The sequence below is a fragment of the Anguilla anguilla genome, chromosome 1 (genome assembly GCF_013347855.1).
Source record: "Anguilla anguilla isolate fAngAng1 chromosome 1, fAngAng1.pri, whole genome shotgun sequence".
NCBI classification, from domain to species: Eukaryota; Metazoa; Chordata; class Actinopteri; order Anguilliformes; family Anguillidae; genus Anguilla; species Anguilla anguilla.
This window is the reverse complement of record NC_049201.1, coordinates 36,599,375-36,843,167: the sequence shown is the minus strand read 5'-3', so window position 1 is coordinate 36,843,167 and position 243,793 is coordinate 36,599,375. Positions and strand designations below refer to the sequence as shown.

The following is a 243,793-nucleotide window of genomic DNA, read 5'->3' as shown; positions in this document are numbered from 1 at the left end:
AAAAAAGTATTCAATTGAAAAATTATCTAGGAATGTAAGCTAACTAGAGGTTTAGCTAAATTATTACCTGAAGCTCCTTGGTGGCTAATGTCAAAATCATAATTGCACAATGTGCAAAATGCATGGTGCAGAAGTTTTGAGGGGCGGAGGCACGGCCATTGCTCCTGATATTTTGCGAGGAACTTCTGGGGGGCATGGACTCGCCTTTTTTTTAGTAGGTCTGCTGCTCTCTCTCTCCTTGTCAGTATCCTCGTAATCTGAGGTCATGACTATTTTCTAACTGCAAGGCTGGTCGGGTGACTGGCTGCAATAATAGGAATTATTTGCTACGTTAGCAGTCTATAGTCAAACACCTTTGCAATGGTCACTTTGCTCCAACAGAGCGTGCGCGATTCAAAGTTTGAACAGGGAGTCTCCGTAGCGTTTGAGTTACTGCAGCTAAATTACTCCATCAGTTATTCACACGTCTCGTAATGAGGCTAAATCGCATGCGAGCTACTACTACGGCTAACTATATACATGATTTAATGATTTATCTCATTAGGATATACCCCTTGAAATGCATCATCTCGTAAAGTTACAGAACATGTTTTAACGTTTTATATGTTAACATTACGGTCACATTTTTGTACTTGATTATTACTCCCCACTTCCTATTTTACATCAGCAATGCAGCGTTACGCCTCAGTGGATAATAAAGCACCGCTGCGTATCAGTGGATGTTGAGTGGGTCGGGGAAGGGTTACAGAACCACAAGCACAAGGTCGTAGCATCTGGTTCAATCCAAGGGATGTAGTTTAAATACCAAATAAATGTACGACATTGTTTTGTATTAACTGATTGCTTTCCGTAATTAAATTACAATAATATATATCTTCTTTTTTTTGCGTAGTTTCAGCTGCGTATTTTGACCAAGAATTGTGTGGTTGGTTCACAAAATGCATGCAGGTTGGCAGGTCTGCTTTTGATTCAGATCGTCAACATTGTATTCTCACCATTCATAACAGATGGTATGACTTATTATTTGAAGCACTTAATTTCTGACCATCACAAACTTTTTAAGTCAGTGTCTACAGATAAGAGGCTGATCCCAAAGCATCATCTGATGATTCATTATCCCAGATGTATTAGGAAAATAGGTCCACTTATACATATGTGGTGTATGAGGTTCGAAGGGAAACACAACTTCTTCAAGAAGTCTGTAACAAATTTTAAAAACATAATAAAACACTGGTGAAGAAACATCAGAATCAGTTGACTTTACATTGGGAGAATTTTTATTTTAAAAGATTTCAGTTTGGTCCTGTTAAACATGTCTTAACTAGCAATCTAGAGGGTGGTGAGGTCTTGAGGTCTTGTCAACTTTGAATGTGTCCTAGTGTCTCCACTACTTCCTGGGTGAAGCACTATGGAACAGAGTACCAGATTGGAATGTTTGTTTGCGCTAGTATTGAAAATGAAATGCCTGTTTTCAACAAGATTATCACTATCGTTATCAAGGATGATGAAGCATTCCTTTTGACCACTAAAGTTGTTCCGATGTATTTCGATGATCACCTGAATGCATTCAGCATTGAGGAGGTGGATCATGTGTTCACTGTAATTTGTTTGGCTGATCTGATATGTTATAGACCTTATGACAGGCAGTTTTCACCTGACAATGATGAGAGAACGTATATTGTGCCCTACTGCAGTTTTGTCTGAGATGTGCATTGAATTGTCAAGTCTGAAATACTGAATGTAAAAATGTATTTAATACAAAGTTCATTTTCTCTACCATTTCTGCCATTTGTCTTTTATTTAAAGTTACAATCTCGAAGATTTCAGTTTCGTTCTCTTTGGCGGTACCAATGGTGAGAAGCGGTAATTGCAGGTGTGTTTTTGGACCTCACTTCCCATAGATCCAACCAGATCCAACCAGTGTCGCCTGTGTGACGTCAGTCAGTTGGCTCCTGGGCCACGCCAACTATTACACTTATTATTTACTGAATAAAAAATGGTTGTTATACAAGTAACGTTATGTACATACTCATTCATTGTATAACATTAGGCTAACTTAAGCTGTCTTTACACTGCCGAGCTGGGTTAAAATGCTGTAGCAGACCTGGGGTAGAATTAGTGATGATCAATTTCCACAAACATTCTTTATCCACCTTTTGCTCGGTATGAACATCTTTACACTGCAGAGAAGAATTTGCGGGATTCGCTGCGGCTCGTGCAATTATGTATCTCATGCATCATCATCGTGAATGATTGTTGTGTGATATTTTTGAAACAACTGCCTTGTTTCTGGTTTTGCTAGCTAAACTGTTCGAGAATAAAGCTGAGCTGGGTGTTAAATTGGCAATCAGAATAAGAAGAATAAAACAAAAACAATGATTTCATCAAAAAAGGGCATCAAGGTTGAAGGAACACGAGGAAGCATAATAAAATAATAACAACGCTAATCCATACTGCCGTATTCTTTTATTTAGTTTTCTCCGGCTTGACATCTTTACACAGAAATCAGACCCAGCTCTGCTCCACCTATGCTTATATATTGATGAACTTGATGGCAATGTAAATAACGGTAAGGCCAGTTAAGATCGATGATTCGCAACGAGACGAAACGGTTTTAGAACGTTGCAGAGAAAATTGCAGCGGTGAGAACTGGTGTCACCTGTGTGATGTCAGTCAGTTGGCACCTGGGCCATGCCAACTATAACACTTACTATTTACTGAATAAAAAGTGATTGTTATAAAACTAACGTTATGTACATATTCATTCATTGTCTAACATTAGGCTAACTTAAGCTGTCTTTACACTGCCGAGCCGGGTTAAAATGCTGTAGCAGACCTGGGGTAGAATTAGTGATGATCAATTTCCACAAACGCTCTTTATCCACCTTTTGCCCGGTATGAACATCTTTACACTGCAGAGAAGAATTCGCGGGATTCGCTGTGGCTCGTGCAATTATGTATCTCGTGCACAATAAACAGTCTTTTTCGTGAATGATTGTTGTGTGATTTTTTTTTAAACAACTGCCTTGCAAAATGTTACCCCTGGTGTTTCTGGTTTTGCTAGCTAAAATGTTCGAGAATAAAGCTGAGCTGGGTGTTAAATTAGCAATCAGAACAAGAAGAATAAAACAAAAACGAAGGAGATTTCATCAAAAAAGGGCATCAAGGCTGAAGGAACATATGAGGAAGCGTAATAAAATAATAACAGCAATAATCCATACTGCCGTATTGTTTTATTTAGTTTTCTCCGGCTTGACATTGACTTCACACAGAAATCAGACTCTGCTCTGCTCCAGCTAACCCCGGCTTTATTCCGATCGTTATAATATATTGATGAACGTGATGGCAATGTAAATAATGGTAACGTTAAGGCCAGTTCAGATCAATGATTCGCAACGAGACGAAGCGGTTTTAGAATGTTGCAGAGAAAATTGCAGCGGTGAGAACTGGTTAGTTGCAGAGCCTCTGAACCCGTTGCCTAGGGTCTCAAAAGACCCACCTTGTCAAATCGCCAAGTGCAGTTTTAGAACGTTTACAATCAGACGTCTTGGAATTTTTCCAGTTGCATTCAGTCTTGTTGCGAATCATTGATCTGAACTGGCCTTTAGTTAGCTACATTGCAACGCTGCAACAAGGTAGCATTGCATTCGAGAGACGGTTTGCGAGGTCGGTACCGGTCAGTAGAGTTAGCTAGCGTTTTTTCTAATTGTTAGCTGACATTAGATTGTGTTAATTACATTAGCTAGCTAACTAACGCAACGTTACCTGATATGAGAGATGGATACTGTGCGCAACGTTGTCTAAACTAATGTTGCCTTTATTGACATGGTCCGGTAGCTAGTGTTAGCTGTGCAAATAGCTATGTAATTTAGTAACGTTGCATTGTCATCAAATGTAATACGAAATCTACATCAACAAATAATATGACCTCTCATGTTACACAAAAACTTATTAGGGTTCCATAACCCCCCACCTTTAACGCTAGCAGACACCGGAAAAAACAGTACGCCGCCCACACACAAGTGAGTTGAAGAGCAAGCCTGTTGCGTTAGCTTCGCCTTCCCTCTCTGGCGGACCAACCACTGATGGGTGATGGAAAACGCGTCACTATCTATGCGCCGCTTGTGATTTTTTCCCGGGAATGTCGCCACAGACACCCAGTTCTTTAATCATAAATTATAATAATAATAATAATATAAATTAATATAATAATATGCTCAATCACCATTGTGTTACCTAATTCAGCGATAGATAGTGACTTAACAGACATTTATTTAAATGAAAATTTCGAGATTATTACTTTAAGTTAGTGGGGTAGGGGGGGATTTTGCACCCAATAGTGTTATTGGTATTTACACCCAGTATTCGTAAATTTTCAACCCTGCGTTTTGTTGTATTCACACTACACTGGTGTTGGTGTTAAAAAGCAGTGTTCCTTTTTAACATTTTATTTTAATACCAACACCAGTGTAGTGTAACTACAACATCTTAAAGTGTTGTGTAGTGTTGATTTTTAACAATGTAGAGTGTTGAATCAACTCAAATTGGGTGTTAACTTTTTAAGACTTTCAAAAGTGTTCCTTTAACACGCTACAGTGTGGATGCATATAGACACTTTGCTGGTGTTAAAATTAACACTGTGGGTGTTAATTTAACACTAGCGATTTTGCTGTGTACAATGCCTTCCAAAAGATCATGTAAAAAGTTGGGTGGAAACCTTGTTATACAATGAAAATATTTCAGTCTGTTTAGGACACAGTCACGTTTTACCCCATCCACACTTCTCAAATTCTCGTTCTCCTTTAGCTTAGCAAGGTTCAGGTTGTGTGACTCTATTGTTCGTAATACAAATGCCCCATTTCTTACAGAACATGTGTCAATATCTGTTCGAATGGCAAGGACTGCAGAACTTGTCCACATTAAAGGACTCCTGAAGCCAGCAAAAGGATGTGCCCCCAAATTATTTGATGAAATGTACAGTACTTTGCCTCTCACACTGGTTCCTAACCTACTGATGTAGATTCCTTGGTTTTCAAGCAGCTGTAGGTCTTTCAGAAGTGGTTCAACAATTGGCCCATAACCAAATTCTTTAACATATTGACTCTTGCATAGAGCAGCAAGATATATAGTAGGCAATGATGATCTGTCTCTAACAGGTAAAATCGCAATTACCCAATAGATTGCACATAATTAATATTTCTTTTTTGAGGTGCCTAAAGGGTTACAGACCTCAAAGTCATCAATATACAAGCCCAGAAAAATACTTAGACTTTCACCAGAAAGAAGTGGATTTTCTTTACAATATGATGCATCAAAAAAGGATTTGTACTGGCCAGATTGTGATTTTTGGGTTTCTTCTAAAACTCTGTCAATTACATCACCCCTATTCAACAACACCAGAAGAACATCTAAGATGTTGTTTTGATGACAAATGTTTGTTTTGATGACAAATCTACATATTCAAAAACATATTCAACTGGGTTAATTACACAGAAATTTTCTTTGAAAAACGTTAACCTTCTGTTGTCAGTTACTGAAAGGATTGGTCTGGCACAAAGTATCTTTAATTACATTCAGAGTGTTTTCATCAATGTTATAACCATGCTGCCACAATACTTTATCTAGAGTCTTTTTGTTTAGCTCATTCACTAGAACACCAATATCACTATATTCTGTAACTATTTGCTGAATTGCTGTCTTTGACTTTGCAGAACTAAAGATGCAAGTCTCGCCTGAACTTCAGAGTTAACTTCCTGCTTGGTTACATTGTCATCCACAGAAACCAATTCACTATCACTGACATCTGACTGTACTTGATCAGCCACATGTTCATCAATCACATTTGTTTGAATAACAAGTTCAGATTTAAAGTCTTGTAGTGTGCTGTTGTTATGAAATCGACTTTTGTGGGACGTGAAGGTTGAGTAAACACAGGATTTGAAGGAACAATAATTAAAAGGGCAGGTAACAGTCTCTTTGTTCTTCAGATGTTTCCCAAGATGACTCAAGTATTGTTTTATAGTGACTGGATCATTAAAGTCACAGAACTGACAATTAATTTTAAAGTTTAAAAGTCCAATAGGTCCATGCCGTAAAACTCCATGTTCTCTTAAGTGGTTCTTAAGGGATTGTTGTGATCGGAAAACTAGTGGACAGTCACTGTAGATACAAGGCAATGGACAGTTTCTTCCATAATGTCCATTAACAGCTCTATAATGTTCAATTATTCTTCTGCGATTTCCTGAGAAGTAGGTAGAAAACTTACAAGACCACCGCATTCAACTCTGCATTTTGGTCACGTAGACCTGAGAAAAAAAAAAAAAAAAAGAGAATTGTTGAGTGACATTATCCACACTGTCCTTTTCATTGCACCATAAAGACTAAAAGCAGCAGAAATACCAGGGGGTGTTTCTTCAGCTATATGTAATTAAGACACAGATGTGATTTGGTAGTTCAATAAGCAATAAGCATTTTACATTTTTCTAAAAGCTATTTACACAAAGCAGTATTAAAATTTCTATCATCAGTTCAACAGTTGAGTGTAAAAGGCAGTTGGGCTCATCTCTAATTAATATTTTCAACAGCTAAATTAAACAGGTTAAAGTAATAATAATCTTTACTTATTGTCAGGGAAATTACCGTTTCCCATCTCCACATACCCAGAGGTGAGAGCCTTCCCCAATAACACAGAGTCACAGCACTTTCAAAGATCAATAAGACTTTTATTCAACTTGCAAGGAGAAGAAAGAATGAGAGAGCACTCACAAAGCTCTCTAAAGTTTTAGATGCATAGCAGGGTTTCCCCCAGAAAGGTTGTTAGGCCCGGTGGCAAGTATATTTTGACAGGGGCCGGCGGCCAAGTGTCTTTTTTGATGGGGGCCTGGCGAGGGCCAGTGACAGACTGATGGCAGCATTAAGGTAGGGCCCTATAGTTTCTGTGATAACAGAATCACGGACAGGATCTCGGAATTGAGAATTTAAAAAAGCTGTAACACAGATTCTATAGAGCCCTACATAAAGCTGACTGGAGATTCGAAAATATAACTACGTAATGTAAATGTTGTTATAAACAAGTCATTTATTCAACACACATTTTAAAAAATCAACAACCATTTACAGCATAGCATAATCTTACAAAGAATCTGACAACAATGTACAGACTTGGAATGCTGTGTTTTCAACAACAAAAGAAATTAAATTAAATTAAATTAAAATAAATAATATCAAAGTTTTTGCACTCTACAAAAAACTTGACAAAAGTCCTGATTGGCAACTGATTCTTACAGCCTTGGAATGCTGGGCACATTTCAACAACAACAAAATAAATTAAAATAAATAATTTTGATCAAATTTGATCCTGGCTGCCATACATTCTGTTGTGATAAAGATTCTAAGACAACTCAGCAATTTCTCTGGATTAACGGGTTATTTTCTAGCCTGAAATGCGATCGTATTACTAAATGGCTACACGTGGTTGCGATTGTCATCGTAGATGTCAGAAGGAAATGTCACTGACAAAAAAAAGTTTGCTCTCTTGGGCTGGAAATGAGCTGTAAGAGCGGGATATGCACAACACTGCCTACTCATTGACTACTGAATCTTACAACAATGTATAGCCTTGGAATGCTGGGCACATTTCAACAACAACAAAATATCTATTTATCTGTGTTACTGACTGTTTGGCTAGCTAGCTAAGTTAGCCAAATGACCACGTTGTTGTGCAAATCAATGTCACCAAGCTAACGTTATTAATAAAGTGAAGTCATTATTTCGATGGCGATTAATAAATCATGTGATGTTACAATGTATCGAACGTTACATTCATGCTACTAGTTTAATGTTACCTACACACTGCTTAAGTTAATATAAAAAGAATGTACTTACCGACGAGATGAAGTAGAGAGGACAATTGTATGTATTTCCGTAAATTAACATAAGTATTGTGATTAAAATACCAATTTACCCTTAAATTAACGTATTGTAGCAGAACCAGGGGTGTGGGGTTTCCACATCACAAGTTGAATAACTAAAACACACAAACAAAGTATAATTAAACAAGGAAAGTTTATTGGGGGAAACTCACAAAGGGGAAGGGGGGAAATCAGGCAACCAGTCCAATTCCACAATCCGTATCCGTATTCCGTGAGAGAGAGTAATCAGATGCACCTCCTGTCAAAAATAATGATTGATCGATACCACGCCCCTTGCCCCGCCCCCTTAATATGGTCCCCCCTCTGATACGGTCCGGTTTTCTATGATGTACATACTGTCAATATTTGATTGATCAGTTTCACCTTTTGAACTCTGCTATGGTTTGGTTGGTGAGGGAGAAGGGTATGGGGAAAGGGTGGGGGTTGTGCCTGCCAGATGGGGGGATAAAATAGAGGGGGAAAAAAAAAAAAATTAATAAAAAAATTTAAATGTTCAGAATGCTTGGTGTAACTACACTCCTTGTGGGGCAAAGTGTTTGTGCAACTTGAAACTTTAAAAAAAATGTTTTATCCTTTACCAGTAAAACAGGCAATATGTGAGAATATGTAAGTAACTAAGTTTTAAAGCAGAGCTTTGGCCGTTAGTTTAAAGAAAACAAGCCCAGGCATGTTTTCTTTGCACGTTAGTTTAAAGAAAACAAGCCCAGGCATGTATGCATAGTCTTAACAAGCTGAATCAGGGAGTGTTAAAGCGGTATAAGAGAGGTTTTTAAGAAAGCTAAAGTAGAAAAAAGCACACGCGTTAGTTACTTAGCTGATTTCCTGCGACAAAACAGAAGCGGAGGGTCTCTAGGTAGATGTTCACAGCTGAGTAGCGAGGATCAAAATGGCCACAGCGAGCCGGTAAGCATGGACAGAGTTAGGCAGGAGCCACTGTAGCTTTAGAACAATGCCCCCACACAAAGTTTTGAAGATCCCCATCAATCAATAGGCGGCAACGTTTTGTACGCCGGGAGATGCATGCAGAAGGCACAGGAGCGCCCGTGACACATAGTGGGGATGTGGCAGGGCAGGTGTGGGTCCCCTGTGAAGCGCGGGGGGAGTACACAGACACGTGCGCACACATAGGCCTGCGCCGCCCTGATTTAGTATTTTGGGTGTGCAAACAGGATCACGCCCACTTTTCAGAATGTGTATAAAGTCTATTGGTTTGGAAGCCATAGCAGAGGTGTTGAAGATCTCATAACAACGGCCTTTGCACAACACGGTTGTCAGAATCGGACATCAGCTCTGTGTAACCTACGAACATGTCTACCGCTGAAATTTCAACACCTACCTCTGGAGAAGAAGTGATGCCCGAGCCGCAGACGGTGTTGCGGCGACCAAAGAAGCCTTTTGCAGCGTTGGCAAGAGTCCATGCTGGGGGTCTACACCGCGAGTGGGGGACGATGCCGGAGGGTGTCCGCTGCGGTTATCATATTGACGTGGATGGAGATGCTCCAAAAATTTGTTTTTTCAACCTGCATGTTGATGAGGAGTACAGCCCTATTAACACTTGCGGAGCCGTGTGCGAGGCTTGTGACTGGGGTGATTTTAGAAGATGCTATGTGGATGTAGCCACCGGTTTAAAAGACAAAAGTACATTTTTAAGGCGGACCAGCGATGCTATGCGTCAACGACGGATCACCGTGGAGGCGATGCCGCAAATGTGGATGGGGAAAAAAGGACTGATCATTTGGGAAAGCTTTTTTCAAAACAGGGGTGCTTTAACAGACGCAACAACTGATGGTAACAGCGCATTCTTTTTGTTCGAAGAACTGTATCTATTGAACAACGCGCTTGCTCAAGCCGATAAAATATTTGAAGACCAGATCAGTTAGCGGGCTGGCTAGGGAGGCAAAGTGAGGGATAAATCTCTGATAATAGCTGGTCAATCCCACAAACGTGCACACTTGGTTCTTGGTTAGGGGCTGGGGCCAGTTTCGGATCGCCTCCACTTTCTCCACCTGTGGTTTGACGCACCCTCTCCCAATGGTATATCCCAGGTACTCCGCCTCCTGTAAACCAAGCCGACACTTTTTTGGGTTAGCCGTTAGCCCCTCCCCTCGTAATGCATGCAACACTGTATTCACCCGGTCCCGGTGGGATTCCCACTCGTTCCCGTGAATGGCAATGTCGTCCAGATAAGCTGCTGCGTACTCCCGACGGGGCCAGAGAATGCAGTCCATTAGCCGCTGGAAAGTGGCTGGGGCCCCGTGCAAGCTGAAGGGTAACTTCCGATACTGGAACAGCCCGTCGGGGGTAGTGAACGCAGTCTTCTCTCGGGCCTCAGGGGTGAGGGGCACCTGCCAGTATCCTTTGGTCAGGTCCAGTGTGCTGATGTAACGGGCCGTTCCCAGTCGTTCGATGAGCTCATCTATTCGGGGCATGGGATACGCATAAAATTTAGAAATCTCGTTCAACTTTCGGAAATCATTGCAGAACCTAATACTCCCGTCTGGTTTTGGTACTAACACAATCGGGCTACACCACTCACTGTGTGACTCTTCAATGATTCCCGCTTCCAGCATAGCTTTTACCTCCGTCCTGATGGCTTCTCTCCTGGCTTCCGGTACGTGATAGGGTCGCAACTTTACCTTAGCCCCAGGCTCGGTTACAATGTGGTGTTGCACTAAGTCCGTCTGCCCCGGCTCGCTGGAAAACACATCTTGGTTACGATTGATCAGCTCTTTCAAGTCTTGTCTCTGGGCCGGGCTCAGCTGCTCCCCCAGTGGCACTTCAGGGGGCGTGGTATGTGCAACAAACACTTTTGAGGGATTAGAGTACAGCGCTTCACATGCATAAATTCACATGATAAATCTGGGTGGCACGTCTGCGACCTGGCTGTCGGACTCTGTAATTCACTTCCCCCACCTTCTCAATGACTTCATACGACCCATTCCATCGGGTCAAAAATTTACATTCCGAGGTGGGGATTAAAACCAACTCTTTGTCACCGGGCTGGAACTCACGGCTTTGTGCCCCTCTATTATATACCCGTGCTTGGGCTTCCTGTGCCTCTTGCATTTGTTCAAGCACCAGGGGCCACAGGGTCGCCATCCTGTCTTTCATTTCCTCAACGTGTTCAACCAGGGTGCGATGGGGCGAGGGTTGCTGTTCCAACGCTTCTTTCGCCACGTCTAGCAGTCCTCGGGGTCGCCTCCCATACAACAGTTCGAACGGAGAGAAACCGGTTGGAGCCTGCGGTACTTCTCGGATAGAAAACATTAAATAGGGCAACAGCTGATCCCAATTCCTCCCACTCGCCTCCATTACTTTTTTTAGCATTTGTTTCAGGGTTCGGTTAAAACGCTCCACTAGCCCATCTGTCTGTGGGTGATACACTGAAGTGCGCAACTGGGTTATTTTCATCACTTTACACAAGTTCTTCATCACTTTAGACATAAACGGGGTTCCCTAGTCCGTCAATATTACCTCGGGTATGCCCAATCGGGAGAACAACATCACCAACTCCCGTGCGATTCCCTTGGTGGCCATCGTGCGCAGGGGAATGGCCTCTGGGTACCTGGTGGCATAATCCAAAATGACCAGGATGTACTGATGTCCACGGTTGCTTTTGGGGAGCGGTCCCACCAGGTCCATAGCAATCCTGCTAAAAGGGACTGAGATTATTGGCAAAGGTATTAAGGGGTTACGTGCGTGAGGTTTTGGCGCCACCTGCTGGCACTCGGGAGAAGTCTTCTACAGCTCGCTTCATTCTGGGCCAGCGGAACCAGGCTTTTATCCTCTCCAAGGTCTTTTCAACGCCTAGGTGAGCCCCAAGAAGGTGAGAATGCCCCAACCGCAGGACCGACTGTATGAAGGGCCTAGGCACCAGCAGCAATTCTATGCATTCCTCGTTTCTTTTTACAACTTGATATAACAATTGCTTCTTTATAGCAAAGTGAGGGTAGGAAAGGTGACTCACCTCTTCCATAGTTTTCCCGTCCACCACAGAGACCTGCCGTAGAGCACTGGCCAGGCTGGGGTCCTCCAGTTGGGCAGTCCCGAACCGGCCCGCTAGGGGAGTCGACTCAACCTCCCCTTCGTGGTCCATGGGAAATAGTTCTCCCAGACTTACGTCTTCTCTTGCCTGACTTTCCTCGACTGGGTCACATCCGAGAGGGGTTCTGTCGAGGCATTGGGGTCCACATCCTGATACCCACATAAATAGATTTTTCCTCCACCGGGGTCACTTTCTGGTTTACAAGTTCCCTTGGTCCTGTGTTTACCTCGTTTTTCCGGATCTCCGGACATGCTGGACCACAGTCGGTTAAACATTGGGGAATCCCTCCCGATGAGTACTGGCACTGGAAGGTTCGGGACAACGCCGGCTCGTCCCACATGCTGTCCTCTGGTGGTCTGCAGGTTAAGGAGTGTGGTGGGGTACTCTTTGGTTTCTCCGTGGATACAGGTGATAGAAACCGGCTCGTTTAAGTTCGGGGACCGAGCAAAGTTGGGTCAAATCAGAGTTACCATACTGCCCAAGTCTAGGAGAGCAGTGGTGTCTTTTCCGTTAGCTTTCACAGGGGTGACAGTAGAGAGGACAATCGAAAAATGTATTTCCGGAAATCAACATAAGTATTGTGATTAAAATACCAGTTTAGCTTTAAATTAACGTATTGTGAACAGCGATCGTACATATATGGAATATTAACCTCTTAGCGCACAACCCCTAGCGGTGGGCACGCCGGCGTGCCTAGACTACTAAACTCAAACATTCGGTGCTACTGCAACCAAAGTGTGAGATGAAAACAGAAATGCGTTGTTTCAGTTTCATTAGTAGACGATACACAACAACTATGCCGAAAACGGAGTTTCGCAGCCCCACCATTGTTGCTCCGGTCGTTCATTTAACACACACCCCCTCCCTGCAGTCTCATCTAAAAAAACACCCCCCACCCATGACATAATGGACAATATTGTCTATCTTGGCATTCATAAAAATATTCTTTCACCACTAAAAAACCGTATTCCGTCATAGCAACAAGATAAACCCAACAATAGCCCTAAGATATGCCTATACAGCAGTGAAAACGCTGCTCATTGAATAACGAAATAAACGAGAAAAAGTTTTTAAAAATGATACCATGTCATTCTACAGTCAATATCTGGGACTAAATATTGAATAAATATAAATCCTTACTGTTGGTTTTACGTGTATAGATGTCCCTTTTGAGACTGCGTGGTCATATATTGTCTTGGACAATCCGTTTGGGAAATATACGCGTATCTGTGACGCCTGGGTATCTTCCAAAATAGCTGCGCGTAATACCACACCTGTTGTTTACAGCGTCGTCGCCCTTTTTAGTACAGTCTGGCTTGATTGATAATTCATTTATTCAGTAGGCGAGAGTATAAGCTTTCTAACGATGTATAACGTCTAATTCTGCTATTGGAATAGCGTTTTATAGGTCAGCGTAACAGAAAATATTCTTATCATCACATTCACTTACGCATTCACTCTGCTAGCAGACAAATACGCTGCACCTAACGAAACGTGTTCAAGGATATTTCGTAATTTCTTGGAAAATATGACTCCGACAGCACCGAAAACTGATAAATTCCATTGAACATTCGACTGTTTACATTTATAGGGTTCTGAACCAGTGACATCATAATAACTCTTACTGGTTGATTTTACGCGGTCATTTATGGCAGCTGGTTCTCTCAGAATTCTGACTGATAGCCAGGTCAGTATTTTCACTGGACACTTGATACATCCTGCTTTATAACTTCAAAGTCCCAAGTCATTTGTGAATGGGTTAAATGGATTTTGAAAGTAGACACTTCATGCTACAAGCATGCTAACGGAAATGAGTGTGCTGTGAAGTTTAGGTAGCAAACAACAAGGCTGAATCCTTCTGACGCAACTTACATAGCGACTGTATGCTCAGATCGCCTAGTTTCACTCACTATGGCCAAGCGGAATTGATAAAGTTTCAGGTTTATTGAGGGTGTGACAGAAAATTTTGGTGCCGCTGACTATAATCAAATGTTTTTCACATTTACCGTTCGATTGACCAAGTACCATTCAAAGTACATTTTTATGGGTTAGTACTGTCAGATTGTGCTAGCTACTTCAGATTAACCTTGTACGGCGATCAATAAAGGCTAACAGCACAGTACTACTTAATTCTAGTCACTTCTATCACCACTGTAACGAACTAAAAAAGGCGACAAACAACCTTTTCTGTGAGAAATGTATTGTCAAGCTCACGTGCATACACTGCTGGCGACATTCTAAAGCTCCGTTTTGCCCTCCCTAGATGAAGTGATAACTCCGTTTGTAACGAGGTTAGTTAGCCTACTAAAGAAATGGTGCCTTGCTTGGTACCGTTAGCTTGTGATAGTTGGAAGCATCAAGTGTTGAACGTCACTCTATGCACAATGAGGGTAAAGAACACTGATCTCAGACCTGCAGTTTTCCTATAGTGCGTTCACGTTTTAACCAACAGATGTCACTGGTGAGCTTTCCAACCGAGCCGCCCCACTGTAACTGTATTTTAAAAAACATCTTAAAAATGCATTTTTTAAAAAACCCCCGATGCTTAGGACCGGTGGGCCGCCAGGCTTAAAATACACTGGCGGAAACCCTGCTTAGGCCGTTCCTTATATCCACATTCTCGGTAACTTTCCACTAGGCAAAGGAGGCGTGTTTCTCCTTCTCACATAAACAGCTGCCCCCTGCCCTAATTAATCCTTACCCTCCTTAGCAGTGGACACCCGGTCTGACAACTTTGGTCTTCCCAGATTTATTTTGTCTTCCAATAAGTTTGACCGTACAATAAATCCTCCAGGCTGCGGTGTCATTCACCAGTCCTCCCAATTTCTGGAGAATGGGACAATCTGTTTTTCACACTTAGGTCTTGGTCATTTATCTTTTTGTTTACTGACCAGTTCTCAGTCAGGGTGTCTTTTCACTTTCCATAACGCAGAACAGATTATGCAAAGGTCTAAACACTTGATTTGAAACTATTTGCTATAAAGAGTATATTTTGAATCACTGACATTGGGATATATGGTATAACAATAATCAAAAGAATAATAAAGGATATATTTAATCACGTGATTGTCTCTATGTTAACACACATATACTGTCAATCAGAAAATTATTCTTACATTTATATAGTGCTTTACATACATAGATGCAGCTCAAAGTGCTAAAGTAAATCATGAAGAACTAGCTACGTGCACTAGGCCTGTCACTTTTTCCCCAAAATGACATTCGAACGAATTCCAATTAAGATGGAATTTGTTCAAATTAATTCGAATCTTATGTAATCTGATACTCTAGCGGAACGGACGTGGATAATGTACCCTAATTCAACATGCCTTGGCTCCCTCTCCTTTTGCAATCCCATCCCATTTCATAATCGCAAACAAACATTCATTAACAATGTATTCATTCAGTAGGTGAGAGTATAAGCTTTCTAACGATGTATAACATGTCTAATTTTGCTTTTGGAATAGCGTTTTATATCTCAGTATAACCGAAAGTTCTCATAGCATTCACTTACGCATTCACTCTGTAGTAGCAGTGAAAGACACTGGGCCTGACAAAATGTTGTGAACGATTTTTCGTAATTTCTTGGAAAATACTATTATTATTGAGGACTTCTGAGCTGATAGACTTACTGACATCGTTTTCTGGATGAGAGACACCTACAGGTTGTTGCACAGAAAAACAAGTCTATCGACTTGATCTGAATGAAGTGCAGCTCGCTTTTTATTTACAATATTGTCGGCAGACGAAAACTCGGATCGCACAGAAGTTCCAGGCACGCACAGGTATATGCAAGTGAGCAGTGAGAGCCGAGGGTATCTGACGCAAAATACTTCCAAATATCGCTTCTGAGGTGCGCTGGTGTTGTAATTGCTCTCATGGACTCGCTCGGCTTGCTCTGAGTAGGCTCGCTAGATTCCGCTACTTGAATGAATGAAACATCCGCCATTGGTTTTGTGTGGCAGTGGAACGCCACTTTTCGGAAGTCAAGGCTCATTACATCAATCCGCGACATGAGAAAAAATAGAACCAGGCAGTAACGTTAATTGCATTCCACAATTTAGAGTTCGAATGCATAATTACAGTTCAAACTTTTCATATTTAACCAGATTCGAACAAGAATTGGAATTTCGAATAAAAAGTGACAGCCCTAACGTGCACTGATCTAGTTAGCTGCAAAACTCCATTCATGTAAAATGATTAGTGCTAAGCATATAGGTGAGCATATGGTTTTTACAAACAATACAACTGTAAATACTGCTGCAGAGCAACCTCACCAACTCCAAAAAAATAATAAATATTAGATAAAATGTATTGCTCACATCTCAAGTAAAATGAAAGAGCCTAATGATCTAAGGCCTATGCCTACATGTTTAACATTGTTCCAACAAAGGTTTTGCGAAGACTATTTAGTGCTGAGCACTGCTACTAGGTATCCACTCACTTCAACATATCTGCTTTAAAATCAAAGGGCTACACTGATTTTGATACCATTTTATTAAATAAATAAGATCTTCTGCTAAGATAAAAATATTCACCGTGCCAATTGCAGTAAGTAATGACCGCTGCACGTTTGGCTCAAATAAAATATGTGCTTATGGCCGGAAAAAAAATGGGAGAAGAGAACACAAAAGGCATTTCAGCATATTTTCAATGGTTATACTGGTGCTTGTACAAAGCAGTTATTTCAAAATGCAAAGAAGGTGGATGCTGTAGATTTTTGGTAACGCTTAACTTTACAAGAATTTATAAAATGAATGCCATTTTGTGTTAACACGTGGGGTGGGTGTAGGGTACCATTTTGTGTTAATGCATGGGTGTAGCTTCATCTGCAGCTTTACTGTAATGTACACAGTAAAGCTGCACACTGTTCCATTGGAAAAATGTCGGGGTTTATTACCTGTGTTCTGCATCTCTCGTATGCAGCCAAAGTTCGCCTAATGAAAAAAAAAATTCAGTTCTTTCTTGTACACTGCGCTGAATCAATCCAGTGATTAAAAATCCGTATGCGTTATTAAACAAGACCAGGTCAAAACCTAGTATATGGCTGGACCGGCCGACCAATGGTGTAACTTCATAACTCGACCGACCAATGGTGTAACTTCATCACTCAGTCACAGACATTCATGTTTGTAGGGCTGACCCCGCTGTTGCGGTCCCGCCAAAAATAGTTTGTACAAGCCGAAATGTGAAATACTATGGTGAAATAAAGAAAAAACATGTCTGCTCTTCTTCTCACCATAGTATTTTATACTGCCGGCCCATACAAAAAAAATATTTTTTTATAACGCATACAGATGTTGAATCACTAGTTTGATTCAGCGCAGTGTACAAGTAACTGACACATTAAAATATTTTTTTACTTCGGCCAACTTTGACTGCATAGAGATACAGAACACAGGCAATTAACCCCGACCATTTTCCAATGGAACAGTGGGCAGCTTTAGGCCTGATTCACACCAGATCAGCTTGCCGCAGGGCTGTGCGGCAAAAACGGCAGTCTTCCCATTCATTTGAATGGGGGTAGTGCGTTCAGGCTGCGGCAGTGGGGGACCGCATGGGGTGCCAAAAAAAACGCAGCGGCCTGCAGCAATAAAGTTGAACCAGAATCAACTTTTGCCGGAATGCAACCCAACGTCATGCTGCAGTGGCTAATCACATAAGTTGTTTAAATTACCATGTAGCAGTCCGCTGTTTACCGAGCAACTATCAGATGAATAACTGACGCGATTCATTTCCTAAGATTTTATTTTATAATCGTCATCGTGATTTGACAGTACCGGGGAAGGACACGAGTACCGAAACAATAATTAGGCTACTAGCTAAATATCAATTCCGAACGTCGGAATTAAGCTGTATAAAAGATTCGCTATTTAGCTGTTCTTGCATGTTAGTTTATTGTACATAGCACTATGGAGTTCCTGGACCAAACGATGATACTCTCCCAGTTGTGTCCTCGCTTGGTTTATTTCGTGTACCCAGCTTCGACGTCTGCGTCTGGCTGGCAGTCTACGCTGCAAAACAACGACAGCAAGAAGCTTCCTTTGGTTTGCATTTTTAGGGGTCCAAGCAGCGAAGCTGGTGGAACCCTATTGTATCTGTTAGGATTATTATTATTAGGGGTCCAAGCAGCGAAGCTGGTGGAACCCTATTGTATCTGTTAGGATTATTATTATTATTAGGGGTCCAAGCAGCGAAGCTGGTGGAACCCTATTGTATTTATTAGGATTATTATTCTTATTTTTTATTATTCTTTTATTTTCCGCTAAAAGTGTCTGAGGCTCAGCAACCACAAGTCCTAGAGCAACCAAATTTGGCAGGTGGGTTCCTATGGCCCCCCACTACTCAGGCACTAAAAATCACCTATGTCGGCCAGATGGTGGCGCTATAACAAAGGGTCATGTGTAAAAGGCCATAACTCCCACACCATAAGTCAGATCAACACAAAACTTCATCGACCGATGCATCTGAATGTGCTCTACAACTTTGCCATTGGGAGCACCTATGTCCGCCATATTGTTTGCCTGCCATTTGGAATTTTTTATGAGTTGGGGTGCGTAAGAGCTGGAGCTCCAAATCTAAGTGTTACGACATCTAGTAAACTTATTTACGGCAAGCGATATCCATGGCGATGCAAGTAATCCGACACCGTAGGGTCTAGTTTTTATCAGTGAGGGGAGGGTCTGAACGTCAGGGAAGCAATGGAAGACAGTGCCAGCCAGAGACTGTAAAAAATATGGACAAAGCTACTGTGACGTCACCCATCTCTCCGTGGGTCTCTAAAACGCGTTTTGAAGCTCAATGGCGGGCGCGGCCATTTTGTCGATTTGGAGTCAAAACCATAGAGTTAAGCGGTCTTGTGATTTTTACCATGTGATTGACCGTCCGGTGCGGAAAAGCTCATCAACCTGAACGAACGATTGCAGAACGAACTTGAGGCTAGCTGACTGTCTGCCGTTATGTTTTAAAATATATTATCAAATGTTTACGGAGTTTAATTTCCATCTGTGACTGTACCGTGTCATGTAATCACGTTACATGTATGACATTAATAATACAATTATGTTTAGTTATGTTCAATTTATGTTTCTCAGCAAAACGAATATGCTTAGCTAGCATATCAGCTTGCCAGTGAGCTAAGTAGGCTATCCGTGGTTAGCTCACGCATTAGCAATATGAACCACAGGAGAAGAACATCGACTACACTGATGGCCAATCAATCAGAGATGTGTAGGCTACTGGTGATTTGACTAGGCTAGTTTTCATATAACTGTCTGGTAGACCTGCTGTTAACCGAGCAATTTATCGTCGTAGGTTTTCGTCACAGTCAGTTAATGAGCCAGTAACTGCTACTAGCTACTCCATCGCCGTTTGTGGTGTTCACTTGCTGGGTGACGCTAGCTGACCGATCGTTCGCAAGTCACTTTCTACCGAATAAAAATTAACACTGTAAGCGGTGATTAACAAATCTACCAAGTATTTTAATAACTGATCTGCAGGCGTGTAAATATGACAACACAATTTGTACAGCAAGTTTTCCACCTGGTGCATGAAGACAAAAATAATGTACATTGAATTTCTAATTATTATTAGGCTATTTTTTTTCTTGTAAATCATCAAAACCAATGGAGAAAAGCCAATATACGCAAGGAGCCCCCAGGACCGATTCTGAGAACCACGGTCTTAAATGCTCTTGTCGGTCTCTTAAATGTTAAAAACATGTTCCTTTCTAAATGCCAGTCTTACAAAGATGGTTAATTTCATTAAATTGTGCGTGTGATTTCATCGTGTGTTGTATGTTATTCAGCAAATAAACCTTAAGACTCTTAATTCGCTTCGTGAAACTGAAAATTTTGCAATGTTTATCCCAAAATCGGGATTATAGTAGCTTTGCCACATGCGTGAAGCATGGCCCAGGTAGACATTTACGGAATGTACACGACTGACAAGCCGTCAAACACGTTTGACAGATTGAATATTTGCTGGTTAGGGTTAGCTAGCTAGTCAAATAGCTTGGTAGCCGAAGTTGCGAAGTTTTAGCATAGGCTACTGGACTACCAAATATAGCAAGCTGATTACGCTTTCTGCCAACTAATTATTTGATTAAGTAAGCTAAAGGAAATAGTAAAAATGACTCGCCTACCAAAAGACTTCAGAGGATGATTATTTTATGGTCGTCTACTGCAGCTGTAAATAGCACACGCCATAATGAAATCACTACGAAATGGGATGCCTGCATTTTCTGACTTCGCACAGGTGGACCGTGGTCGGAGCCACAATGTCAAGGCCAAGAGGCGCCACCTCCCACCCCAGTGACCATAGACTGTAGCCCCTACTGTAGCTTAGTCCTCTGCAGTAATCAGGAAGTGACGCAAACTGTACCTCATTGGTCCACAACAAATATTATAACAGTGCTCAAATGACACAATAAATCATGAAATCGACCCATGGACAGTCATAAGACGAATAAAATACACATATTGTGACTATTTGTACTCATGAGAAAAAATTATTGACTTTGTATTTTGACCGCATTTGTACCGTAGACTTACATGGAAACCGGATATGAAAACACCTATACTGGAGCCAACCGTAGTGGCGCTAATGAACAACCAGGAACAACAAGACCAGGAAATGAGCTTCATAAACGAAGTCTGGTTTTTGCTGCTTGGTGCCAGCCAGAGTGCATGCTAGGCTACCAAAAGTTTGTTAGTAAAAGCTTTTTGAGAGGATGAATAATGACTTTTCTTGAGCATGGATCAATTTGAAGACAGTATCGGGTGAGTTCGTGTCTTTGAATCTGTCATTATGCTGAGAAATAGCTAAACCTTTTTATTGATAGTATTTGAGTTTCTGTGCAAACGCGTGAAAACGCTGGTATAATAAAACAATGACGGTAATACATATATAGTCCGCTTCGTTCTGTTGCTACCATAACATAACACACTATCTTGTGTCTACAGCTGCAGTTTCTCGCTGCAACTACTAATATTGAATATAAACAAAAGACGCAATTTATGCTGTAGTCTGCCAATGTCGAAATAAATGATAAGGTAGGCTACTCTGTGCGCAGCTCGCAGAGATGACGAGTTGATATTTTGTTTTTTGTTTCGTTTTTTTTCAATGTCGTATTTATTATTTGAAATATGTATTATTATTCTATTTGTCTCTGAGGCGCTCTGAAGTGTGCATTCTCTGCTAAGCTGAGCTTGGAATATGTGTCTGACATAGTGTTGCACAGTATACCGAAACTTCAGCACCTTTTCGGTACTTAAAAAAAAAAAAGAAACGGTTCGGTATTAGAATTTTCCGACGTTCGGTAGTTTTGTGTCAAATGTAAAAGCCAGGGAAATGTGTCTTCCACATTACAGATTGAGAGGATGAAAAGTGTAATTTGTCAGAATCTTCACTAGATGGCAGTAGCAACTAAGGTTGCCAAGTGAGGTGACGTTGCGCTTGTGCACTCACTCGTTGATACAGCGTAAGCTTCGACTCAGTTCACTTCAGTAGTAATAGGTGTTCTAATTTGGAAATATTTTATTATAGGAAGATGCTGTATTGTTATTAAAATATGCTGTTTTTTAGATCTATTTAAAAGTGAAAGACCTCTTTAAAGATTATTTAGTTTACAATTGTTTAATTTTTGAAATATATTTAATATATTTTTCTATTGTTTAGTGTTGTAACACTATAGGCCTATGCTTATTAATATGTTGAACAGGCTACAACTTAAAGGTTGTTAATAAGCTTCGAAATTCGAAAATAAGGTCAACCCTTGTAGACATTATGTTTCTGTTCTCTTAAGGTAATTTCAGTTTCGTTAGGTACCGAGTATCGAATCAGTATCATTTAAGTTTCAAGTATCATTTCAGTATCGAGTATCGTGATACTAAACCTGGTATCGGTATCAAAGTAAAAATTTAGGTATTGTGACAACAATAGTCAAACGCCTTTTTTAGTTGCGGTGTGGAAGCGCTGCAGCTCTACATACACGCCAGGCCATCTAAGTGTTACGACATGCCATCTAAGTGCTACGACGTAGTAAAGGCCTTTACGGCAAGCGGCCAGGACACATCCATAGCGAAGCAACTAAGTATTTTGACAGCGTCTCTTAGCACAAAATTGGCCATAAGTCATCAATATTTTATACAATCATCATGATATTCAGTAGATATGTTGGGTGAAGGTATATGATCATGAGGACAAAACTATTTTAAAATCGCTCCATAGGGGGCGCAATAGTGCCAATGCTTGGACCCCTCCCAACGCCGCTAGCGGCTTTAATTGTCCTTTTTTTTGAGTTAGCGGACAGGAAATGGAGGGGGGGGGGGGTAGTTATAGTTCTCAACACAACGTCACACAAATGGGCCATGTACTGACACGCCCACACCACCGCACAACCCTGCAGCAAGGTGCCGCATTGCCTGATTTGGTGTGAATCTAGTCTTACTGTGTAGTCGACCATAAATTAGCATACATGCTAGCCCCACCCGAAGCCTCGTTAGCTAGCTAGCTAACTATACGCTAACGCTAACTATACAGTTTTTAATAATAACTAGCTAACTTTATACATATGATTATAACTTAATTTGTACTCACCTTACAATTCTTCTTCCACCCACTTTCTGTTGTTACCGTTAATTTGAAAGTTACTGTGTTGTCGATCATAATTTATCATACATGCTGCTAGCCCCATCAGAACTCTCGTTAGCTAGCCATCGTTAGCAAGCCAGCTAGCTAGTTAACTAGAGTTCGGATGGGGCTACGATACCACAAGGCGACCGTTAGCCTACTTTTTGCAGTTCCGTTTACTACACACAAAAGTCACGGGAAGGTCGTGGAATTGAATAAAACGCTACACCTTTTAATGTTACCTATATGATTAGAACAATTTGTACTCATCTGCAATTCTTCTTCTGTTCTTTTCCGGTTTTCTGTGTCTCTCACTTGCTCCAACTTCGCGCAGCTTTCCCATAAGCCACTTGACGCACGACGTAGCCACGTGATGATGCACACGTTGCCAACTTCGCCCCATTTTCAACTCCACATACATTATTTAGTTAAGATAACATCGTAAAAGGAAAACTTTCATGTAGTTGAGAGGTTGTCAACTTATTTTAAGTTAAAACATTTTTTACACGAACCTACGTCCTATTGACATGAAAAAATTAGTTAGGATAACAAACAAGCCAAATCCATTTTTACAGTGTACATGGCATGCATAGCTATTTTGAGAACAGAAACGTCATAAAAAATTTTAAATAATAAAGTAGAAAAAAATGTAAAATATTTTAATTGGATCTTAATAAAAATGATCGTCTTCCAATTTCACTAAAAATAATAGTGGATTAATATAGCCTAAGGATTTTTAAAATATGCTTTGCCCGCTTAATTGTCTTGTTTGATGGAATGAAAAAAAGTATGTGACCTGACATCATTAGCTAGCTATGTGCAGTAGTCTGAATCATTTCGTTTTGACTGCCAGCTTTCAGTCTAGCTGACCGACGGTTACGAAATGAGCTACTGTTAGTGTAGCTAACGTTAATCTAGCAAAGTGGGAGAACGAACAGGTGAATTTCCTCTTAGCCGACTAAATTTCTTCTGGTGGAAATATAGGCTGCGTCCGAATAGTCAAAACAAATACGTCCTATGTCTTTTCCTAACCACTTTTCCTTGACCTCGATGGAAAACGTCATGACGTTAAGGAAAGACGTGAAGGAGAATTCAAAAGGATTTAGGAAAAGACAACCGCGGTGCTAAGAGAATCCGACTGCACTTACACTAGGCTACGTAATTATGCGACTGCGGATGTTATTGTCGTGGGTCTGCCGTGGTAAAACTACACTGTTCCGAAGATGGACTACTAAAAGCGCATCTTAGATACTTCGCCCCGTGCGTTCTTGACGTGTTTCATGCAGGCTATAAACGTGGACCACCCGGTGAAAAATATTACTTCATTACCAAGTTTGGAATTGAAATAAAAAGGAATATAGGCTACCAGTCACAAAAGTGAAACAAAATGGTTGTCACATTGAGAATGGTTGCTCACGATCACCCTCCTGTCCACTCATATTTATCGACATGAATCCCAATTAGTATGATTGTATGAAAATAATTCATTAAATTTAATGCAAGATAGGCATGTTAGGCCTACACATGTACTACTGTACATATCATCATAAGTTTCAAACATGTTGAATTAAAAACAATCTGGTTAAAAACGTCTCATATCCCTTTTTCTTGAAAGACAGACTTCTGTGTTATGGTTAATATGCTGATTATGATCTGATTGTAAGCCTATGCATGTAATAGCTTAAGAACCACCACACAACTCAGTCGTGTTAATCGTTTGTTTTCGTGAACGGTCGAATGGTGCTTCGCTTTAAATGTTGCTGCCGTACGGAATTGTGGGACGGCATTATCTCCTTTCCTTTCGTAAAGGACGGTCCAGTGTGCCCTATGCTAAAGGAGATAAGATAGGAAGCATTGAAGCACATTTCCTTAGCATTTAGAGAATTCGAACAACTCTTATCATGGCTGCCACTTAGATACTTCCGGGTCATTTCACTCAGTTAGGAACCTTCCTAAGCAAAAAAGACTATTCGGACGCAGCCATAGTGTCACCAGTGATATCGGTAAGCAGTAAGTATTAAGCCGGGCACCCACCGCACGCGTATCGGCCGCGAGCGCACTACGCGCGTATTAGGCGCGTAACTGAAGCGTAGTTGAAGTACTGTTATTACAACGGCAGCGGGCGACGTTGTCTCCACCAGATGCGAACGCGTCGCGTACCGGCTGCGAAGCTCGCGCGACACAAGCGAACTGAAGCGTAGTTTTTCGCTTCTGTTCTATTTTTTCGGCTTGTCGCGCGTCACGTTGGCCTGTTTATACACAGAAATATGCTCTAAAATGCTAGGTATACATGCTCTGATTTATATTTCATTCTTATATTACTGGGGGTGTGTCCCTAGTTACCTCCCAGATATTTTTTAAGCAGCTAAAAAAAATACAAGCCTTTTCGTTTTGTAAAAATAAATAAATAAAAAAATAACTGGAACCTGGGGAAAAGGCAAACTTAGTTTCGCTGTCTTATTTTGCGGAGGGGGTGGGGTAAATTTGAAAATACACCACAGAAAGACGTAGCCTATTGAATGACGTAGCAGTGAATGCACCGAGCAGCGGTTTGTTAGCTCGAGTGTTGGAAGGTAGTTTTTAACCAACCATTGCTCAGCCTATTTGACTTCTCCGATGTGTTCGTTCGGCGTGCTTTCAAAAAGGGCTTGTTAATAAAAATCAGATAATCCACAGAGCTTTAAAAAAATCAGATTATTTAGTGGTTTTGCCGATGAAAATGCACCTATTTTATAAATGAAGTTGTAAGCAAGCCTTTATTGCGCTTGTACTTCAAAGCTTCCGGTGTTCATGGCGTTGTGGTGTTCATATCCCTTCAAGATTAAACTGTTACTGTCTTTTTCATGATGATTTTACTAAATATGATCCTATAAATGTTTTGACGTGAATGACAAGACAACACGGGAATTCCCAATGGTTGATTATGGATTATTTATTATTATTATTATGATCATTACATATTCTTCATGAAATTGGCACGCTTGTTAACCAAGCAAATAAATTAATACAGTTTGAGATTGATTGTTATGCAGGCTACGTTGCGATTTAAGTTTATGGTAATTCTTGAAAGCGTGTACTTTCTCACGTATTTACGAGTTAACGAAATATTACCAAATTAACAAACTGAAAAAGGTCTCTCACCAAAGTATTCACTTAACCCATAATCAACAGTCGTGAACAAACGTGAAATACACGATGTAATCCCACTGCAGACTGCGAGAGCTACTAGGAATATATAGCTTTTACGCAAGCCTTTGCGCGACACAAACGGAACCAGTGGAGACACCCTACGCGTCGCGCCGTGCTGCTTCGCCGTGCTGCTTACGCGACGCTTACGCGACGCGTGCGGTGGGTGCCCGGCGTTAGACAGCTAGCTAGATTTAGCTGACGCGCTTGCTTGGTGCTTGACCCTCGAACTGAATAATGACGGTGGCAGACTACATTAAATATCAAGTTCGCTGCATTTGGCTGAATGCTTATTTGCGACTGATTTAAGTACTTGTATATTTAGCATATATACAGTATTTCTGTCTTTTAAGTTAAGTTACCAGAATACGCCGTAACGACAGTTCGCTGAACGTTACACGAGTTTGCGGGTCTACGCAAATTGCTTAAGTAGCCTAGTTTCCTGGCAGAACACCAAAACATTTAAAATTAGTTGTCAGACTCATTCTCCATAGTTTGACGGGGCACTTACTGTGATTAACAAGTAATTTTATAAACCGAGGTAATGAAGTTTTCAAAATATTAGCTGAATAAATTGGATATGTTGTATAGATTTATCTGAACGATTGGTGCCGTTAAAACATGTAGCCTACAGATTTTCGGTTTAAACTGAATTTAAGCCCACCGCACGCGTATCGACCGCGAGCGCACTACGCGCGTATTACGCGCGTAACTGAAGCGTAGTTGAAGTACTGTTGTTACAACGGCAGCGGGCGACGTCGTCTCCACCAGATGCGAACGCGTCGCGAACCGGCTGAGAAGCTCGCGCGACACAAGCGAACTGAAGCGTAGTTTTTCGCTTCTGTTCTGTTTTTTCGGCTTGTCGCGCGTCACGATGGCCTGTTTATACACAGAAATATGCTCTAAAATGCTAGGTATACATGCTCTGATTTATATTTCATCCTTATATTACTGGGGGTGTGTCCCTAGTTCCCTCTTGCAGTAGTGGAGAAAGATAAAACCAGATAAACACCAGATATTTTATAAGCAGCTAAAAATACAAGCCTTTTCGTTTTTCTATTGTCCTGGCAGGAAAAAAAAAATTTAAACTGGAACCTGGGAAAAAGGCAAACTTAGTTTCGCTATCTTATTTTGCGGAGGGGGCGGGGTAAATTTGAAAATACACCACAGAAAGACGTAGCCTATTGAATGATGTAGAAGTGAATGCACCGAGCAGCGGTTTGTTAGCTCGAATGTTGGAAGGTAGTTTTTAACCAACCATTGCTCAGCCTATTTGACTTTTCTGATGTCTTCGTTCGCCGTGCTTTCAAAAAGGGCTTGTTAATAAAATCAGATAATCCACAGTGCAGATTTAGTGGTCTTGCCGATTAAAATGCACCTATTTTATAAATTAAGTTGTAAGCAAGCCTTTATTGCACTTGTACTTCAAAGCTTCCGGTGTTCATGACGTTGTGATGTTCATATCCCTTCAAGTTTAAACTGTTACGCTATCTTTTTGACGATTAACTCATTTTACTAAATATGATCATATAAATGTTTTGACGTGAAAACAAGACGACACCGGAATTCCCAATGGTTGATTATGGATTATTTATTATTATTATTATTATGATCATTACATATTCTTCACAAAGTAGGTACGCTTGTTAACCAAGCAAATAAATGAATGCAGTTTGAGATTGATTATTATGTAGGCTACGTTGCGATTTAAGCTTATGGTAATTCTTTAAAGTGTTTATTTTCTCACGTATTTACATGTGTTAAAAAGATATTACCTAACAGACTGAAAAAGGTCTCTCACCAAGTATTCACTTACCCATAATCAACAGTCGTGAACAAACGTGATATACACGATGTAATCCCACTGCAGACTGCGAGAGCTACTAGGAATATAGAGCTAGTCGGGCACGCGCGATTACCAGGTCAAGTTCAACGAATAGGCTTGAATAAGTGACCAGTTATCTAAATATTAAAGTGTAATGGCTATAGAAAGGCAAGTCATGTGAATGATACAACCTCAACATGAATTTTGGGGTGCGTCTGCCACTTAAGGTAAAGGAGGCCTTTTTTGGGGTGCATCTGTAAGTTAAAGTTAAAGAAGCCCATCAATATGCATGATCCTAGCGCTGATCTCTGTTTAGATATGGATTCCTTATTCCTCATGTTGATTTTATTCAGATGGGCACTGGACATATGCACAGATAATGCATATACTGTGATGTTCTGTGCAAGGACCCACACGCAGACCAGGGAAATCCAAAAAACGTTGTCTTTATTCAGTCCGAGGTTCGAAGCCAGGTAATCAGAGAGAGTACGGTGCCGAATCGAGTTTCCAAAAGAATAGTGAAAAAACAGGCGAAAAGTCAAAAACCAGGAGATCAGAGTGGCGAAGGTACAAAGGGACAGGCAAAAGAGAAGTCAAGGCAAAGCGAAGGTCAAACCAGAAGCAAACAAAACCAAAAGGGGCAGGCAAACTCGAAGTCGTACAAACGGGTGTCGCAGGAATCTCGATAGACAAAGGCTTACTAACAATCGGCACAATGAATTCGATCAACGTTCTGACACTGAACAGGTGGAAAAGACTGACATTTATACACTGGGGAAGATAACAATCAAGGAGGGGTTAAGTGAGTGAGGGAGGAGTAACAAACAACATCCAGGTGAAGAACATTAGGAAAACTAATTCAATGACAGGGGACTGACAAAACGCGGACTGGAATCACATAGACAACAATGATAATAGACGGCCTGGGTGAAGCAGGTAAAACACGTGCAGAGAGAGAGAGGTGCAGTCAGAGCAAGAGACAGGTGCAGGCAATTGCAGAACTCCGCGTTAGAGCAGGCTAGAAAGAAAAGGGGCGGAGCTACAGCGCAGCATGGAAAAGGGGAGACTGGTTAATGTATTAGTATAGTGATCTAAACTATCAAAAACCCAAAACTAGTGTGTGTTAGTCCATTAGTAATATTCACATGTTAGTATATTAGTGAGGTTAGTACTTTACAATCTATAAGTTAGTAGAGATTAGTAGAAATGAGTAAAACTAGAAATAAGCAGGAAGTAAGTGACAGATTGTATTAACTATGAATGTTTACAATCTGTCAGGAATATTATTGATATATGCTTCAACACAAAGTTAAATGTTCATGTTGAGTGATAGCACTCTTTTTAAAAGTTTGTTTAGTATTACTGTAGATGTTGATAATATTGTTATCATGATATGTTGTTCCAAGATAATAATTTTATGAAAATGTGATATCATGACAGCCCTAGTTGGAACATTACGGTCTGTGATATTTGTATCTAGCTCACACGGGCTATGCAGTCATTCCCTTTTGTATAATAGATACAAGAAATGTTGAATAGGACAAAATGCATCATTTTATATAACCTGAAAAAAGAAATATAATTTGGATATCAGCATGTTGGAACACAGATACATACACTCAAAATCCACACAACCACCAACAAGTACACAAGTGATGAAACCATTGCAATGCACCACAATTTATTATGCACACGATACCTTAGGACTCAGTCAGGTCAGATTCTTCACATACCCCAAGCCTGTTACCCCCCCCCCCCCCCCCCCCCCCCCCCCCATTATAAATCTTGGCAAACCTACCAATTTACTAAATTGACCTGCATGACCTCTAATGAGTGCTACCTTTTCTTCAACAACTTGGCTTGACAACTGGCAAATTATATTGCATTTCTGACAGTACAGTATTGGCACACTACTACTTCTAGCAGTCCTCCATATAAGTGTTTCTCATTGCATGTTTTAGATCTCTTCGTGCTGGAACATATCTGATCCAGCAAATCAAAAGCTTTCTAATTAGCGGATGAACTGAATTGGGTGAATTACAATAAGGAGATCTAAAACATGCAGTGCCAAGGAGTCAGTGGACTCTTCGGAATTATAAGAGATCCTGTCAAAAGACAGTACTATTCAGGTAATGTAGCTGTCCGCCTGTGTGACACTGCCTGAGTTTTCTGCAGTGTTTCAACAATTTTCAACAGTTCTGTGCTGTGACATGAATTCTGCTTCAAGTAAATGCACCCTGTTTTTGTGTCTTCTTGTGTTTCCAGGGTCTGAGCAATCATTCCACCTGGGATGCTCAAAGGAAAGAGCATTTCTGGAATCCAGAATCCTCTGATGGATGAACTCTTTATACCTGACTGCAGTCTGTTTCCAGACTACTACTCGGGATTCTTCAGCCAGTTATCACTCAAGTTGTTACCTTTGAAAAAAATTAAGTTGGCTCAGAATTAAACCTTCTCTCCACCAGTCCATCACTACCGCATAAACAAAAAACAGGCTTGTGTGTAGAAAACAGCCTAGGTCAGTAACATCAAAGTCTAAAAACCCACAACCTAACTGCAACTCTGAGGTAACCTGGAATATTTGAATTGTCACCTCATTTTATAATGTCAACATTTTCAAAAATGTTTACCATGTGCTTTGAAAGAGCTCTTCACAAATAAGAAGGTCAACAGATAGTGCAGTGTACCTGGAGTGTACCTCTGGGGAACACTCCAGTCCCATGCAATAGTGAAATATGACGTACCGGGAGTACTTTAAAGTTTCTTGAAGTTGCCTATGGTGTACAAGTTACACATGACAAAAAAACTTCAAAAGCTGTAAACATACTGAGAAGACTATATATTGTAACATAACAATATATTGGTACATAACTACCAGTTCACTTTAATTTTCTAATATTAAGACATTCAGGTAATGAGAATATCTGTGTGTGGGAACACCTATTGATGTGCAAATGCAGTCAACACGTACTTAGGTGGAGTGAGATGGTGAACATACAAATAAGTTACAGCATAGCAATTCTAGTTTAATAGACAAAGACGCATGACTGTGGTAGGTCCATGTGTTCTATCTACATGTAGTCAGTGGGACCAATCGCAAGTTCCCGGCTGGGCTAGACTAAGATTTCATATATTTGCTGTGTTTCCACTACTTGTGTGTGGAAATGCAGTCCATTTACCATTTGTGTGTATATATGGCTTGGATCTGCAGTGATCTTTAATATTTGGCGTGTAAGGCTTTCACCCTTGTGTATCCGTTCATAGTGATCTTATTCCCTTTCGGGCAGGCTCCATGTGTATCCTCCTCTAGTGGCCAGTCACGGTTACAGTTGTGTATGAGGATTGGGATAGCCAGTAGGAGGTTGTTTTTTGCTTTTTTTAACAAATAAATGCTATGTATTGTCCTCCAATGACTGTAATAAAATACCCTTTATTTTGAGGCCTCTGCTTGTTCATTTAACTGAACACTTACCCTTGGGGACGTTATTTAAAGACAACTATTTCAAGGGTCTCCCACCCTATACTTGGGAGTGGTGTAGTCACACTATCAGGTAACCATTCTGAACTGCATTCAGTCACCCTGCCTGTTTTAAGTGTGAACACGGTAGCCAGAGTGATTAAGTAAACAAACTAACGAAAACGACTTCACACTTCTCTCACAAAAGAGTTAATTGGGCTTTTGTCACCAACCGTGTCTTGGTCTGTAGCCATCCTGGGGGTTATGTTTTCCTTCAGCAACATGAACCAAAATTTGATGTTATTTGTATAGTAAAATGTATTTACTGTACACATTTACTCATATTGTTATGAGATGTGACATTTAATGAAATATGTAGGCTACTCTCAAAATGCTACAAAAGTGCAAAAAGTCTCAGTTTTAAAACTACCGGCCCGGAGGCTTGAAAATTCCATTGCAGTTGGCTACTCGAACTGAACAGGCTCATGTCTCCTTTTTCATCGTAATTTTAGAAAACACCCATTCATAAAAAATAAAATGCTTTATTCCTCGTGGTAGCAAGACCCTAGCTCAGGAGCTTTTTGCCACACAACCAGGATGATGACAAAAGAGGTTGGCTACAATTTGGAATTTCATTTCATTTCACCAATAAAAAATCCCTTCTGGGGTTATTTTGAATAATATCAATTGTAATTGCTGTAGAATCCTAAATTCCACAGGACGCTGGCAGCATAACATTTTAGAAAACGTAAATATATGAAAGCATGAATAGTTCAGCAGTTAATCACTGCTTTGAGTTTTGAGTATGAGCATGGTAGCTAGGGTGATTAAACAAACAAAAGCAACTTCACACTTCTCTCACAAAAGAGTTGATTGGGCTATTGGCACCAACCTTATGAGGAAAAATTACTCTGCTGCCCCTTACTATCATAATCCCGCAAGCATTTCCCTCTGGTCGACAGAACCTCTACACTGAGGCAAGTGTGTTAACTGATACCCTAAAGCACTGTACCTTAAAACTTAAGAATGCAAAATAATGAAAATAGTTTAATAATGAATTTAAAATACTTCAGAGACCATAAAAGCAAGCACTGTCATACACCAAGCAAAAAGACGGAAACAACGACCAACATCATATAATATGGATTTTAAGTTAAGATATTTTTAACATGTATGTATAGAAATGCATGGCCGGGCTACACCAAGACACCAGCAACAACAGCTGGGAACGTGATTTCAAAGAAATTATTGCATAATCTTGAAGATATGGGTCTGTAGAGTAAATGTATACTCCCTTTCATTTCAATTTTTAGTTTTGGCAGTAATCTGGTAAACAATGAGCCAGTACTGAACTGACAGTGTATAGAAATGCATGGCCAGGCTACACTAAAACACCAGCAACAATTGATGGGAACGTGATTTTACAGAAATTACTGTGTAATGTTAAAGGTATAGTTTTAAATATGAGTATATAATGCGCAATTATATCCAACTGTATTAGTTACAAGAAGAAAAACGACAAAATCGCACTTAAGAAATAATTGCATTTACCGAGCTTTTAGTTTGAAATACTCTAACCTGAAGTCTCTGTTGCTAGCAACAATTGCTCCTTTGAACCCCTCCCATAGATATCCGTGGAACCGGTAAACGGAACTATCTCCAGTTCTTTATATCTCGATGTGTGACACGAAACTCCGTCCGTTTGGAGCTTGGCCACTCCTCTTTGGAGCTAAACCAATGCCCTGCTTTGGAACTGCACCAGGCACCTTTGTCCGTCGACCAATAGATCTAATCGACAATGTTTTGTGGGCGTTGTTTAAAATTCCCGGCTATTGAACCGCTGCATTCAATCGGTGTTGTTCAGCAGTATGTGTTAGCCCGATATTACTTTGGTTCTCGTAAGCACAGTGATTTCAAATTTCAAATTTCGTCAAATGAGCTGTAGAAGCTCTATGTCTGTGCTTACATGAAGACTGCGGCCTCAAGTGATACGGAATAAGTTTGTCGAATTGCACATCGCCATCCTGAGGTATGTATTAATCGGGTAACTAGATAACGCTGGTTGTTTTGGTAAACGCTACGAAGTTAGACTAGCTAGTTATCATTGACGCGACGAAGCTACCTAATTGGTTGTAATCTAGCTAGCTTAGTAGCTGAATAAATATTTAGCTAGCGTCTGTCATTTGTTAGGCATTGGTCTATTTAACATAACTATCATTGATATGTTTGTAGTCTTTTAAACTGGTTGGGTTGCGTAGTTAGCTTAGTCTAGGTATTTAACGTTACACATACAAATGGGTCTGCGTGTGGGTTCTGCGGCATGCGCGACGGTTGCAGACCACGTCCGCGTTGAGGCCGCGTACCTCCTCAAGAAATTAAAAGCGCGTAGTTAGCAACCAGTGCCCGCATACGCCGTAAAGAAGATGATTGGTTGACTGCTGACATGCGGTCACTGGCATACGGCTCTGGCTAACAGGTTATAACAGTTGATTCACAAAACCTATAGGCAACGTTAAATATGCGGCTAAAAGCGCTTTTGTCAGGTGAATGTCTTCGTTGCAACCAGTTACATCTAGCGGAGCATTTTTGTGGTCATTGGTGCAGTATTTAGTAGGTTTGGAAATATGAATGAAGGTATTTTCTTTTGAACTATAACGGTCAGTAACAAAATCTAATTACGTGGCCTGCGCAACCTGCCGCACAAGTATAAATGATCTGCCCGTTCGCGAGTGCCGCACACAACGTAAACGAACTATGCAGGCTACAGAGAAGTAGACTGTAAACAACCTTTAGATCTAGATCGCTGACGTTACGTTAGAACGACGTTACGTTAAAATTTAGCATACACCTTGCTGTGTTAGGTTATTTGCTGTCCTACCTAGAGACAGAGCGCAATTAAGTCCCACCCACACCGGAGGGGAAAACAATTCATCGCTCTCCATTGACTTTTTTGTATTGCGTGAAGGTGCCTCCTTGTCACTTTCGTCTGCTAGCAAACAACAGAAAAATGCCTAAAAGCTGGTGTGTGGTGGGATGCACTACCAACTGGGTAAAGAACCCAGAGCTAAGTTTTTATAAGCTGCCGAACCGAAAAACCTGTCCTAACATTGGACTCTAGTGGCGTGTCAGCTAGCAAGCTAGCTACAGGCTACAGTACGTTACTGTCATTCGAAATAAGTTGGTGTTGGCTAGCGACGTTGTTTCAACAAGCTTGTAGATGGCTAAGAAGGGGAAGCTAAAATGATAGCTACTTAGCTAGCGTTAATAAAATTGCAGGTAATAAGTAGCTAACGTTAGCTAAGTTCTAGCTGCCATGTTTAAAAACTACCGTTAATTTCTGCACCCGTTTCACCAGAAGCCCCCGAGCCGAAGGCAAATACCGTTTTAACGTTGTCGCTACACTGAAGTAGCAAGCTAGAGCTAGACTAACGCAGGTAGACTTAGGATGCTAAAATAATCCTTTGACATGCTTAAATCTAATGTTTTTAGCTAGCTGCAGGCATTTTGTTAGCGTTTCAGCCCTATACAATAAAGCACCATTTTTTGTCATTACATAAGAAAACTGCATGAAACCATAACTCAATCAAATTAATCTCCCTAGCTCTGTCATGCTTTTTACAATGGTGCAGTCACGCAGTGTAGACATAGCGTTTTTCCAAGACCCCCTGAAACCGGGTTTGTAACGTTTCAGCCCTTGGTTGCATATAGGCCTCAGAAGTCGTGTCGTCATTCCTTTTCGGGTTGGTTAGCATTTTCGAGACTTCCGGTTCAAAAATAGACGTCCCTGTGACGAATGAATGGCTATTTCCGAATTTCTTTAAAATAAATTATGACATTTGGACGTTTTTTTTGTACATGAAAAAACAATGCGTTTTTACCTATTTTTTATAATCTAAAAAAAATCTGTGTCATTTTAAAAAGCCAATTGCTAACGGCTAAGTGGTTAGCCACCCGAGATGACCCGTCACACAGTTACATCACACACGGAGCTGTTTCGATACAGGCGCGAAAACTGTTTTATTCCCGTTGTTTCCCGTTAGTGTAATGAATTATACATTATTCTATTTTTTTTTTTACAGTTGTATATATTGTTGTAAACATCTTAATATAACTAGGTTACTTGTGCTTCACAAGCGTTGCCAGGGAACCGCAAGAGCTGTGACGTAAATAACATGTGCAGCAGTCAGTGTTAGCTTTTTGTTAGCAAAATAATTGTTTCGGTTGAAAAACGACATCGGAATTCAGCGGATCCAGTGCCATTTAAGAGAGAAATGTGTCCGGATAAAAACGTCCAAGTTTTAAACGCCAGCTTAAATCACAGACTGTGACAGGGACGGTTATGTGAAAATCCATTCATTTTTTCCATAGAGAAATTTCCCTTCATACCGGAATTCCATATATGGGCAAGGTTTTTGCTCTGCGTTACGCCAGACTTCTGAGTCTTATTTTATTACTTTCTAGCCAGAACTGTGGCAATTCCTTATGTAACGTTGATACACACTCCTCTCTTGAGCGTCTATCAGCGATTATAGCCCAACTATCGAGATTCTAAGTAACTGGAGATTAAACTTTTTTTTGTACTCCACGTAGATCATAAACCCTTGAATATATAAAAACGCAATATTAAAAATTCTGGTAATAAACCTGAGGGGAATAACGTGAGAGTGAGAGGACATATTATCGACCATCTGAAATGCTACCGTATTTATTTCATATTTATTAAAGCGGACTGGACGCCGTTACCTATTTAAATGCAAGTCCTGTAAAAATTACACATAACTGTCTAAATGGGGAAAAAACCCAACTTAATGCTTATACATTTTAGGTAAATGGATACAATAGGCCTATTTCACATTTCCGGGTATGAAAACCGGATGTAGGGGTCTCTCATTTTCGGTTATCTTAACAGCCACCAAAACAATGGCAGCGACGAAGAGCAACCAGTTTTGTTGCGTTCCCCTGTGTACCAATTCGAAGAAGAATTTATTTGCCCTTTCACAGCTTTCCCACAGATGTGCTCCAAAATAAGAAAAAAACTTGCTAGGTAGCATGACTGTCATAATGTTGCAAACTAACATAAACTAACCCATTAAGATAGCTAGCTAGTTAGCTACTGCTTTGTGAATAAGATTACACTCAATATTGAACTTTTCTCCTCACATACATTTGGGTCCAAAAGTCTGAGTCCACTACCAACTCCTTTGTTTTTTATCGTTCATTGAGAACTAACGCCGTTTCAGTCATGTGGTATTTGTTACTCAAGAATGTCATAAAATCAGTTAGCTAGCTATGTTTTATGTTATGATTAGCAAATTACGTTTTAGCCAGCTAGCTTGTTAGCAAGCACATATTTGGATATTCAATGTTGAAACTGCAGATGCACGTTTATTTTAGTTGTTAATTGTAATTACAAAATGTATTGACGGACATCGTGACAAGCCTACTTAAGATATATCAGCTGATTTTAAAATGTGTGGGTAGTTTTTATCAGTGATGAAAACAGCTCGGTAGTGAACTGAACACCATTACACAGGCGATCTGACAAGCAATATAAATCTTAGAACAAGTACAGCACAAACATGTCACAAAATAGTAACGGTAGTACAAAACTTAGTTCAGAGATATTTCACTTCGGTATAACAAGTAATTTTGTGGAGCCTAACACATTGTGTTACCCTGCTGACCGTCAACATTAACAGAATCGCTTTTCTCACAGTTGTCAGGCTCCCTATTCATTCATTTTCGAGACAGCCGAGAGGAACAGAGCAGAGCCTTAACGGACAGCAGATGTTGCTTCACACTACGAAAACACAATCGCCTCCAGAAAATAATTTGTTATGTCGAAGTGAAATATCTCTTTAATCGGCTAACATGCTGTGGTTAGCAAGCTAGCTATTTAGCTTTCTGGCAAACCAGAGCTAACGTTATACTTACCTTCATAACCGAATATAAACTTCTCAAAAACTAATTCATAGCCCTTGTCTAGTTTAGACCACTTAACGTTCACTGGTAATGCTTCGACAATGCGGATAACATCGGTCAGTGAACTTTGGCAGAGCTATTAGGGACTGAGAACACACGTCGCTGTTTAGGCTCAATTTTTCGCTGTCAGAAATGGACTCGCGTCTGTAGCAACGGTAACCGGAAACAAAGTATCCCTACATCCGGTTTTGGTCGCCATCGTGTGAAATAGGCCTATCTCTTCTACAGTATTTTTTAGACTAGGAACACGCTTGGAATTCCTTAATCGCGACTATTAAGTACATTGGTGCAAATGTCGCTTCACAGTTTCCAACTGTTTCCCTAATGGCTATTTTGCTTTCTGAAATTTGGGTTACAACTGTGAATATGTAACGGATTGCTAGAAATGCTAGTAGGGACCAGCCATTTTCATATTAACCTGAAATACACAAGACGGGACACTTCTACAATATGATCTCAAGTAAAGACAAGTTCCATTAATCTCTTTGGGGTGGTCGATCCACGTCCCCTTAGCAACTAAAGCTAGCACTGGGCGACCTCTGACATATTTGCCGGCACAGAAAAAAAAAAGTACTGAAAAAGTGACCTCCGGAGGATAACAAGGACGTTTTTTTTTCTACATAACTAGGTACAGATTATTACTTATATTTTGCCTATTTTATATAGACTACAGTTGCAAATATGTTTACGTTTTCCTGTCTACCGAACGAACCTGGTCGATAGGTGCTCACACTCTATAAGTAGTAGGCTATACACCGATCAACCACAACATTAAAACCACCTGCATTTTTCTGATTTAATATTTTATTTTCTCATAAAACACATTTGTTGGCTAAATGGCTTTAAAGTAGGCAGTATACTTTGTACGAAGTAGGCCTAGAACTTTTTGAGCAAAACAAAGCAATCAGAACAACTGACGAACAAAAAGACGCGGTGTTGTGTGTTTGTACGGTGCAGTGTGCGACGGCCTCCAGGGAGAACCTTTCAAAAAGTTCTTTCTTGTTCTCCGACCTCCCCCTCTCAGCTATTGGTCCAAATATCACACGGTTACGTCACGGTTGAGCGTTCAGAGGGCAGACTTAACACGCTAATGTACGGAGAGTCAACGCCAGTCTCTCTTCTAAAGAGATGGGAATTCTGTGAGTTTCTGCATGTTTGATGAATGATGCTACTCGTTGCAGCAAGTCATCAAAACACCTAGCACACATTCGGAAATAAGAGAAAGTGGACCCCCTCGTCTAAACTCCGCATTTGCCGAATGTACAGACAAAACTGTCCATTCTCCGTCCTACTCTGATTAAAGGGCGAACGTACCATCTCCTTTGCCTTTTTTTCTTCTTTTGCATAGCTAGATAACCTAAAGCCACTTTAAACTTTTTGTTTTGTGTTGCGATCTCGCGTAGCCCTGCTCTTTATACATCAATGGCGTAGCCGCGAGACAGAGGTCTGGGTGAGATTCCAGCCCCGTCTAATAGCTGCCTCGTAATTATTCGTAATTATTCACGCCCCAGCCGCGTGGAGTGACTTTAAGCGGTGCGGTGTTCTCACTGAATATACCGACAACAGTGTTCGTGGACATGTTCTCCGGTGGTTCTCAATCCTGAAGTTTTTTCTTCTTGCTAAGTATACTCCCAGCTTAAGTCATCAAGGGTCCAAGGTATCAAATGTGCCTCAAACCACCATGCTGCTGCCAAATATGCAGTAGATACTACAAGCATTGTTTCTCCTGATTCATTTTCCTGTTGAACTAAATGGAAAAATATTCAGGCGTACAAAGCTTGTAGTATCTACTGCATATTTGGCAGCAGCACAGTGGTTTGAGGCTCAATTGATACCTTGGACCCTTGATGACATAAAGCCATTTAGCCAACAAATGTGTTCCATACTGTATCAGCATAATTTACTACTGAATCTAGTCGCACCACCCAATTCCCGTAGAGATCCATTCAAATGCAAAGAGTTTTTGTTTTGCTTGTAGGACAACCTGACAATAAGATATCCAGACTCTGATGATGTTGATAGGTCACAGACATAAGGAAGTCATGGCATGCAAATGATATGCAACCAAATACAAAACATGACTCTCTTATTTGACATTATGTTAATTAGTCTAAAACACTGAAATGGCGTGCTGTAATTACTACATGGTGAAACCAAAATGTATAAGAATACCCTTTAATAAAAGCTCTGAGTCTGCACTTTGACCACATGTGAATTGTTTGATTACAAACAGAAAATATAAAATATTAAATCAGAAAAATGCAGGTGGTTTTAATGTTGTGGCTGAGCGGTACTGAAATATTCTGATATAGACTAACCAGTAATATCAGCAACTTTTTTGCAAGCTAGCCACTTAAATTGAATTCTCCTTTTTGCTGTCAGAAGAGCAGTGGAAGGCAACGATAGCTTGGAAAATATTAATTGGAGTTGGAGGGTGAACTCAACCCCATAATAAAGTTGCCATTTCATCGTAAACTGTCGTGTCTGTGTTTTCATTATTTTTGCTCTGTATACCAACTGTGTGCGAACAACTGGGTATGCAGTTAGGCAACAGATATGGAGCCTGTCATGTTTGTGGTGGCTACTCCATAGGCGGGGGGTGTTAAATTAAATGGAAAGAAGATGGGCAGTGGCGAGGATAAGACGGCAGTTTATAATTCAAAACGGGACCCGACGATCAGCACCAATGTAGTCAATCGATCTATAGCTCGCTACACTCGTTAAAATTAGACCCCGACCGATATATCGGTGTGGCCGATATATCGGCCATTATTTGACTTTTTTGACGACATCGGGATCGGCAGTTATGCCGCCGATGTGCCCCGATTTTTTAATAAGTATAATAAACAAAAAAACAATGATTATTTATGTGTACTTGTCTGTTCGAATGTTGTAATTGCTATTTACTAGAATTATCCAGTAGAGGGAGCACTAATACAAGTGTGAACTGCAGCAGCTGACGCGCTACTTCTGTAATAAGACGTTTGTCACTCGTGCCTCATCCAATATTCTCCACTGCAAGACTTGTATGCACAGATTCGATTGCCGCAATAAAGGTATGTATATTTAGTGAAAGTTTTTAATTAAATGCGTTTATACAACCACTATGTTTATCAATCCTCATTATCAAGCGAGCAAGCTAGCTAACATATTTGGTTCACTTTAGCAAGCTAGCTGGCTAGCAGGCCTTTATGGAGTGGCAGTGAGCACATAAGCAGCGTAGGATCTACATTTCCAGAGGACATCGCTGTATTCTCAGATAAATAGCCAGCCAAAATAAAATGGTGATTGAATTCATCACACATTTGTTTTTTATCTGAGATAATGATATTAGCTACTATATGATGCTGTGTAAATAGCCAAAGCGTGATTGCAAGCGGGTGTCATCTAGTCACGCGTCATCGTAGCAAGCTAACCAGACAGTAAAAAACCCAATAAAACACTTCTAATGTAGATCATTTATGTTATCTAGCTTTGTCGTGATAACATGAGAGAAGGATTGCTGTTGGAGAAGTGAATCAATCAACAGTTAGCGCGGGTAACCTGCACAAAAGCGCATTGTAGTTTTTTCATCACCAAATTTTTATGGACAGGGAAGCCATACGTTACGTATTTCATCCAGTCAATTTAATTTAAAGCACTGTCACAGATGGCCAGGCGGTACCTCTCTGCACCACCTTCATCAGTTCCCAGCGAGAGGGTGTTCAGCACAGCAGGGAACATTTATGATGAGAAAAGGAGCTCCTTCCTAGGTTGTTCATATATTGAAGTTTAATATATATATATATTAAATTTAATATCATCTTTTACATTTTTTTATCTGTCTTAAAGTTCTGTGTGTTTATTTTTATTTCATGTTTTTCAAATTGATTTGAAAATTTTGCACTTTTTGACAAATTATTGGTCAAAACATCGGTAATTAGTGGGCTACGACTCTCCGGGATCGGCATCGGACCCAAAAATCTGGCATCGGTCGGGCTCTAGTTGTAATTAGCCTACATTTCCATCAAAGACATGGTGGTCTTTGTAGTCCATACATCGCTATCATCGCATGTTCAGTACAACCAACCAGAGTCTAGTGTTGAACTCTCCCCTGAGAACAATGAATAAAACAACTCAACTATAATTTTGTAACTGAATCGTGTCCAGTGTAATCACACATTGATTCCTATTCTTATGAGTATTATGAGTATAACTGGGTTGAAAATATGACTGGATGCATTTTCTTGGCAGAAAAAGGCGTGAGTTTTTTCATTATAGCCTATGGAGAAATTGAGAGGTGTTTTGCACTAGCTTCGGCAACAGAAGCAAGTGGTGGCGTCTGTTCCATACCATAGTTCAGTGCTCAGAAGTCATGTCGTCATCCCCTTTGATTTCGTTCACATTTTTGGAACTTCTGGATCAAAAAAATAGAGTGGGAGAAATTAATGGCGTTTTATTAATTCCTTCAAAAAATGTATGACATTTGGTTCTTTGTGTATGAAAAAAGAATACTTTCCACAATTTTGTTTACAATTTAAAAAAATTCTGTATAATTTTTAAAAGCAAATTGCTAATGGATAAGTGCACATTTACAACATTGCACACAGGGCTTTGTTTCCAGTGCTACCATTCACACAAGTAGGCAGTTTGCTTTTATCTTTTAGTATAATAAATTATATGTTTTTTGTTTTTTACAGTTGTATATATCACTCTGAATTCAGTGGATCTAGTGCCGTTTAAAAGAAAAATGTGTCCGGATAAAATCATCAGAGTTTTAAACGGCAGTTTAAATCACAAACTGTGACAGGGACTGTTAACTCCCATTCATTTTTTCCATAGATAAATTGTGCTTTGATCCGGAAATCCATATATGGTTAAAGGTTTCGCTGTGCGTTTCGTCAGACTTATGAGGACAGGCTGTATTTGTAATCAAGTGTAAACTCCACCCACCTTGGGTGCATTTTCCTGTGCTGTGTACCATCTTGTGCCAACCCATTGCCATTTTCTGTGTAGGTCCGTGGTGGGTGTGGTTGGCACACAGCGCAATGGAGGTGGGGTCGGTTGTTCTGGGCGACATGGAGTTCCGAGGGGTGGAATTTTCTCTAAAGCTGGAGCTAGAGGAGGAGGTACTGGTTGTGGAGATTATGGATTCTGTGACAGCTGACCAGTGGAGGCGGGAGTTTGATCCAGCTTGTGAGTTGGGCATGGGGGGGGGGGGGGGGGGGGGTGTTGATGATTTCTGCAATCTTTGTGGAGTTTATCCTTAGCATTGTGAGTGCACTTCTGTGTCTTATTGTTTGTTTTCTCCATCAGACATTGAGAACCTGACTCGCAAGACAGGGAATTTCAAGCAGTTCCCAATCTTCTGCAACATGCTAGAGTCTGCTGTCAATAAGGTTGGTTTACAGGTCGGAAAACACTGAAGAGTCATTGAGCCTCATTCACGAAACATGTACGATCAGATTTGATCGTTAACTGTGCTTCCAAACGTTTCCACGAGCATGTCGGCGTTAATTATTTTTTTTATCTGCATTTATTCTTTGGTAAGTTCAAAATCTACATGTTTTTGGAAGCACGTGTAAAGACATGCATACAGTTAAGCCCAAAATTATTCATACCCATGCCAAATTTTGAGTTATAGTGAATTTTTATTTGACGAATAGGTTTCTTCTGGCTGGAAATGATATAAGGAGGTGACACAAGATGGTAAGACATTGTGTTAGAGATATTAATGAAAAATGTTACCTGTTTTTTTTTTTTTTGTTTTTTTTTTTTTTTTTTACATTTTTACAAAAAATTCAAAGACCAAAATTATTCATACCCCTTGAAATTGTCACAATTTTTTGGGGAAATGCAAGCTTATACACATTGGTATTCACTTGACTAGACATTTTGAACAGCTGGATATATGACTGAGCTAAATAGTTAACTTTAGTAACTTAACCAGCAATCCATCACTTGGTACTTCATTATCCACAATAACAAGTTTAATAGCTAGCTAAATACCTGAGAAGGATGTCGTTGCTCCGCCATGTTCCCAAGTAAGGCTACATTCACACCAAATCAGGCAATGTGGAAAAATGGCAGTCTTCCCATTCATTTGAATAGGGGTAGTGCGTTTAGGCTGCAGCAGTGGGGACTGCATGGGGTGCTGAAAAAAACGCAGCGGCCTGAGGCAAGAAAGTTGAACCAGAATCAACTTTTGCCGGAACGCAACCCGACGTCACGCTGCAGTGGCCAATCACGTAAGTTGTTTAAATTACCATGTAGCAGTCCGCTGTTTACCGAGCAACTGATGCGATTAATTTCCTAAGATTTGATTTTATGATTGTCACCGTGATTTGACAGTATCGGGTAATGGGATGAGTACCGAAACAATAATTACTAGCTAAATATCAATTCTGAACGTCAGAATTAAGCTGTATAAAAGATTCGCTATTTAGCAGTTTTTGCATCTTAGTTTATTGTACCTAGCACTATGGAGTTCATGGACCAAACGATAATACGCTCCCAGTTGTGTCCTCGCTTCAACGTCTGCGTCTGGCTGGCAGTCTATGCTGCAAAATAACGCTAGCCAAGAGGCTTCCTTCGGTTTGTGTTTGTGTCTTTTTTTTTGTTCTTTTTTTTTGAGTTTTAGCGGACAGGAAATGGAGGGGGGGGGGGGGGGGTTAAAGCTCACGACATGACGTTATACAAATGGGCCATGTAGTGACACGCCCACACCGCCGCACAACCCTGCGGCATGGTGCCACATTGCCTGATCTGGTGTGAATGCAGCCTAAATGATGATGTGCATGCCTTCAGTCAGGGGAGGTAAACACAACGCATATCAATAATGCATTTGTCCGAGTGACCAACAAAGTCGCCCCCTTCCCTTCACCCCGCCTCCATGTCAAAATCATGCCAAAACCCCAAGCGAGAGAAAAACAGAATCGTACTCGTAAAAAATTTAATTGTAAACATGAGTGAGAAAAAACAATTGCAATTTTATTTTTTATATTTGTGAACATAACCTTTTTTCCTACGCAGACAATACTTTTGGCACAAAATTGATGCCGTAATGGACAAAGGCATTTTCTGTTGAATGAGCGGGAACCAAATTCAAGATGGCGGCCATATTGAATGAGCGGTGGTGTCACCGATCAAACCAGCCTTGGTGTGGTCAAGTCCAATTCACCACCAAAAAATCAGCCCGATCGACAAAGGCGCTTCCTTTTAAATGAGCGAAAACCAAATTGTTGACGGACAACGGACGGACGGACGGACGGACGGACGGACGGACGGACGGACGACTATGGATTACTACATGGTGAAACCAAAATGTATAAGAATACCCTTTAATGAAAGCTCTGAGTCTGCACTTTGACCACGTGTGAATTGTTTGATTAAAAACAGAAAAAATCAAATTAAATCAGAAAAAAGAAACATGCAGGTGGTTTTAATGTTGCGGCTGATCGGTGTATGCAGTGAACAGTACCAAGAACACCCAACAAAAACTATAGAAAAAAATAAAATAAATAGGCATATGTTGCCAGGCTGTGTCCTTGGACCCTGTACACAATATCATCTTCCTGCTCTTGGCACATCCAAAATAAGAACTAGACTGGAACTGCCGTGAGGAGCCTAATGCAGCCCTTTTATAGCAGCAGCTCCTACCATTACCCCAATTAGCTATAATTAAACTAACATTACACAACGCACATTTAAACATAACAAGAAATAATAATCAAATACAAATTAACAAACAATTTTTTACATTTAAATAGTAGATAGAGTTCTGATACTCTATTACTCTGATCGCTAAATCCCCTTACTTCTATGGAACTACCCATCAGCACCCCTGGGAACCCCTCTACAAAAATACCACTTTGTACAGTCGTGTATGTTTCACGGAAATGACTAGGACACGGAAAAATGCTGAATGAATGTAAATTGAATGCAGATTATTGTTACAAGACGCTAGTGATCAATACAGTTGAAATTGGAAGTTTACATAAGTCATTAAAACTCATTTTTAACCACTCCACAGATTTCATGTTAGAAAACTATAGTGTTGGCAAGTCAGTTAGGACATCTACTTTGTGCATGACACAAGTACAACCAATAGTACGCAAGTATAAACACCATGGGATCACTCCGCTGTCATACTGCTCAGGAAGGAGACGCGTTCTGTCTCCTAGAGATGACCGTGTTCTGTCTCCTAGAGATGACCGTGCTTTGGTGCGAGAAGTGCAAATCAATCCCAGAACAACAGCAAAGGACCTTGTGAAGATGCTGGAGGGAACAGGTACAAAAATATCTATATCCACAGTAAAAAGGAGTCCTATATAGACATAACCTGAAAGGCTGCTCAGCAAGGAAGAAGCCACTACTCCAAAACCGCCATAAAAAAGCCAGACTACAGTTTGCAACTGCACATGTGGACAAAAATCTTACTTTTTGGAGAAATGTCCTCTGGTCTGATGAAACGAAAATTGAACTGTTTGGCCGTAATGACCATCGTTATGTTTGGAGGAAAAACATACTGTTTCTTTGGGCTCTCAATCCTTGTTTATAAGCTTCCAATGAGCTTCCGGGGCATTTGGATTTCTATGTGCATAAACAGAATTTCAAATGCAAAAAGTGTTTTACCTTATGGAAAACTTCTTGCCTTACAAACAGCAAAGAAATGATCTCATTTAGACATTCCAGTCTCAACTAAATTACCTAAAAGCAGGCTACTACCTGAAAAAATCTACCCTGTCTATGATCTTCCCATTGTGCTTGCCCCTGCTGGGAAAACCAATATATACGTTACAGTAACTATACAGTGTTGTCTTTTTTAAGCTCATTTACATAGCTTTTGAATGTAGTTTGCGGCTTTATTGTAGCTGAAATCATGTCTTCTGCTTACCCAGTTACTTTCACTGAGTTTTCGCATTGAGCCCGGAGTGGAAGCTTAGTGCACGCTTTATCAATCGTTTATTGGAGCTTTCTTTGTTTATCGGTAAATGCTTGCATAAAAAGCACTGCAGCAGTGATAAAGGGCACTATATTATTGTAAATCGTTAATGATTTGATTTTATATCTTTGTAATTTTGCTCCTTGTGGGCTCTCACTCTGTTGTCATCAGGGTGAGCTTTGTATGTGTGTGAGGCTGTTGGTGAGTTCCCTCACTTCACACTTCCCTGTGAAATTCCTTTGTAAGCTTTGATAACTAATAAAAGGGGTGCTGGGATGCTGTGCCTCATTTCATCTATATGCAGATTACAGCAGCGTGCTTACTTCTTACATGCCTGATTTACAGTTAGTCTGACAGCTGACTGCAGGTCTGAGCACACAGGAAGGTGTAAAACCAAGTGGTTTTGTTATTTCTAAGTGAATTCCTTTTTTATGGTAAGTGATCATTATGAACATATTTTGAGCATGGAAGCTCTCCAAAAAACTGACCATTATGAACATATTTTGTACATAGAAGCTTTCCAAAAGTATACCCTTTCACTGTAATACATGGCTTAGTCAAAGAGCGAGAATGGGTAAATAAAGAATATTTGTTTTGGGGGGATTCCATTGTTAAATATAGGTACGTGAAATGAAGCATTTTAAAACAAGGACCAGTTTTTAAAAAAGTTTATCATGAACAGATGCAATTAATTGGCTAAATACCAAAATCTCAAAACAAGCCTACAACACCTTAGAAATTATAATGATAATTATCGTCCGTATTTAAAAGCTGAATGAAGGCACACGGACAGTGGTTGCGGATATCGGTCTAGATTGATTGCAGTGGGTCGCAGAACTGAGAGTCGAATGAAATTGAGCATTTTAAAACAACTAGGCCTATGACCTTTTTAAACAAGCACAAGTTTGAAAATGTTTATGCAGAACAAATTAAGCCCTTGCTAAATACCAAAAGCGGAAAACATGTCAGCAGCACATTAAGTGATAGCTTACGAGAATTATCGTCCATATTTAAAAGTCACACGGACGGTGATACACTCGGATGCAGACGATTTGATTGCATGCAGTTGGTCACAGATAAATCAAGAAGATAGGACTGCGCAGGATTGGAAAAGAACGGGGCGATGTAGGCCAGCCAGTCTGAGCGCTGTAAAACCGAATAGAGGGTATGCATTGACGTCACTTCCCCACCGGAATACGCCCCCTCAGTCGGACTGAGTGGCAAAACATGCTGAGACATGGCTGCCTTTAGTAGGGGAAACTGCAAAACCGGGAGTAAAACAAACGATTATCTGCTTAAATTAAAGGCAGTTGGACTCGACAGTGATCCTTACAACTTACCAAAGAACCAGTGGTCCATGGACATTCAACAAGAAATCGAAGCTTCCAAGAAATCTTTTTACAGACTGCCGAAAGCATGCCTGACACAAAATGACAACCGCAAATCCACATTTCGGTGCCTGGATTCCAGTTGTTTCTGTGAATTGCAGCGATCCATTTGCTTCTCTTTTCTTTAGCTTTTGGCAGTCTGTAAAAAGATAACTTCGATTTCTTATTGAATCTATTCGTACAGTCAATCACACAACAGCTCTTTCCCATTTTAGATGTGTTTTTTGTGTTTTCACGTCATTCAAGCTGAACGCTATCGCTGCCACTCAGTCGTCTTTCTGCTACTCAGTGGGTGTAGCCGCAGTGACTTCCACTTATTGTAACGTCACGTGCATAGAAGGTGAGAGAAGGGGAGAACGCAAGAGAAAGAGAGGGCACTTTATTATGCAAGCTGGCAGAATGGTCCACAATCAAGTAGCCTGGACAAACTGAAATTGTCAGGTAGACACGTAGGCTGTAAAAATACAACATATACAAAAAAAATACAAATTAAAAACAAAATCAAGGCGGCGTCTTATACCGACCCTTAAAGTAACTCCCACAAAGGGTCGGGCTCATCATTAATGGGGCAGATGCCTGTCTTGTCCGGGGGTCTCTGGCTGAATGGTGGGACCGGAGCCAAGTGGTCACATCACGTTGAATCCTATTGGGATAAAGGCACTCCCTGAAGTTTGATCAACGTCAGAGCAGATACTTGTCTCATAAGTAATTTCGTTCGAGTTGGTGAAATGATCAGATTCATATGGTTAAACCTGCGCTCTCATTTTGCAGAGCTGCATGGAATTTGTTTTGTGCAAAGCTTGCTGGGAACATGCTGGCCAGTGCAGTCTAGGATATCTCAATATGCATTAATCGTTGACGTGCACGGAAGTCTGAATCGCCGGCAGAGATTTTCGATTTTCTGTTTTTCAAATCCTAGAGGGATATTGTCTGGCCAGTTATCACTTTCTATAGCTTTAATGTCGCTGATCAAAGCAGTATGGTCGGACTCTGATTGTGCTTGATTTTCTGAGCATGTAGTGGTAAACATCCGATGCTTCAGATTATTTACCAGACTTGCAAGGAACTGCTGGCGATGAATGCTGACAATTTTGGCAATAGCGAAACCGTTCCAAATGTCTCATCAGCAGCTGCAATTTCAGCTTCCAGTGTGGGTTAACAAGAATAAAATACCCTGTAAAATCATTCATAAGACAGTTTATTAGTTGAGGGATATAGGCCTAATATCATTTATTTGTTTCATTTGGTGCATTGACACTGTGTTCATCATTTTAAAAAAAGCAATTTTTTTTACTATTAAAATAAGTGCCAGAGTGGCGCTCTTATAACACGACACCCCTGGTTGTGCGACACTTTTTTTCCATTGAAAATACTTCATTTTTGTCATGCAACACTTTTTGAAAGGGTCGTGCAACTAAGTATAAATCGGGTTTTACTGAAAATCACCATCACTAGTAATGGATTGCATCAATGTCTTCCATGCAGACCAGTGAGGCTGTGGCCCTTGACCTCTTGACCTATGCTGACCTGGAGCTTCTTCGTAACCGCAAAGCAGGTGTGGTTGGTCGGCCTCGCCTCCAGCCGCAGTCTCCAGCCCTCAGTGCCAAGCGCTACCTCATCCTCATCTATACAGTGGAGTTTGACAGGTGTGTGTGTGTCTGTGCCACAACTACACCATTCCTGGGCATTGGTCTTTTTAGGTCCGACTAAGATTTTGGGGAACCTTTAATGTTAATTCTATTTATCCCTTGTCCGGTCTATCAAATTGTACATGCCATTGTTTTTTTATCTCATCTGGATTAACATGCATTGTTTACCATGTTTTACCTACAGCTGGATATTTATTGAAGCAATTCAGGTTTAGTATCTTGTTCAAGGGTACAGAAGCAGTGACCCACCTGGGATTTGAACCTTCAAACTCTACCTTCCCAGTTCAGTAACCATTACATTCCATTGGCTTCTATTTGGCTCTAGTTTGGCTTGCAATATAGTATGTTGAGATGAAAAAAATATAGCACAGAGTTTGCATTTCTTGAGCAGAATTGTGCAATCCTCTATCTTATCTAGAAAAAATATAAGGAGTCCCACCTCCTTCTCTGTGGACTCCAGACATTCTTGCCTGCATATGTTACATGTACCCATTCCCGCACCTTTTGTATTTGTCCTAATATTGTAGCTTGTCCTTTTCCCTAGTTTGGCTTGGTATAAGTTAGGTCAGAATAATGTTCACTGTGTGAACTGAACTGTGTTCTTGGCTATAAACAGCTGTACAAAATGAGTATTGTACCTTTTTGAATCTGTGTTCTGTAGTTGTCCAATGACCATGATATGCACTTTTGTACGTTGCTTTGGATAAAAGCATCTGCTAAATAAATGTAATGTAATGCATATGGTCTCTGCTCTCTCTCTTTCAGGATACACTACCCCCTACCCCTGCCTTACCAGGGCAAACCAGACCCAGCTGCCCTTCAGAGGGAGATTCGAGCCCTGAGGGCAGAACTCTGTGCCATGAGAACTCGGGGGGGGCCCAAAACTCTGGACCCTGAGACCCGCAAACTGCATGCCGAGTCAGTATCTTATCTTTTTTTTTTTCAACAATATGTTTATTGAGTTTTCAACATATTTTATAAAGGTAAAGAGAAAAAAACCATTATGTATGCATAAATTCCCAATATACAGTGAGCACCATAATTCATTGGACAGTGACACATTTTTTGTTATTTTGGTTCTGTACTCTAGCACTTTGAAAGTTTGAAAGGATACAATGACCATCAGGTTGAAGTGCAGACTGTCAGCTTTAATTTGAGGGTATTTTCATCTATATCGGATGAACCGTTTAGAAATGACAGCACCTTTTGTACATGGCCCCCCCATTTTAAGGTACTACAAGTATTTGTTGAATTGGCTTTACAGATGTGATTTGTTAGGCAGGTGTATTCATTTGTGTTGTTAGTGAATTCAGAAGAGAGCTATTGATGTTTAGTTTTGATTCTAGACTTTGCAATTGCCTTTGGAGATTGTTGTTGGGGTGTGACAACATGAGGAAGACAGCAGTGTCTATGCAAATTAAGCTGGCCGTCATAAAGCTCAGAAATGAAAATCAATCAATCAGGAACATTGCAAAAACCCTGGGCATGCCCAAGTCAATAGTCTGGTTCATCATTAACAAGAAAAAAACAACTGGTGAATTCAGTTATTTCAAAAGACCCGGTAGACCGAGGAAGACCACTGTAGTGGATGACCGGAGAATACTCTCTATGGTGAATAAAATCCCCCTGACAACAGCCCAACAGATCAGAAACACTCTCCTGGATGCAGATGTAGATGTGTCAAAGTCTACCATACGTAGAAGACTACACCAGCAGGACTACAGAGGGTACACTACAAGATGCAAATCACTGATAAGCCTGAAGAACAGAAAGGCGAGAATACAGTTTGCTAAGAAGCAAATGACTAAAAAGTGGAAAATCCTTGACTGGCCGAGTCTATCACCGGATCTGAATCCAATTGAACATGCATTTTACATGCTGAAGAGGAGACTGAAGGCAAAAAGTCCCTGAAACAAGCAGGAACTGAAGATGGCTGCAGTACAGGCCTGGCAGAGCATCACCAGGGAAGATACCCAGCGTCTGGTGATGTCTATGTGTCGCAGACTTCAAGCAGTCATTGCATGCAAAGGATATGCGGCCAAATATTAAAAATGATTACTTTATTCTACATTGTTAAACTGTCCAATATTTTTTGATGCCCAAAAATGGAGGGTGACTATGTACAAAAGATTCTATAATTTCTAAATGGTTCATCCGATATGTATGAAAATACCCTCAAATTAAAGCTGATAGTCTGCATTTCAACCTCATTGTCATTCTTTCAAACTCGGAGGACGGAGTGTAGCACAGTGGGTAAGGAACTGGGCTTTTAACCGAAAGGTCGCAGGTTCGATTCCCGGGTAATGACACCGCCGTTGTACCCTTGAGCAAGGTACTTAACCAGAATTGCTTAAGTATATATCCAGCTGTATAAATGGATACAATGTAAAAATGCTATGTAAAAGTTGTGTAAGTCGCTCTGGATAAGAGCGTCTGCTAAATGCCTATAATGTAATGTAAACTCAAAGTGCTAGAGTACAGAACCAAAATAACAAAAAATGTGTCACTGTCCAATGAATTATGGTGCTCACTGTATATATAAAAATATATATACATATACATGATATATAAATATGATACATACATATTAATTAAACAAACTATATTGAAATAAATTAAATTAATATAATTCTATTACATTACCATAATGTTAAAATAAAATAATAATAATAATTTTTTTAAAAGACAAAAATGGGTTGAATAAAAGCATTTACAATATCTAAATATTCATCACTTATATTTCACTACATTCATCTAAAACAGTTGCTTAAATGACCTCTATTGCAGAGGCTACAATTATCCCTCCCCAGACTCGTCCAACATATGAGAAGTCCTTGTCCCTAATATAATTTAGAAATGGGCCCCAGATACTTTGAAACCTCTCTTGTTTGTCCTTGAGTGTGTATGTAATTTTTTCCAAAGGTAAACACAAAGACATTTCCTTGAGCCACTGCCCAATACTTGGTCTAACATTACTTTTTTATGTTAATGCTATCGATCTCTTGGCTAGTGAAAGGCACATCTACAAAGATTTGTTCTCCACGTTTTATATTATGTTCCTCCGGATAGATGCCAAGAACAAAACACTTAGGTTCCACAGCTATTTGGATTGATAAAATCTCCTGTACTACTAATCCAACTTCTTCCCAAAATTCCATAATTCTTAGACATTTCCATATACAATGGAAAAATGTTCCCTTATTCTCACTACACCTCTTACATAAATCTGCAATGTTGGACTTAAATTTATTGAGTTTTACTGGTGTAATGTATACTCTGATTAATCAATTGTATTTCAGAAGTTTTAAATGTGTTAGCGGTTTGAATTTGAGCTCTATTACATGCCTCATTTCACTCTTCAATTGGTATTTCCTCTTGTAGATCATCCTCCCATGCTTTCAATTTAAATTCTGAGGATTCAAGTGATCTAGCAATCAACAAGTCATACATTTCCGATATGATTACCTTTCCAAAGGGTTTTTTAATTAGCTTTCTCCAGTGAGGATAGGCTGGGATGGCCATGGATTGTTTTTGATTAGATCCAATAAAGCTCTTGAGATGTAAATATTTTTTAAAATGTTTACGGGGGACATTGTACATAATGACAAGTTCCTCAAATGTTTTAATGTTGTCATCCTCAGGACTAAAAACATTATTAATTAGTCTTATTCCCTTGTCAGCCCATAATTTAAAACCTCCATCAGCCCTGCCAGGCACAAAATAATTATTACCCCAAATTAAGATAAAATAAGATAATCCTTCATTAACCCCACAGCAGGGAAATTTGCAGTGTTACAGCAGCAAAGGGGATAGCGCAATAGCAAGGAGCATCAGTAAAAAATATCATAGATATATACTAACAATATACAAACAATATAAATAATAGTGCACAGTTTAGTATACTTTATACCTTATACAGTGATATTGCACATGAGTTGATTGCTCATGAGTGGATTATCAGTTTTTGGTGTGTGTGGTCTACTGGGAGCAGTGTTAGTTGTAAAGTCTGACAGCAGCAGACTTTACACGCACTGTGAGTGAAGCCTGTCACTGAAGGAGCTGCCCAGTGCTGTTGGGGTGACCTGCATGGGGTGGGACATGTTCTTCATCAGGGATGATAGCTTAGCCATCATTCTCCTTTCTTCCACCACCTCCACTGGGTCGAGGGGGCATCCCAGGACAGAGCTGGCCTTCTTAACCAGTCTGTTAAGTCTCTTCCTGTCAGCAGTCGAGATGCTGCTGCCACAGCGGACCACTCCATAGAAGGTGGCTGATGCCACTACAGAGTCAAAAAAGGTCCTCAGGAGTGCCCCATGTACTCCAAAAGACCTGAGCAGATAGTCTGCTTTGTTTTTTTTTTATATAGTGCATTTGTATTTTCAGTCCAGTCTAGTTTATTCTGGTGAACACCCAGGTACTTGTAAGATTTCACCATCTCAATGTCCATTCCCTGGATGTTCACTGGTATAGGAAGAGAGTGTTTGCACCTTCAGAAGTCCATCACCAGCTCCTTGGTTTTCCCTGCATTGAGCTGGAGGCGTTTCAGCTGGCACCAATCCACAAAGCCCTGGGTCAGATCTCTGTACTCCCTGTTGTCATCTGTGATGAGGTCGATGATTGCGGAGTCATCAGAGAACTTTTTAGCAGGTGGCAGTTAGCTGAGTTGCGCGTGAAATCTGCAGTATAGCGGGGCCCCCGTGCTGCAGACAACCATGTCGGACTCACAGTCCCGTATCCTCACATACTGTGGTCGGTTGGTGAGGTAGTCCAAGATCCATGCTGTGAGCTGGTGGTCCACCCCTGTGCGCTCCAACTTGTCCCTCAGAAGCGGGCAGTGTGGTATTGAAGGCACTAGAGAAGTCAAAAAACATTATTCTCCCAGCCTTTTCCAGGTGAGAGAGGGATCTATGTAGGAGGTAGATGACAGCGTCATCCACCCCAATGCCAGGTTGATAGGCAAACTGTAGCGGGTCCATTGAAGGGCTCACCAGGGGGCGGAGATGGACAAGGACCAGCCTCTCCAGGGTCTTCATCAGGTGCGATGTCAGTGCCACTGGCCTGTAGCTGTTGAGGTCCTTGGGGTGCGGGGTCTTTGGCACTGTTACCACGCAAGATGTTTTCCACAGCTGTGGCACTCTCCCCAGCTTCAGACTCAGGTTGAAAATGTGCTCAACTGTCCCGCACAGCTGGTCTGCACTGTAATTGGACTATACCGAGAGAGAGCAGGTGTTTCTTTCAAATATTTTTGTACCTCATATCATACAGCAATCATGTTTTTCACTATATGGTTAGATGTTCTCTTTTTAAGGTTTTTAGGAGTATCAGAGTAAATGTATGCCGGCAGCTGAAGCTTTACAGAGCTAGACTCAATATCTTTCCATGCTGGCGAGTTTTCTGTTGAATAATAGAACTATAGTTCTAACTTGAGTTGCCTCTGTCCTAAGGTAAATACAGAAGGGACAAACGAAGTCTGGGGCATCTATTTTTCCATATAAAGTTATTGAATAATTTCTTTAGTCTAGAAAAGAGAGTTTGGAGGAGGTGGCAAGGGAATATTTTGAAAGAGATATAATAAATTGAGGAGGGTATTCATTTTCAGTATATTCTACCTATTTGGGAGATTGGAAGTGTTGACCATCTATCAACTGACTCATTAGTAGATGTTATAACAGGATTATAATTAACTTGTACTACTTCTAATCTGTGAGTAATTTGTATTCCTTAATATGTAAAATTGTTAACTGTTTTGAAGTGACCAACATGATTGGGTGGGTTATTTCTCTCATCCGAATTAAATAGCAAAATGGAGGATTTGGAGTTATTGATTTTGTAACCGGAGATATTGCCAAATCTTTTAAAGAGATCCATAAGAGCTGGAACAGATTCACCCAAATGTTTAAGAAAAAGAATCACGTCTTCCGCATAAAGAGCTATGCGATGTTCAAGTTGACTTATACATATGCCTGAAATCAGTGTGTGCTCTCTTACTGCAATTGCTGAAATTTGACTGCAATTGTAAATAAGAAAGGTGATAATGGGCAACCCTGTCTACATCCTCTATTGATCTGAATTGGTTTGGATAGATTGTTGTTAGTAACTATTTCTGCATATGGCTTTTTATATAAAAGTTTCACCCAATTACAAAACTTTTCCCCAAGCCCAAAGTAGTTCAAACAGGTATGCCCATTCCACCCTGTCAAAAACTTTCTCTGCATCTAATGACAGGAAAGCTGTATCTGGTACCTCTCTCTGGACATGTAAGATGTTTAAAACCCTTCTTACATTGTGAAATCCCTGACGGCCCACCCAATAAACCCATTTTGGTCTCCATTTATAATTCCTGGTAGAAGAATCTCTAGCCTTTTTGCTAGGATTTTGCAGAGTATTTTCAAATCCAAATAATTTAAAAGACTTATTTGTCTCAGATTTTCACATTTACCGTTTGTCTTTCTGAGTTTAGGAAGAAGTGTAATCAAAGCCCCTCTCAGGGAGGGTGGGAGGATCCCTTCCCGAAAGGATTCAGTAAACATTTTCAGAAGAGGTGCCTTTAATTTATATTCATTTGATAATATTGTATCAACCAAGATCTTAATTTTTGACTCCAACATTGTTAATTTTTGTTTAGCTTTTTTAGATTTGGAACTTGTAAAATTAATGATCTGGCCCCTAATAAAAGCTTTAAAAGCTTCCCACCTGGTGCTTGCAGTCGTTTCAGATGTATTGACTGTAAAATATAAATCAATTTGTGCCTCAAGGAAAGAGATTAGACCTGGATCTCGCAGCCATTTCTGTTGCAATCTCCATTTTGGTGGATCCTTTTTCAGCCCTGGATCTACATAACTTAAGCTATTTGGGGTGTGATCTGAGATCAGGATACTGTCATAATTACATTCCTTGATTCTAGACATCCGACCTGCAGAGACTAAAAAGTAATCAATTCGGGAGTATGATTTATGTGTATTAGAAAAACGTGAATAGAATAATACTTCAGGGTTTCTATCTCTCCATACGTCGCTTAGATTTAACAACTTGATAAACTGGTGTATAATTTCCCAGCTTTTAGTATGGGTCTTGTCTATATGCGATCTTTACAGGGGTCTAATGTACAATTTAAATCTCCTGCTATTATGTATTGACCTTTGAGGGATGAGAAAGTGTAAAACAAATGCTGAAGAATTTGGGGTCATCGTTATATGGTGCATAGATGTTAACCAAATTAAGAAATTCTGTCAAAAGCGTGCCTTGAATTATTAGGTATCTACCTGCTTTATCGGCAATTACATTTGTAATATTCAGTGGAATAGATTTATGGATAAGAGTCATGACCCCTCTTGCTGGAGTATTAAAAGGCGCTGATAATACCTTACCTTGCCACCTCCTCCTAATCCTAATCAGTCCCCCCAGGATTCTGCGATTCCGCGATCGCAGAAATTTCTGTGGAATTCTGGGCCATCCGCGGAATAGTAGACAAGCCACAGAATCATTCAGAAAATGTAGTACCAATCACCACCGCTAGATGTCACTGTCTGCTGTATGGGTTTGCAGCAGTTAGCTCAGTTGACTGACAAGACGTTGACAGTTTTGACAGGCAGACTGTTGACTGTTGACAGCTAGCATTTTGTCATTATGGAGCGATTTATCCGTCCAATTGCCAATACATCAAAATTGGGACGCATATCCGCTGCTGAAAGGCCAAGATCCTATCCTATGTTACGCGAGGATGGAGAAAAGCTGTTTTGTACAGTGTGCAACAAAGTACTTGATCATAGATGTAAGTCTACAATCAATGACCATCTGAGATCCAGCCAGCATCTGAAGAGGAAAAATGAATCTCCTGCGTACATCGCATTGAAACGCCAAAGAACCATCACAACGACAATCGGTAGCAAAACCGTGGCAGCTGAAGAAAGAGAAAAGGTAAGCAGCACTACGGTGGAATCAATGAACTAACGTAACATTACTATGGTGGCTAACTTTGGCTAGCTAACGTTAGCCGCTCAATGAAAGGGCAAGAGAGACAGCTCGCGAAGCTGGCACAAAGATGCTGCAGTAGCACTCATAACTAACACGGATGTGTATTTGATGGGGGGGGGGGGGTTATTAACATTTAAGTAAAGTGTACACGATACATTGTAATGTTATAAGACAGCGCAGCTCGTTCAACTTAATGACGTTGACATTACCAAAACATGTAAGGAATAAACCACAACAGGCTGTCCTGTTATAATGTGCGACGGGGATGGTGATGTGGCCGAGGCGAAGCCTAACTTAACCAGCCCCGAAGTACATTATTTTCCAATAACGGGACAGCCCAGAACAGTAACTAGAAATGTGATTCAACGTTGGCATTAATTGTGAAATTGGACATTGAAAAGGGGAGGGGATGTAACAACAATTGCTGTTTAAGCCGCTTTAGAATGCTGGATTTTGTAGTGCATTGCTTTTTGAACTGTTAAAAGGTCGAGGTGTCCCTTTACTGAGAAATAATGCCCACCCTTGGACCAATCAGAATCAAGTATTCAGCCAAGTCGTTGTATACGGCATAACTTTAGCTGTGTAGCTTGCTAACAGGGAAGGGTTCTCATTGGCTGCCTATCTTCTCAACCACAACATAGACAGCTAATCAGAAGCTAGAATGTGTTCAGTTAACTTAATAGCGACGTTGGCTGCTGTGACATTGTAAAAATAAAAATGATACCTTATACGAATGCCACCCCTGCCCCACCCCTACATTGGCTAACGTTAGCTTGCTAGCCTGAAATATGAAATGCCAAGTGTGTGTGTGTGTGTTAGATGGTTTGTGTGTTGTAACATCTGTTCATCTATTCTATGTTAATTTGCTATTAAATTTTGTGTTTAACATTATTACTATCCTTTTTTAATGTTTTTTTTCCTAGAAGACTGGAAAACCAAATTATGAATAATAGCTAATTAATTTATTTTGTGTTGCATTATTGCAGATTTGCACTGAATGGATTAAGGTATGTACTGCAACCAACACACCACTGTCCAGATCCAACAACCCCATGATGAGAAGTTTCTTACGAAACAGAGTAGTGAATGGGGGAGCCATCCCTGGCCATACACAACTCCAAGAGAGGTACCTACCTGAGGTATACAAAATGGAGAAGAATGTGATCAAAGACCTCATCAGTGACAAGCTTGTCTGTCCTTTTTGATGAAACACCTGACGTGGAAGGGCCCTGCGTGCTCAACATAATGGTGTCTCCTCTCATCAAGGATGAATCTGGGAAAATCCGCAGCTACCTCATTGACACAGTCATCCTGGATAAATGCAACCATTCAACAGTGGCAAATGCAGCGGTCAGTGCTCTGAATGAGTTTGGAGTGAAACAAGAGAATGTCATTTCTTTTGATACTGACAACGCTGCATACATGCTTACAGCATTCAAGAGTGCCCTCAAAGCCCTGTACCCCAGCCCCATTCATGTGACCTACCTGGCACATATAATGAATCTGGTTGGGGAGGCTTTCAGGAAGCCTTTTGCAGGGGTCAACACATTCATGAGATTTTTCTCACAGGTCTACATGGCAGGTGCTAGGAAGAGGAGGTACTTGAGCTTTCTCAGCACCTCAGGAAAAACCACACGAATGGCTCCAAACCCTTGTGGTACACGATGGAATTTGTGGTACATGGCAGCAGCTTACCACACAGTGCACTTTTTCCATGTACAAGGTGTTTTTCGAGGAGGAAATGGAGATATACAGGCAATCTGCTCCCAACTCACTGGAGAATCTGCATGATTTTACACAAGACAAAGGGCTCTCTGTCACATTGCAACTACATCTTAGTATCATTGCGGAGAAATCACAGGTGCTTCTCCAGCTTTGCAACCTGTTTGAAAGCAAAAGGCCCGTCGCAATGAAGGTGTGTGACTAGGGGTATAACAATTGATTCGGATCGATGCATCGATACAGAAAGCAACGATTCAATTCAATCGATTCAACATGCATTAATCGATTCGTATCGTTGAGAGCCGAAAAACACAGGCAGTTCTGTCAACGTCTCTGATTAGTTCTTTTTTCAGTAGTTTTATATTGCATTTCACCATGTATCATCATGGTAAATTATTGTGTTTGTGCAGGTTGCACAAACTCCAGCCTGTCAGGACATCGAGTACACAATTTTCCTAACAGGAAAAGGAACGGTGCTAGCTTTTGTGCCTGGGTGCGTTTTGTGCAGGTGAAGAGACGGGACTTCATGTTGCATCTGTTACAGAAAACGCGGTCGTGTGTGGCGCTCATTTTAGACCCCCACCCATGACAATATTCTTTCACCACTCAAAAATCGTATTCCGTCATAGCAACAAGATAAACCCGACAATAGCCCTAAGATGTACCAATACAGCAGTGAAAACACTGCTCACTGAATAACTAAATAAACGAGAATTAAAAAAAAGAAAAAGATACCATGTCATTCTACAGTCAATATCTGGGACTAAATATTGAATAAATATTTGGTTTTACGCATAGAGATGTCCCTTTTGAGACTGAGTGGTCATATATTGTCTTGTACAATCCGTTTGTGAAATGTACGTGCATTTGGGATGCCTGGGTACCTTCCGAAATAGCTGTGCGTAATACTACACGTGTTGTTTACGGCGTTGTCACCCTTTTTAGTACAGTCTGGCTTGATTGGCAATTCATTTATTCAGTAGGTGACAGTATACGCTTTCTAACGATGTATAACATGTCTAATTTTGCTTCTGGAATAGCGTTTTATAGCTCGGCGTAACCCAAAGTTTTCTCATCGCATTCACTTGTGCATTCACTCTGTGGTAGCAGTAAAAGACACTGCATGTCATGTAATGTTATCAATGATTTTCGTAATTTTCTTGGAAAATATTATTATTATTGAGGACTTCTAAACATAGATAAAGAACTAGCTCACATCATTTTCTGGAGTAAGACACAAGGGGAGAGATCTACAACATTGATATACTGTCTTTATCTGAACACAGATAAGATTTCATCATCACTATGTAAGTATTACTGCTCAAAATATTTTGGTTATGTACGTTATTTTTGAAATTGAGTGTCTTTAAATAGGTTAGTGGTATTTTCTAATGAGGATATTTCACACTGTAATGTAAGCGTTCATTGGTAGCTTAATAGTTTTTGTGTTTCATGCACCAGATATGAGGTGAAAGTCATATCTGGTGGAACATCGCCAAAATGTGGTGGATGGTTGTATATTGTTTTCATGTTGTCCCATCCCCATACAAGAAAACATTACATATTGTAGAGAAATACATACAAGAGTTAATTATTACACATTTAGGTACTGCACCACATAATTTTTAAATCTGTCATCAATGTTTCATTTTAAACCTTCATAAGGAGCTCATTTATATGCTTTATAATAGACAAAAAGCATTTTATTCATTTTTGGAGAGATTTTGGAAATGTTTCTGGACCCCTAGGTATTTTAGACCACTGTACTGATGGAAAGCTTGTAATTCCCAAATGTTGCAACAGTGAGTTTCTTGAGTCAAAACATTTGATTTGTATTGAAATACGTGAATGTTGTGATTTACAGAAATGCATAATTTAGACATTTTGGATAGATTTGGAGACGCTGGGTACACTGCTTAGTTTTTGCTTCATAAATCTATAGTAGGTCTACATATCCACCCTTAGATTTTATGAACTTGTGGTCAAGAAGTTTTTGATCCGGCACATGTATAGTTTAACCTGCTGTATATATGCAATCTCTCAGTATTTCATTGCAAACTAAAAAAGTGCAAATTCATTTTTGATTTTTTGTCTAGACAATTGCATTTGTGACTCTTCCAAAATTATGAATATAAACTAATCTGCGTTCGTATTGTAAATTGTACAAATGTCTTGCTTCATTTAAGCCATTTTTCAAGTCTCTTTTATGCTCACATGTGGAATTATAAAGCTTTAAATAGGGTACCCCCTAAATGGGCAAGAATTGGCCAGATTTGGCATGTGCGCAAAGGGGTTAAACTAGGCTACCTAGTGTGTCAGCTTCGTAAAGGCCAGCATGACACTTGAGCCTAAGCAAACTAGTGTGTTCTCTCCGTTAAAGCGAACTTGACACTTAACGCTAAGCTCCCTATCCAGGCCAGACATCCGTGTTTAATTTCATAAACTCTGTGATTATATCCGTTGAACAGAATTATGGGACTATAGGAATAGCTAACTATAGGACTGACTAAAGAAGTTTTAAGCCTACACTTAGACAGAGAGTTTGTCTGAAGCTCGCACATAGGGAGATTGGTCCGTAAGACAGGAGCTCTATGAGAGAAGGCTATACCACCCATTGTAATTTTAGATACATGTGGGATTTTCACATAACCAGCATCTTGTGAACCAAGTAATCTTAAAGGAGAGTAAGGAATAAGTAACTCACTAAGATGGTCAGGGGCTAAACCCTTTAAAGCTTTATATGTTTACAACAAGATCTTATCATCAATTCTAAATTTGACAGGCAGCCAGTGAAAAGATTTAAGCACATTTTCAATGAGTCCAGGGCCTGAAAGCTACACAGCCTCATTGCTCAGGTGTTCTCCTCAAAACCATGTGTTTCCAAGTTGCTGCTCCAAAGGTATTTGGTGTTTAATGTGCTCGCAATGTGTCTGCCCCTTTTCCTCCTACAGGCTGGCTTTTATGAAAGAAGAGAAGGAGGCCTTGACAAAGGCTCTGGAGAGGCTGCAGGCAGGCATGGGGGGGTGTATACCAGGGGCACGCGGGCTCCGGGGCGTGGTTCAGGGGCTGGAGGAGCAGCTGCTCAGAGAGAGGGCCCAGAGCCAGCGCTCTGCCAGCAAGAGAGGACAGGAGCAGTGCCTTCTGCTAGAACAGGTCTGGTATTACATTACTGCCATTTGCAAGATGGTCTTATTCTGAGCAGTACCAACACAAGCGAATAGATGAGTAATAGAACACAAGCACATCGATGAGTAATAGAAGTGGAGTAGTACTTCAGAGGGGGAATTGTCATCATAAGAGATAGAGCAAACAGGAAGCGGACTAGCCTCAGAACTGGTCACCTGCGCTGACGAGCATTAGCTGGTTAATACAAAAAAGCAAAAAAAATAAATAAAATACAATAGAAAACCACAAAAATGCTGTTCAGTAACATTTATTTATATTTAGGTCTAAATCTGCTTGGTGTTCCACATACTGTTAATTGGATGTGTTTTTAATTCATATGCCTGGTTTGCACTTATGGTTTTTAATGCATTCAGGGAAAGAACCAAGCCAGAGAATGCCAGTATGTGGACAGTTGCCAGACCTCATTACATACAGTATGCATTGAATTGCAAAGAAAATTATATACTTTTTTTAAAACTAATAACTTCACTGCAGTCATCTGAAAGTATATTGGAGAAGATTAATGTAAATTATTGCTTTTCATTCAAAATGATTTAAAGAATTATGCTCTATTTGTTTATTTGTTTAACTTATGCTTTCTGGAAACAGCTGGAGGAGCTAAAGGCATCAGAACGAGCACTGCGGATCCGGGTGAAGAGTCTGACCAATGAGCTAGCAGCACTACGCAGGGGGTAAGCCCCTCCAGATATACCTTAATACTTTTTGTACCTGGAACCACAGCAACTGCTAGCTGATTCTCATGTGTTTGCCCTATGCATATTGCTCTTCTACAAGTGCTAGCTCTTCTGTCAAAAAGTGTATTATTCATTCCAATCAGACCTGGGTCAAAATGTGTATTTGAGAAGTATTTACTTTTAAATGGTGGCAAAATTTTAAAACACTCATGAAATTATTTTAGATTTTTCTGGGCAACAATATGTTACTGACTGTGTAGTAAACCACGTTAGAAATCTCCTTGTCACATTGAGTCACAGTTTTCTTCCATATCTAGCTAGCCAGCTACTAGATGCAGGTTTGTCAGATGACTTGAATGCTTTCTCGTAGCCCCATAATCAAACATGGCAGCCTCCATCAATTGGCTTCATGCGCCAATGATCAGCTCCCAATGGAATCCATGGAACTGGTAAACGGAAGCTGTCTCCAGTTCTTGTATATATCCATAGTGTTTCCCCTAGAAAATGTTTATTAGTGGGCAGTAGTGCATGGGAGGTGAGGGGCGCACGTGGGGATGAGGGGTGTGTGCAGTGGAAGACAACATTTTTTTAATATTCACTGTGGCAATTGATTAATTCAATTCAATTTTAATTTATTTGTTTTTTACAGAGGACTGTTACAAACACACTTTACAGAGTAGCAAGGCAAGAAAGGGAGCAAACAGAGCAAACACCAGGCCTAAACCCCTGCAATAGCAAGTACATAAGGTTTTCTTTTGGGAGAAAACCCTCAAACGGCGTCGAGAAACAACTCACCAATGGGGAAAAATCTCAAGGGGAACTCGGCTATAGAGGGGAAGCCCATCCTCCACTAGCCAGCCTGGTGTAAATTAGCAGACATCAAATAAAATGGGTTTACATTAAATCAGGTTACAGCTAAGGTGAAAGCTAACAGGAATAATAGAAGACCAAATGGTATGGTTCAGAATAGTGCAGTTTAGAGGAGCCGGATGATGGGTGATGATGGATCTGGAGCTCCAGACAGCATCTGGTCATTAAAGAGCCCTCAGCATACAAATAGTCTCCCCCCGAATCCACCATGACAGCTTTTCTGCTCAGGGAACAAGATTGGTGAAATTAAGAAACAATGGTGAATCTAGGTCCTTCGACAATTGTGCGTATGCTCTCTGTGCTGGGTGCTGAAGGACCCATGGACTGGATGTTCGGCTGCTATGAAACCAGCCATGCATTTATTAGCACTAGCTGCTGCTTCTCCAGCAAGCTTCTCACTACTCACTATTACCTCAGTTCATTTTTGCTATATTGACCGAGATATTTGCCAGATTAGTATTGACACCAAAAAGGAAGTAACTGTAAACAAGAAAGTTGATAGAATAGTTCCTGTAAGCAACGTCTCTTCTCTTCTCCTCGTCACTTTGATGTGAATGGGTCAGTTTTAGAATGTTTCAGACCATGTTTCAGTTTTGTGAAGAGTCGTCAAGTTTGCAAAGTTGTAGCTTGTTGTGTCATGAATCTTAGGTCTGAAATTGCATGGAATGTAATGCAATCTTAGTCGCATTTCGTGGACAGAACAAATATTTAAAACCGCATATACATTGCAGTAAGCTAGAAAGTGTTGATGATCATGATGATGATGAAGGTGGGGGGGGGGGGGGGGGCATTTAGTCGATTAGGTTCCATACTGATAACCCCTTGGACCCTAAAACGTTTTTGGCCGTTTTTCACTATCTTCATTTTATTTTATTAGGGGTCCAAGCAGCGAAGCTGGTGGAACCCTATTGTATTTGTTAGGATTATTAGGGGTCCAAGCAGCGAAGCTGGTGGAACCCTATTGTATCTGTTAGGATTATTAGGGGTCCAAGCAGCGAAGCTGGTGGAACCCTATTGTATCTGTTAGGATTATTCTTATTAGGGGTCCAAGCAGCGAAGCTGGTGGAACCCTATTGTATCTGTTAGGATTATTATTCTTATTATTAGGGGTCCAAGCAGCGAAGCTGGTGGAACCCTATTGTATCTGTTAGGATTATTATTCTTATTTTTTTCCGCTAAAAGTGTCTGAGGCTCAGCAACCATAAGTCCTGGAGCAACCAAATGGCAGGTGGGTTCCTATGGCCCCCCACTACTCAGGCACTAAAAATCACGTATGTCAGCCAGATGGTGGCGCTATAACAAAGGGTAACGCGTAAAAGCCCATAACTCCCACACCATGAGTTAGATCAACACAAAACTTCATCGACCTATGCATCTCAACGTGCTCTACAACTTTGCCATTGGCCCCACCTATGTCCACCATATTGTTTGCCCGCCATTTAGACTTTTTAGTTGGGGCGTGGCAGTTTTCTCCGCTAAAATGTCTGAGGCTCAGCAACCATAAGTTGTAGACCAACCAAATTTGGTAGGTGGGTTCCTATGGCCCCCCACTACTCAGGCACTAAAAATCATTTATGTCGGCCAGATGGTGGCGCTATAACAAAGGATCATATTTTAAAAGGTCATAACTCCCACACCGTAAGTCAGATCAACACAATACTTCATCGACTGGTGCATCTGAATGTGCTCTACAACTTTCCTTTTGGGAGCACCTATGTCCGTCATATGGTTTGCACACCATTTGGACTTTTTCATTAGGTGGGGTGCGGAAAAGCTGGAGCTCCAAATCTAAACGGTTACGACATCGAGTAAACTTCTTTACGGCAAGCGACAACCATGGCGACGCAAGTAATCCGACACCGTAGGTCTAGTTTTTAGCAGTGAGGAGACGGTCTGACACTGCCACCTAGCGTGCATGCTAGGATAGGTTACCCAAAGTTTCTTAGTAAAAGCTTTCTGAGAGGATGAATAATTACTTTTCTTTGGCATGGATCCATTTGAAGACAGTATCGGGTGAGTTCGTTAAGTCTTTAAATCTGTCATAATGCTGAGAAATAGCTAAACCATTTTATTGATAGGTTCTGAGTTTCTGTGCAAACGCGCGAAAACACGCTGGTATAATGAAACAATGACGGTAGCCTAATACATATATAGTCCGCTTCGTTCCGTTGCTACCATAACATAACGACCTACAGCTGCAGTTTCTCGCTGCAATTACTAATATTGAATATTCACAAAAGACGCAATTTATGCTGTAAATCGTATCCTCAATTTAATCTCTAAATCGACTGTAAGTTTAGGGTTGTAACTAGGTAGTTGTTTCGTAGGTGACTTAACTCGTCTTAACTATTGCCGTAGGGTCTAGTTTATATCAGTGAGGGGACCGTCTGACCGTCGGGAAGCATTGGATGACAGTGTCGGGTGAGTTCGTTTAATTTTTAAATCAGTCATTATGCTGAGAAATAGCTAAACCATTTTATTGATAGGTTCTGAGTTTCTGTGCAAACGCGCGAAAACACGCTGGTATAATGAAACAATGACGGTAGCCTAATACATATATAGTCCGCTTCGTTCCGTTGCTACCATAACATAACGACCTACAGCTGCAGTTTCTCGCTGCAATTACTAATATTGAATGTAAACAAAAGACGCAATTTATGCTGTAGTCTGCCAGTGTCTAAATAAATAACACGGTCCATTTGAAGACAATATCGGGTGAGTTCGTTTAGTCTTTAAATCCGTCATTGTGCTGAGAGAAATCGTAATCTCAATTTAATCTCTACATTGACTGTAAATTTAGGGTTGTAACTAGGTAGTTGTTCCGTAGGTGACTTAGTCTTAACTCGTCTTAACTATTGCTTGAATGTTTTCATAGACTGCGTTGTTGCTGTTCTTGTTTGTGTTAGCGGTAATCAGTTTTACCTACTGGGTCCAAGTTGAACTGTGCGGTTGTTCCCTGCACTTGGAGCGGTATTTCTCTCTAGGGTTTTCGGCACACTTATTCCTGGTTATGGTTATACACTTTGTTGTACGTCGCTCTGGATATGAGCGTCTGCCAAATGCCTGTAATGTAGGCTAATGTAATATTCCGTAGCAACAAGATAAACCCGGCGTTACCCCTGAAATATGCCAGTACAGCAGTGAAAACGCTGCTCACTGAATAACGAAATAAACGAGACAATTTAGTTTTTTACATTATACCATGTCATTCCACAGTCAATATCTGGGACTAAACATTGAATAAATATACAATCTTACCATTGGTTTTACGCGTAGAGATGTCCCTTTTGCGACTGAGTGGTCATATATTGTCTTGGACAATCCGTTTGTGATTCCTGTTGCTTCTCATCTGCCAATAAATAAATAAAACGGTCGGCTGCTCTGCGCGTAGGTCCCGACTTGATAACTCGTCTTTTGTTTCGTTTTTTCTCAATGTCGTATTTATTATTTGAAATGTGTATTTATGTGTTATCATTCTATCTGTCTCTGAGGCGCTCTGAAATGTGCATTCTCTGCTAAACTGAGCAATGGATTGGAATATGTGTCTGGCGTAGTGTTGCACGGTATACCAAAACTTAAGCACTTTCTCGGTACTTACAAAACCGTTTTTTTTTTTTTTTTTTTTTTTTTTTTGAATTTTCCAACGTTCGGTAGTTCTGCGTCAAATGTAAAAGCCAGGGAAATGTGTCTCCCGCATTACTGATTTAGAGGATGAAAAGTGTAGTTTGTCAGAATCTTCGCTAGATGGCAGTAGCAACTAAGGTTGCCAAGTGAGGTGACCTGCGCTTGTGCATTCACTTCCCTGAAACAGCGCAAGCTTTGACTCAGTTCACATCAGTAGCAATAGGTGTTCCAATTTGGAAATATTTTATTATAGGAAGATGCTGTATTGTTATTGAAATGTGCTGTTTTTAGATATATTTTAAAGTGAAAGACCTGTTTACAGATAATTTACTTTACAATTGTTTAATTTTTGAAATATATTTAACATATTTTTCTATGGTTTAGCGCTGTAACACTACAGTCCTATGCTTATTGATATGTTGAACAGGCTTCAACTTAAAGGTTGTTAATAAACCGGGTATTTAATAAACCGTGAATTCGAAAATGAGGTCATCCCTTGTGGACATTATGTTTCTGATCTATTAAGGTAATTTCAGTATCGTTAGGTACCGAGTATTGAATCAGTATCGTTTCAGTATCAATTATCGTGATACTACACCTGGTATCGGTATCAAAGTCAAAATTTTGGTATCGTGACAACACTAGTGTGACGCCTTTTTTAGTTGCGGCGCAGAAACACTGCAGCTGTGCATACACGCCGGACCATCTAAGTGTTACGACATAGTAAAGGCCTTTACGGGAAGCGGCCAGGGCACATCCGTGGCGACGTAACTAAGTCATCCAACGGCGTCTCTTAGCACAAAATTGGCCATAAGTCATCAATATTTCATACGATCATCATGATATTCAGTAGATATGTTGGGTGAAGGCATATGATCGTGAGGACAGAGCCATTTAAAAATCGTTCCATAGGGGGCGCGATGCTGCCAATGCTTGGACCCCTCCCAACGCCGCTTGCGGCTTTAATTATTATTATTATTATTCTTATTATTTTTCTCCGCTAAAAGTGTCTGAGGCTCAGCAACCATAAGTCCTACAGCAACCAAATTTGGTAGGTGGGTTGCTATGGCCCCACACTACTCAGGCACTACAAATCACCTATGTCGACCACATGGTGGCGATATAACAAAGGGTCATACTTTTAAAGGCCATAACTGCCACACCATAAGTCCGATCAACACAAAACTTCATCGACCGATGCATCTGAATGTGCTCTATACCTTTGCCATTGGGACCACCTGTGTTCGCCATATTGTTTGCCCGCCATTTTGACTTTTTAGTTGGGGCGTGGAAGCTTTCTCCGCTAAAATGTCTGAGGCTCAGCAACCATAAGTTGTACACCAACCAAATTTGGTAGGTGGGTTGCTATGGCCCCACACTACTCAGGCACTACAAATCACCTATGTCGACCACATGGTGGCACTATAACAAAGGGTCATACTTTTAAGGGCCATAACTGCCACACCATAAGTCCGATCAACACAAAACTTCATCGACCGATGCATCTGAATGTGCTCTACAACTTTGCCATTGGGACCACCTATGTCCGCCATATTGTTTGCCTGCCATTTGGCCGTTTTATTAGGTGGGGTGCGGAAGAGCTGTGGCTCCAAATCTAAACGGTTACGACACCTAGTAAACTTCTTTACGGCAAGCGACATCCATGGCGACGCAAGTAATCCGACACCGTAGGGTCTAGTTTTTATCAGTGAGGGGACGGTCTGACCGTCGGAGAAGCAGTGGAAGACAGTGCCACCCAGAGTGCATGCTAGGATATGCTACCAGAAGTTTGTTAGTAAAAGCTTTCTGAGAGGATGAATAATTACTTTTCTTTGGCATGGATCCATTTGAAGACAGTATCGGGTGAGTTCGTTTAGTCTTTGAATCTGTAATTATGCTGAGAAATAACTAAACCATTTTATTGATAGGTTCTGAGTTTCTGTGCACACGCGCGAAAACACGCTGGTATAATAAAACAATGACGCTAATACATATATAGTCCGCTTCGTTCCGTTGCTACCATAACATAACACACTATCTTGTGTCTACAGCTGCAGTTTCTCGCTGCAATTTCAAACATTGAATATTCACAAAAGACGCAATTTGTGCTGTACTCTGCCAATGTCTAAATAAATAATACGCTACGGTAAAGCTTTGAGAGGATGAATCATTACTTTTCTTTGACATGGATCTATTTGAAGACAATAACGGGTGAGTTCGTTTACTCATAAAAATCCGTCATTATGCTGAGAGAAATCGTATAATCTCTAAATTGACTGTAAACTTAAGATTGTAACTAGGCAGTTGTTTCGCAGGTGACTTAACTCGTCTTAACTATTGCTTGTATTTTTGCATAGACTGCGTTGTTGCTGTTCTTGTTTGTGTTAGTGTTAATCAGTTTAACCTACAGGGTCCAAGTTGAACTATGCGGTTGTTCCCTGCACTTAGAACGGTAGGCTACTGCCCTCTAGGGTTTTCGACACACTTGTTCTTGGTTATACATTTTGTTGTACGTCGCTCTGGATAAACCAAATGCCTGTAATGTAATGTAATGCAATATTCCGTAGCAACAAGATAAACCCGACATTAGCCCTAAAATATGCCAATACAGCAGTGAAAACGCTGCTCACTGAATAACGAAATAAACGAGACAATTTAAAAAAAATATATATATACCATGTAATTCTACAGTCAATATCTGGGACTAAACATTTAATAAATATACAATCTTACCATCGGTTTTACGCGTAGAGATGTCCCTTTTGCGAATGAGTAGTCATATATTGTCTTGGACAATCCTTTTGTGAAAAATACGCGTAACTGTCACGCCTGGGTCGGCTATCTTCATAAATAGCTGTGCGTAATACCACACTTGTTGCTTACGGCGTTGTCGCCCTTTTTAGTGCAATTTGGCTTGATTGACAATTCATTTATTCTGTAGGTGAGAGTATAAGCTTTCTAACGATGTATAACATCTGATTTTGCTTTTGGAATAGCGTTTTATGGGTCAGCGTAACCGAAAATTCTCTCATCTGCCAATGTCTACATAAATAAAACGGTAGGCTGCTCTGCGGCCAGCACGCAGATCGCGAGTTGATATTACGTATTTTTTTCCCGTTTTTTCTCAATGTCGTATTTATTATTTGAAATGTGCATTTATGTGTTATTATTCTGTCTGTCTCTGTGACGCTCTGAAATGTGCATTCTCTGCTAATCTGAGCAATGGATTGGAATATGTGTCTGACGTAGTGTTGCACGGTATACCAAAACTTCAGCACTTTCTCGGTACTTAAAAAAAATAAAATAAATAAATAACAAGAACTGGTTCGGTATTAGAATATTCCGACGTTCGGTAGTTTTGAGTCAAATGTAAAAGCCAGGGAAAATTGTCTCCCGCATTACTGATTGAGAGGATGAAAAGTGTAATTTGTCAGAATCTTCGCTAGAAGGCAGTGGCAACTAAGGTTGCCAAGTGAGGTGACTTGCGCTTGTGCACTCAGCTCCTTGATACAGCGCAAGCTTTCACTCAGTTCACTTCAGTAGCAATAGGTGTTCCTATTTGGAAATATTTTATTATAGATAGATGCTGTATTGTTATTAAAATATGCTGTTTAAATATGCTGTTAAATCTATTTAAAGGTGAAAGACCTGTTTTAAAGATTATTTAGTTTACATCTGTTTAATTTCTGAAATATATTTAACATATTTTTCTATTGTTCAGTGTTGTAACACTATAGGCCTATGCATTACATTACATTACATTCATTTGGCAGACGCTTTTATCCAAAGCGACGTACAAAAGTGCATTTTCATGATCGTAGACAACTGCTGAACACGGGTTCAGTAAGGTACAATTACTTATTTTGTACAGCTATTTCTAGCCGAGAACAATGAACACTATCCTGGTCTAACATCTGCAAAGCCAACTAGGCAGAAGAATAAGCTACAGTATTAGGACAAATACAAATTACCAAGAAGTGCAGGGATGGGGCAACATGTAACAAGTGACAGGAAAAAGGGTATATATATATATATATATTTTTTATTTTTTTTTTTTTTTTTTTATACAGCGTGGTGGTGGTTAGTCTAGGTATAGTCTGAAGAGATGAGTCTTCAGTCCACGGCGGAAGATGGATAGTGAGGGGGAGGTTCGGAGAGGGACAGGGAGTTCGTTCCACCACTGGGGAGCTACGGTGGAGAAGCTCTGTGATCCCTTTGGGCGGGTGGGAGGGGTTACAAGGCGCCCTGCTGCCGCAGAGCGGAGTGGTCGAGCAGGCACATAGAATTGAGTCATGTCCTGCAAGTAGATGGGGGCTGTCCTGTTGGCGGCAGTGTAGGCAAGGGTCAGGGCTTTGAACCGGATCCTGGCAGCGACCGGTAGCCAGTGAAGTGATCGCAGCAGAGGAGTGACGTGGGAGAATTTGGGGAGGTTGTAGATGAGTCGGGCAGCGGCATTCTGAATCATCTGTAGTGGCTGTATGGCACAAGCTGGCAGGCTTGCAAGGAGAGAGTTGCAGTAATCAAGGCGAGAGGTCACCGTAGCCTGGACGAGCAGCTGGGTGGAGTGCGTCGTCAGATATGGTCGAATCCTCCTGATGTTGTACAGGAGGAATCTGCAGGACCGTGATGTTGCCTTGATGTGCTCCTTGAGGTCCAGTTGGTCATCCAGGACCACCCCCAAGCTCTTGGCAGAGTGAGAGGCAGTCACTGTGGTGCCGTCAACCGTGATTGAGAGTTCACGAAGCAAGGAGGTCTTGCACGGGAAGAAGAGCAGCTCAGTTTTGTTGAGGTTTAGCTTCAGATGGTGGCTGGCCATCCAGGTGGAGATGTCAGCCAGGCAGGAAGAGATCTTATCATTGACCTGTGTGGCCGAGGGGGGGAAAGAAAAGAAGAGTTGTGTGTCATCTGCATAACAATGATAGGAAAAGCCATGTGAATTAATGACTGAACCAAGAGATCTGGTGTATAAGGAGAACAGCAGAGGACCCAGTACAGATCCCTGCGGCACTCCCGTAACAAGTGGATGAGAAGCAGAGGCAGACCCCTTCCAGGTGACCTGGTAGGTCCTATCTGCAAGATAGGAAGCGAACCAAGACAGGGCAGTCCCGGCAATTCCCATCCCAGCCAAGGTGGAGAGGACTATTTTATGGTTGACCGTGTCAAAAGCTGCAGACAGGTCAAGAAGGATCAGGACAGAGGAGAGGCGTGAGGCTCTTGCAGTGGCAAGTGCCTCCGTCACAGCTAGGAGTGCAGTCTCTGTTGAGTGCCCGGATCGGAAGCCAGACTGGTGAGGGTCTAGCAGGTTGTTCTGATGGAGAAATTAATGGAGAGGTTAATTGTGTAAGAACTGCTCGTTCAAGGGTTTTGGACAGAAAGGGTAGAAGGGATACGGGGCGATAATTTGTTACATCGGAGGGGTCTAAGGTGGGTTTTTTGAGAAGTGGGGTAACACGAGCCATCTTAAAATCAGAGGGAACATGACCAGAGGAGAGAGAGGAATTAACAATGGAAGACAGATAGGGAAGGAGCTCGCTGGAAATGGATTGGAGAACTTTAGATGGGATGGGGTCAAGTGGACAGGTGGTTGCGCGATGAGAGGTGATGAGTTGTAATACATCGGAGTCCTCCAGCATTTCAAAGGAGGTCAGTGTGGCTGTGGGTTTGTCCCGGGGGGTTGGGGGGCTCACTGGATGGGCGAAGGAGTTCCGGATTGTAGCCACCTTTCCTTCAAAGGCGGCCAGAAAGTCATCTGCGGAGAGGGAAGAGGGAGGTGGGGGTGGAGGAGGAATGAGGAGGGAAGAGAAGGTGGAGAATAGTTTACGTGGATTTGAGACACATGCACTGATCTTGGATTGGAAAAAAGAGGCTTTCGCAGATGTGAGGGCAGATGTGAAAGTCGCCAGCAGGGTATGGTATGCGGTCAGGTCATCAGAGGATCAGGATTTCCTCCACTTCCTCTCTGCAGCACGCAGTGATGTTCTGCTGGAGCGTAGTGACTCAGTCAGCCATGGGCAGGGGGGTGAGGAGTGTGCTGGTTTGGAGACAAGAGGACAAAGTGAGTCGAGGGACTGAGAGAGGCAGGAGTTGAGGGTGGAGGTGGCAAGATCAACTATGCATATTAATATGTTGAAGAGGCTTCAACTTAAAGGTTGTTAATAACCATGAATTCAAAAATGAGGTCAACCCTTGTGGACATTACGTTTCTGATCTATTAAGGTCATTTCAGTATCGTTAGGTACCGAGTTTCGAATCAGCATGGTTTAAGTTTCAAGTATAATTTCAGTATTGCGTATCGTGATACTAAACCTAGTATTAGTATCAAAGTCAAAATTTTGGTATCGTGACCCACACTAGTGTCATAGTAAAGGCCTTTACGGGAAGCGGCCAGGACACATCCATGGTGACACAACTAAGTCATCAGACAGCATGTCTTAGCACAAATTTGGACATAAGTCATCAATATTTCATTACGTTAGACACATATTCCAATCCATTGTTCATCATGATATTCAGTAGATTTGTTTGGTGAAGGTATATGATCATGAGGACAAAGCCATATAAAAATCGCTCCATAGGGGGCGCGATAGTGCCAATGCTTGGACCCCTCCCAACGCCGCTTGCGGCTTTAATTATTATTATTATTATTTTATTTATTTATTTTTTTTAACAGTTTTTTTTTACATGGTAATTAAGAAGCCCCAAGTATTACATACCAGTCTTATCAGAAGTCTCTTGGCAACCAAAATCTACAAAAAAATTATACTTCTATGAGTTAGATAATCAAAAATAGTAGTTAAAAGCAAAAAATTTCATTTATGTTTTATGAAAAAAATGTTTTTTGTACTGTATTTCCAAAAGTACATTCTCACCACAATGAAAACACCCTGCAGCATAAGTCCAGGGTGTATGTAGTACTCATACCAAATATCATGTCAGTCGGACTTGGGGGGGGGGGGGGGGGGGTCAGCTCTATGTCGAGTTCTCACAGCCTCTATCTAACGTTACAGGGGCAGAAAGGGGTTCATGTGTTACTGTTGTGTAATTACTGTTGTAAAGTAGTAATTCACATTTCCCTAACAAACTACAGTAACATTAACAAGAAACGCGAACGCAGCATCTTTGGAATTTAAGATTATTCCCTTCAACTGAAGGATATTTTTTTTATATATCTTTACTGTAAATAGGGTCTATTTCCAATGTAAAACAGAATCTTTCAATTTATAGAATATTTCTTTTTTTTCCAGTTTCTGATTGTTCAATGTCCACCAGTTAAATAATGGGGGTGGTGGCGGGGTTCAGACAGTTTATAAAACTTAGTTGTTGTTTGCACAACAATTGCATTGCCAATGAATATTAGGTTTGAAAATACAATATTTTCCCGATTTAACGTGACTTCCGGTATAAACCATGCCCACTTCCGGTCTTCTGTCTGAATACAGGTACAGAGACAGATAATTTTGTTGGTTGAACAGATACAGATAATGATGTCTCTGCACACCCCTAATAGAAATATGTTTTTATTCCAAAAGCACAATTGAAATACAAAGCATATATATATATAACTAATGCCCAAGAACTATATACCATAAATAAAAATGTACTTTTATTTATGGTATAAAATTTTTTTTTTTGTTTTTGAACAATAGTAAGCTACAAAGAAAACAAAAATATTACTTTATTATTACTATATTATATTCACTGCTGTTGGAGTTACGGGGGAGGGGAGGGGGGCAGGGGGAGTTCATTGAAGAGCTGAGGGGATTGGAGCCGGGGCTGTGCATTGATGTGCTGATAGCAGTTCCCTGAGAAAAAAAGGCGTCAGACACATATTCCAATCCATTGCTCAGCTTAGCAGATAATGCACATTTCAGAGCACCTCAGAGACAGAATAATAATACATATTTCAAATAATAAATACGACATTGAAAGAAAACAAAATATCAACTCGCCATCTCTGCTACCTGCGTGCTGCACGCATAGTGCCGTATTTATTGAGACATTGGCAGACTACAGCATAAATTGCGTCTTTTGCTTATATTCAGTATTAGTAATTGCAGCGAGAAACTGCAGCTGTAGACACAACAAAGTCTGTTATATTATGGTAGCAACGGAACGATGTGGATTATATATATATTTACCGTCATTGTTTTATTATACCAGCGTGTTTTCGCGCGTTTGCAGAGAAACGCAAATACTATCAATAAAAATAGTTTCTCAGCATAATGACGGATTCAAAGACTAAAAGAACACACCCGATATTGTCTTCAAATGGATCCATGCCAAAGAGAAGTACTTATTCATCCTCTCAAACTAACAAACTTTAGCATCATGAACCGTGGCACTCCATTGCTCCCCGACGCACAGATTTGGGCGTGATTTGTTGACATAGTTAAAGCACCATAGATTGCACCCGAATGACTAAAAATACATGCCACTCAGACCCTCCCCTCATTGACAAAATAAATAAAACCAAGTCAGCTCCGGAAATTACGGAAATCTTCATTGACGACGAATTGTAGTGATTTATGACGCCAAAAGGCGTCATCCGGGTCCATGCAGATAAGTGTATCCCGAAGGTCAATGGAACAACTTCAAAACACAGGTCCGATCAGGTACAATACTCAGTTATTCATAGCCATGAACACATTTAGTCCAGTTCACACAGTAAACATTAATCTGGCCTAACTAAGTCAAACTAGGAGGCATGACAAGCTACAACATCAAGATAATGATACAAAATACAAAGTACTTTATCATTCATGTTACAAGGCTTCCTGAAGCACATAAGGGGCAGATCAGAGAACACATTTTTTAAAAGATGATCTCTGAAGGCGAGTGTTTCATTTTCCCAGCGACCGGATTAAACTCTGGAAAATCGTGCTTTGGCTTTTTGGAGAGGAGGGACTTCCACTGATAGTGTGTTTGTAGCACAGTAATGCTGCGTTTTAAAACATTTAAAACAAAGCAAAACCTATTATATAATATAGGCAATAATACAATATAAACAGCCTACTGCTTCACCGCTCCGCTAGTTAGCCACCCTAAAAGTGGCAGTGTTGCTACATCCACATGTTTTAAAGTCCCTTTGCAGCCTCCCTTTTCTTACATTTAAATTGTTCCTTTGGTTACTAAATTACAATATATATATGTATTTTCTCTACTTATTAGACTTTGAAAAGATAAAAAGCCTGCTTTGATGTAAAATCTGAATTTCTTAATATAGCAGACTCAAGACTGGCTGGGTGTGTCAGTTCTGTCCTAATTATTTATGCATTCACTTTTGATTGACAGCCCGGTCCGCTCACTCCCACTGACCTGGATCAGCCCTCACTCCACCTAACGTCAGTTGTTAAAGCTAGTTATCGTATGACCGTAATAATGGATAACGAGTACAGCAATAACAGCATTAGAAATATTGAGCCGTATATGTATGGAGCCCATCGCTTACAGCCTACAATATAGGACCCTAACGTTATAGGATAACCTATGTTAGCACATAACATTATCGATTGGTTTTTTTGAGGCAGTAACGTTATAACAGTCTGGAGAATAAAGTAACGTTACACTCGCCAGCTAACGTTAGCTATATTTACACAAGATAAGTACAGCTCATTGCTACATTAGCAAAATTATCGATAGCCAGACAGCAAGTAAATTGGGGAGATGAGGTTAACGCTAACGTTATAGTTTGTAGGCTTGATTCAATTAATAGCAGAATGTCATCTAGCCCGAACGGATGCTTACCGGAACCGGTCCGTTCAACCGGTAAGCGTCTGTTCGGCTAAACATTATCGACAGTGAAGTAAAGTGAGGTTAGGACGGCTAACATTATGATTTGTAATATAATCTATATCAACGTTAAGGAACTTTAAAGTTAACTGATCATATTAAGCAAAGGCTTAATTAGATTATCGATAGCATCAAAGCTATCTAGGATTCCCTGGTTGGGTTAGTTAGCTACATAGCGTTTCATGCACATTGAGCTAGGTAGCATGCGTAAAACACCTAAAGTAAAAATACAAACAGACCTTATCTTAATTGATAGTTGGCACAGCATCTGACTTTAGAAACGTTGTCTTGGCAAAACCCATCCTCTTCTGTTCATAATTGTAGAATGAGTCAGGGGTAAAATGTGTTGTACTGCACAACCTTGTCACCTTTGATATTTCTAACTGTGCACCATTTTGTTTTTCTATATAATCGCTCCAGACCTTTCAGAAACTTTGATCTTTTGCCAATGCGTGAAAAGATGCATTCCTATCTCTGCAATCTTTAATCACACAATAAAGCATTGTTGAACTGGATAGTTAATGTTAGCAGCAGACCCGCGCAATATGTATTTGAGAATTTGATCACGGCTTTGGAGCGCACACTACATAAATATTCATACTGGGTGAGTGTTTTGGCCACCGCACATTGGTCAATGCAAATTAGAAACATTTGTGACGTCACGGATTTGGTCTCAAAACCACCAATACCAAATACTCCACCAGGTGGCAATGTCGAGCATTGTATAGTTTTTAGGAAAAAATATCTAATTCATTACATTCATGTATGAAATAAAGCCTTGCTTTAATGAAGCTAGACATTTGTAGCATTTATGACACCATTTAGTTTATATTCATAATTTAGGAAGAAATAGTGCCACAGATGCAATTGTTTAGGCAAAAAATCAAAAATGAATTTGCTCTTTTTCAGTTTGCAGTGAAATACTGAGATCCCATATATATAAAACAGGTTAAACTATACATGTCCTTGATCAAAAACTCCTTGACCAAGAGTGTAAAATCCAAGGGTGGATATGCAGAACTACTAAAGATCTATGAAGCAAAAAGTAAGCAGTGTACCCAATGTCTCCAAATCTATCCGAAATGTCTAAATTATGCATTGCTGTAAATCACAACATAATCATGTATTTCACTACAAATCAACTGTTTTGACTCGGACTCACTCTTGCATAATTTTCAAGTGGGAATTACAAGCTTTCCGTCAGTACAGTGGTCTAAAATATCTAGGGGTCCTAACTGTGTAATCATTAGCTCTCGTGTGTTTTTCTGTACTCAACTGTATGTGATGTTTTCTTGCATGAGGATGGGATGACATTAAAACAATATTTCACCATCTGCCGAAACCTTTTGTTGATGCTCCAGCTTCATGTCAAATCTGGTGCATGAAACATAAACAACACTGCATTACCAACAAAACGCTTACACTAAACATCCTCATTGTAAAATAGCACTAACCTATTTAACCCTCTGGGGTCGAGAGCTCCGCCGGCGGAGCTCGACAAGATGAAATTAACTTTCGTTTCTATTTGTATGATTAACTTCACGTGCTGTTATCATACAGACGCAACAAAAACATTGACAGAAACCTTAGAATCGCGACTTTTCAATGCGCCCATTGTCAAATAATTCTGAATTGTTTTTAAAGTTTTAAATTTGATTAATTAGACCATGTATGCTTCGTTAGATTTTTCTCATTACTATGTGAATTTCGCTCAGCAGGAAGTCCGCCCAAATCGCATTCACATGTTAACATTATAATTACTCTCCATAGAAGGAGACTAAAGGAGGGGCGATGCGAGATCCATGTGAGAAATGCCAAGTCTGCGAAAGCGGGATAGAATGTCAAAGTGTCGCCTAATTCACTTCTTTTGAGGTGAACATTTCGTTTAATTTTGGAAAATGGTCCGTCAGGAAGCCGACACTGATGAAGAGCGGTGTCATTTCGAACAGCGAACTGATCCAGCTGAGGATCAACTTCATGCGTAAGTATATTTCTTATGATCATATTGGTAAATATGTGTACTGTATTGCAACGTATCTGTGTGTTTGTAGGAATATCCAGCAATATGCGCGTTTGTAAATTCCCACACTACAAACGATTCGAACTATTGCATCTCAAAATTATAGGCTAGGCTCTCTGCGTCTGGTTGTGTTAGAAGTATCAGGTAGACTGTATGTTTTTCGATCATATTGGTAATAAATAGCCCGTGGCGTGGCTAGGATTCTAAGACTGATGTCCTCGCACACTCGATATTAGCATACTGTAAGTAAATTCGGGAAATAGCAATATAATAACCATTAGCTAAACAGACCTAGCCTACTTCAGATTGAGGCATTGTTTATTTAGTTTAGCTAATGTTGTTTCGTTGATAGCTTGCATTATTTGTAAATGTGTGCTGTATTACATTCTCTGTGTGTTTGTAGGAATATTCACTAATATGCGCGCTTGTAAATTCCCACACTACGAACGATTCTAACCGTTGCTTCTCAAAATTATAGGCTACCTCTCTGCGTCTGGTTGTGTTTGTTTGGTTCTTTGTTTGTATATGATGTAACCATGTCACATTTCCTAAGTTTTGTTTTCATTAGTTAGTGGTTTGCCCCTTTTTTGTAAAGCACATTTAATTTTCACCTGTTGAAGGAAATGTCCTATATAAATAAAGTTTGATTTGATGTCACATTTCCTAACAATTTTGTTTTTATCATATTTACAGAGATGCTGATCAGGAAACACAGCCTAGTTCACCACTAGCTAAGAGGCCACACAAGCGTTGCAAGAGTACACCAGTCTCATCTCATCTTCCATGCGTATAGTTTGCTTCAATAAATGTTCTGAAAATCAAAAGTTGTCTTTGTTTCTGTCTTCTAAATGGCTCACTGAGTCTTTGTCTTAGTGGTGGGGAGGCATGCGGCCAGGTGTGAATAGCCTACTTAGCTGGCAGGTCGTCCTACCCAATGCATATTCATTACAGAAAGGCCATTTGCCCTCCCATTCTCACCTGGTGTTGAAAAATAGTAGTCACAACGCTAACTTTTAGCAATGTATTTAATATTTCTCATTGGATTTGCTAAAATATTTTGTCATCTTTTGATACCCAAGACCTTGATGAACACATTTCAGTGACCAAAAGTCACAATTGTTTAGTGTGTTTTATTACAACATTCCTGTGCATGTTCAAAACTACTGTTTACAGTTTGTGTGTTTTTAGAGCAGTTTACAATCCACACATGATTATGACCTACTTACTGCTGCCATATTATTGTAGCTGAGTCTGATGAAAACAAAGATATGAAACACTTTGGAATCACTGTATATAAAGTTGATGAAATTTACACAAATGTCAGAGCATCGCACAATCACCAGTGTGCCTCATTTTACCCTTAGACCCCAGAGGGTTAAAGACACTCAATTGAAAAAATAACGTATATAACCGAAATATTTTGAGTAGTAATACTTACATATGGATGATGAAATCTTATCTGTGTTCAATAGGCATTGTCCTCCAGAGAGTCATGCTGTTCTCCCCTTCCGACTTACTGCAGAAAACTAAGCTTGCATCCCAAGTGACTCACTTGTTCACTCATTCACTGTTCCCTATATAGTGAAAAATACATAGCACACTACATAGGGAGTGAGAGCGGCAGAACAAATGTTCGCTTTGGGACACTATTTTCTTCACCCTGCGCCGGCTACTATCTTTTGAATATCTGCCGCACAATAACGGAAGTTGCATTCATTATTGATTCGGCGACAAAGTGATCCTTCATAAACTTGTTATAAAACTTTGGTAGTGTTCGAGTATTTCTTTTATTCTGTTTTCGGTACACGTGTATGTGAATAAAATTTTATATTCTATATTATATTTTCCCCCTCTCTGTTCTCTGCAGTGGCAGAACTGCTATTTGTTCCTCTCGGTCCTCTTGCTTGTGTGCTTGGACTTTCGTGTCCATCATGAACTATAGCCTACTCTTAAATTGAGAAAATACTTGGTGTAGTTGGTAAAACAGTGAAAACTGCTTATTCAAAGACAAATGTTTGAATACGATAAGTGGTTTCCCTTGTAGGAAGTCATCCATATGAAATAGCCTATTTGTTGCTTTATCACCCAGTGCCATTGAAAAACAACTGAACAGATGTCCTACTATGTAATGCCCCAAGCCCAATCATGACCGAGAGCAAGAAAATCTCCTTTACACTAGCTAGATGTCCCGTGACATCCTGTAATTTGTCAAACGTTAGGTTAATGTAATGTTAGTTCACAGTGGATAGCTGACTAGTTCATAAATTCCTGTTTAAAGCTAGCTAAAAAAGATAACTATCAATTTAACTTACTTCAGTAAAACATTTAGACTAGTGTGATATTACTGAATGAAGAAAAATGAGCGACAACTGAAGATTCACCTCTTCAGGCTGCATCTCTCCCCATCCCTCCCTACCTCCCTGTAGTCCCTAATCGTCTATGTTAGCTTAGGGTTATAGCTAGGTAAGCCGTTTATCTTAGTTGACATAGTTATTGCACTCGTGCCTACTCAATTATTGCTTGTATTATTTGCATAGACTGCTTTGTTGCTGCTTTTGTTTGTGTTGATCAGATTAACCTACAGGTTCCAAGTTAAACTATGCGGTCGTTCCCTGCACTTTGTACTGTACTTCCCTCTAAGGTTTTCAACACACTTGTTCCTGGTTATGGTTATACACTTTGTTGTACGTCGCTCTGGATAAGCGCATCTGCCAAATGCCTGTAATAGATATAGCTGGATGGCTAACGTTATGTTTCCCATTACGTTATCTTGCACAAAAAACGATTAAATAAATTGTATGACCTTTTATTTTTAATTTAAGACAATGCCTAATATATTCAGTATATTAGGCATATTATACTGTAGCAAGACATATTTAATAAAATAAAAGTTTTCTTGTTTGTTTATTGGCTGGCAATTGCAACCTCATACAGGGCAGTGTCAAACAACTGTACATAGGGCAGTCCACAAAACTGTGAATTGTGTCTTAAAAATAATGGAAAAATTTTGTTTTACACCTGAAGATGAGCTGTGAATGGTGGGGGATGAATTTGCATGACTCGCAGGGTCACCAGCCTTCAAGGTTGCTGTAGGTAGCAACGATGGCTGCCAGGTGCGGATCAAACCACCTGAAGCAGATGCCCAGTGCTGCCTCAACCGTAAGCTGTTCCGATCCGTACAACTGCAGGCAATTTGTGACCACTGGGGAAGGTTTTTAGACATTTTTGTTGGGTACCCAGGGTCTGTACACGTCTCCTGATTTCAGAAAAACAGTCCTGTGTACACCCATCACTTCTAGGCTCCAGAGGGCTTCTGTATATTAGGCGACAGTGGTTACCCATGCTTGTCCAGGCCCATCTGTATTATGACCCCTTACAGAGAGCCACTTGATGATCCAACAAAAACTTGGTTCAACTGCAGGCTGTCAAAAGCACAAGAAATTATTGAGAGGGTTTTCGGGGTTATGAAAACAAGCAGGCGTGCAAATTTCTTTAAGGAATTATAGCAGATCGCAGCTAAATAAAGTTGAAGACGTCGTCTTCGGTCCCTGATAAACATTATATGTGCGTGTACATATGAAATTCGCTGGTCACAAATCTAGAAACACAAGACTTACCCCTATTCAAATGTTTTTGAATTGCTAAGTTATCTCAATCAAAGACAAAGTTATGATGGTTTAAAGCCTTCTTGCACCGTGAAGTAGGAATGGAGAAAAACTGCCTCAAAGATTCCATTCAATTCCACAGAATTCTATTTATAGCTACAAAAGAAAAAACACCAAAACTCAGCTTTGTTTTTGTTAAATGATTGTCACTGTATTTATTATGTGAAACAACACAGCAAAAGTATTCTTTGAAGTGATATAATAATAATAATAATAATAATAATCCATGTAACATGCTTATGCTTTTGAGTTTTGAGGAGGCAGCACTAAAATCAGTATTAATGAAAAAAACTAAAACACCTTGGTGTATATCAATAGCTGAACATCACCAGTATTATTTCAATGAAATATAGAAATAGATTCTAACAGATATATAGATGTTAATAGATTTTAACAGTGATGACAAATTACATTACAAGTACATGTAACAAACATCAACAAACAAAATAGTGTTTTACAAATTATTGTCATTGTATTAGGGTTAATTATGTGCGACTGTCATAAAAGTCTTCTTTGAATTGAATGTTACAATTTGACATGTCAATCACCTTCTGAATAGTATTATACAAATAGATTTTAAAAAGGTGATGAAACTGTACATTTAAAAGCACAAGAAACAAACAAGTTTTTCCTTGACTCATTTGCTGCAGCCCCTCACTGTGTACCTACACACACACTGCACTGCAAACCTACTCCTCCCCATTGAACACTGCAATTCTCATAGGTTTGGGGACTGTTGGACATGGACAGGTGGTCTCTTTATAGGTATCAGCAGTAAATGGCCTTATTTCTTCATAGAGGTTCCACTGCCGCTTCGGATCGAGTCCTTTGGTAGGATCTGGTCTGGCATTTTGCTTGGCAGGGGTACTCCTCCTCTCAGAAGATCTTGCTGGGTCGCACCACTGTCACAGAACTCTTGGATTTCAATGATGCCTGACCCCTCACAGAAGTGAAAGTGGTGGTTTTTCTTTATTCCTCCAACTTTCCTGAAGTACATGCTGTGTTGGCACAATGACCTCTCTGTTTTCCTTGCCACAGACTTCAGCAATGTTGACATGGGAGGATTCCTTGCCCACCTTAACGATGTCATTTAGACAGTCTACCCTATTCCTTCTGAACAAGCGTTTCACAAGAGCAAAGCACCAGTCACAATTAAATTATGTGTGTCCAGTTAGCAGGAAGGAGGTGGTGATGTTCTTGTGACGCCCTGTTAGCACCCTCCACATCAAGTACCACATCATTCTGGAGTTCTTGTTTTGTCCACTGCAGTTATCTGCATGTAAATGGACATCTTCCCATGACATAGTGCTTGAAGAAGTAGTGAAGGAGTGACACTACACAGTTGGCACCTTTCCCTGACTAGCAGCTCTATTCAAGTAAAAAATTAACCTGCTTTGGGACAGCCACCCCAAAGAGACCACATTTCTGGGGGCACTTGAAGTACACTGGACCAGGCTGAAAGGGGTCTGGTGGGAAATGGACCTGCTGCGTGAAATCAAAACTGTAATGCATCTTCCCAGGGAAGCTGCAGACAGGATGGGGTCCTATTTCTGCACTAAGGGGCATCTCCTCCTTAGTGGTTTTACAAATATGTTGGTAGAGGGATCTCTCCATTGCAACTTTAGCCAAGTGCTCTTCTATATCACAGACTGCTGCACTTTTCTCAGCCTCTGGATGATTGACAGCATGTGTAAGTTTAGCGACAGCTGACTGACAGTACCAGCACAGGTCAGTGGCAGGGCGCATGGTCGACACAAAGGGGTACTAACTGCTGCCATAATCACCGAAAGGTTCTCAGGGTTACCATTCACATGCCAGCATTCTCCACTGCTGCGCAGTACTGCTCATAGACCTTCCTCTTGCTGCAGTTGGTTGGCAGCAGTTTTACATCTGCCTTCCAATGCCTTGGTGTGCGTCCTGGAAGAATGATCACATTGGCCACATTGGCATAGTTGAGGATGAAATCCACAATGTTCTCTTGTGTTCTGCAATTTTAATGCATTTGCAGGAAGCCTCTTATTCAGCTTGTGTGGACCCTTGCTTTCATCTCAGCAGCATTGTAATGCTTCATTAATGCATTCAGTTTGTCCTGCCCAACCCCATAGAGATACTTGAATACATCATAGCAGATCCTATGCCCATGATAGTAATAATCAGTACGTTGGGTTAAACGCTGTGTCTGCTCTCTCTTCCTGGACCTTGATGTTGTCAGAGAGATGCATTCCACAAGAAAGCTTGGAGAGAATGGCAATGTCAAGCTCTTCACGAGACAGGTTGAGGTACTGCAGATGGACATGAAGGAGCTCCTCTTTGGGGAATCTGGTATGGCAAGGCTTTCCTTCATTGAGCTTGCAGCAGCAGTGACAATCGACTACAGAAGGGCTAACATCACCATGGCCAGGAGGAATGATTTTATCGGCCAGGTTTCGAGAGTTGGATGTGACTGTTTAAAAAAAAAAAAAAAAAAAAAAAAAAAAAAAAGGCAATGTTGCTATGTGAAAACGAATGCATTTAATAGACCGAAGTCTACTACTGACCCAAGTGGATCTCCTTGTGTCCTAGGTATTGATAATAATAAATAATAATAATAATTCATTCACACAGTCACCCCTCAAAGAACAATTTAATTTCATACACTTTATGTAATGATTGTAATGTATTATAGGGTAACTCCTTATCTATTTATTTGAATTTAAACTTATTTAGGCTTAACCTTACCATATGACACGTTTGATGTTTTCATACGGAAAGCTGACAGCTGTTTCATGCGAATAAGCTAGCTAGTTTATTATCACTCATGGTCTGTTTAGTGAATAATAATCATGATTTATGACAGCCCTGAATAGGTAAATAGTTTCATTGGCTCACCTGGCAGCTCATCGTCTTCATTGTTGGTGAAGATGCTGTCCATCTCTCCAGTATCAGGCGCGAAAACAAGACGAACGGTTTTTCCTGTCACTTGATTCATCACTCGATTCAGATACCTCACTGTCACTGTCTCTGAGATTAGGACCACTTGTGAATTAATCACTGATTAACTGTCTTACTTCAGAGCTATTGGAAACATTACTCATGTTAATAGAAGGCAATTCATTCAAACAACGGGCTACATCACTATCCTGTAAAGACGCCATCTCTCACTGACAGCAGCCGTCAACTACGCAAGGATGTTTTGACAGCTATCAGCTGATCTTCGCGTGATCACTGGACTTTGTTGGTGTTTTGTGCCTGTTATGTTAAAGGAGTACCATGGTGATTTTCACACTTTCTCGGTTTTATGTGCTGTTTGCACAAGATGCATTGAAGAAACACAATGAGTAAAGTATTAAATATGTCCGTTCTGTATTTTTGGAGAAATATGCGTTTTAAATTTATCGTCCTATTTTCAACCGGTTGAGAAAGTTGTCAACTTGGTGCGTCACGAACACAGTAACCACTCCCCTTTCCACGCCCTGTAAACCCATGAATAACTCGAAACCCATAGTTTGCACCGCTGGCTTACAGGCAAGACAATGCAAATATTTGACTAACGTTAGGTTCACTTAAATTAGAGTGCCTTTTAAGGACTATTAGATTATTTCTGGTTATATTCATTTAGCTAGCTAGCTAATGTTAGCTAGTTTGCTTTTATGAGGACGTTATAGTTGTGCTTTTATCTTAACTTGGCTAGCTAGATAGCAAAAATTACAATTGGATATAAGTCAACGTCCTTACTATCTATCGATACTTGATATACTACTAAGCTAGCTAGCTTGTGAAAATTCAGTCTCCCAAAAAGAGCGCGTATCATGGGGGTAGCTGTGGTAACGGGGCACGGTCTGTCAATCATAACTAACTGACAGTTCTCATTACCAAGCCCGGACGGTTCGGGTGAACTTTTATAGTGAGAAATTTAGGCTTAGAAAAATACGTTTTAAAGTACATTGAAATGACTGAATAATAAAAAAATTATGCACATTTGTTTTGTTGTTGCCTAAAGACAACTGGGAAGTGTCACATTCAACGACCATGTTACTCCTTTAAGACTGCCAACTGCGGTCTTGTAACTCGTGATGTTAACCTTTCCAACCAGTCAACACCAATTCCAACAATTACATGGCTCTTTGCTTTTACACAAATCAAAATAGTAAATAGTTGACAGCAAGTTTATGGAAAGGGAAATAGAAGACGAAAGCGCCCGTGACTTGCATGACCAACATGCTTATAGTGTAATCTGATTGATCAAGAGACAAAAGTATGTGAAAAGAAGCACTAACGTATAGGCTATTGATGTTAAATGTTTACATAACCTATGTTTAATTTTAATTGAGTGATCCATAATCCCTTAGCAATTGCAATATTAGCCTGTTGATCACGAGAGGAGAACGGCCAAATTTAGGCACGTCGGCTAACTCTCATTCATCCCGGGTGAAACCCCACACGACTTCAGAAATATTAAATGACAGATTTCTTTATAGTCAGCTAGATTTGCAGACACTAAGTTATTCATTTAGTGTTTTGAATGTTGTTGTAGTGCTTTGTTTGGACACCAGACAAGACTGAAATTAGCAGGCGTATCTCTACCTACAGAAACAGACCGCTGTCCCAAGCTAACAACGTTGCTTTTTTGCTAGCAAACAAAGTTTACAAATACCTAAAAATGAACATTTTCCATTTAGTGTTCACGATATTTATTTACCATGACAAAGTAAAGACTTCAGAGTATCTAAATCGTGTGATCTCATTTTACCCAAAAAACTCATTTTTCTAACAATGAGTCGCAGCGACATCCGACGGGTTTCTGCAGACCGCCACACATATAGTGTGCTACTATTTTATTTCCCAGATGGGACACACTACAAAATGGCTGTTACCAAAAGTGCACTATATAGGGAATCGGGGTGATTTGGGACACAGCCCAAGTCAGCTAGGTCTATCAGCAAACATATGGCTTGGCTATGCAGAAGTCCTCAGTAATAATGATATTTTCCAAAATATGATGGAACTCAACGATTATGTTTCGCTGGGTGCAATGTCTTTTACTGCTATTACAGAGTGAATGCGTAAGGCAGCGATAATGAGAAAAAACTTTCAGTTATGCTGGGCTAATAAAGCGCGATTCATTAAGAAATTAGACATGTTACACATAGTTAGAAAGCTTACTCTGTCACCTATTGGATAAAATGATCGTCTATCAAGCCAGAATGTACTAAAAAGGGTGACAATGCCGTAACGCACAGCTATTTTGGAATGTACCCAGGCGTCACACCTGAGTGTATATTTCACAAACAGATTGTCCAAGACAATATGACCTCTCAGTCTTTAAAGGGACATTTCTACATGTACAACCAATTGTAAGGTTGTATATTTATTCTATATTTAGTTGCAGATACTGACAGTGGAATGGCTTAATATAATTTTAGAAAAATTCAGTGAGCAGCGTTTTCACTGCTGTATTGGCATATCTTATGGCTCCTGAATGAAATTGCCACAGAAAGAAAAAAAAACTACTGACTGTTCACATCTAGCAAGTTAATCAACCCTCCTGCATCTAATTTTCTATACAATCACTTGCATCCCATTCCCCAGGTCATCACTGCCAAAGAGAATTGCGTTTGTTTTACTTGCATGCTTAAGTAAAAGTGAAATTACTTAATTACTTCTGTTACCAAGTATTGGTTGGTCTCTCATGGTTTACAAGCATTTGTGTCTCTTATCTTGTTCTGTTCCTCGCAGCAGGATGACACCCCTGCTGTCTGTGCGGAACCGCTCCAGAGGGGAGGTGGAAATTCAGAGACCTGTGTCCCGAGAATGCAGCCTTGGAAGCGGGGGCGGACGGGGCCGCTCAGGGTCCCGTGAGAGGATGGAGAAGAACTGGGGTCAAGTGTCTAAGGAGCAGGGCAGGAGGGTAGAGTCCTCAGGGATATGCCCCCGAATCCTCAGACCCTCCCCCTCCCCCACGGGTAATTCTTTTAGTACACCAACTTATTGTGTGCATTTGAATATCATTCAAGTCATTTGTCTTATTGAATTGTCTGGTATCACAGCCAGGACTCCCTCAAAAATAACCTCAGTGGGACTCAAATGGACAAATAAATAAAATATTTAATTTGGAATTTAAATACATACCCTTCAGAAGTGTGGGAACAGTGGAGTGAAATTAGTTTGTTTTGCTCTATACTTAACCCCTTTGCGCAGATGCCAGAGATCATATATACAGTGGCCCCAAAAAGTATTCGGACACTTAAGCCACGCTTAAAAATGTATGGATTTCATTGAATTAAATAACAAAATTTTAAACCAAGTGGCATTTATGTTAAAGACAGATACCTTAAGCACACCTTTCAAGCAAAACATTTCACAAAAAGATGTTTGTTAGGTTTTAAATTATAAAACAATAGATATACTGTTCCAAATTAGGACAAAAAAGTATTTGGACACTCAAACCTATACTGATTGTGAAACTTAGTGGAACATATCCATGGTTAATTTGATGATGAACTACACCTGTGGTTGGAGCACCTGTGTGAAATTAAGGATAATTGACTCATTTACCCACTATAAATGATCTTGGAGCAGTTGTTTGAAAGTAATTGCAAAAATGGCTAAGAAAAGTGAAGTAAGTTCTGAGAAAACGTCTAGCATCATTTGTTGGCACAAAGAAGGCAACTGTATTCGACAGATCAGCAAAAAACTTAATCTCCCATCTTCCACAGTTGGGTATATTGTAAAAAATTGTTGGTAGCATCAAGAAAAACAGGCGAGAAACAGCAGCAAGGATTGCCTCAGACATCAACAAGAATTACCAGATACAACTCAGTTCACAGACTATTCGAAACAGGATCAATGAGCATGGGTACAGAGGGCGAGTAATGCGGCGAAAACCATTCATTAGCCTAAAGAACAGGAAAGCCAGGGTAAAATTTGCAAAAGAACATGCGCACAAAGACGGCAGCTTTTGGAGAACTGTCTTATTTTCTGATGAGTCCAAATTTAACCTCCATGGATCTGATGGCAGAGCATTTGTGTGGAGAAAGCCAGGAGAAGAATTCCAACCAGACTGCACTAAAGGTATTGTAAAGCATGGAGGTGGAAATGTGAAAGTCTGGGGCTGTTTTTCTTACAGTGGTGTTGGTGAGCTTGTGTGCATTGATGGAATCATGAACTCTGAAGTATACAGATGCATTTTGGATGCAAACTTACAGAAATCAGCAAAGAAATTATTCAAACGACAGAAGTGGATCTTTCAGCAGGATAACGATCCAAAACATACCAGCCGCCTGTTGAAAGAATACTTTGCCAAAAAGAAAATTTCAGTCTTAGAATGGCCGTCCCAGAGCCCTGACCTAAACCCTGTAGAGCATCTATGCAATGGAGAAGAAAATGTCAGGCCGTCGATGCACTCGTGTGGATGAATTGAAAGCTTTGCTGGCTGAAACGTGGAGGAAACTTTCACCACAGCTGTTCATGAAACTAATTGATTCCATGCCCAGACATTGTCAAGAAGTTTTGCGAAGTAAAGGGTGGCAAACTAAATACTAAAACACTTAAACTGTGATCTTTATTGAAGGCATTATTGAGTGTCCAAATACTTTTTTGTCTTCATTTTCAGCAGTATATCTATTGTTTTATTGTTTAAAAGCCAACCAACATCTTTTTGTGAAATGTTTTGCTTGAAAAGTGTGCTTAAGGCATCTATCTTTAACATAAATGTTATTTGGTTTGACATTTTGTTATGTAATTCAATAAAATTCATAAATTTCTAAGCATGGCTTCAGTGTCCAAATACTTTTTGTGGCCACTGTATATATATATATATATATATATATATTAGTGGTGTAAGAAAATATCGATACACTTGAGTATCGCGATATTATGTTTTGGGATACTGTATCGATTCTCAAAAACATTATCGATTTTTAATTAATAGTTTACATGCAAAGATTTGTGGCAGACAGTGGTTCATTTTGTATTGTGTTTAAACCCCCGGCTGCTTGATGGCAGTGTTGTAATCTATCTTCAGCCATTTGACTCTACCACTCCAGCGTAAACTGAGACAGGGTCTCAGCAACTGCGCCTAGCAACCAAGCTTGAGCTAGCGTCAGTCAGAGCCTGAGGTAAAGAGAAATTCTGCTACCGTGTCGTGATTATACATCTTAAAATCTTTACATTTGTAACTTTATGGGGAAGTGTAAGTTTAACAATACGTGGTTAGAGAAAAGCACATTTAGTGCTTGGCTGACTGATCGCATGATCAGTCAGAGAAACACAAGACCCAAGTGAAATTTGAACAGATGTGGCTCCTGGGTAAATCTTTTGTATCGTTGTTTTCGTCGCCGCACTTTCGACACAAGCAATATCTGAAAAAAATTTCTTCTTACTGTGAAAAGTGCCTGACCCGCAACCGTAGAAATGTTAACACGGCGACACAATTACATCGAGAAATACTATTTTAGGAAAAAGCGCTATACTCTGTAACTGAATTTAGATCAAACCTACCATGCACAAAAATAAAAATGCTCGTCAATCTGTGTATAATATCATCGTAGCGCGGAGTCTTTAAAACCATAAAACCACCCCCTTAATAAAATAAAATTAGAACTGTAGGCTACTCGTTAACTTTAAATATAGGCCAACTAGTCTGATTTTGACAACTCTGTGATTTAACTGGTTCACGTTTTAGTTTATAAAACTCAGAAGTAACTTAAACATCCACTGAGCACTAGTGTCTTACTACTAGTTAAGCATTGTAGTATAAATTCTGCAGCCTGCTTGAGAATACTTGGTGTACTAAATGTTGAGAAGTATAATCTTAAGTATATTTTCCTGATGTGTAGGCCTATACTTGTTCAAAAGTGAACAAAGTAGGCTTTCTTATTTTAAGAAAGAATGCTATATTAGTGTGCTTATAAAACTTTATGGGGTCCAACTTTTCAAAGTTTCTTTATTCAAGTAGTAGGATGATAGGACAGCGCCTTATTCCCAAATTCCCCTCCTCAGTCGGTGAGAATTATTTTAAGAGCTCCAATCCTGTATAAAAATTCCACAATGCATTATGCTACATCCTCAGCTTGGTTTGACTTTAGTGGATATGCCTCGACCCACATCGTTTTGTGGGTTTTCTTCTTTCATAGTAATTTTCCTTCATAGTTTTTTTGCCAGTATGGCCATGAAATAGGTATTAAATTCTATTCAAAGTGGTCTTAAAAAGGTCTTAAAAAGTCTTAAATTTAACTTGTTGAAACCTGCAGGAACCCTGCTGAGAGAGGAAGTAGCGTAAGGGCGCACCGCTAACGTTAGCATTATGCTTACAGTATCGCAATATATTGAATCGTAACCCCTGTATTGTGGTACGTATCGTATCGCCAGATTCTTGCCAATACACAGCCCTAATATATATATACAACAGGCAAAACTATACATGGTCTGGATTATAAACTCCTTGACCACAAATGTGCAAAAGGTCATATGCAGAACTACTAAAGATGTATGAATAAAAAAGTAAGCAGTGTACCCTGGTGTCCCTTGTGTCTCCAAATCTATCTACAATGTCTAAATTGCTGTAAATAATAACATAATCATATATTTCACTACAAACAAAAACAGTTTTGACTCATGGACAAGAAATTCTTCTGGTTGAGTTATGTTAGTAGAACAAAGGGACATATTTGGAAATTAGCAAAAGGTCAAATCAGCACTGACATTAAGAAGCATTTTTCATGCAGAGAGTAGGCAATGTGTGAAATATCTTGCTAGGTCATGTAGTAGAGACAGAAACTCTGGGGGTTTTTAAGACCAGGTTTGATATAGTGTTAGATACTATCTAGCCTGTAGGTAAAAAGAGCACTTGGTACAATTTAGTTTGGACAATGGTGAGCATTGTTGAGATGAATGTTCTGATATCCTCTTTTTGTTATGTTATGAAACTCACTTTTACATAATTTTCAAGTGAGAATTACTATTTTTTCATCAAAATAGGGGTCTAAGATATCTTGGGGTCCAAAAACCTATCCAAAACCGCTCCATAAATGAATAAAATGCTTTTTGTCCATTATAAAACAGAATTGCCCCTTATGATGAGAGAGATAGATAGAACCCTCTCCTGAGTTCTGACCCACTCCCCAGAGAATTTGCTTTAGCCATGCTGATGAGCTGGCAAAATTAGTAAAATCTTCCCAAAACCGAAGGGAAACAAACAATTATGCCACAACGAGTGCTTGTATATTACTCTGTAGTATTATTGTTTCTGCACAACGCTGCGATGAAGCAACACTTCCACCAGTTTGTGCACCACTCACATTGCTTGTAATAAAATTAAAAGGAGACTAGATACCTTTCCAGGCTTTCTATTTGCATTTATTTCCAAACTGATTGTTCAGTACAATCAATGATCATGAATCTTGGAAGGGACACCTTTTCATGTAAAATTGTGTATTTATTCCATATATTCTCAGATTGATAGTAGAATGACATTGTATAATTCCGCAAAAATTCCTCTGTTTATTAAGCTATTTATTGAACAGCATTTTTCACAACTGTATTGCTATGCCTTTGGGCTATTTTTGGGTTTATCTTTTTGCTATGACGGAATACAAAGTTTTGGTGATGAAAGAATATTGTTATGAACTCCTAGATGGACACTGTTGTCCAGTGTGTTATGAGACAGCATGGAGGAGGTACTTGTTAAATGGACGACAAATAAGCCAGTTTCTGTTTGGGCTGTTTCAATAATTTGTGGACTTTGTATGATCATATCATCTCACCAGAAGACACGTAATATTTCTCTATAGCATCAACTTGTAAACTTTCCGATGTTCATCACTGCACCTTATCCTATATAGAATTAAAATAACAGGACTAAGGGGGCGCTGTTGGAAGCCAAGGATGTAGGACGCGTCTCCTTATCGCTCCTGAGTCAGTGACCAAATTTATATAGTTAATCTTGCAAAATTGTATATATTTCTGTTTGGTCAGGCGTCTGAAGAGAGCTCTAAACAATTTATATTTGAAATGACATGAAATCTACTCGGCCAAAAACGGAGTCTGCAAAAGTAGGCCGCAAAAAGCCTGCACCCTCTCCTGATTCACCACTGCCGTCGGGTGTTGCGGCTAATGTTGGCCCCACGGGAACACTGACTGTGGAGCTGCTACAATCCATGGTGGGCTCCCTCAAAACCGATATTTTCGGTAAAATTGACTTTCTCTCTACCAATCTCAGGTCAGAGATATCATTGGTCAAAGACGAGCTTAAAAAATCTATCGGGAGTATACAGAATAAGCTCAACGCACACAGAGCAGTTTTATCGGAGCTGGAGCGCGGTGCTACGGACCACAGCACTCGCATTAGCAAGCTAGAGGCTAACGTCATCTCCCTAACAACTAGGGTGGCATACCTGGACAATAGATGCGAGGACCTGGAAAGTAGAATGCGGAGAAACAACATTCGTCTTCTGGGAGTACCGGAAGGAGTGGAGGGCCCACGACCGACAGAGTTCGTGGCCCATCTGCTTCAGGAGCTGCTCAGCCTGAAGGAGAAACCACTGCTAGACCGGGCCCACTGCACCCTGCGTAGCCGACCCCGGGATGGAGAACCTCTGCGACCATTTGTCATCAAGGTGCATTTCTTTCACGTCCGCAACGACATACTGAAGACATCTGGAGAAGCATCTCCTCTCCTCTACAAGGGCAGGAGAGTTTTGATATTTGCGGACTGCACCATGGCTGTGGCTAAGAAGCGGGGCTAGCTTTGGAGCTGTGAAGCGCCAGCTACTCACCTGCCCGGACGTGAAGTTCGGCCTCATCTACCCTGCGGTTCTGAGACTGACTCTACCGGACAGCTCCACGCCCAGATTCGAGGACCCGGCTCTTGCGGCCGATTTCATTTTTTTTTTAAACGTGAAAACGGCTGTTGTACCACATGGTGTGGGACAAATGGTCAGTTAGCCGGTCTTGTTAGCAGGCTAGCTGGCAGGCTGGTTGGCCGGCGAAGCCAATTTTGCTGGGTGTACTGATACTTGAATGCTGTTTTTTTTTTCACTTCCAATCCATGTTTGTGAGTATGCAGTAGACTCCCCACTATAATGCGATATAATGGAGATATGCATATATATATATATATATATATATATATATATCGTTTTTTTTTATTCCACTCATAGTATTACTTTTTATTTGTATCGTTACCATTTTATTTTGATCCAAACCGCCTCTAATGTCAATATTTGGCTGTTTGCATAGTTCAGTCGCAGTCTTACCACTTAAGCCATTTTATTGACCTTAACCTGTCTTAACTGATGTTAGTTTTCCTCAGACTCTACTGGGGGCCAATTTATGCATGTTTGGTTTATTTTGGTTCCAATGGTCACATCTCAGGTAGCAAAGAGTAAGAGTTGTCATGCTTTGCTCTAAACGTTTTTTGTATTTAGGGTTTTGCTTGCATCTCAGTTGGGGAGATGCTTTTGCAAGAGAGGTTTTGTGGGAAGGGGTTTTTCCCTATTTGTGTACAGTTTCTATGTTTTTTGTGCTTTGTCACTTGTCTTTGTTTTTTAAACTTGCACTATTAGGGTCATCTAAGCTCTTCAGTTTACATTGTGCCTTGTCCTTTACACGTCCTATCTCTTTAGACAGGACTCAGCCTGGTGTAGGCTATCCAGCTGGAGGGAATGGTTTTGATTTTCTTACTTGGAATTGCAGAGGCGTCAATAACCCAGTTAAACGTATTAAGTTGCTCCACCGTCTTCATCAATTGAAAGCTCACATCTTTCTCCAGGAAACTCATCTCAAGGTATCACAACACTCAAAGCTGCCGCTAGCCCACTATGCTACGGCTGTTGACACGGTCGCTTCTTTCTGGTTTTCTTACACTACTGTTGCTATTGAACACCCGCAACCACGACCGAATTTATCACCCCCAGGTTTCATTGACAATGTTACAGTACAGCCCTTCGCAACTGCTCACTCTCAATTCTTGCTACACTGACTCCCTCCGATGCAAAAAGTACCCGATACCTCCACCGGGGCCGTCGTCGTAACATCCACACTGCCACTATAACATCAGCACAATCTATCCCATCCATTTGGACTATCGATCGCTCTGCAAGGACACGTGGAATCAGCACCTGCCTCGTGGATTATTCGGTTTTGCGTTCATTCCCCACAGCCCCTTCGGTAGCCAAACAGTCAATTCGCCATGCCAATTTTGCTTTGCTGAACATTCGCTCCATTAACAACAAATCCCCCCTGCTCCATGAACTTATTATCAACAATAAATTGGACTTTCTTTTTTTGTGTGAGACCTGGCAGCAGCCAGGCGTCTTTTTCTCGTTAAATCAAGCCACGCCCCCAGTTGGTTTAGCTACTTCTGCAAACCCCGCCACTCTGGAAGGGGTGGCGACCTCGCAATCATTTTTCATGTTAATTTCAGCCCATCCGAAGTTTCCCTCCCGATTTCTGTTACATCTTTTGAATACGTTGCATTTAAATTACACGATGTCATTGCTGTTCTTATCTATCGACCCCCTAAACCAAATCAAATTTTTTGTCTGAATGAACTGAACTACTCTCATCTGCCTGTTCCCTGTCTTCCCGTCTACTGCTACTGGGCGACTTCAACATCCATGTCGACTCCACTCAGTGTACACCTGCCTCTGACCTCAATGTAGTCTTGGACTGTTTCAACCTTACTCAACATGTACACTTCCCCACACACTCCAAGGGCCACACTCTAGACCTTGTCTGTTCTACTGGTCTCAACATCTCAAACCTCACCAGGTCTCTGTTCACTTTGTCTGATCACAGACTGATTCATTTTCTCTTGTCCACCCCTGCCCCTCAGCCCAAACAGTCGCGAACCATATCCTTCAGGACCACCATAAACTCCATAAACCCTGCCCACTTTGCTGCTTCATTCACATCTGCCCTACCACTTGACTGCACTGTACACTTCGCTGAAGAGTTCGCAATTCAGCTGTCCACCACACTATCCAGTACCCTTAACTCTTTTGCCCCCTCAAAACTAAGCTGGTCACTTTTGCCACTCCATCCCCCTGGTTTACCCCCAAACTTTGTGCCATGAAACAGACCGGCCGTCGCCTGGAGCGCCTCCACAAAAAAACTGGTCTCACTGTCCATGCCCAAGCCCACCAACTCCACATTCAGACATACAGAGATGCCCTTATCGCTGCCCGATCCTCTCACTATTCCAACATAATCCAATACTCCAACGGAAACCCCCGCACCCTCTTCTCCACTGTTAACAAACTTCTCAACCCCCCTGTAAATAATACTACATCTGGCTCCCCATCACTCTGCAACTCCTTCCTAGAGTTCTTCCACACCAAAATCACCAACATACACCAAACTCTCACCTCATCCACACCCCCTTTTAGATGAACCACTCCCTACTACTGCTGCCACCGCAACTTCCCCCCCCCCCCCCCCCCCCCCCGGTTTTACCTTCACCCAGATTGACAGTGCTTCACTCACCAAACTCATTTCCTCTGCCAGATCCACCACTTGCTCATTAGATCCCGTCCCCACTGCTCTGATTAAAGCCTGCCTCCCTACTCTCTGCCCTTACTTCACCAAGCTCATTAACCTGTCCCTGACCCACTGTTAAAAAACCTGGCCTGGACCCAAACACCCTCTCCAACTACCGCTCCATCTCCAACCTCCCATTCATGTCCAAACTTCTGGAAAAAGTTATTGCTTCCCAACTCCGTTCATACATGTCCGACAATAACCTCTTTAAGCCCCTTCAGTCCGGCTTCCAACCCCTTCACAGCACAGAAATAGCCCTCACCAAAGTGGTAAATGACCTCCTCCTATCCTCTGACTCTGGTGCATATAGCATACTCATCCTCCTGGATTTCTCTGCCGCTTTTGACACAGTCAACCACAACATCCTCCTCACCCGTCTGTCTCACCTAGGCATCACTGGCCCATCTCTCAACTGGTTTCACTCGTACCTCACAAATAGGTCAGAATTCATATCTATCCATGGTCACACCTCAGATCTTGCTGCTGTCACACAGGGTGTCCCACAAGGTTCTGTTCTTGGTCCCCTCCTCTTCACCATCTATATGCTTCCCCTTGGCCCCATCCTCCGCAGCTTTGGTCTCAATTTCCACTTCTATGCAGATGACACCCAAATCTATATCAGCTCTACATCCACAAATCAGCCACCCACTGCCATCATTGAAACCTGTCTGATACACGTCAAATCCTGGATGCAACACAATTTTCTTAAACTCAACTGTGAAAAAACTGAAATCATTCTCATCGGACCAAAACCCCAGCTCACAAAACTACACAACTTCTCCCTCACCATTGACGGTACCCCTGTCTCCACCTCCCCCCTGGTCCTCAACCTCGGTGTCATACTCGATCCATCCCTCTCCTTTGAAAAGCTCATCAACAACACTGTCAAGGTTTCATTTTTCCATCTACGCAATATCACCAGACTCAGACCCTCTCTCACCCATCCCGATGCAGAAGAACTAATTCACGCATTCATTTCCAGCAGACTGGACTACTGCAATGCACTCCTTACTGGTCTTCCCTCCTGCCTCCTACACAAACTGCAATTGGTTCAGAACTCGGCCGCAAGAATACTGTCCCGCACACCCTCCCGGTCTCACATCACCCCTATCTTGAAAGATTTACAATGGCTCCCAATCACATCACACATCACATTCAAACTCCTCCTCCTAGTTTACAAATCCCTAAATGGCCCTAAATGGCCTCGCACCCACTTACCTCTCTGATCTCCTGCTCCCCTACCAGCCATCCAGACAGTTACGTTCATCCACTGCCGGCCTCCTCACAACCATCCCCTCTCAGCGCTGTTCTTTTGGCGACCGTGCCTTCTCAGTTGCCGCCCCCAAACTCTGGAATGCCCTCCCCCCTGACATCCGTACCTCTGACTCACTCACCTCCTTCAAATCACCTCTTAAAACCCACCTCTCTTCCCTAGCTTTCCACCACTTATTGTAAAGCGTCTTTGAGTTCATGGAAAGCGCTATATAAAATAAATTTATTATTATTATTATTATTATTATTATTATTATTACTAATAAACCAAACCTGCAGATGGGTGGGTCAGATGTTCCATTCCTTATTTCAGAGTATATTATTTTACTTCACAGATCAATACCTTTTACATGTTCTAATATGTAGTAGGTAGATACGTAGTGGTCAGTGGTAGGCTGTCAAATACGAATGTACTTCTTGTTAATATTTATGCTCCTAATTGGGACAATGGTGATTTTTTCAAATCGGTTTTCTCTACACTCCCCTATATGTCCTCCCATATGTTGATCCTAGGCAGTGACTGTTGATTAGACCCACATTTGGATCGATCCCCCACTAATCCTACTACCTTGTCAAACTCAGCTAGGATTGTCCGAACCTTTATGTCTGAATTTGCAGTTTCAGACCCCTGGAGAATTTTTACTTCTGGGAAAGCATACTCTTTTTTTTTTCTCACTGGTTCACCACACTTTCACACGCATAGACTACTTCCTTGTAGATGACAGACTTCTCCATTCCATATCTTCATGTTCATATAATCCAATTGTTGTATCTGACCACGCCCCTGTTACTATGGAAGTAGTCTTTCAAACTGTTGATAACCTGCGACCGCCTTGGTGGCTAAATACTCAACTGCTCAGTAATGAAAACTTTGTCAATTTTGTTTCGAATCAAATTGACTTTTTTATAAGTACAAATAGAACCCCAAACATCTCTGCGTCTATTCCGTGGGAAACTTTGAAAGCCTATATCAGGGGTGAAATTATCTCCAACATCGCACATGAGAACATACTTAAAAAAGATGCTATCTGTGTAAACATGCTGTATTGCCCAATTAGATGATGTTCATGCCGTTTCACCATCTCCAGATATTTATAACTTTGCAACCAGAATTTGACACATTGTTAAAAGACCAGGTTACTGAAGTGCTTGTCAAGTCTAGGAGCACTTACTACAAACAAGGGGATAAAGCCAGTAAATTATTAGCTCACAAGTTATGCCAATTATCATCACACCAGATTCCTCAAATTCGTATATCGTCTGGGATATCATTAGACCCCGCTGGACATGTCGCTGGACAAAAATGATGTAAATTTGACAGTTTTGACGTCAAGCCGACACTTTTAGAGGGTCGTCAACAGGTGTCTCGTACCTGCTGATTTTTGTAAGGTTGCAGACGCCGTCTTAAGTGTCGCGCAGCTGTGACTGGATGACTGAAACGAAGGCAAAAAGGTTGCCATGGCGACGTTGTCATGGAATTTTTCCCGACCATGAAAACTGACTGAAAGAAATTTTAGTATAGCGCTTCTGATATTGCTTGTGTCGAAAGTGCTGCGACGGAACAGCGATAGATTTACCCACTAGCCACATCTGTCCAAAATGTAAACAAGTCAGGCAGTTTTCACGGTCGGAAAAAATTTTATGACGACGTTAGTGGTGCTGCCATTTTTCGCGGAATGTAAACAAACCTCTGCTGGGCTTGGGTCTGGTTGCTATAGTAACAACGCGCACTGTCGCTGAACTATAAATGCAAAACGTTATGCGACAAAGTTCTACCGGCTAACACTTTGTAGTACGACACTTTGTCTCTGAAGCATAAATTAGCCTTTAGGATACGAAAACTGCTTTTGCAGAGGCCCAAACCAGACGTGAGGTCTAGCACTACCAGATTTCAGGTTGTATTATTTGGCTGCTAATCTTAAGATCATTCAGGACTGGTTGCAGAGCAGAGAGATATCCCCATCCCCAATTTGGTTAGAGATGGAGGCCGCCTCATCTATACCAACATCATTGTCTTTCCTCGCTCACTCTTCCATTACAGGCCCTTACTCCTCCTTCACCAAAAATATGTGTTAAAACAACATTGAAGATCTGGAATCAATTTAGACGTCACTTTGGGTTTCAGAGAACCTCTTTTTCCACTCTGGTAGCCTCAAACCCGGCTTTTCCCCCATCTAGGGTTGATAGTGCTTTCTCAACATGGTCTAGTCTCGGTATTAAAATATTTAGAGATCTCTATATCAACGATACATTTACTACGTTTGAGCAATTATCAGTTAAATTCGATCTCCCCAGACATCATTGTTTTAGTTTCTTACAGATCCGGAGTTATGTCCGCAGCATAGATCCCCGATTCCCCACCCTTCCTGGTGAAGCACAGTTTGACACTTTTCTTACCCCACTTCCTACTCTGAAAGGTACCTTGACAATAATCTATAGACAAATTTGCTCTTTACAAACCACCTCATTAAATGACATTAAATCCTCATGGGTGGAGGAACTGGGTGAGGAAATATCTGATGACCTATGGGAGGGGGCACTCAAAAGGGTGCACACCTTTTCTATTTGTGCTCAACATGGACTCATTCAATGTAAACTCATTCATAGGGCTCATTGGACCAAAGCAAGATTATCCAAAATTTGCAAGGATGTGTGAACCCTAACTGTGTAAGATGTAACCAGTCTCCTGCAAATCATGTACACATGTTTTGGTGTTGCCCATCTCTTGTTGGTTTCTGGAAAGACATCTTTAACACACAGCACACAGATCAGACCAGACCCTCTTATTGCATTATTTGGGGTTTCCTCACCCACATTACTAGTTTCCTCACCCACATTACAACTGACCAAAATGAATAAGGATGTAATTTCCTTTGTCACTTTGTTGGCGAGATGATTAATTTTGCTTAGATGGAAATCCTCTGCACCCCCTTCTCATGCTCTTTGGATTAAAGCCGTTTTAAATTGCATAAAGTTGGAAAAAATTAAACACACACTTAAAGGGTCTATAAACAAATTCTGTGCAGTGTGGGCCCCCTTCTTATGTTAAGCGACTACATTTCCCTGCAGTTCCAGAGTGATGTATATTTGTATTTATATATTTTTTAAAATTTTTATCCTCGTTGGACGGAGGGGAGGACATGACACATTCTGGTGGTGTAAGAGGCTTGGCATGTGTATGCACGGCATCTAGGATGTTAAAGAGGACTGTATTGTCTGATCTAGTTGACCTGTAAACAACTGTATCAAAATATGTTTTTGTTTTTTTATTTGTTAAATATTTTTTTATTATTATATATATATATATATATATATATTTCTTTTTCTGTCTTCATTTTTTTCTCTATTACATCAATAAAGACAAGTGAGCCTGTTCTGAAGCAGCAATACTTGCATACTCCATACTTTACTGATGAGAGGGGTGTTTTGGATCATGGGCTGTTCTTTCTCTTCTCCACACGTGGCTTTCCATCACTTTGGTAAATGTTTATTTTGTTCTCTTCTGTTCATAAAACTTTATCCCAGAACTCTTCTGGCTCATCTGTATTTTTTGTAATCCCTGTAATCTGGCCTTTCGATTCTTGCTGCTGATGGGGTTTACATCTTGCACTTTAACCTCTCTAATTCTATGTAGGTGTTCTGCATAAGGTGATATTTTCACGCCTGCCCTTTGGAGACTGGTGATGTCATTGACCGTTTTAAAGTTTTTCTTCATAACTCTTAAGGCTGTTTTATACTTCCTAGTAGTCTGCATAGTTTGTGTAGTTTGCGTTGTGTGCGGCACTCGCGAACGGGCAGATCATTTATACTTATACATTTATATATTTATACAGGTCGCACAGGCCGCGTAATTAGATTTTGTTACTGACGGTTACAGTTCAAAAGAAAATACCTTCATCCATATTTCCAAACCTACTAAATACTTCACCAATGACCACAAAAATGCTCAGCTAGATGTAACTTGTTGCACCGAGGACATTCATCTGACAAAAGCGCTTTTAGCCACATATTTAACGTTGCCTATCGGTTTTGTGAATCAACTGTTATAACCTATTAGCCAGAGCCGTATGCCAGTGACCTCATGTCATCAGCCAACCAATCATCATCTTTACGGCACATGCGAGCACTGGTTGCTAACTATGTGCTTTTAATTTCTTGAGGAGGTATGCAGTCTCAACATGGCCATGGTCTGCAACCGTTGCGCATGCCGCACATTCCGCACAACCTCTACGCAGACCCATTTTTACGTGTACTACGCAGAAGTAGTCATCAACTGCAGTTGTTTGTTGGAAAACCTATAGGGTGTTTATTTCTGAGTCTGTCATGGGTTTCTTTTTTATCAGCTTTTTCCAAACTGCTGTACTTGATATACACAATTTCTTTCCGCTGGTCTTTTGTGTGTGAACAGTTCATGGAAAAGGAAACACCAGAGCAACAGTTAAAACTTGTCAGTCATCTGTTGACTTTAGCACAGCTTAAAATTGGGTGACTCAACAAAAGAACTGTAAAAAAAAAAAATGTAAAAAAAATTTTTTTTTGCATTTTGTCTCATGCATTTTTTCAAATCTCAAATCCAAATCCAAAAAAAGTACATAGAAAAACCCCACAAAATTCACTCTGCTGTTTCCATACTTTAAGTTCCCTCCATCCATATCCCCAGGGCTCTGTGCTCCACGATTTGACCCCACTGCCTACATCCAGGACCGCCAACGCCGACAGCGAGAGACCAACCTCAAAAAGTCAGCCTCCCCTCTGTCTTATACTTCTGTGTTTTTAAATTCATTTTTTATATCAAATGAGCAGAAGCACACATTCCTTAACCAAGGCACAGGCCATCAGGCAGACAGACAAATTTAAACTGAGATCCCGAACACTTATGTCATGATAAATGCTTATTTTTACTAAATTTCAATAGCTTGTGCTGTTTTCAGTTTAACTGATGCTCTTCTCCAGAATGACTTACAAAGTGCATACAAGAGTCTGAGGCATGAAGCAGTAATCATAATGAGTTATTGGTGACACAGTGACAGCATTGGGTTAACAGTATTTCAGTGTCATAGTAATTTGAATTGGTTTCATGTTCATGCCTTGTTTTTTGTCTCAGTCAGAGGAAAGTGAAAAGGGACATGTTGCCCTTGCTTCCAGGCCAACAGAGGGGTCGATCCCGCTCCAGAGAGATGCGCCCTCAGCTTACCAGGGTAGGCAGTGCAGACCGAAGGAGAAGCTTGTCCCTAGAGAGTCGGAGGAGCCGGCGCTCTTCTGACAGCTCAGCGGCTGAGTTCGAAGAGCTCCCCTCCAGGTAAGGGCCATTCTGTGAGTTATATGAATATAAGGACCTTCATTTTTTCATTTTATATTTTTATGTTCGGCCCCCTTTAATTTCTGTGTATGTGTGAGTGAGAGGGGGAGGGGGATTATGTTTTCCATTCTCTTGTGGGTGGTTATCATGCAGATTTGCTTTTTTTCATTTCTTTTTTTAAAGATGAGTGAGATGGTCTCCTCTCCTTTCATATTTTGTATGGCTTGAGAAGTTACCTGAAGGCCTGCACTACACATCTTCTCTTTACATTTATTTAAATATATACAGTGCCTTGTTAAACATATTCAGACCTTTTCTCACATTTTACAGAATTACCAAGGATACGTTAAAATTTTGTTTTGTGTGATGTTATTTTCAAATGCTGAAACTTCTGATGAATTATTTTAACCCTTGCATGTTCAGAATATTTTTCAAATAACTAATTTCTGAACGTAGGATTGTTTTCTTTTTTGTTATGCATCTGAGACTTGCAACTCTCAGTTATGATGAATTGACCAAAAGTAAAACCAGGATTGTGTTTGACAGCCACGCCTACATTTTGCTAAGTTCCAGCCATTTCATCACCAGCAGTAGTACCTGCTGAAAACACACAGGGTAGTGAGAAGACTTTGCACTGGGGTGTAATACTTCAGAAGCATATACTTCATGGCCAAAAGTATGTGGACACCCCACCTAATTAGTGAGTTTGGGTTCTTTAGCCACACCCATTGCTAACAGGTAGACAAAATCAATTTTGTCATGCAATCTTCATAGACAAACATTGGCAGTAGAATGGGTTGTACTGAAGAGCTCAGTGACTTTAAACGTGGCACTGTCATAGGATGCCACCTTTCTGACGAGTCAATCTGTCAAATTTCTGCCCTGCTAGAGCTGCCCCAATCAACTATAAGTGCTGTTATTATGAAGTTGAAACATAGCTCAGCCATGAACCAGTAGGCCACACAAACTCACAGAACGGTACCGCCGAGTGCTGAAGTGCGTAAAAATAGTCTGTCCTTGGTTGCAGCACTCACTAAAGACTTCTAGACTGCCTCTGGAAGCCACATCAGCACAAGAACTGTTCGTTGGGAGCTTCATGTAATGGGTTTCCGTGGTCGAACAGCCACAGACCAGCCTAAGATCAGCTTGTGCAATGCAAGCGTTGGCAGGAGTGGTGTATTGCCTATGGAGCAATGGAAACATGTTCTGTGGAGTTATGAGTCACGCTTCACTATCTGGAACTCTGACGGACAAATTTGGATTTTGGCAAATGCCCAACTGCATTGTGCCAACTGCAAAGTTTGGTGAAGGAAGCATAATGGTCTGGGGCTGTTTTTCATTGTTTGGGCCAGGCCCCTTAGTGAAGGGAAATCCTAATGGTACAGCATACAATAGCATAACATAACATAATATAATGACAAGAACAGGCCATTCAGCCCAACAATGCTCGCCATTTTCCTAACTAAATTAGTGCTCTAATTACCTACAGACTAGATAGTATCTAACACTGTATCAAGCCTAGTTTTGAAAATCCCCAGAGTTTCTGCCTCTACTATGTGACCTGGCAGGCCATTCCACACATTGTCTACTATCTGCATGAAAAAATTCTTCCTAATCTCTCCATAGAATCTACCTTCTAATTACTTAAAATCTACGTTAATTTCCATTTATATCCCCTTGTTCTACTAACAGAACTCAACCTGAAGAATCCCTTGTAGTTCACTTTGTTGATCCCCTTTATGAATTTAAAAGCCTCAATCAAATCACTCCTGAGTCTCCCTTTACTAAGCTTGAAGAGGTTAAGTATCTTAAGCCTTTCCTCTTAGCTTGTATCTTTCATACCAGAAATCAATTTTGCTGCTCTTCTTTGAACTTTTTCCAGAGCCTCTATATCTTTCTTGTAGTATGGTCCCCAAAACTGCACACAATACTCCAAGTGTGGTCTAACAAATGTATTGCATAAGATAAATATAACTTCCTTGGACTTATACTCAATACTTTTGGCTATATATCCCAGCATCCTGTTGGCCGTTTTTACTGCTACAGCACAGTGCCCAGAACCTGAAAGGCTTTGATCAACCATTACTCCCAAGCATTTTTCAAACTGAGCACATTCCAATGTTGTTGTTCCCATAAAGTAATTCTGCCTAAGGTTTTTATCTCCCTCATGCAGATTTTTACATTTGGCTATATTAAATTTCATATGCCAGGTTTCTGCCTACTTCTGGATTTTATTTAAATCTTCTTGGATTGCTTTAGTATCTTCCAAACTATTAGCTGGGCCTCCCTGTTTTGTATCATCTGCATATTTGACTAATGTACTTTCTAAGTCCCTGTCAAAGTCATTGATATAAATGAGGAAGAGCAGTGGTCCCAGTACTGATCCTTGTGGGACTCCACTTCTAACAGCTCCCGGCTCAGATAATATCCCTCCTACTACTACTAGTCTTTGTGTTCTACCCTGTAGCCAGTTCTGAATCCACTCTGAAATTCTTACTCTCTTCATTTTACTAAGAAGTGTCATGTGGTACCTTATCAAATGCCTTGACATTCACAATGACACTCTAGAGAGTTGTGTGCTTCCAAATTTATGGCAACAGTTTGGGGAAGGCCCTTTCTGGTTTCCCTGTGCAGTCCATAAAGTGAGGTCCATAAAGAAATGGTTTGCCAAGTTTCGTATGGAAGAACTTGACTAGCTTGCACAAAGCTCTGACCTCAACCCCATTGAACACCTTTGGGAAGAGTGGTGGCTATTATACAGCTAAGGAGGGACTCCATCTTAATGCCCATGGTTTTGGAATGAGATGTTCAACAATCACATATGGGTGTGATTTGTGTGTTTGGGTTTCCACATTCTTTTGGCCATGTTGTGTAAAAAACATTATCAATAGGAGAGGCGCTTGAAGCCATAATTCATACTAGACAAAATGATTCAGGCAGTGAAAGTGCACTTTCTGGGATGAGGATTTTTATTTACATGCCATAGACCCAATTGAGGATGACGTAAATCTGATGTGAATGCCACTATTCATTACATTACATTACAGGCATTTAGCAGACACTCTTATCCAGAGCGACTTACACAAATTTTACATAGCATCTACATTGCATCCATTTATAGACGCTTTCATCGGACGCACGCGCATTGCCAAGGTTATGTGCTTGGCCCTAAGTTAACTTCCACTCTGTGTTTGTTTATTATTAGGGGTCCAAGCAGCGAAGCTGGTGGAACCCTATTGTATCTGTTAGGATTATTATTCTTATTATTTTTCTCCGCTAAAAGTGTCTGAGGCTCAGCAACCATAAGTCCTGGAGCAACCAAATTTGGCAGGTGGGTTTCTATGTGCCCCCACTACTCAGGCACTAAAAATCACGTACGTCGGCCAGATGGTGGCGCTATAACAAAGGGTTTTGCGTAAAAGGCCATAACTCCCACACCATAAGTCCGATCAACACAAAACTTCTTCAACATATGCATGTGAATGTGCTCTATACCTTTGCCTTTGGGACCACCTGTGTCCGCCATATTGTTTGCCCGCCATTTTGACTTTTTAGTTGGGGCGTGGCAGTTTTCTCCGCTAAAATGTCTGAGGCTCAGCAACCATAAGTTGTAGACCAACCAAATTTGGTAGGTGCATTCCTGTGGCCCCCCACTACTCAGGCACTAAAAATCACCTATGTCGGCCAGATGGTGGCGCTATAACAAAGGATCATACTTTAAAAGGTCATAACTCCCACACCGTAAGTCAGATCAACACAAGACTTCATCGACTGATGCATCTGAATGTGCTCTACAACTTTCATATTGGGAGCACCTATGTCCGCCATATGGTTTGCACGCCATTTGGACTTTTTTATTAGGTGGGGTGCGGAAAAGCTGGAGCTCCAAATCCAAACGATTACGACATCGAGTAAACTTCTTTACGGCAAGCGACAACCATGGCGACGCAAGTAATCCGACACCGTAGGGTCTAGTTTTTAGCAGTGAAAGCACGGTCTGACAGTGCCACCTAGCGTGCATGCTAGGATAGGCTACCCAAAAGTTTGTCAGTAAAACCTTTCTGAGAGGATGAATAATTACTTTTCTTTGGCATGAAGACAGTATCGGGTGAGTTCGTTAAGTCTTTAAATCTGTCATTATGGTGAGAAAAAGCTAAACCATTTTATTGGTAGTTTTTCAGTTTCTGTGCAAACGCGCGAAAACACGCTGGTATAATAAAACAATGACGGTAATACATACATAGTCCGCTTCGTTCCGTTGCTACCATAACATAACAGACTATCTTGTGTCTACAGCTGCAGTTTATCGCTGCAATTTCTAACATTGAATATTCACAAAAGACGCAATTTATGCTGTACTCTGCCAATGTCTACATAAATAATACGCTACGGTAAAGCTTTGAGAGGATGAATCATTACTTTTCTTTGGCATGGATCCATTCGAAGACAGTATCGGGTGAGTTCGTTAAGTCTTTAAATCTGTCATTATGGTGAGAAAAAGCTAAACCATTTTATTGGTAGTTTTTTAGTTTCTGTGCAAACGCGCGAAAACACGCTGGTATAATAAAACAATGACGGTTATACATATATAGTCCGTTTCGTTCCGTTGCTACCATAACATAACCACCTACAGCTGCAGTTTCTCGCTGCATTCACTAATATTGAATATAAACAAAAGACGCAGTTTATGCTGTACATCGTATTCTCAATTTAATCTCTAAATCGACTGTAAGCTTAGGGTTGTAACTAGGTAGTTGTTTCGTAGGTTACTTAACTCATCTTAACTATTGCCGTAGGGTCTAGTTTTTATCAGTGAGGGGGCTGTCTGACCGTCGGGAAGCATTGGAAGACAGTGTCGGGTGAGTTCGTTCAATTTTTAAATCTGTCATTATGCTGAGAAACAGGTAAACCATTTTATTGATAGGTTCTGAGTTTCTGTGCAAACGCGCGAAAACACGCTGGTGCAATTACTAATATTGAATATAAACAAAAGACGCATTTTACGCTGTAGTCTGCCAATGTCTAAATAAATACTACGGTCCATTTGAAGACAATATCGGGTGAGTTCGTTTAGTCTTTAAATCCGTCATTGTGCTGAGAAATCGTATTCTCAATTTAATTTCTAAACTGACTGTAAACTTGGGGTTGTAACTAGGTAGTTGTTCCGTAGGTGACTTAGTCTTAACTTGTCTTAACTATTGCTTGAATGTTCTCATAGACTGCGTTGTTGCTGTTCTTGTTTGTGTTAGCGTTAATCAGTTTAACCTACAGGGTCCAAGTTGAATTATGCGGTTGTTCCCTGCACTTAGAACGGTAGGCTACTGCCCTCTAGGGTTTTCGACACACTTGTTCCTCGTTATGGTAATACATTTTGTTGTACGTCGCTCTGGATGAGAGCGTCTGCCAAATGCCTGTAATGTAGGCTACTGTAATATTCCGTAGCAACAAGATAAATCCGGCGTTAGCCCTGAAAAATGCCAATACAGCAGTGAAAACGCTGCTCACTGAATAACGAAATAAACGAGACAAAGTTTTTTTTTTTTTAATTATGCCCTGTCATTCTACATTCAATATCTGGGACTAAACTTTGAATAATTATACAATCTTACCACTGGTTTCACGCGTAGAGATGTCCCTTTTGCGACTGAGTGGTCATATATTGTCTTGGACAATCCGTTTGTGATTCCTGTTGCTTACGGCGTTGTCGCGGTTTTTAGTACAATTTGGCTTGAATGACAGTTCATTTATTCAGTAGGTGAGAGTATAAGCTTTCTAACGATGTATAACATGTCTGATTTTGCATTTGGAACGGCGTTTTATAGTTCAACGTAACAGAATGTTTTCTTATCGCATTCACTGTGGCGTAGCATTAAAGACGATGCACTTAACGAAACGCTGTCAACGATTTTCATAATTTCTTGGAGAGTACTATTATTATTGATGACTTCGGGGCATAGCTAAGCCGTTTCTTTGCTGATAGACCTATCTGACATCGTTTTCTGACGCAAAACAGAAGCGGATAGGATAGGACAATATATGGGACTAAACTTTGAATAATTATACAATCTTACCACTGGTTTCACGCGTAGAGATGTCCCTTTTGCGACTGAGTGGTCATATATTGTCTTGGACAATCCGTTTGTGATTCCTGTTGCTTCTCATCTGTCAATAAATAAATAAAACGGTCGGCTGCTCTGCGCGTAGGTCGCGACTTGATAACTCGTCTTTATTTTCGTTTTTTCTCAATGTCATATTTATTATTTGAAATGTGTATTTATGTGTTATTATTCTATCTGTCTCTGAGGCACTCTGAAATGTGCATTCTCTGCAAAACTGAGCAATGGATTGGAATATGTGTCTGACGTAGTGTTGCACGGTAGGCTATACCAAAACTTCAGCACTTTCTCGGTACTTAAAAAAAAAAAAAAAAGACGGTTTCGTATTTGAATTTTCCAACGTTCGGTAGTTCTGCGTCAAATGTAAAAGCCAGGGAAATGTGTCTCCCGCATTACTGATTTAGAGGATGAAAAGTGTAGTTTGTCAGAATCTTCGCTAGATGGCAGTAGCAACTAAGGTTGCCAAGTGAGGTGACCTGCGCTTGTGCATTCACTTCCCTGATACAGCGCAAGCTTTGACTCAGTTCATTTCAGTAGCAATAGGTGTTCCAATTTGGAAATATTTTATTATAGATAGATGCTTTATTGTTATTAAAATATGCAGTTTTTAAATCTATTTAAAGGTGAAAGACCTGTTTTAAAGATTATTTACTTTACAACTGTTTAATTTTTGAAATATTTTTAACATGTTTTTCTATTGTTCAGTGTTGTAACACTATAGGCCTATGCATATTAATATGTCGAAGAGACTTCAACTTACAGGTTGTTAATGACCCAGGTTGTTAATAAACCATGAATTAGAAAATGAGGTCAACCCTTGTGGACATTACGTTTCTGATCTATTATGGTAATTTCAGTATCGTTAGGTACAGAGTATCGAATTAGCACTGTTTAAGTTTCAAGTATCATTTCAGTATTGAGTATCGTAATACTAAACCTGGTATCAGTATCAAAGTCAATATTTCGGTATCGTGACAACACTAGTGTGACGCCTTTTTTAGTTGCGGCGCAGAAACACTGCAGCTGTGCATGCACACCGGACCATCTAAGTGTTACGACATGCCATCTAAGTGTTACGACATAGTAAAGGCCTTGACGGGAAGCGGCCAGGACACATCCATGGCGACGTAACTAAGTCATCCGACAGCGTCTCTTAGCTCAAAATTGGCCATAAGTCATCAATATTTCATACGATCATCATGATATTCAGTAGATATGTTGGGTGAAGGCATATGATCATGAGGACAAAGCCATTTTAAAATCGCTCCATAGGGGGCGCGATGCTGCCAATGCTTGGACCCCTTCCAACGCCGCTTGCGGCTTTAATTGGGTTTGTGTTTACTGGTTAATATGACACAGATTATAAACGGAGTGAAAGTTAAACTGATGAGCAGACTGATGTTGGGCTCAGGTTGTTGTGCTGTGGGGTGCAATCTGACCTCAGGAACAAACTACATTTCGAAAATTTGTAAAAATACATAATTTAACTTGAAATGAACTGAAACTGAAATGAATTGCTTGAATCCCTGCGATTATTATAGCTGGTGCTTGCCTATTGTTACTTCGTATTTTTGAGAAATAACTGGACATCATTACCTATTAAAGCGTAAGTCCTGTAAAAACACACATAATAAACTTTATTTCAAAAATCGCCTTCACACATTTAGTAACACAAATACAGCCTTATTTACTATATCAACTTAAGACAAGCAACGCGCTCGTAATGATCTCATCGCGACCCATTAAAGCCAATGGTGCAGACGTTGCTTCGTAATTTCAAACTGCTTTCCTAAAGACTATTTTGCATCCTGCAACTTGGGTTTCAACAGTGAATGTGTACGGATTGCTAGACATGCTGATAGAGACCACCCCTTCTCATATTAACCTAAAATACGCACAACAGGATCCTAGCAAATTTATGTCAAGTTCCATTCATTTATATGGGGTGGTCGATACACGTCCCCTTAGCAACCAAAAGCTAGCTAACCAAAGCTGGACCACCTCTGACTTATTTGCCGGCACAGGAAAAAAAACATGGAAGTACTGAAAAAATAACCACGGGAGGATAACAAGGACATTTTTTCCTACATAACTAGGTACAGGTTGTTACCGATATTTCGTCTTATTTCATATATAGTTGCAAATCAGTTTACGCTTTCCTGTCTGTCGAACGAAGGTGGTCGAATAGGTGCTCTCACTCTAGCACTGACTTCGTTTCAGGTAACAAACTCATGGTAAGCGATAGCTAATAGCTAGCTGACCAGTAATAAGCCTGCAATAGTTATGAATTAGCTAACTAAATTGATTGTAGCTAGGTAGCTAGCTAAACGTAGCTAACATTGTATAAATTATGCACAGTAACGTTAGATCAATGCTAGTAGTTGATGCGCTTTAGCTACGTTTTGATCATTTTTTGTTGAGGTAACCTAGCAAGATGACCTAAACTATTAAGAGCCATGATGTTTTTCCATCGATGCATGCTGTACAAATAAATAACCTACAGTAATTGCATTGGCTACACATGCTGCCCACTAGCCCCAGTTTGTGTCTCTAATCATCGTTTTTAAGCAATATCATATAAAGAGTGCACTTTTTACACAGGAATGTGCATGTAACCCAGAACAGTTATGGATTATGCAAGGAATGTATGATGCTCAGCAAGGTGCAATACTGTCAACAGTTATCGCATTTGTGTTTGGCCAAGTAACGGTTCTTTTCTTTGACTGGTAACCTCAAATAATACTGGCTAGACCTAGTTTTAACTAGCTAGCTAACGTAATTTACTTATCAGAAATAGTCTAGAGGGACTCTGTTGTTATTGATTGTTTGCGGAAGTCTGCTGGAAGTTAAGTTAGGGCCAAAACAACGCACATGCGCAGTAACGTTTGTTTATGTTGTTACCGTTGAAAGCGTCTATACGGCTGGATATATACTGAAGCATTGCAGGTTAAGTACCTTACTCAAGGGTACAACATTAGTGTCCTACACAGGAATCGAACCTATGACCTTTTGTTTTCAAGTTCCTAGCCCATTAAACTACACTGCCGCCCTATTCGAATAGGTTTCATGTTGTTTCTACTTTATGTGTAATAAAATGCAAATGTTACTAGCTCTATACTCTGTTTTTATGTTTACTAGTATACAAGACTTCTAGGCAAATGGTTACTTTTGGATTCATGACACTTTTCAGTAACTTATTAGGCTAATTATTCAGTTCATGGTGAAATGATAATGACGTGCACTTCTAACCTTCATTTTTGAAGAACTACAATGGACGGGTAATTTGAATTTGGATATACGTCTGATGCACAGTGCTGCAAAAAAAGTATTTGCTCCCTTCCTGATTGCCTCTGTTATTGCATGTTTGTCACACTGAGTTTTAAATCATTTGACACAATGTAATGTTGCACCACGTTTAGCAGCAATAACTGCAACCATACGCTTCCTATAATTTGATGTCAGTCTTTCAAATCTTTATGGAGGAATTTTAGCCCACTGTTCTTTGCAAAACTAATGGTTGGTTTTCGAGCATGTACTGCTTGTTTCACGCCCTGCTACCGCATCTCTGTTGGGCTCAAGTCAGTGACTAGGCCACTCCAAAGCATTCATTTTGTTTATTTTAGCCATTGAGTGGACTTGATTTTGTGCTGTCAATCATGCAGTGTAACCCAATTATGCTTCAGCTTCAACTCACAGACAGATGACCGGACATTCTCCTTTAGAATTTTCTGGTACAGAGCGGGTAATTTTTTCTTTCAATAGTTGAAAGTCGTCCTGGTCTGAGGCAGCAAAGCTCCTCACACCATCCATCTTTGAGTGTTGGTAAGATGTTCTTACTGTGAAATAAATTATTTGCTTTTGACTCATCTGTCCTTAGGAGATTTTCCTAAAAGATTTTGGGATCATCCAGGTTCTTTTTTGCAAATGTGAGACGGGCATTGATATTTCTCTTGGTTAGCAGTAGTTTCCACTGTTTGGAAGCGTAGCTTTAACTCATATGCGATACATGCAACTAAGCCGACTGTTCTCCCACTACCGGCTATACTGAGATTGTTAGATTGTTAGCTGTAGTTAGAGTTTCAATTGAAGAGTTAGCTGGGTGGAAAGAGATCACTGGTGTGGTTGTATTATGTATAGACTGCAGACTGATTCATGTAATTACGCGTCTGAATGATCAGGGGGAAAAAAGACAAATAGAAATACACAGAATCAAGACTAAGCTGAACTGTAGCTATTGCCTGGGATGTTTTGTCAGTTTTACTGAAGTTCTTCCATGGGCTTAATTGTCTCTAGTGGTTGCTTTTAAGCTTTGGAAGGGCATGATGGTGGAGTCAGAACTTTTCCGCATACGTTGTCCCGTCCGGTCAGTTGTCTGAAGAAAGGCCTTTTCTGCTTCAAAAAGTTTGTTTGCTCCTTGGAAAAAGTTTGTTTTGCTGGAGTTTCTTGTGGTTAGTCAATGTAACACTCGGTGTACGAAAGGTTACATGTGAGTTGAAATGGTTCACTTGTAGTGACTAAGTAGGGAGCACTCATTGCTATCACAAATAACTTCATCTGTTTGTTCAGGTGAGTTTCTATGAAGATAACAATTCACTTTTATTTGTATAGCCCTTTTTACAGAGAACGGTCACCAAGACAGTTTACAGAGTAGCAAGCCAAGAGACAGAGCAAAGAGAGCAAACAGGTTACAGCTGAGGTGAAAGCTAACAGGAATAGTAGAAGACCAAATGATATAGTTAGAGTAGTGCAGTTTAGAGGAGCCGGATGATGGATCTGGAGCTCCAGACAGCATCAAGGCATGGGCAGGGGAGGAACACGGCTGAAGCAGTCCATGACCATTGAGTGAAGAACAAGACCGGAGCAATCCTGTAGACTCAGGGCGAGGTAGGGGATGGGAGCCCCATGGGAAGAGAAACACAGATGACAGTGTTATGGTCAGCTAGACACTTGATGCTAAGCTACATAGTGTGTCAACTCCATAGGGCCAGCTTGACACTTGACGTTAAGCTAACTAGTGTGTCCACTTCATTGATGCGAGCTTGACACTTAATGCTAAGGTCCCTACCGAGCCCAGACATCAGTGTTTAATTTCATAGACTCCATGATTATACAGGACCATTTGACAGGATTATAAGACTATAGAAATGGCTGACTATAGGACTGACTAAAGAAGTAGGTTTTAAGCTAACAGTCAAAGGCAGATAGTGTTTCTGAAGCCCCCACATACATACATACATAGGGAGATTGTTCCATAAAACAGGAGAAGGCTCTACCGCCCATTGTACTTTTAGGTATGGATTTTTCACATAACCAGCATCTTGTGAACGAAGTAACCTTGGAGGAGAGTAAGGAATAAGTAGCTCACTAAGATAGTCAGGGGCCAAACCATTTAGAGCTTTATATGTTAACAGCAAGATCTTATAGTCGATTCTGGATTTGACAAGCAGCCAGTGAAGAGATTTAAGCACTGCACTGATATGTTCCCATTTCTTAGTTCTAGTAAGGATCCTAGCAGCTGCATTCTGTACAATTGTAGATGTTTCAAGGCCAAGTTGGTGCAACCTGTATATTCTTGTAACATATATTACAACCGCAGCTTGACATTGACACCCACACCCACCAAATGCGCATAAAATTCAGCAGTGGTGTGTAATTTACTCTTTTTTCAATTTAAATTTCAAAAGTCAATTTGTTGTGAGACTACATGATACTACGACTTCCATGACCACTGTGTGCACATCCCATTCGCCATGCACTCGCTCTCGTACTTGCTTCAGTGGGCGAAGGTGAACACGGCACCGCATACATAAGTGTGTATACCTAAACTCGTTTCGGCTTCAAAATATTTGTTTAGTGAAGATCACAGATTCAATTCTCCAGTTCTGATTGGAAAAAACACAAAGTGACAATGATTGCAGCACTAAACGGGACTAAATAGATTTTTTCCCCCATTTGTTTGCTCTGTAAGACACATAAGATGTGTCTTACCCTTGAAGGTCTTCTCCCTCTTACCAAAAGCAATCAAAAAGGCTATTCTTGAATTCCAGCTTCCTGACAAGGTTTGACTCCGTTCATCAATAAACTAAAGGCATTTCTGTCCCATTGTGGTTTGTAGGCCTACTAATTGGCAAGCTTAGCAGAAGTGGAATCGCTGGCAGTAGCCTTAGCATGTAGCAACAGCAACTCAAAAAAAAAAAATAGAAACCTCTGATGTAGGTTTAAGTTATCGTCTGCAGAACTGCTGCCGAGTCATTTTATGCTTTGCAGACCCAATTTAAATGATACCGATACATTGTGTCCAGCAAGCCAGAAAGGCCTAATTAAGCTTTCTAGCAATCTATAAGTTCAATTTGGAAAATGAAAAATACCTGCTCCCACCACAAACAAACAACATCTTCATTGTATGTTATGGGTGACGACAATACATTAACCTTCCTCCAGTGTTCGTTGCTCCCCCCCTTATTTTAGTGTTCGCGGCCAAATTTGGCCAGTCTGTTTTAACTGCTCTTCTATTAACACAAAAACTATAAATCACCACCAACTTTTGTTTAACACCTTTTTAAGCTGTGAAACAATGTCTTCAACTAGTGGTTAACATGAGTAACTCCAGTGAATATACAAAGAACAGACACTGAAATTGTACACTCCTGGGCAAAAAAAATGGTCCAAGTCCAGAATGGCAAAAAATTAAGCTTTTAATGGTCTTAACAACAGATCATTGGTCAGAAAATTAGCAAGAATTTAAAAAATGCTCTCCTGAGACATCCTGCGCCACCGTTTGCTCATTTACTTTTGCTGCAGTGAACTGTTTGGGGAAAAGCTAGAAACAGGCAAATTCACTTATACAGTAGACAAATTAACATAATGTCAAATAAAATAGTCATGTTTTGTATTTGGTTGCATATCATTTGCATGCCATGACTTCCTGATGTCTGTGACCTATCAACATCATCAGAGTCTGGATATTTTATTTTCAGGTTGTCCAACAAGCAATACAGAAACTCTCTGCATTTGAATGGATCTCTATGGGAATTGGAGGGTGGGACTAGATTCAGCTGTAAATTATGCTGGTACAGTATAGAACACATTTGTTGGCTAAATGGCTTTAAGTCATCAAGGGTCCAAGACATCAAATGAGCCTCAAACCACCGTGCTGCTGCCAGATATGCAGTAGATACTACAAGCATTGTTTCTCCTGTTTAATTTTCCTGTTGAACTCAATGGAAAAAATATTCAGGAGAAACAATGCTTGTCTCCATTGTCGCTCTGGTCGTTCATTTAACACGCACCCCCTCCCTGCAGTCTCATCTACAAAACACCCCCCACCCTTGACATAATGGACAATACTGTCTATCTTGGCATTCATAAAAATATTCTTTCACCACTAAAAAATCGTATTCCGTCATAGCAACAAGATAAACCCGACAATAGCCCTATGATATGCCTATACAGCAGTGAAAACGCTGCTCATTGAATAACGAAATAAACGAGAGTTTTTTATGATACCATGTCATTCTACAGTCAATATCTGGGACTAAATATTGAATAAATATACAACCTTACTGTTGGTTTTACGTGTAGAGATGTCCCTTTTGAGACTGCGTGGTCATATTGTCTTGGACAACCGTTCGGGAAATACAGGCGCGTTTGTGACGCTTGGGTATCTTTCAAAATAGCTGTGCATAATACCACACCTGTTGTTTACGGCGTCGTCGCCCTTTTTAGTACAGTCTGGCTTGATTGACAATTCATTTATTCAGTAGGTGAGAGTATAAGCTTTCTAACAATGTATAACATGTCTAATTCTGCTTTTGGAATAGCGGTTTTATAGGTCAGCGTAACCGAAAATGTTCTTATCATCGCATTCAATTACGCATTCTCTGTGGTAGCAGTAAAACAAAGACGCTGCTAACAGAACGTTGTCAATGATTTTTCGTAAATTCTTGGAAAATACTATTATTATTGAGGACTTCTGAGCATAGCTAAGCCATATGTTTGCTGATTAAAGTTAGCTGACATCGTTTTCTGGAGCAAAACAGAAGCGAATAGAACAGTATCATTTATTTACTGTCTCTGTGTCCATCTACTGAACATAGATAAGATTTAATTATGTAAGTATTACTTCTCAAAATACTTCAGTTATTTACATTATTTTTGAAATTGAGAGTCTTTAAATGGGTTCGTGGTATTATATAATGTGGATATTTCACACTGTAGTGTAAGTGTTAGTTAGAGCTGTAGTGTTTGTGAAGCATGCAACAGTGATGACGTAAGAGTTGGAACATTGCCAAAACGTGGTGGATGGTTGAAAATTGTTTTCATGTTGTCCCATCCCCATACAAGAAAACATACCAGAGCACAGAGTATAGAAATACATACAAGAGTTCATTATTGCACATTTAGGTACTATACCGCATTGTGTGACACTATTTTTGCATTATTTTTTAATCTGATAGCAATGTTTCGTCTTAAACCTTCATAAAGGGCTCATTTATATGCTTTATAATGAAAAAAAGCATTTTATTCAATTTTGGAGAGATTTTGGATATGTTTCTGGACCCCTAGATATTTTAGACAACTGTACTGACTGAAAGCTTGTAATTCCCACTTGAAAATTATGCAACAGTGATTTTCTTGAGTCAAAACAGTTGATTTGTAGTGAAATACGTGAATATGTTGTGATTTACAGCAATGCATAATTTAGACATTTTGGATAGATTTGGAGACGCTGGGTACACTGCTTAGTTTTTGCTTCATACATCTATAGTGGTTCTACATATCCACCCTTAGATTTTATGAACTTGTGGTCAAGAAGTTTTTGATATAGCACATGTATAGTTTAACCTGCTGTATATATGCAATCTCTCAGTATTTCATTGCATACTTAAAAAGTGCAAATTCATTTTTGATTTTTTGTCAAAACAATTGCGTTTGTGGCACTTTATTTCTTCCAAAATTATGAATATAAACTACTCTGCGTTAGTATTGTAAATTGTACAAATGTCTTGCTTCATTTAAGCCATTTTTCAAGTCTCTGTGGTGTTCACATCTGGAGTTATAAAGCTTTAAATAGGGTACCCCCTAAATGGGCAAGGTTTGGCTTGTGTGCTAAGGGGTTAAAGTCCAAAACCATTTAAAAAATGCACATCAGAAATGACCGATACAGTATCCAGAACAGAAAAGTATTTGTGATCCTTTGGTATTTCAGTCAGCTCAGTACTAGGATCAGCCACAAGGGAAGCTAACTTAGTTGCACACTTTTTAACCTCTGGATAATCAATAACTGATCTATAAGTACAATCTGGTGTACATACAGGGAGTAAGAGTGATGAACAAGGAGAAGTAGTTTATTTCGCAATGCCACATTCCTCCAAAATATCAATCGTTTTCTTTACAGCTTCTTCTGCTTTAGGTTTAAATGGTAAATGGACTGCATTTATATAGCGCTTTTATCCAAATCGCTTTACAATTGATGCCTCTCATTCGCCAGAGCAGTTAGGGGTTAGGGGTTAGGTGTCTTGCTCAAGGACACTTCGACATGCCCAGGGCGGGGTTTGAACCGGCAACCCTCCGACTGCCAGACAATCGGTCTTACCTCCTGAGCTATGTCGCCCCCGCATGTTTACTAGGATATTGGGCTTTCAGACGGAGAGATTGTTATATTTACAGGCTCCATATCAGTCAACTCACAGTCCCACTTATCCTTTGCCCAAACACCCATCAGGGCCAGGGAGCCTCTGACAGGGATAAATTGCATTTAAGTGGCAAGCATGCTTTTTCTTCTTCATTCATTGCAATATTTTTCTAAATCCATGCAATCTCAAAACCCATGACATTCTTAACTTCAACTGGAAAATGAACTATGCAGTGTTACCAACTTAGGCTACGTTCACACTGCAGGCAAAAGTGGCCCAAATCTGATTTTTTTGCTCATATATGTTTTTTTCATACCAGTGTGAACAGCACAAATCACATGGAATCTGATCTTTTCGATTCTGATTTGGGCCACTTCCATATGTGGTTCTAAATCAGATACAGGCCTGATTTTTTGCAGTGCAACCTCAGTCTGAACAGTCATCGGAATTCATGCAACTTTTACGTCACTCTAGATAGGGAAGGCAAAACGGAGTTTTAGAATGTCGCCGATAGTGTATGTGCGTGAGTTCGACAATACATTCTCACAGAAAAGGTCGTTTGTCGCCTTTTTTTTTAGTTCATTACAGTGGTGATAGAAGTGACAATAATTAAGTGGTACTGTGCTGTTAGCCTTTATTGATCGGTGTACAAGGTCAATGTGAGGTAGCTAGCACAATTGGACAGCACTAACCCATAAAAATGTACTTTGAATGGTACTTGCTCAATCGAACAGTAAATGTGAAAAACATTTGATTATAGTCAGCGGCACCGAAATTGTCTGTCACATCCTCAATAAATGGCAAAAGTCCCAGTAGAAGATTGAATTAAATCTTTTAAAGTTATACATTTTCTGAAACGTTATCGATTCCGCTTGGCCACAGTGAGTGAAACTAGGCGATATGAGCGTATAATTGCTATGTAAATTTGGATGAAATCTGTTTCAGTGAAGCCATTCACGTCATGATCCCACCACTCCTGGCTCCAACTCCGCATCCACACACACCTCCGTACAGAAGTAGCAGCCATTGCTCCACAAAAAGCCATAATTAACAATTTTGCTCTTTCTCTTTCTCCTCATCCTCGTTATCATCTGCACACAAATTCGCTGGCTTCTACTGCACATCAACTTATAAATGAAACCGTGTAGGTAGGACTCCTCTTCGCTGTTTTTCTTAGCTCGATCACTGACCACTGAGAATTTGAGGAGAACAGGAAGACTTGACAGCAGCACAGACATTTCCCGCCAATCTTTGCATATCAGAAAATAGCAGTAGTACGAGAGAAATGAGGACAAATTATGAAATTGAGTAGTTGAAACAATGTTTTTAGCAGAATGGGCATGTAGGTGTAGTTTGACATGGTCACTGACTGTAGTGCAAAGAAAATATAGTGACCATGAGCGAGATGAGTTTCCTTATTGAACGGTATATAAAACAGATGGTAATGCTAATTACTCGTTTATGGGTCAAAGACGCACAAGGTTTTCAAAGTAGCAAAAAAATAAAACTGCAATTACAATTCCCTAAAATGATTTTTTTATGTTCATTGGAGTGTCACCTATGCCCTTATATTAGTTATATTCAAGAATAAGCCAGTAATTCATGTTTTTCATTCATTCACATGAATGTACCCTAGCAAAATGTCAAGTGTTTTTTCAAAAAATTTAATTTTATGCCCATTTTTAATAATCACAAGGTTATATATCCATGCTTAGACTGGCAGAAATAGGCCTATAACTACCCAGAAAAAATGACATTATTTTATTTTTAAATACCACATATTTGATGTGTCATGGGTACATCTCAAAAAATGCAAAAATCTATGAAAATATCTTTCACTTCATCCTTTGAGATTTGTTTTGTCTCTCTGAGTCTCACATAGTTATTGTATTTTAATATAAAATACTGGTGTTATACTGTATGACAATATTTTGTTACCCTGAATGACACGTATCACTACAGCCCACAAATATTGATTAAATGTGATTCCTTCAGCAATAACAATAATGATCTTATGAACTATTATTAGTAGCAGCAATAGTATTTTTCTTTTAGCTATTTCTTATGTTATAAAACTGTAAATAAAACAGGGTAAGATGTTTAACATGTGCAGGCTAGCTGAACTTAGATCGCTTCCATACTAGAGAGAGAGAGAGAAATGATCCATACGCCACATAAAGAACACAGGTTTTACTATGCAACATAGTTTAACTGACACGAGGTACAATTTCATTCACATAGGATTAAATCAGCAGTGAACATTTCTAACAAAGCATTAATTAAAAAAACATTCCATAAACATTGTGCAAAAAACTAGTTTTGCTTAAAATCATCACAAAACAGTAGATATCTTTCTCAAAGTAGTATCATGACATTACATCACATCAGGCATTTGAAAGAAAATGCATAAAAAATAATTCCACCAACATCAAAACAAAACATTTCTGTATTCTGAACATCAGAATATTAACCAAATCCATTGTCTGAACATCAAATGGAACTCATCAATGTTCTCAAACTGAACTCATCATTCAATAACATCTTTAAAACATGGATTTCTTTTTAGATTTCTTGTGTATGTCGTTTTCTTGTGTAGGCCTATGTATTATGCTGTAGCCTAACTGGTGCGTGACTTGCAATTTGGACTAATAAAGCTCTGTAAACTTTTCCCAGTCAGAGTTGCAGAGTTTCGAATTCCTTCGTTTTGTAGTAAGCGGCTCTGGTTTGGAGATTACTGCTTGGACATCCGACTTGAAGTAGTATGTGATGTCCTTAACTTCACGCAAATGAATTCTTTCTTTCAGCTGCTTGTTGCATGCAACTGAATTCCATCCCCTCTCCCACAACCTTCAGAACTTGGCCGACAATTGGCTGGTAATCGTAATTGACTATTACAAACTTTCCTTTTAAGTCCTCTGGTGGTTTCACCTTCGTGGACAGGCTGTCTTCTGTTTCTGCTTCTGCATTTTGGTTCTGAAAGTCCACCTCTGTTGGAGCATTGCACTCACAGGAGATGCCTGCTCAGGAGCAGAAGCAGGACACCTCCCAATGGTGGATCTTTCCAGGTTCCTTTGCGATGATCTGGTGGATTTTTAAGGTTCCATTGACAGCTGGCAACTCATATGGAACTGCTTCATCAAATCGGTTAATCTCATCCTCAGCGATCCAGAAGTACTTTTACGCTTGACTGCGTTTTCTCCAGCATGGTGTAGAGCTCATTTAGTGCGCAAAGCTGGTAGATACTTACCCCAGCAGACTTAGACATTTTTGCTACATAAGGGAGCTCTAACAAATATTGTGTGGGATTTGATTACTTATGCAAGCAGCATGTTTAAGTTTTTTTTGTTTTTATTTAGGTAAAAAAAGGTTAACTTTTTGGAAATATGTAATTGAGAAGAATTGTTGTATATTTATATGGCCGTTGTATATCATGCTGCTCAGTATGCTATTTTGCTATAGCCAAACACTAAATTACAGTATGTTTTATTGGCAAAACTAGATTATTTTTGTATAAAGTAACTAGCAGTAACTCATAAACCTTCGTACTGCATTGTAAGTGGTTTATTTTGTTAAAATGTTTTTTGAAAATTTCGGTTTTGTGTTTCAGAGGGAGGAAACCTTTGTGGAATGTCCAAGCCCTGGTGAGTATGTCTAGGGCGACAATTCATTTTCATGTTTGGAGATGGATAGAAGACCATGACCCTACCAAAATGCCGGTGTAGTATTGTAGTTTGGGAACTTTGCTTGTAACTTGGATATTTTGATTCCCATGTGGGGCACTGCCATTGTCCCCTTGAGCAAAGTACTTAACTTGAATTTCTGAGTATCCAGCTGTGTAAATACCTTGTAAGTATAAGCTATGTATGTTGATCGCTCTGGGTAAAAGGGTCTGCTAAATGCAGATGTGCCAGTTAGGAGTTCCCATTGATTGAAGTGGATCTTCCAAATCTTGTTTCTCTCCCTCATCCCTCCCTCCTCCTTCCAGCCCAGAGGCCAATACCCTGCCAAGAAGCCCTTGTGCAGCACTCCCACTCGAAGGACCCAAGCCCCAGATAAAGGTAAGGAGAGTCTAGCACTGTGATTCCCCATGATGAAAGGCATTGCACCTATAGGTCTACACACCTGGGGCCTCATGCATTAAATGGTCGTAGGCACAGATTTGATCGTATGCTGAAATCCATGACAGTGTGAGATTTATAAACCTTGAAATTGTCATGAAAATGTGTGTACCTCTACACAAGCTCCTGACCGTGGGTACAAACTATTTCTTGTGGTGGTTCAGTTGTATTCCAAGCATGAGACAAGTTTTCCCTTTCCCAATCTGAAATACAGGCCATGTTGTGCCATTTTCTTCACAAAACCCTCCGCCAGACAATAGGCAGTAGCTGTTGTTGCGACTGTCACTCTTTCCTCCGGCACACTATTCAGAAACTGAATGATGGACACTTTGATATCAATTGCTTCACCAAGTGCCATCAAAACTAATTTCGCACATATAATGACTCAAAATTCATTAATTGCAATCAGGTGATGAAGTTGAAGACATTGGGGTTGGGATTAATAATTTTGGGCATTGTAGTTATAGAAATGATTTTGTACGGAGGTTCCGCGTCTCAGTTTTCTCTGAAAATGAGACTGATAAATTTTGAAAACGCGGTGTCATGTCGGCACATGCAGTCGGAATATAGCTAAAGACAACTTTGTGGGATGCAGTCAATTTGTGTGTGGTCCGTGCTCACACAAACCACCACAGCTGTGCGTTCTCTGTGTATTTGATGAGTGCAAGGAGAGCAATGCGTATGTAAAAGTGAAGCAGAGGGAGAAGCATAGCCTGCTGTATTCATTATGACAGAAAAATTACTTATTTAAAAATATTTCACTTTGAATTTCAACTACTTTTTCCATTTAGCATTTTGTCTTGTTTTGCACATTTTAGTGCTTTTCTCAGTGTGTATGTAATATGCCTTGATACGTTTTCCCTTGACCTATGTAACAAAATGGCTATATTTTATAAATAAAAATGTGGGAATTCAAAAATCCATTTTGTCATTTATTTGAATAAAATAGTGTGATTTCATAATCATAGTATGATTTGCAATGCATGATTTCATAATCGTGATGAAATTAGGTTTCTGTGGATGCTGAGTAATGCTCACTGTGTGAAATTTGGCTATGAATAGCTGTACGAAATGAGTATTGCACTTTATCGGACCTGTGTTTTGTAGTTGTTCCAATGACCTTTGGTATGCACTTTGTACGTCGCTGTGGATAAAAGCATCTGCCAAATAAATGTAATGCTGAAACTGATGCTGTCGCCTAATGTTCGATGAGGTAGTAATAGGAAATAAAGAAGTGCAGCCTTTCGGGTGTTATGCTCACAGGAGAGATGCTAGACTGTTCAATATAGACTGTAGGCCTAAGGAACATGTTTTAAATCAATGGCATGTGATAGTACTAGCAACTAGAAGAAATCATATGTAAATTGCTTTACAGTTGTGAAATACTAACTCATTATAGGCATGACTATAAAAACCTATGTGTGAGTTATTCCTGTTTAAAGCACTATGCTGTACTAGCACTGTTGGAAGGCTTTGCGAAGGAGTGATATACAGTGAGCATTTTTTCGGGACCAGGCAGATTTGCATGCGCATAAGGATCAATGTCTCCCATGAGTCGATACAATTTACCCAGGGCCATCCTGTCACAGCGTGCCAAACAACATATTTGGTTTTGCTGGATACAGTACTGCTGATGGGACCAAACAATAGTTGTGCTCTTGCCTATATCTTCATCAACAGCACTTTAATTAATTATTTTTTACTTGCTTTTCTGCCATTACTTTTCCTTTTGTTTTATTACAACTACGACTATTTAGCAGAATTTTATTGCCATTTCCTAGCAATTTAATTAGTGAAATAGGCTAATATGTATGATGCCACCATAAGCATAATTGAGTGCGCTCACCGGGTGTAGTAAAGCTTGTTCACGAGTGCACACTTTTAGAGATATTTGTGATTTATAAACAAAATATGTGTATGTGTGATTTTGGAAGCTTTATTCATTCGTATGCACATTTTCGGAATAATGCGTACACGTAGTTTTTTGACTGGTCGTACCATAAAATATAGGTTGAAATCCATGTAAATTCTAAGCATGAGGCCCCTGATACTAATTGAAAATGCTGGTACTTTGTGGATTTAAACGATCATACTCCCACAAATCAAGATGTAATATGGTGTGTTTTCAGTTTTCATTCCACCCCTGGGGTTCCAGTGCTGCATTCCTCAATTATTGTTCTGTGAATTATGCCTGTGAAATCAGCTATTTTGGCTGCGACAGACCTATTCTTCTCTCCATCTGTGGTCACAGAGAGCCTGACAGATGCAGGTGCTGACCTGTCGGAGATTGACGCACGACTTCAGGCGCTACAGGAGTACATGAGGGACCTGGATACAGGGCGTTCGACGTACACACTGGAACCAGTGCCCCACTGAGCAGCACAACCCCCAGCATACACTCACCCCAGAACCTCATGGGACCCTGCACATATCCTGTGCTAATGGATAAACTTGATTACATCTGAGCCCTGCAGAACTGTGGCATGAACTCCATCAAATATACAGGAATGTGATTTTCCCTGGTTAATCAGGAAATACTCATTTTCGGACCCTCAATGTTACAACTTAAGGCAGGGGGGACTTTGGGTGTATCATAAGCAAAAAGAATTAAAACCTTCTCCATTGAGACAGCAAATAGCAGGACAGAATGTTCAGTAATAATGCCAGATTACTTGTGGCCCCCATTGGTATTCAGGGTCTGAAAAATTTCCTTCTTAATCAGGAAAGTCTGGCAAAATTGGTGAGAGAGGCCAAAGATACCCTGAAGGTGTTTGCTCATAAGGCAGGGTTCTGACACATGTCACTGAATGGACATCTCATTTATTCTGTTTGTTTTTTTTTGTTTGTTTTGTTTTGTTTTTGCAATAGCTTTTTAACATTTGTCTACTACAGTTACAACTTTTGTTTGATTAAATGATCAAAGGTTTGTGCTATATTTCTTGTAAAAGATTTATTAAAATCTTTTTCAGTAATATGATTTTTTTTTTTTTTTTTTTTAACCTTCTTTAGTTTTAGCAACAAGGTTTTATCTAAAGAAGTCATTGGTCCTCATTCTCAAAACATTTGTATAATTGTCTTACATTTTTTTCTTGATTCCTACAACAAACCAAGGTGGGATTCATGAAACATGCGCACAGGTGTATCAGATGATGAATGCCAGCTGTTCATAAATTGGTTCCACAAGTCTCTTCATGGTGGGTAGGACAAGAAAACACCCATGAATTACATAAACCCAAAGAAAAAAACTAATGTGAAAAAACCTCATCATAAATATGACTAAAAATGTGTTTTTGAAAAAATGGAAAATAAACTGAAACTCACAGTACAGGTCTTTATGGTCAATTAAGATTTTTTGCTTGGATCACATTTTTTTTGCATTGACCATTCACATTTGTAAGTGATCGATTTCTGACGTAAGTGTGAACAGACCTCTGGCATGAAGAACCCGCTTTTGCACATTAACAACAAAGGTGATATTTGTGAGACAGTCCATCATGACAGTCCATTGGGGGTGTTTTGTCACAGACTGCAAACCTAAACCAAATACCATGCATACCAGGGATGTGAATAATTTGTTTATTTGTTGAATGTCAGTTGCCAGCATGCATGGTGAATGCTAAATACAATTTTAAAAAAATGTTTTTTCTTTTTTAAATTCTCAAATCATTCAGAATATAAGATCGCCACTGTTACCTGGGTTACTGCTCAAAATGGGGAATAGAGTGGGTGGGCAGGGCATTCACTTTAACATTACTTACCGACATTTGAAAAGATAGATAGCTTGCAAAATAGTGCCACGTGGAATAATTTTGAAAAGCTCAATGAAAGATCGCCAGTGTTACCTATGCAAAATATGTGCTGCCAAATTTGCACATGACAACATCTATGATTATAACCCACCAAATATCCAAGGTATTTATTATCAAATGAAAGACAGATTAATTCATAGTTCCTAATTTGGTTGTTTAACATATTTTCATTTCTTTAAAGTTTCCTGAACCTATTAGCACAGTGCAGGTTTGGCACATTGTTATTTGGTTTTGCTGTTGAATTCTTCATTGTCTTCAAGATGGTTCTTTTTAATGGTCAGCTGTCCACTTTCACCAATTAGGAGCCTATCCATTCACCTCAGTCTTTAATTTGTAGGTTTGTGTTGTAATTGTTTGCAATATAGCTCAATATACATTATGAACATGGGGGAAAAAATATACGGATGATCCGCTGTTGCGACCCCTAATGGGGAAAGCTGAAAGAAGAGGAAGATACATTATGAACCTGGGAAGTTTATTCTTCATGGCATGCATAGCCATGTCTGGCATGACGCCTGCCTTACTTTTGAGATCCTTCAAGGTTTGGCCCCTCCTCCACTTAGTCAATTTGTAAAGTACAAATCATACACTGAAAGAACCACACGAGCAACAGAGAGGAAAGACTGTGATGTGCCATATAGAAAAAGCAAATTTAGCCAATCCACCTTTTCTGTCATCCCACTTTTGGAACACTATACCTACAGACATCAGATCAGGCAACAACTACCGCACTTTTACACAAATTGAAGTTATGGCTAAAAGCAAATCAGCACTGCTCTCATAGTACACTGTAAATTTACTATATTTGATTTTTTTTTTTCTTTCTAATATCACTTTTTATACCGAAAATGGAACTTACTGTATGTACGTGTAGCTATCTTGTACCCAGTATTAACATCTCACCTGCTAAGGGACTACAGATGAAAATTAGCTCTTGAGATAACTTTGGCACTCTACCGCTTCACGCAACTGCGGAAATGTTGATTACTGTGTGTTGTCCCTTTTAAATAAATAAATGTGGTTTCAGAGAGGAAATAATCCCTGTTTAGCATGCAGTGCAGCCAATTAAGAAAAAATTAACAACTTGTTAAACTTCTGGGATTGCAATTGTGGTTGGAATGAAAACCAGCATACACAGGGGCCTCAGGACCGAGTTTGAGAACCACTGATATAGATCACACATGCAGAAATTTGGGGGAATCAGGCAATTCCAACCTTTTTTGTTGAAAAGATAAGGGATATCAGAGCCTCTTAGTTGTATCCCATCCTTATTGTAATACTGATATCCTGACTCAGTTCACACCTATTTCTTTAAAGGACTTAACACAGAGACTGTCCTGCACTTGCGATTATCTTCCATCCCTTATGATGTTATGCCTGCCAGTTTTTTCAAGGTGGTTTCAGGAACAGTATATGTATATTAGCTGTTAAGAATAAATCCCTCACTTTGGGCTGTGTTCCTGACTACTTTAATTTAGCCAGTATTCAAACCTGGCATTGATCCAGAAATTTTAGATCCTTCTCCAAATTGCTGTTTATTTCTAAGGTACAAGTGGTCTCAAATTGATTACTAGACACATTGGAGGCTAATGGCATTTTAGAAAAGTTTCAGTCCAAGTTTCAGTCAGGGGCATAGCAGAAAAACTGCATTATGGAGGACTGCATGACATTCTAATGCAGGATGACTCTGGTGAGGTCGCTATCAAATGTGTACTGTTTGATCTCAGTGCAGCCTTTAATGTAGTTGATCTTGATATCCCGATTAAAATGTTTGGCAGTGAGTTGGCATATCAGGGACTGCCCTTAATTGGTTTTAATATTTATCTGGTGATAAGCTGTCCTCAACTAATGCTCTCCCATGTGGGATGCCTCAATGCTCCATTGTTATTTTCCTTTATGTGCTGACTCTGGGTCTTTACTATGACATTTTAATATATATTTCTTTCTTAGATGGCACACAGCAGTACTTGGCTATCAAACACAATGATCTTAGTAGATTGTCTAATCTAACACTGTTTTGTAGCCATGAAGGACCGGATGTCTTCCAACTTCCTTAAACTGAATGACGAAAAAACTGAAAATCTTGTTTTCGGGCCTAATAATTTTTGGTAATTCCAGTAACCTGATGGTCCTCTGACTTCTTATTTGAACTTTTATCAGATCCTTCCCTAAAAATGTTGGTTATTTTTTATTCTTTTTTTAATTTTGCCTTTCATACCAAGAAACCCCATCCTGTTTTTCTTCTATTTAAAGAACATTGCTAACATCAAACCTGTCCTGTGTAGTGAGGTTTACTCAGATGAATGGAGATTCAACAACCAATCAGAATTTGATACGTCAGTAGAGCCCAACTTATTGAAATAACACGGACACGACAAAGGTTTGGAAATAAAGAATATACATTTATTGGTTATGATAAAGAGTTTGTAACAGGCTAATTGAAAACAATAATTTGTATAATATGATGAATAAGATTATATGAGGAAATGATTTTGTGATGGATGAACATAAGAGGTTGGCAGTACTACCATTTAACGAAGGTTATTTTGTGTTATTGGTTAGTGACACGCTAATCTGTTACTTGGTAATCATCAGTCTCATAAAAATAAAGCTTAACAACATAAACTACAAGGTCAGGGAATTTGCTATTCCTGACCAACATATGCACAACAAACAAAACAACAACAAACAGCACAAAAATAACCTAAACGGGTATATCAAATTCTACTCTATACCATAATTTGATGTCAGTGTCAAATAAAATGTGTTTCAATGCTTAACGGTGATAATACAAGAGGCCAGTCCTTTATTCCGTTAGGTGATGCTTGGTTGGCTCGTCAGCTGGTCCCAGCGTCCTTGGCAGGTGCGCAGGGGCTTGGGAAACTTCTGTGAAGTCGGAGTCGCGACAGGTTCCAGTCAAGGTGATGGATATACACAAATCTTCCACTTGGGCCCGGCCGCAAGGGAGATACGGAGGAAAAGTATGCAGATACGTGTTCCTCAAACAGCTGTAGATGGGAAATAAACTGGCTTGGTTTATTTATTTCGCGGACAGTGGCAGGCCAACGCAGGCTGGTCTCCAGTGAGGTGCGAGTTCTGAAGCACAGCAAAGTTTGGTGTTGTCCTTAAGGAAATGTGTCTGGCCAGTTAGACAATGCCTCACCTCAGAGCAAAGTTGTTAAGTTTTTTGATGACTTTTATGCTCAAAACAACTGATGCGACGAAACCCCATGTGTGAGTTCTGTAATGTGATTGGTTTATTATTTTGGCCATGCAAACATTTGATTGGCTTGTGCTATTGGAGCGGTCAATGAAACGAATAGATAGACCACTGATTACTGTGTTAATGTTTAAGCTTCTTAAATTGGGCTCCCAATTCCTCCAAAAAGGGGGTGTTCCTTGCCCCCTAGCTGATGCTTAATTGATCAAGCAGAGAGTTTATTGCAGGGTCACAAGAGGAAAGGGACAGTTGCATACTTCCTTGGTTGACCAAAAAAGTTCATGATGAACATGACTCAGTCCCATGGTCTGAGAGCCAGAGGCCACAAATTTCCTGTGTATAGTTATACATTGTTACACCTGTCTCTTCGGGACCCTGAGAAAATTATTCATGTTTTTGTGTTATCACACTTAGACTGTTATAATGCTCTGTTTTCTTGTCTGAGCCAAGGACCTGTGGCTTGTCTTTAGCTCATCAAAAATACAAGAGGGAACACATCACCCCAGTGCTTGAATCTCTTCCTTGGTTACCAGTGACTTATAGAATTAGTTTTCAGATCCTTGTAATTACTTTCTAACCATTTAATGATGAAGCCCCTGAATATATTAGGGGTACTCTGCGTGCTGGTTATCAAATTGTAAATGGTATAAATGTCTTGCTTCATTTAAGCCATTATTCAAGTCTCTGTGGTGTTCACATCTGGAGTTATAAAGATTTAAATAGGGTACCCTCTAAATTCCCCTTAGCGCACATGCCAAATCTGGTCAATCCTTGCCCATTTAGGGGGTACCCTATTTAAAGTTTTGCAGAGACTTGAATAATGGCTTTCATAAAGCAAGACATTTGTACCATTTGCAATATTGACTTAAATTAGTTTAGGAAAAATAAAGTGCCACAAATGCAAATGTTTAGGTAAAAAAGCAAAAATGAATTTGACCTTTTTTTAGTTTGCAATGAAATACTGAGATTCCTTATATAAAACAGGTGAAACTATACATGTCCTGGATGAAATACTTGACCACAATTGTGTGAAATCTAAGAGAGGATATGGAAAACTTCTGAAGATCTATGAAGCAAAAAGTAAATAGTGTCTCCAAATCTATCCAAAATGTCCAAATAATGCATTGCTGTAAATCACATAATCTTATATTTCACTAAAGATTTATTGTTTTGTTTGAATCATTTTCAAGTGGGAATTACAAGCTTTCCATCAATACAGTGGCCTGAAATATCTGTGGGTCTAGAAACATCCAAAATCTATCCAAATTTGAATAAAATACTCTTTGTCAATTACAAAGCATATACAGTGCCTTCGGAAAGTATTCAGACCCCTTCACTTTTTCTACGCTTTATTACGTTGCAGCCTTGTTCTAAAATGGATTAAATTCATTTTTATTCTCATCAATCTACACACGATACCCCATAATGACAAAGCCAAAACAGGTTTTTAGAAATTTCTGCAAATGTATTGAAAATAAATTGAAATATCACATTTACTTCAACTTTCAACTATATTTGTCCCCGGAGGGCAATTGGTTTTGCAGCAAGATATAGATACAAGACAATAAAATATAAATAAAAGCCTACATAGGGTACATCAAAAGGGGGGGGGGGGCACTGAATGTTGCGGACTCAGGGAAAACAACAGAGGTCCTAGGTTGACCTTCCCTGGTCACAACCATCATCATCATCATCATCAAGGAACAACACTACTACTATCAACCCCCTTGGCCTGAGTTCAGAAGGGAAATGGCGGTGGGAATGAATGAGTGCCTGTATCCATTGCTCTTTACAGGGAGAAATCTGAACCGCGAGCCAGAAGGTAGGATCTGAAACTCAGAGTGAAGGGGGTGGGCGCTGACTGATAGGATGGATTTAGCCTTCCACACTACCTGTCTGTTATACAGGTCAGTGAGGTTACTTTGCTGGACACCTAGGATTTTACTACTGACTTTCACTATTTTGGAAAGAGCAGTTTTGGCCTTGATGCTAAGATTTCCATACCAGCAGATTACAGAAAATGTTAATACAGACTCAATGTAGGATTTGTAAAAAAGGGTCATGAGGGTCTTATCATGGAACTTTGACAGTTTACGAAGGCAGAACAGTCGTTGCTGGCCCTTTTTTCAAAGCATCTTTGTGTTGGAGTTAAAATTCAACTTATTGTCAATCAAGCTGCCAAGGTACTTGTATGTTTCTACAACTTCTACCACCTGCCCCTTGATGGTAGTGCTCTGAGACGCAGAGGGCTTGCACCTAAAATCAATGAGCATGTCCTTCGTCTTTGCCACATTTACACATTTACATCACACCAGTGTACGAAATCATCTACGACAGGACCATGATCATTTTCATCGGCGTGGAGGAGACTGACAATAGCAGAGTCATCTGCAAATTTTAAAATGTGTCTGTTGTCATGCTGGCTGCGGCAGTCATCAGTATAAAGAATGTAGAGGAGTGGTGAAAGGACACACCCATGAGGAGACCCCGTGGATGATGACATCTCCTCAGACAAGCAACCATTCACTCTTACTCTCTGAGTTCTGTCAGTTAAAAAGTCAAGAATTCAGCCCACTATGTTAAAATCAAGGTCAAAGTTTTTTAAGAGCTTATCTACTAAAATGTGGGGTTGAATTGTATTAAAAGCAGATGAAAAATCAACAAATAAAATCCTAGCATGTGTTTTACTACCTTCAATGTGTTCAAATAACAGGTTTAGCAGAGTGACAGTAGCATCTTCTACCCCTCGCTTAGCCCTATAGGCAAACTGTAGCGGGTCAAGAAGATTCTCTGTTTCTATAAGGAGCTCTTTTTTCCGCAGTCTTTCAAAACACTTCATGACTAAGGAGGTCAGGGCAACTGGCCTGAAGTCATTTAGTACTTTGGGGTGATTGTGTTTGGCCACTGGGATAACTGTAGACTGTAGACCAAATTATCGGCACTCTCTGTTGATTGAGGGACAGCTGGAAAATGTAATGAAAAATGGGACCTAGTTGCTCTGCACAGGAGATGAGCAGGTGGCTGCCTATATTGTCAGGCCCGGGGCTTTTCCTAGCTCTGGAGTGTTTAAACGTATTGACCACAGCACGTTCATCAAGAGGGGTGGGATCACTGTCAGGTTAGTTTTCTTCTCTAGAATGACATAAGTACATAAGTATTCAGACCCTTTACTATGACACTCAAAATTGAGCTCAGGTGCATCCTGTTCCCATTAATCATACTTGTTTCATTGTTCTAAGAGATGTTCTAAGGGATTTTTTTTTCTTTTTTGCCATTTTCTCCCCAATTTAGTCGTTATACCAATTCCCGTGTATATCACAGTCCTGGTCGATGCGCTATCACTTGACGGAGAGGGTGTAGACTACCACATACCTCCTCCGATACATGTGGAGTCGCCAGCCGCTTTTTGCACCTGACAGCGAGGAGTTTCACTGGGAGAACATAACGCATGCGGAGGTTCATGCTATCTCCCCCAGATAATGCAACGATCAGGGTTCATACCGTCACCGGCTTCCGACCCACTGCCAATTGTGTTCGTAGGAACGTCTGACCAAGCCGGAAGTACCGCTGCCGAGGATTGAACCCCGGTCTCTGCGGTGGTAGGTAGGTAGGTAGGTATACCTCTACACTACCCGGCCCAGCCTCGATCATTCTTAAATGGAAGAAGTTTGGAACCACCAGGAGTCTTCCTAGAGCTGGCCGCCAGGCCAAACTGAGCAATCGGGGAAATGACCTTAGTCAGGGAGGTGACCAAGAACCCGATGGCCACTCTGACAGAGCTCCAGAGTTCCTCTGTGGAGATGGGAGAACCTTCCAGAAGGACAACCATCTCTGCAGCACTCCACCAATCAGGCCTTTATGGTAGAGTGGCAAGATGGAAGCCAGTAAAGCTCAGTAAAAAGCACATAATAGCCCGCTTGGAGTTTGCCAAAAGGTACCTAAAGGACTCTCAGACCAATGAGGTAACAAGATTCTCTGGTCTGATGAAGCCAAGATTGAACTCTTTGGCCACAATGCCAAACGTCACATCTGGAGGAAACCAGGCACCACTCATCACCTGGCCAATACCATCCCTATGGTGAAGCATGGTGGTGGCAGCATCATGCTGTGGGGATGTTTTTCAATGGCAGGAACTGGGAGAATAGTCAGGATCGAGGGAAAGATGAACGGAGCAAAGTACAGAGAGATCCTTGATGGAAACCTGAGCCAGAGTGCTCAGGGGCGAAGGTTTACCTTCCAACAGGACAACGACCCTAAGCACACAGCCAAGACAATGCACGAGTGGCTTCGGGACAAGTCTGTGAATGTCCTTGAGTAGCCCGGTCAGAGCCCGGACTTGAATCTAACTATCTCTGGAGAGACCTGAAAATAGCTGTGCAGCAATGCTCCCCATCCAATCTGACAGAGCTTAAGAGGATATGCAGAGAAGAATGGGAGAAATACCCCAACTACAGGTGTGCCAAGCTTGCAGCGTCATACCCAAGAAGACTCAAGGCTGTAATCGCTGCCAAAGGTGCCTCAACAAAGTACCAAGTAAAGGGTCTAAATACTTCTGTAAATGTGATATTTCAGTTTTATAAAGAAAAATTAAATTAGCAAAAAATTCTAAAAACCTGTTTTTGTTTTGTCATTATGGGGTATTGTGTGTACATTGATGAGAATTTCATTTTATAATAAGGCTGTAATGTAACAAAATGTGGAAAATGTGAAGAGGTCTGAATACGTTCCAAAGGCACTGTAGATGTGCTCCTTGTGAAGGTTTAAGATTTATTGATATAAGATTTTTTTCAAAAAATTCAAAAACATTATCACACAATGTGGTACAGTACCTAAATGTGTCATCAGCAACTCTCGTATGTTTTTCTGTACTCTACAGTATGTAATGTTTTCTTTCATGGGGTAAAAAAATGTATAACTGAATTTTCTGAGCCCCACAGAAGGATATAGGATTTGCTGAATTTATATTTTGTCCGCATGTTTGCATGGTTTTATGTGAGTGCACCTGCTTTCATGGGAACACCCATGCATGAACAAGTATGAGGATATGATTGACTAATCGATGCTGAGAAGGTTTAGGCTTAGCGTATTGCTTGCACAGAACTGATGTATCAGAATTTGTTTACTATTAAATCTTGAACTAGGAACACATAGGATGATATTGCAACAAATAGCCTACTGTTATAATATGTATATGTTTTAGTTGTAGCATTTAGGTCTTTACATTGTGATGGTGTTGATGATGACAGAGTTACCGCATATGAAAAATAAAAAGGCCAACATAAATAATAAGAATTGCTTCCAATTACCCTGACCCTCTCCCACAAACTAAGCCCTAACACACTCCTCCACAGCCAAAAGAGTTTGCAGACCCCGGCCTATGGATTAACCCGAACCCAAATGGCTGGAGTGCCAGATACCACCGGGTAATCTGCCAGATACCACAGGGTAATCCGAGAGTTGGTGACATGATCTGAATAGAGGTTAAAGGATCGACCCAGGAAGTTGTAGCAGAGTACAGCCCACTTTATAGCAAGACATTCCTTTTCTATGGTACTGTACAGACTCTGAGCTTGTGGCTGATTTAGTGCACCGGGTGCCTCCCCCATCCACCTTCTGTGACAGCACCACACCTAGTCCTCTATCCGAGGCATCGGTCTGCAGAAGGAAAGATTTTTAAGTCAGGGCTTATCAACAGAGGACTGCCACACAAGTGCGCTGTTATTTTCAAAAACATCACCTGGCACTTCTGCACCCCTGGACCGGATCAGGAGCTTCTTTTTGAGTGAGGTCGGTATAGGGCTCGAAGCCAGTAGCTGCCAGTAGCTCTTGGTTAAATCCAGTGTCGAAAAAAATGAGCAGTGCTCAACCCAGGCATCAAATTTCGTAACTGTTTACCTTTCAGTTACCTACGTAGAAACAAATTGACCCATCTGGCTTGAGAACAAGCACGATGGGGCTACACCAATCACTTTGCGATTCCTAAATCTCTCCTATCTAGCATTTATGTCCAGGCAGCCGATACGACTTCTAACCACAGTGCCCAGGGTATGTACAGTTGAGACAAAAGTTTACATACACCTAGGCTACAGATATTCATACTCAGTTTTTCACAACTCTGCACATTTCATGTTACCATACATTTCTTTTGGCAAGTCAATTAGGTAGGGCATCTACTTTCTTCACATCAGAGGTAATTTTAAAAGAATCGATTAGAGACTCATTTCAGCTTTAATTTACTATATCAGATATAGTAATATACTATACCATTGGGTCAAAAGTTTACATACATCAAGTAGACTGTCTCTTTAAACAGTCTGGAACATTCCAGAAATTGATTAAATGACTTTTTCAAAGCTCATTACATCCAATACAGATATGCCGAATATAGCAGTGAAAATGCAGCTCATGAATAATGAAATAAACAAAGACAAAGTTTTCAAAAATTATACCATACCATTCTACAGTCAATATCTGGGACTAAATATTGAATAAATATACAACCTTACCATTGGTTTTATGCGTAGAGATGTCCCTTTTGAGACTGAGTGGTCATATACTGTCTCGGACAATCCGTTTGTGAAATATATGCGCACTTGTGACACCTTGGCACAAAATAGCTGTGCGTAATATCACACGTTGTTTACGGTGTTGTCGCCCTTTTTAGAAATACGTGAATATGTTGTGATATACAGCAATGCATAATTTTGACATTTTGGATAGATTTGGAGATGCTGGGTACACTGTTATTTTTTGCTTTGTAGATCTTTAGTAGTTCTACATATCCACCCTTAGAATTTATGAACTTGTGGTCAAAAAGTTTTTGATCCATGACATGTATAGTTTAACTTGATGTATATATGCAATTTCTCAGTATTTCATTGTAAACTAAAAAAGAGCAAATTCATTTTTGATTTTGATTGCCTAGACAATTGCATTTGTGGTACTTTATTTCTTCAAAATTATGAATATTATCTAATCTAAGTTTAGTTAGTATTGTAAATGGTATAAATGTCTTGCTTCATTTAAACCATTATTCAAGTCTCTGTGGTGTTTACATCTGGAGTTATAAAGATTTAAATAGGGTACCCTTGCAACGCTAGCTACCGGACCATGTCAAGAAGGGCAACAATAGTTTAGACAACGTTGCACACAGTATCCATCTCTCATATCAGGTAACGTTGCGTTAGCTAGCTAATGTAATTAACACAATTTAATGTCAGCTAACAATTAGAAAAAACGCTAGCTAATGCTACCGACTGGTACCGACCTCGCAAAACGTCTCTCGAATGCAATGCTACCTTGTTGCAACGGTGCAGTGTAGCTAACTAAAGGTCAGTTCAGATCAATGATTCGCAACGAGACTGGATGCAACTTGCAAAATTCCAAGACGTTTGATTGTAAACGTTCTAACTGCACTTGGCGATTTGACAAGGTGGGTCTTTTGAGAACCCAGGCAACGGCTTCAGACACTCTGCAACTAACCAGTTCACACCGCTGCAATTTTCTCTGCAACGTTCTAAAACCGTTTCGTCTCGTTGCGAATCATTGATCTGAATTGGCCTTAACGTTACCGTTATTTACATTGTCATCAAGTTCATCAGTATATTAGATTGATGGAAATAAAGCCGTTTTTACACAGAGCATTAACCAGGGGTATAGGTGGAACAGAGCCAGGTCTGATTTCAGTGTAAAATGTCAAACCGGAGAAAACTAAATGAAAGAATACAGCAGTATGGATTAGCGTTATTATTTTATTACGCTTCCTCATATGGTCCTTCAGCCTTGCCCTTTTTTGATGAAATCTCCTTTGTTTTTGTTTTATTATTCTTGTTCTGATTGCTAATTTAACACCCAGCTCCGCTTTATTCTCGAACAGTTTGCTAGCAAAACCAGAAACACCAGCGGTAACATTTTGCAAGGCAGTTGTTTCAAAAATATCACACAACAGTCATTCACGAGAAAGACTGTTTAGTGTGTACGAGATACATAACTGTACGAGCCGCAGCGAATCCCGCAAATTCTTCTCTGCAGTGTAAAGATGTTCATACCGGGCAAAACGTGGATAAAGAACGTCTGTGGAAATTGATCATCACTAATTCTACCCCAGGTCTGCTACAGCATTTTAACCCAGCTCGGCAGTGTAAATGCAGCTTAAGTTAGCCTAATGTTAGACAATGAATGAGTGTGTACATAACGTTACTTTTATAGCAACCATTTTTTATTCAGTAAATAGTAAGTGTTATAGTTGGTGTGGCCCAGGTGCCAACTGACTGACGTCACACAGGCGACACTGGTTGGATCCGGTTGGATCTCTGGGAAGTGAGGTCCAAAAACACACCTGCAATTACTGCTTTTCGCCATTGGTACCGCCAAAGAGAACGAAACCGAAATCTTCGAGATTGTAACTTAAAGGTGAAACATTGACATCTGATTTTTTATAAAAAATAATGCAAAATCATTATCACACTATGTGTTTCAGTACCTAAATGTGTAATCATTAACTGTCGTATGTTTTTCTGTACTCTACAGTATGTGATGTGTTATTGTATGGGGATGGGACGGCATTAAAAGAATATTCAACCCTCCACCACATTTTGGCAATGTTTCAGTTGAGGTCACATCCGGTGCATTAAACCAAAGCAAACCAAAAAACTGTTACGTTATAGTGTGAAATATCCTCATTATAAAATACCACTAACCTATTTAAAGACACTCAATTTAAAAAATAACGTATATAACTTAAATATTTTCAGCAGTAACACTTACACGGACTGGAGTGTGCTACAGAGTTCGCATGGAGAGGACATAGAGGGACTGACACACTGCCTGGCGGATTACCTTAATTTCTGTATGGATGTGGTTGCCCCTGCTAAAGCTGTGCATTGTTTCCCTAATAATAAACCTTGGGTAACACGTGAGGTGAAAACGGTCCTCAACAAGAAGAAGGTGGCCTTCAAAAATGGGGACAAGGAGGCAATAAAGTCAGCACAACGCGAACTGAAGCTGTGCCTGAGGGAGGCGAAAGAGAGCTACAGAGGGAAGGTGGAGCAGAGACTGCAGGCAAACAACATGAGGGAGGTCTGGGATGGTGTGAGAACCCTCACAGGCTACAAAGCGAAAAACAGTGTAGAGGGGGGGGAGTGGACAGTGGAGAAGGCGAACGAGCTCAACAATTTTTTCAACCGGTTCGACCGGTCCCCTCCACCCATCCCCCACCCCCCTCTAACCAACTCCAGAGCTGACCCCTCTTCCCTGCCCCCCTCCCATCCCCCTCCCTGCATCACTGCGGACCAGGTCAGGAAGGAACTGAGGAAGGTTCGCCCCAGGAAAGCAGCTGGCCCGAACAAGGTGTGTCCCAGGCTGTTAAAGACCTGCGCCGCTGAACTGGGGGAGCCTCTACAGTACGTCTTCAACCTCAGTTTACAACTAGGGAGAGTGCCCACCCTGTGGAAGACATCCTGCATTGTTCCGGTTCCGAAAAAGAACCGGCCAAGTGAGATGAATGACTACAGACCGGTGGCACTCACATCACACATTATGAAGACACTGGAGAGGCTCCTCCTCAACCTCCTCAGGCCTCAGGTGCAGCATGCTCAGGACCCGCTACAGTTTGCATATCGGACAGAAGTTGGGGTGGAGGATGCTATCCTCTACCTCCTGCATCGGGCCCACTCGCATCTGGACAAGGGAAGTGGCACGGTCAGGATTTTGTTTCTGGACTTCTCGAGTGCCTTCAATACCATTCAGCCCCTTTTGCTTCAAGACAAACTGGCTAGGATACGAGTGGACCCCCGCTTGGTGTCATGGATTACCAACTACCTCACAGACCTGTCACAGTATGTCAGGTTGAAGGACATCACATCTGACACTGTGGTCAGCAGCACAGGAGCACCCCAAGGGACTGTGCTGGCTCCTCTACTCTTCACCCTATACACTTCGGACTTCAGCTATAACTCTGAGTTGTGTCACATTCAGAAGTTTGCTGATGACACGGCCATCATGGGGTGTATTAGGGGGGAACGGGAGGAGGAGTATAGGAGTCTGGTGCCACACTAATCACCTGCAGCTCAACACCTCAAAAACAAAATAACTGGTCATAGACTTTGGAAAGTCGAGACCACGCCCCCAACCAGTCCAAATTGAGGGGGTTGAAGTTGAGGCTGTGGGCAGCTACAGGTACCTAGGGCTGGTGCTGGATGACAAGTTGGACTGGTCCAACAACACTGACAATCTCTATAAGAAGGGCCAAAGCAGACTGTACTTCCTGAGGAGGCTGCGATCGTTTAACATCTGCAGGAAACTCCTGTGGATGTTTTACCAGTCGGTAATAGCCAGTGTCCTGTTCTATGCTGTAGTGTGCTGGGGGGGCAGCACATCAAAGAGGGACTCCTTCAGGCTGGACAAGCAGATCAGGCGGGCCGGCTCTGTGGTTGGCGTGAAGCTGGACTCCCTGGTGACAGTGGCGGAAAAGAGGACACTAGAAAAACTGCTGGCAATTCTGGACAATACCAGAGAAGTATGTTCAGCGACAGGCTGCTGCTCCCGAGGATCAACACGAACAGACTGAAAAATTCCTTTGTTCCCCGTGCCATCAGACTGCACAACTCCAAAGTTGGAAGGGAGAGGAGGGGGTGGGGGAGGATAGGTTAGGTCTGAGGTCTGAGGAAGTAAAGTTAGGCCTGATCACCTGAACATCATCATCATCACACTGAACAGTCTCATTATTTATTGTTTACTACCTATTTAATTAAACTGGAACAACCGCTGCTATTTTATATAACCGCTGCTACTTTATTCTTTATTTATTTTCTTTATTTATTTTATGTATATTGTTACTATCTCTATGTTTGATGTGTGATGTTTAACTTGTTAACTTTTTAACTTATGGTGCTGTACTCACTGGAAACCTGAATTTCCCTAAGGGAACTTCCCTACGGGATCAATAAAGTTTCTATCTATCTATCTATCTATCTATTTGGATGATGAAATCTTGTTTTGTGTTCAATAGGTAGAGACAGAGACAGAATGAATGCTGTTGTTCCCCAATTCTAGCTTACTGCAGAAAACCGTATATCAGCTAGGTTTATCAGCAAACATATGCCTTAGCCATGCTCAGAATTTTTCAATAATAATAATATTTTCCAAGCAATGACGACAGTCAACGATAAAATTTCGCCAGGTGCAGTGTCTTTTACTGCTACCACAGACTGAATGCGTAATGCAGCTATAATGAGACAAAACGTTCAGTTACGCTGAGCTATAAAACGCTATTCCAAAAATAAAATAAGACATATTATACATCATTAAAAAGCTTATTCTGTCACCTGGATTGATTCATTGTCGATCAAGCCAGATTGTACTACAAAGGACGACAACATCGTAAAATATGTGTTATATTTCTTGTTGTCATGATACCAAAATTTTGACTTTGATACCAATACCAGGTTTAGCATCACGATACTCGATACTGAAGCGACACTTGAAACTTAAACGATACTGATTCGATACTCGGTACGTAACGATACTGAAATTACCTTAATATATCAGAAATGTAATGTCCACAAAGGTTGAACTCATTTTTGAATTCATGGTTTATTAACAACCTTTAAGTTGAAGCCTGTTCAACATATTAATAAGCATAGGCCTATAGTGTTAGAACACTAAACAATAGGAAAATATATATTAAATATATTTAAAAAATTAAACAATTGTAAACTAAAAAAATCTTTAAACAGGTCTTTCACTTTAAAATAGATCTAAAAACAGCATATTTTAATAACAATACAGCATCTTCCTATAATAAAATATTTCCAAATTAGAACACCTATCGCTATTGAAGTGAACGGAGTCGAATCTTGCGCTGTATCAACGAGGCTGAATGCACAAGCACATGTCACCTGACTTGGCTACATTAGTTGCTACTGCCATCTAGCAAAGATTCAGACAAATTACGCCTTTTCAACCTTTTGGAAGGTACCCAGGCATCACAAATGAGCATATATTTCCCAAACGAATTGTCCAAGACAATATATGACCACTCCATCTCAAAACATCTCAACATGAAAAACCAATCGTAAGGTTGTATATTTATTCCATATTTAGTCACAGATATTGACAGTAGAATCACATGGTATAATTTTTGAGAAATTCCTCTTGTTTATTTCAATGTTCAAGTGAGCAACGTTTTTCACAGCTGTACTGGCACACCTCCGGCTATGGTTGGCTTTATCTTGTTGCTATGACGGAATACAAATTTTTGGTGATAAAAGAATGTTTTCATGTATGTCCAGATAGAGACTATTGTCCAGTGTGTCATGCGTGGGGGGTGTAGTTACAGATGAGACAGCAGGGAGGGGGTGCTTGGTAAATGCACGACCAGCGCAACAATGGTGGTGCTGTGAAACTCCGCATTCAGCATAGTTGTCCTGAATCGTCTACTAATAAAGCTAGAACACAGAGTTTGTGTTTTCAACTCATAATTTGGTTGTAGGAGCACAACTAGGCATGCCGGTGTGCCGACCACTAGGGCTGTTGCACAAAGTGGTTTATCTGAAAAACACTATCCCAAACGTGAAGCATGGGGGTGGCAGCATCATGTTGTGGGGGTGTTTTGCTGAAAAAGGGATTGGTATACTTCAGAAAATAGATGTTATCATTAGGAAGGAGGATTATTACAGGCATTTAGTAGACGCTCTTATCTAGGGCGACTTACACAGCTTTTACATAGCATACATTTTTACAGCTGGATATATACTGAAGCAATTCAGGTTAAGTACCTAGCTCAAGGGTACAACGGCAATGTCCCACCTAGGAATCAACCCTATGACCTTTTGGTTACAAGCCCAGTTCCTTACCCACTGTGCTAAACTTCCGCCCATTGCTACGCTGCTGCCGGATTATCTAGAAATACTGATGAAAGTTAAAATTTGGTCGCAACTTCCAGCAGGACCATGATCCTAAGCATAAAGACAACAAAGTGAATGTATTGGAGTGGCCATCACGAAGCCCTGACCAGAATCCCATAGAAAATTTGTGGACTGAACTGAAAAAGCATTTAAAATGCAATGCCACCAAATACTAATAAAGTGTATGTAAACTTTGAACCCACTGAAAATCTGATATAGTACATAAAAGCTGAAATAAATCTGTCTCTTTTCCAATATTCTGAAATGACTTCTTATGGAAATAAAGTAGATACCCTATTTGACTTAACAGGCCAGAATAGTGTTCACTGTGTGAACTAAACTGTTCTTGGCTAGAAATAGCTGTATGAAATGAGTATTGTATCTTACTGAACCTGTGTTTTGTAGTTTTCCATGAACATGAATTGCACTTTTGTACATCGCTTTGGATAAAAGCGTCTGCCAAATAAATGTAATGTTAACACAGGAAATGTATGGTAACATGAAATGTGTGAGGTTGTGAAAAATTGAGCTAGACCCAACGTATACTTCAAAATACGCCAGTGCCAGTAGCAATGCTAGTGTCTCCTGTTCAATGGTGGAATAGTTTACCCGATGCTTGTTAAACTTTCGGGACAAGTAGCATATGGGATGGTCGATTCCATTCATATCCTCCTGCAGAAGCATTGCTCCAGCACCGGTGGAACTCGCATCCACCTCCAGCTTAAATGGTAATGAGAAGTCTGGGGCAGCAAGCACAGGAGTGCTACACAAGAGCGCCTTTACGCTCTCGAAAGCCAGTTGACACGCGGGGGACCAGACAAAGGCCCAACAAGGACTGAGCAAGCTTGTAAGGGGAGAAACCACAGTAGAAAAATTCTTACAAAAACTGCAGTAATAACCCGCCATGCCCAGAAAACGACGAAGTTCACGCCAAGTTACGCCTTGGCGGGGGCATGCCCCATACCTATACAGCACTTTTCAGGGTTCCCCACAGAAATAACCACAACAGCCACACACACTCAGCCCTTAAAAACATTAAATTCTGTACATTCTGACCCCATTTCAACAGACAGATTTCATAAACAACTTCACATGTCCACACAATAAAGTCCCAAACTAAGGGGATTTTGCGTTTTCTCCTTCTTCTCTTTCTTCTTCTTCTTCTCATTCTTATTTTTCCTGCCGCCTATCCCACTAACAACATGTCTCCCCATTGGACATTTTACAGACATCAACCAAATCCTCACCCTCACGACCCAATCAAAAACTTGCATACACACGCAAAATACCCATACCTTTTTATTCTGAAACATTTCCAGTCCAAGCAGCTAATCTGCCTGTGGCCTAGTGGGTAAGGTTACAGTCTTGGGAACATGGGGTCTTAGGTTCAAGCCCAGCTAGGGACATGTTTCTTTAACCTGCTTTTACCCTCAATAATAATTGTCTACTACTTCTCAATTATTGCTTTTGCACCATATCTACCCGCCGTTCACCGAACGTATACACTGCATTATGACATACCGTCTGCACGTTCAGTTATTAACCGGCTACAATATTGCAAAGCCATATGGATTCAACGGGAGCTCTTCTGTGCTTACTGGCCTGTGTTCTTCTTTAAAACCACGGACAGGTTTGCTAATGATATTTCACGCATTGCATAGCTATGTCATGGTGCTGCACTAACAAAGTCACAGACTGGTAAACGTCCAGTTGAAGGATTGAATCCCGCCTCGCCCTCAGGCAGATAATTTCCTCTTTTACACTAACGTTTTCTTACGCTTTTATATTTTCTTTACCAAAACTCACTCACGGCCACCCATACGCATTTCATGACAGCAAATGTATTCCTTTTATTAAAAAGTTACACCAGTTCACCACTCTGCCATTTCTACTAACTATATTTCTTCACTTGGATACCGTACAAAACCTTCTTATCAGCAAACGCCACGTTTCTACATTCATGTTACCTCGTCCTGTTCTCTATCTAGCCACATACAAACAATTACTACGTATGTACGTTCTGCAACTCCACATTAAAACATTACATTTAAAATCATGACTCACTCATAAGTATAACTACTAGTACTGAACATGAGAAAAGCAAATCAGTACAATAGATTTCACACGTTACTTAACCCTCCACTTTAACGACTACTGCTTTCCATAAGGAAACTAAGCTCGCTCACGGTCACTTTATTTACTCCGCACTCTAGTCTGTGGTCATGTCAACCTTCACCTACATGCCCATTCTGCTAAAAACATATTGTTTCAACTACGCAATTTCATCATTTCATCCAAATTTCTCTCACACTGTTGTTATTTTCTCATATGCAAAGCCTGCTGGGACATATGCGTCTGCTCCTATTCTCCACTATCAAGTTTTCCGGTTCTAGCTTAGCAAAACAGTGAACAGGATTCCCACCTGCAGGTAAGCCTATCAAATGCCTTACAAACCTTACAAACACTAAAAGTGCATCTCCACAAAATAACAGACAACGGAGCAGGACAGCGGAGTACACAAGTTGCGACCTAGGCAGCTCTAATTCTATGGGCTTGCTAATTCTTTTCTCAATCAAGGCTGGTTGGATGGCCGTCAAATCCGTGAGTACATACACTGGCCATATTTCACCTGCGTTTCTGTTGTGTTTACACTTACGCCACCGCACCCTTTGTCACAGCCACTGTTTTACATATATAGCAAACCGAAACTGCTAAACAGTACACGCTCATCAGACTGTACACATTCACACAAGCATAGCCATAATCCACAACCGTTTCTTACGGGGTCACTTCGCATTTCTCACTCTCATAATAAAACGCTTTGCAAAGAGAAATGATATCTCATAAAAAACACGTTTTCAACGTACAAAAATGCCAAGTTACTCACACATACAAGACCAGTCCAGGCCTGCCATTAAAAGTATTGATATTAAAATGACGCCAAGTTACGGTACTACAAACAATATAGGCTATCTTGCCTCACCGAAATTAAATAAGATGTATTCCAAAGCAATGCTACCCAATATTTGCTCAATTCTTTCAAGTCACTTGGCCCTGTGTTTTGTAATCTTACCATTTTACAATGTAATGCAACCTTTGTCAGATCAAAGAGTCAAATATTTCGAATTGCCTCATGGAACACATTGAAATTCATGTACGAAACTGCTGCTGACTAACTACAGGAAGCATATTTCTCCAGAAAACATGTTTATACTAGCTTCTGAACTGAATTTGAGAACATGTACAAGTTATTGTATATTTGCTACGTACAATAAATACTGCATGTAAAATACATATTGTACATACATACATAGACAACTTCTTTATCCCCATGGGGACATTTCCCTCACAGCATGTTACATTCACATTTACGAACACACACTTATACCAAGAAACATACTATCATTCACGCAACAGCAAGGCAGGGCAGCGAAATACATACATACCAATACAAATTGGACATATAGATGCCTATTCAATCAATCTTGACTGTGAGAAAGCCATCCACACATATGTTGGGCCTGTCCATGTACTGCATGCTTATACACACAGGGCCAAGTGACTTGAAAGAATTGAGGAAATATTGGGTAACATTGGTTTGGAATACATCTTATTTAATTTCGGTGAGGCAAGATAGCCTATATTGTTTGTAGTACCGTAACTTGGCGTCATTTTGATATCAATACTTTTAATGGCAGGCCTGGACTGGTCTTGTATGTGTGAGTAACTTGGCATTTTTGTACGTTGAAAACGTGTTTTTTATGAGATTAACTTTACGGTAGTTCATGCAAAAACGAGACGTCCCATCAGGCTTGGGAACCAGCAAACATGGAGAACTCCACGGACTGGAGCTGGGTTTGGCTAAACCGTTCTCCAACAAATAGGCTACTTCCTCCCGCATAATGGACCGTTTGGTGGGATTCACACGATATGCATGTTGCTTTATTAGTCTGGCGTTATCTACATCGATGTCATGCTGTAGCACTGAGGTTTGGGACGGGACATCACAAAATAAAACAAGATACCCTTTCATTAATTGCACAATGTCTGTTCGTTGTTTTTCATATAAATGAGTTAAGAGATGATAGATTCTGCAACATCTCAGAATTCCTTAACCGAGCACATTGATCAAGGGTGTTCCGTAAAACAAGTCCATCTACGTCATCACCAGAATGCAGCGCAGAGGCAGTGGCTACAGAGGAGACAGTGGGCCCTACCGTCACTCTCTGGGACTCTTCCTGAGAGTTTCCTCGGTCGTGATAAGCCTTTAGCATATTAAGGTGGCAGACGCGTTATTGGCGTTTGCGATCGGGAGTTCGGACAACGTAATCCGTCTCGCTCAGTTTACGGTCAATGATGTAAGGACCAGAAAATCATGCATGCAGAACAGAACCAGGATTGGGCAACAATACAAGAACCTTGTCCCCTGGCTGGAAAGAACGAGGCACGGCTTTCCTGTCATAGCGAACCTTCATTCTCGCTTGAGAGGAAGACAAAGCCTTGTTAGCAACAGCACAAGCAGTGTGTAATTGCTCAGGAAACTCACTAACATAATCCAGAATATTTGTTTCAGAGCAGGAATCATCACACAATAACTTCTCTTTTAGTAACTTTAATGGTCCTCTAACAGTATGCCCGAAAACAAGTTCAGCAGGGCTAAACCCCAGTGATTCCTGCACAGTTTCACAAACAGCAAATAAGACCAAAGGGATACCTATGTCCCAGTCATTCCCAGTATCTAGGCAATACGCGTGTAACATAGATTTCAGGGTCTGGTGAAATCGCTCAAGCGTACCTTGCGATTCAGGGTGATAAGCACTGGAAATTTTGTGGGTAACAGACAGAGTCATCACTTGGGCAAACAGCTTCGACATAAAGTTTGAACCTTGGTCCGTCTGGATAATCTTAGGCAACCCAAAGGTAGAAAAGAACTGAACCAATGCCTTCACTATAACAGGAGCCATAATTTTACGAAGAGGTATTGCCTCAGGATACCTGGTAGCTGTGCACATCACAGTTAGCCAATACTAATGTCCAGACTTAGTTTTGGGTAATGGGCCAACACAATCAACCAACACGCGCTCAAATGGTACACCCATAGTTGGTATTGGATGAAGGGGTGCGGGCGGAATAAACTGACTCGGTTTTCCCGTATACTGACAAGTGGAGCAAGTACGGCAATATCGGACCACAGCAGATTTTAGATCAGGCCAGAAGAAATGTCTCAATATCCGATTGTAAGTTTTCGTAACACCTAGATGTCCAGACAACACATGATCATGAGCCAAATATAACATGTGCTGCTGAAATTCAGAAAGCACAACAATTTGATACACAGCACTCCACTCTAATCCTGTAGAGACAGTGGGAGACCACTTGCGCATTAACAACCCATTCTCCATGAAATAAGCAGATTGTTTTTTTTTGTTTGCCGAGGACAAATACTTTGCCAGAGAAGAATCAGCCTGCTGGGCAGCTATAAGGTGCTCTTGAGTAAGGGGCAAATGCAATGCGTCAGTCTCTGTGTCATTCATACTCACAGGGGCCTCCGTTTTCAGCGAGAGTGAGGAGGACTGTTCCCCCAAAACTGGAGAGGCTAGGAAGGAATCAGACAAGTCAACATCTCCAACTTTACGAGACTTTACGGGTGACAGCACATGCGGGAAACACAGTTGGGAATGTACGAGTTAATTCGTCAGGTTGAGTCTTAGCGTCTGGTGTGTCCAATACTTCCAATACCGGCAGTACCTTCCCACCAGCAAGATCGTTACCCAAAATAAAAGAAACACCTTTTACGGGTAAAGAGGCTCTTACTCCCACTTTCACAATACCATTTACTAGCTCTGACTGCAAATGAATAGTATGCAACGGCAACGTCATAAAGCCCATGTTAAATGCCTTGCACTAAAACATGAGAACCATTAAAGGTCTCGCTGGACAAAGGCAGTACATCAGAGAGAATGAAGGACTGAGCCGCTCCAGTATCCCTTAGCATAGTTACCGGTACCGGATCTTTCTGATCTCCGGACAACGAAACAAACCCCTTAAGAATAAAAGGTTCATAACCAGAGTCAGGAACATTCTCAGCACTAGGGAGTGGTGATGGACAACAGACTGTCCCTCTCCCAGAACACCAGGGCGGTGAGTCGAACGTGCAGGTTCTTCCTGTACAACATCCGGAGAATCCGCCCCTTCCTCAACACCTACGCAACCCAGCTCCTGGTTCAAGCGATGGTCCTGTCCCGCCTGGACTACTGCAACTCACTGCTAGCTGGTCTGCCAGCATCCGCCATCAGACCCCTGCAGCTCATCCAGAATGCTGCAGCGCGTCTGGTCTACAACCTCCCCAGACATTTCCATGTCACCCCCCTGCTCACTGACCTCCACTGGCTGCCTGTTATGGCTCGCATCAAATTTAAGACCTTGGTGCTTGCATACCAGGCAGCTAAGGGGTCAGCACCAGGATACATCCAGAGGATCATCAGATCCTACACACCAGCCAGACCTCTCCGTTCTGCCACCTCTGGACGCTTGGCACCTCCCCCTCTTCGCGTCTGTACTTCCCGCTCCCGTCTGCTGTCTGTCCTGGCCCCTCGCTGGTGGAATGACCTCCCCGTGGCGGTCAGAACAGCAGAGAATCTGACTACCTTCAAACGCAGACTAAAGACTCATCTCTTCAGGCTGCACCTCTCCCCACCCCTCCCTAGCCTATAGTTTAGCTCAATGTGCCTAGTTAGGCTAATACGATTACGTTAGTTTTTATTTGGCAGGATTGTTTTTGTTTTTGTCTGATTCTGATTAGGCAAATGTGATTTCAGTGCTAGTTTGTACTTGGCAGGATTGTTGTTTGCTGAACAGGTTACTCTACAGGGTTGGAGTCCTGATCTATGTGGTCACTTCTGGCACTACGATCTTTACTTCACTCTAGTGTGTTTCTTTTGCACCTCTGCACCTTGAACTAATGCACTTGTTGTACGTCGCTCTGGATAAGAGCGTCTGCTAAATGCCTGTAATGTAATGTAATGTAGGTACAGGTTCAGAAATACTAGGGACTGTTTTAATTAAAACAACACTCTTGGGCTGTTCAGAACTCTGCCGCTGCTGCTTTCATTTTAAAGCCAAACAATCGGCAATTATGTGACCAGGCTTATGGCAGTAAAAACATTTCCACTCCGTTGCCCATGGGGAAACTGGTCGAGGACGACTGTCAGGTTTTACAGAAGACACAATACTAGAGCTTTTCTCGGCTCCTTGATACGCAGCACGAGGAGAAGACATGAACACAGTTATGTCTTCATGTTAACACAAACTCGTCCGCTTGGACAGCTGCCTGTGACAGTGAAGTAACCTTTTGCTCATTCAAGTATACAACAACACGCTCCGGCAGGGAGTTCTTAAAGTCCTCGATAAGAACCAACTCACGAAGAGAGTTAAGGTCAGTGACTTTATTAGCTGAGCACCATTTATCAAAGAGAACCCCTTTCTCTCTAGCGAACTCAACAAATGTCTGATTCAGGGATTTCTTGTGATTCCTGAACTTCTGTCTGTAAGTCTCAGGGACAAGCTCTTAGGCGCACAAAACAGCAGTTTTAACCGTGTCATACTGTAAACTGTCTACTTCAGTCTCTCGGAATTGCGGTACCAATCTAATGTGCTTACTAACATCTAATGTGGTTCGCAGGGGATCGGACAAAGGAGAAACATTTGAGAGAGCTGAGGGGGTAGACTGTGCGACATGACCTGGTGCAACTTCCTTTGCCACCAGTTCAAGCTGCCACAGCTTAACCGCCATCTCAGCCTCAATCTCCAATCTGCGGATCTCCAATTTCAAATTGAGTTCTGCCTGCCTCGCCGCCGCCTTTTCCTGAGCCTCTAGTTGGAGACGAACGAGGCGCACCTTCAAAAGGGGATCAGCACCACTGAACCGCCCACTCCCAGCTGACACGGGACAAAATGCAGGCAGCGTAGGCTTGCCCCTCTAAATACGACGGCCTTAATGTGTTTCTTAAGCGCCTGTCGAGAAACTGCAATACCAAAGGGTTCAGCCAATAACAAAAGGTCGTCTTCGCGACACTTATCAAACTGCTCTAAAGTAGGATTCTGGAGAAACCCAACCAAATCAAAAAGAGCCATTTCCAGTAGTCCCTATCACCACAAGAGGGCGACAAGACAACAACACACACCGCAACTACGGACCTCAAAGCAACGTCCTAAACCAAGACGCAAATAAATATTAATCAACAATAATCAGACAATTAAGTATCGGGAAATAATTAATGAGCAATTAATTATCCCGGACGAGCCCCCAATTTTGTTAGGCAGTGGTTAAATTGGGTTTTCTAAGGAGGGGGAGCCCTTGTTTACATATTACCGTCAATGGTCAACGTCTTTCAATGCATCTTTATTTACATCTCACAACATCTTACGCCACCTTTACATCTCACACCACTTATTTATATCTCATGCCATCAGTTCACATATTAGCTTTACAGTCATTTCATTTTAATTCATGAGGTTCCAAATAGGGCTGAAAGCACGTTTCTCCTGTCTTTCCTGTCTCTCTCTACAAGCTGTATGGTCTGCTGACCTCCTGGTCACGACCCACTTCTTGACATACTTTGTTGGGTTCCAAACCTCTAATGGTGGACCCACTATGTTGATAAACATTAGGCAGGAAACATTCTGTACCTTCAGCTGAGTGCGAAGTGGTGAGACAACAGTGTTCATGACAGAAAATCCTCGTTCACATTCGGCTGTGCTTACAACCATTGTATCAGCTGCTTGTTTCAGTTTTAAGAGTCCCTCCCTGGGTGTCATATCTGGATTCTGTTTAAAGTCCCTGAAGGCTTGCTTTACACTAGAGTAACTTATTTTGAAACAATCACAGAGTTCTCTTACTTTGAGCTCTCCATAGAGCAATGGCACTGGAGTAGGCCAGGTTTTAGGTGAAAGCACATTCAGCTTTTCAAAAAGTTCAAGTTCATCCTTTGGGACCATCCTTGAGATCATGCTGTTGCTCAGTTCATGGAAAAACTTCTTAGGTTCAATGAGTTTTTACTTGGCATTTGTTTTAACCAACACGCCTTTAAAAGTGCCATTCTCAACAGCCTGAGAGGCAATTTGATAGTGTGGCCCTGGTGCCTCCTTCATAACTGAAAAAACTTCAGCCTGCCTTTTTACCATATTGACAGCATCTGACAGATGGACAGTCCTGTCCTGCAATGACTCTGACAAGTCTTTTAGCTCTTCTAAAGCATCAAACATAAGTCCAAGATTTTTAATAAAATCTGTGGAGGCCAGTTTTGCTGAGAGCCCTTCATACATGCATCTCTCAGCAGAGCTCCTTCTTTCATCTTTACCAGCACATGACAAATGTTGGTGCAAAGCACTGTACATGTTCCACACAGCTTCAACGGTTCTGTAGGAAGAAGCCACCCATCTCACATTTAAAACACGGCCTATCTTGCGCAACTGTGCACCCACTGCTGATGCTGCTTGATCCAGCTCTCTGAGATTTTTAGGAGATTGACTATAGAGACAATACAGCTTGTCTAAGAAACTGGTAAAGTGGTTTGTCTCTACACAGCTCTTTACAGCATCTCCTACAGAAGCCTGTGATTTAAACAGTACCAGCCAACTATATCTGGATATTTGGCTTTTAACTTGACATAAACCCCTGACTTCTTACCCAACATCACTGATGCCCCGTCTGAGCAAAACCCAAAAAGGCATTCCTTAAGAAATTCATCATCTAAACTATTGTGTGTGAGGCACTTGAGCAATGAATCAGTTATGCCATCTGCTGTTGTCTGCTCCAGTCCAATGACATCCAAGAAAAAAGTAAGTGGGTCTGAATTTTGTACAGATGCTCTAATATATACAACTAAATAAGATTTCTTGCTAAGTGTTGTACTTTCATCGATCAGAATGGACACTTTGGGTCTTGTACACTTGATGCTTGCCATCAGGGCTTGTTTCATTTCTTTTGAAATGAAATGGACAATATCTGTGCATGTAACATTGCTATGAAGGACTCTTCCCATATTAAGTCCATTAACACGTTGTAAGTCTATGAGAGCAGGGTGGTCGTCGGTGTATGGGCGATTGTTTTTTGCAACATAATATGCCGTTCTGAAAACCTTTTCAGTGGTGCTTAGTAGTTCCTGCTGTGCTCTAAGAAAACTGGCATCTAACAGGTTTTCTGCTTGTTTTTGACAAATTGACTCAGCCAGTTTATGACTGCGAGATGTTTTGTGGTCATATAGCTTTTTTCTCAGTGATTTCATTTGTTTTTCTTTTGTGTTTCCATATGGAGCGACATTGCCATTTTTCCATTCAGAAGAAAATGTATGTTTGTTGGACCCTGACCTTAAAACCCCTGGTGAACCAGCATCTCTACAAATCTCACACCCTAGCGCCTTATTTGACATAAATATTAATGGAAATTTTGTCTTGAAGTGTTCAAATTGTGAAAAAGTCCAACAAATCGGCAAACTTGCAGCTGTGCTGCTACGGTCACTGCTAATGGCTGTACTGCCACTACTGGTTGCTGTGCCTGTGCTGCTGCTACTGCTGTTGCTGAGGGCTGTGCTGCTGCTGCTGCTGAGGGCTGTGCTGCTGCTGCTGCTGTTGAGGGCTGTGCTGCTGCTGTTGCTGAGGCCTGTGCTGCTGCTACTGCTGTTGCTGAGGGCTGTGCTGCTGCTACTGCTGTTGCTGAGGGCTGTGCTGCTGCTACTGCTGTTGCTGAGGGCTGTGCTGCTGCTGTTGCTGAGGGCTGTGCTGCTGCTACTGCCGTTGCTGAGGGCTGTGCTGCTGCTACTGCTGTTGCTGAGGGCTGTGCTGCTGCTACTGCTGTTGCTGAGGGCTGTGCTGCTGCTACTGCTGTTGCTGAGGGCTGTGCTGCTGCTGCTGCTGTTGTTGAGGGCTGTGCTGCTGCTTTGCTGAGGCCTGTGCTGCTGCTACTGCTGTTGCTGAGCGCTGTGCTGCTGCTGTTGTTGAGGGCTGTGCTGCTGCTGCTGCTGTTGCTGAGGGCTGTGCTGCTGCTACCGCTGTTGCTGAGGGCTGTGCTGCTGCTACTGCTGTTGCTGTGCCTGTGCTGCTGCTGTTGTTGAGGGCTGTGCTGCTGCTACTGCTGTTGCTGAGGGCTGTGCTGCTGCTGCTACTGCTGTTGCTGAGGGCTGTGCTGGTGCTGTTGCTGAGGCCTGTGCTGCTGCTACTGCTGTTGCTGAGGCCTGTGCTGCTGCTACTGCTGTTGCTGAGGGCTGTGCTGCTGCTACTGCTGTTGCTGAGGGCTGTGCTGCTGCTGTTGTTGAGGGCTGTGCTGCTGCTTTGCTGAGGCCTGTGCTGCTGCTACTGCTGTTGCTGAGCGCTGTGCTGCTGCTGCTGCTGTTGTTGAGGGCTGTGCTGCTGCTACTGCTGTTGCTGAGGGCTGTGCTGCTGCTACTGCTGTTGCTGAGGGCTGTGCTGCTGCTGTTGCTGAGGGCTGTGCTGCTGCTACTGCCGTTGCTGAGGGCTGTGCTGCTGCTACTGCCGTTGCTGAGGGCTGTGCTGCTGCTACTGCTGTTGCTGAGGGCTGTGCTGCTGCTACTGCTGTTGCTGAGGGCTGTGCTGCTGCTACTGCTGTTGCTGAGGGCTGTGCTGCTGCTGTTGCTGAGGGCTGTGCTGCTGCTACTGCTGTTGCTGAGGGCTGTGCTGCTGCTGCTGCTGTTGTTGAGGGCTGTGCTGCTGCTTTGCTGAGGCCTGTGCTGCTGCTACTGCTGTTGCTGAGCGCTGTGCTGCTGCTGTTGTTGAGGGCTGTGCTGCTGCTGTTGCTGAGGGCTGTGCTGCTGCTACCGCTGTTGTTGAGGGCTGTGCTGCTGCTGTTGCTGAGGCCTGTGCTGCTGCTACTGCTGTTGCTGAGGGCTGTGCTGCTGCTACTGCTGTTGCTGAGGGCTGTGCTGCTGCTGCTGCTGTTGTTGAGGGCTGTGCTGCTGCTTTGCTGAGGCCTGTGCTGCTGCTACTGCTGTTGCTGAGCGCTGTGCTGCTGCTGCTGCTGTTGTTGAGGGCTGTGCTGCTGCTGCTGCTGTTGCTGAGGGCTGTGCTGCTGCTACCGCTGTTGCTGAGGGCTGTGCTGCTGCTACTGCTGTTGCTGTGCCTGTGCTGCTGCTGTTGTTGAGGGCTGTGCTGCTGCTACTGCTGTTGCTGAGGGCTGTGCTGCTGCTGCTACTGCTGTTGCTGAGGGCTGTGCTGGTTCTGTTGCTGAGGCCTGTGCTGCTGCTACTGCTGTTGCTGAGGCCTGTGCTGCTGCTACTGCTGTTGCGGAGGGCTGTGCTGCTGCTGCTACTGCTGTTGCTGAGGCCTGTGCTGCTGCTACTGCTGTTGCTGAGGCCTGTGCTGCTGCTGTTGCGGAGGGCTGTGCTGCTGCTGCTACTGCTGTTGCTGAGGGCTGTGCTGGTGCTACTGCTGCAAAGTTCACATTTATATCAGCCATGGCCTCTTTTCCATCATACTTTAAATGCATACACCTGCTAACAGACATCCAGTATACTACTGTGAAAATAACCAACAAAATACTTGTTAATTATGGCCAAATTATTAACTATGTTCATTTTGGTGCACGTTTATCCTATTACAACAATTTCTGTCATGTCTAGGAAAAAAAATATCTGTACAGTTTATGCTAAAACATGCAGTTAGAGTAGATGTGCAATGGAGCACTTATAACGAAGAGAGAACACAATAGCATTAGTTAAACATGTTTTTGATTATGAAAAATTACTTATTCTACACATGACTTTGGGCTTTATCGTCATTGTCTTCATTCCTATTCAGCATTAGTTTTTTATTTTATTTTTTTATTTTTTAAGCAAAACGACCACACTTAAATCTTTTAAGGTCCTCTTCCTCTTCATTGTTAAAACTGACTGTTCATTAAGCCTCTGAATGAATGAACACAATTAGCTTAGCTAACTAAAAAGCTGCCAGTTATCCAAGTTACTCAGATATCTTCCACTTATTGTACAAACGTAAACTCATCGTGTTCCGAACAAAACACGGGGAAGCGGCCGCTTCCACAAGAAGTTAACGTCCGTTCAACGTTAGTTTTTCTCATGAGGAATGTGGCTTATAGTTTTAGGCTTTATGTGCGCTAACAGTTACTGGCTGCTAAAGTTAGCTTAATTTCAGCTGATTTACACAGTTTCTGATGTGATTCCTGCCTGAGAAGCTAAAAACAGCCATTTCAGTCCACCAAGGCAACACACAGCTAATCCTGCTTAACATAAAATGTTAGCTAACTCAGAATTGAACTTTTGAAACTTACCGAGGAGAAAAACAATTTGACGGAATCGGAATGTTTGAGACGAATGCGATTCGCGCCATTAAAAACTCGGTTTGCGTGATGGCGTGCGGGCGCACGCGCGTTTGATGACGTCTGATAATTGTTACAAGCTCATTGTTTACATAGTTTTGGGTGTAGAATTCGACTCAAATGTCTCTATTTGTTGTCTAGAGAATTATACATCAAGACTTACATGCTATTACATTTACTGGGAGATTTAAAAAATACAAGTGTGATATGATGATATGATATTGAAGGAGACGGAGCTCAGCTCCGGCAAGGTGCAATTTGGAAGTGAGGAGGCGGAGCTCAGCTCCGGTGGGCTCCGGCCCAATTTAACCCCTGGGTACAGGGGAGTAACAAAATGAATGATCATTAATGATTAATTTTATTTACACAATTATTTTAATATACAACGAACAAACAGGAGGGGAAACACTGGGCGGTACCAAACAAAAGAAAATAACCAAAACACAAAAATATAAGCTACTAACAATTCGAGAAATGAAAGAAACTAACTAACTGAAACCTGAAAATCTTCCGAACCTAACTAACTATACTGACTATTCTAAACTGAACAAAAACATACAAGGGTGGTACACGCCCTTATCTATATATATATACACAAGTGAAACTAACAGTGACAGTTTGATACACAGAAGTCAAAAATAGCACGAAGTAAAAATAGCACAAAGTCAATACAGAAGTGAACTAAAATTCAAATCCAAGTCACTTCCGGGTAACTGACAATATTAGCTGTATATAGGTGTGGGTTGGTTCCTCATTGGCCGCCAGGCAGGTCCGCAGAAGAGGATTGGGGGGAAAACAACGCACTCTTCCTCTGCCTCACCAATTGCGGAGTGTAGCAGACTTGACGGGATAATGAGACCGGGAGAAAACAAAAACCTGGCACGTAACACGGGTGCAGTTTGCAGCTGAACAGGTGTACCTAATAAAGTGGCCGGTGAGTGTATATGTATGAATGTTATTTGTAACACAGCTCTGATCTGGTACATTGACGTCCAACTTCCGGTTTACTCTTAAATCAGAGGCGCATTTGGATTGTTTTCTCAGTAATTTTCACAAACAAAATCTCTTTTAAAATATATTAGTTATATCTCACCGATTCCCAAATATTGCAGATTCTCGGTTCTTTACTGAACTCAACCACATTGTAGGTTATGTAGTGTTTAGATTTTGGCCTTAGAGAGGGAGTCAGTGAATAAGAATGTGGCTTGGCCTCCCCATCACAAGCATCAAAGCAAATGTGATTGGGGCAATATAAAATCCACTGATACCCTAATCTAGGCAGACAATCTATGGGTCTCACCCCCTCCGAAGAGACAAACCAGATGACACAGGACACCATATCGGGGTTGGAGACCCTACATGCCTAACATTTCCCTTTCCCATGTCCTCTTTAAGTTTGAATGCAATCTTAGGTAGGCCAGTCCTTGTCATAAATTAGTCTGACCCCCCTTCCCTTCTATCCTTTACCTTAACTCAGCATCACCCAATCAGGGCAAAACATCCTCAAGCCTCTTTATTTTGGTGGTGGTTCCTTGGTTGTGTGCTTGTAGCTGGTTTCCTTTCATCCTGTGGCGTTTATACTGGAAGTGGGTGATACTTTGACAAGGTCTGGCTTATCCCTCTCTGTCTCTCTCTCTCTCTCTCTCTCTCTCTTATCCGTCTCTCTCTCTATTTTCTGGTATTTCTAGATTAGTTGTTTAATGTTTAATGGCTGTATGTCTTCTGCGGTGTAATTTAGAAGTAGTGTGCCTGCATTCAATAAAGAATGTATGTTTTCAATTCATTAATATAATTGACTGCCTATTATTGAATTCAATTATTTAATCTGAAAACCAGATATACAGCTTGTTTTGACTTGTTGGTTGATTCCACCAATTTTCTGTAGACTGACCTATCAAAGAATTTGGCGATTTAATTGATAATTCTAATTTTAAACATAATTATTAAATTAAATGTAAATGTAGGTTAAGTGAGGGGTTCCAGCATGAATTATCACTTGGTTCAGTATTCAGAGTGCTGAACATTTTAACAAGGTCATTGACTGCTGGAACCACTGGATTCAGAAAATAAATATATTCTTAATTAATCCTTACTTGTCCGACAACATCCTGAGCCAAGAAGCCAAGCAGACCGGCACTTTGCCAACTCATTTCAACGCTTCACGTAAATAAACGTAAGCATGCCTGCTTCCCCATGCTCTCCCTGCTTACTCGTCCTTTGCTGCGAGTGCAATATGTTCAGTTACTTGTGTTCTGCCGTTATAGTGATACTTTCTTTTGCAATAAATGTATTTCTAACGCTAAACTGGCTGAAAAGATTCCCGAATTGGAAGCTTGCATCCAGACCCTTCATGAAATTAGATGCAATGAGGAATTCTTAGACTCCTTTTCAGCCCACCCAGATGCCAGCTCTATTTCCCTTTCACATAGCATATTAGCCCCATTGCTCCCCTTGCAACAGGACAAGTTCATTACGGTAAGAAGGAAGCATAGTACTAAAAAACATACAGTATGCATTCAGTCCCTTCCGGTAGAACTTTCTAACCCATTCGCCCTACTTGATAACGCACCGGTTGAGGAACAGAAAGCTAAAAAATCTTTAATAATTGGCGACTCCATGCCGAGATGTGAGAGTTTTTAAACCAGTGAATATAGTAAATTGTATTCCTGGTGCTAGAGCGACTGACATAAATGCAAATCTGAAAGTGCTGGCTAAGGGAAAATATAATCATAAGTTTTCCCAAATCATTATTCATGCCGGTACTAATGACGTCCGTATGAGGCAATCGGAGGTCACAAGAAGTAATTTCGCATCGGCATGTTTGGTGGCAAAGACAATGTGCCGATCAGTGTCGGGAATTCTGAAAGACGCGATCGCTGCACGCAAAACGCACTGTTTTTACAATGGATGATCATGGTCCTGTGAGGCCGCTGGGAACATGTCTTTTGGAGGCCCCCCCGCTTTCCTATATTGGTGTCTTTCTTGCCTTCCTCCTCGCAAAATCATCCACTTGATAGTCAAAATCTAGCTGTCTGACAAGGTCTGACTCTATTGACATAAGTGACAATGAGCTGCTCTTTTTTTTTTATTATTCTGCCTAAAAGGGAAAATGTCCGTTCACCCTGGCAGTTTGTCACTGGCAAAGTTAGAAAAATCCGAAGTGCCACGAAAACATTGGGGAACACTGACTGCAGATTAAGTGCCTGTAACGTCTCAAGCAATTTAGTTGGGCACTTCTCACCCTCAGAGTCAGACATGAAAGACTTGAATTGGATGAGTTCGTTGGAAAAGTTCATGTCCAGGTCTGATGGATATGCAGCGGAGAGTGCATTTACCTTTTCCACTATGACATCATTGTTAGACACCTGATCTGACATAAACAGAACTCCAAAGAGACTGGTCAAATGCTTGTAAGCGTCCAGCGATGTTCAAAGCATGCCACTAGCTTATAAATGACCACATAAAATGTTTCTATTTTGAACTTCTCCCTCCCCTCAAGTGTCACACCTGTCTCTGAGCTCTCATCTGCAAATGTTTTGCGTTTCCTCTTTCGCTAAAGATCATACTTATATGACTGAGAGACACCTGTCACATTTAAGGCTGCCTTTTCAAAAGCCTCAAACTGGTCTCGCTGTCCCGCCACAGAATCCCTCAACGAAGACAAAAGCTGTGCTGCTACAGAGATGTCAATGTCACTTTTCTGTAGCTGCATGCTTGTAGTGTGGAACTGGTCAAGTATGACGTCCCAGAAATGTGCCATGAACACCATCTCTAAGGTGTCCAATTTAGCACATAGTCCAGCTGCCTCAATTCGAGTATCTCATGGCACATACCACCGAAGGCCTCTCTAATGTGGGTGTAATTTCTCCACAGTGCCTTGGTTGACTCTGCCAGAGCACTCCACCGAATACTGGACAGCGATTATAATGTCAGTCTGACATCTGTTTTCCGAAAGAAAAATGTGTACAGTGACTGCAACATGTTAAAAAACTCGTCAGCCTCTGGGCTACTGCCGTCTAAGGTGTTAACACCAATTAAGTTAAGTGAATGTGCTGTGCAAGGCACATAATCTATCAGATGGTTTTTTTGTTTCAGGTGGGCCTGTAGCCCATTGTATTTTCCTGACATGTTGCTTGCATTGTCATATGACTGACCTCTACAGTTTGAGAAGTCCAACCCAAGGCCCTCCACCATCAAAGTCACAGTCTGCTAAACTTTTACCAGTGTGGCTCTCAATGGGCACAAAGTCCAGGAATCGCTCCACCACATTCCCGCTGCTGTTAACAAACTGGAATATGAACGTCAATTCGTCCACATGTGGTCTGGAGTGGAGTCAACAATTATTGAAAAATATTTGGCATCCCGAATCTCATCTGCTATTGTTTGGCGAGTTTTATGACCCATTAGCTCAATGAGTTCTTCACATATTGTCGATGACAAATAGGACACTGTGCCTCTTCCTTTTCCGCCAAACTTTTTAATATGTTCAGCTAAGAATGGGTCAAATTGTGATAGTAATTCTAGGATGCCAAGGAAATTACCGTTATGGATTGACCCAAACCGTTCATCATCTCCCCTAAACGCAAGTCCTCTTTCACCCAAGAACTTGATCACTGTTACAACTCTTTTCAAAATCCCTCCAGTATTTATGTTCCCCATCAAATTTCTGCATGAGATCTGCATCTATAGCACTGCCCTTTGTCCGATGGTGCATGGCAAGCATGCATGATCTGTGTTCTGCACTCTTTCGTGTTCCCCTATTCTTTCAGAGTGCTTCCAGTCACTAAACCCCTGACTAAAGCCACCGAGCTTGCTGCAGAACAGTTTGCATTCAAAACAGTACACACAACCTGTTGAGGGTGAGTACAGTAGCCACTGTCTAGAAACCTTCTGCCTACTTGGCAATATACAGTTCAGAAGTTCATTGTTGAAACTTCTAGTCTTTCTACCAAGCGCTCTATTTTGGACTGAATCTGGGTATTTGTCACTGTGGTTTTGGAAGGGGACTGCTCCTCTTTCAATAAGCACTGACTTAACAATGTCACTGGAAGTGCTTTGCCGTAATGCAGGGTCAGTGACCTCATAGCACCAGGAATGGCTTGGTTGCTGATTTGATTCTTGTGAACTGCCCAACTGCTTGTGAGGTGGAAATGATGGTTCTTGTATAACATTAGCTGTTGAGGGTTCACCTTCAAAGGATGGCTCTGGGGGAGTGACAACATTACTGGAAACTGAACTAATGCTAGTTACTTCCTCGCAGCTGACAATAGTGCTGCTGTCATCATTATTACTATCAGAGGGTTTTTGAAAGAAGTTGGCAATGAGCAGAACACTTTGAAGCAAAACTGCTTCTCTTGCCCCCTTTTCTTTTTTGGCTTTCCTTTTGGAAGCACCACTATTCCAACGTTTGTGGTCCATATTTCAGAACTAGTATGCGATTTATATGAATATATTTATAGCATATCTCAATACTTATTAAATAAGAATTGAATTAATATATATTAATAATGGTAACACCCTTCAAATACTGTTGTTGAAAATACAATCAAGTGGTAGTATTTTATAGTCTACTTGTACCTAAACGCAGCTTTGAGTAGATAAAAGAAAAAAATAGAAAAGCCCATAAAAGAAAATAACCCTAACCCTTTAAAAAGGCTATTAGAAAATAGCCCTTAGGAGGGATTGTTGAAATAGCCTTTAAAAAGTCTGTTGTTTTAGAAAAAGATGAAAAAAGTCTCTGAATATATTACTGTGGCGTACCAAGCAAGAAAACAGGCATCTGTCTGTGGCTTTTCATACCAAGAATTATCTTATATACCTGCCTGATACAGAGAGAATTATGTTGCTTGAAATTCAAAAAATAACTTTTTTTTTCATTGGCTGAACAACCAACAAAGGTTTCTGATATGTCAGTGAAATGACATATGCACATAGGCGACACCCCATCGATGGGGAGGGGAAACAAAGACCTTGTAAGAACTGTCGACAATTTGCATGTCAACGTTAGCATTATCTACTTCCATGGATCTAAATACAGATGGTCTATGGAAAAAATGAATGGAGTTTTCCTTAATCTTTAAGTATGGATTGGGTCTCTCATATATGTGTTAGTGTATGAAAAAATATTGCTTTTGGCATATTTTTATAATGTTTCACAAAACCGTGGTGTATTTTTCTAAAAGAAGCCATTTCATTACTTTTATTCCCTGTAATATTGCCTTTGTTTAATCTTGCCTTCTGTATTTTTGTTATGCTCTATCAAGTGAATATAAAGAATTTGTCCACAATTATAATCAGATTACTTAAAGATTAGACAATTTTACTTGAAGTATAAACAACAATATTAAATGATAACAACTAAACAGTGTGCTAGTGTGTAACAACACCACGATGTGCATTTAGCACACTTGTTCATTTGGCCTAGCTAATAAGATCTCAATGAGGTTTTTATTCCCACGACCACAGCATCTCATGTTTTGAACTAATAGTAGTTTTGAACTAATATTCACTAGTTAGTTAGCTAGTAGCTTTGATTTAAGCATCATCACTATGGCATGCTGTTTTAACATTTATTCAACCCGCTGTAGCTAGCTACCCCTTTATCTTATACCCCTTTCACACAGACGACCCGCGAACAAATGCCACCTAACTAACTAGTTAAGTTGTGTGCCACCTAACTAGTTAGACAGCTGAGTTTTAGGCTGATAGCTAGTTAACTAGCTGGCTTTTTAGTGCAGCTAATTTGGTTGTAAGGGCAGCTAGCTGGCAAAAATGGCAGCTAGCTAACTAATTTCTGTTAACAAGCTAAATCATATGGGCAGCTAGCTAGGGAAAATGGGCAGTTAGCTAAAATAAAGGGATAGCTAGTTATGGTAAGTCAAATAACGAACGGCTTGCCATAATATGATGCCCTTTAAACTGTCCTGTTACGCAGAATGAACTGACTTGTTGGTGAATATTGTATCATGTCACAGCATATTATAGCGTGCCAACCAGTGGCTCTTGTTTTAAGCATGCACTGTATGTACCAAGGGGCCCAGGTGTTACGCTCGATGTATGCACCGAGGGGCCTGGGGGCCCTAGTGATCAACTCACATTGTAAGCACCCAGGGGCCCAGGGGCCTTAGTGGTCAGCTCATGCTTTAAGCACCGAGGGGCTCAAGGACCCTCACACTGTAGGTTAAGAGGGGCCCAGGGGCCCTAGTGGTCAGATCACACTTGAAACGCCAAGGGGCCTGGGGGCCCTCACACTGTAAGCGCTGAGGGGCCCAGGGCCCCTAGTGGTCAGCTTACGTTTTAAACACCAAGGGGGCTGGGGGCCCTCACATTGTAAGTGCCGAGGGGTCTGGGGAGCAGTAGTGGTCAGCTCATGTGTTAAACACCAAGGGGTCTGGGGGCCCTCACATTGTAAGCACTGAGGGGTCTGGGGGGCCCTAGTGGTTAGCTCACACTATAAGCACCCAGGGGCCTAATGGTCAGCTTGCGCTGTGCACACTGAGGGCCCTGGCATTCAACTTCCTTCGGAAGTCTTGGGCTACGCACCGCGCGTGGCCTGAGGCTTGGACGCCCCCTGGCAGTCCGAGGCCCCAGGGCACTGGCTCCACTGGCCCAGTCCATAATCCAGCCATGGGCATGCCAGTGCCCACGCGATCTAATCGGAAGACGTGTCCCACGTGTAAATTGTTTCCAATTTCACAAAGTTCGTTTTATTAGGACTGGCTAATTATTTCTGTGTCGAGAATTCTGAAATATGCAATCGCTACACGTGTAACAAACTGTTTTTAAAACGGATGATGCACCCACCTGCGGCCGATTGCAGGAGTGTCTTTGGTCACCGCAGAGCGTAAACATCCCTGTTATTTGCCCCGGACATTTACGAACTCCTTAAATATAAAGCTGCGTGTCCACAATACACCTGCGAGACCGCCGTAGTTCATAGAATGAATGTCGTTTTTATTAGTCACAGCGGTTTTGGTTTATTATTGGAGAATTTAGCATATTAAACATCTGCCATTTGGTGCAGTGACAAAATGTATAGCAGATTATTGTCATTAGATTGCTGGTTAGCCGAGTGGTGTGCATCAAACAACGTGGATTTCATAGATAATTGGTAAAGTTTTTGGGGAAAGCCTGGTCTTTTGAGAAGAGATGGCATTCACCCATCCCGTGAGGGCACCAATCTTCTATCTAGAAACATAGAATTTAGTTTGAATTCTCGAAATGGACTATTCAGAGACAAGGCCTAGTCTCAGACACTCTGCCCTACGCAGATGTCTGCTAGCTCCCCAAAACTATAGAGTAGACTTCACGCTATTGAGACTGTGTCTGTCCCCGTATTCTAAATAATCTTAATTCTAAAAACCATAAAGTTTGCTACAAAAATTTGATCAATATTGAGACAAACCATACTGTCATTAATTCCAGAAATAATATTTTGAAACTTGGATTACTAAACATAAAATCCCTTAATTCTCTTGTGAATGAACTAATCACTGATTATTATCTGAATGTATTTGTTCTCACTGAAACATGGCTGAAATTGTATGAGAACTTTTCTTTAAATGAGTCCTCTCCACCTGGTTTCATATATAGTCAAATCCCCCGTCTCTGTCAAAGAGGCGGTGGTGTTGCTACTATTTACAATGACCTTATTCATGCAATTCCAAAACCAGATTATAAATTAGATTCCTTTGAAGTGTTATTAATGAACCTTTCTCAGCCCAATGACAGTAGGCACTGCCTTTTTACTCAGCCCATTGTCTTAGTGACTGTCTACAGACCTCCTGGCCCATACTCTAGCTTTGTTCATGACTTTGTAAAATTCCTCTCTCACTTAGCAATAAGCTATGACAAAGTGGTGATGTTAGGTGACTTTAACCTGCACTATGAAAATGCAGATGATCCTCTTACGTCTGCATTTGTGAATATCTTCGGAATCCATCAGCTTCACTCAAAATGTTTTCGTGGTCATTGTTGTGGTCATACTTTAGGTCTGATCTTAAGTTTTGGTGTAATCTACCCACATAACCCTATTTTGTCTGATCGTTTTCTTATAACACTATACCTACAGTTGTTTCACCCCATAGTATCTGAACCTAAAATGTATTTAGGTTGCACTATTACTGCTAACACTGCTACAAAGCAAACTTTATTGATACAATTCTGGAATACTTTTATTTAGATGTCTCAGCTTCCTTCGTGTCAATTGGTCTGCTGGTCGAATGGGAACCGGCATAAGATAACGATGGTCAGTTTCACCGTTCATAGGCATTAGTAAGTGTTTATAACATCATTTCCTTATAAAATGTTGATATTCAAATTATATAACAATGTTCAATATATTTGTTTAGGAAAATTCACGAAGGGGAAGCCATAGGCTTATGCACTTCTTCACTGCAGGCTTATTGATTTTTGTAAAGTGAGAAATTGACCGCATTTCTACTGCTAACTCCTTTTATATAGGCTACTGTAGCCACCCTGCAAACGTCACATTCCTAAATTAATGTTAGCTGTCAGGTAAGGGGTAGGTAGGACCCAAACTCATAGTGGGGGAAAAAAACTTGTCAAAAGGAAAATTCAAACAAAGAGTTTACTTTCATACAAGTAACAAAACCAGGAACCAAAAACGAGGCCACGCAGGGCAAGTCTGAAAAAATACAAAAATTTCAGAACAAAAAGAACTTCAAAAAACCAAAAACATGCAGAGCCAGACTCAGGCAGGGAAGAACAGCAAGCAGAAACACACAGATAGTCGAGCAGAAACTCATGGGCGGAAGCACAGAGGCAGACACACAGGGCAGAAACACATGCGTTAACACAAGGAACCAGCACCCGAGTCAAGGAAACAGAGAACTTAAATAGACAGGACACTAATGAGACACAGGAGGGCACAATGCACAATCAGACCACAGAGGGAAGGGATAACAAGGCACAACCAAAAAACAATAATTGAACAATTGAAAACAATAATACAATTAAACAAGGAAAAGGAACAGAACTACAAACTGAAGTACCGCCATCTGGCGGCCCAAAAAAGGAAACGCAGACACAAACACAGAACCATGACAGTTAGCTAGCCCTATAGATCCTCTGCCGACATACAAATAATTAATAGGTCTGTCATCTTATTTGTGAACACGATTTTCTTAACAACAACATTACTACTACAACTAATAATAATAATAATAATAATAATAATAATAATCATCATCATCATCATCATCATCATCATCATCATCATCATCATCATCATCATCATCATTTTATTAATTATGTGCTTCTCATAGACCCAAAACACTGGATTCAGACAATTGTTCAAATATATACTGTACTCATTTTAAAACGTGTCATACAGCTGAATTGCTGATTATTTCCACTAGAAATGATTGGTATTTGACACTTTGTGATGTCACACGAAGTTTGAATGACCACATTCCCTTCAGATCTTAAGATGAAAAAACACAGGGCCAACAGGTAGCTGTTTCTTTTCAATTAATCACAGCATCCAGAAGATGAGGCTATGTCAGTACAGCAAGCAAATTTATCTGAACACATTTAATATTAACACTGAACTTAAAAAGTCAAACATGTTGATGAATAAAATGAATTTATTTAATAAATATTAAACACCATTTATGCCTGAGGACTCCCCAAAAGGACAAGATATGTCTAGTAGATGGCTTTCAACACTATCCAGTGTCTCTAATCTACAAACATAAAGTCAAAATCCGAATCTCTCCATGACACCCCTAGGTATCAACACTCTCATTTTCTCATAGATGGTATTCTGTAGACATGTAACAGCAAAATGCACATTGTTAGTTATAGCAACTCAAAGACTGTAATGGCTGTTTTATACAGACAGGGACATTACATTTTTGGTAACCTAACATCCAATTGCTACTAGAATATACGCTGAAAACCATATTAACTTTTCAAGGCCATAACTTTTTAAATGATGTATGATTTGATTTATTGCAAATAAAAATAAAGCCTCCTACCCGAAAATTACTTCTGGAACAGTTTTACTTTGCTCGCTCAAAAACTTTTTTTTTTGGAAATAGTTCCCTCAATGGTCATCACAGTGCTCCGTCCTTTGGGAGGCAGTTTTAGGACTGAATTGCACATGTACAAACCTGAAAACCCTGAAATATAATGGTAGCAGCATTACAATTGTGGCGACTCATCCCCTACGTACAAAATCTTTTTAAAACACGACTCCTTCATCTTTAGGAACAGTTGTCTGCTAGAGAAGTTGAGAGATGATGACTCTAGAGATGGTTGGCTATTGGGTACGGAATTAAACAACTTGAAATACTAAAATTGTGTTCTGAATTATTATTTTTTTACTATTAAGACCTGTTAGTATTTAAAGGTGACAGTACCTATCCATTGCATCCATGGATCCTGATGCTTGTTGAAAACCTGGCTTCACCAGAAATGAAGTGGTACAACAGTGTTGCTTTTCTGCCATGCACAAGATGCATCTTACATACTGGCAGTGCATTTAAATGAACTCGCTGCGGCAGTCCTCATTTACATAACCTGTTTTAGTAAATACCCCGGGAGATGTAACACAAGCAACAATGCAGAATTTTGCAGCATTGATGGTAATTTGCGGTATGCTTAGTAAATATGGCGCATATTATATGTGTGCGTAAACTAGCATGCAATTTCAATACTAAACAAATTAAAATATCAGGTCATAAAGCATCATTAATAAAATTAAAATAATTATTATAACTAGTCCAAATATATATACACATATTTCAGTTCTTTTTGCAATACACTGCCTGCTTATTTCATCATTCATTTTTCTGTGTTTTTTCATAGGTGTGATTTGTATCTTCCCTTTCCCCCTTTTCTACAAACGACAACAGGTAAGCCCATTACTTCTTCAGTAGAAATGGATTTCTGTTCTTTGTATTAAAAACAGAGGTGTATACCAAATACCAATCAGAGCATCAAACAGAGCATTCTTTTACGTGAGGCAGCAAATCAAAACATTTTAAACAGAAATGGACTGCACTCATAGTTCAGGCCTTTAAATTAAAAAACAGATTTGTGGAATTCATAACCTGCATTCAGAAAAGATGGCACTTAACATTTTTAGTTAAGATATGACTAAATGATTCAAAGGTTTCAGCATATTGCCTTCCTCAGTAAATGGTGTTGAATGTAGTGATGGGAGTGACTTAAAAAAAAATAAATGTTGGGACTTTTGACAGGGGTGGTGTCAAAGTTTCAAAGTCTCACTATATTTTCTGGCCGACGCATGGCGTGTTGCAAGCCATCGCGCTGGCAAAATGGTATTTTCGCCATATATTTTAATGCGCCTGAGTGGTTTCATGACTCGCCATGTGCTGAAGTGGGAGGGGAGCCGCTGCTAGGGGTGTGTCAGTCAATTTTGCATGGCATACAATTTTTCCAGCCCTTTAAATTTTTCGGGTCATCTTTCATTCACGCCGTTTGCTAACCGCCTGCCCAGAACAGGCCATCATCTGATTGGTGATTTCGGGGCTTTACAGTGCTATGCATGCATGTTTCACAGCCTATTCTAGGACAAGGCAATCAGCAGTTTTCCTGGATGCTCAGATTTGAATTTTATGTAAATCCCAGAAGTAGTAAAAATTGATTTATTGTTCATTGTCTTCTTTATTTCTTTATTATTATAATTCCTGTATATATTTCTATTTTTATTGTTTATGGCTGTTGTCATACTGAATTGTGGTTCTGTATTTCATACTTTTTCTTACACCTACTGTATCTCTGAAGAGAAGAATGTCCATCCTTGGTCCATCCTTCATTGCTATAACAACCTTCACTCTTCTGGGAAGGCCTGTTGAGTAGAATATGCAGATTTAATCATTATCTTATACACATTTATGCATAGTCATTATTGATATATGTTTGTTAATGCCTTTTCATTCATGGCACTTTGTGCAGTAGGTCTCACACCCTGTGCTGTGGGCCTTACACTCTGTGCAGCAGGCCTTTGGAGAATGCAGGATATAATGGTCTAATTGTTGCCTGAGGGCCTGGAGCTGCACCTGCCCTCAAGGCCAGTATACAGCCTGGTACTGTTTACCTTATCATTGGTCACCATGAAAGAAGATTTAGCCGAATGTCAATTTGGGAAAAACATGTTTTTGTCAGAAAGGTATGCGACGGGAGGGAGCCCGCAGTACTGAAGTGATAGATGGTCATTAGTGAAGACATCTTTGTTAGAGAATTCACAGGAAAGGAGTTCACAGTAATTACTTATCGTTATCACTTGTTATATATTATCTACTATCACTCATTGCATACCACTGTCATTATCTATCATCGCTGTCTACTGTAGTCCTCACTTATTAAATTACTGTAGTAAATTGTATTACCAGTATATGTTATGTGTAGGGCATAATGCCATGCAGATGTAGGATGGGTTAGATCAGGACAGAATACGTAACTGTTTGGCAAGAATTAGAACATTTAACCATTTATTTTTTATATTAAAGGATGGGGGCTTGGAAATATTGGTGGAAAATCTAAGCAGTTGTAAGAGTGGGATAAGCCAGTTAGGAGGGGTTTGAGTTTAAGCTCCACAACAGGTGGAGCTAGAAAACAGTATAAAGGAAGAGCGTATTTAGAGTTGTGCTCACAGCTGCTTTGCGCGGACCAGCCTCGGTTTCTTGTATGTTACTTTGAGTTGCTTACAATAAACCTAATTACATCAGACTCTGTGGATTGTGTTTGATATTTTTGAGGAAGCATCAACAGTGTGGAGGGAACACTCAGTCCATCTGGCCCAGGTGCGGTTGAGGTCAGGCCTCTGTGCAGTCAAATTCTTCCACACTGTTCTCGACAAACCATTTATATATGTGCCTGGGGCCATTGTTGTGCTGAAACAGGAAAGGGCCTTCCCCAAACTGTTGGACAAGCACAGAATTATCTAGAATGTGATTGTATGCTGTAGGATTAAAATTAGCTTTCACTGGAACTAAAGGGGCTAGGTGAAATCATAAAAAACAGCCCCAGACCAAGGGGTGTCTAGTAGGGTTGGGCCGATGTAAAAATTTCAAACCGGTTTGATATTAAGCCAAATACCGGACCGGACAAGTAATACTGAATTTTACCACTAGGTGACGCACGTGACTCAACCGCTCCCGAGTGGAACTATCACGCCAATTTTTATCCTGGCCTCAAAAATGATCCGGGTGAGGTAATGACATTCTAAAACCATTGTGATGTACTGAAAGTTTCGTTGCAGCATCCATTGCTATGCCGACGCTGCCAGCCTTGCTACATTCTTTGGCGATAAAGATTCTAAGACAACTCAGCTATTTCTCTTAATGGGTTATTTTCCAGCCTGAAATGCGATCGTATTAGTAAATGGCTACACGTCATCTAACTTGCAAGTAATCGCCTATCTCCCTCGATATTAATTAAATGTTTCTAACAGAAAATAATAATAATAATAATAATAATAATAAATATGATTTTATCACATTTATTATTCTTATCGCGACCACAACATTTATTTTGCCTTGTTGTATAGCCATTTCCGTGGATAAAATCACATTTATTATTATTTTCCTGTTAAAACATTTCATTCATATCCAGGGAGATAGCTAACTACTTGCAAGTTAGATGACATGTGTAGCCATTTACTAATACAATCGAGTGGTCATATATTGTCTTGGACAATCCGTTTGTAAAATATACACACATTTGTGAGGCCTGGGTACCTTCCAAAATAGCTGTGCATAATACCACACGTGTTGTTTACGGCGTTGTCGCCCTTTTTAGTACAGTCTGCCTTGATTGACAATTCATTTATTCAGTAGGTGACAGTATAAGCTTTCTAACAATATATAACATGTCTAGTTTTGCTTTTGGAATAGCATTTAATAGCTCAGCATAACCGAAAGTTCTCTCATCATTGCATTCACTTACACATTCAATCTGTAGTAGCAGTAAAAGACACTGCACCTGATGAAACATTATCAATTATTTCTTGTAATTTCTTGGAAAATACTATTATTCTTGAGAAATTCTGAGCATGGCTAAGGCATATGTTTGCTGATAGACCTAGCTGACATCGTTTTCTGGAGTAAGAGAGAAGAGGAGAGGACGACAGGATTGATTTACTGTCTCTGTCTCTATCTACTAAACACAGATAACACTTCATCATCGCTATGCAAGTATTACTGCTCAAAATATACAGTATTTTTTAAATTCAGTGTCTTTAAATAGGTTAGTTGTATTTTATAATGAAGATATTTCACACTGTAAGGTAAACATTCGTTAGTAGCTTAGTAGTGTTTCATGCACCAGATATGAAGTGAAAGTTGGAACATTGCCAAAACATGATGGATGGTTGAATATTGTTTTTATGTCATCTCATCCCCATACAATAAAACATTACATACTGTAGAGTACAGAAATACATACGAGAGTTCATTATTACACATTTAGGTACTGCACCGCATTGTGTGACTATGTTTTTGCATTATTTTTAAGTCTGATATCAATGTTTCATCTTAAACCTTCATAAGGGGCTCATTTATATGCTCTATAATGTACAAAAAGCATTTTATCCATTTTTGGAGAGATTTTGGATATGTTTCTGATTTTGGATATGTTTCCTAGAAATTTTAGACTACTGCACTGACGGAAAGCTTGTAATACCCACTTGAAAATGATACAGCAGTAAGTTTATTGAGTCAAAACACTTTATTTGTTGTGAAATACATGATTATGTTGTTATTTGCAGCAATGCGTAATTTAGACATTTTGAATAGATTTGGAGACACTTTGTAGGTACCATGGCCTACAAAAGACATAAACTTCAAAGCCCATATGTCTACCTCAGAGTGACTCACGTAACCACGCCCCCTTCCACACCTCTCCTGTAACAGTATTGGCTCACTATAAATTCGAAATGCGCAGCCTTCAATAAAAACGGAGGTTGCCGGCGTTTCGCCCTCTCTTCTCTCTTCTCTTTTTCCCATTCTTCTGTTTCCCATTCAGCTCTCGCTTCCATTGTCCTCTCCCTGGACTCGCCACCCATCTCCCATCTCCCTCCCGCCTAAGTCCACATGCTAGGAACAGTTCGCAAGGCCTGCTATGGAGCCAGGCCCGAAAAAACCTCTGCCTGGTCATTAATTCTATGAAAACAATGATTCTATCAAGAAAAAATAGCTCCTTCTCGTTTTATACCATACAGTATAGCACCAATTTTGGTCATTTTTGTCATTACATTATTTAATAAAACTGCATGAAACCATAAGTCAAATTCATCTCCCTAGCACTGTCTTACTTTTTAAATGGTGTGGTCGCGCAATGTAGACATAACATTTTCTAAGACCCCCTGAAACGGGTTTTGAATGCCAGCTAGATTTGTGACAGGTTCGCCGTCACTTGTCACCTAGCCAATATTAAAATTCTTGGTTTTAGGTCAGAATGGACTCACGGCATGCTTGTTATCCCGGCTAGCTAGCTAGCTAACTATTGAATTGTATTCAAAACAGTGGTTACTGTAAATGCAATCGTTCACAAACATACGGATGAAAATGCGTCCCGTAGCCATGAGTTAACTGAGGAACGCCTATTCTACTGTCCAAATACGGGACCATTCCGATTTTCGTGATGGCTGAAAGTGAAAGAATAATGTTGCTGTTTAAACAGCTTTAGAATGCTGGATTTTTTAGCGCATTGATTTTTGTACTGTTAAAAGGCCGAGGTGTCCCTTTACTGAGAAATAATGCCCACCCTTGGACCAATCAGAATCAAGTATTCAGCCAAGCCGTTGTATAAATGATAATATGATATTTGTTCCTTATGGAAGATGGGGATAAACTTTGGGTGCAGCCGTGTTTCCACCAAAATTACCCGGAACTTTTAGTCCCAGGAACTACTTTTCAAGGAACTAAAAAGTTCCTTCAGCCCATTGTTGTCTGCGTTTCCACCGCGGTCTAAAGTCCCGCGAAGATTAGGCAAAATGGCCCACTGACGTATGAAAAAGCGACATTGTCGTCGGTCCATCTGTCCTATGATTTCTTCTGTAACCCCATACTACCACCGAAGTAGCCTACATTATTTTCTAATAACCGGGACAGCCGGAGGGGTTTATTCCACTTATATACAACGGGTTACCAACAATGGCTATATATGGTTACTTTTTTATTTATTTATTTTTATCGATTTAATCACCTGAAATTGAAATATTCTTCCGCAGCCGTTTGGGCATATTTTACCGTTGTCAAGCAAAACTGTCGTTGGTAGTTGAACTTGGACCGTTGTTATGCAACAAATAGGATATAACAGGCCAACAGTCAGATTGTAACTGTTTTGTATATCCTCTCAAACACATTCATTATGTTTTTATGTGAACATTCACTTTCATGTCTTGACGTCCGAGGCGACAGAATGCATTCACATTCCACAAATAACTGGCAACAACAGCAGAAAACATGCACACGTTGTAAACAATTTGCTGTTGAATTGATTACTTTCTCATCATCAATTCCATATAGGCTAATCGCAAAATGACAAGAATAGAACGAAAACTCGGACTTGCGTGAAAATGTAAATTAGCAGTGGTACAGCCACCGTTTGCTTTTCTTCAAAGTGACTGCTAGCCGAGCAGCAAACTGTGCCCTCCAGATGCGAACCATGCACCATAAATTAGTCCATAGTCTTCCTGGTCTTTTTGTGGAATTGAAGAATGGCAGAGTAAAATTACGGCAGTCTGAAAAAGCAAAAGGGACGATTAATAGAATTAACCTGTTATTTTACCCTGACAAAAAGTGCAGAAGTTTGCTTTTACTGTATCACCAATGTAAATTACGCAGAACTACCGCATACCTCACATAACTGTATCAAACGTTTTGAGTCAATTACAACGGGCTAACAAAGAAAATCCGGAAGAAAATATTCAGCAACCGAATTAAACCGTTTGAATGTTTTGGTACGTAATATGCTGTCCCAGCACGAATGCTTAGCATTTTATAAAACGAATACTAAAGCAAGAAAAGAACAGAAGAGCACACGTTATAATTCCAAGACGTTGGCAGGCTATAACCAAAAGTAGGCTACTGCGCCGCATAACATACAAGTTTGATTTCAAGTTATGAAAATAAATCGGTTTGCGGCTGCAGATTTTTAAAAATGGCGGTTGAAATAAAATACTGCAAGTAGTCGACCAATCAGAAATTTTCAGCGCTTGCGCCCCACCCCAAAGGTTCCGGTACTTTTGGAAAGTACTACCCCCCGAGCAGGGACTTTTTTGGGGGTAAAATAAAGTTCCTCAAAAGGTTCCTAGTTCCGGGGTAAAGTTCCTGCGGTGGAAACGCGGCTTTACTTACCTTAGTTGTATAGTAAGTTTGCATTAGGTTGGCAGTTGGATTATTGCTACATTTGAACATAATAACATAACATAACTTGAACATAAGAAAGTAGAGATAAGTAGCCAACTAGTGTAAAATAACATGACGCCCTGTGTTGGTTTTCTTCCTGTCCTCCCCAATTTTTTGAGTCACCAGCCACCACTGATATCAAGTAAATCACAATTGTGAATAATGTTATTGTCAGGAGGTCAGCCTGACGAGCTGCTGCTTGGTAAGCGCACTTTCTTAATTGGTAATTAGGAGCACGTGTGGGTATGTGGACTAGGATTAATTGGTTTCCTCCACTTCGCCAGGTAACAAGCTCGCGCAGCTGCCGCTTGGTTCCTCGGACGCAGGGAGAGGGATAAGAGAGTGGGGATTGCGGCAGTTTGGGTTCGGGCAGCCAGGAAGGAACAGGCTCTGTAGACTTTTTAACTTGGGGTTTTTTTGGATTTTGTTTCCTTTGTTTTTGTTGTTTGGATTTTCTTTTTCTTTTTCCTTTAGTTATTGCAGTTTCTTGTTGAGGATTTTGGATTTGGTTTTTACTTTCATTTTTCTTTTTCTTTGTTATTTCCTTTTGGGAGAAATCCCATGGGGGGGATTTCTTTTTGGGGTGTGTGTGGCGCGTGCGTGGTGGAGGGGACGGTGGACCTGGAACCGTGGTGGCGGCCAAGTGAGGAGAGGAATGGTGGTAGTGGCTAGGGGAAAACACGAGCGGGAGAAGGCAACCTGAAGTAGAGCTGTGAGCCCCGGGCTGGGCAGGAGGCGAGCGGGGGCGGAACCCCGGCTGAGTGAGGGACGTGCACCAAGGAAGCATGAGTGTGCTCTGTCCTGCCTAGTCCACAGTGGGGTAACTGGTGCTGTGCCTTCTCCTCTCCCCAGTACGGCCCCGTTCCACCGTCCGGAGGATTCTGAAACCCGGGAGAACGACGACGTCCGGCTGCAGTGGTTCCAGGGAGCTGAAGAAGGAGCAGTCCCTGTCTATTTTTCTTTGGGTTTTGTTTTTTATTTTGGGACGTGGAGGAGGCTCGGCATTCTTGGCGCGGGCTGAGTCACATCCCACCCTTTTTGTTCAGTTGGTGTGTGTGCATGTGTGTGTGTGTGTGTATGAGACCTCCCTCTCCCTGTGTGTGTTGACCCCCCCTGGGGTGGCCAAGTGGGGGCTGGTCTGTGCCGTGCGGGCAGACCTGAGAGAGAGGGTAAGAGAATGAACACTGTGTGAAGTGAGTGTGGGGCATGGAGTAACTTACCATTGTGTGTGACGGCTTGCGGCGCGGTGACAGCGAGTCCCTCTACCGGGGGCTCGGCTCGCGCGGCACGGGGTCAGTTGTTGGTGGGGTCACCGTACGAGCAGGGGGGGTTAGAGAAGGGAGGGGGGGGTCAGAGCGTGGCAGCTGCCTGTCCATGAACTGTTTTTATTATAAATTCAGTAAAGACTCTGCTACCTTATCCCTGTGTCTTGGTTGTTCGTGGTGGGTGGATCCTTGCACCTGTGGTGGGTAGGGGTAGCAAAGGGAGTGCAAGCAACTCCTGACATTGTTGTAGACTACTTTTTGGCACCTTTGTGTGTGTTTCAGATATGCGAGTACTATAGAATGCGTCGTGTTTCGCCATCCATTTGGGTACACAATAGAACAATGGAGTGGTGGGGAAATTGTGGTTCCAACTTTCACTGAGGCCCAGTGGATAAAGAATGTGTCTAAGGACACATTTCTGTACCTCTGCCGTCGATTGCAACCAGAACTGGGGAGACGTGACACAAACTACCGCTATTGTGTACCTATTCAAAAAAGAATCACCATTGCACTGTGGAAACTTGCGACCAACTCAGAGTACAGGAGTCGGCATTACTACGGTGTGTCACTGTGTACACGATTTCTGGTCTTCTGTTGAGAAGGTACTCATGGCAGAAGTTATTCAGTGCCCAAACGGTGAAAAGTTAAAGTGTTTCGTCAAAGACAGCCTGGAGTGTGGGATGCTGCCTGACTCCCATGATTTTCATGGCTCTCTGTGTTAGCCGGGTAATCTGGGCTTTCAACTGTACGCTGAGGTTGCCGAACCAGGCTGAGATGCCATACCGCAGGATGCCCTCAACTACAGCATGGTAGAAAAGAAACAACACTTTCTGGTTGACACCATTTATAACACATTTTACAACACGGCCACTTTACACACATTTGGTTCCACAACTATTTATTTATCTGCAAAAATATAAGTGTGCAAAATACAAATGTGCATGGCAAGAACGTGCAAAATACACAGGTATAACAAAAACTATGGAGGGAAAGGGGCAGTCTTTAGTCCAGTGATGGGGCAGTGTGGCTGTTTCTTTGGCTCAGCGACTGGGCCAGCTGGCCAAGAATAGATAGAAACTCGTCCTGAAAATCTCTCTGGAGCCATCTGATTTCTTCCACCTCAGGCTGGAGGAACGCAAACTCTTGTCTCCTCATCTCTCTTTCCTTAGCCTGGCTCTCAAGCAGCAGCTGCGTATACTGGTCCCGCTGCTCCTGTCCTCGCTGCAGGATGCCCGGTTAGCATCATCCATGTCCCTCAGCGCGTAAAGGAAGTCTGCGTCCCTTTTCCTCTTTCCTAATTTGAAAAATAACGCCGAAACACACCACAATAAATAAATACACAAGCACAGTTTGAAGTAGCAGAACATACAGTATGTTATTAGCCAGCAATGGCATATTGTGAATTTTTTGTAGCATGCATAATAATCTTTATTTATATAGCACTTTTCAAAACAAATGTTACAAAGTGCTTCACAAGGCAATAAAAACAGAACAGATTAAATAAAAGTAGAGACAGTAAGAATAACTATTAAGACAGAACAGCGCTAAGGTAGATCAAGAACAAATAATAGAATATTACCGAGATGAAACAAGGTGATAAAATCAAAGAAAAAGGGGTAAACACACTAGTCTCTGCAGCCTGCAGTTCAGTGTGCCCGCCCGTTTCATCTGAAAAACATGTTGAAATAAAAAAAACGTTAGGTTTTGGCTCACTGCGACAACATTAACACAATATCATTTTGTATGATCGATTTAGCCAACCCTTGCCTTACGAGCCATGGGCCGTATGTGATTTACCTTCCATTACCTTACCTAATCCATTTCTGTATCTTCCACCATGGTTTCCAACAATGCAGTAGCCGAGCCTTTCGTTGCCGCTGCGCCAGAGAAGGCCGGTCTGTGACCCAGCAATGCATCCAGACGGTCAAACCACTTGCTGGTCCACCGGTCGGAGCCGCTTCTGTTATTTTTGTCCTTAATTTTCTTGTAATCTTGTTTTAATTTTTTAAGCTTCTCACTGTTTCCTGTTTCACTGTTGTAACATGCACTAGACTGCAGCGAGGCAAAAGGTTTCGTGCATCGCATCCGGCTCACTGATGAGAAACCATTCCACCTCCCCTACCGGCGGGTAACACCAGCCCATTACCAGATACTGCGACAGGTTCTGTCTGAAATGGAAGAACAGGAGATAATTAGCAGTCAGTGAGTGAGTATGCCTCCCCTCTCGTGCTAGTGTGGAAAAAGGATGGTAGTTTGAGACGATGGCAGAGGAGGACAAGAAATACACTGCATTCACGACCCCAATGGGATTGTATGAGTACAACAGAATGCCACATGGTCTGTGTAATAGTCCCGCCTCATTCCTGCGAATGATGCTCAGCGTATTTGGAGATCTGAACTTTAGCAGTCTGTTCTGCTACCTTGATGATCTGCTTGTGTTAGGCTGCAACCGAAGAGGAGGCTTTGGAGAGGCTAGAGATTGTTTTCCAGCGGCTCCAACTCCATAACCTTAAACTGAGCTCCAAGAAATGCCACTTGATGAGATCCTCAGTCATGTTTCTGGGTCACATTATAGATGGCAATGGAGTGGCTGTAGATCCAGCAAAAATTGAGGTCATATCAATGATGTCAAAGCCGGACCTGATGGAGGACGATGGCTGCATGCCAGTAAGGAGGATAAAATCCTTTCTGGGAATAGTGTCAAAGGTTCATTCTGGCCAAAACACCAGACCCCTCTGCTCGAGCTCCACTTGAGAGCATCAGAACTTCTGCCCCTATGGAGCTAGTGTGTCTGGACTTCTGGAGTGCAGAGGATAGTAAGCAGTACTCGGTGGATGTTCTTGTCAAGACAGACCACTTTACTAAGTTAGCCCACGCTTTCCCATGCACAAATCAGACTGTAAAACAAGTAGCTAAGAAGCCGTGGGATAACATCTTCTGTGTGTATGGGTTCCCTGAACGTGTCCACTCCGATCAGGGGGAAAACTTTGAAAGTGAGCTCATAGCAGAACTGCTCAGGCTTTCAGGTGTCTCCAAATCACACACGAAAGCGTACCATCCCATGGGAAATGGAGGAACTGAAAGATTCAATCGAACACTTGGAAGCATGCTGCAGTCTCTTCCCCTCAAAGAGAAACAGAAGTAGCCTCAACAGATACAAACTGACATTTGCGTATAATGCAACGGTGCATGAGACCACAGGATACGCACCGTTCCAGCTTATGTCTGGTCGAGTCCCAAGGCTCCCTGTGGATGTGATATTCAAACAAGTACTGCACGACCCAGTGGTTGTTGATGACAAAAGCTATCCGAAAACACTCATGTCACACCTTCATGAAGCAGCCAGAATTACCCAAAACATGCTATTAAAGAACAAGACAAACAAGCAAAAGGCTACAACAGAAAAGTAAAAGGCATTCACCTGAATATAGGAAACAGAGTACTCATTGCAAACAAAAGTGAGAGAGGGAAGGAAAAGCTAGCTGTCAGATGGAATGCAACAGTGTACACAGTCAAAGACAGAAACCTGCAGACTAACACATACAAGCTGGAGGACAGTAAAGGCGACACAAAGTGCATTGCAACCTGGTCCTGGACATCAGCTTTCTGCCTATGGTGACAACTGAAGAGGAATTGTGTAATTCTGAATTGGAGGAAGGGTTGTGTGCAACTGACCCCGTGAGATCAGGATACGTGAGATAGAACAAGTGCATGGATAATGAGTGGATCAGAGGACACTCAGAGTCAGGAGATTCTGAGTGAAGGACTGTCTGAGTCGGACCAGTCAAGTCAGGGCGCTCCAGAGTTGAACTATGAGGAGCAGTCTGTAGATGATCAAACCCAGTGCTCTCCAAGTGACCAGAACCACCCAAACAGACAGTGACCTGGACAGTTCAGTTGCAGAACTTGACTCAGACTCACCACTTATGTCAGATGTACTTTCAGGCCACCCAAACACCCAGTTACATCCAGCAGACACAGATGGTGACACAAAGACACAGTTACAACTAGCAGACCAAGTTCATGACACAGATACTCAAGTGCGTCCAAGGGACGTAGGTCAAGATACAGGCACACAAGTACACTCGTCAGCAGACACAGAGCATGTGGTCAAGACACGAGTAGGCAGGGTCAGAAAATTGGTCATTCGACACATTGAATCCATGGTTCAAAAGCCTTTTGGCTTCAGGGATTTGGCAAGCTCAGTTAGCAGAAAGTCTCAGTCACTCCTTACACTGTTTTAAGGGGGCAAACATCTTTGATTTCTCTTGTGTGTGTAATTTTGTGAAAATGTATCTGAGGGACAATGTGACCAATGTAGGGTTTCACATGCAGTATGCTTTATGTGTTTGAAAATGGTGTAAAAGGTGTAAAAGGCATCCTGAGGCAGAGGGACTAAGGCTTGATCACCCTTATGTTTTCTCTGAACCTCCACTGCCTGGCCAAAAAAAAGTTGCACGCTCTAATATTTCGTTGGACCACCTTTAGCTTTGATTATGGTGCGCATTCATCGTGGCATTGTTTTGACAACCTTATGCAACGTCACAACATTTATTTCCATCCAGAATTGCATTATCTTGTATTGATGACGGGAGAGTCGAACCACACCGTAAAGTCTTCTCCAGCACATCCCAAAAACTTTCAATGGGGTTAAGATTAGGACTCTGTGGTGGCCAATTCATGGGTGAAAATGATTCCTCATGCTCCCAGAACCCACAAACAACACACGCAAACCACACAAACACAACGCAGAGTTCGTAGCAAAATGCAGTGTCAGGGCAGACAGGTTACACAGGCACAAGAGGAAAGAAATGAGAACATTCATCTGCCTATGGTTTAGAGAAAACTTGTTTATTGACATTAAAAATATACACGAAAGAATAATAATTACTCAACCAGACACTTAATACAGGAGACAAGAAGTTGTGAACATAATGCTTTTGAATGTAATTGTTTACTTTATTTAAAGGAAAATGTCTATTATAATAAAAATGAACTTTACTGCATGCTTTTCTTTAATTGTAAGAAATGCATATAAGAATAAATAAAAACCACAACTTTGACTTGTCTATTACCAAGCATGTGTTGTATTATTGTATTATTGTATTATTGTTTATAATTAAATGTGAAAATTGAACAAAATTCTTCTGAAAATATTTTGGTTCCTTCCTTAGAATATAGCGTTTATGGTGGAACATATAAGTTAAAACAAGGAGATCATAACTGCCATTAAACAAGTTCATTGAAACACCTTCATAGGCTAACCCAAATACTAAGAAATTTGTATCAATTGCGGGACTGATGAGGCAAACACGGAGCCTGCGAGGCTTTTGGCAGACTACCTGCCCGGTGCAATCAGTTGAGAGGGATGTGGAATTCACACTCTACGATGTTTCATTTTAACTACTAGACATTCACAAGATGATGTTGTCGGGTAACCAGCACAACCATGTTGTTGACCATTGAAAACGCTTAGCGAGATGGTTGTGACTCTGGTTTGATTCAATAAATGCATTTCAGGTTGTGATCACACAAACACAGTAACGTTACAGTTAATACTCAAATTATTTTACAAGTTTAAAATAATTGGAAATTATAAGAACTGTCAAATTATCAAAGCCTCCACTGACTAGCTCTCACTCGGTCAGCCTCCAGTAGCCTACACTCGCCACTGACACCAACCGGGTCGCTGTCGCTGCCGGGAGAAGCCGACTGGCAGGAACACCCCCCAGCCACCGCAGTGGCCACTGGCAGCCACTATCTACCACAAAATGATTTAACCCCAACTGAAGAACTGGCGCTAGAGCTAAGCAAGCAGGAGTACCAGAAGCATTTGCTGCATTTCCAAGCTTTTGAGATCAAGTCAACTTGAAGGAGCTGGAGTTGAGAGTGAAGGATTATAGGCCCATTCCAATGCCTTGAAAATCCCTGGTTGGTTTGCCTATGGCGTCGTTTCCTATGCCCGGCAGTGCATCGCCTCCAACATCAGCTTCCCAAGGCACCACTTTTGTGAGTTCTTTTGATTTTGATGTTAGTCGACAAATTCATTTAGTGCCTCACTTCAGAGAAAATGCAGATAAATATTTCCCTATGTTTGTACACATTGCTACGACACTGCATTGGCCAAAGGGTGTATGGTCATTCCTATAACAATGCAAACTTCTAGGGAAGGCTCAAGAGGTATGTGCAGCTTTGATAAATGTACTTAAACAAACAGGTTCTCGTTATGTGAGGCAGCTATTCTGACTGATGAGTTTGTGCTTACACAAGTGTTTTTTTGCCTACACAGCATGTTGATGTTGGCAATAATTTGCAAAGTGACTTGGAAAATGCAGCGGATGTAATGAAAACCTCAGGTGTTTCCAATGAGCCTCGAGAGTGTTTTTATTGTCATGAAGTCGAACACCATATTGCTGCATGCCCAACTCTTAGAGGCACAAATACCAATCACTTCCTGGAACTGTTGGAATAGTTAATTCCCTAAATTCATATATTGATAAAACATGTTCTTCTGTTGACTCTGTTTTTGAGTCCTTTATCTTGGATAGAATAGTAGCATTGTCTGATAAAAATATGGTACAAAAACCTGTTTGCATCTTGAGGGATACAGGCGCTGCACAATCGCTTATTTTGAAGAGTACATTATCATTTTCTGAAAACTCAAGTTGTGGTGCGGATGTGTTATTGCAAGGCATCGAACATGGTGTGATTATAGCCCCCTTGCATAATGTTTATTTGCAGTCTGGTGTAAAATCTGGATGTGAGAAAGTAGATGTTTGTCCTCAGCTGCCAGGTAAAGGAGTTTCTTTTATTCTAGGCAATGATTTAGCAGGAGGAAAAGTGTTTGCTAAGGCATGCTCAAGCTCGCAAATTTCAAGACATAGTAGATCTCTCCGAGATATCTTGGGTAGGGAGGTTGAATGTTCTGCCTGCAATGTAATCACAATGGGAGTTGTGATACAAAACATAAAACAAAACTGGCATCTGGGCTCACTTTAACAAGTCATTTAACATAGAAATATACAAAATCGGAGTAGATTGAGCAATCATCTCAGAAGTGCACTTATAGTTCTGCGATGTTACTTTTTTACTTTAGAAATGTTTTTAAACTACAGTTACAGTGGGGCAGCTCGGTTGAAAAGCTCACCAGCGACATCTGTTGGTTAAAACGTGAACGCAATAGGAAAACAGCAGGTCTGAGATCAGTGTTCTTCTACGCACGGTTTGAGGCGAGCAACACCATCCCTACTGTAAGGCTAGATGAGGACCAGGACGACTGCACTCTATCCCTGTCTACGGCTGACATGAGGAGAGCTTTTAAAAGAGTAAACCCTCGGAAGTCACCAGGACCAGATGGAATTCCAGGCGGTGTCCTCAGAGCGTGCGCCATGGTATTCACCTCTACATTCAACCTCTCCCTGAACCAGTCTGCAATCCCCACCAGCTTCAAACAGACTATCATTGTTCCTGTACCAAAGAAACCTGCCATCTCCTGCTGGAATGACTACCGCCCTGTAGCACTGACCTCCAACATCATGAAGTGCTTCAAGCGGCTAGTCAGGACCCACATCTGCTCCTTTCTCCCTGACACCTTGGACCCCCTTCAATTCGCATACCGCCCCAACAGATCTACAGACGATGCCATCGCCCTGACAGTGCACACCGCCCTCTCCCACCTGGATAAGGGAGACACTTACGTGAGGATGCTGTTTATAGACTACAGCTCAGCATTCAACACAATTGTGCCTGCTAAGCTCATTCCCAAGCTCTGGATCCTGGACTTCCAGACGGGCAGACCCCAGGTGGTGAGAATGGGTAACCTCACCTCTTCTGCACTGACCCTGAGCACCGGAGCCCATCAGGGTTGCGTACTCAGTCCCCTCCTGTACGCCCTGTTCACGCAGGACTGTGTGGCCACACGCAGCTCCAATGCCATCTTTAAGTTTGCAGACGACACCACCATCCTGGGTCTCATCTCCAACAACGATGAGACCGCCTACAGAGAGGAGGTCAGCGTCCTGGCAACATGGTGCCAGGACAATAACCTCTCTCTCAACGTCTGCAAGACTAAGGAGATGATCGTGGACTTCAGGAAGCGACGGGGGGGGGGTCACGCCCCCATTCACATCGACGGAGCTGAAGTGGAGAGAGTCTCCTGCTTCAGGAGTCATAAATGATGACCTCACCTGGTCCAGGCAATCAGACGCAGCAGTGAAAACTGCCCAAAAGCGCCTATACTTCCTGAGGAGACTCAAGAAGTTTGGCATGTCTGCCAAAACCCTCATCAATTTCTACAGGTGCACCATTGAGAGCATCCTCACTGGCTGCATTACTGCCTGGTACGGCAGCTGCTCCGCTGCTGACCGCAAAGCCCTCCAGAGGGTGGTGAAGACAGCGGAGCGCATCATTGGCTGCCACCTCCCCTCTGTGCAAGGCATCTACCACACACGATGCCTTAGGAAAGCACAGAAAATCATAAAAGACTTCAGCCACCCAGGCTATGGTCTGTTCTCGCTGCTGCCGTCTGGTAGACGCTACCGGAGCATCCGGGCACGGACGACCAGACTCACAAACAGTTTTTTCCCCCAGGCCATCAGGCTTCTCAACCAGCAACATTAATCTCAGGGATCACATTGATCACATGACCTCCTATGTATGCTCCTTCACTTCCTATGTACGTTCAATGTACATTATCACAGTCTTATGCACATATTCATCAGCACTCCTGCACTTTATATGTTTAATATTTAAATATTTAATACTCCAATTCTCACTGTCCATATCCCCCATCTGTACAGCCTGGTACTGCTGCTAATATTTAATACTATGTTTAATATTATGTATATTTTAGATATTTTTAGATATTTTTGCTCTGCTTCTATGTAGTTGCTGCCTGCCATGTCATAAGAATTTCTTTGCTCAGAATGACCTGTGTTATACTGTGCACTTGACAAATAAAAACACTTTGACTTTGACTTGACTTTGACATTGTCATAAAGATTTTCCCAACCGTGAAAACTGCCTGATTTGTTTACATTTTGGACAGATGTGGCTACAGAGTAAATCCATTGTTTTCATCCCAGCACTTTCGACACAAGTAATATCGGAAAAATCCTAAAATTTGTGAACAGTGAAGAGTGCCTGACTGGAACCATAGAAATGTGTTAACACAGTGGCAAAATTAGGCTATATCTAGAAATACCATCTTTGGGGAAAGAACGCTACGGTTGAGGGTCAGGCACTCTTTCAGGATTTTTTCAATATTGCTTGTGTCTAAAGTGCTGCGACGGAAACAACGATAGATTTACTCAGGAGCCACATTTGTCCAAAGTGTAAGCAAGTCAGGCAGTTTTCACGGTCGGGAAAAATTTTATGACAACGTGGTCATGTAGCTAACTTAGCTAGCTAGCCAAACAGTCAGTAACACAGATACTTCCTTGGTGCCATTTAGGGATAATGTCAAGGAGGAAAGGTAGCCTACTGTAAAAGCCAAAAAACTTTAGACTATTTTTTAAATGTTTAAATGTGCCTAGCATTCCAAGGCTGTAAGAATCAGTAGCCAATCAGTACTTTTTTCAAGTTTTTTGTAGAGTGCAAAAACTTTGATATTATTTATTTTAATTTAATTTCTTTTATTTTAATTTAATTTCTTCCGTGATTCTGTTATCACAGAAACTATAGGGCCCCACCTTAATGCAGCCATCAGTCTGTCACTGGCCCGCGCCGGGCCCCCGTCAAAGAAGACACATAGCCGCTGGCCCACGCTGGGCCGCGGCAAAAGATACTTACCACCGGGCCTAACAACTTTTCTGGGGGAAACCCTGATTACCCATTTCACCACAAAAAAAACTCACTGAAATGTTTCAAATATTAATTGGTTATGAATTATTGATATGTTATATGTATATTTAGGTGCCCTAAAAACGTTACAACTGCCAGCATCCTGAGGGACTTAAAATTCTACAACCATTTCTGATATGGTTCTAAAAAAAACCTGGCTCTTGCCATCTTATTCAAAATAACTCCAGACAGGCCCGGATCTAGACCGCTCAGATTGGGGGGGCAATTAGAAATTTGGGGTGGGCACCTTTTCACACAGTGGGCTATACTACAGCGTTGAGCTGTTTTCCTAGTGTTTTCGGTACTAGCTCGGATTAAACGTACAAGACGTTGGTTGGGATGGTACACTATTAATCAGATATAGATGATTTTCAGCAGCAGGAACTACACTGCTGACTGCACTGTGTTGGTCCAAAGTGGGCAGGGAAGGTGTACAGGGATGCAAACTGATCAGGGGTGAAAAAGGTGACAAAGATGTGAACCCCCTAGGGGGTCCGGGGTTATGCCCCCCCGGGAGGGAACATTTTTAAAATATCAGCTTCAAAATGTGGATTTGAAGTCGATTGTAGCATGAGGATATATAAAATATAAAACTCACCCTAGAATTAATGTAACTTTTAATTACTGCTACAAAAGTAATGTAAGGGGGACAGGGCACTTAAAAAAAAATAAATAAATAAATAAACAGTCAAGAGAGTGCAGAGCTGGGTCCAAAATTGGCACAGATAAAGTTGACCAATTGAGTGGGCACAGCAGAAATTTAGGTGGGCATTGCCCACCCCTGCCCACTTCTAGATCCGGCCCTGACCCCAGAAGGGATTTTGTTTTGCTGAAATTAAATGTTATTCAAATCATAACCAATCCCTGTCTTGACATCATCCTGATTGTTCAATTCCGATTCGTCCAAGTTATGCCGGGGAAGAGGCCCTATAAAATGTTTTCTGGCATGTCTAGACAGCAAATTGATTGAACAAAGTTATTTTGATATGTATATCTTTGACACGGTCTTCTCTATAGTGTGGTATGAATCATTTTGGTTTTACGAGTGGGTGTTTTTGTAATCACGGTGAAAAGGAGACATGCACCGCCTCTGGATTCCGAATCCCCAGCAGCTCGAATAATATTCCACAGCTAGTTATGACCTGCTGCCAGCTGCCATGTTTTCTTGTGCCTAGGTCTCAAGGAAAACTTGCTAGAACAACAATATTTCTTACATATATTTTTTTTTCTCTAAGATCATGTCTTCAGTATGGTATAAAGGATTTTATTTTTACAAATGGGTGTTTATAAAATAAATAAAAAAGGGGACATGTCCCCAACTGCAATGGAATTTTGATGCCACAGGGCCACTATTTGAAACTGAGACATTTTGGCACATATTGCTTTTTGAGAGTACACCTTTCATAAAATGTTGCATCCCATTACATTACATACCAGTAAATGCGTACAGTGTATTTGTTTTACTGCATGAATACCATAAAATATTGGTTCATGTTGTTGAATGAAAACAGATAACTCCACCCTAAAAGTTTGCACAGGTGATGATGCATTTCCCTTCAAAGAGTGATCGCATGCCGAGGGAAGCTGCTAATTTTTTAAATCGTATTATAGCAAACAACCGTTATATTGTGGCAAGTGATTTATGTTATTTGAGTATACTGTAGCATTTATGACATTATGCATGAAGAATAAACTGTCAAAATATGTTTTCTGAAAGATTTCCAAAACAGGTTTGACCTCCCTACCATGGTATCTCTGCCAACCCTTGCTGAATATTGGTTTAAACACAAATATTCGTAGCTTAGCTCCATCTAGCTAAGTCTTGACGTGTCAATAGATTTCTACATACCATTGAGAATTTCAGACTCATCCGTGCATGTATAATACTATCTATATGTACGATAAAGAAATATTTTGAGGTAAACTAGTTAGTTAACTGGAATTAAGATGTTCTGTGACACAGATGGGCCGCCAAATTTATGAACATGGTGTCCGAAACTGCACAACAGTATTTTATCACGTATATTCACTATTTGTGGAATTGTTAAAGGCAAAAAAGATTTAAAAAAAAAAAAAAAAACAGGCTGCGAAGACCCTAGATATACATTATTATAAGAATGATGAAGCGGCATTTCAGTCCACTGTAGGGGACATGCCGCTAATTCTCATATGGGGCACTAAAATGTAGAAGATATACATCAATATCCTCACAGGTAGTGCCAGCATATTTTAATCAGTCTCATATATTTTATACAAACTATAAATTGGCAATTCAAATTAATAATTAAATTATTATTAATATTACACATTATAGTCAATCTTAACCAAATCACAATATCATACATTCAGCTAATACTAAATTAATATAAATGATTTAGTTAAGAGGTGAAGGTATTCTATTAAGTTCTTTGGATTAGCAGCGGCTGACTCAATTCAACACAAGAGTAATATAAACGCAGACAACCGTGTAATAAAGTTTATTCAACACAAAGTACTGAAAAGGGAAAAGCACAATTCACTACGATGATGTAATAAACTGTGAGTGCACTTGTGTGTAGGTGTTGTGTGTAGAGCCCGACCGATGCCAGATTTTTGGGTCCGATGTCGATCCCGATTTTGGAGAGTCCTATCCCACCGATTACCGATGTTTTGATCGATATTTTGTCAAAAAGTGCAACATTTTCAAATCAATTTGAAAAACCTATATTTTATTAAAGTTTCTATATTTAAGAACATTTAACTTATAAGCAAATAAAAATGAACACACAAAGAACTTTTTAGATAAAAAATGTAAAAGATGATATTAAATTTAATATATATATTAACACCATCTTTGTGTGAAAACAAAATAACTCCACAAAAATGAATTATATTTTCTTATTTTATTTCTACTACATGATCTCAAAGAGTAAGACATTATCGTTAACGTTAGATGAAATTAAATTGACTGGATGAAATACGTGAAAAAAACCACAATGCGCTTTCGTGCAGGTTATCCGCGCTAACTGTTGGTTGATTCACTTCTCCAACAGCAATCCTTCTCTCATGTTATCAGGAAAAAGCTAGATAACGTGGTTTAAAATGATCCACGTTAGAAGTGTTTATCAGTGTTTTTACTGTCTGGTCAGCTTGCTACGATGACGCGTGACTAGATGACACACTCGCTTGCAATAATGCGTTGTCTATTGACACAGCATCATATAGTAGCTAATATCATTATCTCAGATAAAAAAAACAAATGTGTGATGCATTCAATCACCATTTTATTTTGGCTGGTTATTTATTTGAGAATACAGCGATGTCCTCTGGAAATGTAGATCCTACACTGCTTATGTGCTCACTGCCACTTCATAAAGGCTTGCTAGACAGCTATCTTGCTAAAGTGAACCAAATATGTTAGCTAGCTTGCTCGCTTGATAATGAGGATTGATAAACATAGTGGTCGTATAAACGCATTTAATTAAAAACTTTCACTAAATATACATACCTTTATTGCGGCAATCGAATCTGTGCAGACAAGTCTTGCAGTGGAGAATATTGGATGAGGCACAAGTGACAAACATCTTATTACAGAAGTAGCGGGTCAGCTGCTGCAGTTCACACTTGTATTAGAGCTCCCTCTACTGGATAATTCTAGTAAATAGCAATTACAACGTTCAAACAGACAAGTACAGATAAATAATCAATGTTTTTTTGTTTATTATACTTATTTAAAAATTGGGACACATCGGCTGCCTAACTACTGATCCCGATGTCGTCAAAAAATTAAAATAATGGCCGATATATTGGCCAAACCGATATATCGGTTGGGCTCTAGTTGTGTGTGTGTGTGTGTGTGAGTATACGAGTGAGGAGTGATGGATATTCTCTTATGTGGGGGTTGTGTACCGCGGACATGTGTTTACGGAGAACAAAGGAACAAGATGGAGTATGAATGGGGTCCTTGAATCTAGACAAAGCTGGTGAAAAAACAATGGCGTGTGAAGCGTACCCAACAGATACAGGGTAACTGAATAGCTATCTATGTGTGTTTGATAGAGATCAACATGCCGTGTTATGACTGGTTAGTAATTAAATTACATCACATGCAGGATATGTTCTGTGCATGATATTAAAACTAATGCAGCCCGGTGGATGGCTTAGAGCCAACCGAACATAAGGAATGTTTACATTAATCATTAAAACACAATAACAGTCACAGTTGCCTACATCCAATAATAAACATGGCCACATTCGATCCGTTGCTAATTATATTAAGCCCAGAGTTAGAGCCTTACTTGAGTGTCCTTTGCTTTGGGTTGGTTGTTAGAAATGTTTTCTGGTGTCCAGTGCAAAGTCTGTGAGAGCTGTCATGAAGAAGGGGAAGTCGTTCACCCTTTTCTGGATCCAAAACACGCACCCGGATCCTCCGCTAGCAGGTCACTTGCTTCGTGGGACTCGCACTGCAGGATGCGTCGGTCGTGCGTGGCTCTCTCGGTTCTTCGACCACCGATAATCATAGGAGCACTTCGGAACCCCTTGTTCCTTCCGCAGCCAGTAGCCGAGGATATCCGCGCCTAGCTCCGTTGCAGGCCTTGCGAACTCTTCCTGGCATATGGGCTCACACGAGAGGGAGACGGGAGAAGGGTCAAGAGTCCAAGGAGAGGAAAATGGGACAGAGAGAGCGAAACAATGGCAGCCTTCGTTTTATTGAAGTTTCAAATTTACAGTAGGCCAATACTGTAACAGGAAAGCTGCGGTAGGGGGCGTGGTTAAATGAGTCACTTTGTGGTGGAAATGTAGGCTTTGTAGATCTGTGTCTTTTGTAGGCTACGGTATCTACACCCCCATAAACACACCAGCTTCTTAATGAGACTTCTCATGTTTAGCGGGATTATTTACCCTCTTAAATCACACTCTGTCAGAAATATGTGTGCTATGAAAAATAAATGTCCCATGTTCACATTTGTGCTATTTTGGAAACAAATACATAAAAAGAGATAGCTAGAGAAGGCTAAAATAAAACAAGGAGGTGCAGTCTTGTTGTATGGGATGCTGTCAATCTGTAAAGAAGTAATAAGGACACATATGTAAAAATACATGAACACCAATGCAATGCATGATCAGTGTCATGATCTGCTCCAAATATGTGAATAAAAACAGAAGGGAGTATTTGGGTTAATTTAGTTTTTTACACAGTAAATAAAATTTAAAAACAGTTTTCTTGCCATCATATTCATTCATTAACAGCTGTGATCATTTTATGAAGACATTAATGGTAAATATAAGATAAATATGCTATTAAAATGACTGGATTACAGGAAAGTTTCATCTATCATTCCTTGTACTGTTAATGGGCACCAACATACAAATCCTACCTACCGCAACACCTCCCAATATACTTGACAAATTCATTTCAACAGGAAACTTAAGATGATTTTATACTATATAATCATACCTAATATTTAACCTGGTGTATTTTTTAGATGACACAAGGGCTAGTCAAAGTCACACCCAGTTTGGTTACAAATGACAGCAACAAAGTAGTTAGTCCTGCTAAAAGCATGTATCTGTTCACCTATTCTTAGAAAGTCAATGAGCTATAAAGTGCACATGTAACAGGAACTAGACACAACAACTGGTAGTTCTGATAGTAACAAGTAGTTAATCTGTACACAATTGGCTTGTGCACATACACACTTGAAGGGGCCTGGTGAAAATAGTAATGTTGTACTGTATGTCAGGCTACGGACGCTAAGTGACAGACCAGAAAGATTTATCTAGCTAGTGTACCAATTTCTTTTTACTTTTTTATAGACAAACCCGAAGGGATCTCCCTCACCCCTCAACAGAAAAGAAGGCCTATGGGGGTAGTATTGTCTTATAAATAATAAATAGTATGAACCTTACACAAATAAAATATTCAGACATAACTAATGAAGGGTTTGAAGGGTTCATTCACTTGTAACAATTTGGGCGACTTATTTGTTGAAGTGAGCACATACGTGCTGCGATTGGCCTGAGTAATGCAGGTTCTAGTGAAAAGATTTGATTGGCTGAAAAATCTAAAAAATCCACAAAGAAATGCAATTGATTCAACATGCATTAGGCGATAAATAGATGCACATTGAGTAATTGCCAAATGAATGCCATGCATTGGGAAATGTTTTCTGAAAAAATAACGTGTCAAGAAATGAAAATGTATTATTACATTTGCCTGTTCAGCAGAGATTTGTTTTTTTAAGCTGTTTTTTAAGCTCTTTGTATTGGATTGTATGTTGACCCCTTGCACTAAGGCAAATTCCTTGTACATCGTACTTGGTGAATAAATAATTCTGATGCTGCTCCATGAGCATAGGGTGTTGCTCTGTATGTGACAAAACGCGAAGCAATCATCATTATTGTATTTATTGGACTGCGGAGTGGCCTGTCATTGCTTTTCAACATCAGTAAGCGGTTTTCTGTGCTACAATTAAATGCAATTCACATCATTGCATTTCACTGTGTGACCACCATTGCCAAATGGAACGACACAATTAAAAGAAATCCTCATCACTGTTTATTTATTGAACTGCAGAGTATTCTGTCATTACTTTTATCAAAGTACCTCACTGTCTCCGTGCCTAAATGAAATGTAATCGACCGTCTAATCATAGTTGGGGGACAGTCGGGGGGTGTGGTGTGGTTAGGCGTATGACAATACCAGGATGTAGACTAAACCGTGCTCTGGCAAACATTTTGTAGTCTACATGTGGCAGTGCTGCTTTGCCTTTGCTTACAACAACCTCATATGAATCACTGGTCAATGGGGTGCCAGACGCCAAACGCAGAGCGTGGGAAAAACTCAAAAAACTTCCAAGGGGCGATTCCAAAGAAAGACTTTAATCAAAGGTGACGAAAAGCAAAAACCCAAAGCAAGGCCATGCAGGTCCAGTCTTAAAAATACAAAAAACTTAAGAACAGAAAACCAGAAAATCCAAAATTCCAAAAAAACGTGGCAAACAGAACTTGGGCAGGGCAGAAACCAAGAAAGCCAAAAGAGCAGGAAGGACACACAGGCAGGAACGCGTGGGCAGAAACACAGTGACGGAATATGCATGGAAACACAAGGAACCAGCACCCAAGTCAGGGAAGCAAAGAACTTAAATAGACAGAACACTAACGAGACACAGGAGGGCACAATGCACAATCAGACCACAGAGGGAAGGGATAACTAGACACAACTGAAAAACAATAATAGAATAATAGGAACCAATAAAACAATTGGAACAGGGAAAAGGAACATAACTACCGCCATCTGGAGGCCCAGAAAAAAAAAAAACAGAAAACAGGAACAGAAACCTGACAATTGTAGGCTGTTTTATTTTAGCCTCTGAAGACTGAAGCCACCTGGAGGCTTTGTTCCACATTTTGACATTTTCAATAAATTCATCAGAAATGTCAGTTGAACTTTTATTGACTTTGAGACAGTACTAAATGCATTATATGCAACAGCCCATCAGCTTATTTACAGAAAAAAGTGAACTGTAATTAATCATAAACAAGAATAATAACATGCCTCTATATTCAGCCTTCTTCATTCAGTCTTCTTTTCATTGATGTCACTAATTTTCTCACGATGGAAATGTCACAGCAGAGACACATTGTTTTCAACTCCCTCAATTTGATATCCTCTCATCTAAAGTCTGTATTCCAGGCATTCTGGTTTAAAAATAACATAAATAATCATCAAAAATGTTTTAAATAATGTTTTAAAAAAATCATGATTTATGAGTTAACTGTTAATGGACACAAATCGGAATTTTAAAAAATTATTATTTTATCTTGTCCACTTTTTGTAGTGTCAAAGAGGGCTTTACCACAGAGCCTTTCGCTGAGCATTTGGCCCCTTTGGATCTTGTCTCTTGTTTGGTGTCAGAGAGCCCCAAGTGGCTCCAGCAAACAATTTGCAAAATTCACAGTCTGAATCAAATCCATTTATTATCTCCCAATTTTCTTTTTCCATGAAGATTCCATTTCTGATGCGAACCTTTAAGAAATTTAAGTTTCCCTACCTTCCCTAGAGATGTATAATCATTTACTGAAATCCACAGATTTATGAATGAACTGATGAGTGGGTAGATAGATGGATAAAGAAATAGATAGCTGAAGTGATTTAAAGGAAATTTACTTGAAAACAAGGGTTTCATTTGTATTTAGTCTCTCGTCAGCAGAGTAACTTTTTTCATTACTATGGTTTTGGACAATTTTAGTCAGAAGCATGGATATTGGATTAATGATGAACTGCTGTAGACATACTGCGTTAGATCTAGCCTATTTCAGTGAAAGTTTTGTTTAACTTTATTACATTACAGGCATTTAGCAGACGCTCTTATCCAGAGCGTCTGCTAAACTTTATATTTTTACAGTGCCTTTGGAAAGTATTCAGACCCCTTCACGTTTCCCACATTTTGTTACATTACAGCCTTATTCTAAAATAGATTAAATTCATTTTTATTCTCGTCAATTTACACACAATACCCCACAATGACAAAGAAAAACAGGTTTTTAGAAATGTTAGCAAATTTATTATATAGAAAAAACTGAAATAGTACTTGAAGTTAAGGGTGTTCTCCATCTGGGGCTCCACCATCTGGGGTTAAATCTGGGGCTCTACCTCAAGATCTCTGGACCCCAAAATATTAAAAATACTTAAGTAACATTGTCTTGATTTGTTCATTGATATTTAATGTACTACCTTGTGTAAGAAGCATCAACAGTTCAGCACATAAACAGCTGCATATTTAGGCTACAGTATATAGTCCAGTTCTTCTCTCGAATCTTACGGGTGCAATAAAAAAATGTATTTTATGGAAATTATGAAGAAATGTACTGTGAAAATATTAGGGATATTAGCTAGCTAGGCAAAGAAATCACCCTCCAAAAAGAGCATAGCATACAAGAGCGTAAGAACATTTCTATTTAATTAGAGAACATGTCTATCATTACTGTCCCGTTAATATATGGCACAATTCACGATTATCCAAAAAACAATTAGCTACAAGATGAATTGGTAGCTACATCTTACCTGCAAGCTTTAAAATGTGTCCTTGGCTTTGGGGTAAAACAGGGGGATTTTTCCCCCCCCCAGAGTAAGATGTTTCTTTTTTTTGTCATAGATTTTTCCTTCAGATTCAAAATTCTTGATGTATGACAATTTGTATGATTACTGTCCACAGATCAAACAAACACATAAATAACATTTTATAATAAATGCATAGATCTAGAGTGAGAGCAGTTATTATCGACCCCCCGAGGGAGAGGGGACGTGTATTGACCACCTGAAACGCTTCATACATGTACAATTTATTATATTAATACAGCCTCCTTTACTTTTTTTAATTATAGAATTTTATTTTCATTTTTCAATTTTCCAACTTTACATACTAGACAAGACAAGACAAAACAAGCACTCATTCATACCCACACTCCCCCATCTCTCCTCCAGCCCTTCCCATGTCCAGTCTACCTTTTCCTTCCGTGGAGTAGTGATATCTCATTCTCTCACCATAATACAGCCTCTTTTACAATATCAACTTTTAGACCAGGAACACACATGGAATTTCCTCATGGTGACCATTCAATCAATCAATCAATCAATCAGCCTTCATTTATAGAGCACATTTCATACAAATTTGCAACATGATGTGCTGAACACAAAAATGTCAATAAAGAACTTAAAGAAAAATCAGGTGATACATAAAAGTTCATAAAAGATAATATAAAAAATTAATTAATTAATAAAATGATTTAAGAAGATTAAAATGATTACAAAAGAATGTGGATGGCCTAACTAAAAGCAATGCTACAAAGTTAAGTTTTGAGATTCTTTCTGAAAGTGTCCACAGATGCAGAACCCCGCAGTCCCTCCGGCAATCTGTTCCAAAGGCTACGTCCACAGAAACTGAATGCCCCCTCACTTATCTTGGCCCCAACCCTTGGAACAGTCAGAAGGCCAGTACCAGAGGACCTCAGGGATCTGCCAGGCACATACCTTAAAAGCATATCATAAATAGGGAGGTGCAATACCATTAAGTGATTTAAAAACCAATAAGAGAAAAAATCTATTCTAAAAGATACAGAACCTCTGTTTTTGTCTGTGAAGCCAAAGTGCCCAGCCTTGAATAAACTAAATATATTTTTGATTTGGGACCGACGAGTAGAACTTCAGTCTTATTCTCATTTAACTTTAGAAAATTACTGTTCATCCAATCATTAATGTCAGTGAGGCAGTTTGTTAAAGTGGAGATGGCACTTGGATCATTTGGCTTCACAGACAAGTAGAGCTGAGTGTCGTCAGCGTAGGAATGAAAATTCACCCCGTGCCTGCGAATAATATCTCAGAGAGGCAGCATATACAGAGAGAACAGGAGGGGTCCCAAGATGCTGCCTTGTGGGATGCCACAGTCCACACTAACATGCTCAGAGAAGTGGTCATTCAACTTTACAGTTAACTGTCTCCCAGTAATATATGTATAAAACCAATTTAAAATATTGCCTGAGAGACCGACCCAATTTTCAAGCCTATCAATTAAAATACCATGGTCTATTGTGTCAAATGCAGCGCTAAGATCTAAAAGAATTAAAATGGACACATTATTCGAATCAATACTAAATCTTAAGTCATTTAAGACTTTCACTAGTGCTGTCTCTGTGCTGTGGTGGGCTCTGAAACCTGATTGAAATTTTTCTAGAATGCTGTTTCCATTAAGATACTCATTCATTTGCTTAAAGACCATCTTTTCCAATACCTTACTTAAAAACAGTAAATCTGAGATGGGTCGAAAGTTGTTCAAATCAGAGCTGTCGAGATTAATTTTTCTTTTTTTTTTTTAGTAACGGCCTCAGTCTTAAAAGCGTTTGGAAAAATGCCAGGTTTTAAGGACAGATTCATAATGAGTAGTGTATTCTTCAGCAGACAGTCAAATTGTCTTTTAAAAATCTAGAGGGGATTGGGTCAAGAGAACTAGTGGTTGGCTTCAGCTGTGAAACAATCCTATTGAGTTCATTTTCACTAGTCATTGTGAAGCAGTGGATACTAGACGTTATACTAGGGTTCGTTTGGTGGGCAACAACTGTACTCCTTTGGGTGCTTGTAATTGTGGACCTTATCTTGACAATTTTGTCCTTAAAATATAAGGCAAAGTCTTCACATTTTGAGGCTTGCCTGGGGGGAGCTGAGCTTTGATCTGGATTTATAGGCGGTAAATGGTTGAAAACAGAATCCTAGGGTTATGCGCATTGTCAGTGATGAGCTTTGAAAAATGAGTTGGTCTCACAACGCGCACAGCTCTGTGCAATAAGATGTTCTCTAAAGATATCCAGGTGTATAGTTAATTTACGTTTCCTCCATTTACGTTCTGCCCTTCTGCAGACTCTTTTTAGTTCATAAATATCATTTGTTTTCCAAGGCGCATGTCCTTTCTTAAGCATTTTCTTTTCTGTGATAGGAGCGATAGTATCGAGTGAGTCTTCAAGCATCCTGTTAAACTGCTCAACAAGATTGTGTCCTGTGGAGCACACGCTAAGAGACATCGTGCACACTACATCTGAGAATTTGGCACCTGTGGATACATCTAGGAAGCACTTCTTAATGGTGCGTGCTGATCTGTTTTCCACCCGAGAGAGCACGGCATCAAAATAAATACAGAAATGGTCTGAAAAAACAACGTCGGTAACTGCAGATAAGTTGATGTCCACCCCCTCGGAAAGAACCAGATCTAATGTGTGTCCATGTTTGTGCGTTGGTTCGTTTACATTTTGGACATGGTTAAATGTATCAAGTAGGTTTAAAAACTCTGTTGCATTTGAGTCGTTGCTCTTATCTACATGTAGGTTAAAATCGCCAATTAGAAGTATTTTGTCGTATCTAGTGACTACAATGGATAAAATATCAGAGAGTTCGGGTAAAGCGGCACCGCGGCTCTAATTTCTAATGCTAAAAACTCGACGGAGGTGAAAACCGCAAAGTCGGTTTTGTGGCAATCAAATTTCTTTGAGTAAATACATGCTACCCCACCTCCTCTTTTGCCTTGTCTTGCGGTATGTAAGAATTTAAAATCTGGTGAGAAAGCTTCAATAAGGCTTGCTACATTTGCAGACGACAACCATGTTTCTGTGAGAAACATGAAGTCCAATTTGCTATCCAAGATCATATCATTGATAATAAAACTTTTGTTAGACAAAGATCTAACATTTAGCAGACTTAAGTTAAGCTTATTTGAAATCTGATCTGACGGATTTGTTGCAGTAGTGATAGGAACAATAATGTGATTGCAGACATTTACATAATGAGATGGTCTAATAATGCCACCTATTGGCCCACTCAGGTAGCCTAATATGACAGGAATGGGGTGTGGGTTGGCATGAAACCCAGGATTCAATGTAGGACCTCCCGGCCTATAGACGCTTTCAACGGTAACAACATAAACAAACGTTACTGCGCATGTGCGTTGTTCTGGCCCTAACTTAACTTCCGGCAGACTTCCGCAAACAATCAATAACAACAGTCCCTTTAGACTATTTCTGATAACAAGCAAAATAAATAACAAGTAAATTATGTTAGCTAGCTAGTTAAAACTATGTCAAGCCAGTATTATTTGGGGTTACCAGTCGAAGAAAAGAACCGTTACTTGGCCAAACTCAAATGCGATAACGTTACACTACCAGAAAAACAAGCGACAGAAACAGATAACTGTTGACAGTATTGCACCTTGCGGAGCATCATACATTCCTTGCACAATCCATAACTATTCTGGTTACATGCACATTCTTGTGTAAAAAGTGCACTCTTTCTATTACATTGCTTAAAAACGATGATTACATGAGACACAACATGGGGCTTGCTGGGCAGCATGTGTAGCCAATGCAATTGCTATAGGTATTTATTTGTATAGCATGCATTGACGGAAAAACATCGTGGCTCTAATAGTTTGAGTCATCTTGCTAGGTTACCACAACAAAAAATGATCAGGCAATGTAACATTGTCATGTCATTGGAAACAGATATCATAACGTTCGTTCAAAACGTAGATAGCATATCAACTACTAGCATTGATCTAACGTTTCTGTGTATAATTTATACAATGTTAGCTACGTTTAGCTAGCTAGCTAGCTACAATCAATTTAGTTAGTGAATTGTTCATAACTATTGAAGGCTTGTTACTGGTCAGCTAGCTATTAGCTATCACTCATCACGAGTTTGTTACCTGAAACAAAGTCAGTGCTACAGTAAGAGCACCTATTCGACCACCTTCGTTCGACAGACAGGAAAACGTAAACTGATTTGCAACTATATATGAAGTAGGTGAAATATCGGTAACAACCTGTACCTAATTAAGTAGAAAAAAATGTCCTTGTTATCCTCCCGTGGTTATTTTTTCAACACTTTCACAATTTTTTTTCTGTGCCGGCAAATAAGGTGGTCCAGCGCTAGCTTTTGGTTGCTAAAGGGGACGTGTATCCACAACGACTGAAGACCCACCTCTTCAGGCTGCACCTCTCCCCATCCCTCCCTTCCCCCCCTGTAAATGACTAAACTTAGGGTTGTAACTAGGCAGCTGTTTAATAGGTGACTTAGTTGATGCGCCAGTCTTAACGACTACTTGTATTTTTATATTTTTATTTTTCCATAGATTGCGTTGTTGCCGTTATCGTTGTTAGTGTTAATCAGTTTAACCACCAGGGTCCAGGTTGAACTATGCGGTTGTTCCCTGTACTTGGACCGGTACTTCTCTCTAGGGGTTTCGTCATACTTGTTCCTGGTTATGGTTATACACTTTGTTGTACGTCGCTCTGGATAAGAGCGTCTGCCAAATGCCTGTAATGTAATGTAACCCTATATAAATGAATGGAACTTAACATAAATTTGCTATCATACTGTATAAGTGTCCTGTCTTGCGTATTTGAGGTTAATATGAGAAAGGGTGGTCCCTATCAGCACGTCTAGGAATCCGTACATATTCACTGTTGTAACTCAAGTAGCAGGACGCAAAATAGCCGTTGGGAAAGCAGTTTGAAAGTATGAAGCAACGTCTGCGCCATTGGCTTTAATGGGTCACGATGAGATAATTACTAGCGTGTTGCTAGTCTTAAAGTTGATGTAGTAAATAAGCCTGTATTAGTATTACTAAGTGTGTATGTATGAAGTTGGTTTATTTATACAGTTTATTATGTGTATTTTTACAGGACTTCCATTTTAATAGCTAACGGTGTGCAGTTATTTTTCAAAAATACAATGGGCAAGCACCAGCTATAATAATCGCAGGGATTCAAGCAATTCGTTTCACAATTCCCTAGTGGGGTTACAAAGTTTAAATCATGTATTTTTACAAATTTTCAAAATGGCATTTGTTCCAAGTTGCACCCCACAGCACAACAACCTGAGCCCAACGTCAGTCTGCTCATCAGTTTAACTTTCACTCCGTTTGTAATCGGTGCCATATTAGCCAGTAAACACAAACCCAACAATAAACAAACACAGACCTGAAGTTAACTTAGGGCCAAGCGCATAACCTTGGCAACGCGCGTGCCACTGATGAAACCGTCTATAGGAGGAGCCAGTGAGATTCTCAATGGGTCCCAGTTCGGTAGAATTTGAGGAACCGGTATGATATTGGCAGGGACCCTGGGGGTATCAGTTGATACGGTTGTCGTGCCGGTGGTAGCTGTTCTTGTCGGGTATCAGCACTTAGCTCAGCTAAGGTCTTTCTCAGCCTACCAGAGATAAAGCTGAGGGGCGAGGATGGGGGGAGAGAGGGGAGGGATGGTTGGGGAGAGGAGGGGGCATGACTGCTGGGCTGGCGGAGCAGTTTGATGGTGGATTGTAACATTCAGTTTACCCAAGGTCTATCTCGTATTCCCGGGGAGTGACGTTGGCATGGCTGCTAGGCAGTGGATGGTGGATGCTATCAGAAATTACATCACTCAGCTCACACAGGGTCTTTCTTAGCTGCCCAGAGATGTTCCTGAGGGGGGAGGAGGGGGGGAGAGGGGAGAGGGAAGATTCAGGAGATCAGGGGGAAGACTTGGGGGTCCGGGGAATCCGCCGGTTTTCGTTGGACCCGATATGTGCACCTGTGTAGATGCTTTACTGAGAGAGCTCAGTAGTTGGTTAAAGTCTTGTTTTAACAGTTCAGATTGTTCTTTAGGAATGTCATTTGCCCCTACATGTACAATGACTTTGTCGATGGTTGGGTGTTTTGATAAAATTCCTGGAATTTTTTCAGTTATGTCATTAACTGTGGCGCCGGGTAAACAGGGTATAATTGTCCTCTTACCTCTTACATCCCTAATTATGGAGTCGCCCAAAAGTAGAGTTTTTGGCTGGGGCAACTGCACTGGGGGGCCAGCTCCATGACTAATCCGCCTGTCGGTGCGTAGATGGGGAGATGTTGTTGAGTGTTGAGGGGGCTGCAGCACAGCAGCGTTATTCGACTCAGCTAGGGCCTCAAATTTGTTTTTTCAGCTGGATTGGCTGTGCCGGGATGGTACTGGGGGGAGGCTTATGCTGATTCTTCCGCTTTTTCCCCTGGACGGCGGTCCATGGTTCAGTGTTAAGCTGGTCACCCACCACACGCGTAGCGTAAGCAGCACGGCGAAGCAGCACAGCGTGGCGCGTTGTGTGTCTACACAGCTTCCGTTTGTGTCACGCAAAGGCTTGGTTCAAGCTCTATATTCCAAGTAGCTGTCAGTGGGATTACATCGTGTATTTCACGTTTGTTCATGACTGTTGATTATGGGTAAGTGAATACTTGGTGAGAGACCTTTTTCAGTTTGTTAATTTGGAAATATTTTCTTAACTCATGTAAATAGCCTCCATGAGAAAGTTTGTGCTGAATCTACCAAAACCTGATGAAACTGGATAGGGAAAAAGATTGCTTACTTCAAATCAAATCAAAAATATGTAAACACTTTAAAGAATTACCATAATCTTAACTCTTTAACCCTGGAGTGTGAGGGTAAACTGAGGAACACTGGTGATTGTACCATGCTCTGACATTTGTGTAAATTTCATCAACTTTATATGCAGTGATTCCAAAGTGTTCAGCACAAACTCAGCTACAACAATATGGCAGCAGTAAACAGGTCATAATCATATGTGGATTGTAAATTGCTCTAAAAACACACAAACTGTAAACAGTAGTTTTGAACATGCACAGGAATGTTGTAATAAAACACACTAAACAATAGTATCAAAGTTTTTGGATCACTGAAACGTGTTCATCAAGGTCTTGGGTATCAAGAGATATTTTAGCAAATCCAATAAGAAATATAAAATAAATTGCCAAAATTTAGTGTTCTGACTACTATTTTTCAACACCAGGTGAGAATGGGAGGGCAAATGGCCTTTCTGTAATGAATATAACAGAATATAACAATAAAATTGGGTAGGAGGACCTGCCAGCTAAGTAGGCTATTCACACCTGGCCGCATGCCTCCCCACCTCTAAGACAAAGACTCAGTGAGCCATTTAGAAGACAGAAACAAAGACATCTTCTGATTTTAGAACATTTATTGAAATAAACTATATGCATGGCGGATGAGATGAGACTGGTGTACTCTTGCAACGCCTGTGTGGCCTCTTAGCTAGTGGTGAACTTGGCCGTGTTTCCTGATCAGCATCTCTGAAAATATAATAAAAACAAAATTGTTAGAAAATGTGACATCAAATCAAACTTCATTAAAAAGCACATTTCCTTTGTCAGGGAAATTACTGTTTCCCATCCCCACATACCCAGAGGTGAGATCCTTCCCCAATAATACAGAGTCACAGCACTTTCAAAGATCAGTAAGACTTTTATTCAACTTGCAAGAAGAAGAATGAGAGAGCACTCACAAAACTTTCCAAAGTTTCAGATGCATAGGCCGTTCCTTATATCCACATTCTCTGTAACTTTCCACTATGCACAGGAGGTGTTTCTCCTTCTCACATAAACAGCTGCCCCCTGCCCTAATTAATCCTTACCCTCCTTAGCAGTGGACACCCGGTCTGACAACCTTGGTCTTCCCAGCTTTATTTTGTCTCCCGATAAGATTGACTGTACAATAAAATCCTCCAGGCTGCGGTGTCATCCGCCAGTCCGACCAATAAATGGAGAATGGGACAATCTGTTTTTCACACTTAGGCCTTGATCATTTATCTTTTTGTTTACTGACCAGTTCTCAGACAGGGTGTCTTCTCACTTTCCAGACCTCAGAACAGACTATGCAAAGGTCTAAACACTTGATTTGAAACTATTTGCTATAAAGAGTATATTTCAAATCACTTACATTTGGATATATGGTATAACAATAATCAAGAGAATAATAAAACTCCTCTGTTAGACTAGTTACTGGTAGCTGGAGAATGCCTTTCCCATACAATGCCACACTACTAATACACTGAGGAACTCCTAGCCATTTCCTAATATACAAATTAATCAACCTCTCAAGCCTTTCCATCTTTGATATTTGCACTTCATATACTGACAATGGCCACAACAACCTAGGGAATAAACCAAACTGCAAGCACCATCATTTCAACTTGCCTGGAAGCCCTGTCTTCTCTATCCTTCCTATCCCCTCTACGACGTCTTTCCTAAGTTGTTCTATATGTTCACTGTCCTTCAACTCCCCATAACACCATCTACCCAAACTTTTCACTGGCTTGTCCCTTATAGATGGAATTTCTTCCTCATCTACGTAAAACTTTCTCTCTATTACCTTCCCTCTGGTCAATGAAATGCGTCTTGACTTACTAGGCTTAATCTTCATTCTAGCCCATTTAAGATTCTCATTTAACTTCTCTAGTAACCTGTTTGTACAAGGCACGGTCATGGTCACCAGTGTCATGTCATCCATGTAAGCCCTAATTGGTGGGAGGCGCAGCCCGCCCTGCCGTCTCCCCCCACCTACCACCCACTTTGATGCTCTAATAATGACATTGTGAATGCTAGTGGGGAAATAGTACACCCTGCCATAATACCTATCTCTAGTCTCTGCCATGCTGTTGTGAAATCTGTAGTACTAAAACACATTCTAATATCTTGGAAGTATGCTTTCACCAAGTTTACAATCACCCCTGGCACTCTAAAGAAATCAAAAGCACTCCAAATAAGGCTATGTGGTACCGACCCAAACGCATTTGCCAAGTCTAAAAATACCACTTGTAAATCTCTTTTCTCTATCTTGGCTGCCTGAATCTGGTGCCATATCATGCTAGTGTGTTCTATGCACCCTGCAAAACCTGGGATTCCTGCTTTCTGCACTGTAGTATCTATTAAACTATTCCTTTCTAAATAGTTTGCTAGCCTCTGTGCCACTATACTAAAGAAAATCTTACCTTCTACATTCAGGACGGATATGGTTCGAAACTGGCTTAAAACAGGACTCTTTCTCCTTGGGAATTAGGATTCCCCCTGCTCTACACCAAGCTCTTGGTATAACCTGTTTATCCCATACTACTCTCAGTAACCTCCACAGGAATCTTAGTACATCAGGCACACTTTTATAAACCCGGTAGGGGACTCCATTCGGCCCTGGGGCTGAAGAAGCCTTTGTACGCCTTACTACAGCTTCCACTTCCTTCCACCTTGGTGGCCCAATATCCATCGTATACTCTATCTCTCCTAACGGTGGTATATCAAGAGGAAGGCCCATTTCTCTATTCTTTCCTGTATCTGAGTAAGCCTTTTTTAAATATTCCTTTACCTCTAGCTTTGAACCTTTGAGTTGCCCTCCCTTTCCTTGGCTAAACATTACTTTAACAAACTTAAATGGATCCCTATAAAATGCTGTCCTGACTCGCTCCTTCTTCCTTCTCTTCCTCCTAAGTTGTTCTGCCCTCCTGAGTACTGCTAACTGTCTTCTTGGCTCTTCCTGAAAAACATTAATTCCCTCTCTCTCGTCCACTGTCGCCTTTCTCCACTGCTTTCTTAGCTGTCTCCTCTCCTTCACTAATTTCTCTATCTATTTCTGCCATCTGGACCTAACTGGCTGCAATTTCTCCACCCTCTTTCTATCAATGATTACAAATCTTTCAGCACCATATTCATAGATAATGTCTCCCATCTTCTCTAATTTATTTACCACTGTTCCTTTAAGCCCATCTAACACCATTATCAAATCCCTGTTAACTGTCTCCCATTCTTTCATTTGCCCTAGGCCATTTAACTCTAGCTTTTTGCCCACAGCTCTTCTCTCTGACCGGCAGGCTGGCCTCTGTACCATCTACATCCCCTCCTCCAGCGCTTTCCCCCTCCTCTTCAGTGACAGGGTTAGTGATATCCTGCGAACTGTGGTTTTCTACCTGTCGCTGGACTTCAACCGACTGACTCGACTGACTTCTCAAGAAGTACTGATCAATGCGGAAAACCTGCACTCCCTCTACCAAGCACTTCTTTCTTCCCTGATGTATTAAAAGGCCTTTTAGTGTTGTTACTTTCTTCCAGCCACAAGGACAGATCCGGAGCTTCTTTCCCTCTACCACTACACCCCTGCCCTCCATTGATGCATTTATCCTACTCATAGTGCTGTTGTCTATAGTTCTCGTTCTAGAGGACAGGCCTGAGACCCATCCTTCATTGAATCGCTCATCCAACGCATAGTCCTGTCCGTTCCATGGTCTGTAACCATGTAATCTGCCTGTGAGTCATCTTCCGCCCCTGATCTCGCAGACTCTAGGGGTATTTTTCCTGAATTGTTTGTAGCTTTTTTGGGTGCAGCGACACTGTTTACAGTCTGCGCCACCGCTGTAATGGGGTGCTAACTCATGCCAGCCCCGATGGGGTCTATTCCCTCCTGTCAGCTGTCTTTCCAAGCCGTCACATGGACTTTCCCTATTTGTCAGCTGCTCTATTCACAGCAGTCACTAGCTAGGCTAGGTCTGAATTTATAATAAACACAAGATACTTATGCCCTAATGAAAAGGATAAGCGCTCAATGAAGAAACCCAATCCTATTGCCAAAAGAAAGTCTAACATGCCTATGAATATTTATACCATGGGACTATACACTACGAATGTATTACATAGCCCATAGTGGCCCCCAAACAGCATTGCCAACTTCAACAGACCCGTGCTCCGTTGATGCGAGCTCCAGGTATTGACAATGCCGATGCTACATACCCCACCACATGGCCCCTAATGGCCACCACAACCAAACATGTAGATACATAGGCAGTGCAAGCCAGCATATCACCAGGGTTATCAAGTGGGCACCTCCCTTCACTGGTGTTTCGTCAAGTTACGCCCACGACACCTCGGGAAGGCTCAACAGTTAGTTCCAGCGTCCCAGAACCACAACTCTCCATTCTAGCTCTCATTGTCCATAGTACCCACATGCAGAACTTCCTTGTGTTATCCTATCCTTATGTTGAAAACAGAACTATTCCTGATAACAATATCACACATGAAGCAGAAACAGATATGAAAAGGAATACTCTTACCCTTTGTTTACTTTGGCCCCCAGCTGACATTATGTCTCCTCAACCAAATCCACTGATTTCCTTTCAATGCTTCTTCCGACATCTCATTTACCGCCTTTCGCAAACTCTGCCCACAAATCCCCAACTCTCCCAATAATGACATAGTCGATCGACTTCTATGGGGCAAACCCTAGCTTTCCATCCTCACTGTTCAGTTTCTGCTGCCAAATCTGCATATCTAAGCTTTTTCCTTTCATAAGCCTCCTCCACTGAATCCTCCCAGGGCACCGTCAATTCTATGAAATAAACTATCCGCTGACTCACAGACCATAGCACTAGGTCAGGCCTCAAGTTAGTGCTAACTATCTCTCGTGGTACAACAAGTTTTCCTCCCAAATCTACCCGCATTTCCCAATCATTAGCTCGCATTAGGTAGCCTGACTCATGCCTGCCTAAAAACCTACGTCCTCTACATTTCTCTCCCTCACGGACAAATTGAATGGCTGCACTCTCTACCCGATTACATCCTGAATTCACCTGTACTCTTCTGCTTTCAATTCCTGCTGCTAAGCTTTTCAAAACTTGGTTATGTCGCCATGTATACCGACCTTGAGAAAGACTAGTCTTACAGCCTGGCAGAATATGCCTCAAAGTTGCTGTCTCTGAACACAGTGGGCATGACGGGTCCCCAGATTTAGTAAAATCAGCTAATCATCAAAAAGATAGCATAACAGTTTAAACTTGAAGGGATATGAACACCACAACGCCATAAACACCGGTAGCTTTGAAGTACAAGTGCAATAAAGGCTTGCCTACAACTTCATTTATAAAATAGGTGCATTTTCATTGGCATGACCACTACATAATCTGATTTTTTAAAGCTCTGCGGATTATTTTATTTTTATTAACAACCCCTTTTCTGAAAGCACGGCGAATGAAGACATCGGAGAAGTCGAATACGCTGAGCAATGGTTGGTTAAAAACTACCTTCCAACACTTTGAGCTAACAAACCGCTGCTCAGTGCATTCACTTCTACATCATTCAATAGGCTACGTCTTTCTGTGGTGTATTTTCAAATTTACCCCACCCCCTCCACAAAATAAGATAGCGAAACTAAGTTTGCCTTTTTCCCAGGTTCCAGTTTTAATTCTTTTTTCTGCCAGGGCAATACAAAACCAAAAGGCTTGTATTTTTAAGCTGCTTATAAAATATCTGGTGTTTATCTGGTTTTTCTTGTTCTCCATTACTGCAAGAGGGAACTAGGGACACCCCCCCAGTAATATAAGGATGAAATATAAATCAGAGCATGTATAACTATCATTTTAGAGCATATTTCTGTGTATAAACAGGTCATCATCCCGCGCGGCAAGCCGAAAAATAGAACAGAAGTGAAAAACTACCCTTCAGTTCGCTTGTGTCGCACAGTTTTGCACCTAGTTTGCGCCGCATTCGCGGCTGGTGTAGAGGATGTTGCCCGCTGCCGTTGTAATAACAGTACTTCAACTACGGATGTAGTATGCGCATCATGCGGTGGCTGACCGGCTTTAGAGGTCCCGGGAGGGGAGCAGACCATTTTCTTGGGTTTAGCACCAAGTTTGAACCATGGGTTCGCTGTAGCTGGTGGGATGTGGGACAGCTCTGTCCCACCGTTCCAGGGAACAGTGGCATTGGCCACCTGCGTGGAGGAGGCTGCCTCAACGTTTGTTGTTAGCAGCAATGAGTCAATAATGGTTTTACCTTCCTTTATTTTGTATAGTGTGGAGATCCTGCATTCCAGTTCTTCAATATTCTGAGCCATCCGGAGGCAGTCAATGCAGCCCGTGGAAGATTGTGTGTGTGTGGGGGGGGGGGCATATTTAAGCTTGTAGTGATAAAAAATCCACTGAAATGTTCCGCAATTCCAAGTGTATATGGCAAAGTATGAGTTAAAAACAGAAACGCTTTGTTTCAGTTTCATTAGTTGACGATACACGACAACTATGCCGAAGACAGAGTTTCGCAGCGCCACTATTGTCGCTCTGGTCGTTCATTTAGCAAGCAGTCCCTCCCTGCAGTCTCATCTGCAACTACACCCCCCACCCATCACATAATGGACAATATTGTCCATCTGGGCATTCATACAAATATTCTTTCACCACTCAAAAATCGTATTCAGTCATAGCAAGAAGATAAACCCAATAATAGCCCTAAGATATACCAATACAGCGGTGAAAACGCTGATCACTGAATAACAAAATAAACAAGACAGAGTTTTCAAACATTATACCATGTCATTCTACAGTCATTATCAGGGACTAAATATTGAAGAAACATGCAACCTTACCATTGGTTTTACGCGTAGAGATGTCCCTTTTGAGACTGTGGTCATATATTGTGTAGTATAACTACCTTCGAAATAATAGCATTATTGAAAAACAGTTGACGTACATTTTGTACTTACAAACAATAAAAGCGCTATTCACTTGGCATTTTCGTCTCAGTCGCATATATATTCACGAAAGAAAATGGTCGCTTTTTTTTCTTCCTACCTTCCAGCCATAAGGCATTGTGGTACTTGCAGTTTTTTAACCATTCGTTAGCTAATACAACAGAAAAATGCATCTTGAATCAATATCAATCAAACATAATACAAATTAAATTTATTTCTTTTTAACTCTTTCTTTTAACTGTAAATAACATAGGTATACTTTTAACAGCTTTCAATGAATTACAATAAATTAACCACGTAACCTATTAAGTTACAACATTCTCCCCCCAATGAACTACTTTGTTCATCTAAATCTCCAAACAGTACAGTAACTGAATAGGTATCCTCAACAAAGTCCCTGAGGTAGTGCAAACTGAGTACGACCTAACAAGACCATCTCGGCCTGGAAACAGTTCTTCGATTCTTCCCAGTTTCCAGGTTTGTCTGGGTGTCTTATCTTCTCCAATGAGTACAATGTCATCCACTTTCAGTGGGGTGGGCGGTGGTGTCACAGCGATGTGCTGACTTCAAATCCAATAGGTAATCCTTACAACCAGCTTCTGGAATACCTGGCGTGACTCTCTGCCTGTACTCCCATCTTCGGGTGATCGCTTCCTTGTTAGCAGTTGGATGTTGTGTCTCAGCCGGAAATGGCTTGGGTGGTAGAGATGTGAGTTGTATACCCACCAGGAACTGGGCTGGGGTCAGTGGCTGTGGCTCGTCCATTTCATTATGCACAAATGTCAGAGGCCTAGAGTTTAGGATAGCCTCAACTTCTGTCAGGACTGTGCACATCTCTTCAAAGTTGAGTGAAGCTCTTCCAAGAACTTTTTTCAGGCATGTTTTTACTGATCTGAGTCTCTCCCAGAATCCACCCCACCAGGCTACTCGCTCTGCGATGAACCTCCAGGTGATGCCCCTTTCTGACATGAACTCCAACAGTTGGGGATCTTTGATGGCTTTCCACAGCTCTTTCAAGTCCTCATCAGCTCTCTTGAACGTTCTTGCATTGTCTGAGTAGATTACCTTGCATAATCCTCTTCTAGAGATGAATCTTTTCAGAGCTAACAGGAATGTCTCTGTTGACTGATCTGAGACAAGTTCTAAGTGCACTGCCCTGGTTACAGCACAGGTGAACAGCGCAATGTATGACTTCTTTACAGAATCATCTGCCTTCACATAAAGCGGTCCTGCAAAATCCACACCTGTGACTTAGTGGGGATTCAGTCATTCTGTCTTTCGGTAAAGGCGCAATGATCTGCCGCCCGGCCTTTACTTTGAAACTCTTGCAGACTGTGCATCTTGCCACACCGCTCTTGACTAGCTGCCTAGCGCGCAAGATCCAGTATCTCTCTCTGACTTGTACTAGATTGTCTCTTACTCCTGAATGCATCACCTTCTCATGACAGTACTGTATCAGCATTTCTGAGTATCTATATTTGCTGGGCAGAACCTATGGGTGCTGCTCTCTGAATGTGAAGTTGGACTGTTGCAGTCTTCCTCCCACACCGAGTAGTTCGTGTTTATCCAGGAATGGTTTAAGTTCCTTGATCTTACAGTCATTGTTTAGGCCCTTTCCTGCCTTCAGAAGTTTGATCTCCTGACTGAAACTCTGTTGTTGTGTTACTTTGATCCAGTACCTTTCTGCCTCAAAGAGCTCGTCAGCAGTCAAGTTCTCCTTGTGTCTTTGTGTTCATTTGAGCATTGGCTATGAATCTCTTTATCCAAGCGGTCACTCTAAAGACTCTTTTCAGTTTGCTGTATCTTACTAGCTCCAACACTGGTTCAGTGAGGTCTGTGTCGTTTGCAGTGAGCTGTACAGTGACCTGGTGACTGGACTTGAGTTCTGTGTTCACCTCTTCCGGAACATGGTCATCATCAGTCTCCTCTGACTGATCGGGTGATGTCAGAACGCCAGGCCCGTTCCACCATAGCTGGCTCTGTGTCAAGATTTCAACAGTCTGTCCTCTGGTAGGGAGGTCGACTGGATTTATCTTTCCTGCGATGTGTGACTATGACTCTGGGTTTGTCAAGGACTGAATCTCTGTCACTCTGTTTGCGACAAACTTTTTCCATTTCTGAGCTCAGCTGCAAATCCAATGCAGCGTAGTCAGTCCACATTCTGATCTGTTTTTGTTCCATATTCAGAGTGGTCATCAAGTTGTTTGCTAGTCTCGCTCCAATCACAGCTCCCATGAGCTCCAGGCGTGGCAGCGTCATTTTCTTGAGAGGGGCTACCCTGGAATTGAACGCGACTAAGCTTGTTGTTGGTTCTCCGTCTTGCGTTTCACCTTGCAGGTAAGCTACAGCACTGTAAGCCTTTTCACTGGCGTCACAAAACACATGTAGATTCATGGCGTGGTTGTTCCACGGCTGCATGTCTGTTTGGTACCACCTTGGTATGGCGAGCTGGTGTAGCTAGGGTAATTCCGAACACCACTGTTGCCATTTTCGAGTCAGATTGGGTGGTAGCTCCTCATCCCAGGAGAGTCCGCTCTCCCACATTTCTTGAAACATGCACTTGATTCTGCTGTGAAGGGAGTCAGAAAACCGAGAGGGTCATAGATGCGTGCAGATGACTGCAGAACGCTTCTCTTTGTGTTCTCCTTTTGCTTTAGAATGCTCACTAGCGGCCTGAGGTCAAACATGAAGTCATCCGTTTCCTGTCTCCACACTAAATGTCTTTACACACCAGGGATGTGACGAATAAACTGCACGAAAATGCGAATAATTCGAAGGCGAATTTTGACGCGCCTGACTATTCACATCAAGCGCGACGCGATAAATTATTAAAGGTTCTAAAAAAAAAATGTGCCACTGGAAAAAAAATTGAATCAATATCACCGTGTGACGGTGACCGAACCATTTTAAAAAGCAAGACAGAGCTAGGGAGATTAATTTGCTTGAGTTATGGTTTCATGCAGTTTTATGTAATGACAAAAACGACCAAAACTGGTGCTAATTGTATGGTATAAAATGAAAAGGAACTATTTTTTCTTGATGGAATCGTTGTTTTCATAGAATTAACAACCAGAGGTTTTTGCTTAACAACGGTGCAAATAGAACTAGGCTACCAACCAGAGTTTTTGTATAAAAACGGTCCAAATAGAACTACCAACCAGAGTTTTGCTTGACAACAGTAAAATAATATGCCCAAACGGCTGCGGAAAAATATTTCACTTTCAGCTGATTTAGTCGATAAAAATCAATAAATATTAACATAACCATATATAGCCTAGTCATTGTTGGTAACCCGTTGTATAAGTGGAATAAACCCCTCTGGGCTGTCCCGTTATTGGAAAATAATGTATGGTGGTTTAACATTACATTAGCATAGTTGGAAGTTTAAACAAAGTCGTTTTACGTAGATTGTAAGCTTGATATAAACACACCATCATCATACTGAAGTTCATTGAAATCGTTGTCTTTGTAGTTCTTTTCCCTTTTATCATACAAAACGGAGTTCTGTGAAACAAAGACAATCAAACCATCCGCCATGTTGAATGTTTTGAATGTGAATGTGTCAACAAAATGCATTTTGATTGGTCAGATGTGTACATGTCGGAAGCGAAAAATCGACCTTGGTCTGAAAAAATAAAGGCCGTAATATTGCTCAGCGAAATTCAGTCACTGATGTGAAAGCTTGCATTGACTGGATACAGGTTTGAAAAATATTATTAACATGCAAATTAATCGCACAAAAAAAAACGCGTCTGGTGTGTAAAGATCTTAAGCCTAACACTTTCAGCACTGCTCCGTGTGTGTCTCTGGTGCTAACATGTGGTCAGCTGTGCTCTCCTCCCATTTCTTCTTCAGCTGAGGAGAGTTAGTCATCCACTTGCAGAGGTCAATGCCTGCGGCCGACAGCATTTGCTTAGCAGTTGTTGTCACAGAGTAAGCCTCTTCAACGTTACGTGGACTTGCAATTAAATTTATTATTGAAAAAACTGATGTGCTATAGTTTTGCTCCATCTGCCTTATCATGGATAGAAAGCTACCAATCCAATAGAACTCTCAACAAAGAGTTGCAGACAATATTAGAATGGGTTACTAGCAATAAACTAGTTTTAAACATATCAAAAACTAAGAGCATTGTATTTGGTACAAATCACTCCCTGAGCTCTAGCCTTCAGCTGAATCTGATGCTGAACAATGTAGCTGTTCAGCAAGTAGATGAAACAAAGCTTCTTGGTGTTATTTTAGATTCTAAACTCTCATGGACAAGGCATATAGATGCTCTTGTTGTAAAGATGGGGAGGAATATATCTGTCATAAAGAGGTGCTCTGCTTTTCTAACACCACACTTGACCAAACAAGTCCTGCAGACTCTAGTTTTATCACATCTACTGCCCAATGAAATGGTCAGGTGCAGCAAAGAAGGATCTAGGAAAACTACAGCTGGCTCAGAACAAAGCAGCTCGTCTTGCCCTTCGATGCACACTAAGGTAAAATGTAAACCATATGCATGTCAACCTCTCCTGGTTGAAAGTTGAGGAGAGGCTGACAGCATCACTCCTTGTTTTTGTTAGAAACATTAATGTATTGAAAATTCCTAATTGTTTGTATAGTCATCTCACCAGAGGTGGGTAGTAATGCGTTATATTTACTCCTTTATATTTACTTAAGTAACTTTTTGAATAAATTGTACTTGTAAGAGTAGTTTTAATGCAACATACTTTTCACTTTTACTCGAGTATATTTGTGAAGAAAAAATGTTACTTTTACTCCGTTATATTCTGCTACATTCCGCTCGTTACTTTTATTTTTTTACCCATTTTTTATTCAATGCACTTTCTGTTTGTTTCATTCTCTGAGAGAGACTTCAGCCAAAGAGGCTGACTGGTCTTTGCTTTGGCTCTGTCACAGCCCCAAATGACTACATTTCACCAATCAAATGTAGCCAGTCACAGCACACAGAAGGATGAGTGGATGACAACAGCGGGTGATTTGTAGGAGGCAGAACACCCCTGGCCTCACGTTTAAACTATGTTTTACTTACAGACTACCAAAAACAATAGTTACATTATGCGCTGCCTTCTTTGTGTGCCTAAAATGTGGACATTTCAGCCTACAAGAACTCAACTTCGAACTTGAGAAAACGTGGCGGTAAGTTGTAGGTTAGTTTTGGCTATGGATAGCTAACTATCTGACTGAGTAGTCATATATTGTCTTGGACAATCCGTTTGTGAAATATGCACGCTTTTGTGATGCCTCGGTACCTTCCAAAATAGCTGTGTGTACCACACGTGTTGTTTACGGCGTTGTCGCCCTTTTTAGTACAGTCTGGCTTGATTGACAATTCATTTATTCAGTAGGTGAGAGTATAAGCATGTATAACATGTCTAATTTTTCTTTTGGAATAGCGTTTTTTAGGTCAGTGTAACCGAAAATTTTCTCATCATCGCATTCACTTACGCATTCACTCTGTGGTAACAGTAAAAGATGCTGCACCTAACTAAACGCGGTCAAGGATTATTCGTAATTTCTTGGGAAATACTATTATTATTGAGGGCTTCTGGGCATAGCTAAACCGTATGTTTGCTGATAGACCTAGCTGACATCGTTTTCTGGAGCAAAACAGAAGCGGATTGAACTGTATTGTTGATTCACTGTCTCTGTCTCCATCTGCTAAACATAGATAAGATTTCATCATTGCTATGTAAGTAGGCTATTATTGCTCAAAATACTTCGGTTATATACGTTATTTTTGAAATTGTGTGTGTTTAAATAGGTTAGTGGTATTAATGTAGATATTTCACAAGATACTTTCTTACTCGTACTCAAGTAATTATTTGGATGACTACTTTTACTTCTACTTGAGTCATTATTATTTTAAAGTAACAATACTTTTACTTGAGTACAGTTTTTGGCTACACTACCCATCTCTGCATCTCACATTCAGCTCTAACACACATACCTACCCCACCAGACATGCCACCAGAGGTCTCTACACAGTTCCTAAATCTAGAACACAATCAAAGCAATGCACAGTATTGTATCGAGCCATGGTTGCATGGAACTCACTTCCAGCTCAGATTACTAAAGCACACAATGGAGCAAGCTTTAAAAAACAAGTGAAGCAACACCTCATGGCCCTACGCCTGTAACCACATTTTGTACACTTTTTTTAATATATAGGAATATCAATATGTATATGTTGTAAGGTTTCACTTTGTATGTATATTCAGTGTTTATGAATTCAATGTATATTAATATATATGTGTGTATGAATAAGAATATATATAGTAATATATTTTTGAGAAAGAATATTGTTAGTTATACATTTTTATTTTGTGTGGTTGTTTTGTCTGTAAGTGTCTTCTCTGTTGTGATGTTTTTGTGTGGACCCCAGGAAGAGTAGCTGATGTTCTGCATCAGCTAATGGGGATCCTAATAAAATCCTAAATCCTAAATCATCTACATAGAGTGACTCTCTCAGTGTCTCTACAACTTGTGGTTGTTCTGTTTCATATTGTTTCAGGTGCTTCCTTATTGTAGCAGCGAGCAAGAATGAACTTGGGGATGCTCCAAACATCACTCTGGTCATCCTCAGCACGAGCAGTTCTTCAGCCGTTTCACCATTTGGTGGGCCTGTGAGCCACAGGAATCTCACGGCGTCTCTGTCCCTCTCTGCTACGGATATCTGCAGGAAAGCCTTCTTGACGTCTGCCATGAAGGCAATCTCATGTTGTCTGAACTTAATCAGGACATTGAGAATATCTAGATTCAGGTTCGGTCCTGTGAGTAAACAGTCATTGAGGGATGGACAGCCATCTTCATGGGACGAAGCATCAAACATCACTCTCAGATTTGTTGTCACCTTGTCCTCTCGGAATACTGCATGGTGAGGTAAGTAGTATTTCATGTTGTCTGCACTTGCGTTGTCCTTTGGCACGTCGTCTGCAATGTCCTGTTGTATGTAGTCCTCCACTACTTCATTGTATCTGCTGTACAATGTAACATCTTTCTTCAGTCTTTTCTTCAGATTTTCAAACCATTTCTTGGCAATTCTATAGTTGTCTTGGAGTTCTGCTCTTTCTGGTTTCCATGGCAACTCCACGTGGTATCGTCCATCTTTGAAGGTTGTTGTTCTCTCGAACATCTGTAGAACCTCTTCTTCTGCTGGGTTCTGTGTTTTCTCGCTTGTGATACCCAATTTCCCAGAATGCATTCCGTTGCTTGGAGACAAGTGTGTCTTCAAGTGGGATGAACATGCATGTTGCCTCGGCGACACTTGACATGGACACTGGTCCCTGCACAGACCATCCAAAGGTGCTCTCCAATGCAACCAATGTCTCTGTCAGTCTCTCCACTCTGCCTGATACTATTTGCCAGTAGTAGTCTGCTCCTATCAGAACGGAGAGCTCAGGATCATCATCATTTCCTGGGAAGTCTGCTAGCTGCAGTCCCTTTCTCTTGAGCTTGTGTTGAATCTGGTCAACAGGAGCCTTCATCACCGCTGAGCACACCTGCGGGGTTTCTATAGCCTCTATTTCAATTCTCTGCTGGGTGTCCCAGACATTCTCCAAGACGACTTTCACTGTGTTGCGTCGCAACATTGCAGGGACAGAGGAGCTAAATGTGTGAAGGGTGAGTGTCTCCTGTCTGATTACTGGTAACTTCAGGCTCTTCACAAGGTTTTCATGGATGAAGCTTCTCTGACTGCCTCCATCTAGTAAGCAACGAGCTATCTTCCTGCCCAATGGGCCTCCCACCCATGCTTTAGCAGTTTGTAGCAGCACAGTGTTCTGTCCATCTGGTTTCATCTTCACTGAATGAGGAATGACTGAAGGAACAACAGCATCTTCAGAAACAGTGGGGGGCTGCACCTCACTTCTTTTGTCGGTGCACACAGCAATGTGATGTCTTCTTCCAGATGTTGCACATGACACATTCTTCACAGAATTTTGCAATGTGTTTCTGTCCTAAACACACAAAGCGTCTTCCCACTTCCCACTTCAATACTTGCGTAGTAGCACCTCTGATGGTACCCCGCTTTCGTTTCATTCTTTCCTCTTTGGTCTGACGCTCGTCTTCAGCCATTCCAGCAGCTGCGGCTGCATCTTTGTTTAAATCCGAAAGGCTCATAATCGCGGGTATAACTACCTTCAAAATAATAGCAGGACGTCGGATATGAAAACGAAAGCTTTCGTTATACTGAAAAACAGTTGACGTACATTTTGTACTTACAAACAATAAAACAAGCGCTAGGCTATTCACTTGGCATTTTCGTCTCAGTCGCATATATATTCACAAAAGAAAATGGAAGCTTTTTTTTTCTTTCTGCCTTCCAGCCGCAAGGCATTCTGGTGCTTGCAGTTTTTTAACCATTTGTTAGCCAATACAACAGAAAAATGCAGCTCGAATCAATATCAATCAAACGTAATACAAATGAAATGTATTTCTTTTTAACTCATTCTTTCAACTGTAAATAATATAGATATACTTTTAACAGCTTTCAATGAATTACAATAAATTAACCATGTAACCTATTAAGTTACAACATATTGTCTTGGACAATCCGTTTGTGAAATATATGCGCATTTGTGACGCCTGGATACCTTCCAAAATAGCTGTGCGTAATACCACACATGTTGTTTACGGTGTTGTTGCCCTTTTTAGTAGTCTGCCTTGATTGACAATTCATTTATTCAGTAGATGACAGTATGAGCTTTCTAACTATGTATAACATGTCTAATTTTGCTTTTGGAATAGCGTTTTATAGCTCAGCGTAACCAAAAGTTTTCTCATCACCGTATTCATTCACTTACGCATTCACTCTGTGGTAGCAGTAAAAGACACTGCACCTGACAAAATGTTATCAATGATTTTTCGTAATTTCTTGGAAAATACTATTATTATTATTGACTTCTAAGCATAGCTAAGCCATATGTTTTCTGATAGACCTAGCTGACATAGTTTTCTGGAGTAAAACAGAAGCGGAGAGAACTGTATCATTGATTTACTGTCGCTGTCTCTATGTACTGAACACAGATAAGATTTCATCATCACTATTTATGTATTACTGCTCAAAATATTTCGGTTATATACATTATTTTTTAAATTGAGTGTCTTTAAATAGGTTAGTGGTATGTTATAATGAGGATATTTCAAACTGTAATGTAAGCGTTCGTTGGTAGTTTAATAGTTTTTGTGATGCATGCAACAGTGATGACGTGAGAGTTGGGACATTGCCAAAACGTGGTGGACGGTTGAAAATTGTTTTCATGTCATCCTATCCCCATACAAGAAAACATAAAAGAGTACAGAAATACATACAAGCGTTTATTATTACACATTTAGGTACTGTACTGCATTTTGGGACAATGTTTTTGTATTCTTGTTTAATCTGATATTAATGTTTAATTTTAAACCTTCATCAGGGGCTCATTTATATGATTTATAATGGACAAAAAGCATTTTATCCATTTTTGGAGAGATTTTGGATATGTTTCTGGATCCCTAGATAATTTAGACCACTGTACTGATGGAAAGCTTGCAATTCCCACTTGAAAATGTTGCAACAGTGAGTTTCTTGAGTCAAAACAGTTGATTTGTAGTGAAATACGTGAATATGTTGTGATTTACAGCAATGCATAATTTAGACATTTGGAGACATTTAGACATAATTTAGACAATTTATACCTAAATGTGATTTGGAGAGGCTGTGTGCACTGCTTAGTTGTTGCTTTATAGATCTTTAGTAGTTCTACATATCCACATTTGGATTTTATGAACTTCTGGTCAAGATGTTTTTGATCCAGGACATGTATAGTTTAACCTGCTGTATATGCAATCTCTCAGTATTTCACTTCAAACTAAAAAAGAGAAAATTCATTTTTGATTTTTTGCCTAGACAATTGCATCTGTGGCACTTTATTTCTTCCAAAATTATGAATATAAACTAATTTAGTATTGTAAATGATACAAATATCTTGCTTCATTTAAGGCATTTTTCAAGTTCACATCTGGAGTTATAAAGCTTTAAATAGGGTACCTCCTAAATGGGCAAGGATTAGCCAGATTTGGCATGTGAATAACCACCTACTGAATAAATGAACTGTCAATCAAGCCAGACTGTGTGCCGACCACCAGGGGCTTTGCGCTTGTTAATAGCTAAAGCTAGGGCCGGAGGATTACAAGGGCATTTTTATACATAACTAGGCAGGGCGCTGCCAGGGATTTTGGGCCCCATGAAAAGATATCACATTGGGCCCCACCACCACAGGCCATGCCAACCCTGTACAATTGCTGTAACCACACCTCCAGAACCCAATCGACCCATTCAAAGCTTTAAATAACTCTACCTTTGCAGGCTTGCAACTCTCTTGTAGTCCAATACTTACTGTACGATATTTACTGACAGTGAGCTGTGAAAATATAACACCGTGCAGACATGCATGCAACATTCTGCAGACAGTGGAATTCACTATTTGATGCAAGACTGATACCCTCTATAAGAAATGTGCTAAAGGCCATCTTTTACAGTCTAAATGTAATTTTAATGATAAAATTCTTGAATGGAAAATTCTCTTAACATTAATGAATAACTTAAAATAAATATGACTTAAATATAACCTCTTCAATTAAAATAAATTAATACTATCATCTATAGAATAATATAACAAACAAAATAATAAAATCAGCAGCAGATTTTTTAACTAAGTACACATACCAACTAGAAAATAAGCAGCTGTAAAAGTGGAAATGGAAAATAAAATGGAAATGAGGTCTGATAGTGGCGCTAGAGGAAAGGTCAAGTGGTCACCAAATCAATAGGTTTCTTCCACTTGGGGCCTTGATTGTGCAAAACAAATTTTATGGCAATCCAGCCATTACTTTGAGATATATCTTGTTCTCAGTCTGTTCTCAGTCTTGTTCTCAGCCTGTGAGCAAGGGCCCGTGATAACTGTTAAGTGTATTAACAGTTATCACTGGCCCTTGCTCAGCCTTACTCACCAAGAGCCCAGCGCTGAGCATTCTTGCTAGCAAAGTCACTAATCAAGTCTTTGAAGTCAAGCTTTCTAGCCAACTGATTTTCAATAGACAGCATGGCAAGACTGCAAAGCCTGTCCTGGGACATATAGTTTTTTTTTAAATCACCAGCAACAGTCACAGGCAGTGTGCAAAATATATGTAAAGCAATGCAAACTTCTCCAAAAATGCTTTGCAGCCACATCTTAAAAATTGCAGTCAGGAGACCAAGAGGGGACAAGTTAGGGGGGAAAGTGGCAGCATATACAGTGTTCAGGTGTCTTCATTTTGAAACTCAGGTGTAAGATCTCTGGAATACTTCATGATCAGTGGTTGGCATACAGAAGGGACTTTATCCTCACTAATCTGCCCAACTTTCAGAACAGCAGAAAATTCTTCTACAATTTTTGCAGTGGTGTGGAACCTAGTGTCCAAGTCACGTATGATGTTGTCCATAGCAGTAAAAAACACTGTTCCAAAACACCGTTGCTGCACTGTCCTGAGCTGTCTCCTCTTTAGAGGTCTCATCATGGAATCTCTTCCTTTTCCTCTGGCGGCTGTGTTCCTTGCTAAATTGCGGTGCTACATCCATTTGTGCAGCAATCAGTGTTGCCTCAGACAGGAGAGACTCCCATCCATCTCTAAGAGCCTGCATCTTTTCCTTTAAGGTTATGATATTGGGTACCTCTGTGTCAAGTGAGATTTTTCCTGACTGGAGAATCACATTCTTCAAAGCATTGCAGTACTTTCAGCCAGACAGTGAGGAGGACAATAGCATTGAATGACATGAAGTAGTTCTTCAGACCACTAGCTTCTGATCTGGCCTCACTGGTGAGACTGCATGTCATGCTATCAAGGGCCTTGATGACTCAAGGTAGGTGTTTTGCTACAGGTTTAACAGCGTCAATCCTTGCACTCCAGCAGGTATTGGAGAGGCAATGCAAAGAGCAACCTATTTTCTCTTTGTAGATGGCCCATCGCTCTGGGCTGGTACTAACAAGTGTGTAAAGGTGATTGATGCAGCCAAAAAATGTTGATACTTCTGGGCTTGACTCTGCAGCATGCACACCTACAAGATTTAAGGTGTGGGAGGCACAAGGTGAAAATGTAGCCAGATGATTTTTCTTTAATATTTGGGCTTGGACTCCCTTGACTTTCCCTGACATGTTTTCCCCGTTGTCATATCCCTGCCCTCTGCAATCTCCGATGTCTAACCCTTGGCCATGAAGCACATTTTCAATCATCTCTGCTATCTCACTTCCTGTCTTTTTGTGAAAGTCCTTGAATTCAAGAAACCGTTCAGTGATCTCCCAGTCATCTGTTTCTTTGTTATAACTCACATATCTTATGAGCACAACATTCTGCTCATTATGGCAAATGTCTGGCGTAGCATCACGGATGACTGAATAATAAATAGCATCCTCCCTTCCTTTAGAATTATTTTCAAAACTCTTCTGCCACATAATTCAATGAACTCATTTTGAATGTCAGAGCTCAGATAATGTGTCAGCCTGGTTCCTTTTTTTGTCTCTGATTTTTTGTAAGTGCTCATTCAGCAGTGGATTGTAATGAGACAAGAGCTCTAGTGTGCCTAGGAAATTACCATTTTGGATGTCATCTAGGTCTTTGGTTTTACCCCTGAAAGGTAAATTCTTTGATGCCAAGCAACTGACATCAATTCCACTAACTACCATTACAGATTGTTGCAAATTCTTCCACTTCAAGTAGCAGTCTCTGTGTGCCTTATTCCTCTCATGGCTTGGGAATTTATCATACATACAACGCCACTTCCCATCGGACATTTTATATCTATGTTGACTGTTCAGTGCACTAAGGGAAGTTCTTTTTTGTTCATGGGAGGAAAGCAAACATGGGATGCAATATAGTGCATTAGTACTTTTGCTATGAATTACCCAGTCTCTCTTCACCTTTTCTCTTCCATTGGCTGCATTAGTATACTGCAAGTATTCTAGGAATGGCTTTCCCTCTGAATCCTGTGGCATTTCTAGGTCTTCATCTCTTGTGGCCAATTTCCTAACAATAGTCTCGCTGTCCATATCAGTTATTTTTGCTGGCCACAAACCTGGGTCATCTGATAGAAGATTCTCTTCCTCTGAATCTCTTCCACATAACTCGCCATCTACAGCTTGTTTTTCAACATCCTCACTCTGTCTGTCTCTTTCTGTGCACCTTCTCTCATTTACTCCATCCTCATCATCTGCATTGATAATACCGGCACTGTCTTTCACCTCTTCCTCCACTTCCACACTCCTCCCTGACAAAACTGTATCACTTGAAGAGGGTCCTGGATCTGTACGCATATGATAATATATCCTATAATACAATACCATTTGTAATAACATCATAACCAAAAATTCAGTTACTACCATTTTGTTGACTTAAATTAACTGCATGCACCACGAAAAAAATTAGACAGCACTGAATCCTGCAGAATATTGACCCAAATTACCTGCAGTTGCGTATCACCACCACTAGATGTCAGTAAACGACCATATTTCAGTCTGCATCAAAGCCATGGAGACATACCTTGGCCATATGACTTGAAGGTATTATTTTAACATTGGCTGTCATTTTAATACAGACTGAGTCACTCAATGCTTCAAACTGTCCAGCATCTAATACAGACTATAGGCTGTTTTTGTTTCATATAATGATCATTATTGCGAATTATACAATGACAATCGGGGGGGGGGTGGGGGGTCAACTTTTTCTCCAGGGCATAAAGGGAACCCAGCACAGTGCAGGCGCATGCTTCAGTGAACTGAAATCTTACAGTTAAATTAAAATGAAATAATAAACCGTATATTCAGGGTTCCTACACATTTTTCACATTTTACATATTTGACATCTGAGTACACATAGCTAGATGTTTATTATGTAAATAAATGGTTTTAAAATCCAACTGCTAACATGGATGTTACATTCTGACTATGTATGCTATTATGTTGCCAAATAATTTCCAGAAGATAGTAGCTAGGTACGGTAGCTCATACAAATCAACATCAAATCCAGACAAGTTCAATGCACAGCAATTCAAGCTGCAATGCTATAACAGTACAATGTTATTCAGATTTTGTCATGTAAATTTAAATAACTGTATACCTTCAACCTCTACAGTAACAGAAGGGATGTTCATGTACAATTCACCAGGGAACTAGAAAAGAGAACTAAAGTCCATTGACTTTGCTTCATTGGCTGTTAGATGGAGTAAAACATATGAACACACACACACACACACAGGTCTGACCTGTACTGCCATGGCTAGGCTATACCCTAAAAGTTTCTTAATTTCATTGATTTTCTTGTGTCTTTGTCATATGTCATTAGCTCTTGTTCTTTATCTTTTGCAGCTTTCCTGAGGGTATTTGATTTTGTAAGCACAGAGATCTTGTCAGTGGCTTTTGCTTCAACTGCAAGTTCATCTGCATATGTCAGAATTGCATTTATGTTGGTCTGAAGCTTTCTTCTCTTCATCTTGAGTTGGTCCACCTCATCCAGTACTACCTTCCATTTCTGTGTTTTTGTGTGCGCTCCCTCTTCTTCTTTTCCTCATCAAGGTACACATGGTATCTCTGTCTGGCACAGCCAGCAGACTGTAGTAGTTCTTTGGTCATCCCTACATAAGCTACCCCCACCCACATGGTGCAGGTGGTCTACTATGACCCGCTGGGCAATCAAGGTTCTCTCCTTCATATTTGCGACAGTGATGTTCTTATTAACAGAGAACCCTCTTTCCACAGAAGCCTGGCTATGGGACTGCAGGAGAACCTTTTGGACGATTTCCCACAGATCTTTGAATGGATGCTGTTTGGCCAGCTGTGCAAGGAAGAAGGTGTCCAGTCTGGAGTGAGCACCAGTGGGCCACTGTGAGGCATCCTGAACTGGTTGAGGATTGTGTCACACTTGTTCTCTCTGATCTGTCCAGCACTAGAGATGATCTGCAGGCACAGCCTCAGTTGTTTCTCACAAAGGTCTGGCTTCTCTTTTATCTTCAGTGTATCCAGCCATGCCAAGTTTCTCACCAGTGTGTACCTCTGGGGGCATTTCTCCAGCAGCTTTGTCACAGCTGTGACAAGGAACTCCTTGGTCTCTTTTCTAACTGTGAGGACATCTCGCTCAGAAACCTTCTTCCTCACCCTCAATTCTGAAAGTAGTTTGTCTGCAACAAATCCTATGTTGATAAGGGAGGCATCTTTGTGATTTGCTTGATCTTTGAAGTCTTCTGAGAAGAACTTCAGTGGAGTCTTCACCCTCTTAAGTGTATCATCTGTGACAAATCTCTGGAGAAGGCGATACAGTGTGGTGAAAAGATTGTCTGCCAGGAAAGGTAGCATGGGCTTATCAGTTTGATACTTTATTAGAAAAGGCTGAGCAATGGAGAGGAAGAGGTTGGCTTTTACCAAAATCATAGGGTCAGTGCATGCCTTTTCAACCGACTCAAAAGACTTGTTTTTTGGATGTGGTACTTTAGAGGCATTAACATTAGCTACATATGTCTGTATCTGTCGCCATATTGTAATGGCTCTTTCTAGCACTGTGACATTTTCTAGCCATCTATGTTGACAGTACCTGAGAGGGAAAACAGTTGAACCTGTTACTTTGGCGTAATCATCACGCCTGGCTGGGGAGTCCTTAAAAAGCCAATAAAGACTATTTAGAGTGTGTTCAATGTCCCAAGTGGTTGTATTGCTGCCAGCTTTAAATGCATTGTGCATTGTATGTAGTCCACAACTCCCTATGTTGAGGAGTTTGGAGCCAATCTCCTCTTCCAAGTCCCTGGACAGTGTGTCGAACAGCTTCCAGTTTACATTCGGTCCATCCATTGATAGCTGCAACATGCCATGAATCCCAACAGTGTTGCAGTTAATGCCTAGTGGTTTGTAGAGGTCATCAGCACATGCATGTCCGAGAAAAAGCTTGTGCTTACACAGTCTCCATCCCAAAAGCGTATGTGCACATCTAGTTGTTTTGACTGGAGGGGGCGGTTCAAACTCTCTTCAAAAAGTAGAACGTAGTTACTAGCAGATTTCACTTTTGACAAAAGTAGTGATGAGAAATGTGGTGCAATACCAAAGGTTGTCAGGTAAGCTGCTTTGTCATCCCCACAGGTGAACTTGGAGGCAATGTTGCTGTCTGAAAACATAAGATGAAAAAGGTAACCCTTTCCAGTACAGCTGTTGAAGGAGCCATGCTTCTCCATGACATACACTTCCACAGACAGAATCTCTGGCCCACTCACAAAGGTCCTCATTGAGCTACTGGATGTAGCTGCAGCTGTGACACTAAAAAAGAAGAACAAATTTGGCTTATTTGGTGGAGTACAAACATTTTTAAAAAACTTAAATAGCTTCACATCTAACAATTATGAACAGTCAGACACCAGAATACTCACTGAATTGACATCATAGATGATAATATGTCATATGATAATAGATGGCATGTCAGTGTACTGTGGTGTAGCCTACGTCATAAGATTATTAATTAAAATGTTAATGAGTAGTACTTTACAAAAGTACCGGAACTTTTGGGGTGGGGCGCAAGCGCTGAATATTTCTGATTGGTCGACTACTCGCAGTATTTTATTTCAACTGCCATTTTTAAAAATCTGCAGCCGCAAACCGATTTATTTTCATAATAACTTGAATTTAAACTTGTATGTTATGCGGCGCAGTAGCCTACTTTTGGTTATAACCTGCCAACGTCTTGGAATTATAACGTGTGCTCTTCTGTTCTTTTCTTGCTTTAGTATTTGTTTTATAAAATGTTAAGCATTCGTGCTGGGACAGCATATTACGTACCAAAACATTCAAACGGTTTAATTCGGTTGCTGAATATTTTCTTCCGGATTTTCTTTGTTAGCCCGTTATAATTGACTCAAAACGTTTGATACAGTTATGTCAGGTATGCGGTAGTTCTGCGTAATTTACATTGGTGATACAGTAAAAGCAAACTGGAAATCACGTTCTGCACTTTTTGTCAGGGTAAAATAACAGGTTAATTCTAGTAATCATCCCTTTTGCTTTTTCAGACTGCCATAATTGTAATCTGCGATTCTTCAATTCCACAAAAAGACCAGGAAGACTATGGACTTATTTATGGTGCATGGTTCGCATCTGGAGGGCATACTTCGCTGCTCCGCTAGCAGTAACTTTGAAGGAAAGCAAACGGTGGCTGTACCACTGCTAATTTAAATTTTCATGCAAGTCTGAGTTTTCATTCTATTTATTCTTGTCATTTTGCGATTAGCCTATATGGAATTGACGATGAGAGTCGAAGTAATCAATTCAACAGCAAATTGTTTACGACGTGTGCATGTTTTCGCATAAAGACATAATGGATGTGTTTGAGAAGATTTATAAAACAGTTACAATCTGACTATTGGCCTGTTATATCCTATTTGTTGCATAACAACGGTCCAAGTCGAACTACCAACGAGAGTTTTGCTTGACAACGGTAAAATATGCCCAAACGGCCGCGGAAGAATATTTCAATTTCAGGTGATTAAGTTGATAAAAATCAATAAATACAAAAGTAACCATATATAGTCATTGTTGGTAACCCGTTGTATATAAGTGGAATAAACCCCTCTGGGCTGTCCCGGTTATTAGAAAATAATGTAGGCTACTTTGGTGGTAGTATGGGGTTACAGAAGAAATCATACGACAGATGGACCGACGACGACGTCGCTTTTTCATACGTCAGTGGACTAATTTGCTTAATCTTCGCGGGACTTTAGACTGCGGTGGAAACGCAGACAACAATGGGCTGAAGGAACCTTTTAGTTCCTTGAAAAGTAGTTCCTGAGACTAAAAGTTCTGGGTACTTTGGGTGGAAACGCCGCTTTATTTCACTTTGACCCATAAGCTGTAGTACAGATAAGCCCAGTAGTTATAACGCACTGACGCCAAAGGGTGGCGATATAGCACTACAAATTAAGTGCCTTCACTTCAGCTAGATCATTTGGCTAGTAAGCTCACCAGCCACTGCAGAAGTGGCTGATTTGACTACAACTACTACTACGGCAGCTGCAAATACTCCACATTCCCACTAGCAATGGCTGTACACAACGCAAAAAATTAAACCATGCCATGTAGCTTACTCACTATAGGCAGCTAACAGATCCATGCATTCAAATCATTATCTGGGTGCGGTACTGCGGTGATTAGCTGACGTTAGCTTGAGTTCGTCAGCTTTCTAGACTTCCAGCTAACATTAGCTAATCATTTGAAGGCTAGACTGACTAGCTCAAATTCTCACCGTTCATCATTTGGTGCGTTGGCGGGTTCATTACTTGTTGTGGTCTGTCTCGGTCTCACGTTGGGTTGGGCCAAAAACATTGTGACTCTGGGTGCAGAGGATGCTGTGACAAGAGTGCATTTGCCCTTGCATATGGCTTACAATTGCAAGTTACTCCCCCGTGTTGGAGATGTCGAACGATTTTACACAAAGTTTGCATCTAGTTTTCTTTTCCCATTTGGAATCCTTAGCCAACCAGGCTTTATATTTGGGATTGTCAAACCAGCCCTTGGAAACCTTGCATTTACCCATTGTGGCCGTTCAGTCTACACTCCTGTGCAGAAAGTTGGACGACGTTCCAATGTCAAACATCTCTGCCCAAAGAGGAAGTACACTAACCGGTGCTACCTATACTCGTATTATTTTCCCTTAACATATTGAATAAACATTATATTATTGTTCCCCCCATATTTCTTTAGTCTCTTTTATAAATAAGAATCGAAAATGAGTTGAAAAAAGTTAAATAATTTAATTTTCACGGCGTCTGTGCAGCCTTGTTTATTCACTGTGTCCATGGAAACGACGATGAACGCAGCCAAAGGTATGGTTTCCTTACGCAGGAAAGATTTACTTTTCTGATAACTACATCACTGCATAACTCATAAATGTTCAGCAAGCTTAATATTTGGTTATTTGTGATGCTATGTATATATGCAATTCAAAGATATTGCCGCATTTTCTTTCAAACTTTCAAAACTAATTTGGTCGCGGATGTCCGGATTTGGTGCAGTTATAAGGAACTGGCCCATGTGGAATTTCCAGTTCAAATCCAGTAGAAAATCCCAGTAGACGTCCAGTAGAAAACCATTTAAAAACCAATAGGAATTTTAACTGGTTCTTGTTGGTTTTTATAGGGAAATTGGAACACATTCTACTGGTGGCTAACTGGTTCCTAATGTAATGTATTGGTCTGGTTCCAGTTGAAAAAAAAAACTGATAGAAGTTGCTGGTCTCAAATGGTCTGTATTGGTTGAACTGGTCTTAAATGGTCTGTATTGGTTGAACAGGTCTCAAATGGTTTGTATTGGTTTTAGCTGGAGACAGCTGGGCTATTGAGTTCATAATGATGTCTGAAATGTTCCAGTTGGTATTTAAATGGATTAAACCCATTTCAATTGGTGTAACCTGGAATTATAGTGAATACATATATAACTGAATTTGATTTATGTTCTCACCGTTTATATCCACCACTCCCACACAGGCCCACAACACACACATCTTTGTATACTGTAACCTGTACATATACCTTGATAATAACAATTTAACAGAGAATATTGAAATAGAAGCAACAAGTAAATGCATTAGATCCTTTTTATTGATTTGTTAATGTCCATGATTTTTTCAGAGACATACTGGCCAATTTTACGGCTGCGAGCAGCCACCTCTGGTTCCAGCACACCTTTTTCAAGCAGCCATCTCTTGAAAGAGTCTGTCATTGGACATACAGAACATAGAGAAACAATCTCGCATAAGACAGTTGAAAATAGTAGCATTGGACTCAATATGTATAAATCAAACTGGTAAATACAGTTGTATGCAAAAGTTTGGGCGCCCTGAGCAAAACACATATTTTATTAATTTTTTATGTCAAGACAAGTAAATTCAACCACTGTAGCAACAAGACATTTAAAAATGAGTCTTTGTTCATATGTTTGTGTACTGTTACCTTTTATTTCATGAAATTAAATTAAACAGTAAATATGGTAAGTGCAAAGGTTTTGGCACTCTTCCACTGCATTAAACTCAATAGAAAAATCTATGGGTAGGTCTTAAACATGTGATGTACATGCAAGACTGCCTAAAATATCTTAGAACTTGAAGTGATCTGCTGAAATATCTGGCAAAGGACGGAGTGTAGCACAGTGGGTAAGGAACTGGGCTTGTAACCGAAAGGTCGCAGGTTCGATTCCCGGGTAGGACACTGCTGTTGTACTCTTGAGCAAGGTACTTAACCGAAATTGCTTCAGTATATATCCAGCTGTATAAATGGATACAATGTAAAAGTTGTTAAATGCCTGTAATGTAATGTAATGTAAAGGTATGTTGCTTAGTTTTGACTTAGTAGGGTGCACAAACTTTTGCACATACCACAATTTTTTAAAAATCTACTTTTAAGTTCATGAAATGAAAAAGTAACACTGCATTAACATTTTGAAGAAACAATTACATTTTACTGCAGGGGTTATATTGACTTCTTTTCACTTCAAATATCAACAACATATGTATGTATGTAACTTCCCTAACTCTTGCATACAACCTTGCAAACACCTTTCACTGAAATAAAATACCAACCTTTAACTGCTTGGTATTTTTCAGGAGTGAGGGGAGGTTTGGCAACAGCTCCTTGGCCTTTGAGTCTGGACCCAGATGGCTACGGCAAGGTTCTTGCAGAACCGGGAGTCATTTTTGGCTCCTCTAATCCAGCTCCAGGTCCCTGCAGAAATGTAGGCTCCACCCCCAATATGGATCTAAGAGAACAGTAAAGAAAGATTGCTAGGAAAATTAAGCAATAGTACAAGAGAGGCAATGGTATATGGAAAATATACAACTGATACAGGAGTTGTTGGCACGACTCAAAGCAGAGTGCCCTTAATAATTGTTTATGTAATAGTTGTTTATTTTCCATATATCATTTGCCTCGAGTGTAGCCTACTATTGGTTTTATAACACAGTTGCCAGCGATTTACCTGCGATTTTGACCAAAACGGTAAAACTTTATTTTCCATTCATGTCTATGGTTGCTAAGGAGGTTGCTCGTTTGTTAGTCGCTAGTTCCATTTCAAACCAAGCCACTCCGTCATTTGTTCCATTGACATTTTGCTAGTTGGTTATTAGGTCTAGAACTCTGCGAATTCTATGCCAAACAACATGAGTGACATCACTCCCATCACTACAGGTGACATAAGGCACACAAGAACACCAGCGTCACCGCATTTATCCCATTTGCAATATAACTTGGTACAATCGTCACAATTATTTTGAAATAAATAATGACACTGAGGAACAAAGCTGATTACTACAGAATAAAAAAAAATGTACCTTTCCATCTGGCCATGGAAGGGTTGTCTCTTCACTGGTCTGTGAGGTGCTGGTTGCACAGGTGTACTGCAGGATACTGAAAAAAAAGAAACCTTTCAATTTTACTGTGTTGTAATTAGCTATTGTCAAATTGTCAGAAGTTTCTTTTGTGGTAGCAGGCAGCAGGTAGAAAATTTACCATCGGTAGCCAATAGAAATATTTCACATTTACCCAAGTGTATTACATTGGTATGCATGTTGTGTGGTTAAATGTGTACTATGTTTAGTTTCAAAAAACAATAAGATGGTAGTAAGAATAAAAATAATATGGTAGTTTCATATCAGTTATAATTACTTCATTTAAATGTTTACTCACCCTCTAACACCTCTCCTTGGAGCAGTGTTTTGATGTTGCCCTGGAAGGACCGTAGGTAGCTTTTGTACCGGGCACACTCGTTTTGTATGTCTTTTTTGACTTCCAATTCTGCATATCTAGGGTTGCATGAAAATGGAAAAAGACAAAAGAATTTGTAACTTTCTCATATAATGGTAAAGAAGACTACTACCATAACTACACATCCAGAATCCCAGAGATGAGGAAAATACAATATTTTGTACAATTATCACTGGAAATGACAATGAAAATTTCCCAGTATAGACTCTGTTTATGTCCCAAGTACTTACTTCTGTTGAAGATCACTGAGCTCCACTGACAGTCGCTGTTTTTTCTTCTTTAATTGATGGTACCCTTGCAGCAATTCATCATAAATTTTCTGAGGGACCACTCCACCTTCGTCTGTGCAATCAGAATCCTAATTGCTTCAATGCATCTCTGGAGATATATGGCTTAGGCTACTTATGTCAACCTTGTCTGTGCCAATAAGTACGAGAGATAAGCAACAATTTGCTGTGACACCTACAAGTCATGTAAAAAAATCATACATAACAAAACTCCAGCTAAGTGTACACTTCTGTTATTGGGCATCTTCTTGGAAGTCCTACCTCATCATCTGAAGACAGCACTCTTCTTTTTTTCTTCTTTTGTACCTTCTCCGAGGTGTCCTATAGACAGGTAGATCAATCGGTAAACAGATCTGGGTAACTATGAAAACTAATTCACGTTACTGGACAACACATCGCCAACAGCTGACTGGCTACTGGCGCGAGATACTACATATCAAACCATCTCGTGCTACAACGAGCTAAACTAACTGATATATCTTACTGATGAATAAATTGTTTTATGCAGATTCCGGTGGTCTTCGACATATTTGTATCTAACTTACTTAGATTTTAAGTGTTCATAGATTTGGTAAATAAACGGTGTTTGCAGTTACATAGAGTAGCATAGTTGATTAACGTTAGTTCACTGCTTAATTTATTCTACATAATCAAACGCTTAAGATGAGTATACGTTACAACTCTCTAGGACACATGACATAGGCTATCGCTAGATAAATGTCACGTGTCATTTTCTGTAAACTGTCTTTCAAGTGTTCAATGTAGTTAGCTAACGTTAAATATTACTTACCAGAAAGGAGCAAAACTTGGCCTTGGTAATAGGCTCCGTCATCCTCCCAGAACACCCAGTAAAAAGGCGTAACTTTGGGTTGAACATTGGGGGGTTGAGGTCTCCACCCATGTACGGGGGTCTGGGGGCATGCCCCCCCAGGAGATTTTTTTTGCAAAAAGGTTGTTAAATGGCTGTTTCGCATGAATGTTAAGGGGAAGAGACATACCAAAACAACATGATCTGCATATCCCTACTAGTGCAGTGGAATAGCATAAAATCATTCACTTTGTGATAAAAGCACCAAATTTGTAACGCATCAATTTGTTGTTCCAGTATTAGTAAAAATGGATATTTATCACTTCCTGAACAAAGATGTTCTGAACAAAATTCTGTGGTAATTTTCTGTCCCTGGTGTACAGATTTTGCAATATAACCTGTTTTCCTGTGAATGCCATGTAAATCATAAGTATGCATAAATGTACGCAATCTGGAAGCATAGCATTAAGGGTAATTCCTAAATTATTATTTGTTAACAATAAATAATCACTTGATATACCTTAGAAATAATCACTAGTCATACCTCATACAAGCAAGATAATCGCAACCAGGGTGTAAAATTAACACCCGCCAAATGCGGGTGATTTTCCAGAGTGGCTGGTAAATTTGTGAGGCTCACACGCTTCCTGTTTGTGGTTGAAAGAGCGAGGAGTTCGAAAATCTTTGTTACAGGCTAATATCGTGCTTTCAAGTGTGTATCGAGTACTATCTTGGGCTTTTGTGTTTAAACAAAACCTAAGTAAGCATCATATACTACTTTCTCAGGATTACTCGCCAGAGTAAATTGTAAATCGAACGAAGCGAACAACTAAAGAAAATACGGTAAGAGCGCATCATGGCTTCCATTCCCTGCACAGTTTGTTGCATGTTTAGTCTTAGCTCTGCTGCCAATTTTACGAGTAATGGTACTTGTACTAAGTGTCAGCTTAATTTAGAATTGGCACAGAAAATAGCTGGACTTTATATCAGATTCAGGAGAGTGAGACTTTCTTAGACTCCCTTTTACCCAAGCCGGATGCTAGTTTAGATGCGAGTGTTTCTCCGCCGCCAGTGTCCTCGCTGCAGGACCAAAGGTACCAAAGAAACATAGTTGTTGGCCCAGGGCCGCCGAGCACCACCCAACTCGCGTTTCCAACTGATATTCCCCACTCAGTAACACACCTACTGAGAAAGCCCTGATCATAGGGGATAGTATTTTGAGAAACGTGAGATTAGAGACACCAGGGACCATAGTACAGTGTATCCCTGGTGCCAGAGCCACGGACATTGAGGCAAATTTAAAAGTGCTGGCTAAAAGTAAACTTAAATACTTTAGGATTGTTATCCACGTCGGCACAAAAGACATCCGATTGAGGCAATCGGAGGTCACCAAAAATAATATTATATCGGTGTGTGCAGTGGCTAAAAAGATGTGTCGGGAAGTAATTTGCTCTAGCCCGCTTCCAGCTCGTAGGAGCGATGAGGTCTACAGTAGGCTATCTTCGCTAAATCTCTGGCTGTCGGAGTGGTGCTCATCTAGTGACATAGGCTTTATTAATAATTGGCCTGATTTGTGGGGAAGGCCTGGCCTACTGAAGAGAGACGGACTCCACCCGAGCTGGAGAGGTTTTCGTGTCCTATCGAACAACATAGCTGCTAGTCTTAGTAAGGCCAGATCCTGACACTCCATCAGGGCGCCGGCCAGGCTGCAGGCTTCTAACCCTATGTGTTTGCCTGCTCGTTTCTTTATACCTGTGTCCCAGACATATGGCCATACGCCTCTGTCTGCAAGGTGCGTTTCAGAGCTAGCCAACAGAAATAGTATTTCAAAAGCCCCTTTAACTAATACTTTAAAACTAGAATCTAATATCTGTTATATTGAGACTGTGTCTGTTCCACACATCTATGCCAAACGTAAAGCTAACCGTGGTATTGATGTGGATAACATAATCGTCATAAAAACACGGCACGTTGCTACTAATAATAGTGAACCATCCTTAAAAATTGGACTATTAAATGTTAGATCACTCGCTCCAAAAGCAGATCTTGTCAACAAATTGATAATAGACCATAATCTCAATGTATTATGTCTGACTGAAACTTGGCTAAGACCTGATGAATATATTGCGATTAATGAAGCGTCTCCTGTGGGTTTCATAGGTACTCAGGTGTCACGTCCATCAGGCAGAGGGGGAGGCGTTGCAGCTATTTATCAGTCCTTATTGAGTCTAACGCCTAAGCATGGATATATGTTCTCCTCTTTTGAAGTTCTTATTACTAACTGTGTACAGCCCGATCTAGCTAATAAAAGTGCTAGCGGGCAGTCCTTTTTTCTTGTGTCTGTTTATGGGCCACCTGGGCCTTATTCTGATTTCTTAAGGGAATTTGCTGAGTTTTTATCACACCTTGCAATTTCAGCAGATAAGGTCATAATTGTTGGTGATTTCAACATACATGTGGATAAAAACGGTGACCCCCTAGGAACAGCTTTTGCCTCTATCATTGATTCCATTGGTTTTGTACAGAATGTTTGTGAGCCTACTCACTACCGTGGCCATACTTTAGACTTAGTTCTGTCCCATGATATTAGTGTGGTAAATCTTACCATCGCACCTCATAACCCTATACTATCAGATCATTTCCTCATTACGTTTAATATTAACCCTCTGGGGTCGAGAGCTCCGCCGGCGGAGCTCGACAAGATGAAATTAACTTTAGTTTCTATTTGGATGATTAACTTCACGTGCTGTTATCATACAGACGCAACAAAAACATTGACAGAAACCTTAGAATCGCGACTTTCCAATGCGTCCATTGGCAAATAATATGAATTGTTTTAAATGTGCTAAATTTCATTTATTAGATCATGTATGCTTCGTTAAACTTTACTCATTACTATGTGAATTTCGCTCAGCAGGAAGTCCGCCCAAATCGTATTCACATGTTAACAACATTATAATTAACCTCCATAGAAGGAGACTAAAGGAGGGGCGATGCGAGATCCATGTCAGAAATGCCAAGTCTGCGAAAGCGGGATAGAATGTCAAAGTGTCGCCTAATTCACTTCTTTTGAGGTGAACATTTCGTTTAATTTTGAAAAATGGTCCGTCCGGAAGCCGACACTGATGTCATTTCGAACAGCGAACTGATCCAGCTGAGGATCAACTTCATGCGTAAGTATATTTCTTATGATCATATTGGTAAATATGTGTACTGTATTGCAACGTATCTGTGTGTTTGTAGGAATATCCAGCAATATGCGCGTTTGTAAATTCCCACACTACGAACGATTCGAACTATTGCATCTCAAAATTATAGGCTAGGCTCTCTGCGTCTGGTTGTGTTAGAAGTATCAGGTAGACTGTATGTTTTTCGATCATATTGGTAATAAATAGCCCGTGGCGTGGCTAAGATTCTAAAACTGATGTCCTCGCACAATCGATATTAGCATACTGTAAGTAAATTCGGGAAATAGCAATATAATAACCACTTAGCTAAACAGACCTAGCCTACTTCAGATTGAGGCATTGTTATTGATGAGTTGCATGTAGTTGAGCTGGAATAGCAATGTTTATTTAGTTTAGCTAATGTTGTTTCGTTGATAGCTTGCATTATTTGTAAATGTGTGCTGTATTGCATTCTCTGTGTGTTTGTAGGAATATTCACTAATATGCGCGCTTGTAAATTCCCACACTACGAACGATTCTAACCATAATTATAGGCTACCTCTCTGCGTCTGGTTGTGTTTGTTTGGTTCTTTGTTTGTATATGATGTAACCATGTCACATTTCCTAAGTTTTGTTTTCATTAGTTAGTGGTTTGCCCCTTTTTTGTAAAGCACATTTAATTTTCACCTGTTGAAGGAAATGTGCTATATAATAAAGTTTGATTTGATGTCACATTTCCTAACAATTTTGTTTTTATCATATTTACAGAGATGCTGATCAGGAAACACGGCCTAGTTCACCACTAGCTAAGAGGCCACGCAAGCGTTGCAAGAGTACACCAGTCTCATCTCATCTTCCATGCGTATAGTTTGCTTCAATAAATGTTCTGAAAATCAAAAGATGTCTTTGTTTCTGTCTTCTAAATGGCTCACTGAGTCTTTGTCTTAGTGGTGGGGAGGCATGCGGCCAGGTGTGAATAGCCTACTTAGCTGGCAGGTCGTCCTACCCAATGCATATTCATTACAGAAAGGCCATTTGCCCTCCCATTCTCACCTGGTGTTGAAAAATAGTTGTCACAACACTAACTTTTAGCAGTGTATTTTATATTTCTCATTGGATTTGCTAAAATATTTTGTCATCTTTTGATACCCAAGACCTTGATGAACACATTTCAGTGACCAAAAGTCTTAGTCACAATTGTTCAGTGTGCTTTATTACAACATTCCTGTGCATGTTCAAAACTACTGTTTACAGTTTGTGTGTTTTTAGAGCAGTTTACAATCCACACATTATGTGGATTATGACCTACTTACTGCTGCCATATTATTGTAGCTGAGTCTGTGCTGAAAACAAAGATATGAAACACTTTGGAATCACTGTATATAAAGTTGATGAAATTTACACAAATGTCAGAGCATCGCACAATCACCAGTGTGCCTCATTTTACCCTTAGACCCCAGAGGGTTAAGGCATCCAATCCTCCTGTATCAGAGCCTAAACATTACTACAGCCGATCAGTAAACCCTGAGGTTATTCCAAAGTTTATAAATATGCTTCCGGAGTCATTCCTCTCCACAGAAGAAAAGGCTGATGAAAATGCTGATGAAGCTACACTGGACCAATTGACTAACCAGCTAACCCTTACCCTCAGGAACACTTGTTACCCCCCTTAAAAGAAGAAACCCTAGTCTGAAAAAGGACACTCCATGGTACAACGATACCACCCGGGCCCTGAAGCAGTCTACTAGACAATTAGAGTGAAAATGGTGGTCAATAAAGCTAGAAGTATTTCATCTTGCATGGAAAAACAGCTTTCTTCAGTATAAGCAAGCTCTTGCTTCTGCTAGATCTGCTTTTTTCTCAAAACTAATTGAACAAAACAGACATAATCCAAAATTTCTATTTAGTACTGTGGATAAATTAACTAAAAAACAATCATCAGAGTTTTCAACTTATCCCTCCAATCTTAGCAGCATTGACTTCATGAACTTTTTTGATCAGAAAATTGAGGCTATTAGAGACCAGATTTCCAAACTGTCTCCATCATGCACTATTACTGTTCATGTTAATAAACAGCCCCGCACCTGGTTACAACAGGAAGATTTACAGACAGCAGTACTAAACTGTTTTACACCCATTAGCAAGGTCCTCAAAACCGACGACCTGTCTACTCAATCCTATTCCTTCAAATTGGATTAAAGAACTATTTCCAGTACTAGGCCAGCATATACTAAAAATCATTAACACATCCCTAGTCACAGGATACGTACCTGAGTCACTAAAAGTGGCAGTTATTAAGCCATTATTGAAGAAACCAAACCTAGAACCTGATAAATTGGAAAATTATAGACCTATTTCAAACCTTCCATTTCTATCAAAATTATTGGAGAAAACTGTTGCTAAGCAACTAAGTGCTTACCTTAGCTCTAACGGTATCCTCGAAGTATTCCAATCAGGGTTTAGACCCCACCACAGCACAGAAACCGCACTTATCAAGGTTATAAATTATTTACTACCGTCAGCCGACCGTAACTCTGTGTCGGTTCTTGTGCTCTTCGACCTGAGTGCAGCTTTTGACACAATTGATCATGGAATTCTACTGGACAGACTCCAGGCCTGTGTTGGACTTCATGGACAGGCACTCGCATGGTTTGGATCATACCTATGTGACAGGAAACAGTTTGTCAAATTAAAAGAAGAAGAGTCCAGCTCCTCAATAATGAAATACAGTATTCCACAAGGATCAGTACTAGGACCAGTACTCTTCTCGCTATATATGCAACCACTTGGCAATATTATCCGGGCACATGGCGTAGAGTTCCACTGTTATGCGGACGATACTCAGATTTATATTTCAATGAAACCTGGCGAAGCACTGCCGCTTTCACGGTTAGAGGCCTGTATTGTAGATATCAAGGTTTGGATGCTTTCAAAGTTTCTGCTCCTAAATTCAGATAAGACTGAAATGTTGGTTTTAGGTCCCAAAATATTAAGGGAGAAATTGGCTACTCTCACCTTAAACCGTGATGGTTGTTTGGCTGAACCTAATATGGTCGTTAAAGACCTTGGTGTCACCATTGATCCTGATCTATCTTTTGACACCCATATAAAAAACATATCCAGAATTGCCTTCTTTCAGCTACACAACATAGCTAAAATTAGACATTTCCTGTCAGTTGGGGATGCTGAAAAATTGATCCATGTGTTTGTTACGTCTAGGTTAAATTACTGTCACGCCCTGCTTTCTGGCTGCCCTAATAACTTGTTAAAGAGTCTCCAGCTTGTGCAGAATGCAGCTGCTCGTATCTTGACCAGAACTAAGAAGTATGAGCACATTACACCAGTACTAGCGTCGCTTCACTGGCTACCCATTAAGCATAGGATAGATTTCGAGGTTTTGCTCCTGACCTTTAAAGCTCTGCATGGACGTGCACCTGTGTACATATCTAACCTGCTCCTACCTTATAAGCCCACAAGGTCACTCCGATCCCAAGACGCAGGCTACTTGGTAGTCCCAAGAATTTCCAAAAACCTAAAAGGTGGTAGGGCTTTCTCCTACAGAGCCCCACTACTGTGGAACCAGCTTCCAAAATTTATAAAGGAGTCAGAATCAGTCTCAATATTTAAATCTAGATTAAAAACGCACCTCTATGCTCAGGCATGGGCTCTCCATCCCTGTCCTAGTAGCTATGCAGCCATATACTATTCCTGGCGGGGTCCATCCAATACATACTACTGCCACTTTACCCACTGTCTGCTATATTGCAAATTCCCTAATTGCCGTTTCTACCCTCTTCCCCACGCTGCCGGCGGGGCTCTTGCCCCAACCCTCGAGAGTGCTTCGAGAGTCGTCTGGTCTCCCCCACCTCTGCGGTCCAGCCCCTCTTTCGTCATTGCCTCCACCCTGCCCTCATCTGTCGCCACCTGCTGTTCCACATCACCGCCACCCGGCCCCACCCATCATCTGAGCCACATCATAAACCTTATAAAACTGACTAACATGTTGGTCACCAGTTGGCACCCTGAGCCGACCAGAGGAGGATGGGTTTCCCCCTTGAGCCTGGTTCCTTCCAAGGTTTCTTCCCATCTGCCACAGGGAGTTTTTCCTTGCCACTGTTGCCTTAGGCTTGCTCCTGTGGGGGTTTAGGCCAGGGTTGTCTGTAAAGCGTATTGTGACAACTGCTGTAAAATACGCTATACAAATAAAATTTGATTGATTGATTGATTGAGTGGCGGATGCCCAAACTTTGTCTGTACTGTGTTATCGCGTTATTTACATGGCAGTAACCTGGCAACCCATCTCGCGCCATGGCCCCGAGGCGATATTTCAACGAGATGCCGACATGATCAGGTGTTCGAGCCATCTAGAAAAAAGTATTGCTCCTATTGTAGTATTTAGCCTTTTAGTGGCAACTGGTGAGCTGAAAACTTTCCTTTAAACTATTCATTGATGTCAAACTGTTTTAATTAATTTTTAGTGATTAACAAGCATGCAAACAATCTGGCTAATCAATTAGAAAGTGACACACAGCTTCTTCGCATTGTGTAACGCCGGGCACCCACCGCACACGTCGCGTAAGCGTCGCGTAAACAGCACGGCGAAGCAGCACGGCGCGACGCGTAGCGTGTCTCCACTGGTTCCGTTTGTGTCGCGCAAAGGCTTGCTTAACCCTCTGGGGTCGAGAGCTCTGCCGGCAGAGCTCGACAAGATGAAATTAACTTTCGTTTCTATTTGGATGATTAACTTCACGTGCTGTTATCATACAGACACAACAAAAACATTGACAGAAACCTTAGAATCGCGACTTTCCAATGCGCCCATTGGCAAATAATATAAATTGTTTTAAATGTTCCAAATTTGATTAATTAGATCATGTATGCTTCGCTAAACTTTACTCATTACTATGTGAATTTTGCTCAGCAGGAAGTCCGCCCAAATCGCATTCACATGTTAACAACATTATAATTACTGTCCATAGAAGGAGACTAAAGGAGGGGCGATGCGAGATCCATGTGAGAAATGCCAAGTCTGTGAAAGCGGGATAGAATGTCAAAGTGTTGCCTAATTCACTTCTTTTGAGGTGAACATTTCGTTTAATTTTGGAAAATGGTCCGTCCGGAAGCCGACACTGATGAAGAGCGGTGTCATTTCGAACAGCGAACTGATCCAGCTGAGGATCAACTTCATGCGTAAGTATATTTCTTATGATCATATTGGTAAATATGTGTACTGTATTGCAACGTATCTGTGTGTTTGTAGGAATATCCAGCAATGTGCGCGTTTGTAAATTCCCACACTACGAACGATTCGAACTATTCCATCTCAAAATTATAGGCTAGGCTCTTTGCGTCTGGTTGTGTTAGAAGTATCAGGTAGACTGTATGTTTTTTGATCATATTCGTAATAAATAGCTCATGCCTGGCATGTAGTGGCGTGGCTAGGATTCTAAAACTGATGTCCTTGCACAATCGATATTAGCATACTCTAAGTAGGTTCGGGAAATAGCAATAAAATAACCACTTAGCTAAACAGACCTAGCCTAGTTCAGATTGAGGCATTGTTATTGATGAGTTGCGTGTAGTTTAGTTGGAATATCAGGGTTTATTTAGTTAAGCTAATGTTTTTTCGTTGATAGCTTGCATTATTTGTAAATGTGTGCTGTATTACATTCTCTGTGTGTTTGTAGGAATATTCACTAATATGCGCGCTTGTAAATTCCCACACTACGAATGATTCTAACCATTGCTTCTCAAAATTATAGGCTACCTCTCTGCGTCTGGTTGTGTTTGTTTGGTTCTTTGTTTGTATATGATGTCACATTTCATAAATTTTGTTTTCATTAGTTAGTGGTCTGTCCCTTTTTTGTAAAGCACATTTAATTTTCACCTGTTGAAGGAAATGTGCTATATAAATAAAGTTTGATTTGATTTCACATTTCCTAACAATTTTGTTATTATATTTGCAGAGATGTTGATCAGGAAACACGGCCTAGTTCACCACTAGCTAAGAGGCCAGGCAGACGTTGCAAGAGTACACCAGTCTCAGTTTACTTCAATAAATGTTCTAAAATCAAAAGTTGCCTTTGTTTCTGTCTTCTAAATGGCTCACTGAGTCTTTGTCTTAGTGGTGGGGAGGCATGCGGCCAGGTGTGAATAGCCTACTTAGCTGGCAGGTATTCCTACCCAATGCATATTAATTACAGAAAGGCCATTTGCCCTCCCATTCTCACCTGGTGTTGAAAAATAGTAGTCACAACACTAACTTTTAGCAATTTATTTTATATTTCTCATTGGATTTGCTAAAATATTTTGTCATCTTTTGATACCCAAGACCTCGAAGAACACATTTCAGTGACCAAAAGTCTTATTCACAATTGTTTAGTGTGTTTTATTACAACATTCCTGTGCATGTTCAAAACTACTGTTTACAGTTTGTGTGTTTTTAGAGCAGTTTACAATCCACACATTATTATGACCTACTTACTGCTGCCATATTGTTGTAGCTGAGTTTGTGCTGAAAACAAAGATATGAAACACTTTGGAATCACTGTATATAAAGTTGATGAAATTTACACAAATGTCAGAGCATCGCACAATCACCGGTGTGCCTCATTTTACCCTTAGACCCCAGAGAGTTAAAGCTCTATATTCCTAGTAGCTCTCACAGTCTGCAGTTGGCTTACATTGTGTATTTCACGTTTGTTCAGGACTTTTGATTATGGGTAAGTGAATACTTGGTGAGATACCTTTTTCAGTCTGTTAATATGGCAATATTTTTTAACACATATAAATACGTGAGAAAGTAAACGCTTTAAAGAATTACCATAAGCTTAAATCGCAACGTAGCCTACATAATAATCAATCTCAAACTGCATTAATTTATTTGCTTGGTTAACAAGCGTGCCAACTTTATGAAGAATATGTAATGATCATAATAATAATAATAATAATAATAATGATCATAATAATAACAATAATAAATAATCCGTAATCAACCATTGGGAATTCCCGTGTCGTCTTGTCATTCATGTCAAAACGTGTATAGGATCAGATTTAGTAAAATCAGCTAATCATAAAAAAGATAGCGTAACAGTTTAATCTTGAACGCCATGAACACCGTAAGCTTTGAAGTACAAGTGCAATAAAGGCTTGCTTACAACTTCATTTATAAAATAGGTGCATTTTCATCGGCAAGACCACTAAATAATCAGATTTTTTAAAGCTCTGTGGATTATCTGATTTTTATTAACAAGCCCTTTTTGAAAGCACGGCGAACGAAGACATCGGAGAAGTCAAATAGACTGAGCAACGGCTGGTTAAACTACCTTCCAACACTCGAGCTAACAAACCGCTGCTCGGTGCATTCACTTCTACATCATTCAATAGGCTACGTCTTTCTGTGGTGTATTTTCAAACTTCCCCACCCCCTCCGCAAAATAAGATAGCGAAACTAAGTTTGCCTTTTCCCCAGGTTCCAGTTTTTTTTTCTTTTTTTCTGCAAGGACAATACAAAAACGAAAAGGCTTGTATTTATTTAGCTGCTTATAAAATATCTGGGAGGGAACTAGGCACACATCCCCAGTAAGATAAGGATGAAATATAAATCAGAGCATGTATACCTAGCATTTTAGAGCATATTTCTGTTTATAAACAGGCCACCGTGATGCGCGACAAGCCGAAAAAATAGAACAGAAGCGAAAAACTACGCTTCAGTTCGTTTGTGTCGCGCGAGCTTCGCAGCTGGTTCGCGACGCGTTCGCATCTGGTGGAGACGACGTCGCCCGCTGCCGTTGTAACAACAGTACTTCAACTATGCTTCAGTTACACGCGTAGTACGCTCGCGGTCGATACGCGTGCGGTGGGTGCCCGGCTTTAGGGAGATTAAATTATAAATGCAATTTAGAAAAATCCGTTTTAATCACTAAGCAGTGGCGGAAACTTCCCCTGATTTTCCTTGAGTATCAATACAATTAATCCACAAAATAGGCTACTCAATACTATCATGTATAGCCTGCTTTCCCCAAATAGGCAGTTTTAGCGAGTAGCCTAGGCCTTATAGCCTACATTTATTTTTGTTTGCAGTGCACATTTTAATCAACATTATTTGCGGATACATGCACTTCTTTCTCTGCACTCGTATTCATGGCAGATATCTGCAATGCGTAGATTGTAAACAAACTTGAAGTGCAGGTTTGTTTTTGCTGGTTATTCTGTAAGCTAACATGGTAGATAGACTGGTGTATCTTGTTTGCTGCAGACTACTTGGTCATTAAAACGGATTTTTAACGGATAGATTGAATTTATGATTTAATCCCCCTAACACGGTATGAAGACGCTGTGTTAGGCTACTTGCCATTTGATAAGTCCTATCGTTTGCACGCTTGATAATAAAGGAAAATGAATGAAAACAGTTTGAGATCAATGATTAGTTTAAAGGAAAGTTTTGCGCCACATCAATTTTCAGCTCAGTCGCCGCTGCTTTAATAGTGATTTTTAAAAAGTAGCTGCTAAAAAAAGGTGAGTGGCTGGTAGAAGTTGAGAATCTACCAGACACAGTGGCTATTGCGTAAAAAAGTTAATTACACCCTGAT

The 243,793-nt window shown here is 40.7% G+C and overlaps 2 protein-coding genes and 2 long non-coding RNA genes across 7 annotated transcripts; 3 read left to right on the top strand and 1 right to left on the bottom strand.

Annotated features, from left to right (window-relative positions):
- Window positions 1–24,536: 24,536 nt before the first annotated feature.
- LOC118223564 lies at window positions 24,537–31,056 on the top strand. The gene is made up of 2 exons (XR_004764463.1): window positions 24,537–24,611; window positions 29,885–31,056. It is a non-coding gene; the product is annotated as an uncharacterized LOC118223564 (long non-coding RNA).
- A 1,711-nt stretch (window positions 31,057–32,767) lies between these two features.
- On the top strand, window positions 32,768–126,826 carry ccdc61 (coiled-coil domain containing 61). Of its 3 annotated transcripts, none has more exons than XM_035410177.1 (13): window positions 32,768–33,105; window positions 42,054–42,233; window positions 42,354–42,436; window positions 48,855–49,015; window positions 49,784–49,936; window positions 61,666–61,867; window positions 62,489–62,571; window positions 88,261–88,484; window positions 102,992–103,070; window positions 103,436–103,630; window positions 122,989–123,022; window positions 123,367–123,439; window positions 125,751–126,826. In XM_035410177.1, the coding sequence occupies exons 2-13, from the start codon at window positions 42,086–42,088 to the stop codon at window positions 125,873–125,875; spliced, it is 1,560 nt and encodes a 519-aa protein (XP_035266068.1). In that variant the 5' UTR covers window positions 32,768–33,105; window positions 42,054–42,085; the 3' UTR covers window positions 125,876–126,826. The 3 variants fall into 3 exon arrangements, with proteins under 3 accessions (XP_035266068.1, XP_035266060.1, XP_035266077.1); XM_035410169.1 differs by having other exon boundaries at window positions 88,258–88,484; XM_035410186.1 differs by lacking the exons at window positions 61,666–61,867; window positions 62,489–62,571.
- LOC118223532 (CGG triplet repeat-binding protein 1-like) lies at window positions 51,624–59,363 on the top strand. 2 transcript variants are annotated; one of them, XM_035410201.1, is made up of 4 exons: window positions 51,624–56,935; window positions 57,979–57,999; window positions 58,259–58,342; window positions 58,562–59,363. In XM_035410201.1, exons 1-4 carry the CDS (start codon window positions 56,645–56,647, stop codon window positions 58,781–58,783), a joined length of 618 nt encoding a protein of 205 aa, XP_035266092.1. In that variant the 5' UTR covers window positions 51,624–56,644; the 3' UTR covers window positions 58,784–59,363. The 2 variants fall into 2 exon arrangements, with proteins under 2 accessions (XP_035266092.1, XP_035266100.1); XM_035410209.1 differs by lacking the exons at window positions 51,624–56,935; window positions 57,979–57,999 and adding an exon at window positions 58,006–58,118 and having other exon boundaries at window positions 58,218–58,342.
- A 102,978-nt stretch (window positions 126,827–229,804) lies between the features above and the next one.
- Window positions 229,805–230,952, bottom strand: LOC118223895. The gene is made up of 3 exons (XR_004764518.1): window positions 230,863–230,952; window positions 230,508–230,583; window positions 229,805–229,936 (listed from the first exon to the last, which is right to left on the bottom strand). It is a non-coding gene; the product is annotated as an uncharacterized LOC118223895 (long non-coding RNA).
- Between the last annotated feature and the right edge of the window lie 12,841 nt (window positions 230,953–243,793).

Excerpts from the sequence above, each read along its gene's own strand:
- ccdc61 (XM_035410169.1), top strand. The coding sequence starts at position 42,086 with ATGGAGGTGGGGTCGGTTGTTCTGGGCGACATGGAGTTCCGAGGGGTG. Across the intron at positions 49,937-61,665 it reads ACCCGCAAACTGCATGCCGA|GCTGGCTTTTATGAAAGAAG; the intron begins GTCAGTATCTTA and ends TTCCTCCTACAG. Across the intron at positions 62,572-88,257 it reads CTAGCAGCACTACGCAGGGG|CAGGATGACACCCCTGCTGT; the intron begins GTAAGCCCCTCC and ends TGTTCCTCGCAG.
- LOC118223532 (XM_035410201.1), top strand. The coding sequence starts at position 56,645 with ATGGAGCGATTTATCCGTCCAATTGCCAATACATCAAAATTGGGACGC. Across the intron at positions 56,936-57,978 it reads CAGCTGAAGAAAGAGAAAAG|ATTTGCACTGAATGGATTAA; the intron begins GTAAGCAGCACT and ends GCATTATTGCAG. Across the intron at positions 58,000-58,258 it reads TTTGCACTGAATGGATTAAG|GATGAATCTGGGAAAATCCG; the intron begins GTATGTACTGCA and ends CCTCTCATCAAG.